The sequence below is a fragment of the Oncorhynchus tshawytscha genome, linkage group LG11 (genome assembly GCF_018296145.1).
Source record: "Oncorhynchus tshawytscha isolate Ot180627B linkage group LG11, Otsh_v2.0, whole genome shotgun sequence".
NCBI classification, from domain to species: Eukaryota; Metazoa; Chordata; class Actinopteri; order Salmoniformes; family Salmonidae; genus Oncorhynchus; species Oncorhynchus tshawytscha.
Genome location: NC_056439.1, coordinates 32,174,840 through 32,449,393, shown reverse-complemented (window position 1 = coordinate 32,449,393; position 274,554 = coordinate 32,174,840). Strand labels below are relative to the sequence as shown.

General features: G+C 42.6%; 13 protein-coding genes and 1 long non-coding RNA gene across 27 annotated transcripts in view; 9 read left to right on the top strand and 5 right to left on the bottom strand.

The window, feature by feature from the left end:
- The window catches only part of LOC112233179 (autophagy-related protein 2 homolog B), a 32,626-nt gene extending 18,487 nt beyond the window's left edge, over window positions 1-14,139 (top strand). Inside the window, 16 exon segments of the mRNA XM_042330423.1 lie at window positions 6,646-6,890; window positions 7,467-7,778; window positions 8,255-8,396; window positions 8,399-8,480; window positions 8,664-8,817; window positions 9,454-9,555; window positions 9,729-9,807; window positions 9,936-10,146; window positions 10,466-10,472; window positions 10,592-10,659; window positions 10,830-10,951; window positions 12,212-12,381; window positions 12,471-12,587; window positions 12,725-12,853; window positions 12,856-12,925; window positions 12,928-14,139. Of these exon segments, the coding sequence (XP_042186357.1) occupies window positions 6,646-6,890; window positions 7,467-7,778; window positions 8,255-8,396; window positions 8,399-8,480; window positions 8,664-8,817; window positions 9,454-9,555; window positions 9,729-9,807; window positions 9,936-10,146; window positions 10,466-10,472; window positions 10,592-10,659; window positions 10,830-10,951; window positions 12,212-12,381; window positions 12,471-12,587; window positions 12,725-12,853; window positions 12,856-12,925; window positions 12,928-12,971 (2,054 nt within the window). The 3' untranslated portion in view covers window positions 12,972-14,139.
- Window positions 14,140-18,569: 4,430 nt separating this feature from the next.
- noxred1 (NADP-dependent oxidoreductase domain containing 1) lies at window positions 18,570-20,529 on the top strand. Of its 2 annotated transcripts, XM_024400620.2 has the most exons (5): window positions 18,570-18,852; window positions 18,946-19,126; window positions 19,379-19,533; window positions 19,646-19,844; window positions 20,030-20,529. In XM_024400620.2, exons 1-5 carry the CDS (start codon window positions 18,690-18,692, stop codon window positions 20,235-20,237), a joined length of 906 nt encoding a protein of 301 aa, XP_024256388.1. In that variant the 5' UTR covers window positions 18,570-18,689; the 3' UTR covers window positions 20,238-20,529. The 2 variants fall into 2 exon arrangements, with proteins under 2 accessions (XP_024256388.1, XP_024256389.1); XM_024400621.2 differs by lacking the exon at window positions 20,030-20,529 and having other exon boundaries at window positions 19,646-20,013.
- A 142-nt stretch (window positions 20,530-20,671) lies between these two features.
- LOC112233178 (protein TMED8-like) lies at window positions 20,672-24,538 on the top strand. The gene is made up of 6 exons (XM_024400622.2): window positions 20,672-20,822; window positions 21,795-21,906; window positions 22,134-22,233; window positions 22,338-22,434; window positions 22,672-22,965; window positions 23,124-24,538. Exons 2-6 carry the CDS (start codon window positions 21,797-21,799, stop codon window positions 23,339-23,341), a joined length of 819 nt encoding a protein of 272 aa, XP_024256390.1. The 5' UTR covers window positions 20,672-20,822; window positions 21,795-21,796; the 3' UTR covers window positions 23,342-24,538.
- Window positions 24,539-31,440: 6,902 nt separating this feature from the next.
- LOC112233184 lies at window positions 31,441-33,215 on the top strand. Its single transcript, XR_002950731.2, has 4 exons — window positions 31,441-31,540; window positions 31,630-31,690; window positions 31,978-32,075; window positions 32,180-33,215. It is a non-coding gene; the product is annotated as an uncharacterized LOC112233184 (long non-coding RNA).
- A 41-nt stretch (window positions 33,216-33,256) lies between these two features.
- LOC112261768 (maleylacetoacetate isomerase) lies at window positions 33,257-37,051 on the bottom strand. 2 transcript variants are annotated; one of them, XM_024437365.2, is made up of 9 exons: window positions 36,771-37,051; window positions 36,395-36,446; window positions 36,229-36,296; window positions 36,043-36,123; window positions 35,762-35,887; window positions 35,439-35,514; window positions 35,290-35,342; window positions 33,577-33,626; window positions 33,257-33,460 (listed from the first exon to the last, which is right to left on the bottom strand). In XM_024437365.2, the coding sequence occupies exons 1-9, from the start codon at window positions 36,798-36,800 to the stop codon at window positions 33,334-33,336; spliced, it is 663 nt and encodes a 220-aa protein (XP_024293133.1). In that variant the 5' UTR covers window positions 36,801-37,051; the 3' UTR covers window positions 33,257-33,333. The 2 variants fall into 2 exon arrangements, with proteins under 2 accessions (XP_024293133.1, XP_024293134.1); XM_024437366.2 differs by lacking the exon at window positions 36,771-37,051 and adding an exon at window positions 36,529-36,710.
- Window positions 35,770-49,207, top strand: LOC112261765 (methylmalonate-semialdehyde dehydrogenase [acylating], mitochondrial). Of its 4 annotated transcripts, none has more exons than XM_024437362.2 (13): window positions 35,770-35,893; window positions 37,303-37,440; window positions 38,131-38,172; window positions 38,314-38,388; window positions 40,578-40,739; window positions 43,399-43,477; window positions 43,730-44,032; window positions 44,238-44,359; window positions 45,108-45,297; window positions 45,772-45,953; window positions 46,064-46,243; window positions 48,137-48,235; window positions 48,535-49,207. In XM_024437362.2, the coding sequence occupies exons 2-13, from the start codon at window positions 37,402-37,404 to the stop codon at window positions 48,637-48,639; spliced, it is 1,578 nt and encodes a 525-aa protein (XP_024293130.1). In that variant the 5' UTR covers window positions 35,770-35,893; window positions 37,303-37,401; the 3' UTR covers window positions 48,640-49,207. The 4 variants fall into 4 exon arrangements, with proteins under 4 accessions (XP_024293130.1, XP_042185957.1, XP_042185958.1 ...); XM_042330023.1 differs by having other exon boundaries at window positions 38,128-38,172; XM_042330024.1 differs by lacking the exon at window positions 37,303-37,440 and having other exon boundaries at window positions 35,776-35,893.
- Window positions 49,208-49,234: 27 nt separating this feature from the next.
- LOC112233182 (basal body-orientation factor 1-like) lies at window positions 49,235-60,553 on the bottom strand. Of its 2 annotated transcripts, none has more exons than XM_024400631.2 (11): window positions 60,347-60,553; window positions 59,954-60,206; window positions 59,771-59,836; window positions 55,599-55,742; window positions 55,415-55,495; window positions 55,140-55,210; window positions 51,723-51,867; window positions 50,669-51,162; window positions 50,455-50,559; window positions 49,574-49,642; window positions 49,235-49,493 (listed from the first exon to the last, which is right to left on the bottom strand). In XM_024400631.2, the coding sequence occupies exons 1-11, from the start codon at window positions 60,385-60,387 to the stop codon at window positions 49,394-49,396; spliced, it is 1,569 nt and encodes a 522-aa protein (XP_024256399.1). In that variant the 5' UTR covers window positions 60,388-60,553; the 3' UTR covers window positions 49,235-49,393. The 2 variants fall into 2 exon arrangements, with proteins under 2 accessions (XP_024256399.1, XP_024256400.1); XM_024400632.2 differs by having other exon boundaries at window positions 49,574-49,639.
- Window positions 60,554-67,704: 7,151 nt separating this feature from the next.
- Window positions 67,705-82,870, top strand: LOC112261764 (ectonucleoside triphosphate diphosphohydrolase 5-like). The gene is made up of 13 exons (XM_024437360.2): window positions 67,705-68,182; window positions 68,573-68,652; window positions 69,003-69,146; window positions 69,524-69,599; window positions 71,806-71,841; window positions 78,179-78,267; window positions 78,372-78,451; window positions 78,575-78,636; window positions 78,828-78,929; window positions 79,716-79,859; window positions 80,077-80,133; window positions 81,117-81,232; window positions 81,353-82,870. Exons 1-13 carry the CDS (start codon window positions 67,900-67,902, stop codon window positions 81,434-81,436), a joined length of 1,353 nt encoding a protein of 450 aa, XP_024293128.1. The 5' UTR covers window positions 67,705-67,899; the 3' UTR covers window positions 81,437-82,870.
- Window positions 82,871-84,157: 1,287 nt separating this feature from the next.
- On the bottom strand, window positions 84,158-94,049 carry LOC112233186 (ubiquinone biosynthesis monooxygenase COQ6, mitochondrial). Of its 2 annotated transcripts, XM_024400637.2 has the most exons (8): window positions 93,650-94,049; window positions 92,871-92,984; window positions 92,115-92,173; window positions 90,255-90,381; window positions 88,915-89,045; window positions 87,684-88,796; window positions 85,144-85,307; window positions 84,158-84,502 (listed from the first exon to the last, which is right to left on the bottom strand). In XM_024400637.2, the coding sequence occupies exons 1-6, from the start codon at window positions 93,678-93,680 to the stop codon at window positions 88,692-88,694; spliced, it is 567 nt and encodes a 188-aa protein (XP_024256405.1). In that variant the 5' UTR covers window positions 93,681-94,049; the 3' UTR covers window positions 84,158-84,502; window positions 85,144-85,307; window positions 87,684-88,691. The 2 variants fall into 2 exon arrangements, with proteins under 2 accessions (XP_024256405.1, XP_024256406.1); XM_024400638.2 differs by lacking the exons at window positions 84,158-84,502; window positions 85,144-85,307 and adding an exon at window positions 86,587-87,034.
- Window positions 94,050-94,289: 240 nt separating this feature from the next.
- On the top strand, window positions 94,290-104,055 carry LOC112233187 (neuroglobin-1). 5 transcript variants are annotated; one of them, XM_024400639.2, is made up of 11 exons: window positions 94,305-94,462; window positions 94,827-95,439; window positions 95,562-95,878; window positions 95,984-96,105; window positions 96,208-96,368; window positions 96,473-96,810; window positions 99,429-99,569; window positions 99,836-100,080; window positions 100,643-100,751; window positions 100,946-101,065; window positions 101,222-104,055. In XM_024400639.2, the coding sequence occupies exons 8-11, from the start codon at window positions 99,983-99,985 to the stop codon at window positions 101,372-101,374; spliced, it is 480 nt and encodes a 159-aa protein (XP_024256407.1). In that variant the 5' UTR covers window positions 94,305-94,462; window positions 94,827-95,439; window positions 95,562-95,878; window positions 95,984-96,105; window positions 96,208-96,368; window positions 96,473-96,810; window positions 99,429-99,569; window positions 99,836-99,982; the 3' UTR covers window positions 101,375-104,055. The 5 variants fall into 5 exon arrangements, 2 of the variants coding, with proteins under 2 accessions (XP_024256407.1, XP_024256408.1); XR_006084561.1 differs by lacking the exons at window positions 100,643-100,751; window positions 100,946-101,065; window positions 101,222-104,055 and having other exon boundaries at window positions 94,291-94,462; window positions 96,473-96,572; window positions 96,695-96,810; window positions 99,836-99,986; XR_002950733.2 differs by lacking the exons at window positions 100,643-100,751; window positions 100,946-101,065; window positions 101,222-104,055 and having other exon boundaries at window positions 94,290-94,462; window positions 97,080-99,569; window positions 99,836-99,986.
- Window positions 104,056-107,523: 3,468 nt separating this feature from the next.
- Window positions 107,524-141,410, bottom strand: LOC112261761 (calcium permeable stress-gated cation channel 1). 2 transcript variants are annotated; one of them, XM_024437355.2, is made up of 24 exons: window positions 141,117-141,410; window positions 140,772-140,899; window positions 127,377-127,637; window positions 123,859-123,938; window positions 120,410-120,497; window positions 119,869-119,906; window positions 118,022-118,164; window positions 117,072-117,123; window positions 116,846-116,954; window positions 116,090-116,163; window positions 115,923-116,003; window positions 115,700-115,820; window positions 115,364-115,497; window positions 115,081-115,203; window positions 114,111-114,264; window positions 113,894-114,000; window positions 113,293-113,379; window positions 113,096-113,161; window positions 112,815-112,977; window positions 112,623-112,728; window positions 111,978-112,145; window positions 111,718-111,830; window positions 111,222-111,299; window positions 107,524-111,087 (listed from the first exon to the last, which is right to left on the bottom strand). In XM_024437355.2, the coding sequence occupies exons 3-24, from the start codon at window positions 127,587-127,589 to the stop codon at window positions 110,887-110,889; spliced, it is 2,499 nt and encodes an 832-aa protein (XP_024293123.1). In that variant the 5' UTR covers window positions 127,590-127,637; window positions 140,772-140,899; window positions 141,117-141,410; the 3' UTR covers window positions 107,524-110,886. The 2 variants fall into 2 exon arrangements, with proteins under 2 accessions (XP_024293123.1, XP_042185956.1); XM_042330022.1 differs by lacking the exons at window positions 140,772-140,899; window positions 141,117-141,410 and adding an exon at window positions 130,447-130,497.
- A 1,601-nt stretch (window positions 141,411-143,011) lies between these two features.
- Window positions 143,012-162,674, top strand: LOC112261759 (NLR family CARD domain-containing protein 3). 2 transcript variants are annotated; one of them, XR_002955203.2, is made up of 11 exons: window positions 143,012-143,208; window positions 146,005-146,141; window positions 146,288-146,404; window positions 146,523-146,630; window positions 152,288-152,372; window positions 152,880-153,108; window positions 158,421-160,227; window positions 160,533-160,706; window positions 160,840-161,021; window positions 161,199-161,245; window positions 161,401-161,484. XR_002955203.2 is itself a non-coding variant. In XM_024437354.2 (11 exons), exons 2-11 carry the CDS (start codon window positions 146,038-146,040, stop codon window positions 161,937-161,939), a joined length of 3,384 nt encoding a protein of 1,127 aa, XP_024293122.1. In that variant the 5' UTR covers window positions 143,016-143,208; window positions 146,005-146,037; the 3' UTR covers window positions 161,940-162,674. The 2 variants fall into 2 exon arrangements, 1 of the variants encoding a protein (XP_024293122.1); XM_024437354.2 differs by having other exon boundaries at window positions 143,016-143,208; window positions 160,840-161,013; window positions 161,401-162,674.
- Window positions 162,675-180,572: 17,898 nt separating this feature from the next.
- LOC112233191 (placenta growth factor-like) lies at window positions 180,573-200,905 on the bottom strand. Its single transcript, XM_024400643.2, has 7 exons — window positions 200,311-200,905; window positions 183,805-183,841; window positions 182,135-182,331; window positions 181,913-181,992; window positions 181,744-181,773; window positions 181,490-181,552; window positions 180,573-181,362 (listed from the first exon to the last, which is right to left on the bottom strand). Exons 1-7 carry the CDS (start codon window positions 200,377-200,379, stop codon window positions 181,341-181,343), a joined length of 498 nt encoding a protein of 165 aa, XP_024256411.1. The 5' UTR covers window positions 200,380-200,905; the 3' UTR covers window positions 180,573-181,340.
- A 63,182-nt stretch (window positions 200,906-264,087) lies between these two features.
- LOC112262311 (solute carrier family 35 member F4-like) overlaps window positions 264,088-274,554 on the top strand; it is a 20,946-nt gene continuing 10,479 nt past the window's right edge. Inside the window, exon 1 of the mRNA XM_024437985.2 lies at window positions 264,088-264,421. Within this exon, the coding sequence (XP_024293753.1) occupies window positions 264,196-264,421 (226 nt within the window). The 5' untranslated portion in view covers window positions 264,088-264,195. The remainder of the gene's footprint in view (window positions 264,422-274,554) is intronic.

Below are 274,554 nucleotides of genomic sequence, written 5' to 3'. Positions count from 1 at the left end.
GCTTCCTGGTTCGGGAAGGTAAGGGGGAGCCATGTCCACCTGGTGGCGGCGTCCGGACACATTGGGGTGCTGGGGGTGGCTCCTACACACCGCCCAGTGTCAGTGGGACCCTCCCGTCATCACAGACAACCAGGGCTACACGCCACTACACTGGGCCTGCTACAACGGTATGTACTGACAGAGGGACGGCGGGCGGCCAGAGGCCACAAACAAATACACACATAAACATAGCGCGTCTCCAACTCACCACAGCCAGCTTCCGGAGGGCACGAACCGAGACAGTCCGCACAGGAACCTTAAGAGTCCCTCAGACAGAGAGGGGCTGAGTGTTTGTTCTGAGAAAAGACATAAGGAGTGATGTTTCATTTAAGTTTCATGAGAGTGATTGTCATGTTTATCCGCACACTAAGACAGTCAGAACGCACCTAGCCTCTTGTCTGTAATCCACGTGGGAGGAGGGGAAATGATACATTTTGTATGAACAAATATTTTAATAAAATCATTCATGGTATGTAAGCAACAGGACTTTTGATGGGACATATTACATTATTAAACCTACCTGTCCTTTGGCCTCTAGAAAGTAAATGATTCATTAATGTATTCTTTCTTGTGATATTTATGTCATCATTTTGTGCCTTCGTTAGTTACTGAGGGAGGTTAGGAGAGTAGGGGCACCTGTATGAGCGACGAGAGCTGGTTTTACATGTAAGCATTCACTAATAGGAAACCAAGTCAGTTAGGAGAGAAGACTAGTAGACACCCAGCAGAGTAATTTAAATGCAAGTTGTCAACCGTGATATTAGTTAGCACTGACACCATTAACCCCGATTCTAGCAACATACCCCAAACACTCAGTTCCACAACCATCAAGTTAAAATGAACTAGAACCCATTCCACATCATGTCAAATCAAAATCAAATCAAATGTATTTATATAGCCCTTCGTACATCAGCTGATATCTCAAAGTGCTGTACAGAAACCCAGCCTAAAACCCCAAACAGCAAGCAATGCAGGTGTAGAAGCACGGTGGCTAGGAAAACTCCCTAGAAAGGCCAAAACCTGGGAAGAAACCTAGAGAGGAACCAGGCTATGTGGGGTGGCCAGTCCTCTTCTGGCTGTGCCGTGTGGAGATTATAACAGAACATGGCCAAGATGTTCAAATGTTCATAAATTACCAGCATGGTCAAATAATAATAATCACAGGCAGAACAGTTGAAACTGGAGCAGCAGCACAGCCAGGTGGACTGGGGACAGCAAGGAGTCATCATGCCAGGTAGTCCTGAAGCATGGTCCTAGGGCTCAGGTCCTCCGAGAGAGAGAAAGAAAGAGAGAAAGAGAGAATTAGAGAGAGCATACTTAAATTCACACAGGACACCGGATAGGACAGGAGAAGTACTCCAGATATAACAAACTGACCCTTGCCCCCCGACACATAAACTACTGCAGCATAAATACTGGAGGCTGAGACAGGAGGGGTCAGGAGACACTGTGGCCCCATCCGATGACACCCCCGGACAGGGCCAAACAGTAAGGATATAACCCCACCCACTTTGCCAAAGCACAGCCCCCACACCACTAGAGGGATATCTTCAACCACCAACTTACCATCCTGAGACAAGGCCCGAGTATAGCCCACAAAGATCTCCGCCACGGCACACCCCAGGGGGGGGCGCCAACCCAGACAGGAAGATCACATCAGTGACTCAACCCACTCAAGTGACGCACCCCTCCTAGGCACGGTATGAAAGAACCCTAGTAAGCCAGTGACTCAGCCCCTGTTAATAGGGTTAGAGGCAGAGAATCCCAGTGGAAAGAGGGGAGCCGGCCAGGCAGAGACAGCAAGGGCGGTTCGTTGCTCCAGAGCCTTTCCGTTCACCTTCACACTCCTGGGCCAGACTACACACCATCATATGACCCACTGAAGAGATGAGTCTTCAGTAAAGACTTAAAGGTTGAGACCGAGTTTGCGTCTCTCACATGGGTAGGCAGACCATTCCATAAAAATGGAGCTCTATAGGAGAAAGCCCTGCCTCCAGCTGTTTGCTTAGAAATTCTAGGGACAATTAGGAGGCCTGCGTCTTGTGACCGTAGCGTACGTGTAGGTATGTATGGCAGGACCAAATCAGAGAGATAGGTAGGAGCAAGCCCATGTAATGCTTTGTAGGTTAGCAGTAAAACCTTGAAATCAGCCCTTGCCTTGACAGGAAGCCAGTGTAGGGAGGCTAGCACTGGAGTAATATGTTATATTTTTTTGGTTCTAGTCAGGATCCTATTTAGCACTAACTGAAGTTTATTTAGTGCTTTATCCGGGTAGCCGGAAAGTAGAGCAGTAGAGCTTTGCAGTAGTCTAACCTAGAAGTGACAAAAGCATGGATACATTTTTCTGCATCATTTTTGGACAGAAAGTTTGATTTTTGCAATGTTACGTAGATGGAAAAAGCTGTCCTTGAAACAGTCTTGATATGTTCTTCAAAAGAGAGATCAGGGTCCAGAGTAACGCCGAGGGCCTTCACAGTTTTATTTGAGACGACTGTACAGCCATTAGGATTAATTGTCAGATTCAACAGAAGATCTCTTTGTTTCTTGGGACCTAGAACAAGCATCTCTGTTTTGTCCGAGTTTAAAAGTAGAAAGTTTGCAGCCATCCACTTCCTTATGTCTGAAACACATGCTTCTAGCGAGGGCAATTTTGGGGCTTCACCATGTTTCATTGAAATGTTCAGCTGTGTGGCATCCGCATAGCAGTGAAAGTTAACATTATGTTTTCGAATGACATCCCCAAGAGGTAAATATATAGTGAAATCAATAGTGGTCCTAAAAACGGAACCTTGAGGAACATCGAAATTTACAGTTGATTTGTCAGAGGACAAACAATTCAGAGAGACAAACTGATATCTTTCCGACAGATAAGATCTAAACCAGGCCAGAACTTGTCCGTATAGACCAATTTGAGTTTCCAATCTCTCCAAAAGAATGTGGTGATCGATGGTATCAAAAGCAGCACTAAGGTCTAGGAGCACGAGAACAGATGCAGAGCCCCGTCTGATGCCATTAAAAGGTCATTTACCACCTTCACAAGTGCAGTCTCAGTGCTATGATGGGGTCTAAAACCAGACTGAAGCATTCCGTATACATTGTTTGTCTTCAGGAAGGCAGTGAGTTGCTGCGCAACAGCCTTTTCTAAAAATGTTGAGAGGAATGGAAGATTCGATATAGGCCGATAGTTTTTTATATTTTCTGGGTCAAGGTTTTGGCTTTTTCAAGAGAGGCTTTATTACTGCCACTTTTAGTGAGTTTGGTACACATCCGGTGGATAGAGAGCCGTTTATTATGTTCAACATAGGAGGGCCAAGCACAGGAAGCAGCTCTTTCAGTAGTTTAGTTGGAATAGGGTCCAGTATGGAGCTTGAAGGTTTAGAGGCCATGATTATTTTCATCATTGTGTCAAGGAATATAGTACTAAAACACTTGAGTGTCTCTCTTGATCCTAGGTCTCCTGGCAGAGTTGTGCAGACTCAGGACAACTGAGCTTTGAAGGAATACGCAGATTTAAAGAGGAGTCCGTAATTTGCTTTCTAATAATCATCTTTTCCTCAAAGAAGTTCATGAATTTATTACTGCTGAGGTGAAAGCCATCCTACGGCATTACTGTCTTTCAGAAGCTAGTCGGAAGACTTCCAGTTTGGTGTGGCGACATTTCCGTTCCAATTTTCTGAAGCTTGCTTCTCTAGAGCTCGGGTATTTTCTGTATACTCAGGGAGCTAGTTTTTATGAGAAATGGTTTTAGTTTTTAGGGTGCAAACCTGCATCTAGGGTACTTTGCGCAAGGTTAAATTGAGTTCCTTCAGTTAGGTGGTTAACTCATTTGGTCTCTGGCGTCTTGGGTAGACAGAGGGGTCTGGAAGGAACATCAAGGAATCTTTGTGTCGTCTAGGAATTTATAGGCGACTTTTGATGTTCCTTGGTTGGGGTTCTGAGCAGAGATTTATTGTGCAATGCAAACGTGAGAATACAATGGTGGTTCGATAGTCCAGGATTATGAGGAAAAAACATAAGGATCCACAACATTTTATTCCAGTTCCCAAGAAAGCTAAAGGTAACTGAGCTAAACGACTACCGCCCGTAGCACTCACATCCGTCATCATGAAGTGCTTTGAGAGACTAGTCAAGGACCATATCACCTCGCCCTACCTGACACCCTTGACCCCTCAATTTTGTTTACCGCCAAATAGGTCCACAGACGATGCAATCTCAACCACACTGCACACACTGCCTAACCCATCTGGACAAGAAATACCTATGTGAGAATGCTGTTCATCGACTACAGCTCGGCATTCAACACCATAGTACCCTCAAGCTCGTCATCAAGCTCGAGACCCTGGGTCTCGACCCCCTGTGCAACTGGGTACTGGACTTCCTGACGGGCCGCCCCCAGGTGGTGAGGGTAGGCAACAACATCTCCTCCCTGATCCTCAACACTGGGGCCCCACAAGGGTGCGTTCTGAGCCCTCTCCTGTACTCCCTGTTCACCCACGACTGCGTGGCCATGCACGCCTCCAACTCAATCATCAAGTTTGCGGACGACACAACAGTGGTAGGCTTGATTACCAACAACGGCAGAGACGGCCTACAGGGAGGAGGTGAGGGCCCTCGGAGTGTGGTGTCAGAAAATAACCTCACACTCAACGTCAACAAAACTAAGGAGATGATTGTGGACTTCAGGAAACAGCAGAGGGAACACCCCCATCCACATCGATGGAACAGTAGTGGAGAGGGTAGCAAGTTTTAAGTTCCTCGGCATACACATCACAGACAAACTGAATTGGTCCACTCACACAGACATCGTGAGGAAGGGGCGCAGCAGCGCCTCTTCAACCTCAGGAGGCTGAAGAAGTCGGCTTGTCACAAAAGCACTCACAAACTTCTACAGATGCACAATCGAGAGCATCCTGGCGGGCTGTATCACCGCCTGGTATGGCACTACACCGCCCTCAGCCGTAAGGCTCTCCAGAGGGTAGTGAGGTCTGCACAACGCATCACCGGGGGCAAACTACCTGCCCTCCAGGACACCTCACCACCCGATGCTACAGGAAGGCCATAAAGATCATCAAGGACATCAACCACCCGAGCCACTGCCTGTTCACCCCGCTGCCATCCAGAGGCGAGGTCAGTACAGGTGCATCAAAGCTGGGACCGAGAGACTGAAAAAGCAGCTTCTATCTCAAGGCCATCAGACTGTTAAACAGCCACCACTAACATTGAGTGGCTACTGCCAACACACTGTCAATGACACTGACTCTACTCCAGCCACTTTAATCATGGGAATTGATGGGAAATTATGTAAATATATCACTAGCCACTTTAAACAATGCTACCTTATATAATGTTACTTACCCTACATTGTTCATCTCATATGCATACGTTGATACTGTACTCTATATCATCGACTGCATCCTATGTAATACATGTATCACTAGCCACTTTAACTATGCCACTTGGTTTACATACTTATCTCATATGTATATACTGTACTCGATATCATCTACTGTATCTTGCCTATGCTGCTGTACCATCACTCATTCATATATCCTTATGTACATATTCTTTATCCATTTGATTTGATTTCACAAAAGTAACACATTACAAAACAGAAAACCCATTATACAACTAACACAGCAAAATATCTTATTAACAACGTACATGTTCATTCACAATCGACATAAAATGGCAGCTACTCTCAGTACGATGCTATTCTTCACTTCAACCGAGCAGGGCTAATATTACTCTCTTCAAACTTAACTCTAACTTCCTCAAGACGTTACTAAGACACACCTTAAACACTCTTGACATGTTAGCGAGTTATAACATTTAAATTACTATTTTTATCATCGGTAAAGTACCTGAAAACAGGGGAGAAATAATCATGAGAGTGATACGGTGTTGTATTCTCAATTCAACGTTTAGTTCAATGAGAAAAGACCGCGATTTTCCCCAGGAATATGGGTGGAGACCAGAGCAATCGATCTCCGGCTCATAGATTAAGAGCATTACGTAGATCACAGATGAACACTTTTAGGCACCACAAAATAAAGTAATCAATATAACGTTTACACATTACTCTCACAATTCGTACCCTTTGACAGATTTTAACTTTAACACAATTATATGAATGTTATCAATACTGAATGCATCTTTTTAACCTTAGATGTTTTAAGATCCTCACATACTATGAACTTACTAATACTTTTTAATGTATAACAGGCTATGAATATTTCCTTTCACACATTCACACAGGCAGCCCAATTGTGATATTTTTTTTCACTGATTGGTGTTTTGACCAATCAGATCTGAAAAAGAGCTGATGTGAAAGTTCTGATGTGATTGTTCAAAAGAAAAATCGGTGGAAAAAAGATCAGAATTGGGCCTAAGAACCAGCATCATGCACTCTCACTCACTACCATTTAGAATAAATTGAGCAGATGGATAAACATTCTTTTTTAATGGAAGAAAGCTGTTTGAGTCAGTATTCCTATTCAGACAGTAACTTCTTAATCTAACATTGTTTGACGCTGGAGAAAACAGAAATGTCATGGTAGTGTTTATGTTTACAAGTCATTAATTCACACATTTTGTCTTGTGTGTCAGCCCACCCAACCAAAGCCCACAGTGATGAGTCCAGGCCAGAGCTGATCTTCAGGCTGACACTGGGGAACCTGGCTGTATGTGTTCTCCACATTGACCCCCTGCCCCCAGCCCCCTTCTCCCCATGGCTGCTGACTTCTTTAGGATGGTCTGCTCTCACCAGCTCCATGCAGACGGACTCATCCAGTTTAGGGCAGCTTTTGATGAAGCCTGCCCCTACGACCACATCAGGTGATCTTATTGACATTGTCTGTTAATATTTTTGAATCTCCTTTACCTCCTTAGTAACTTGACTGATTCAACCTCATTTTGCATATGTCAAATCAAATTTTATTAGTCACATGCGCCGAATACAACCGATGTAGACCTTAGTGAAATGCTTACTTACAAGCCCTAACCAACAATGCAGTTTAAAATAAATTTAAGAATAAGAGATAAAAGTAACAAGTAATTAAAGAGCAGCAGTGAAATAACAATAGCGAGACTATATACAGGAGAGGTACCGGTTATTTTAGGTAGTGTGTACATGTAGGTAGAGTTATTAAAGTGACTATGCATAGATGACAACAGAGCGTAGCAGTGGTGTAAATAGGGGGTGGGGGCAATGCAAATAGTCTGGGTAGCCATTTGACTAGATGTTCAGGAGTCTTATGGCTTGGGGGTAGAAGCTGTTTAGAAGCCTCTTGGCCCTAGACTTGGCGCTCTGGTACCGCTTGCCGTGCAGTAGCAGAGAGAACAGTCTATGACTAGGGTGGCTGGAGTCGTTGATCATTTTTAGGGCCTTTCCCGGACACCGCCTGGTATAGAGGTCCTGGATGGCAAGAAGCTTGGCCCCCGTGATGTACTGGGCCGTTCGCTCTACCCTCTGTCGTGCCTTGCGGTCGGAGACTGAGCAGTTGCCATACCAGGTGGTGATGCAACCCATCAAGATGTTCTCGATCTCATATGTGTCCTCTATCTCTCCAGGTTTGTGGCTCTCCAGTTTTCGGCGAAAGAGATCAGGGTGCCTTGTGAGGATCAGGCGACGAGTGGTTAATCTGCCCATGCCTTCCGTCCTGCTAGCTAACGTTCAATCGCTGGAAAATAAATGGGATGAACTGAAAGCACATATATCCTACCAACGGGACATTAAAACGGTAAAATCTTATGTTTCACTGAGTCGTGGCTGAATGACGACATTAAGAACATACAGCTGGCGGGTTATTCACTCTATCGGCAGGATAGAACAGCAGCCTCTGGTAAGACACGGGGCTGGGGCCCATTTCTGTAAACAACAGCTGGTGCACGATATCTAAGGAAGCCTCAAGGTTTTTTCTCGTCTGAGGTAGTGTGGTCTACAGCTTATCATGAGATACTCTATCTAGCTAGAGTTTCTGTATTTTTTGTAGCTGTCTAGATACCACCACAGACACTAAAACCGCACTCAATGGCACTAAAACCGAACTTAACTGTGATTCTAAATACTGTTGTGAGGATATGGACTCTGCTGTCTGCTGAGTTAAAATGTTGTTTATGTCTGGCCAGCCGGAGGCTCCAAGCCTCAGCATGTTGGATAACTAGTACATTTAGTCTGTCTATTGCATTGGTGTGAAAGGTGTGTTTATTGTCTCAGGATCGGGACGAGGATCCAGTGGTGAATAAGTTGATCCCAGACTCCATTGAAATCAAAGACAACCACTTTGGCCAGCCCCTGGACAGCAGCGACTCCAGCAGGGGAGCCCTGAAGTTCCCCGTCCCAGAGGTGCGCTACCTCATCAGATCTCTGTCATCTGGCACCTCTACGGAGGGAAGGACTTTGGGAGCGCTACTTTCACCTCCTCTCCTGCTAGAAGTCGGGGGTGAGTGTGTTTGTGCTTTGGACTGTTCAACTGTTCTTTATTACAACAACAATACTAGGAGATGTGATTGAACTGAGATTGTGTCAAATGACAGGATGGGGAAAGAAAGAAAAGGATGTAGAGTAATGGTCAAAAGGTGCAACAGATGATCAAGTGTTCTTTGTTAATGTTTGGGATATGTTGAAGGTGTACCCCACACAGGACCAGCCTAAAGTCCCGGCAGTTGTTCATCATCCAGGACCTGGAGATCAGAGACAGACTGGCCATCTCCCAGATGAACAAGTTCCTGTACCTCTACTCCAGCAAGGAGATGCCCCACACTGCCCACTCCAACATGGTGAGAGACATTATGCATATAGAGAGAGACTGAATGATTGGCTATGAAAAGCCAACTGACATTTACTCCTGAGGTGCTGACCTGTTGCACCCTTGACAACCACTGTGATTATTATTATTTGACCCTGCTGGTCATCTATGAACATTTGAACATCTTGACCATGTTCTGTTATAATCTTCACCTGGCACAGCCAGAAGAGGATTGGCCACCCCTCATAGCCTGGTTCCTCTAAGTTTCTTCCTAGGTTCTGGCCTTTCAAAGGAGTTTTTCCTAGCCACCGTGCTTCTACACCTGCATTGCTTGCGGTTTGAGGTTTTATGCTGGGTTTCTGTACAGCACTTTGTGACATCAGCTGATGTAAGAAGGGCTTTATAAATGCATTTGATTGATGTAGAGTAATGTCCATGTGATTGTGGTCACATTAAAGACATGATAGTGGTTAAGGCATGGTTATGCTGAATGTGTTTGTTTGTGGTTCTCTGTAGCTCAGTTGGTAGAACATGGCTCCAGCAACGCCAGGATAGTGGGTTTTAATCCCAAAACCACTCCTACTTTAAAATGTATGCACGTGTGACTAAGTCACTTTGGATAAAAACATTTGCTAAATATTATATATTTTTCTTTGTTTTCTTGCAGCTAACAGTTCAGGCTCTGCACATGTGTCCAGAGACAGGTCAAGCACCCCTGGAATGCTGTCTGCGAATCTCACTCATGCCCCTTCGTCTCAACATCGATCAGGTGAGCCAGAGACAAACGTGCTGGTTTTATCCAGTTAATCATACCTCTTTCTGAGGTTTCCAAAAGATTTCAAGGCATGGAAATGTAATGCTTTCACATACTCTCATTTAACACATTTTCAGTTATACTAATGATCCCTTTGAAATTACCTTGGCTTTTTTATTTTCTTGTAGGATGCATTGTTTTTCTTGAAAGACTTATTTTCCAACCTTGCTCCTGAAGTTGAGATATTTTCTCCACCTGATCAAGAAGGTAAAAGATCCTTGGCTAGAGGCTTGTACATTATGAACAATGTAGCATATTGAGTAGATTTGAATCATTTCATGATTTTGTCTCTGAGCAAAATGTTGACCCTCGATGATGCATTTGTTGGTCTGCAGCCCTGTGCGTTTCAATGAAGAAGCCATCTGCCCCAGAGGTGTCCGGCAGCTTCACTAAACATGGAGGTGGGAGCCAGGACTCAGGACTTCTCTCTGTGCCTGCCCAGAGCCGCTGCAGCATCAACGGCCTCACCTTATCCAGTAACAGCAACACTGGGGAAGCTGAGGCTGCCACTGCATCATCCTTCACTGACCAGCCCATCTTCTTCAGGTAGGTGTCCCTTACTCTGTAGAGGTGGACAGGCAAATGATGTCATTTGGGTTAAGGCATAACTTATCTTCATCTTACTATATGTGTTCTACACACAAATAATGAAGTGTTTTGAGTTTTGCTAGCAAATTATGAAATATTTGTTTGATTTCCCTCAGTTTTGGTTTACCTCTGAAGTTCCTATTCGTCTGGATTACCATGGAAAACACGTTTCAATAATCTCTAAAAAACATACTGTATACAAACGGATTCCAGTGTTGACAGACTTGACAACTGGTGTTGTGCAGCCTACATATTGTGCAATATTTTGGTTAACCAGCGCTGATGTACAGTATTCAAATGCAGAAGCTCCATTTATGAAGAATGTGCATTTCTTACTCTCACAGTAGAATATTTTGTTGATGTTTCTTGCACTGCTCCTCTGTTTCAGTGAACATTTGCTGAGACTGTGATTGGGTTGACACAGTTGAATTGCTCCGAGCTGAAACTAAGGAGATTATGCTACAGACAAGGGTAGGTTTAATCAGTACAGTCCCTTCATATTAGTATGATTTGTTATGACAGGACGTACCAACACTTAATTGGGTTATTCCTGATGTTAAATGATGACACACAATCTGCTATGTCTAGTATAAAAAATACAGTATGCCGAAACCATAAGAACAGTCTTGGTTTTCTTCCAGACTGTTGGGAGTGGACAAGCTCTTTTCCTATGCAATAAATGAGTGTCTGAACGACATCAAAAAGAACCAGCTGCCAGGACTGTTGGGTGGCGTGGGACCTATCCACTCGCTGGTACAGTTGGGTAAGTAGGACATGTGTAAGTTGATAAACTGGTTTTGAAGCACTGTAATGTATTTACCTATTAAATCAGACAGTATTTTGCCTGTTCCTAAAATTACTGTTTTTTTTTTGCAAGAAGATTCTGTCTAAGCCTCTCAGAACCACACAATATATTATGACTAAGGGCATGCTTGTTTTGGCCAATTGGTCCACAATGGAAATGAGTCTAAGCTTTTGGTTCAACCTAAAGACTATTGTTATACATAGACTGAGTGTACAAAACATTAGGAACACCTTCCTGATATTGAGTTGCACCTCCCTTTTCCCTCAGAACAGCCTCAATTTGTTGAGGCATGGACTCTACAAGGTGTTGAAAGTGTTCCACAGGGGTGCTGGCCCATGTTGACTCCAATGCTTTCCACAGTTGTCAAGTTGGCTGGTAGCGGATCTCCCCTCCGACTTGCTTGTTCTATCTCATCCCACAGCTCAATTGGATTGAGATCTGGTGACTGGGCAGGCCACTGCAGTAAGCTGAATTCACTGTCATGTTCGTGGAACCATTCCTTGACAATCCTAGCATTGTGGCATTATCCTTCTGAATTTTTTGTTATTCGCAGGTGGATAAACCGCTGCCATGAAGAGATGCACCGGATTGGCAATGATGTTCCGATATCATGTGGCATTCAAACATTGCTCCACTTTTATCAAGGGGACCAATGTGTGCCATGAAAACAAACCTCACACCATCTCCACCAGCCTGCAATGTTCACATGTGGCATGAAGGATGCATGTACTCATTCTCCATACCCTAGTCCTCCTATTAGTGTGAAACAGCAGGAATCAGGATTCATCAGACCAGGCAAAGTTTTTCCAATTCGCCAGTGTCTTCGTTCCTTAGCCCATTACAACTACAGTTTCTTGTTTTTTTGCTGAAAGAAGTGAAACTAAGGTCGTCAGCTGCCATACCCCATTCGTGTCAAGGTATGACGAGTTGTGCATTCTTTTATTGGTCTTTGGGCAACAATTTTGTACTGGCCTAACAGTTTACTAACTGTAGCCCATCAGTTGCTCTGCACAATTCGTGGCAGTCTCCTTTGTCCTCTTTCGTCAAAGGCCCATTTTCGACCACTGGTCGAATGTTTTGTACACCCAGTGTATATCTGAGAGTATGTTAATGTGTAGATGTCTTAATAAACCAAAGTCAAATCAGAAATCCTGATCTAATCAGCCGTTTTTGCATTAACCAAATGATAACACTTTTCCTTTTCCACCTCGTGTTCAGTCCAGGGATTTAGGGACCTGGTGTGGCTCCCGATAGAGCAGTACCGGAAGGATGGTCGGGTTGTATTGCGATTGCAGCGTGGTACTGCCTCCTTTGGAACCTCCACAGCTATGGCTGCTCTGGAACTTACCAACCGCATGGTGCGGTTGAAAAAAATAAAATAAATACATGTATAGGTTGTAACTGTCCTGCATCTCTTTTCAACTTGTGTGTTACAAATTTATCAGGCTCCATGTAATGCAAAACTATTTGTTTGCAGGCAGCAGCAGAGATGGCCTATGACATGGTATCTCCAGGATCTGATGAGGGAGACAGAATAAAACAGTTCTCTCATTACAGATTGTCCCATCAGCCAGTTGATCTCCGGGAAGGTGTAGCCAACGCTTAGTGTTGTAAAAGAGTTAACTTGCATGATGCTAACATTTTGCATCTCATTTTTTTGTAGTGCTGCTTGGTGTTACGCACTACAAGATTGAATACAGGATGAAGTCACCTGTCATGACTGTAATAAAGCATGCTCAATATTCGTGTTCCTCACAGGGAATCACTGACACTTCTCTGACCATCTATGACACGGCCACGCGTGAGCAGCGTGGAATGACCGGGGCAGTGGGTGGGGTCCTTCGACAGCCCCCCCCCCCATATCTGTGGTCAAGCCTCTCATCATGGCCACTGAGGCCACCTCCAATGTGCTGGGGGGCATGAGGAACCAGATTCACGCCAGGAAGAATCCCAGAAATGGTGGCAAGGGGAGGAGTGATGGCCGACGGCTTTCCAATGACTGAACTGATGGTTGTTCAGAATGAGGGCAGTGTATTTTCCTTCAAAGAAAACATCCCTCAACTGTTGCAAGGCCCAATGAGTATTACAAGCTGGAAGGATCTGGTTCTGCAGATGTAATTATTTGAGGTAAAATGGAGTGTCGCTGAAAAGTCAGTGCTGGTGTAAATGAAACACAATTAGACTTGTGGCGGTTGGAGCTAGTGTGAATCAGCTTGTGTTACCTTTTATATCACATTTTCTCTTGCAGTGCCTTCATGGTAATATTATACTGTTGTACTACCATATGTTAGACAAAGGGACCCGTAGGAGCAGCTAGTGTGCAGAGTCAGAGGTCACTGTGCCATACTGTAGATCATAATTGATTACCTTGGCTATAGGATAGGACTGGCTTGTTTTCAATGTCGATAATCTTTCCATAATGGTAACGGTAGTGCATCATATCCTAACATGGTACAGAGATGAGTACAGCACATCTATAGTTTGTCATATTCAACATTTGCTTATCCTAATTTGTGTCAAATAACACTAATATCTCAACGAGATGCTGTAAGCTATTGAAGTGTATGTCCCATAACATTTTATACAGTGTACCATGTATATGTGTAGGCTTTATAACTAACTATTCTATGTAACATTTCTTGCAGACAGCATCCTAAAATATATTCTCAGTGTTGTGGTTAAAATGTATAGATCTGCATTTTCAATTACAACTGACGTTGTAACTGTGACCAGTAAAATGGTTGACATTTTATAAATATAAAATTGAGAAGCAGTCTGTGCCCATCTATATTACACATTTCACATAAATGTCACTATACTTTTCCCTAAATCCTCTTGTGCTGTCTGGTACTTAGTCTTAAATATCATGCCCATGTTTGCAATATTGTTTGTAGGCATCTGTGCTTATTTTGGAGATGGCTGATATAATTGTGATGCAGCCTTTAAATATGCTCTACAACCCTGAGTTGTTTTGGACAGTGGTTCAATACAAAAATGTCTAACTGTTAATGTAATGGGAATTGTAATGTATGTGATAAGAGAATTGTTTATTGTACATAACTGTACAGTTGATCTTCACAATTTGTATTAAAATCATGTGATATTCTTTAAAAGGGGAAATAAACGATGTAATGTCCACTGAAATATCTTGCCTCGAGAAGCCAAACGTTATTCCGTTTATAATGCTCATCAGTGGAGGCACCCACAGGTTGGTTACCATAGAAACAGTGGGGAAGCAACAAACAGGACAGAGTTGGTAAGTTTGCACTCGCATACCGTTCTGTAAATAATGATACAATATTGTAACATTACACTGTAATGTCATACAATGTGTCGAGTAAACACTGAAATATTGATGTTATCCTCCACTCTGCAGAACTTTTCCGATGATGTTGGACTTCACTGTAAATCTTAACAGCCTTGGCTTCGAGTGTGGATTAAGTGAAAATGAAAAAGAATTCATATTCCTTCGTGCACGCGCTAATGGATTGGCTGTATGTGGATGTGTACATGCAGCATTCTTGTGCAAACTTGCATATTCATTGAGGTATGCTTGGAAACTCACAAAACAATATCCCACACAATACAGTACATCACTCTAGGCCAGTGGTCACCAACCTTGTCTGAGTCAAGATCACCTTCGCACCTGCTGCGCTCTACTGCTCAGATTTTTTGTTATTTTTACATTAACCTCACACACACAGTTTTGTAAGAATAAGGTTTGGGTAGTAGGCCTAATACATTATCACAGCATATTGGCTATATGATTGGCCTGCCAATATTGTTAATCAGACCATATATTTAAATTCTCGAGCTGTGATACCAAAATAGATACGTGTAAGCACAGTGAGGCACTGTGAAGCGTGAATTGAAATAATTCGCTTTTTTATTTTACTGGATTTATGGTACCTGCATCTGATGGTCAACGACATCAAATCACGACGTCGGTGATCTTCAGGTCGAAAAGTCGAAGCTCTAGAAAGATGCCCGAGTGTCCGACTTGGAATTCCGAGTTGGATGACCTTTCAAAAGATTTTTCCCAACCGCTTCTCACCTCTCTCCTTTCCTCCGGTGAGACTGACCAGAGAGAGAGGACACCGTCTTCCACCTGATGGCAAAACTCGAGTTGCACCGCATCTGCCTCATGCACAAATTCATGTTGTTCCTATGACCAGTGAAAGTTAAATATTCCTTAACATTAAAATCGACACGTCGAGATGCTAATAATAATAAAACGCAGGGCTATCGAAACTTGGCTACTCATTCATTGCAGCTGCAGCCCGAGCGGAAGTACGGAGAAGGGCGTTTTGTAATAGTGTTGAATAAAAACAGTGACAGTGCTGAATATAAACATGAACTCACTCATAAAAACAGCAGCTCTTTGCTGTATTCGTTGACAGTCTCTCTGTGGTCATGGTTATAAAAGTTATTAAATCTTACGTAGGCTAGTAGCCTATTAAACCCCAATGTGGTCATGGAAGCTATGTAGCCACGGTGATTTGAGCTATCCGATTGGGCAGAGCATAGGTGCACTCGATTTAGTTACAGATTCGACTGGTCTGCCGGGTAGGTGGAGTTTGTTTCATGGGAACACTTTCTACCCGGTGCGCAGGACTTTTGAATCAACTGCACCTACCATAACATCTCAACATGATTTTTGAAAAGGAGAGCAAGCCTTTATCGTTCTTTGGCTTTTCTACAGAAATATTTGGTGATTGATTATGAATGCCTTGAAGATCGACCAGTTGGCGACCACTATGTCTAGGCAATCATTTTGTTAGACCTACTTAGAAAATAATTATATATATTATATACACAGTTGAAGTCGGAAGTTTACATACACTTAGGTTGGAGTCATTAAAACTCGTTTTTCAACCACTCCACAGATTTCTTGTTAACAAACTATAGTTTTGGCCAGTCGGTTAGAACATCTACTTTGTGCATGACACAAGTCATTTTCCCAACAATTGTTGACAGACAGATTATTTTGCTTATAATTTACTGTATCACAATTCCAGCGTGTCATAATTTACATACACTAAATTGACTTGTCTTTAAACAGCTTGGAAAATTACAGAAAATTATGTCATGGCTTTAGAAGCTTCTGATATGCTAATTGACATAATCTGAGTCAATTGGAGGTGAACCTGTGGATGTATTTCAAGGCCAACCTTCAAACTCAGTGCCTCTTTGCTTGACATTATGGGAAAATCAAAAGAAATCAGCCAAGACCTCAGAAAAAGCATTGTAGACCTCCAGAAGTCTGGTTCATCCTTGGGAGCAATTTCCAAATGCCTGTGTGGTTATGACAACCACACAGCTGTCATAACCCTCAGGAAAGAGACACGTTCTGTCTCCTAGAGATAAACGTGCTTTGGTGTGAAAAGTGCAAATCAATCCCAGAACAACAGCAAAGGACCTTGTGAAGATGCTGGAAGAAACAGGCACAAAAGTATCTCTATCATCAGTAAAACGAGTCCGATATCGACATAACCTGAAAGGCTGTTCAGCAAGGAAGAAGCCACTGCTCCAAAACCGCCATAAAAAAGCCAGACTACGGTTTGCAACTGCACATGGGGACAAAGATCATACTTTTTGGAGAAATGTGGTCCTCTGGTCTGATGAAACAAAAATAGAAATGTTTGGCCATAATGACTATTGTTATATTCGGAGGAAAGAGGGGGACGCTTGCAAGCCGAAGAACACCATCCCAACCGTTAAGCACAGGGGTGGCAGCATCATGTTGTGGGGGTGCTTTGCTGCAGGAGTGACTGATGCACTTCACAAAATAGATGGCATCATGAGGTAGGAAAATTATGTGGAAATATTGAAGCAACATCTTAAGACATCAGTCAGGAAGTTGAAGCTTGGTCTTCCAAATGGACAATGACCCCAGGCATACAAAGTTGTGGCAAATGGCTTAAGGACTACAAAGTCAAGGTATTGGAGTGGTCATCACAAAGCCCTGACCTCAATCCCATAGATAATTTGTGGGCAGAACTGAAAAAGCGTGTGCGAGCAAGGAGGCCTACAAACCTGACTCCGTTACACCAGCTCTGTCAGGAGGAATATACCAACATTTATCCAACTTACTGTGGGAAGCTTGTGGAAGGCTACCCGAAACGTTTGACCCAAGTTAAACAATTTATAGGTAATGCTACCAAATACTAAATGAGTGTATGTAAACATCTGACCCACTGGGAATGTGATGAAAGTAATAAAAGCTGAAATAAATAATTCTCTCCTATTATTCTGACATTTCACATTCTTAAAATAGTGGTGATACTAACTGACCTATGACAGGGAATTTTTACTTGGATTAAATGTCAGGAATTGTGACAAACTGAGTTTAAATGTATTTGGCTAAGGTGTATGTAAACTTCCGACTTCAACTGTGTATATATATACACAGTACCAGTCAAAAGTTTGGACACTTACTCATTCAAGGTTTTTTATTTTACTTTTAAATTTAAACTTTTTTCTACATTGTAGAATAATAGTGAACACAAACTATGAAACTATGTAACCAAAAAAAGTGTTACATAAATCAAAATATATTTATATTTGAGATTCTTCAAATAGCCAGCCTTTGCCTTGATGACAGGTTTGCACACTCTTGGTGTTCTCAACCAGCTTCATGAGGTAGTCACCTGGAATGCATTTCAATTAACAAGTGTGCCTTGTTATAAGTTCATTTTGTGGAATTTATTTCCTTAATGTGTTTTGAGCCAATCAGTTGAATTGTGACAAGGTAGTGTGGTATACAGAAGATATCCCCATTTGGTAAAAGATAATAATAAGAAGAGACTTGCTTGGGCCAAGAAACACTAGCAATGGACATTTGACCGGTGGAAATCTGTCCTTTGATCTGATGAGTCCAAATTGGAGATTTTTGATTCCAACCGCTGTCTTCGTGAGAGCCAGAGTATGTGAATGGATGATCTCCACATGTGTGGTTCCCACCATACAGCATAGAGGAAGAGGTGTGATGTTGTGGGGGTGCTTTGTTGGTGACACTTTCTGTGATTTATTTAGAATTCAAGGTACACTTAACCAGCATGACTACCACAGAATTCTGCAGTAATACGCCATCTCATCTGGTTTGCATTTAGTGGAACTATCATTTGTTTTTCAACAGGATAATGACCCAACACACCTCCAGGCTTTGTAAGGGCTATTTGTCCAAGAAGGAGAGTGATGAAGTGCTGCATCAGATGACCTGGCATCCACAATCACCCAACCTCAACCCAATTGAGATGGTTTGGGATGAGTTGGATCGCAGAGTGAAGGAAAAGCAGCCAAGAAGTGCTCAGCATATATGGGAACTCCTTCAAGACTGTTGGAAAAGCATTCCTCATGAAGCTGGTTGAGAGAATGCGAAGAGTTTGTAAAACTGTCATCAAGGCAAAGGGTGGCTACTTCGAAAAATCTAATCTAAAATATATTTTGATTTGTTTAACACTTTGATTTGTTTAACACTTACTACTTGATTCCATACGTGTAATTTCATAGTTTTTATGTCTTCACTATTATTCTACAATGTAGAAAATAGTAAAAATAAAGAAAAACCTTTGAATGAGTAGGTGTGTTCAAACTTTTGTCTGGTACTGTATATATGAGATAGTCTAACAGTAAAATCCATTTTATTTTTTGTTGAGAAAGCATTGGCCTACCAAGACAAATTGAAGACATAGATATGGTTTTACTGCCATCAAATATATCTAAAAAAGGAAAAGGTCTGACTGTTGGTGTGCTTGGAGGGGGACACATTGGAAAACAGCTGGTCCAAGTGCTTCTTGAAAAGAATGGCCTAAAACCATCACAAATCAACATTTCCTCAAGGAGGCCTGAAACTCTAGGTAATTGAAAAATAAAATGAAAGGAACAATTGGCATGAACTACAAATATAACAATGTATTGAATGTAATGTATTTTCATCTTTTAAATAACAGAGGAATTTGTGAAGAGGGGTATCATGTGTTACTTTGACAACCAGCGATTGGTGGCCTGGGCAGATGTGCTGTTCCTCTGTTGCCTTCCCTCTCACCTACCCAAGGTGTGTGCAGAGCTCCAATCCCACCTACCAAAGCACTGTCTGGTGTACAGCTTCCTCTCTGCCGTACCTTTAAACAGGTAAAAACAAATGTATTAAAATCCCCTAAACCCTTGTGTTATTGGCACTTGTGTTATTGGCACTTGTGTTATTGGCACTCGCATTAACATCTGCTAACTATGTGTATGTGACAAATAAAATCTGATCTGATTTGAAGAAATATTACCTGCTATTCAAATCATTGTCCCCAAAAAATGTCCTCAAAAACTCATATCTTTGTATTACTCCATCCACACCCGCTGGATTTTATATTATGTTGCGTTTTTTTAAAGATTGGCACAGCTTCTTGGTCACAGCTTCATTCTCAAACCACAGTATGAGTTTGTGGCTTGTGACTCTGTCAACATGTGGCTTTCCCGAGGTCATGTGACCGCGGCTTTGAAAGACCCAGAAGTAATAGATGCATCCTGTCCTCTTGCCATGAGAGGTAGGTAATTCTTGGTGTGAACACTTACTGCATATTTACTGTACGAGATGTAAATGTCTGATGATGTATTGAGACATACAAGATAAGATATCTGATACATTTTCATATTGAGGTGGGCTCTGTCTGGATCCAAAGTGGCTGTTTGGGTTGTTGTACAGTCTCTTGAACATGTGCACCGCGGCAAATGTGGGATCCACTGAAGCTCTTGGGCTGATCAATGAGCTGTTCCAGTTAAAAGGTCCAGGCACTGTGGCATTCATCCTGAACAATTTTGTCCATTCCTCCTATGCATCTTCCCTGACACCAGATGAGTGAGTTTTCATTTAGCACACATTTTGTACAAAGGGTTTTTCTTACTTACATATTTAATGTAACCTGTGTTGAAACTCAAACACACAGGAATAGAAAGACAAACATATATATATATATTTTTTAACACAAATGAATGATTAGGCTAACTAACCATACTTTTTAATTTGTCTCCCATGTTGTCAAGGTCTTTCCCCTGGATTAATTTAGTTGATGTTCAGTCTAAGGAGACACCATTATCATGCTTCATATCAAGAAATAACAGTATGCAGGGTTGTCTCTCTGCTCTATACAATTCAGTAATGGTGGATCCACTGAAGGGAAAGAAAGAGCCTGGAAAACCCAAAGATGGAACTCTGTCTGTCATAACACCAAGTCATTGTAAAAAAATCTGATTTTGTGTGATGTTGATTTACTCTCAAACTGTAACAGAATAAAATAAAGGGATTGAGTATATTTTTTATCAGATCAATTAATGTACCCTTCAAAATGTATAACAATCTCAGGTTATCATCAGGGCATAGGAATAAGGATGGGGACCATCCACATATCTATCCATCCATCATCAATCAACACCAGGCAATTTTTTCTCCACTGCTTTATTCAGTGTTCATCATCATAATCATCAAGCTGTAGGACTAGTTGACGTGGCTTTGTCTGGACACGAAAAGTTTTCCCCTCAACAAAATCTTAGTATTATCCCTGAGTGTAATTGACATTTTGAAGTGTCAGTCACGGTAATATTACTGTAGCCGCAGGTGCGATGTTAATCACATGCTGTTAATCACGTGATTAACATCGTCAAATTCCGCTAATACTCGTTAAATTACGGAAGTACCAAAAATATGTTATTTTCCCTACGGGGATGTTTCTGCGCAGTCTGAACGGAGTTGACAGATAACGTTAGCTACATTTCCGGAGAAAACCTTGAAACTAGCCAAGCAGGAATCCAACAACTCATTATCACATGATTATCTGAGGTAGGTTTTTTATTTACAACTTGTTGACAAGTGACAATGTGTCAAAGAATGTCAGAAGATCATCCGACCAGCTAGCTAGCAATTTTCACGAAAGCTATACTAGCTAGCTAGCATACGTCCAGCTCAGCAGGGCGCAGTCATTGCTCCGCAGCTTGCTACTAGCAACCAAATTGGTTACAAATGTTGAAATTATGTGACCAAAAAAAGATAGCTAGCAATGTAATTTTGTAACCGCGCGCGCATTAGTCGGATTTTGACGTTAGCTAGGCAGCATCGTATTAGTGGAAACCGTTCTCAGGGCAGACCTGGTTGTAGCTGTATGTTCTGAGTCGCGTCGGGGACAATTTTAGCTAACGCTTTTCCTAACCTTAACCTAATTATCATAACCTGCTGTGTATGTTATCCTATCCTGTTACGAAAAGTCACTTCTGCTGGTCAAAACCGGCCGCCGCCCAGAGAACAGTCTTGGTTTTGTTTGTTTCATTCTGTATTTGTTTTTCTTTGATGCATGATCTGAATGCCTTCCAGACATTCTCCTCTAATATGATGGTAACCTGCATTTTAGTGCTGAAGACAATAGGGAGGAGGGAATACAGTACGCGATTTAGGGTGCGTTCCTAAATTCTATGTGGAGTGCCAGGGTGGGCTCAATGTGCCCTCCGCGTTCACAAATTAACTGGCTAGCTTGCTAACTACTTCCAGACACAGATGAGAGAACGCATCACTCTGACCATTTTACTCGCCCTAGCAGAGCTGGTTATTCAGAGCGTTGTTGACTGTAACTGCTGCTAGAAACATTTTTATGGCGCATTTTTTTTGCTGATGTTTACTGACACTGGACATATTCAACGGATGTTGAGCGTTCGTAAATTCGTCAGTTATTCTGCGCTCTGGCACACAGACGAGAGCCAGAGTGAATTTACGAACGCATCCCTAGAGCGAGACTGAAAAGTGTTTATGCATTCATTTTAGCGATGGAGAAATTAGAGGCTACATCGGAGCTTCAATCCAGATTGACAGCGTTGTCGGTTTCCTCTTTCCCCGGGATAACGTCGAAAAACTGGGAGACCAACCCTCTAGACAGGTAACTCACCTGTTGCTGATATTCCTACTCTGATATTTAGCTTTTTAGCTACTGTACTTCATTCCTGAAACATGTGATATAACTAAATGCAATTGAAATACATTACAAAAATGTTGAATATTTAATGCTTTGCCAGTTAATAAAAAAAATAAATTATGCCTCACAAAGCATTGTATGTTGACTTGTGTTTAAAAGTTTTATTAGAATTGTCATCTGTCTGTGTATAGGCTCCAGAGCACAGATCTCTCAAATAACTCCAACCACCCAATAAGCAACCCTGATATGGATGTAAGGAATGACACAGAGGGGTCCAACCAGCCAGCTGAGGTAAACATCATGTCTGCCTAAAAAATTACATGGCAGTGAAATTAATTGGCAATAATGAATATACTGCAAGCACCTATAGACTTGTTGCATGTGTGTGTTTTCAGGTTAATCAGGAGGCTCCTGGTGGGCAGCAGGCCATGGGGGGAGATGTTGAGGAGAACAGCCAAAGTGGGAATAGTCAAAACCCTGGAGAGAGAAAAGGTGACGCACTAGTGTTTCACAATTCCTGACACTTAAGATAACTCATATCTTTCATCCATGTTCTGGAGTCTGATGTTTGTATCGCAACTTACTGATAAAATAAAAATCATGCTGAAAATGTACATTTGACAAAGCATCTCTAATTGTGTGATACTCTACTATCACACACATTTTGAACACTCTGCTCAGGTTTGGTTCCTATGTTGTCCTCACATATAATCTATGGTTGTGCTCTAGTCCAAATGCCCCCGCTAAAGCCTCCTTCCACGTGGACGTCCATGGCAATGAAGGAGCTTAAGGCCAAGCTGCGACTGGAGAAGGACAGTGTGGTGGCAGTGTACAGAGGAGACATTATGACAGTACATGTGCCAACTGTCCCTGAGGGAAAGCGGGTGTGCTGGGAGTTTGCCACAGATAGCTATGACATAGGCTTTGGAATCTACTTTGACTGGACCCCTGTTACCAGCCGGGCCATCACGGTCCACATCAGCGAATCCAGTGATGATGAAGATGAGGAAGATGAGCTAGAAGGTCAGTAAGCATCTCCTCTTTTGGTTTGAAATGTGTTTAGGTACAACACATTTTTTTTTATGTTTCATAATCTGAAAATCTTGGAATGTGTTTGATAACTGATCTCAGATCTGTAATTTGAGGTTGTTGTCTTGAAGACTATTTGTTGTCTCCTGCAGGACCTGTCAACACAGGGGATGTTGAGAAGGGGTCCAAATCATTGGCCAACTCCAACCTAGGGGAAATCTTACCTGTGTATCGTCAGGACAGTCACATGGCAGTGCAAGGTGGTAGTCATGAGTATCCAGGCGAGGGCACTTACCTTCTGAAGTTTGATAACTCCTACTCACTATGGCGAAATAAGACTCTGTACTACAGGGTGTATTACAGTGCCTGAGGATCCAGTCCACTATTGCATATGAATGTATGACTTCGCTTCAAATAATTGATATCTATTTTTGATTCCATAGAATAATTTAGGGTTAATTATAGGTGCATATATTTTTTATCACAATCAGCTGGTGTTGCTCGCTCTAAGGCTACATTTAAAATGTGAGAGGACTAGAGAATTATGGAGCACTTTTTTTTCATGTGTTTTACTGTGAGCAAGATTTTATGAAGCTTTATGTTTGTGCCATGTTCTGGTGTGTTTAAAAGTTTTGTGCAGTGAGTTAAGGCAAATTGCCCATATTTTCAAGATATATATTCTATATATAGTATAGATTTTTATTCAGACACAATTTCAGTGGTGGCAGCAATCAGGGAACACTGATAGAAAGATGGATTTGCTTGGTCAAAAGCTTAAGCAGGAGAGGTGCTCCATAGAACTGGGAGGTTTTCTTTTTGTGTCTACACATTGTTTGATATCATATAATGTTGGTGTGTACTTCATGTATGTCAATTTTTTGCCAAACTTTTTTTTTTAAACGTCAACTTGAATTGTATGATGATCCAAATGCAGTATCTTAAACAATATTTCTGTACAACAATTCCATTATTTTTCTGCATATTGTGATTGGAATGAGCAATTATGTTGATGAAAGTGTATTAGATGTTTCTCTGAGTCCAATCCTAAAGCAAATGGTTACCGCCTGTCTTATTGACAAATAAAAGCCATCCCTGGCACAAAAAGCTCTTATGTAAAATTGGTTCAATATTTACATTGCCAAATCCCTATTTAGTTAGCAGGTTGTCAGGTGATGGGTTGATCTTGGTGGACAATCACAGACTTGTAGATACTAACAGATTCTAAATATTTCTGTATGTGTGACTTGGATTGTCCCTTTTTTAAAGTAAAATGTTATGTACCAATCTCTGTAAAGGAAGATCATTTTGAGTGTGTGTCATTTCTGTGTTGTGTAGCGCTGTATGCACCTAATCATGTTCTAAATTTGATTATAGCCGCCCACACGTAATTTCCAAAAATGTTTGTACCTCAAATGTCTGTGTTGTGCATGTTTCCAAAGATCATGAATTGTGCTGCTAAAATATAAGGCAACTGAAAATAAGTTTCAGTTTTGTACTATACAGTATGTGTTTCTGTTTGTTAAGCTTTCCTGAAAGGTTTTCACAATAAAGAGTCTCATTTGCATTACGGTATGTTACATTTCTACAGCTCTGCCTCATTTGTGTCATGGTACCAGGAAGTAGCCAAGTATAGAGCTTGGTCTCAGCCAATTAATATCCTGATCAAAGCTTTTGGGGTGCATATGTTTGTTACAGTAATGGCTGGCTCTATGTGAAAGCATTGGTGTTAACCTAAGTGCAACATAACCCTCTGAACTGAAAGCATATACACTATATGACCAAAAGTATGTGGACACTTCAAACATCTCATTCTAAAATTATTGGCATTAGCTGCTATAATAGCCTCCACTCTTCTGTGAAGGCTTTCCACTAGTTGTTGGAACATTGCTGCAGGGACTTGCTTCCATTCAGCCACAAGAGCATTAGTGAGGTTGGGCACTGATTTTTTGGTGATTAGGCCTGCTCGCAGTCGGCGTTCCAATTCATCCCAAAGGTGTTCGATTGGGTTGAGGTCATAGCTCTGTGCAGGCCAGTCAAGTTCTTCCATACCAATGTCAACAAACCATTTCTCTATGGACCTTGCTCCTAAAAACCAATGAGGAGATGGGAGAGGCGGGACTTGTGCGCATGTTGATTTTGTCCACCCACACCAGACACGATCAGGACACGCAGGTTGAAATATCAAAACGAACTCTGAACCAACTATATTAATTTGGGGACAGGTTTAAAAGCATTAAACATTTATGGCAATTTTGCTGCTAGCTAATTTGTCCTGGGATATAAACATTGGGTTGTTATTTTACCTGAAATGCATCATCTACTCCAATAATGAATCCACAGATAAAAGGGTAGACTGAGTTTGTTTCTAGTAATCACACCTTCAGGCTTCTTCTTTGGACTTTATATGGCGGTTGGCAACTAACTTTGAGGTGCATTACCACTGCCAACTGGAGTGGAGTGTGGACCTCAGTTCATCTTTCAATCACCCACATGGATATATGCTCTTCAAAACCAATGAGGAGATGGGAGAGGCAGGACTTGCGGCGCATCATGTGTCACAAATAGACCCAAGTCCTATTTTAGCGCCTGGCTACCCAGACCCTCGTTGAAACGCGCAAGCAGTGTGGGTGCAATGATTTATGTGTACATTTATTTTGCGATGTGAGTGGTGTGGTCAGCATGCAGGCATAAGCTACAGACAAACACAATTGCAAACACATTGCATTTGAATACACAGGATTACCATGATGAGATCCTGAGGCCCATTGTGAGGCCCATTTGTTTGTTAAAGGTATCAGTGAACAATGGATGCATATCTGTATTCCCAGTCATGCAAAATCCATAGATTAGGACCTAATGAATTTAGTTAAATGGTCTGATTTCCTCATAGGACCTAATGAATTTAGTTAAATGGTCTGATTTCCTCATAGGAACTGTGACTCAGTAAAATCTTTGAAATTGTTGCATGTTACTTTTATTTTGTTCAGTATATATTAAACATGTACGGAATGACAAGCTGGAGACCATACCTCACAAACAGTTAGCAAAATCTTCCTATACACTCCTCTTCTCCATTTCTCTGTTGCCTCTTGGACAAGGTCAGCATTCCAATCTCCCTCTCAAGTAATGCACCTTCAAAACAGGCAATATAGACCTTATATTCAGTGGCTTGCAATAGTATTCACCCCTCTTGGAATTTTTCCTATTTTGTTGCCACCTTTTGCAACAATTACAGCTGAAAGTCTCTTGGGGTATGTCTCTATAAGCTTGGCACATCTAGTCACTGGGATTTTTACCCATTCTTCAAGGCAAAACTGCTCCAGCTCCTTCAAGTTAAAACTGCTCCAGCTCCTTCAAATTAAAACTGCTCCAGCTCCTTCAAGTTGGATGTGTTCCGCTGGTGTACAGCAATCTTTAAGTCATACCACAGATTCTCAATTGAATTGAGATCTGGGCTTTGACTAGGCCATTCCAAGACATTTAAATGTTTCCCCTTAAACCACTTGAGTGTTGCTTTAGCAGTATGCTTTGCGTCATTGTCTTGTTGGAAGGTGAACCTCCGTCCCAGTCTCAAATGCTTTTTGTGCATATGGAACATTTCTGGGATCTTTTATTTCCGCTCATTAAACATGTTGCATTTATATTTTTGTTCAGTGTTGTTATTGTGACACCTGTCACATTATGAATTAAACACTGACCAGATACTCCTTTCTTCTTGGCAGGTATGTGGAATGATGAAAACAGTACCTACATAATGTACCAGTATCTTCAACTGTTATTCAACTCTTTCCTCAAAAAGAGGGTTCCAAAGGCAGGGGTTTCTACTAATTTGCTTTGGATTTATCTAGACCTGTCACTACTTTTGATTTTCTGATGCATTTATCCATATAGTGGTCTACATTGTCAATCAATCAATCAAATTTATTTATAAAGCCCTTTTTACATCAGCCAATGTCACAAAGTGCTACACAGAAACCCAGCCTAAAACCTCAAACAGCAATCAATGCATATGTAGAAGCATGGTGGCTAGGAAAAACTCCCTAGAAAGGCAGAAAACTGGGAAATCTAGAAAGGAACCAGGCTCTGAGGGGTGGCCAGTCCTCTTCTGGCTGTGCCGGGTGGAGATTATAACAGAACATGGCCAAGATGTTCAAATATTTAGAGATGACCAGCAGGGTTAAATAATAATAATCACAGTGGTTGTAGAGGGTGCAACAGGTCAGCACCTCAGGAGTAAATGTCAATTGGCTTTTCATTGCCGATCATTCAGAGTTAGAGACAGCAGGTGCGGTAGAGAGAGATAGTCGAAAACAACAGGTCCGGGACAAGGTAGCACATCTGGTGAACAGGTCAGAGTTCCATAGCTGCAGGCAGAACAGTTGAAACTGGAGCAGCAGCACGACCAGGTGGACTGGGGACAGGTAGTCCTGAGGCATGGTCCTAGGGCTCAGGTCCCACTAGAGAAGAGAGAAAGAGAGCGAGAGAGAGATTTAGAGGGAGCATACTTAAATTCACACAGGACACAGGATAAGTAACAGATTGACCCTAGCCCCCCAACACATAAACATAGACCCTAGCCCCCCGACACATAAACTATTGCAGCATAAATACTGAAGGCTGAGACAGGAGGGGTCGGGAGACACTGTGGCCCCGTCCGACGATACCCCCGGACAGGGCCAATCAGGCAGGATATAACCCCACCCACTTTGCCAAAGCACAGCCCCCACCCCACTAGCGGGATATCTTCAACCACCAACTTACCATCCTGAGACAAGGCCGAGTATAGCCCACAAAGATCTCCGCCACTGTTAAACAGCCACCACTAACATTGAGTGGCTACTGCCAACACACTGTCAATGACACTGACTCTACTCCAGCCACTTTAATCATGGGAATTGATGGGAAATGATGTAAATATATCACTAGCCACTTTAAACAATGCTACCTTATATAATGTTACTTACCCTACATTGTTCTTCTCATATGCATACGTTGATACTGTACTCTATATCATCGACTGCATCCTTATGTAATACATGTATCACTAGCCACTTTAACTATGCCACTTGGTTTACATACTTATCTCATATGTATATACTGTACTCGATATCATCTACTGTATCTTGCCTATGCTGCTCTGTACCATCACTCATTCATATATCCTTATGTACATATTCTTTATCCCCTTACACTGTGTATAAGACAGTAGTTTTTTGGGAATTGTTAGTTAGATTACTTGCTCGTTATTACTGCATTGTCGGAACTAGAAGCACAAGCATTTCGCTACACTCGCATTAACATCTGCTAACCATGTGTATGTGACAAATAAAATTTGATTTGATTTGATTTGAACCCAAGGGGGGCGCCAACCCAGACAGGAAGATCATGTCAGTGACTCAACCCACTCAAGTGACGCACCCCTCCTAGGGACGGCATGGCAATTGAATGAAACAGGAAACTAAAGTGTATGTATGATTCACTCTTTGCAGATTACAACCCCCATCTCCTCACATCTAGGAGCCAGCATTTGCTAAGCCTAGCTCAAAGCTGACAAGACAGAAATCAATCTCTTTACCTGAAGGGGGCTGCAGCACCCCCTGATAAATCACAATTCAAATATAATTAATATGCAGTACCAGTCAAAAGTTTGGACACACCTACTCAGTCCAGGGGTTTTCTTTATTTTACCTATTTTCTACATTGTAGAATAATAGTAAAGACATCAAAATGCTGAAATAACACATGGAATCATGTAGTAACCAAAAAAGTGTTAAACAAATCAAAATACATTTTATATTTGAGACTTCAAAGTAGCCACCCTTTGCCTTGATGATAGCTTTGAACACTCTTGGCATTCTCTCAACCAGCTTCATGAGGTAGTCACCTGGAATGCATTTCAGTAAACAGGTGTGCCTCCTTAAAAGTTAATTTGTGGAATTTCTTTTCTTCTTAATGTGTTTGAGCCAATCAGTTGTGTTGTGACAAGGTAGAGGTGGTATACAGAAGATAGACCTATCTGGTAAAAGACCAAGTCTATATTATGGCAAGAACAGCTCAAATAAGCAAAGAGAAACAACAGTCCATCATTACTTTAAGACATTAAGATCAGTCAATCCGGACAATTTCGAGAACTTCGAAAGTGCAGTCTCAAAAACCATCAAGCGCTATGATGAAACTGGCTCGCATGAGGACCGCCACTGGAAACGAAGACCCAGAGTTACCTCTGCTGCAGAGGATAAGTTCATTAGTTACCAACCTCTGAAATTGCAACCCAAATAAATGCTTCATAGAGTTCAAGTAACAGACACATCTCAACATCAACTGTTCAGAGACTGTTTGAATCAGGCCTTCATGGTCGAATTGCTGCAAAGAAATCACAACTAAAGGACACCAATAATAAGAAGAGACTTGCTTGGGCCAAGAAACACGAGCAATGGACATTAGACCAGTGGAAATTTGTCCTTTGGTCTGATGAGTCCAAATTGGAGATTTTTGGTTCCATCCATCGTGTCTTTGTGAGACACAGAGTAGGTGAATGGATGAACTCAACATGTGTGGGTCCCACTGTGATGCATGGAGGAAGAGGTGTGATGGTGTAGGGGTGCTTTGCTGGTGACACTGTCTGTGATTTATTTAGAATTCAAGGCACACTTAACCAGCATGGCTACCACAGCATTCTGCAGCTATACACCATCCTATCTGGTTTGCACTTAGTGGGACTATCATTTGTTTTTCAACAGGACACAGGACACATTGGTGAGAAACATCTATTTTCAACAGCCTCCAGGCTGTGTAAGGGCTATTTGACCAAGAAGGAGATTGATGGAGTGTTGCATCAGATGACCTGGCCTCCACAATCACCCAACCGCAACCCAGTTGAGATGCTTTGGGATGAGTTGGACCGCAGAGTGAAGGAAAATCAGCCAACAAGTGCTCAGCATATGTGGGAACTCCTTCAAGACTGTTGGAAAATAATTCCAGGTGAAGCTGGTTGAGAGAATGCCAAGAGTGTGCAAAGTTGTCATCATGGCAAAGGGTGGCTATGTTGAAGAGTCTAAAATATAAAATATGTTTTGATTTGTTTAACACTTTTTTGGTTACTACATGATTCCATATGTGTTATTCTACAATGTACAAAATAGAACAAATAAAGAAAAACCTGTGAATAAGTAGGTGTCCAATCTTTTGACTGGTACTGTATATAACAAAAAAATAATACTATTAAACAAATCTCACCAAATTAGTGCACTAGGCCTTTATTACTCCTCTATGAGCGGAGAAAAATACTAATCAGCAGACTGTCGACAGCACCCAAAACATCTTCCCACCGTCATGAAGTAGGGGAGAGATGCATTGCACCTGTGTGTTTATCTTGATGGTATTTGAAGGATAAGTCCCCCAGACGGATAGTGATTGGGAAGGTGTCACTTCGCATGGACCCCTGAAGCTGTTATTACCCCTGAGAAGGACACTGCTTAAGCATCTAGTGTCATGCGGTGGGTGTAGCTGGTGCATGAAGTCAGGCGCAGGAGAACAGAGATGAATGAACAACGCACTTTACTTAATTAAGAAAATAGCACATGTGACAGTGTGAAAACGGGTGAAAACAGCCGGAAATGTACCGACCTAAACAAATAACAATAACACACAAAGACATGGGGGAAACAGAGGGTTAAATTCATGACCAGTAATTGGGAAATGAAAACCAGGTGTGTGTGAAAACGAGACAAAACAAATGGACAATGAAAAATGGATCAGCGATGGCTAGAAGACCGGCGACGTCGACTGCCAAACATCGCCCGAACAAGGAGAGGCATCGACTTTGGCAGAAGTCGTGACATCTAGTCCCAAGAAAAGGAAGCTATCTAGAGAGAACAGTGTTGTGGAGAAGACTGGAAAGATGAAGACAAATTGCAGAGCCGGTCAGAATTCTCAATCAAATAAGTAATTGATTTAAAATGCCAGATATTCTGTTGTATATAAAACATTAATGATATTTTATTTTCAGTTTGTCCATAAAAGCGCTGGAGCCATAACATGTGTCTGAGTGATCCCGAGATGGTCATTGTCATTAGAGGAGCGTATGACCAAACCCGCTGTGAGGACTCTCTATGGAAAATGGAAATAGGTGAGATGAGTCGACTGTTTACTAATATTGATAACTTGTGTAAAACAACTGGGAGAGATTTTGTCCTGTGCCATCTTATTAAAATGCCCTAGTTTTGTCCTGTGCCATCCAAGCTGCTGTCCTGGAGACAAGGCCTACAGAAACGCTCTGTACATTTTTAACCCAGATTTTGAGCTCTGGTACCAACCCATTGTGGAGGGATCTGACCTCTACCTAGGATTGTGTCAATGTTCCTTGATTATATTTCTGTAGAGGCATTGGGCTATTACAATACTTTGCTTAATGTATTTAACCATTACAGGACAACAGTGTTTATTTAACAAACACATTTTATGTTTACATAAAACAGGCTCTAAACCATTTTTTTGTCCAACCGGTTGCTCATTTTTGGTGGCAGGAAGACTACAATCTACCTGAACAACTGTAACATTTTGCATCTCGGTAAGGCTGTGACAAAGAGTGGTGATTTGGATTACGCTACACAAAGCTAGTTACAACTTAATCTTCAAATGCAATTTTCTTTATTTTAGCAAAAGGCTTTATGGAGTACACAGCTGTGAAATATGAGATCATGCCATCACTGCCTCGAGGGTGAGAACATATTTATTCAACCTTGTAATATGTAAACGCAATGCCTATCTGATGTTTTTCATCTTTTGGATATCTAGGACATCAAAAAGTACTTGCTATGATGAAAAACAATTTCTAAATTGCCACACAGACCAATATTGTGACCATTATTTTTTAAATGACTGATATAATTCTATGCCATTTGTTAATCTTATATTTATTACTGTAATCCACACAATGATGTATGGATTGATGTAGAAATGCCTTTTTACTTTGATAACTTTGCCCTATCTTGTCTGTGTGATCAGATATCATGCAGCACTGCCAGTATCAGACAACAGGATGCTGGTCAGTGGAGGTTGTAGTGCTATTGGTGCCTTGCAGGACATCCATATCTTCAACGTGGGTGAGTACACCCTCAACCAGCCTTATCTTGTTTTCCAGAAAGTTAAAATGGTAATCCAGCATCATTCATTTTCAAATTCTATGAATATAAATACTCTGTTTTAGGTTCTTTTCAGACACCAGTATGTGGAGTTCAATGGTATTCCCTTTGCTCTGCGCCAAGCCTCGTGCCGGACACAGCATGAACAACCTGGGAGGTTCTGTCCTCCCAAGCACTGTCAAACAGAAGCAGGGCGAGCATACCAACACCCACAGCACTCTGCTGGTGTTTGGGGGCTCAGACTGCGCCGCCGGGATCTTCTTCAATGACCCAGTGAAGTGCACAGTGGAGATCCCTGGAGATAAGAGACGGGACCTTAAGGAGAGACTATAACAGCCTTATGGGGAATAAGGGGGAAAAATTTGACTTTATATCCGTGTCTGACTTACAAATTCTGAATGATATGAGTGAATGTATCATGGGCAGAACTAATACAGGGACTGTTGAGTCCTTTTTATTTGCTCTTCTGTGTAATGGCTCTGTTACATTAGGCTTGGATGTAATTAAATCTTCAGTAACAGTTTTATTGTGGCCACTGAAGGCTGTAGTCTAGCCTGATTTGCTCTTTTCTGTTGATTGTCAGTTATGGTGCAAGTTATGCCTTTTTAATCACACTGTTGTCAGGTGTCTGACATTACATTATGGGTTGTTAACTTTTTTATATTGATTTTTAAGTGCCATTCTCCCCATCTGAGAAATGGTATAGGCACCAGATCTAACAAACAACATCTCTCCTGTGTTCTAGATATTTTCTCACCAATGTGTGTTGAAAGAAAATAACTTTCTATTTAATTTACATTTTTTAAGCATGGGTTAATTAACTGCTGCATGATATTAGTTGAACTTCAACTATTTTACTAAACTTATTATTAAACAAAGAGCAGACAGCCATTTCCACTTTCCTCATGTGTATACCAGTGGGCTGGTATTGGTGTACTTTCATGTTGTCTATTGTATTTATCTTCACAAATCCACTATGTTCCAATGTCATGTTGAGCATATGTCAAGATGGGGGAACATGCTGTATCAGAGGTTAAAATGTACATATTCAAACTCAACTACTCATCATACAAGTAATACATGGTCTTAACCCAAACATTCTTTATTTTAGTCTTATTTCAAGTCACGAGATTGAAACCAAATTATTCATATCAAATATTTTTATTGAAGTATTCAATGATGATGGCACTACTGGCTCCTGTAGATGTCAGATGGGTTCTCATGTACATATGTCAGCAGGTGTGTCTGGTTGGCAAGATGGATGACTCACTTTGAAAGCCTCTACCTTCATTAAGGTTTGGTTTAGCCTTTTGATAGTTGGGAACTGATCAACGTCCACTTTGAACCTGTTTGGCAAATGTAAAAAGTCTCTTCATTTGGGTTGTATGTTCAGTGTAAAATGTGTCTCATGCTGTGGTGTTTTTCTGTTCCAGTTCTGACTGAATGATGGAGAGTGCCTTACCGTTCAGCATTATAGACTTGAGGGACGAGACAGATGTCTGCCATGGAGATCTAAGAGGTAAACATTATCAAGAATTCCTCAACTTAAAGTGAGGTTGACTGTAGAACAACGTCACACATCCATACTGACTTTACACACATTCACATACAATCATCATATACAGTGCCTTCAGAAAGTATTCACACCCCTTGACTTTTTACACATTTTGTTATTAGTCTGAATTTAAAATGGATTACATTGAGATTGTGTCACTGGCCTACACACAATACACCATAATATAAAGTGGAATTATGTTTTTAGACATTTAAAAAAATTAATTGAAAGATTTAAATGTCTAGTCAATAAGTATTCAACCCCTTTGTTATGGCAAGCCTAAATAAGTTCAGGAGTAAACAATGAATATCCCTTTGAGCATGGTGAAGTTATTAATTACACTTTGGATGGTGTATCAATACACCCAGTCACTACACAGACACAGGTGTGTTTCCTAACTCAGTTGCTGGAGAGGAAGAAAACCGCTCAGGGATTTCACCATGAGGCCATTGGTGATTTTAAAACAGTTACAGAGTTTAATGGCTGTGATGGGAGAACTGAAGATGGATCAACAACATTCTAGTTACTCCACAATACTAAGTGTACAGAATAAAAATATTCCAAAACATGCATCCTGTTTACAAAAAGGCACTAAAAAGTAAAACTGCAAAAAAATGTACTAAATACAAAACGTTATGTTTAGTGCAAATACAACAACACACCCTTCTTCATATTTCAACCATGGTGTTGGCTGCATCATGTTATGGGTATGCTTGTCATCGACAAGGACAAGGGAGTTTTTTAGGATAAAAAAACAGAATACAGTTAAGCACAGGCAAAATCCCTGAGGGAAACCTGGTTGAGTCTGCTTTCCAACAGACGCTGGGAGACAAATTCACCTTTCAGCAGAACAATAACCTACAACACAAAGCCAAATATACACTGGAGTTGCTTACTAAGACGACATTGAATGTTCATGAGTTGCCTAGTTACAGTTTTGACTTAAATCGGCTTGAACATCTACGGCAAGACTTGAAAATGGCTATCTAGCAATGATCAAGAACCAACTTTACAAAGCTTGAAGAATAAAAAAAATAAAAATGTACAAATATTGTACAATCCAGGTTCGCAAAGCTCTTAGACTTAACCAGAAAGACTCACAGCTGTAATCGCTGCCAAAAGTGATTCTAACATGTATTAACTTAAGTAAATTAGATATTTCTGTATTTCATTTTCAATACATTTTCTAAAATGTATAAACATTTTCATTGTCATTATTGGGTATTGTGTGTACTTGAGAAAAATATCTACTTAATCCATTTTGAATTCAGGCTGTAACAACAAAATGTGGAATAAGTCAAGGGGGTATGAATATTACTGAAGGTATGCTGCTGCTACTCTTGTTTATCATAAATCACCTTACTCCTATCACTCCAGTATCCCTGCACATTGTAAATATGGTATTGGCACTGACCCTGTATTTAGCTTACTTTCTTGTGTTCTTATTTCTATTTCTCGTGTGTTTTTGTACTACTGATATTGATTACTGCATTGTTGGGAATGAGCAAGCAAGAAAGGCATTTCACTCTAATTGTGTGTGTGAAAATAAAAAACCTAACTTGAGATACTTAGCTTAACACTGCCACTGTGTTTTTATGTGATGAACGAGTGTCCCCTCACCTCGTCCCCTACACAGTACTTGCTTGCCGTCTCTTTCAGAATGGGCTCCAAGGCTGAGGAGAAACACACAGTGACATGGAGTCAGGCCTGTAATGGCTGTCTGGAGATGAGCTATAGTGTCATGTTGAACGTAAGGCTATTTTAGCCACCTTCAAAACCTCTTTGGATGAAATGTTGCGCCCACTGCAACTTCTCTGCTCCAATCTTCTGTAGCACATACAAATTCTGAAATACAAAATGATCAGACATGACTGAGTACCTCTACAGTCATCACCATAATTGTTGCAATGGTCATTCAACCATGATGTCAGCATGTCTGAGATTCTGCCATTTGATTTTGCTTTCCTTCCATACAGTAAACCTAGTTTGTTTTGCAAACAAGGTCAGAGATCTGCAGTGGACTGGTGTGCTTTCAATTTGTTTTATTCCTTTCTCTCGTTTGCCCACATTCTTTGTGCTGTAATACCCTCACCTGCACAGGTTGGATCCCGGAGGCGATGAGGTCAGAGATCATGCGCACCTGGGCACGCTTCTTTGGGTCTGTAGGGAGAAGCCTGGGTCCTGGTCTGGTCTCCTCAATGTACTGGATCACTGCCAGCTGAGTGTGAGTGGAGAGGTCTTATCATTATTGTCAGTAGTCAATGTTATATTTTGGGAATATGGAGCTAGATTTGAGGTTCTTTTGACTTTTATCAGTATCTCAAAAGTACATAACTGTTAACAGTGACAAACCAATAACACTATTGGACTCACCGACTGAGACAGGGTGATGCCATCAATTTGGACAGCAGGCACTTGTTGCATAGAGTTTAACGCCTTGTATTGGTCTGTAAGCTAAAATATACAATAGGTACAGTGTGAGGACATTATATCTAATATACCATTATAGAGGTTAATTACCTCTACCTGATGAAAAAGCATGATGTATGAGTAAGTTACCTGCTGACCCCCATCTTTGATAAGATTGACTGGGACTTGGTCAAATTCAATACCTTTCAGAGCAAAAGCTGGAAGAAGCAAAGTAGGTTATTTCTTTCCAGGGTCAAAGTCAATGTTCCAATGCTGTAAAGTAGGCAGAGACGTAGAAGACTACATAGGAACTTACCAATTCGAACCCTCCAAGAACATGAACTCCTGAAATATCCATGAAGAATGGGCTAAAGGGGAGAAAAATAAATCAGTTCACGTGATAACAATACAATATTATCATATCTTACTTAACTTTGCTCATTGATTCACCTTTGTTTGAGTTGCCATAGTATTCAGACAGATCTGGCGCTCAACGATTACAAGTTCCTACTGCTAATAAAAAAAAGCTCAGTTTCTAGCGGCCAATAGAATGCTTTCCCAAATACCCCTCCTCCTTGTTTTTTTGGTCTATGACTAAGCACTCTCGCAGTAACTTTCTGCAAATGATTCCACATTTTAGTATCGCAAACGTGTCTACTTGTTGCAAGCAAGAATTGGTAGAATAGGCATACCTTTTTGAGGCATGCGAGTGAGAGCCGCATTGCAGGTTATAAGTAGGCTAGAGACAATAAGCTATTACTGTTATGCAAATAAACTACTTTGACAATGACATGTCACAGAATCTACTCTGATTCTTCGATCACGGCTGGCAGTTATGCGATTTTGCCTATGCGCAATGATACAAACTGGCAATCGTTTCCTGTATCACGCGTATTATAAATTCCACCGTGTTTCATAAATGTAGCGCCAACTCATTGTAACAGTGTAGCTATATTATAAAATGGGGTGATAAACTCTGTGACAGACATTACGTAAATGAACCAGTTGAGTTGTCAAAAAGACTGATCCGCGTTGTATCCAATGAAATACTTGCGTTGAGATCATTTTTTCTAATAAAGGCGGTTTATCTTTAATTGTACATAGAGATTGGCTAATACCGTTGTAGTTTCAGCCAGTAAGGTGTATATTTTTGTGAGCGGTCTTATTCTAAGCCAATAACTGACCAGATATTTCTAGACCCTTCCTTCTTTTAAATCCATGTAGGTGAGGGAGTAGGTTTGAAGTGCGTCTCCTGGCCACGGTCCTGCAAGAGGGTTCGGGACATTATTTTGGGATAAATCAAGCAATAAACACATTTTCATCATGGCAACGACTGTAATGAGGTCACTGTTGAAGAAATGGGTAAGAACTCATATTATAATGCTTTACCCAAGAGTTAATGAAGACACTAACAGCTTTCGAAAGCACAGGAGGCTGCTGAGGGGAGGACAGCTCATAATAATGGCCAATGGAAACCATGTGTTTGATGTATTTGATACTGTTCCAGCCATTACCACAACCCCGACCTACCCAATTAAAGTGCCACCAACCTCCCGTGTTCAAAATGTTTCACATTGTTTACAAAGTGATAGATGCCATATGGCTTGGCTCTTGTCTTGTTCTCAACTATTCTCCGGGTCACTAAATTTAAGGAACAATTCCTCCTTAGACTCCTGCTCTTTGTATGGGGAAAAAGTATGTGCTTATCACATGCAGCTGCCTGTCAAGCTTTGTGCAGCTCTATGACTCCCATGTGTGCTCTCCAGCTACATTGTTTAATTGATACATTTTGGGCTTTTAGTAATCCCTCCAACAGTCACTGTAATATTGATCCCCAGGTACACCTTCATGGCCCAGTTGCACTTCAATGATATTTGGGATTGCCATAGTTGTACATTAATCTTCCGTCCTAACAGAAGGCCTGGAAGTAGGTAGTAGGCCTTTGATTCTAATGCTATATAGCTGACATTTGATATGATACTATTCACAATAAATGCATGAACTCGTGGATTAATTATTCTTTACAGCTAACCACTTGCTTCCTCTCAGCAGGTACCTCTTCAGGTCAGGCACATGTGTTACTCCTCCTCAGTGGTTAGTAATAACACTTTTAATAATAGAGTTTAATTATGGTGGCTGTATATGACTACAAACAGATTACCACTAGAGGATTAACTGTCACACAGATCTGTATTTCTGATAGAAATTGAACATGTTAAAAATGTCTCCCCGCAGCCCACCACAAAGTTGTTTATTAATGGGAAGTTCGTTGAATCCAAGACTTCAGAATGGTTAGATATTCACAATCCGGTAAGTAACTAGGCCTTAAAGAGCTCAAATATAGTTTACCTAAATTCAATTGTGTTACCCATTGTATTTGATTAGTTGATGCACAGAATAATGCACAAACAACACCTTGGATGGGCATGCACTGCTACATTAAGGTCAACTTAGCTGGTTAATCAGTTACCTGAGTTTTGACCAGTTTATCCAGTTTCTGCACAAAATTGTCCAAGTTTTCAGCAATGCAAAGGTTATAGGTCCATTACTATTATGTAAAAGAAAAAGAGCTAGACTTTTATGAGTATACATATACAGTACCAGTCAAAAGGACACACCTTCAAGGGTCTTTCTTTATTTGTACTATTTTACTATATATACATTGTAGAATAATAGTGAAGACATCAAAACGATGAAATAACACATATGGAATCATGTAGTAACCAAAAAAGTGTTAAACAAATATTTTTTAATTTATATTTTATATTCTTCAAAGTAGCCACCCTTTGTCTTGATGACAGCTTTGCACACTCTTGGCATTCTCTCAACCAGCTTCATGAGGAAGGCTTTTCCAACAGTCTTGAAGACGTTCACACATGCTGAACACTTGTTGGCTGCTTTTCCTTCACTCTGCAGTCCAACTCATCCCAAACCATCTCAATTGGGTTGAGGTTGGGTGATTGTGGAGGCCAGGTCATCTAATGCAGCACTCCATCAAACTCCTTCTTGGTCAGATAGCCCTTACACAGCCTGGAGGTGTGTTGGGTCATTGTCCTGTTGAAAAACAAATGATAGTCCCACTAAGCGCAAAACAGATGGGATGGCATATCGCTGCAGAATGCTGTAGGAGCCATGCTGGTTAAGTGTACCTTGAATTTTAAATCAATCACAGACAGTGTCACCAGCAAAGCACCCCCACACCATCATACCTCCTCCTCCATGCTTCATGGTGGGAACCACACATGCAGAGATCATCCATTCACCTACTCTGCATCTCACAAAGACACAGCGGTTGGAACCAAAAATCTCACATTTGAACTCATCAGACCAAAGGACAAATTTCCACCGGTCTAATGTCCATTGCTCGTGTTTCTTGGCCCAAGCAAGTCTCTTCTTATTATTGGTGTCCTTTAGGAGTGGTTTCTTTGCAGCAATTCGACCATGAATGCCTGATTCATGCAGTCTCTTAATAGTTGATGTTGAGATGTGTCTGTTACTTCAACTCTGTGAATTATTTATTTGGGCTGCAATCTGAGGTGCAGTTAACTCTAATGAACTTATCCTCTGCAGCAGAGGTAACTTTGGGTCTTCCTTTCCTGTACTGAGAGCCAGTTTCATCATAGCGCTTTGATGGTTTTTGCGACTGCACTTGAAGAAACTTTAACGGTTCTTGAAATTATCCGGATTGACTGACCTTCATGTCTTAAAGTAATGATGGACTGTAATTTTTCTTTGCTTATTTGAGCTGTACTTGCCATAATGTGGACTTGGTCACTTACCAAATAGGGCTATCTTCTGTATACCACCCCTACCTTGTCACAATACAACTGATTGGCTCAAACGCATTAAGGAAAGAAATTACTCAAATGAACTTTTAACAAGGCACACCTGTTAACTGAAATGCATTCCAGGTGACTACCACATGAAGCTGGTTGAGAGAATGCCAAGAGTCTGCAAAGCTGTCATCAAGGCAACGGGTGACTACTTTGAAGTCTCAAATAAAAACCTTTCTTGATTACTACATGATTTAACACTTTCTTGATTACTATGTGTTATTCTACAATGTAGAAAATAGTAAAAAATAAAGAAAAACCCTTGAATGAGTAGGTGTATCAACTTTTGACTGGTACTGTAGGTGTGCAATAAATTGGTGTGCTGTTTTCTTGAGATCTATCTCAAGTTGTTATAATTCTCAAGAATGCTTTTGCATGAATGTTCAAAGGTCAGTTAGCTGGCACTTTGATCCTTCGGCCTTCCTTTGCTTTCAGTTTACTCATATCATCGGAATTTAGAATGAGATTAATGCTCTCTTAAGAGTCAAAGACATTGCAATATTTTTGATGAAATGGCCGATCTGATGGTTTTGTCAGTGTGTGTCAGATCATAATGTGTTGAAGTTATCTGCTCAAGCTGAGCACACTTCATACCAATCAAATATGTTTTTTTGTAATCAGGTTACAGTTCACCCACTAATGTGTTCTTCCCTCTAACTGTAACAGGCCACCAACGAGGTGATAGCCCGCGTCCCCAAGGCTACACAGGAAGAGATGCTGTCTGCTGTGGACTCCTGCTCACAGTCCTACCACTCCTGGTCTGAAACCTCCATCTTGGCACGCCAACAGATCTTTCTGCGCTATCAGCAGCTTATCAAGGACAACATTGTAAGTCTGTAGCAGAGACAAGAATTTGTTGTACATATGGTACAATACCGCTAGAAGCAAAGGTCAAATCTCATAATTCTCCGTTACACGTTTAACATCATGCACTTGTGGTTGCACATTTTTTTTCTGTCATGTTTTGGGGTTCAAAGACCGCCTCTGTATGCCATATCATTTTAATATTTTGTACCATACAAATTCAGCATGGATTTGATTAATATGAACCCTACTCTCAATGGCACACTTTTAGGCATGATAGATACTAGTTCCTTAGGTGATAAGAAAGAAGAAACACCACAATGCCTCCATACTATTCCTATGTTGTAAATAATATTTGTTGGTCTGTGGTGTGTAATGAGGAGCAAACAGACGTTGAACGTGATACATTTATGAAATTGCTTATCCCAGTTACTAATAAGCATGAGGCATGCACCCATTAATTAAGAAAATGACTGTAAAAACTGTTAAATCCCCATGGATAGATGAGGAATTGAGAAATTTTATGGTTGAGAGTGATGAGGCAAAATTAATGGCAAATAAGTCTGGCTGCACAACCGATTGGCAAACGTACTGCAAATTGAGCAATCATGGGACTAAACTGAATAAAAATAAGAAAAACCTACACTATGAAACAAAGATAAATTACATAAACAATGATAGTAAAAAGCTTTGGAGCACCTTAAATGACATTTTGGGAAATAAAGGCAAACTCATCTCCATCATTCATTGAATCAGATGACCCATTCATCACATAACCAACTGATATTGCCAACTACTTTAATTTTTTTAATTGGCAAGATTAGCAAATTTAGGGATGACATGCCAGCAACAAACGCTGACACTACACATCCAAGTATATCTGACCAAATTATGAAAGAAAGGCATTGTCATTTTGAATTCCGTAATGTAATGTTTAATGGAAGAGGTGAAAAAATAATTGTTGTCTATCAACAATGACAAGCCACCGGGGTCTGACAACTTGGATGGAACATTACTGAGGATAATAGTGTACGATATTGCCACTCCTATTTGCCATATCTTCAATTTAAGACTGATAGAAAGTGTGTGCCCTCAGGTCTGGAGGGAAGCGAAAGTCATTCCGCTACCCAATCAGTCGGTTACCAACCCTGAGTAAAGTTTAGGAAAAAATTGTGTTTGACCAGATACAATGCTATTTTACAGTAAACAAATTGACAACAGACTTTCAGCATACTTATAGGGAAGGACATTCAACAAGCACAGCACTTACACAAATGACTGATGAAATTGATAATAAAAAGATTGGGGCCTGTTTTGTTAGACTTCAGTGTGGCTTTTGACATTATTGATCATAGTCTGCTGCTGGAAAAACGTATGTGTTATGGCTTTACACCCCCTGCTATATTTTGGATAAAGAGTTACCTGTCTAACAGAACACAGAGGGTGTTCTTTAATAGAAGCTTCTCCAACATAATCCAGGTAGAATCAGGAATTCCCCAGGGCAGCTTTCTAGGCCCTTAACTTTAAAAAAAATCTTTACAAATTATATGTCACTGGCTTTAAGTAAAGAATGGGTGGCAAGGAATAAGTTAGTCCTAAATATTTCAAAAACTAAAAGCATTATATTTGGGACAAATCATTCACTAAACCCTAAACCTTAACTAAATCATGTAATAAATCATGTGGAAATTGAGCAAATCATTCACTAAACCCTAAACATCAACTAAATATTGTAATAAATCATGTGGAAATTGAGCAAGTTGTCAAAAGTAGTCAAAACATATTGATACGGGGCCTCCCGAGTGGCGCAGTGGTGCTAGAGGCGTCAGTACAGATCCGGCTTCGATCCCGGGCTGTGTCACAGCTTGCCGCGACCGGGAGACCCATGAGGCGGCGCACAATTGGCCCAGCATCGTTCGGGGAAGGTTTGGCCGGCTTGGATGTCCTTGTCCCATCGCGCTCCATTGACTCCCTGTGACGGCCGGGCGCATGCACGCTTACTTCAGTTGCCAGCTGTACAGTGTTTTCTCTAAAACATTGGCGTGGCTGGCTTCGGGTTAAGTAGTGGAGGAGAGAGGAGAGATTGAATTCATCACTACTTGTATTTGTGACAGGTATTGACATGTTGAAAGCACAGAGCTGTCGGTTTTAAATGACTAGCACACAGCTCAGACACCCATGCATACCCCACAAGACATGTCACCAGAGATCTCTTCACAGTCCTCAAGTCCAGAACAGACTATGGGAAAAGTCTGTCAGATTTAAATAACAGATAAAACTACACTTTATTTAACAGTGAGGACTGTTAAGCAACACAAACATAGGCGCAGACACATGCATACACACACATGATAACATACATACATATACACATATACATTCACATGGATTTTGTGTTGTTGATATGTGGTAGTGGAGTAGGGGACTGAGGCCACACACTTAGTGTATTGTGAAATCTGTTATGAATGTATTGTAATGTTTTTAAAATTGTATAACTGCCTTAATTTTGCTGGACCCCAGGAAGAGTAGGGGATGGGGATCCATAATAAATACAAATACAAATGCAAATAAATACAAAATACTATTTATTTACAGCAGCTGTTGCTTAGCTTGATTTACTCAATTTAAATTGAATTGATTTGAAGTGTGTGTTGGCTCATGGTGTGTGTGTCTTGTGTTCCAGAAAGAGCTTGCCAGGAGCATTACTCTGGAGCAGGGCAAGACCCTGGCAGATGCAGAAGGGGATGTGTTCAGAGGATTGCGTAAGTCTCACGTGCACTGGCTTTTCCAAAGGGCAATATTTAGAGAGATGTTTTATTAGCCTCTTTTAATACTTGTTGCAGCCAAGAAAATGGTTAATCAGAGCATTATTTCAGTGTCTAGGTCACTAGTATAAAAAGCCCTTTGGTCTGTCACTTATGTGACTCAGTCTCCATATGAGGGATAGTCAAACACATTCTGTGACTGACCCAGTGTTTTCTGTACCTGAATGACACCTACTGTCTCCTCTCCAGAGGTGGTGGAGCACACATGCAGCATCACCTCCCTGATGCTGGGGGAGACTCTGCCCTCCATCACAAAAGACATGGACACCTACACCTACCGCCTGCCCATCGGGGTGTGTGCCGGCATCGCCCCCTTCAACTTCCCCGCCATGATCCCTCTGTGGATGTTCCCCATGGGCATGGTGTGTGGCAACACCTACCTGCTGAAGCCCTCAGAGCGGGTGCCAGCCTGCACCATGCTGTTGGCCAAGATGCTGCAGGATGCTGGGATGCCAGACGGGACCCTGAACATCATCCATGGCCAGCACGACGGTAAGATAAAAGCTAAATGTCCCATCACCTGCTGATCTCTAAGCTATATCTGGAGACATTGGTGCTGTGATGTGAATCATTGAATTATCATTGTGTCTCTATGCTATGATTCACATTCATTTACAGTGTGATGAGATAATGGAGAGATTATGGATGGCCTGTCAGTGCTCTATGCAAAATGAATCCCTGCCCCACTCTTTCCCAGCTGTCAACTTCATCTGTGATCATCCGGCCATCAAGGCTATCAGCTTTGTGGGCTCTAACCAAGCCGGAGAGTACATCTATGAGAGGGGATCTAAAAATGGCAAGAGAGTACAGTCCAACATGGTGAGTTTGTGCTATTAATGAACAGAGGGTGGCGGTGTTGGCTTAAAAACTATTGTTGAACGTTATCCTCTTTGTTTCTCTTTTCTACCATGGCTGATTAGCTGTACAGATGAAACAGGGATTCAGATCCAGAGAGCCCAGACACTTTGTGGAAAATATTGAGTGGAAATGTGTCATTTATCTTATTTGACACATACCCACAATAATGATCTACAAATGAAGTGCATTGACGTAATATAAAGGACTTACAATATTGTACTTTTATTGTTTGTTCACTAAAGTTCTTTAAGAGGATAAACTTTCGAGACCATCTCTGATCTAATTTGCATGCAACCACATTGAAGGCATGGTGTGAAGCCTCGATCAGACCGACAGCGTCGTTGCATCAATGCTGCATAATACATTTTGCAGTCAAACTTTTTCCATTATGTAATCTTTTAAACTGGATATGTGTGCAACAAAAAAACATTCACCTTTTGCTACTATTTCTGTCAAGTCTATGCATACAATTTGATGCAAACGTTGGATATATCCAACGTATGCACCACACAGAACTCACTGAAACTGCCTCTGCAATGCAGCGTTCCATTGGAAATGAATGTACGTTGGTGTACCAAAATGCAATGAAGTTGTCGGTTTGATCGAGACGTAATGGGAATTGGATCACTTTTCCCTGGTATTCAGACCATGGGTATTCGGTTCAAGGGACAGAAGGCTAAACGATTCCCACCCTTATGCTCTGCTGTAGGGAGCAAAGAACCATGGTGTGGTGATGCCTGATGCAAATAAGGAGACCACTCTGAACCAGCTGGTGGGTGCAGCTTTCGGGGCAGCAGGGCAGCGCTGCATGGCCCTCTCCACGGCCATCCTGGTGGGCGAGGCCCGCAGCTGGCTGCCTGAACTGGTGGATCGTGCAAAAGCTCTGCGAGTTAATGCAGGTATCCCAACCTCTCACCTGGCCCGCACCTCCCGCCCTATCCATTCCTAAGGAGCCCTCTGCTCACTCTCTTGAGGCCACCCACGAGCCCTAACCACACCTCTCGCTCTACCATAACTTCAGATGGGGCTGAACTGGGAGAGAGGGCTTGTTGAGTCACTCATGCTGCAAATTTGTGGCAACATTTACGGCCGAAGCTTAAGAGTAGCTCAGAGCATCAAGTCTTTGAGAAGGGAAGTTGATGGGGAGGAGAAGAATGAATGATTCCCCTTATTTGCAGTCATAAACACTCTAATTTGTGTGGCTGCACAGGAAACACCTAAACAGCCATTTTAGAGGGAGTGCCTTTGGGGGCCCCTCGCCATAGCTGGGCTTTTGAGTTGTGTGTGTCTGCGGGTGAAGGGGTATTTGTGTGTACATGTGTGGCTGTGAGGGAGAATTCTCAATGCAGGTTGTTTTTCGGGAACCCTCTCAGGGGACCAGGCAGGTGTGGACGTGGGGCCCCTGATCTCCCCTCAGGCCAAGGAAAGGGTCAACAGCCTGATTCAGAGTGGGGTGGATGAGGGAGCTCAGCTGCTGCTCGACGGCAGGAATGTCAAAGTCCAGGGCTATGAGAATGGCAACTTTGTGGGGCCCACCATCATTTGCAATGTCACAGTAAGTGTGTTCATGCAGGTGACAAATATTCTAGTTCTACTGCCCAAAAGTATGCTGATCTTATTTTCTGACCATATCCTGAAATTATGTAATTCCTTTTTGTCTCCTAGCCCCAGATGAAGTGCTATACTGAGGAGATCTTTGGGCCTGTCCTGGTTGTACTGGAGGCTGAATCCTTGGATGACGCCATCAGCCTTGTTAACAATAACCCTTATGGCAATGGCACAGCTATCTTCACCACCAACGGAGCCACAGCACGCAAATACACTCACAAGGTGGATGTAGGCCAGGTGAGTGTCTGTGGACCAATGTGTGTGTCCCTATTTCCTGGGAGAATGGAGGCATTCATACCCTCTACCGTGTCTATACCTTAAACAAGGAGGACATTGCACCTTTATTCTAAAACATGCACTCAACAACCATTATTGTCCATGGCAAATATAGCCTTATTTGCTTCTGCTCTAAACTGAACACTTCTGCCCCCCTCTTCCTTTCACCACCCATGTGGACTTCAAATAGCAAATATGTTCCTTTTTTTTATCAAAACAGGGGGACATAGAAATACATTTGCCTAGTAGGATTACAGTAGGGGAAATCTTAAATTAACTGCAAAAGGGATTCCTTTGGACCTGTTAAATGTTTCAGGCTTACAATGCCTTCAGAAAGTTTTCATACCCATTGATTTATTCCAAATTTTGTTGTTACAGCCTGAATTCAAAATGTTTTTAAAATTCACCTGTTTACAAACAATACCCCATAATGACAATGTGAAAACATGTTTTTAGAAATGTTTGCAAATGTATTAAATTAAATACAGAAATATCTCATTTACATAAGTATTTACACTCCCGAGTCAATACTTGAATCACCTTTGGCAGCAATTCTGGGTAAGTCTCTAAGAGCTTTGCACACCTGGATTGCACAATCTTTGCACATTATTTAAAAATTCTTCAAGCTCTGTCAAGTCGGTTGATCGTTGATAGACAGCCATTTTCAAGTCTTGCCATAGATTTTCAAGCCAATTTAGGTCAAAACTGTAACATTCAATGTCATCTTAGTAAGCAACTCCAGTGTGTATTTGACCTTGTGCCTTAGGTTATTGTCCTGCTGAAAGGTGCATTTTGTCTCCCAGTGTCTGTTGGAAAGCAGACTGAACCAGGTTTTCCTCTAGGATTTTGCCTGTGCTATGCTCTGTTCCATTTATTTGTGTCCTAAAAAAACTCACTAGTCCTTGCCGATGACAAGCATACCCATAACATGATGCAGCCACCACCATGCTTGAAAATAGGAAGAGTGGTACTCAGTGACGTGTTGGATTTGCCCCTAACATAACGTTTTGTATTCAGGACATACATTTATTCCATTTTTTATTTAACCTTTTTTTAAACTTGGCAAGTCAGTTAAAGAACCAATTCTTATTTACAATGATGACTTATAAAGTAAATTTCTTTGCCACATTTCTTTTGCAGTATTACTCTAGTGCCTCATTGTAACAGCATGTTTTGGAATATTTTGTTCTGCACAGGCTTCTTTCTTTTCACTCTGTCATTTAGGTTAGTATTGTGGAGTAACTACTTTGTTGTTGATCTATCCTTGGTTTTCTCCTATCACAGCCATTAAACTCTGTAACTGTTTTAAAGTCACCATTGGCCTCATGGTGAAATCCCTGAGTGGTTTCTTTCTTCTTTGACATTATGGGGTATTGTGTGTAGGCCAGTAACACATATCTCAGTTTATTCCATTTTAAATTCAGGCTGTAACACAACAAAATGTGGATAAAGTCAAGAGGGTGTGAATACTTTACCTTGTCTGCGTGCCTCCGCTATGCCCTGTGTTTGCTGTTTTTTCCATCCCTCAGCCAAAAGGCTTGACTCCCATGTCCAAAATTACTCCTGCATTTTCAAACATTCTCAACCAACCATGAGTTTCCAGTGGACTTAAAAACAAACAAAAGTGGCCTCAAAAACAAAATGTTTTGTTTAGTTCTCCTGTCCCTCTTGCATGCAATGCTTTCAACACTGTGAACACAAGCAATGGTTTTCGGTTTGTTGTGACTCATTTTTCATGCATTGTTTGTTCTTCGAACTAGCATTTAGTACACCTTCTTCTCCCAGAAATACTCATTCAGTTGCTCTGAAGGGGTATTTGTTTCCAATGCGGTAATGGAAGTTTGTGTTTTGTAGATTGGGGTGAATGTTCCCATCCCTGTTCCTCTGCCCATGTTCTCCTTCACTGGCTCAAGAGGTTCCTTCAGAGGAGACACCAACTTCTACGGCAAACAAGTGAGTATCAATTGACATAAGGTAACAAGGTGTTTGAAGACATACTGTAGTTAGTATGACTGGTCCTAATAAGGGGTTGTACTGCTGGGTAAAGTCCACATGAAGGTTGGGGCCTCTACACAGTGAGTTTATGTGGCTGACTGACGATGTAAAACACTCAGTCCTCTTAACTAGTGATGGCTGATCAAAGCCAATTGTCTTGAGTCCAGATTTTCAGCTTCATTTCATGTTATGTAATACGGTCATGATGCCATAGTTACAGAGCATCCTATTATAGATGTCTTCTCTGCTTTCTAAAGGGCATCCAGTTTTACACACAGATCAAAACTGTTACTTCACAATGGAAGGCCGAAGACTCAACCGTGAAAACCCCTGCAGTTTCCATGCCAACCATGGGACGCTAAAAGGGTCTGGAGAAAGAACATTCCCACTTCCCCATGTCTTTTGTGAAGCAACATTTTAAAACTACTGTGCTGTCCTGTCGCCATGAGTTGATAATTACCCATAGTCATTTTAAAAGCCTTAATGTAGAATTTGTACCCAAGATGTGATATATTTTTTCAATGATATCTCAAGATTCATTCACTCACTGTGGATCAATAGTTTGGCTTCATCATTGAATGAGTTCCTTTGTTATATGAATGTTTCTACTAATTGTGTGTCTGGGTATCCATGTTATGATTTTGGAAACAATGCAAATAACTGTGGAGCAGTTAAAACAGTGTAAAGTACTCACATATATATATTTTTCTTTGTATGCAACATCTGTGTTCAAAATATACTGCCTCACCAGCATTATGATGTTGATGAATGTGTAGCTGCCAAATGTGATGCCACTATTAATCATACATTCAGTGCATCTGAATGTTTGAGATGCGTTTTATGCACACTTGCTGTGGTGCAGTTATTCATGTATTTAATTTAGACCTGAACAGGTTGCATTTGAATAAAAAGCCATCAGTTTAAATTGAACCCTTTATCGTCCATCTGTCTCTGTCTCCTGTTTGCACCCTGTCTATCTAAGTTCAAGCAAGCTTTCAATTCATGACAATGAGAAAATACCATAGACACATTTTTCACATAACCATCCACATAATTCTGGAGACACTTCATATAGACCAGCACATTTCTCAGACCAACTAACACTGCACGGATAGGTCATGTGGTCTGGATATCCGGCAGGGCGCTGGGGTTCGAGGGCAGGTTGGACAAAGGTGCCTGGGTGATGAAGGTCACATGGGATGTCTCCTCTGTAATTCTGCAAGACATGTCATTATGTAACAAAAAACAATCAACAAGGTCTGATAAACCACAATCAGGAAACTTTTTGTGTCTTACCCGGGATCAATGTTGTTCTGATTCCTCTCTGGGGACGCAGACAACGCCAAAGGTTGACTCAGTTTCCTGCTAAATAAATTGCAGAGTTGCATTGAAATGCTGTACATTTTAAAAAGGCATGTTTTACCATACTGTGGCACCTGTTCTCTCTAGCTGTTGACTGCAGAAAGGCCTTGTAAGGGTTACATCAGGTCATGATTCATACTCTACTGGGTTGCTGTAAATTCATCCTACGTTTCCAAATGATGTATGTTTGCAAGGCTAGAATCCAGGATAATGTTGACATTGCCATGAATGTACATCTCTGCCCTCCAATACCCCCTTATACATTCAGATCCCCTGTCCTCAACTTGAAAATCATGTTGCCGGCGGTCCCCTGACCACAGGCGTTCAAAAACGAAATAAACCCCTTGTGCGCATGAAGTGGGGCCAAGAGCCTGAAGGCAAATCTGCGTGGCCAGATGTTTGTTTTCAAGCACACGACTCTGTGGCCGGCCCTATTTTTACTATTGTGCCCAGACTCTTTCTTCATTCTTTTTAAGCCGCTGGACGGAAAAGAAAATTGGTTTAAACCTAACTGATGTTTTATGGTATCCTCTTTTGCTGAGAAAAGAGCTGTTTAAGACATTAAAAAGGAGTCACAAATAAAGGCCCTCTCCCAGACTGCAGCACAGCTCATGCTTCTGATGGTGTCACTGTGTTTTGTTCTCAACACTTTATTGCGCTAGGGGTTTCGTTTTCATGTTTAATGATTCCAATTTGATGGTATCATTCTAAACAGAACGCAGTAGAAATAGAAATGAGATAATAGGGAAGCTAACAATGAGCATGTCTGCTGGCAGACAATACAGGACCCACACAATGTAGTAGCTAGCTGTTACCTTGCTTTCTGTCCGTTCATTTTGGCAAACAGCAGTCTAAGCACTTTCTCCTTCTGCTCCCATGTGAGTTCAGAGATGTCAACCTTGTTGCTCTGGAGATTATTCCTGAAACACAAGTGTAGTGGAAAAATAGATTTCCAAGTAGGAACAGTTTCTACCATAGCAATGAGGAAATGTATGGTAAGTGGTGGTAAAGACCACATGCAGGCCTTACCACTTCTCTGCCTCTTCCAGGTCGGTATAGACACTGTTGCTGCTGTGAGGGGTTTTGTGGAAGGTGCGGATGCGGGGGTACTCCTTCTTGCCTGACCGAGCCTCACTCATCCTCCTGCGGTAGGCCTCTAGGGCCTCCTGCCTGTACTGCAACCGGCTGGCCTGGATCTCTTGCTTCACCTGGCCCAAAGCCTCCTGAAAGAAGCACTCCAGCTCTGTGCGCTGCTCCACGATGCTGCGTGCCAGCCGCTTCACTCGCCCCATCTCCTTCTCCCTCATGGCCAGCACCTTCTGCAGCTTATCCAGCTCCACCTGGCCGGCCTGGGTGCTGACCAGGGCTCGGTTCTGCGTCTCCTCCTTGTCTCTCTCAAACTCCCCCACCATGAGCCCCAGGGCTTGCTCCAAGGTCCCCACCTTCCCCCTAAGCTCTGCTATCTCCTCATTCTGGGCCCTTACCTGGGACACATTCTCCTTCATCATCAGCTGACTGGTCTCCTATGGGTGGAAAATATAGGAAGGATTGAGGGGTTAGTCTTAAAATAGGGTTGAGATTATAATGAAAATATACATAAGGCATTCTCCAAAGTAACGTAATTCATTAAAGACATTAAATGGCATGTTGATAAATGGATCATGTTTTGCGGGGCTTAACTGTCAAATGGAAGAAGGATTGAGAATGAAAGAATGATTGGAAGAAATACTGAGCTGGGGTGACTTCATAGTATCGTTGCTTTATCGACATAGTCAGGGATGAGATTATGGTAAACTGTATTTATTTGCCTTAGAGAAACAGTGCAAAAAAACCACGAGATACTGACTCGTACTGTGGAGGTAAGGGGAAAGAGGGGCCGCAAGCAAAACAAACATGGGGTCACCAAAAATAAATAAAACAGGGGAAATACCATCTAAAATACTATGTTGTGTTACCATCTACTAATACTATGTCCACAGGAGATCTGCCACATAAATAAATACAATTTATTGGTTTTGTCCAGGCGCTGCCAGTACATGAAAATGCCCACTGCTCTGTTTGATGTGCCATGGTACCAGTGTACCTTATGCAGTGCCAGGGAGGTGTTTTCCTCAGCCAATGACACAGTCATCTTCCTCAGGTCATCTACCTCCTTCATATGGCAGCTGAGTGCCTCGCTGAGACGAACGTTCTCCTTGAACACTGAGCGTGACGCATCATCCAACTGACTGTTAGTTTAGGAAACAAGGAATGTACAGTTTTTCATGTTAGGTGCCAAACTGAGGTATAACTGGCACTTCCACTTCTGTTATCTGTCAGTCTAAAGTAACTTCGACAACATAAAGGTGGTGCATTGGGTTTGGTGGCGGGATAGGGAGCGGTCTGGTGATGTAGTAGACGAGAGAAAATTATAAGTGACGTTAAATTCCAAGCTTATAATGCTGGGAAGGATCTGGTTTTAATTTTCCTTTGAGTCACTCTCTCTTAGTCACCAAATTGAGACAAACTGGGTCAATGTCAGCTCTGTCTGAAAACACAGGTTACGTGCATTTCAACTTTATACATGGCCAAGGATTTAAGTCTACAATTGGCAAGTAATCGATGATAAATGCCACATTCAGTGTCAATGTTGAAGAGAGTTTATAGACCATAAAAGAACACAGAATTCAAAGTATATCCCTAGTCTGTCCTCATATGGCTTTAGAACTAAACTCAGTAAAAAAAAGAAATGTCCTCTCACTGTCAACTGCATTTATTTTCAGCATACTTAACATGTGCAAATATTTGTATGAACATAACAACTGAGACATAAGCTGGACAAGTTCCACAGACATGTGACTAACATAAATGGAATTATGTGTCCCTGAACAAAGGGGGGGTCAAATCAAAAGTAACAGTCAGTATCTGGTGTGGCCACCAGCTGCATTAAGTACTGCAGTGCAACTCCTCCTCATGGACTGCACCAGATTTGCCTGTTCTTGCTGTGAGATTTAACCCACTCTTCCACCAAGGCACCTGCAAGTTCCCGGGCATTTCTGGGGGGAATGGCCCTAGCCCTCACCCTCCGATCCAACAGGTCCCAGACGTGCTCAATGGGATTGAGATCCGGGCTCTTCGCTGGCCATAGCAGAACACTGACATTCCTGTCTTGCAGGAAATCATGCACAGAACGAGCAGTATGGCTGGTGGCATTGTCTTGCTGGAGGGTCATGTCAGGATGAGCCTGCAGGAAGTGTACCACATGAGCGAGGAGGGTGTCTTGCTGTTCATCGACTACAGCTCGGCATTTAACACCATAGTGCCCTCCAAGCTCGTCATCAAGCTCGAGACCTTGGGTCTCGACCCCGCTCTGTGCAACTGGGTACTGGACTTCCTGACGGGCCACCCCCAGTTGGTGAGGGTAGGCAACAACATTTCCACCCCGCTGATCCTCAACACTGGGGCCCCACAAGGGTGCGTTCTGAGCCCTCTCCTGTACTCCCTGTTCACCCACGACTGCGTGGCCACGCACGCCTCCAACTCAATCATCAAGTTTGCGGACGACACAACAGTGGTAGGCTTGATTACCAACAATGACGAGATGGCGTACAGGGAGGATGTGAGGGCCCTCGGAGTGTGGTGTCAGGAAAATAACCTCACACTCAACGTCAACAAAACTAAGGAGATGATTGTGGACTTCAGGAAACAGCAGAGGGAACACCCCCCTATCCACACTGATGGAACAGTAGTGGAGAGGGTAGTAAGTTTTAAGTTCCTCGGCGTACACATCACAGACAAACTGAATTGGTCCACCCACACAGACAGCATCGTGAAGAAGGCGCAGCAGCGCCTCTTCAACCTCAGGAGGCTGAAGAAATTTGGCTTGTCACCAAAAGCACTCACAAACTTCTACAGATGCACAATCGAGAGCATCCTGTCGGGCTGTATCACCGCCTGGTACGGCAACTGCTCCGCCCACAACCGTAAGGCTCTCCAGAGGGTAGTGAGGTCTGCAAAACGCATCACCGGGGGCAAACTACCTGCCCTCCAGGACACCTACACCACCCGATGTCACAGGAAGGCCATAAAGATCATCAAGGACAACAACCACCCGAGCCACTGCCTGTTCACCCCGCTATCATCCAGAAGGCGAGGTCAGTACAGGTGCATCAAAGCTTGGACTGAGAGACTGAAAAACAGCTTCTATCTCAAGGCCATCAGACTGTTAAACAGCCACCACTAACATTGAGTGGCTGCTGCCAACACACTGACTCAACTCCAGCCACTTTAATAATGGGAATTGATGGGAAATGATGTAAAATATATCACTAGCCACTTTAAACAATGCTACCTAATATAATGTTTACATACCCTACATTATTCATCTCATATGTATATGTATATACTGTACTCTATATCATCTACAGCATCTTTATGTAATACATGTATCACTAGCCACTTTAACTATGCCACTTTGTTTACATACTCATCTCATATGTATATACTGCACTCAATACCATCTACTGTATCTTGCCTATGCCGCTCTGTACCATCACTCACTCATATATCTTTATGTACATATTCTTTATCCCCTTACACTTGTGTCTATAAGGTAGTAGTTTTGGAATTGTTAGCTAGATTACTTGTTGGTTATTACTGCATTGTCGGAACTAGAAGCACAAGCATTTCGCTACACTCGCATTAACATCTGCTAACCATGTGTATGTGACAAATACAATTTGATTTGATTTGATTTGGAGGGATTGTGCGTTCCTGGTGTAACTCGGGCAGTTGTTGTTGCCATCCTGTACCTGTCCCGCATGTGTGATGTTCGGATATACCGATCCTGTGCAGGTGTTTTTACACGTAGTGTGTCACTGTGAGGACGATCAGCTGTCCGTTCTGTCTCCCTGTAGCACGGTCTTAGGCGTCTCACGGTACGGACATTGCCATTTATTGCAGTCCTCATGCCTCATTGCAGCATGCCTAAGGCAAGTTCACACAGACGAGCAGAGCATCTTTCTTTTGGTGTTTTTCAGAGTCAGTAGAAAGGCCTCTTTAGTGTCCTAAGCTTTCATAACTGTGACCTTAACTGCCTACCGCCTGTAAGCTGTTAGTGTCTTAACGACCATTCCACAGGTGCATGTTCATTAATTGTTTATGGTTCATTGAACAAGCATGGGAAACAGTGGTTAAACCCTTTACAATGATTATCTTTGAAAGACAGGATCCTGAAAAGGGGACGTTTCTTTTTTTGCTGAGTTTATATAGCACATAGGTCTTCCCCACACTCTGCTCCAAACCAGAACCCCCTTCCTGCAAGGCATTCTGGAACTGCTGGGGATGTCATCATTGGCTTAGGTGATATACGCTACTATCTTGAAGAAGACAAAGTGGTGTGGTCAAGATAATAATCTTGTTTTCCCTCACAAATGATGTATTTTGCCTCTTTTTTTCCTTGACCTGAAGGTGCAGTTTGAAGAATAAAATTAGCATGTAATTGGTCAGCGGAGACACTCACACAATGGCTTCATTGTGGGCCCTCTCAGCCAGCTGGGCGATCCTCTGCTCGGCCTCTTTCTCTAGGCGAACCTGCAAGGGAACACACAGTACTCACGGTTTCTCTCCCGCCTCTCTATTGATCAGTTAGGCCTTTTACACCTGAACATCTTTACCCATTTAATCCAATACTTTTTGATTAGCGCAATCCTAGTTTTCCCCAAGTTTATTTTACACCTCCTTGGAACTGTAAGTGCATGTACAAAATAATGTGTCAATTTGAAACTATCATCATACCTTTTCACTGAAGAATTTGTGCTCCATTCTAGCTAGGCTTTCCTTGTGCTCTCTGTCTGCAATGTACATGCTTTCTTTAATCTAGAAAGTAGAGAGTTGATGATCATTGATAGAACTGTGAACTACACAATCAAGAGTGGTACTTCAGGGTGTCAAGCATGATTTCTGTCCATGTTGTTCTCACACTATTGAGCTCCTGCTCCATCTGGGCTTTCTTTTTCCGAAACTCCTTGATAGTCTTCAGTTCACCCTGGATCATCCTGAACTCATTGGATCTCTTCTCAAACTTCTCCTCCAGCTCATTGATTTTAAGAGTGTATTCTGCAACCTGCAACAACCAATCATATACAGTTGAAGTCGGAAGTTTACATACACCTTGGCCAAATACAGTTAAACTCAGATTTTCACAATTCCTGACATTTAATCCTCGTAAAACTTCCCTGTCAGTTAGGATCACCACTTTAATTTAAGAATGTGAAATGTCAGAATAATAGTAGAGAGAATGATTTATTTCAGCTTTTATTTCCTTCATCACATTCCCAGTGGGTCAGAAGTTTACATACACTCAATTAGTATTTGGAAGCATTGCCTTTAAACTGTTTAACTTGGGTCAAACGTTTCGGGTAGCCTTCATCAAGCTTCCCACAATAAATTGGGTGAATTTTGGCCCATTCCTCCATAACAGAGCTGGTGTAACTGAGTCAGGTTTGTACAGTAGGCCTCCTTGCTCGCACACGCTTTTTCAGTTCTGGCCACACATTTTCTATAGGATTAAGGTCAGGGCTTTGTGATGGCCACTCCAATACCTTGACTTTGTTGTCCTTAAGCAATTTTGACACAACTTTGGAAGTATGCTTGGCGTCATTGTTCATTTGGAAGACCCATTTGCGACCAAGCTTTAACTTCCTGACTGAGATGTTGCTTCAATATATCCACAAAACTTTCCTACCTCATGATGCAATCTATTTTGGGAAGTGCACCAGCCCCTCCTGCAGCAAAGCACCCCCACAACATGATGCTGTCACCCCCGTACTTCACGGTTGGGATGGTGTTCTTTGGCTTGCAAGCCTCCCCCTTTTTCCTCCAAACATAATGATGGTCACTATGGCCAAACAGTTCTATTTTTGTTTCATCAGACCAGAGGACATTTCTCCAAAAAGTATGATCTTTGTCCCCGTGTGCAGTTGCAAACCGTAGTCTGCCTTTTTTATGGCGGTTTTGGAGCAGTGGCTTCTTCCTTGCTGAACGGCCTTTCAGGTTATGTTGATATAAGACTTGTTTTACTGTGGATATAGATACTTTTGTACCTGTTTCCTCCAGCATCTTGAATGAACCAGACTTGTGGAGGTCTACATTTGGTGTTGAGACAGAATGCGTCTCCTTCATGACCGGTATGATGGCTGCTTGGTCTCATGGTGTTTATACTTGCGTACTATTGTTTGTACAGATGAATGTGGTACCTTCAGGCGTTTGGAAATTGCTCCCAAGGATGAACCAGACTTGTGGAGGTCTACAATTCTTTTTCTGAGGTCTTGGCTGATTTATTTTGATTTTCCCGTGATGTCAAGCAAAGAGGCACTGAGTTTGAAGGTAGGCCTTGAAATACATCCACAGGTACACCTCCGATTGACTCAAATGATGTCAATTATCAGAAGCTTCTAAAGCCATGACATCATTTTCAAGCTGTTTAAAGGCACATTCAACTCAGTGTATGTAAACTTCTGACCCCCTGGAATTGTGATACAGTGAATTATAAGTTAAATAATCTGTCTGTAAACAATTGTTGGAAAAATTACTTGTGAAAAAATTACTTGTGTCATGCACAAAGTAGATGTCCTAACCGACTTGCCAAAACTATAGTTTGTTAACAAGAAATTAGTGGAGTGGTTGAAAAACGAGTTTTAATAACTCCAACCCAAGTGGATGTAAACTTCCAACTTCAACTGTAGTTCCATATCTTGGATTTTGAAGACATAGAAAATAATGTAACTCTATACAGCAGGTGTAAATAGTGTATACACCAATATTGTTAGCTACGTATACAATGAACATTTTGAGAATGTACACCATCTAAGTGTGTATCCACTTCATATTTGTATGTGACATGGCAGTTGCCATTTCAGAAATAGAATCGATTCAGATTATCTGAAAAAAAATGACCATAGCTTCCAGGAATAGGAGGAAAACAACCACTTATAATAGTTGGGAAGAAAATCAAAATGTTCAGATGAAGTATGGCCTTTGCAACCCAACCCAACTTCAGGAACAGATCAGTCAGAGAGGCTGAAATCAGAGTTTGCTGCTATGCTGTGCTGCTATGTAACTGCTGCTAAGTACACAAGTTATTGAAGGCAAGCAAAACATGCACCCACAATCATGTATATAATGACACAATTATAGGTTACCAACCATTTGATTATATTGTTATGCCTAATTGATATTCTTTAGATATCTCTATAAATGCCATTCTATAAAATTACGACAGGGATTAATTAAATGATCAATAGCTTTCTTTAGAAAGCTCCCATTCCATCATCAAATGGCCAGATTTGTGCTTAAGTTTTGCTTATGGATGCATCTCTATTTTCTTTTTCTAATGCAGTGTTTCAATCACAATGAAAATATGGCACTGATCCAGGAAACTCTTGATGATATACACTGAGTGTACAAAACATTAAGAACACCTTCCTAATATTGACGTTGCATCCCCCCTTTTGCCCTCAGAACAGACTCAATTCATCAGGGCATGGACTCTACAAGGTGTTGAAAGCATTCCACATGGATGCTGGTCCATGTTGACTCCAATGCTTCCTTCCCACAGTTGCGACAAGTTGTCTGGATGTCCTTTGGGTGGTGGACTACTCTTGATACACATGGGAAACTGATGAGCATGAAAACCCCAGCAGCATTGCAGTCCTTGATACAAACTGTTGTGCCTGGCACCTCCTACAAAACCCAGTTCAAAGGCACTTAAATCACCCTACGAATGGCACACATACACAGTCCATGTTTCAATTGTCTCAAGGCTTAAAAATCCTTCTTTAAGCTGTCTTCCCCATTCACCTACACTGATTGAAGTGGATTTAAAAAGTGACATCATTAAGGGATCATAGATTTCACCTGGAATCACCTGGTCAGTCTTTGTCATGGAAATAGCAGGTGTCCTTAATGTATTGTACACTCAGTGTAGTTGTTTGGTTGGTTGGCTGACTTTTTCCAACATTCAGACTCACATGTCAGACTACTTTGAGACAAAAGCTACTGCGCTCACGTTCTTTGAGTGCTTTTAATGCAATGGTTTCCATTAGCTAAGTCAATTTTCAAGATGAACCATTTTATCACTTCACAATGAGCAAAGGGAGTTGAGGGGCATGTCTTGAAATCACGTCTTTAGCTCAACCACAACAATATTTATATCCAGAATTAGTACTACATAGGCATATGTGACAGTAGCATGCAAAATAGGGATTTTTTTAGTTGGTCCAGACCAAGATTATTTTATTTCTCAAAAGCTTTTTACCACAGTGAAGTAAGAAATGGAAAACAGCTGTTTGCCAAAGCGGCACATTTCTTTGTTGTTAAACCATTGCAACAGATTTTTTACCTTTATTTAACCAGGCAAGTCAGTTAAGAACAAATTCTTATTTTCAATGACAGTAACAGTGGGTTAACTGCCTGTTCAGGGGCAGAACGACAGATTTGTACCTTGTCAGCTTGGGGATTTGAACTTGCAACCTTCCAGTTACTAGTCCAACGCTCTAACCACTAGGCTACTCAATCAATGTGATGTAATTTTGTCTGTAGAGATCAACTGTCAAAATTAACACGTAAATAAAGTTGCACACCACCACAAACAATCCATATGACACATGAGGGATGGATAACTTAGGCTACAATATATCAAAACTAGTTTGTATGTTCGAGACCATGTACATTTTAATTACGCTTTTTCTGTAGCTGCATGGCATTACCATATACCATCATTTTAGACCATATGGCTGGAAATTTAGGGGTTGTTTCTTAGTTTGTTTTCTTTTTTCTATAAATTAGCATAGGGACTGCCTGATTAAAAACAACACTTGTTCAGACACAATACAGCACCTTTTTTTTAGATGCTGTACATGACATCAGACAAACAATGTATACCCTTGAGGCTTGCAGGACAATGAATATGATTTAGATAGACTACAATGCTGGGCAGGGATGTCAGCATGTTTAGTAAAACATGCTAATGTTCCTGGTCCATTTCTGACCTGTTTTTGTAAACTGTCTAGTCACTCCCTGTTCTTTGAAATTATGGAAGACTTACTTGGAAGGTTACCCAAGTTTGTTCCTTCACAAAGACTAAATACTTACCAGTTGTTCATTTTCTTCAAGGGCTTGTTTTTTTTTACTTTTAAGTTGTCCCTCTAGCCTTGTAATCTGTAAAAAAAAAATATATATATATATATAAAAAAATAATACAACGATACAATGCTAGTAAACCCCCCAAAGACAATAAATTATGGATATTATAAATATCTGGGTATAAAAGTTAACCTTTTCTTCTTTCTCAGCATCTTTCCTCTTCAAGAAGGCAATTATGTCAACTGTGTCCTTCTCTGCACGATACTGCTGGTTAGTGAGCTCTTCATTGGCTCGTGCCAACCTGCGGGTAGCTTCACGGTACTCCACGCGCGAGTGTTCAGTGACATCCAGCCTGGCTTCCCAAAGAGCAGCATTGGCCTTTGCCTTCTCAATGTCAGACTCTTTATCGGCTTTTGACTCATGTTTGCCTTCTTTTTTTCCTTTTCTAGACATACAATTTGGACAAAGAATTGTAGTAAATTAGATAGCTACACAAACAGTGCGTAAAACGAGCTACAGGTAGCTAACATGGCTAACGTTAGCCAATTCAAGCGATAACGACGCAAAGAAAAAATTATGTCTTACCCTTTACTTTTCTTTCCATTTTTTCCTTTCTTCTTGGGCATTGTTTCGAATACTACAATTTAACTGTTAAGAATGAATGGGATACGTATAGGCTAGCTAGGTTAGCTTCACTTCAAGGCACTGGGGAAATCGTGTTTACAACTTTGTTACCATAGAAACGCTGTCGTATGGCACTGGCTGTGTGTGGACATGCTCACAGCCTACGTCAAAATCACCTGTAACAGGTCTAATGTTATATGCAACAACAAAAAACAAGTAATGTCATATGTGCACAGTATACACAACTATTCTAGCTAAATTTGACTGAGTATGCAATCACACTAAAACATATCCGAATTCAGTGCGTTCAAGACAACTGGGAACTCGGGATGAAAACGAGCTCTGACTGGGAAAAATAGTTTTAAGATCACTGACGGCATGATTTGGCTTCGTATTTTCCCGAGTTCCCAGTTGTCCTGAACGCACCATCTACCACATGGACGCTTTTTTCGTAACGTTGTCAGGCAACCCATCTCTATAGAGCACTAACTAGTAAGGTTTTTTGATAAATGCTGAAAAGAAGTCATGTGACGTGGGAGCTCTAATGCTTTTGGTCTATGCAATAATCTTTATCAGCTAACATAACTTTTTGTGAATTTTGAAGCATTTATTTAGTCAGAAAACGCACTTTTATTTAACTAGGCTAGCCGGTTAAGAAGAAATTCTTATTTTCAATTACGAAACAGTGGGTTAACTACCTTATTCAGGGGCAGAACGCCAGATGTTTACCTTGTCAGCGCGGGGATTCGATCTTGCAAGTCCACGCTCTAACCACTAGGCTACCTGCCGCACATAGCCTAAATCACCTGAAGGCCTCATAATTCATAAAGGTCATGTTAACTGACTGATGTTATCTCATAGAACATAGAACGTGTAATATCTCCTAAACCTGTGTTAACCTCGGACCTTATTTTTGGTGTTTATCCCAAAGCCCTATCTTTCCCTATTCCTTTTCTGCATAGGAATGGCTGAACCAACCAGAGGTAACTAATTTCTGTTTTTGAGGACTACAAACTGGCGAGCTCTACAATGGACTAACTAAAGGGAGCCTAACGTTACTCCTTATAGTCCAAGGGCCTTGTTCCTTTATTGGCGAAATGGTTCTGGAAGCCAAAACAGAAAATTATCCATCTAATCTTGAATTGATTCTCAATTGCGCTATGGTTCTAGAAACATAAATCCCTCTCATTTCATATCACATCAAAAACATTTCACAAATGTAAAATACACACTGTTTTAACTGGATTAAACACAGTTGCAGCCAACTGTATTTTTGTCACATCTGTCTTCTGTTTACACACAGATGTTTGGAGAAGCAGATAGTTAATTAGCACAGGTGGTCCACTCTGTCTTCTGTCTGTTTTCTGTGAACAAGCACTGCAACATGGAAATATGGAAATCCTAACCCTATAAAGGTGTGTATCACAGCAGGTTGGTGGCACCTTAATTGGGGAGAATGGGCTTGTGGTAATGACTGGAGTGGAAGGGTATCAAATACGTCAAACACATGGTTTCCAGGTGTTTGATGCCATTCCATTTGCTCCGTTTCAGCCATTATTATGTGCTGTTCTCTCCTCAGCAGCCACTATTGTGTGTGAATTTAACCTTTTGTTTTTTTCATTTTTCGCTGATGTGAAAGATAAGGTTCTTATGGTTCGAAAACCATACCGCAAGCGTGTTAATGTTAAACTGAGCATCAGCTCTTAACAAAACACCCCCTTATAAAAAAACACATTTGTCCAATGATTTATGTGTAATCTAATTGAACTGAGAGTCATAATTAAGGGCTAAGTTACACACCATAGAATTACATAATATACACTGAAAATATATATAAACTCAACATGTAAAGTTTTTGTCCCATGTTTCATAAGCTGAAATAAAAGATCCCAGATCTTTACTTCCCTGTTTACTTACCTGTTTGTGAGCATTTCTCCTTAGCCAAGATAATCCATCCACCGGACAGGTTTAGCATATCAAGAAGCCCATTGAACAGCATGGACATTACACAAATGCACCTTGTGCTGGGGATAATAAAAGGCCACTCTAAAATGTGCAGTTTTGTCACACAACACAATGCCATAGATGTCTCAAGTTTTGAGGGAGCGTACAATTGGCATGCTGACTGAAGAAATGTTCACCAGAGCTGTTGCCAGAGTACTGAATGCTCATTTCTCTACCATAAGCCACCTCCGTAATTTTAAAGAATTTGGCAGTATGGCCAACTGGCCTCACAACCGCAGACCACGTGTAACCATGACAGTTAAGGACCTCCACTTCCGGCTTCTTCACGGGATCGTCTGAGACCAGCCACCCGGACAGCTGATGAGACTGAGGAGTATTTCTGTCAGTAATGAAGCCCTTTTTTGGGGGAAAAACTTTTTCTGATTGGCTGGGCCTAGCTCCCCAGGGGGTGAGCCTGGCTCTCAAGTAGGTGGGCCTAGGCCCACCCATGGCTGCCCCCCTGCCCAGTCATGTGAAATCCATAGATTAGGGTCTAATGAATTTACGATGCATGCATAAACATCCCATCAACAGACCTTTGCATGAATATCAAGAAAGACATGAACATTTTCTGCTTCTGGGAATATGTCCAATATACAGTGTATTCAGAAAGTATTCAGACCCCTTGACTTTCCACATTTTGTTACATTACAGCTTTATTCTAAAATTGATTACATAAAACATGTTCCTCATCAATCTACACACAATACCCCATAATGACAAAGCGAAAACAGGTTTTTTGAAATACAAGCCTTTGCTATGAGACTCGAAATTGAGCTCAGGTACATCCTGTTTCCATTGATCATCCTTAAGACGTTTCTACAACTTGATTGGAGTCCAACTGTGTTAAATTAAATTGATTGGACATGGTTTAGAAAGGCACACACCTGTCTATATAAGGTCCCACACTTAACAGCGCATGTCAAAGCAAAAACCAAGCCATGAGGTCGAAGGAACTGTCCGTATGCAGCATTGAAGGTCCCCAAGAACACAGTTGCCTCCATCATTCTTAAATGGAAGAAGTTTGGAACCACCAAGGCTCTTCCTAGAGCTGGCAGACGGGGCCAAACTGAGCAATCGGGGGAGAAGAGCCTTGGTCAGGGAGGTGACCAAGAACCCGGTGGTAACGCTGACAGAGCTCCAGAGTTCCTCTGTTGCGATGGAAGAATCTTATAGAAGGACAAACATCTCTGCAGCACTCCACCAATCAGGCCTTTATAGTAGAGTGGCCAGACGGAAGCCACTCCTCAGTAAAAGGCAAATGTTGGCCCGCTAGGAGTTTGCCAAAATGCACCTAAAGGACTCAGACTATGAGAAACAAGATTCTCTGGTCTGATGAAACCAAGATTGAACTCTTTGGCCTGAATGCCAGGCATCACGTCTGGAGGAAACCTGGCCCCATCCCTACGGTGAAGCATGGTGGTGGCAGTATCATGCTGTTGGGATGTTTTTCAGCGGCAGGAACTGGGAGACTAGTCAGGATCGAGGGAAAGATGAACGGAGCAAAGTACAGAGATCCTTGATGAAAACCTGCTCCATAGCGCTCAGGACCTTGGACTGGGGCGAAAGTTCACCTTCAAATAGGACAACGACCCTAAGCACACAGTCAAGACAACGCAGGAGTGGCTTCGGGACAGGTCTCAGAATGTCCAAGAGTGGCCCAGCCAGAGCCAGGACTTGAACCCGATCGAACATCTCTGAAGAGACCTGAAAATAGCTGTGCAGCGGCTCTCCCCATCCAATCTGACAGAGCTTGAGAGGATCTGCAGATAAGAATGGGAGAAACTCCCCATATACAGGTGTGCCAAGCTTGTAGCATCATACCCATGAAGAAGCAAGGCTGTAATTGCTTCCAAAGGTGCTTCAACAAAGTTGTGAGTAAAATGTCTGAATACTTATGTAAATGTGATATTTCTGTTTTTTATATTTTTTTATACATGTACAACATTTTCTAAACTTGTTTTTGCTTTGTCATTATGGGGTATTCCACAAAATGTGGGAAAAGTCAAGGGGTCTGAATACTTTCCGAATGACACAAGGATCTGTTCATAGGTCTATGTGGAATGAGGTGAACCCCCTGGTATGGAATGACATTTGCACCCCTTCTAAGAGGAATTTTGTTCTATGTCCTGGGAAGAACCTTGGACCTCTGACAGGTTACGCAGCCATCAGGATCACACAGATGTTTTGTGGATTACATAAATTGCGGAGAATCCACAAATTCAACAACAAAACATTTGTTGACTTTGCAGATTTTGAGAACCTCAAACAACTGAAATAAACAATGTAAAGTTATTGCAGGTCATTTGAATCCAAAGCCCACATTGCTGAACTGGCTTCCAAATTTGGCTTTTTGGGGAAACTGGAGGGTGCCCAAGGAACAATATTTAACATAACATTGAACAAAAAAGTATATCATAAAATCTCAGGGTGTAGTTACTGTAAATTTTAGAATATATCTTTTTGCACTGGCATCATGCAGAGTTTGGGGACTAAATTTAAAGCTAATTGCTATGACAGGGAGTAGAGAACTGAAATAACCCTGAGCATTTCGAAGCTGTCATTATCATTGGAATTGTAATGACAAGGTTTAGGTCTCTTCAATAGAGTTTTGGGGTAGGACACCCACAAACATGAAATTCCTGAGGGTAACATTGCGGTATATTAATAATAGATTGCAAGGCTTGGATTACAAAGCCCGGGTCACCTCTCATGCTTTAAAGCATTTGTTTAAGTTGCAACAAAACATCAAAAGTTGTATTTAAGATAGGCCACCACTGAGGATTTCTTATTGGACCTTTGACTAGTATGTGCTGTGTCATACTGCCGCCTCATTTCTGTAGGTCTATGCCTCCCTCCCTAAAGCCCTATAGGCTAACGAAACTTCTCATATAGATTTTTATATTATTTACCAATTACCTTGCTTTACAAGTTACTGTTTCTCTCAACTATTTCATCAACAACAAAAAATGAACAGATGTCAATGAAACAAAATATAATTTTTATCATGGTTTTCAACCACAACCACTGAACAGTTCTAGTTTCGCTTTTTGCAGCTCAGCTCACATTAGTCATTTGACCTCCATTGGTCAGAACTTGTCAGACCATGGCTGTCCTCTGAAATCATTGTAATTGGATCATGAAGGTATGGTGTATGTTTTGACTCATACCGTAAACACAGTGTGTAATAAGTACAAGTAGTGAGCTCCCAAGTGTCAGATCCATCAAAACACTGCAAATGATCAGAATACTGTACATCATTTTCTATAGTAGTACTTACTGTAGGTTACTGTATGTCTGAATGCCAAACTTAATTATAAAGTAGAATACTTTTGTCTTTGTCAGCGCAAGATTCGTCTTCCCATAAAGGACTTTGGAGATAGCAGCATGGGGGGACAGCAGACACGCGTCATGGCTTTCGTAAGGACTAGAGTAAGTAACTCTATGACATCTTGTGTTTTTGAGTGTGAGCAGCCAGCGACCTGTTAAATGGACTCATAAAGTATTACAATGTTGTCATGGCATGCCAGATCAGTATATATTCTTAAATTGACACAAAGTTAATGAGAGGTCCAGCACATGCACGCTTTGATAGGGGGAACGGACCGTATTGGTGAGCCACAGGATTTGAAAAAAGAACCCACAGTATTTAGAAAAAAAGGAAAGCGAAAAGTACAATATTTTTAGTCCAAATTACAATGTTGGAACAGTGCATTGCACAGCGGAGTGTCCCGGGATTGGAATGTCCTCTATGTGGACCTCCTATCTGCCCTCCTCAAGTCCTGCTGCAGGACAACTGGCCGCCCCCATTCCCGCTCAATTTCACCCTGCCAGCTGAGCTAGCTGACACATGCCTCCACAGTTTGTGCTTCACTCACCCTCTGTTTGACTGGGTGGTGAACCAGTTTCATTAGTAGCAGAAGCAGAGTTGGGTGAGACCAGTTCAGCAAGCCTGCATCTAGAAATATACAAATTCTACATGTTTCAGCCCAGTCTTTGTTCACTGTTGCTGCAGCTTCTCGTGGGGACTGAGTGAAGGAAATCTCACTCTGGTGCAAAGCTTAGTTCATATGAGGTCTCTGAGTTAGAAGGGCCTCTTTGCTGAGCTGCAGTAGCGCATCGTTATTGCCTCTCTCCCACCTGGAAACTTTGAACAGTACATCAGAATACTTTTGCTGATAGACTGGTTAAAGACGCCTGCCAACCAGGCAACCACAGACCTAAAACTGAGAGCAGCCACTCATGCTTTTCATGGTCTCTCCTGTGAAACTTGCTTTAAATTTCTTTCCTAGGAAAGCTTGTGGTTAGCACAGGGATGAGTAGGAGTGAGATTATTGCTTACATTCTTTCAGCATTTATGTAAGTTGAAGTGCAAGTTGCATCTGCACATCTCTTGTGAAAGGTTGGTTGGGGTTTAAAGGGTTGCAGCATATGTTTTAATGTGGTCATTTTCACACGTCATGATAGGTTCGGAATGTAGTACACGCAAAAATGACTTGTGCATACCCAGAGAAAATGATCTTGGCTGTCGCAACTTTGGCTGTCAGGTAGTAATGCACAATCCATCTTGCAACTCCTCTACCCCGCAACGACTAATATTTTCCGTCTAAATTTCCAAATTCTGCTGAAGCATTTGGGGTTTCCTAATTTGAATGATTTGAATGCCATTTTATATCCTCACCATAGAGTCCCAAAGTATATTAGATTGTCTACTTTTCTTTATACACTTTTTTAAAACTAAGACTAGAAAAACAAACATTTGAATCTGTTATGAAATAACTATTATATTTATATTTAGTTATAAAGTTTTGTTTCAAAATACTAATGAGTGCAAGCAACATGAGTTTTAAATAAGTAATCTACTATAAAATAACTTATTTCTGACATCATGCTAATTAAGCAAATTCAGGAAAATTTAAGTAACTGAAGTGTGCATGTAAAAGTCAAGATACAGGGGAGGAATTTTTGTAATCGGCAAGTTTGCATGTAAGTCTTAATTAAATACACCAATAAAATGTATTTTAAGAACATTGCTGCAAGTTTCTGCAAGCCAGTCGTATTGATGTCTTGATATATCCTCTTTCTTCTTTTAGGGGGATTTTTGGCTCCAGTTTGCACACTAAAGATTAAGAAAAAAAAATGGTTTAGTGTTACCAGGTTTAGGAATAAAATCTTCTGATAAGCAGGTATTCAGTATTAAGCTCTTTCGGAAGGGGGGACTCTTGAAGGAACTGAGATGGAACGCAACATGATTGGTGGATGGCCTATGATGGTGTGGCCCCACACCAAGCCCTTATGTCTTTATATACTGTAAACAGATGACCAGACAGTCCTGAGTGTGCATTGCTACCCACTGCCTTTGCCTCTCCGGTTGCCTCCCTCTCATCACCTCTGCAAGCTGCTGCCACTGCATTTTGTGCTGCTCCTCTGAAGACTAACTTGAAAAAGGCACTGTAACGTGTTTTGCTTAGCTTTAAAAAAAACATCAGTGTTTCTTCGGGTGTTAAACGATGTCTCTTCAGATGCTAATCCTTACAGTAATGTGCATGTGGGTTCTGGCTTGGAACTTCCAAGCGGAGGCAACCTACTATCACCGCCAGACAGTCCACCACGAACACTCTGCTAACATGGAAAACCTCCTGCCCGAAAACCTCCTGCCCGAAAGCCTCCTGCCTGAAGTCTTGCCTGAGGTCTCCCAACCTGTCAACAGCCGCACTTTCTATGGGATCATGTTCGATGCTGGGAGCACAGGCACCCGTATCCACATCTACAAGTTTATTCAGAAAGACCCTGGTGAGTGCTTTCTCTCTCTTTCTGTCTATCTCATTCACTCTCTGCCTCAGGAGCCAATAGGGCGTTACTCTCAGCGGTCTCCCAGAGAGTCTGTTTGCTGTTGGGTCATTCGCTCAGTGGTGTAAACACAAGCATGTGCCGTCAGCATGGGGAGAGAGCAAGCTGAGTTGTAGTTAGTGTGACTGAAATCCCTAAAAACAGACCTCCAATGGACTCTCGAAGGGAATTTGTTTTTGTATTTACTCTGTCTAAACATCAGCGATTGTAAAGTAATGGAGTGATTGAGGCAACAAAGCTAATTTAAAAGCAGACCTAAATGCAACAGAATTCTATTATTTCACATGTTCATCTTGTTTGACATTTGAATGCATCCACTGTTTCTCTTTTTAGTTGAGCTGCCAGTTCTGGACAATGAGATGTATCATGCAGTGAAGCCTGGTCTGTCTGCCTATAAAGATAAGCCTGAAGAGGTATGTATCATGTCTATCATTTTCTCATTTAGGGATTGGGGGAATTAGGAGGTTTGTCCACAGTCCACATTACAGTCTGCAATGTGATGTAGACCGTATAATTACATGAACTGATTCTGCTGATGCTATCACTACGTCTGATCTTTACTTTCTTGATCTACATTTTACAAACCTGATGTGAACAGCATATGTGGGCAAACATATCAACCCTTTAATCAACTGAATATGTTAATGCCGTTATATACTTAATTCACTGTTGAAATATCCATATCAGCCTAGTTTGGTCACGGATATGCTGAGTGTTCCAGTGGCGACCATGCTCATCTGTTAATGCCTGTTATCCCATTCAGGGTGGGAACACGATCAGAGCGCTGCTGAAGGTGGCCAAGAAGACGGTGCCAGAGCATGAGTGGAAGCAGACCCCGGTGGTCCTGAAAGCCACAGCCGGGCTCCGCCTCCTACCCGTGGAGAAGGCTAATGCTCTGCTGGATGAGGTATGCACGTTTTCTCTACCCTCAGACAGTTTGGCACAGGGATGACCCGTCCCGCCAAGGATAGGGTCGAGAAACCGCTAAGTGCTTACAAGTGTCCTTGAAAGAACGGGGAAAACTCTTCTGACTTTTTGGTGGCCATCACTGTGCAAAATGTAGTGGAATATGTCAATTGAAATATTAAATTGAATTATTAAATTAATGCAGCTACTCTAGCTATGCTTGTGGTTTTTGAATTCCATCATTCTCAGACAAATGAATGATTCCTGAGTCTAGATAAAAGAGATATAATGGTATTTTAGCTTCATGTTTTGTTCTTATTGTCTTTCTTCAGGATGTTCTTTGTTAATATGCACTCTCACCATAAATTGTCTATGTAGGTTCGGGAAGTCTTTGGCGAGTCCCCCTTCTTTGTACCAAACAACAGTGTCTCCATAATGAATGGAACAAATGAAGGTATGCCATTATGTTGGTATGTCACCAACATCTCTCTAATTTTATTTTACGCTACTTTGGTATTTTGGTTATGTTGGTAAAGAGTGAAACTCATTCAATCTTTTAATTGCAGACATTGTTTAGATTAGCAAAACACTGCAGTATTGTCAAACCAGGTGATTAGTACAGTGGGGCAAAAAAGTATTTAGTCAGCCACCAATTGTCAAAGTTCTCCCACTTAAAAAGATAAGAGAGGCCTGTAATTTTCATCATAGGTACACTTCAAGTATGACAGACAAAATTAGAAAACAAATCCAGAAAATCACATTGTAGGATTTTAAATGAATTTATTTGCAAATTATGGTGGAAAATAAGTATTTGGTCACCTACAAACAAGCAAGATGTCTGGCTCTCACAGACCTGTAACTTCTTCTTTAAGAGGCTCCTCTGTCCTCCACTCGTTACCTGTATTAATGGCACCTGTTTGAACTTGTTATCAGTATAAAAGACACCTGTCCACAACCCCAAACAGTCACACTCCAAACTCCACTATGGCCAAGACCAAAGAGCTGTCAAAGGACACCAGAAACAAAATTGTAGACCTGCACCAGGCTGGGAAGACTGAATCTGCAATAGGTAAGCAGCTTGGTTTGAAGAAATCAACTGTGGGAGCAATTATTAGGAAATGGAAGACATACAAGACCACTGATAATCTCCCTCGATCTGGGGCTCCACGCAAGATCTCACCCCGTGGGGTCAAAATGATTACAACGGTGAGCAAAAATCCCAGAACCACACGGTGGGGACCTAGTGAATGACCTGCAGAGAGCTGGGACCAAAGTAACGAAGCCTACCATCAGTAACACACTACGCCGCCAGGGACTCAAATCCTGCAGTGCCAGACGTGTCCCCCTGCTTAAGACAGTACATGTCCAGGCCCGTCTGAAGTTTGCTAGAGAGCATTTGGATGATCCAGAAGAAGATTGGGAGAATGTCATATGGTCAGATGAAACCAAAATATAACTTTTTGGTAAAAACTCAACTCGTCATGTTTGGAGGACAAAGAATGCTGAGTTGCATCCAAAGAACACCATACCTACTGTGAAGCATGGGGGTGGAAACATCATGCTTTGGGGCTGTTTTTCTGCAAAGGGGCCAGGACGACTGATCCGTGTAAAGGAAAGAATGAACGGGGCCATGTATCGTGAGATTTTGAGTGAAAAACTCCTTCCATCAGCAAGGGCATTGAAGATGAAACGTGGCTGGGTCTTTCAGCATGACAATGATCCCAAACACACCGCCCGGGCAACGAAGGAGTGGCTTCGTAAGAAGCATTTCAAGGTCCTGGAGTGGCCTAGCCAGTCTCCAGATCTCAACCCCATAGAAAATCTTTGGAGGGAGTTGAAAGTCCGTGTTGCCCAGCAACAGCCCCAAAACATCACTGCTCTAGAGGAGATCTGCATGGAGGAATGGGCCAAAATACCAGCAACAGTGTGTGAAAACCTTGTGAAGACTTACAGAACACGTTTGACCTCTGTCATTGCCAACAAAGGGTATATAACAAAGTATTGAGATAAACTTTTGTTATTGACCAAATACTTATTTTCCACCATAATTTGCAAATAAATTCATTAAAAATCCTACAATGTGATTTTCTGGATTTTTTTTCTCATTTTGTCTGTCATAGTTGAAGTGTACCTATGATGAAAATTACAGGCCTCTCTCATCTTTTTAAGTGGGAGAACTTGCACAATTGGTGGCTGACTAAATACTTTATTGCCCCACTGTATATACCAACTCTTTCCTCATAAGAGCTCTATTGCTACCTCATAGAGCAACTAAATAACCTTGTCTGAGTTCCCTTCCCACGCCCAATATTAAGTGATCCTCCACATCACTCATTAAGACACACGCACTAACTCCTGTTTCATCAGATGTGCAATTCATTAGACTCACTTTATGAGAACCATAACATGAGATCTGAGACAGTCGTAATTACCTGGGTTGGTCTATCCATGTCAGACAAATATTACTAATGTAGCACAGCTGCTAAATTATATTTAAAAAAACTCCAATCTCTGAACTGACAGTTCAGTCTGTCCTCTATGCATGTGTTCAAATGGCAATATGTATCAGTACTTCCAACTACAAGACTACAAAGGCAACAATTGCACATGATTCTGTTCAAGGGAATGTTAACACTCTCTCCATCTACTCTCTCTCGTAGGAGTCCTGGCCTGGGTAACGGTGAACTTTTTGACAGGTAAGGCATTGCTCATGTTTTGCTAAGGTGGTGTTAATGGTCAGGGGGGTCATTTCTGAGGTTTACACTGTACACAGTTGCCGGGCAGTGAAAGACTCCTGTCTTTGTCTGACTGTCTTGTATTGAGTCATGTTGGCCACCATCTGGTCACGATGGGATGTAAAATTCCCTCAATTTTCACGCAGTGTTTGTGTAATAAGAGGCGATTTCTTTTCAAACCTATCCTATGGCCCAAACAATAGCCTTTTTCTTCCTCTCGATGGCCACAGACCTACAGTGCATTCAGAAAGTATTCAGATCCCCTCCCTTTTTCCACATTTTGTTACGTTACAACCTTATTCTAAAATGGTTTAAATACATATTTTTCCCCATCAATCTACACAATACCCCACAATGACAAAGCAAAAAAAGTTTTTATACATTTTTGCAAATGTATTGAAAATAAAAAACAGAAGTACCTTATTTACATAAGTACTCAGACCCTTTGCTATGTTACTTGAAATTGAGCTCAGGTGCTTCCTGTTTCCATTGATCATCCTTGAGATATTTCTACAACTTGATTGGAGTCCACCTGTGGTAAATTCAATTAATTGGACATGATTTGGAAAAGCACACACCTGTCTGGTCCCACAGTTGACAGTGAATGTCAGGGCAAAAACAAAGCCATGAGGTCAAAGGAATTGTCTGCAGAGCTCTGAATCAGGGTTGTGTTGAGGCACAGATCTGGGGCAGGGTACCAAACAATGTCTGCAGCATTTAAGGTCCCCAAGAACACAGTGGCCTCAATAATTTTTAAATGGTAGAAGTTTGGAACTACCAGGACTCTTCCTAGAGCTAGTCGCCCGACCAAATTGGGCAATCGGGGGAGAAGGGACTTGTTCACGGAGGTGACCAAAAACCCGATGGTCACTCTGACAGAGCTCCAGAGTTCCTCTGTGGAGATCGGATAACTTTCCAGAAGGACAACCATCTCTTCAGCACTCCACCAATCAGGCCTTTATAGTAGAGTGGCCTGACGGAAGTCACTCCTCAGTAAAAGGCACATGACAGCCTGCTTTGAAGTTTACCAAAAGGCACCTAAATGACTCTCAGACCATGAGAAACAAGATTCTCTGGTCTGATGAAACCAAGATTGAACTCTTTGGCCTGAATGCCAAATGTCACATCTGGAGGAAACCTGGCCCCATCCCTACGGTGAAGCATGTTGGTGGCAGCATCTTGCTGTTTGGATGTTTTTCAGCTGCAGTGACTAGGAGACTAGTCAGGATCAAGAGAAAGATGAAGGGAGAAAAGTACAGAGAGATCCTTGATGAAAACCTGCTTTCAGACTGGGGGCGAAGGTTCACCTTCCAACAGGGCAACCACCCTAAGCACACAGCCAAGACAACACAGGAGTGGTTTCGGGACAAGTCTCTGAATGTCCTTGAGTAGCCCAGCCAGAGCTCAGACTTGAACCTGATCGAACATCTCTGTAGAGACCTGAAAATAGCTGTGCAGTGACGCTCCACATCCAACCTGACAGAGCTTGAGAGCATCTGCAGAGAAGAATGAGTGAAAATCCCCAAACACAGGTGTGCCAAGCTTGTAGCGTCATACTCAAGAAGACTGCTACTCTAATTTCCGCAATGTATACAAGGCCCTCCCCCACTCTCCTTTCGGCAAATCTGACCACGACTCCATTTTGCTTTCCCCTTCCTATAGGCAGAAACTCAAACAGGATGTACCCGTGATAAGGACTATACACGCTGATTGAGTTTATAAGGAAGTGCAAAGGAGATGTTGTACCCACTGATTATTAAAACCTACCCTAACCAGAAACTGTGGATAGATGGCGGCATTCATGCAAAACTGAAAGCGCGGACCACCGCATATAAATATGGAAAGGTGACTGGGAATATGGCCAAATACAAACAGTGTAGTTATTCCCTCCGCAAGGCAGTCAAACAAGCGAAATGTCAATACAGGGACAAAGTGAAGTCACAATTCAATGGCTCAGACATGAGACGTATGTGGCAGGGTCTACAGACAATCAGACGACAAAAAGAAAATCAGCCACATCACGGACACTGACGTCTTGCTTCCAGACAAACTTGACACCTTCTTTGCCCACTTTGAGGATAATACAGTGCTACCGACGTGGCCCACTACCAAGGACTGTGGGCTCACCTTCTCCGTGGCCGACGTGAGTAAGCCATTTAAAGGTGTTAACCCTCGCAAGGCTGTCAGCCCAGACGGCATCCCTAGTGGCGTCCTCAGAGCATACGCAGACCAGCTGGCTGGTGTGCTTACGGACGTATTCAATCTCCCCCTATCCCAGTCTGCTGTCCCCACATGCTTCAAGATGGCCAGCATTGTTCCTGTACCCAAGAAGGCAAATGTAACTGAACTGAATGACTATCGCCCCGTAGCACTCACTTCTGTCATCATGAAGTGCTTTGAGACTAGTCAAGGATCAAATCACCTCCACCTTACCTGTCACCCCACTTCAATTTGTGTACCGCCCTAATAGGTCGCCATCACACTGTCCTATCCTATCTGGACAAGAGGAATACATATATAAGCATGCTGTTCATTGCCTACAGTTCAGCATTCAACACCATAGTACCCTCCAAGCTCATCATTAAGTTTGAGGCCCTCGGTCTCAACCCTGCCCTGTGCAATTGGGTCCTAGACTTCCTGACGGGCCACCCCCAGGTGAAGGTAGGAAACAATACCTCCACTTTGCTGAATCTCAGCACTGGTGCCCCACAAGGGTGCATGCTCAGCCCCCTCCTGTACTCCCTGTTCACCCATGATTGCTTAGCCAAGCACGCCTCCAACTCAATCATCAAGTTTGCAGACGACCTAACAGTAGTAGGCTTGATTAAAAACAATGACGAGACGGCCTATAGGGAGGAGGTGAGGGCACTCGGGAGTGTGGTGTCAGGAAAACAACCTCTCATACAATGTCAACAAAACAAAGGAGATGATCGTGGACTTCAGGAAAACGCAGAGGGAGCACCCCCCTATCCACATCGATGGGACAGCAGTGGAGAAGGTGGGAAGTTTTATGTTCCTTGGCGTACACATCACGGACAAACTGAAATGGTCCACCCACACAGACAGTGTGGTGAAGGCGCAACAGCACCTCTTCAACCTCAGGAGGCTGAAGAAATTTGGCTTGTCACCTAAAACCCTCACAACTTTTACAGATGCACAACTCAGAGCATCCTGTCGGGCTGTATCACTGCCTGGTACGGTAACGGCACCGCCCACAACCGCAGGGCTCTCCAGAGGGTGGTACGGTCTGTACAACGCATCACCGGGGGCAAACTACCTGCCCTCCAGGACACCTACATCACCCGATGTCACAGCAAGGCCAAAAAGATCATCAAGGACAACAACTACTTGAGCCACTGCCTGTTCACCCCGCTACCATCCAGAAGGTGAGGTCAGTACAGGTGCATCAAAGCTGGGACTGAGAGACTGAAATATAGCTTCTATCTCAAGGCTATCAGACTGTTAAACAGTCATCACTAACACAGAGAGGCTGCTGCCTAAATACAGACTTGAAATCATTAGCCACTTTAATAAATGCATCACTAGTCACTTTAATAATGCCACTTTAATAACGTTTACATATCTTGCATTACTCATCTCATATGTATATACTGTATTTTATACCATCTATTGCAACTTGCCTATGCCGCTCGGTCACTTCTCATCCATATATTTATATGTATATATTCTTATTCCATTCCTTTACTTAGATTTGTGTGTATTAGGTAGTTGTTGTGGAATTGTTAGATTACTTATTAGATATTGCTGCACTGTTGGAACTAGAAGCCCAAGTATTTCGCTACTGTAACGGTTCTCTTGTGGTGAAGGAGAGTCGGACCAAAATGCGGCGTGTAGATTACGATTCATGTTTAATGACAAACACACTAAACACAAACACTACAAAACAATAAACGTAATGAACGTAACGAAAACCGAAACAGCCTATACTTGTGTAAACTAACACAGAACAAGGACATCAGGACACTAAGGACAATCACCCACGAAACACTCAAAGAATATGACTGCCTAAATATGGTTCCCAATCAGAGACAACGATAAACACCTGCCTCTGATTGAGAACCACTTCAGACAGCCATAGACTTAACTAGAACACCCCACTAAACTACAATCCCAATACCAACACACCACATACAAAAACCCATGCCACACCCTGGCCTGACCAAATAAATGAAGATAAACACAATATATTTCGACCAGGGCGTGACAGCTACACTCACAATAACATCTGCTAACCATGTGTATGTGACCAATAAAATTTGATTTGAAGACTCAAGGCTGTAATCGCTGCGTAAAAAGGTGCTTCAACAAAGTACTGAGTAAAAGGTCTGAATACTTATGTAAATGTGATATTTCCGTTTTTTATTTTTAATACATTCGCATTGTCAATATGGGGTATTGTGTGTAGATTGACGTAGAATTTGTTTTATTTAATCCATTTTGGAATAAGGTTGTAACGTAACAAAATGTGGAAAAGGTGAAGGGGGTCTGAATACTTTCTGAAGGCCCTGTATACAGTGGGGCAAAAAAGTATTTAGTCAGCCACCAATTGTGCAAGTTCTCCCACTTAAAAAGATGAGAGAGGCCTGTAATTTTCATCATAGGTACACTTCAACTATGACAGACAAAATTAGAAAAAAAATCCAGAAAATCACATTGTAGGATTTTTAATGAATTTATTTGCAAATTATGGTGGAAAATAAGTATTTGGTCACCTACAAACAAGCAAGATTTCTGGCTCTCACAGACCTGTAACTTCTTCTTTAAGAGGCTCCTCTGTCCTCCACTCGTTACCTGTATTAATGGCACCTGTTTGAACTTGTTATCAGTATAAAAATACACCTGTCCACAACCTCAAACAGTCACACTCCAAACTCCACTATGGCCAAGACCAAAGAGCTGTCAAAGGACACCAGAAACAAATTGTAGACCTGCACCAGGCTGGGAAGACTGAATCTGCAATAGGTAAGCAGCTTGGTTTGAAGAAATCAACTGTGGGAGCAATTATTAGGAAATAGAAGACATACAAGACCACTGATAATCTCTCTCGATCTGGGGCTCCACGCAAGATCTCACCCCGTGGGGTCAAAATGATCACAAGAATGGTGAGCAAAAATCCCAGAACCACAAGGGGGGACCTAGTGAATGACCTGCAGAGAGCTGGGACCAAAGTAACAAAGCCTACCATCAGTAACACACTACGCCGCCAGGGACTCAAATCCTGCAGTGCCAGACGTGTCCCCCTGCTTAAGCCAGTACATGTCCAGGCCCATCTGAAGTTTGCTAGAGAGCATTTGGATGATCCAGAAGAAGATTGGGAGAATGTCATATGGTCAGATGAAACCAAAATATAACTTTTTGGTAAAAACTCAACTCGTCGTGTTTGGAGGACAAAGAATGCTGAGTTGCATCCAAAGAACACCATACCCACTGTGAAGCATGGGGGTGGAAACATCATGCTTTGGGGCTGTTTTTCTGCAAAGGGACCAGGACGACTGATCCGTGTAAAGGAAAGAATGAACGGGGCCATGTATTGTGAGATTTTGAGTGAAAACCTCCTTCCATCAGCAAGGGCATTGAAGATGAAACGTGGCTGGGTCTTTCAGCATGACAATGATCCCAAACACACTGCCCAGGCAATGAAGGAGTGGCTTCGTAAGAAGCATTTCAAGGTCCTGGAGTGGCCTAGCCAGTCTTTGGAGGGAGTTGAAAGTCCGTGTTGCCCAGCAACAGCCCCAAAACATCACTGCTCTAGAGGGGATCTGCATGGAGGAATGGGCCAAAATATCAGCAACAGTGTGTGAAAACCTTTTGAAGACTTACAGAAAACCTTTGACCTCTGTCATTGCCAACAAAGGGTATATAACAAAGTATTGAGATAAACTTTTGTTATTGACCAAATACTTATTTTCCATCATAATTTGCAAATAAATTCATTAAAAATCCTACAATGTGATTTACTGTGATTTTTCTCATTTTGTCTGTCATAGTTGAAGTGTACCTATGATGAAAATTACAGGCCTCTCATCTTTTTAAGTGGGACAACTTGCACAATTGGTGGCTGACTAAATATTTTTTTGCCCCACTGTATCTGTTAGAATGCCAGTCTTTGTCTCAGGCGGGTGGTTGGAATATGAATGAATGCTAAATGCAGTATGTGGTCAATGTACAGTACGTGTATGTTCTACTTTCTGTTTATAATGTTGATGATGGATAGCATCCTGTCTATAGTTTTCTATTTCCAATTCTGTGTGTTTGACTTTCCATCTGTTTGCTTTAGGTCACTTGTATGCCAAGACCAGGAAGACAGTGGGTATCCTGGACTTGGGTGGAGGATCTACCCAGATCACTTTCCTTCCAAAATCAAAGGTAAATGTTCAACTGAACTCCACTGTTAGTGACATTTTGCAAAGATTGAGAGAACTATTGCTATTTCATGACATATTACTGAACACCTCTCTCTGTTCCCATAGAAAACAGTGTTCACCGCCCCAGCCAGTTACATTGCCAACATCAACATGTTCAATAACACTCTACAGCTCTACACTCACAGGTTTGTAATCAACCATTGCTACACAGCAGGTACTTTATATGTCATGGCATACAATGCAAAACAGTATACTCACATTACTTTGGCATGGTCATGAATGTATTCTGAATTTCTGTCCTCATTCAGCTACCTTGGAAATGGACTTGTAGCTGCGCGATTGGCAACTCTTGGGGCTTTGGGAGCTGATGGTAATTTAAAATGGGCATATTTACTTAGATATGCAAGCTTATCTGCAGTCATTCATCTGTTCATGACAGATGAATAGATTTGTATAATGCTGCAAGACACACTTAAGATTTCTATAAATCAGACACTATTTAAATGTCATCCTCGGGGGGACAATGGACAATCCTATAACCAATCTGGTTTATTCTTTCAGGTCTGGAGTGGAAAGTTTTCACAAGCTCCTGTCTACCCAAGAAGTTCAGAGAGGACTGGACTTTTGGTGGAATCACTTACAAAGTTAGCGGAATTCCTGATGGTAAGCTCAAAATAAAACATACCATTTCGATAACATCATTTAAAAAAATAATCCTCTAATCTAGAAATCAATTATTCTGTCTCCGATAGCTCAATGTAAGAGTTTAGTTGAGTAAGAGTTGGGAACATTTTTCCACTGGAGCCAGCTGCACTGTGGTGCAAAATGCATGTTTTGTCATTCTTTCTCTCTGCACTCAGACTTTCAACAGTTATAATACAGCAAACCTTGTATTTAAATGAGAGGAAAATTGTCAGTTTACTCCGCAAATAATGCAACACTCCCATACCACAGTCATGTAGCCAAAAGATACTGGGTTAGTCCCAGAGATGTTATTTCTCTGTGTAACGAAAGGCTTGATGTTGACCGCTCACAATTATGTGGTAAAAATAGATCACCCAACAGGCCTATGCTAAGTGCTACTCTTGTCAGCACTTGGTTTCCCTGGTTGTAACCAACCAATCCCAGGATGCTGTGAGTGTACTTTTAGGGTTTTTCGAGTGTCGCACTCTTGAGAGCCCATAGCCTCAACCCCATTTTGACATCATAAAGAGGCTCCAGGGTCTCCCAGTGCATTCCACCACAAGCATGCAGCAAACTCAGTTATTTCACTCTCATTTGAAAATAAACATTTTATTGTTGGTGCTGATTTTGAATTATCCTTGATAACAACTGAATTGGGTGTTTTGTTGTCATAAAGCTGACGTAACGCTGTAATCTAAATATGATACCTACCTTGAAGATTGAGTACAGCTTGTGTTAGATACTAAGGATGTGATCTCTCTCCAGGCTATGCAGGGTACAAGCTGTGTTACTATGAGGTGATGAGGGTGGTGAAAGGCATCGTGCACCAGCCATTCGAGATAAAGGGCAGCAGCATCTTCTACGCCTTCTCCTACTACTTCGACAGAGCTGTGGAGTCAGGCCTCATTGGTGAGAAGACACACAGAGCAGGACAGCTACAAAATCCCCATTCAGTCTGCATCCAGTAAAACCTCAATGATATGAAGTGTTTAAATAAAAATAATGGTTTAATGGTTTTCTACTCAAATACATTTACTGCATTTTTCATGATTATGCTTGGAAAACTGAAATGACAACTGTTGTAGCAGATCACTAGAAGTAAGCTAGTCTTGTTTTTGTTTTCCAGATGGCAGTCGGGGTGGTATGGTAGAAGTCAGGGACTTCAAGAAGAGAGCCAAAGAAGGTGAGAGAGTCCTAGGCTTTTCTCTTAGACACATGTTGACTATATTGATACAGTACACAGTGTACAATCAAGAACTGTTGGTGTTTATTTTAGACTCCAACAATCTCACAAGGCTTCACAAAATATCAGTTCCTTACCCCACAAAGTTTGCCTGCAAAAATACACGCTGTTTGAACTCACACAAATATTCAACCTTGTTAGTGGCCAAACTTCTTCTTGACACAGCTAACCTAACATTGGCACATTGGCACACATCTGCCATTTCCAATATAACCAAGGACCATTAGATGAAATGTCTGATTCTTAACTGTTCTTGGAGCATACACAAATACATTAATATTCTACATACACTTGGACATTTACCTAAGACATTTACACATAATTGACTAATGTGATGTGAAAAGTGTCCTGACGCGTTAGATGGACAAAATAGCCTTGGTTAATCCATTAGAGTATGTGGCAAAATAAATACCCATGTTGTGCTAGATTTACAGCTAGCAGGAGTGAGTTGGTGTGTTATGTAATGTCTATTTGCATTGTGAGAACACTTTCACATGGTCTCGATGAACACGTCTGGCATTGGGCAGGTTGGCAGGCAGTTGACCTGGGCAGCTCTGAGCTCTGTCTCTTGTACCTTGTACCTGACAGCCACACAACACCCAACCCGACCCGGGGGCTGAGACTGAGAGAAACACGCTGTGTACAGCTAGTCTGTTTGGCTCGGCCTCCCACCCCCAGATTCACCAACATGTGTTGACCCTTGACTCTTCTCACACCCCCTTGCTCAGTCAGCTAAACAAACTAAATAAACAAAACAAGATGACCAGCTTTCTATAATGTGGCACACGGGTTAGAGGTTGTGTGCTGCTTGACCCCACTTTGAACAGGACACAAGATATCTCTAAATACACCCACCTGTGCTCTCTGCTTTCTGCCAGTGGTATGTGAGTTGTTAATGTAGTGCCGTCTTGTTTTTGTTTAAGTGTGCAACAAGATGACCAAGTACCGTCCCATCAGCCCCTTCCTCTGCATGGATATGACATATATCACATGCCTGTTGAAGGAGGGCTTTGGCTTCAAGGACAACACAGTGCTGCAGGTGAGACAGTCAGGAACAGGTCACTGGGCACACAGGGAGGGGACAGGCACCAAGAGGTTAATAGGTCAACTTAACATGATGGTTTATTTTGTATGTTTTTTTTCTTGTTCTGATCCACAGCTCGCCAAGAAGGTGAACAATGTTGAGACAAGTTGGGCCTTGGGAGCCACATTCGATCACTTCAACAACCTCAACATCCACTAAGGGCAGCTATTCTACCTGCCTGCGAGCACTGAGAGGGACAGCCTGTTAATGGGGGCACCCCCCCGACCATCCCTCCCACCTGCTCAGCAGCACTGCCAAGCTTTTCCAGCCAACCCCTCCCCTCCGTCCCCAGCACCCTCCTGCAAATAATCCAAGAACTGTTGACAAAGAAATCACTATATTTTTTATAATGAAGGACAGCTATTTCTACTGTATGTTTCATCCATAATTAGTGAGTTGACTTTATTTTTGTAAAGCAAGCGTTTATACAGTATATGCGCTTCCTTCGGGGTGTCTGACCTGAAATGCAGTCTTATTTGGCTACCTTTGAGCATGTAGAGTTGTTAGAAGCACTGCAACTAGTCAGGTATTTAGAGAACTTTGGTGCTTACTGTGGTCCTGGAGTGCACTGTAATGTACAGTGTAATATTTGGAGAGAAAATAAGTTGCAGGAATGCAACCTTCAGTCATAGCTCTGAATGCAACTCATTCTATCTGGAAATATATTTCCAGTACATCATACTGTAGGACAGGTGAACAAGATATTTTCCCTCACAAGAGTTAAGCAATATATCATTGAAGTTAAGTAAACAGAAACGTTTCCCCTCATACTTTGCACATAACACTTTAACTGCCTATGCTGTAGCTGAGAACTGTTGGATGTTGTCTACAGAGTTGTACATATTCATCAATGTTAAAGGAGGTGACCAATTTGCCACAACTCAGGGGGCAAGTAAAGCACAGAGGGTGAGATGGTAGTGTTCTCACTGAGTATGTCTTGCATTTGATATATGAATACATACGTTATGACGTTGATGCCTATGTTTTGAAAGTGCAGCCTTAGTAGATTTGTGGCCTTGTGTAGAATGGCCAGTTGAATTGAATCAGAAAAGTGAGTGCTTTGTGTTTCTGACTGTTGGTAAAGTCTGTGTTATTTGTGTTGTCTACAGTGCAGCACTAAATGGTCATTGTTCGATCAACCGTGGCAAGACTACATGACCCTCTCCAAATTACAATGTAGCTTTGGCTTGTGGCTGTATTCAGCAACCAGTCATTTCAATATCCCTCTAGTACTATATCATCCATAGACTGATACATACAGCCTAAGAAGCATGTCAGGTATATCAAAGACCGTAAACCCATATCTTTCAGTTGTGCGGATATAGCTCTAGGTGCAAGGCACATACATGCTTATTAATACTGTTTGGAATTTTCTTGTGAACTGTACAAATATTTAAATCTCAGATCCTGATTATTTTGAATGCTGGTGCAATTTGTACAAAATGAACTTCGCTGTATAATTGCTCTAATGCAATGCATTAGCCTATTCAACAATAGCCGCTATATGTTCAGTAGCAAATATGTACAATAACTACTGCTGTATATAATACTACAAAGTAAACCTGTATAAGTAAAATACTTACCAGACTGTAACTGCTTTGACTTTGCAAAAGAGAACTTTATTTCTGCTGCATAATGTTCAAAGTTAAGGTGAACTGCTGGATAACTGATCATGTAAATCACATTTTATGAAAACCTGGTGCAAGTAAAACATACTTGTATAATGTATGTTTGAATAAAATATTAAAAGTGTACTTGGTGTACAGGTACAGTGCCTTAAGAAAGTATTCATACCTTGAATTATTCCATGTTACAGCCTGAATAAAAATAAATAATAATAATCACACCTATCTACACACGAAAGGCTGAAACATGAAGACTTATTTTTAGAAATGTTAGCAAATTTATTGAAAATGAAATACAGAAATATCTAATTTACATAAGTATTTACACCCCTTTGCTATGCGCTCCAAATTGGAGTCAGATGCATCCAATTTCCATTGATCATCTTTGAGATGTCGCTACAACTTGATTGGGTTCTTGGTCACCTGTCTGTGTATTTTCTTTCTAAGGAACTACCCAGACTCTGCCTAGAGCTGGCATTCAGACCAAACTGATCAACCAGACAAGAAAGATCTTGGTCAGGTAGGTGACCAAGAACCCAATGAACACTGACCAAACTACAGAGTTCCTTAGCTGAGATGGGAGAACCTGCCAGAAGGACAATATCTACTGCACTTCACCAATCTGGGCTTTAAGGGAGAGAGCCAGACGGAAGCCACTCTTGAAAAAAAGAGCACATGACAGCATGCCTGAAGTTTGCAAAAAGGCACATGAAAGACAGATAAGGCAAAAGAATCTGTGGTCTGATGAGAGAAAAATATTACTATTTGGAATGGAAAGCGCTATGTCTGGAGAAAACCAGGCAGTTCATCCCACGACGAACACCTTTCCTACCGTGAAACATGGTGGTGGCAGCATCATGCTATAGGGATGCTTTTCAGTGGCAGGGACTGGGAGAGTCCTTGATGAGAACCTGTGCAAACAACAGACTGGGGGTGAAGACTTACATTCCAACAGGACAATGACCCCAAGCATACAGCCAATGCAACACTGGAATGGCTTCTGAACAAGAATGTGAAAGTCCTTGAGTGGCCTAGCCAAAGCTCAGACTTGAATCCCATTGAAAATCTGTGGAAAGACTTGAAGATTGCTGTTCACAGCCGCTCCCCATCTAACTTAACAGAACTTGAGGGAGAAGTTGGGAGAAAAATTCCCAAATCCAGAACTGCCAAGTTGATACAGACATACTCAAGACGACTCAAAGATGTAATCACCGCCAAAGGTGTTTCTATAAAGTATTGACTCAAGGGGGGTGAATACTTAAGTAAATTATATATTTATGCATTTCATTCTCAATACATTTGCAAAACATTTTAAATACATGTTTTCTGAAACAAATTTTCTGTCATAAAAATTCCAACAGATTGTGAAACTGTGATACAGAATGATGCTTGGAAGTTTCCAAAATCATCAACACACAAAGAAAGACATGCAGGTATAGCGATGTTCATGTAATAACAGAGCATAATATACAACTTTATTAATTTACACTTTACATTCCATTCACAAAGTCACAGTGGCATATCATCTTTGGAGTCCCGTCAAACTGCCACTTCAGGACCAGTGTACGTGTCACTCGCTTGCAAACGCCATGTTCTGCTCCTGGAGAGACAAAGAACGAGATCAACATCCATTTCCATCCATCCATCCATACTTATCCATATGCGTATAGCACTAGCTAGTGTTACTAAATCCAATTACTAGCATCTTTCCTGTCTGCATAAAAAGTGGCACAACAAACCTCTGTATGCGATATCTGTAGACTGGGAAACTGAACATTTAATATGGAAAAATGTCAAGCATAACTTTGGGTCTCCAGGGGGGAAATGCCTTTACAACCAGTTACGGTTGCTTTGGTCTGAATCACTTAGTATGAAATAAAGCCATTTCACATGAGCGGTCTGTAATAAAAGGGGTGTGAAAACACAAGTCAATACCGCTGTAACGCAGCCCCGGGGCCAGCCCTGCACCCCACCCACACACTTTCGGTAACGCTAAATTTGGGGCTAAACTTAGCTGCTGTAGTAGTAGGTTCTCGACCATGGAAATTATAGGCAGTGCTGAAGTAAAAAGCCATGTAATCAGAAGAGGGTGGGGTGGGGTCATGGGCAAAGCCAAGGTGGAGATTACTGCTGAGAGATGACCCAACCTTGGGGGTTCAAGAAGTGATCAATTCTACTTGAACAAGTGTTGTATGATCGAAGAGTTGGGGGTTCACTTTAGTAAAGAGAGAGACAGCATACTTTTATGGCTGGTAGTGTGTTGGTGGCTTGCAGACCGAAGGTGTGTAAGAGAACCACATGGGCAGCGTTAGTTGAGTAGAGTCGTTTCATCATGTCGATGGCGGCCATCATGGGCAGGTTGTGTCGCTGCCGTTCCGCCTCATATTCCAGATGCTGCATGGCCCCTGCACAACGCAGCACAGAGTAGAGCAAAACACCAGGGGTTACATGGCCCCTTCACAACGCAGCACAGAGTAGAGCAAAACACCAGGGGTTACATGGCCCCTGCACAACGCAGCACAGAGTAGAGCAAAACACCAGGGGTTACATGGCCCCTGCATAACACAACACAGAGTAGAGCAAAACACCAGGGGTTACATGGCCCCTGCACAACGCATAACACAACACAGAGTAGAGCAAAACACCAGGGGTTACATGGCCCCTGCATAACACAACACAGAGTAGAGCAAAACACCCGGGGTTACATGGCCCCTGCATAACTGCAGAGTAGAGCAAAACACCCGCAGCAGAGTAGAGCAAAACACCAGGGGTTACATGGCCCCTGCATAACACAATACAGAAAACACCCGTAGAGCAAAACACCCGGGGTTACAATGGCCCCTGCATAACACAACACAGAGTGGCCCCTGCATAACACAACACAGAGTAGAGCAAAACACCAGGGGTTACATGGCCCCTGCATAACACAACACAGAGTAGAGCAAAACACCCGGGGTTACATGGCCCCTGCATAACACAACACAGAGTAGAGCAAAACACCAGGGGTTACATATCATGGAGGAAAGAGTTTCATATTCTGGTCCTGTGAACATTTTATTTTAATTTTTGTTGCATTCAGTCAATACCCTTGGGTTGTGCCGTGGCGGAGATCTTTGTGGGCTATACTCAGCCTTGTCTCAGGATGGTAAGTTGGTGGTTGAAGATATCCCTCTGTTTGGCCCTGTCCGGGGGTGTCCTCGGATGGGGCCACAGTGTCTCCTGACCCCTCCTGTCTCAGCCTCCAGTATTTATGCTGCAGTAGTTTATGTGTCGGGGGGCTAGGGTCAGTTTGTTATATCTAGAGTACTTCTCCTGTCCTATTCGGTGTCCTGTGTGAATTTAAGTGTGCTCTCTCTAATTCTCTCTTTCTCTCTCTCGGAGGACCTGAGCCCTAGGACCATGCCTCAGGACTACCTGACATGATGACTCCTTGCTGTCCCCAGTCCACCTGGCCGTACTGCTGCTCCAGTTTCAACTGTTCTGCCTTATTATTATTGGACCATGCTGGTCATTTATGAACATTTGAACATCTTGGCCATGTTCTGTTATAATCTCCACCCGGCACAGCCAGAAGAGGACTGGCCACCCCACATAGACTGGTTCCTCTCTAGGTTTCTTCCTAGGTTTTGGCCTTTCTATGGAGTTTTTCCTAGCCACCGTGCTTCTACACCTGCATTGCTTGCTGTTTGGGGTTTTAGGCTGGGTTTCTGTACAGCACTTTGAGATATCAGCTGATGTACGAAGGGCTAAATAAATACATTTGATTTGAATACATTGGAGCTATTCTGACTTCAAAATAAAACTAATAAAAGATTCACATGACAGGATTTCCATTTCTATGAAAAAGCAATGTACATACAGTCCTTGGCAGAATGGGAGAAAAAAAAAGAATAAACTTTGGAAGAAAGCCGGTTCTTTTTATAATCAAGAAAACAGCAAGCGTCCTAGCTTGGGTTATGGGAAAAAGCTTATGAGAAACCACTGGCTATGTCTGCTGTGTTTTGTATCTGTTCAGTATAGTCACTAACCCAGATCCTTAAAGTTAGTGAGACAGGCCACATCCCCAAAGCCCAGGTTGGCTCCTTGGCCAGCTAGAGGGTGGACACGGTGTGCTGCATCCCTGCAAAGAAAACTAAAGACCCCCGCCATGTAAACCTAGTCACTACATCTACGGGGTAGGACCTAGTCACTACATCTACGGGGTAGGACCTAGTCACTACATCTACGGGGTAGGACCTAGTCACTACATCTACGTGGTAGGACCTAGTCACTACATCTACGGGGTAGGACCTAGTCACTACATCTACGGGGTAGGACCTAGTCACTACATTTACGGGGTAGGACCTAGTCTAGTCACTACATCTATGGGGTAGGACCTAGTCACTACATCTACGGGGTAGGACCTAGTCACTACATCTACGGGGTAGGACCTAGTCACCACATCTACAGGGTAGGACCTAGTCACTACATCTACGGGGTAGGACCTAGTCACTACATCTACGGGGTAGGACCTAGTCACTACATCTACGGAGTAGGACCAGAGCAAGCATTCCCTTCAAATAGACAGAAATACCAATGATTGAGCTGAGGAATTAACCAACTATTTTTTTAGATGCAGTCGATAATGATTGTTTTTATGACCCTTTTATACCTTTACAGAATAAGGGTATATAAACCTTTTATTTACAAAATTCCAAGTGAATTATAAGTCATGATTTTCCAAGGCAAACCGATGTGAAGTTCAATAACTCAGTGTCCCACAGGGATGAGTGTTGACTTACCCGATGAGGGCCACCCAGTGCCTGATGTACTCTGATGCGTGGCCCATGCCCAGGAGGAACATGACCCGGCTTTTTGGGCCGATTCTTGCCACGCCACTGGCAGACAGAGACGACACAGATAGAGGGAGACAGAGAGAGACACAAAGGGAGAGAGGAAGAGAGAGACAGAGGAAGAGATCAAGCCAGAAAGGAAGAGACAGAGAAAGAGAGGCAGTAAACAGAGGGTAGAGGAATAGACCGACAGAGAAGGGGGCGGTACAGAAAAGATAGAGAGGGGTGTGGTAGACAATTAGAGAGAAGAAGTTAACAAAGATGCAAACTAGAGCAGAAATGCAGAGTGGGTGTACTTTTCCTTTCTAACAAAATGGTTTGGCGGCATTACAGGAGCCTTGCTAATTAAAAGAAGAAGCTGGTCAGGCCATGCTGTTGAATTAGCTAAGTTTGAAAACCATTCCATGCAGTAATGACCAACACTGGCAGACCACAGGTTTAATTAGCGAACCAGGCCTGAAAGCAAGCATGACTGAACCGTGGTGACCCTATTGGCAGGACCAGTAAAAATAGCCGGCTTGGGAAAGCAACTTTAGGCCGGCAACGTTGGCATTGTCTACACGTATGATGTAGTGTAGATAGAGAACAGTGACAAGTGCACCCATTGGTATTGGCTAACTGGTTCATTGGTGCACTTACAGTGTGCATATGTTGGTTTTTTAACAAGAGCATTTCCATTCATAAATGTTATTTTCATATCACATATGGATATATCAGATATCCATTTCTCTCTCTGCTGTATTTTTCCTAGCCATTGTGCTTCTACACCTGCAATACTTGCTGTTTGGGGTTTTAGGCTGGGTTTCTGTACAGAGATATCAGCTGATGTAAGAAGGGCTTTATAAATACATTTGATAAATACTGTAAAACATGAAAATAATAGAGTATCCCTCTAGGTGTTATTATATGGTAATACATGGTGTGTTGGTGAAATTGACAGGTTGTAAGATGTACATCTCACAGATGCAGGACAGCCACAACAGCTGATTGGTCGTAATTCCACTTAACCGTAGGTATCTCCGCCTCCTGCCTCACCATCAAATTTGGTCCATCTGCTCCAATCTGAAAAACAGCCAATCACAGTGGTTATAGCCTAGAGCATCATGGTCAAATGCTAAAAAACAATAACATTCACAACATTCATAAAATAAAAGAGTTACTACTCAGCTGTTGGACTGACCAGTAATTTGCTTTGAAATGTCTGTCCATTGGCCAGGGTGACCTGAACCCAGGGGATGGATTCAGCTACCTGGTGAGACTTGGGCCAAGTGTACATTACCACTTTGGTTTTGTACTGGACCTTCACCTGATCTGACAAACAAAACACAGAGAAAAAGCTGGTCAAAAGCAGAGCCTGGGTTCGCCACAGAGAATTGTTTTAGGTCAAATGCGTACCCCTATTTTCACTAAACAAGAAAGGGACCAGCATTGGTCACACTAATTAAGGCTTTGCTACTTGTTCCCTCCAAAAAGGAAAAAAAGAGAGTAAGGTTTGGCTGTAAGTGACTAAAGCGGTGGAGGATCTACAAACCACCTCGTAAAAACACCATTGGTTTCCCTCTCTGGCAGGGACCAGTTGCCGAGGCTCACATTGACAATCTTCTAAATGGTCTTGGCTTGCCGCATAGGATTGACTAATAGTGTTTATCTACAAGCAGACCATGCCACACTTTCCACTTGCTGCCAGCATGCTGGGGTTGCACTAAAAACTCCCACCTTCTTGGAATATCAGTAGCCAGTCATCCTGAACAAGAAAGGATCTGGAATTACACTTGGCTTTGCCCACTTGAAGAGGTTCCCATCCGCAGATTGACTACTAGTCCTGAACGCGTGACAAATATTGGCTTGCAGTGATTGGAGAGCAGAGCTCCTACAAACCAGCTGGCTCAGTGCATGCTTTTCATGTACTTCCTCAGAAGCAGAGAAACATCATGAACAAAGGAAGAAAAAAGAAAGTAGAGGACCAACTTCATGCACGTAAGGAAAATCTGTTTAGTGCAAAATGTTAAAAAGGCTGTTTATAAATACGTAGTTTTACAGTCGATCACACAGCAGTGCTCAAGTTTCATTTGTGAACCTCAAAAAAGTCTGTCTAATTTGAGCAACAATACAACGTCAGCACTTTAGCATCCTCATGGTGTGGAAGCACATGTCAATATTAAATAGGTCACTGGACCACTGCACGTGTCTTCCCATGGCACTGGGTCTATGGAGTGCTTTAACTGGCACACAGGGAATATGGCGCTTGATTGAAATAGCAGGAAAAATCTGGATGTGTCCAAGAGCTGCACTGGTCTTTAAAAACAGACACTGGGGAAAGTACAAATAAATAAAACACAGGGACAGGATGGAACAAATGTGGTGACATTACATGAGCTGCCAGGCCCAGTGCTCATTAACAGGATGTCAATGGAATCAAGAGGTCTTCTAAGGAGAGTCACATCACTGCTGGTGCATAGAGAGGGTTTCATGTGAAAATCATCAATGCAACTGGACTGTACATGAAGCTGCTTTTCTTACCAGACAGATTCTCCAGCTGTTTTGTTAGGGCTGCCACAATGATGTCGTTCTCCACAATGTATGCCATTTCGTCCTGCAGGTTCTCCTTATCGAATGTAATCAGGGCATCTGAGCAGGCATCCCAAACCTAAATGAGAGACCAATTATCCCTGTGGTCTACAACTCTATCTTTAAACGCACCCCCTTTCCTTATATTTAGCCGGCCAAAGAAGCACAGCCTCATTGAACTGAACACATCAAAGTTGTTCATCTGCAGCCAGAACTTGGCAGCCACTACTTCAAGTACCAACCTAAGTTCTAGGAAGGTCACCAACACCCTTCTGGTTCTATGGAAGTTTACTGAAGCACGATGAAAGGTCATTAGTGATGTTGATTTATGGCAACATTTTTGGCCCAACAAATAAGTAGGCTACAGTAAAACATTAGTTAACATTACTGAGCAAGTAAATATTTGTTCATGTATCCCAAAACAGTTGAGAGTCAGAACGAAAACATAATTGTGGCTCACAATTGAGACTGTCTGAGATGGTTTCTGAAACGGTTCATGCAATGCAGAAAGTGTTTATGCTTATGTAAGACTGATGGCTTGCTACCAAGGTGACAGACCTTATCTTTCAGAAGTAACACAGCTAAACTACTTTTTTCCAACATAAAGTAGTGGGTTTTACTCTACAAGAAAACCACTAATGGTGGTGGGTTTGCAACTTGTGACAAGTGGTTGGCTGCTTGAAAGATTTAATGAAACCAAACTGCAAGTCGTTTTTAAGTTGGAGAAAAATAATACTTCTGTTGATAAGAAATTTGTTGCTATGTACTTATTGTCCTCTTTGCTAGGAGAAATCCCCAAACGGGAGCTTTAAAACCTGTTTATCTTTCCATCCTAACACTCAGACAAGGGAGAGACCATTGGAAATGGCTTACTAATGACTCATAGGGAAACCTTTCCTTTCTCAAAACCCTATTTCAGGTTATATTTCCTTTTTAAGACAGTAGTTAACTTTTTGGGATAGTGAAGATCTTTTTTTAGGTTAACCTCAACGCACTGCTCCTCTATCCTTGTAATATGCATCAGGAAACAAACAAGCAGAAAAAGGAGCAGAGCAGTTAAGGTATTATGGGAGAGGTATATCACCACAATCACCATATGGCATTTTATGATGACATCCTTGGCCATGAGTGAAACCCTGAGGTTTGGTCTTTGATACAAACTGACCACATCTTACAGAAGGGACTCAGCCTGTGCCCACAGCTGTAAAACAGGGTCACTTTGCTGCTGACATCCATACATCCCGTCATCTTTCATCTCCTGCCTCCTGTTTGTCACATGAATCTTTATAATTAGTAGACACAGAGAATGAGTGCCTAGTCAAAGCTGCCAAATAGATTTATTCTTCCTATTAAATGTGCTCCTAATAAATAAACACTCTGCCACTGTGGCCAGAAGAAAAACCAAACCTTTCACCAAGCCAGGGAGTTTTGGTCATCTTTTTAAATGTACCTCCTCCTGTCTTTTGGGTTTGAAAGCACCCTTGCATTTGCATGGCCTATGAGGATGTATAAATTAGGGCGAGGAATGAACGAAATGCGTGTTTTAAACCACTATTGGGTTTGCCTTTTTGTTGTGAACAAATAGATTCCTGAGGAAAATGGCATTGTACAGCACGTTCAGCAAAGTACATGATTGAGTGGAGGTCAAATGGCAATGGAGATGACATTTTCCTGAAATTCTATAGCCAGACAAGTTACTGACGCAAGGAAGTAAGTATATAGTGGTGTAACTAACAATCTACACAAAAGGGTTTTTCAAATTAAAAAAATACCTTTAGTGCTTGTGGTAGAGTGGAGTTTCCAAAAACTGACCTGCATCTTCTGACAGGGCTTACATCTCATGTTCATAATGTGATTCCATGCTCCAACACCTGAAAGGCACACACACTATTTTATATACTACAAGATGCTCATCTATAAAATGTAGAAATATTATGTATGAGGCATACAAGCACCATAATGACTTGTTAAAGGAATTTGATCAAATTAGATATTTAAAAGGAATTTGATCAAATGAGATATGAAGTGGGCAAAGTCAATTTAACTGGGCATGACATAGAGATGGGTATCCAAATCACTACTTTCACTTCCTTATTTACATGCAGTTCATTATCAGGGTGTCAAGTAAAACCCAAGGAGACATGAATAATAGTTTAGAGGATGCCATCAATGACTGATGTAGACTAGAGGCCAGATATGATCCCTGCTAAGCATGTGCGACATGACAGAATGGGACTGATCCCTAACCGACTTCCTGACAACCTGTTCTACTGAGCCACACCTCAAATAGGCTTAATCAGACAGCAAGCTGGCCACCCAAACAAGAGCTATGTTGTCATTGGATTTGATATACTGTCGATATTAACTAGATAAACCAACCCTGACAATAATATTGACTACCAAACTGGATATAAACAACTATTCACTCCTACTGTTCTTTATGAACCTCATACTATTGTAGCCATGTGTATCTGCTGGCAGAGAGGTTTCCGCAATTTTTCTGATGCTATTAGCTGCCAATGGAAAACAGAGCTGCTAATTGTGTACCACTGAGGAGGGTGGCAGAACCTGGGCTGATGGAGCGGACTCTGGTACTATAGGCGTCTGGGACCTTGTCCATCACCTTTTTGTTGCCTGCCTCAAGCAGCAGAATCTTCTTCCCCTCCAAGCTTGGATCCGTGCCTGTCAAAAATAATGAGGATCTATGAAATTGATTGATGCTGCGTCCAAAATGATAAACAGACAGACTATCTAATGATATGATGTTCAGAGCAGTGAAGCATTGTTATAGCCTACATTTTGGCACCACTTGTGGTTTTAAAGAGAACAATAAATTAAAAAGTTCCTCTACATGTTTGTTTTAATTATACCTTACTTAAGCAACATAGAACTAAGACAAATACTTTAGAGGGGTTTCCACTAAATTCTATAGCCACAAAATCGGATTATACAAACACAAAATCGGATTATACAAACACAAAATCAGATGACACAGCCACAAAATCAGATGACACAGCCACAAAATCAGATGACACAGCCACAAAATCAGATGACACAGCCACAAAATCAGATGACACAGCCACAAAATCAGATGACACAGCCACAAAATCAGATGACACTGCGACAAAGTAAAAATTGGCAAAAAAATGTGCTTAACTTCAGGTTAGGGTTCGGTTTAAGGTTAGCAGTGTGGTTAAGATTTAGTTTAAAATTGTATTTTATTTAGATAAATTGTAGACATGGGCGGGGTTTATGATGTTGTGGCTATAGAAATAAGTTTAGAGGGGGCAACTGTAGGGGCAGATTGGGCTGGCTCTTGGCAGCTTCAGGAGATCACCTCGACTCACCTAAAGACCATGCCATAGCGGTCCCAACCATTCCTCCTCCAGATATAATGACATCATAAAGCTCATTTCATGTTCCCCATCTTCTGCTGCACACGCGAGTCCCCTGCAAATGATTCTTGCTCCTGAAAAACGATTCATAGCAACACACCGCCGCCCAATTCCATTTAAAACCAGCGTTACTTTAGTGAGACTATGCATCTTTAAAACAACGTAACGTGGGACTCGTCTAACCCTAAAACAACTCCATCTGTATTGTTGGGATGTTCTTAATCAGGACTAAACTCGCCTTGCATATGTCCTATTCGCAGCGGTGGCCATTCTATAATCCAGCCATGTTGTATATTTATATATATATATATATGAAACAAAGGCGAAAAAAAACATGTAACCGAGGCAGGTACTTCCTGTACTGCTTAACCAATCACAACAAGGAACCGCACTACTTTTATTCACAAGTTATCTGCACTTTGGTGCTATTCATATTAAAACACAATTCAAAACCGAATTCAGAAGGGCAATGTACAAGAGATACAGATTAACACGCCGCTTGCATTAAAAATGTGTAAAATGTATGAACATGATACCTCAAGCATTTACTTCAGCCAATCAAACGTTAGAGGGCTGCAGGGGGTGGAGTCAAATATATTGGTTTTGCTAAACATTATCCAGTAATTCTAAAGTTATAACATTGTAACAGTGTCTGTGGATATATGACGTCGATATATGACTGTCTTTATTGTGAAGCAGGAAGAAGGGGATAAGAATGTTGCGCTGGAATAAGTCTACGGTAGTTCTATCGTGCACGAGCATCAGGTTATTTTCTAATATCTATTTTTCAACATTCCACTATATTTTCATCTCACAATTGATTGTAGTTATGCATTGTGAAACAATACTATTTTTCTGCCCTAAAACAGTAGTTTAGCATGTACTATGTTAACACCATAGACATAAGAATACCTCTCTGCTAAAGTTAGGAGAAGGAGTTTGGTTGCTAGGGTAACCCTTGCGCAGGTTTACACCATGTGCTGCTGGAGTTTTTCTCCTGTTTTTTCCTGATATTTGTCAGTTCTGTGGATAATAAAAATAGCTGGGTTTTTCTCACTGTGAGAGGCGTTTCTTGAAGAGGTGTTTTTGGAATATAATCAAAATGTCTTCCTTTTTCTTCTTTCCATAGCTGTCTGGTGAGTGTTGGGTTCAGGAGGACACACTGCTGCTAGGATGCAGGAGCAGAGGAACATTGTAGATCATCAGGCTTTCCTGGAGGATGGCCTGAGATCAGACGTGCTGCTCCAACACCAGCTGCAAGCAATGAAGGAGGCCCACAAGCAGCAGCTGCAGGAGACAGAGAGGAGACAGGGAGAGGGCCTGAAGAGAAGAATCCAGCAGAACTCTATGCTGTCAGCAGATGTCGACAGGTAGTCTAGTACTCCAGGACCTCCCAACAGGTCAGACAATCGTAGAGGTCTATCACATCCTCTGCAGCCTGGGCATCTGTCACAACTGTCACACAGAGAGGATCACAGCAACTTCAGCATCAAGGCCAACAGAAACAGAGCAGCACCAACTAAGTAAAGAGGAGAAAGAGGAGGTGGAGTGTCAGAGGAAGTTCTGTGCTGTTCCTGTGCTTGTCCAAGTGTTTTTGCGCCTCTATGATGCAGGTGCGACAGAGGGAGAGGAAGGAAGGCCATGAACAGAGGAAGGACTTCATGCTCTCCATGCAGAAGCCCTTCAGCTTCCTGGAGAGAGATGAGAAGAAGAGAGAGAAGCTGATGGAGACCATTTGAAAGGTGTGTTCCCTAAAAAAACATCTCTTGAGATGTTGCTAAGGTACAGGGAATGGTGTTATAAATGTATTATTATCCTCTCTAAATCTATTTTTCCCCCCCACTGAATTCTGCATGCTCTGTAGAGGAGGAGCTGCGCAGGATGATATGCATCCAGCCGAGGGCCCAGGAGAACTTGAGGAAGTCCACAGCACCTATAGAGAACCAAACTCATACTGAGAACCCTGAACCTCACAGCTCCCAGCACACTAAGAAGGAGGTCCTGGCCTTCCTGGATCAGACCACCTCCCAGGTCCCTGACTTAGATAGGCTGCACAAGGCTTTCCACAGGGAAGCCTTGAGGAGGGCCGAGAGGAAAGATGTGACCAAGTGTCAGCCCTTCCACCTGCGGACATCAACCCTGCCCTCAAGAACAAGCAGGAGCAGCTCTGAAAAAGAACAAGTGAGCTTACTGTAGCACTCTGTAAATAGAACTTAGTTCAGTGTAGAACTGATATGATTTTTACTTTGGCTTTGGTTTGTTTCCTCGTGTTATTTTTGTTCTCAGGAATCCATAGTCAGTGCCTTTTTGAAGAGAAGCAATTCCTTTGGTGGTTTAACATCGCTGTCTACAGATACGCTTCCCACCTACATTACAGATGCAGCAAGGAAACGCCGTATGGCCATTAGGTAAGAGGGAACTGTGAACTTCACTATCAGATGTGTTTCTTTCATTTGCACAGATCACAGTAAAGATGACTATTACTCTCTCTCTGTCCTATGGTCCATCAGAAGGTCTGTGGAGCAGAGGGAGAGCACGGAGCAGGAGAGTGCAGAGTTTATGAGGAAACACAGGATGATGTCTCAGGCCATGAAGAAGACAGTGGCTGTCCGTGCCAAGGTCATGGACCCTCACAGCAGCCTGAAAGAGCGCAGAAGCTGAAACAGCACTGGTGAGTACATGGAAATTCCTTAGATGAAAACTAAAAAGAACAGACTGATTAAAGAGTTGTACTGTATTTCTTTACCTAATGTGTCTGTGGCTCTGTACTTGTAGCGAGTCTGAGCAACAAAGGATGAAAGAGTATAAGAAGGAGCTACAGGATATGAAGACCAGAGTCACTGACCATCCTTACCTCTTTGAACAGGTGTCACAGGTAAACTATGGGCTTGCAATGACCTGGAAACTACATGTATGGAATTGCAAACACTTGAGAAGAGCCTTTGAACTGTTAACTGCCCCTTTTCTATTCCATTGCTTTTGATGGAATTGCTCTAGAAACACGCAGAGCGACCTACGCAGAAGCTGGTTTGAATGAGAGTTTGAAACGACACGATCTTCAAATCTGATGACGATTGTGATGACCAAAGTATTGAGAGTAACATGGAGAAAAGGTACCTACAATGACAACAAGGGTGTGTAGCAGTGTGTCTACCCACTAACTGTTAGTTGTATTCATACAATATATAATACCACTAGGAATACCACTGCAGCTGGAACTCCAAGGGCGCCATGTGGTTTGGTCATTTATACAATGTTGCGTTACATAATACAGGGAGACTGTCATAAAGTATTTAGTGAAGAGGTGACAAATACTGCAGCCAAGCAAAACGTTGATGTAATTACAATATAGACATTTTCTAACCCGACATGTCTGATTTAGGGATGGAAACATAGACGTCTGGGAGAAAATTGAAGAGGTAGAGGAAGAGAGCGTGAAAACCAGAGTGGAAATAAATGTATGATCAAAAAGGTCGACCCGGCATGAAACTCCATATAGCCATTTTGTTTCAAAGAGCACTATGTTCTAAAATAATTCTAGTCTAATTTAACTATGTTGACCCGGTCTTTGACTGTCTGACATGTTTGTTATGGATTATGACCTTTCTAAACAGGGACATGTGGCCTCTGGAGCTTTTAAATTGATATTAACTGGAGCAAATGTGAGAAAATTAATAAAGGTTTATATAGCTATATATTTATAAGTCATTTTGAATTTTACAATGGCAGGGTATTATGGAATATTAAATGTATGGCTGCATAATATTTCAACCCTATTAAAACCCTAATAAGCCCTATCAAGGGCTTATTTGGTTTTATACAATTTTGCCGGGATACGCGTGGCATTACAAAGGAGAACAGATACTTAGTAACCAGATGGAAAAAAAAGAGTTTAAAAACAAAACATAGGCCAATACTACAGATTCTGAATGGTCCTGGTGTAGTTAGTATGTCATCCCTCACTGATAAATCAAAGTGCTGACAGTGATCTAAGGGATATTATAGTACGATATTAAATCTGTCATGCAAGGCCATAAATATGTTGCCAATGGACAGGTCCAATAAGGACAGGAAACGTCAGAAATGGACATTTCTTTGATGCTTTGGTTAAGGTCTCTGGCTATTTCAAGAGCCACAGTGCCAGTTAAGTATATAGGTCTAGACATTCATCTTCCATCACAAAAGGCATTCAGTGCACTGCTCTCTGCCCATTTCCACTTCAAATGGGGTTTAATACTGGCCTCCACAGTGAGCTGAAGCAGTTTACAGCCATGTATTTATGGGATTTTGCTAACCAGATGGAAATATCTGAATATGTATGTACATTACTGGATATCAAGTTGGCTGATGAAACACACTCAAAGAAGCTGACAACAGATCCCTACACACTGTAGCTGGCAGCCGACCACCAGTTTATATGGTCATTTGGAGGGTACCATCACAGAACCGTGATGTGAAGTCCCACCTCAAATGTTTGGCTGTATTCGGATAAAGATGGCTATGGAAGTCATTGAGTGACCTTAAATGGTCTTTTACACTGTACAGTAGGCCTGAAATCCCATCAATCAAACCAGCTGTGATCCCATCATTCAGCTGAAATCCCATCAATTAAACCAGGTTCACATCGGTTGGAGATGCTTGAATGACAGATCCAAGAGAGCTCAAGCATCACATGACAGAAGTTCAAGGGCTCCAGTGAGGTTGTCATGGAAACCATGTTTCTCCTCTTTACACCCCCCCAGTGGTCAAGCAGGAGACTGCTTTTTACCATCTTGGGTATTCCATACAGAAGTTACTATAAACACAGAGAATGCCATGGCTAACAGCATAAGATCATATGGAATACAACACTATCACCTCTCTGGCCCAGAGAATAGTAGGGCAAGGCTGTTTAATTACATCCTAACTTTAAAGGTGTGGGGGAAAAACCTATGTAATGAAACGGTTGAGCAAGCATTCCAATAAAACAGGCAATAGCATGGCTGAGAAAAAACCCATCTCTTATGTGGGGTAATGACATGCTGTAAGTTTGGCCACCAGACTTGGTCATCTGAGTGTCTGAGAAGACGCCTCTCCAAGCAGTTAAACAATAACCATATACTTTTGCAAAGGTGGAGCCCTCAAGTCTGTTATTACTTCAGCTACAATATAAAAATTCCCACACATTTCATTATTCAAGTGCTCCAGATTAAGTGTCTGTGGTTGAAGCACTACAGAGTTTCATTCAGTGTAGCTTTTGGGCATAAAACTATCTGATGGTAGAAAGATTCATAGCAAGGTTAAAGAGCAACTCTAAAATGTTAATTTTGGCCCCCAATTGGGGTCTGACATTCCCCATCATGCAACATCATGCTTATGATTAACTGTTTACTTATCCCGCATTAGTTCATTGCACTCTAACCATATATGAGGTGACCAGTGGGAGGAGTTATAGGAGGATGGGCTCATTGTAATGGCTGGAATGGAATGAATGTAATGGTATCAATCACATCAAACATATGGAAACCACATGTTTGACTCGATTCCATGCCACTACAATGAGCCTGTTCTCCTATAGCTCCTATCACCAACCTCCTCTGGAGGTGACAGTGCAAGTCAAGGTGCACCCTATATGTGTTTGTTTATTTATGGGGAGGTTGATGTTTTTGACAGCCCTTGGTTCACCTGCAGGAGGAGCTGTAGCTCATCACATACTCAACAGATAAAAAGAGAGAAATCTTTCCTTCTTTAGTGGGGTGAACAAATCCACAGCGCTGGAGAGAGAGCATAGCGGGAGAGAGAAAGGGGGAGGGACAGAGACAGCAGTCAGTGTGACAGATAAGAGCGGCGGATGACTTGTCTCTCTCTGAATGCACCGTGAGCAAGAGAGCAAGTAAGTGCACAAGGGTGCCTGCCAAAGCAGCTCTGCACACACACACACAAATACACACACACACACACACACACACACACACACACACACACACACACACACACACACACACACACACACACACACACACACAGGTAGCTTGTGAGGAGAAAAGAGTCTCACAACCAAGGTATGCTGGGATTTGCACACATCCAACGATCATAAGTCCCTCTTTCTATTGTTTTGGTTTTCCTATGTTATGTCTTCCCTCTTGTACTTACACTTAGTTTCCAGGTGGGTCGTCAGAGGTTTCCCAAGCCGAGTCTACAACAGTGTAATGGGTTGCCCAGACCGGAGGCTTTTCCTCTGATCCTGCAAAGAGGTTGGCGTATTCCTGCAACGAGAACTAGTCCTCACATTGAGCGACCCTGGGCATGGAGAAGCTGACAGAGAAAGAGAAGGAGCTGATCCGAGTCAGCTGGGAGAGTCTTGGCAAGAACAAAGTTCCACACGGAGTCATCATGTTCTCCAGGTACAGTTCTGAGCTAAAGCTTTTTATTTGAGCAGTTAGGAATGGAGGGAATAAAGGTGTTAGGAGAAGTTGCATGTGTTCCTCCATGAAGATTTCATGGTGATTCATATATATCAGCCTTTACTGTATGTGTACCAAAACAGAGTGTTTGTTGATATCTGCAGCATTTTGTTTTGTAAGAAAGTTTACTGAAACCTAACCATTCACTACAATTTGCAGTTGTCTGCACTGAAAATATCCCGGCATAGTGCAACATAGTGTAAATAATGTAGTCGCCATAGTAAACAGCACTTGGAGAGAGAAATACACTTAACCAACACAGATAGTGCATCGTACACTCCCTATACCGGGACTGGAGGCTTGACTTGTTGCTTGGCGACTGGCTGCAATAGTCTTTATTTTGGAACTGCTGCTACTAAAACAGACGCTAGAGAAGAACTGTTTCCGACAGTCCTATTAGCTTACACCAGACATTAAAATCAGAACTATTGTGTGACTTACGACTACGTGTATCTACAGTATCTGCACCTACAGTACTGCATTGTTTTCTGTGTCTGTGCAGACTGTTTGAACTAGAGCCTGCACTTCTCAACCTCTTTCACTACAACACAAACTGTGGCACCATACAAGACTGCCTCTCCAGCCCTGAGTTCCTGGACCATGTCACAAAGGTAACTCTGCTCAGCCCATCACTGTTAAAACTGACAGTTAAATGGCTAATTCATGGAAACAAATCCACGGAAATGTCTAACTTCTTGCTGCATGTTGGTGTATGTTCACGTTTCTTTGTTGTGTGTGTGTTTGTGTGTGTGTGCGTACATTCTTGTGCGTGTTTGTGTGTGTGTGTGTGTGCTTGTGTGTCCAGGTAATGTTGGTGATCGATGCAGCAGTCAGTCACCTGGACAACCTCCATACCTTGGAGGATTTTCTGCTCAACCTGGGGAAGAAGCACCAGGCAGTCGGGGTTAACACCCAGTCCTTCGCTGTAAGACTACTGTCACTCTGATCACTTACTCTAATACATTACTGTCATACTGTGTGTACTGTACACTATACAACTTTTAATAAACACAACTTGCAACAATTTACCAATCTATGCCAATATTCAGAATATTTGCAAGCATGTGTGTGTATGTTGCAGGTGGTGGGGGAGTCCCTTCTCTACATGTTGCAGTGCAGTCTGGGTCAGGGGTACACAGCCCCGCTGCGTCAGGCCTGGCTCAACATGTACACCATTGTAGTGGCGGCCATGAGCAGAGGATGGGCCAAGAACGGAGAACACAAGACTGACTGAAACATACGCTTGGGGTCTGCTACCAGTTGCTGTCTAATCACCCTCATGGTTGCTATGGAGTAAGGTTGTATAACTCACAGCATAAAGGTTTGATTGCTGTATATGGTGAACGAATGGCGTTATCACACTTGACATAACAAATAATGGTCGAATCACCTGGTGTTCAGAGTTAACTGTTTTTGCTGTGGATGTTGTAGCTGCCAGAGTGCTGCTATAACATTGTGGGGATGTTATGGGTCAACCAGACCTTTGGTCTGCAGTTTGAGTTCCTCATATTAGAGGAAGCATAGGGTTAAATTAAGGTAATAACTGAAATTGCTCTGTAAATAATGCCTTGATGTATCTACTCAAATAATTACATTGATTGTGGTGGTTTTTGTGATGTATCTTAGTCACACAATTGTCAAACACTGGCTATATTGGCTGTATTACTTGGCTGGAATGGGCAGCTACAATATGGGCCCTCTCCCAAATCAACCAGTGATATAGAAACATTGTTCACAAAAGTACAGTATGTCCAAGATTATTGTTTAGAGTGATTGTCATGATTCTATATTTATATCTTTGAGTTAGGCTAGGGACCTGATAATGGCACATACTAATGCTCTCCTTTCTTTGTGTGTGTCCATGACCTGGAGTGTAACAATCCTTAGAGGTGAACTTGATTCTTAAAGCCATTGGTATTATTAACAAACACATTACTTTTGATGATGCTCAATAGAAAATGACAAGAACTGTTCATGTATTCTAAAGCTTTTCTATGTGACCTCTATGACTGTTAGGGTGTCCATGTGCACCTTTGTCTGAAATGTGTATGTGGCACTCTCCTCTCCTCTCCTCTCCTCCGACAGTAGAGGTTGTAAAGCTCACGTTGCCATATGCGTATTACCATAATATTTCAATAGGCTTCAACTGACTGTTACTTATTCTAAAATAAATGGTTATTCTCCTCTCTTGAGTTCTAGCTAATTGATGTAATGGAACTCAACAGTAGATTATTTGCTTGAGGGTCTTTGGGCTTGACTTAGTTTAGGCTCATTCAGTTTTCACTAATTGTAAATGTAAAGTGGTGTTGAACCACACACTGTATCTATATATTGTAAATACTGCTATCATATGTTGTAAACAGGCAAGAAATATAGTAGTAATCTATTTAGGCTTTTTGGACCCAATAGGTAATTGACAATTGGGGTGGCAGGGTAGCCTAGTGGTTAGAGCGTTGGACTAATAACCGAAAAGTTGCAAGTTCAAATCCCAAGCTGACAAAGGTACAAAGGATCTGTCGTTCTGCCACTGAACAGGCAGTTAACCCACTGTTCCTAGGCCGTCATTGAAAAGAAGAATTTGTTCTTAACTTACCTAGTTAAATAAAGGTAAAAAAACAAAGCCAGGATTTATTCAGACATTTTTTCTTCCCTATTTAGCTCATAGTTAATTAAGAGCTTGGAGTATCTTTCTGTGGACAACCGTAAAGCATTTATTGATAAACAAATTTCACTACATCCAACCTGAAATAGTAAGCAATGATAGTTAGAGATGATAGAGATGAAGGTTAGAGATGATAGAGATGATAGTTAGAGATGTGTACGTCCTTTTTACTGCTATGAACACATTTACCTATATGCTCCTATACAGTGTGTATCATTCGTTATCTTCCTGTACATTGAAAGTCACAATGCCAAGTTAGCTATAATACACCAAGTATTTGATAATAACACTACACTACTATATCTCCAATCTGCTGATATGTGGTGAATATTGCTTCAGTCTGAGATTACTTTTATACAATGTATTTTTGTATTTTCAAGTGTTTTACGTATGTGAATGACTATATGCCATTGCAAACACAGTTTTTCCAAACTGTTACGTTAACCACAACATTTATGTCAAATCCATGTCTTTTTCTTTTAATTTGCAGCACAAGGCTGTTAAGCATTTTAAATATTGATGAGTGAGCTTTAATCCTTAAGTCATGATAAATGTAAGAGAGACATTTCTCCTCAATCAGTATAATTGCCATATTATCAATGTGTGATCCCTACAAGGATGTCTGTTGGCATTGAGTACACAACCATTTCATTACCATGTCTAAAGGAGATCTCACTTTATCTTTACTTTCAATCACCTGTGAGCTTTATTTTCAGGCTATGGCAGCACTACTAATTCAGATTTGTTCCTCTCTCCCACTTTCCAACTAGCATAATGAGTTTCCCTTACCAGATTAACCCTTATCCTGAATCAAAAAGCATTATCAATAGAGAATCTACATTGAACGTGCTTTTTAGTTCAAGAATAAGCTTCATCTGAGTCTAGGAAACCAGACCTATGAGTTGAACACATGTTCTAATATGTCTATACATGGCACTAGGCAGATTGCTGTGTGTATTGTCTCGATTTCAAAGATCTGAGAGTAGGCCTGTTTTGCGTGTGATTTGCATTGGTACATTTAAATAACATGATATTCTGTTTATGAGTGTCTCAATGTCTACCTCGTCAACTCAGCTGCGAACAGCAATGATTTCAACTATCCTTTAACCAAAAACACGTGACACTTAATGCAAATACATACTCCCTCAACCAAACAGCTCGTAAAATGGACCCCATCCTATACTTATGTAATGTGTTGTGTGCTTACTCAATTAATAGGAAATAAAGGTGATCTTTTGTGGACATACTACTGAAAAAAAGATGACAATGTTTATTGTTTTTCTTCCACTATGTTGGTTTGTTTGTCAGTGCGATGGTAGTAATGCGGAGTTCAGGGTTTGTAATCAATCACACGATGCACAATTTCCCTCGCTCCGGTTGGCTATTCCTTGGGATTATGTAACATCAGTGTACTGGCTGGCCCCTTCCCTGTGGCTATAGAGATCAGAGGGACTTCATCTGAAAACCAGAGAGCAGAGTGAATATCATCCCACTTAATCATGCAATGTCACATACATCACATCCCCAGGATTCCAAGAACTCTTAGCCGCTACATGGCTAATGTGCTTTCTTGCCCTCAAAAATGCAGACGTACACCATTTCTGAAAGTATTAAGCGAAGCTTTGTGTGTGTGTGTGTGTGTGTGTGTGTGCGCGCGTGCGGGAGGGAATGGGAGAGATGAGAGAGAGAGATGGGGACTAAGTTATGTACTGTATCAGATTGCCGAACTCCATTCAACACATTGGGTTAATTTATCCCACAAAGCATTTGCATATTCAATTTGCTTGCATCATTGTAAAAGTCATATCCATGAGCTGGCTGTCTGCTCTGGTTATAAAGCAGTAATTGACATGAACCAAATCTGTCTCTCTGCAGCGCTTTCCATCTTCTCTGTCTGAGATTTTGGTTGATTGATGCTAGTCACTGCCTGTCCTACTGTAACTCAAAGGGAGTAACACTTAGGCTGGGGTGTATATTCGGGGGATTGAGCTGAGAAAAACATTTAGTTTAACACATCATTCATCACATAACATGGAGATGATCTGCTGTGCTGAGGATTGCTATGGCGTATTCACCTCCACTATAGGTATAAAGGTCTTGTGAAGCAGCAGCTGTACAACCCAGTGGCATATGTAGGGATATAGAGACGGTTTGACCACTTGCCATAGGTAAAGTATACACAAGAGATGGGTGGATACAGAATAATTGAGGTAAGTATCTGTACTCCAGAGTGATCAACAGTTGTCCCATGAGGCCACTTGAGGACATTGTACATTACCATACCTGATAGCTGCTGGAGGATCAGTCGAGACTTTGATAGAGAAAAGCAGGCAGAAAAGACAACAGACAAGCAATGTGTTTTGGAATGAAGGGGGATTGGATGTTGTCATGGAAACTGTTAAGCAAAGGTCCAAAGTGGAAGGAAGACAGACACTCTCCTCAAGTGGTGCTGGCTGGCGGGCGGCAGATATATGATACAGAGGAGAAGGGGGCTGTAGAGAGATGGAGGGGGCTAGCAGACTGGGGCTAATCAGGTTAGCACTCTAAGATCATCCAGCCTGGAGGCAGCTGAGCACTGATGGCTTCACCACTGCTGCACGGCAACACTTACCTTAGCAACCAGAGGAAAAGCACTTCTGTCTGCTGTTTCATGACAGTTTTATTACGGTGTTGTTAACATGTCATAAACAGGTGAAGATTTTCTGTTGAAAGCTTAGAGTTTACAACTGACTTCCCAGTTAACTTGAGGTGTCTCAATTGGCATAGAGTGCTTGTTATGTTTTTCTCTGTTGGTACAGACTGCTCCACTAAAAAGTACAGGCAGGGATACAGAACATTGTTCCAGTAAGGTAGTATCTCTCTCACTTGACTTGCAGTCTAAACATTAGAAAGGTTATATTCTAATTGAAGTATGAAGCCATGGTAACACTCAGATGAAGCCACCCTCTAATGGCACTGTTCTCCTGCATTAGATAACAGGTCTTGACACCTCTTCTGGGAGATGGAGACAGTGGCATTTCATGAGGACAACATTCCTCTAATGAGCTCCACCTTCTGTGACACGCTGCCTGCCAAGACCTTCACAGCTCCACACTGGATCTCACATCGATCTCCTCCAAGATCTAAGAGCAAGACACTGCCCCCCCTGTCTGGCCTTCAAAGCCCTGTCTGGCCTGGAACACACTGATCATCTGTCTGAGTACACTCACACCTATAGCCTGCATCTACAAGTCTCCTGTAAACTTATGCTATCTGGGGGTGAAAAATATAAGCTGTGCTTTGTTTTCTTTACATCATTTTAAACTAAAGATATGTAAATATAAAACAGCAGCAACTGATTAAGCGGAATTTGCATGTGGAAATAAGGAGGCAGCATAAGCCGTGGGGGAAATGACAATATGGTGGGCTGCAGGAGGTAGAGACATTCTATTCTGAGCTTCTGAGATGACAGAGGAAAAGCTCTGTACAACACACCCAAAGGAATTCACCTTTCACTAAGAAGCGTGCTCCAAGCAGTTGCCTGTGGTGACAGGGGAAAATGTCAGGCGTTTTATATCTCTCTCTCAATGGTCAAAATGGCAGTGATTTATCCCACACAAAAACTTATCAGAATAATAGGTTTTATCTTCCCCATATTAAAGTCTCTGTAAATGAATTATTGATAGCGCACTAAGCGTAGATTTTAGGGATGCTGATGCACATTTGTCCTAAACAGCACTAAGGGCGATGTTATTCAGTGGTATTGGACTCAGCTTTCCTTCTCTACCATGCTCTGGCGACAGGCAGCCTCACTCAATGAGTTGCCCCCATTCAACCTACAATCCCCACATGAAGCTTACAGGACCAATGAGGTCTCCAGTATGCACACAGGCTTGTACCAGGGCTAGTTTGTATGCAGAAGCACTTCTCCAAACAGTTGGTCATCAGGGAGGTGAGCACCTGCATGCATTAACCCTGTCTCTGCAGCTCTGACCGGGGCGCAGTCTTTCCTATTAACAATGGGACATAGTGCTGCCAGGCAAATTCATGGTCATTGTGAACAAATCTGATCAGCAGAGAAACTCATTCCCCACACAACCTTGATTCAGCACCAACAGGTTTGACCATTAAAATGCCTTTTGACAAAATTGGGGATTTTGAAAAAAATATATAATTTTTGATGCAATACATTGCAAATCAGAACATTTGAGGGCAATAGTTTGAGAACAATACCAGTTTATGAAAATGTTTCTAAATGATGGCAAATTGACCAATGATGGCAGATTAACCTTCTCTCTTGGACCCTGTGCGAGAACCTAGCACTCATTGCTGAATATCCAAACGTGCTTGGACAACGAGCCGCTGTCAATTGTAGGCTACATTTTCTCATGGCCAGCATGAGAAACCACACCATATAAAAAAAACACTATAAAAGCCTGGTCAACTCTCAGCAGGTCCCCCTTGGCTTTTTCCTTGACAGGAAGCGCCGTGCCTTCTGCTGAACTTGTGACTCTGTCCCCTTCCCTAGACCACAGGAGACAGAGGAGAAAAGGGAGCCTGTTCCCTGTAGCACAAGATGTGGGGCACTAGTGGCCATGGATTCAACTTGAATTGCACTCACAGCACTTCAAAGACATTTGACACAGAACAGCTCAGGCATGTCCGGTCAGAGGTCAATGCTACACACCCTCCCACTGTTCCTCAACCTCAGGTTAAAAAGAAAAACAAGCCACACATTTATGTCAAGATGACAGAATGTTTGTTTTACTTTATTTCCCTGCAAAAGTAAATGATTCAGAGAAATCTATAAGTAGTACTTCAGTAAGGACACACCAGTTTCCTGTAAAGGATAAAAATAAGAGCTTGGCCTAAGTGGAAAACCACTGTATCCCCAAAATAGAGCCAGGGCACCCATGTGAAGAGCATTTGATGTATGAGCACAAATGACAAAGAGTTACAACAGAGCTAATTTGGAATCAAATCTCAGTGAGTTTTACAAGTACATTCCCCCACTCATTGTTATTGGAACATAAAGAACCAAGCTTTCTTTTTGATGTGTTTACTCAACCGTTATGACCACCATAAAAAAATAATTGATTAACATGTTTTAATAGGAAGAGACAATTTATGCTTGATCTGAAAATGTGGTAGGAGGCACCGTGTGGATGATGTGACGCAATTGCGGAGCCTACGGAGGAATGCAGAGGTCAAAATGAGCTCTGTACTGCGTCGCCGTAGCCTCAACTTTTGTAGCAATGGAGAGCTCCATATAGCTCCGCATTTACATGATTGGTTGAGGGTAGGTGAGGGCGGGAGGTCCTGTATAAACACAAGCTCACTTCCTTGACAACAGCTCTGCGCTGCTCCACGAAGCGCAAGAAGTATGAATGCCCTGACTTCTGAAGAGGCCGTACCGCAGTAAATGCTGCACGGCCAATGCAGACATCGGATTGACCAAGTAGCGCCTATATATGAACTTCATGGCCTGTGAAACGACATGCTGAAATCCAGAGCACACATTTGGTGAGCTTAGGCACTTTTTTGTTTATGGTTTCTGTGATGTGCTGTTCAAACTGATTTTACTGTGTTGCTCTCCACAATTAACATCTCAGATGGTAGCGTTGGCCTACACTGTGAACATAACACAGTGACTCGTTTTGGGATGATCAGTTTGTTTTTATGCTGGACATTTGTTCATAAAACAATTCTAGTTCCCCTGAAATTAAACAAATAACTTAGATTTTATAAGACACACTAGATTTATCCTATAATATTCTGTCCGTTTCACAAAACCACTTCTAACAAACACTATTTATAATAAGAATAATAACAAATTATAGCAAATAAAGACATCAGGGTATATCAAGAATATACTTCAATGACCATAAAATGGCAACCTTCCCAGGGATGCACTAAAAAGTACCTGGACCTTTAGGTGACATTTCTTAGGCAAACAATTTTACAGTTCTAATTTGAGTACTATTCTAATATATATATATATTCTGTAGCTTTCTTTGGGTTCAGGAAAAAACAGGAACCACCATTTCTGCATGATGACAAACAAAACTAACAATAACTTATCATAACATTGTCGGAAGGGCCAAGACACCAGAGAAACAAGTTTCAAAGGAATCTACAAAGAGATTGGCTATATGATCACAGAATACAACAGTTAGAAACTGCAGACAGAGAGAGTGACACCCACAAGGCACCTTAAGCTACAATCCAAATGATTTCATTGGGAAAAAAAAAAAAATGAGACTAGAAAATCCAGTCAGCACATAATGAGTCAACATCATTAGCTCAGTGGTCTGTGGAGCACACTGTTTGTCAGATCTGGGTATTTAAAGTACTTTCAAATGCACTTTGAAGTAGGTATTTAGATGTTTTTGTTATGAAAATACAAGCAGTTGAATATTAGAATGTATTTTGGGAAATACATTTGTAAAGTATTTGAAAATAGTCAAATAGGAATCGATTTGATTTGAAATACAGACAATTGTATTTTCAAATACAAATATTTTAATACCATGCATTTGAACCTGGTCCTAGGGGTGTTATTTTAATTTGACATTTATAATTGTTTAAAATAAAAAAAGCAATTTATAGGAATATTGAAAATACTTTAAATAGAAGCGGACTTTGGCCACATTTTTAAATACTCAAATTACACCGAAAATAAGTATTTTGCATAATGTTTATTGGCGGAGGGAACTATTCATAGGAAGATGGCTGCTCACACAAATGATGGGAGTAAGATAATAGCTGGTTATGGGTGGCATTTGATAGAACTATGGCCATACGCTACTCTGTGTGTTTGTTAATTTAAGTCTGTCTACATCTTTTCCCTGGTTTTTAGTTCAGACCATGCAGCATATTTCAGGCCATGCTGGATTGCTAGACGAAAGAGCGATTTTCTTCAAGGCACAGCAAGAGAGCACGATTACTAACCACAATCAGTTTACATTCAGTTTGGCAAGGAAACCTCTCCTTCGAGCAGCAAAACACTTGCAATACAACACTAGCAAAGGTTACTGTATGACTGTCAGCCGAGTCTTATGCAGCATTAGAGAAAGCCGTTTAGTTTGTTATACTCCATGTCAACCCTCAATGTACAGACAAATCCTTTCTTTTATACAGCATTCTCAACATGCAGTGGAGAGGACTGGTTTGGACTACTGAAACCACGATGCAATAGAGAACGATTAGTATTTTTTCTTGACTACTTTTTGCCGCCGGACATTTACGCAAAACATAAAACCAAAGTAAATTGGAGATCATGTTTCGAAATGGTTGACTACCTGGACTTGTCCAACAAGAAGACACCTTTTTCACAGTCATATTTATAAACAATAAAGGGATGGCACCATAAATACATTGTTATTAAACAATAAGCAGCCCTTCAGCACAATAATATCACATACAACGGGCAACTACAGAATAGCAAAAATAACAACCTTGACAAAAAAAAAAAAATACAATAGCGTCAGGTCCCATTGGGTTCCTTGTGCCTTCTCCTCCATAGGGAGTGTTAGAGCTCCGAGATCCACTCTGCCCTCCATCCGTCTGTCCTGTTCTCTCACTGCAGATGGCTTGATTACAACCCGCAACCCTCTGCCTCACGGAGCTCTACCACACCAGAGCCAAGACCACTCTGTCTCGTAGGGTAGTTGGTGAAATTCACCCCTACTCCTGTCCCAGTGTCCTTCCTCGCTAGTTAATTCATTCCATGCAACTTATAGAGGGAAGAAAGGGAGAAAATTATGAAGCAGTAAGTCAGAAAATGACAGCACTTTTGTTTGAAGTATCCTCTGTATGGTTCATTTATGATGACAGCTTTGAGAGATGTTGTGGTGTGGTCACTGACTTCTGTACACTGAGGGAGAGAAGGCCACTTGCATCCTTTCTCCACATCCCCGCCACAGGGCTGAGGAAGAAATTATTTCAGCCTTGGGTTCCAAAGAACCTCCAAAGACACAATCCAAATGGTCTCACAAACATGGGTCCAGTCAGAGGGGCTGAGGCAGTTGGATGTGATTCTGAGGTTAAAAAGGTAAATATGCAGCATTGTGGCATCTTTCGCTCCCTTATATCACAGGTGTAGGTCACTGGTTACCCACTGGGCTGTCCATGGCGTAGTAAGGGTCTGGGGGCTCTTGGAGCTCTGTCTCAACGGTTTCAACCTGGTCCTCCTCCTCCTCCTCTCGGCCCTGGGAGCTGGCCATGGTCCCGTAGCTCTGGTGAGCTGGGGAGGTCATCGGGGTCAGGCCTAGCTCCGGCTCCAGCAACACAGATGCCAGAAACAGCTGAGGAGAGGGACACAGAGACAAGTTACTAATGACTACAACTGAGATATTACCCATACAGATCTTCTTGTTATGAGAATATTGTACAACTCTGTGAGGAATTGAGAGTGGTGTGATTGAAGGGAGGCAGGTACATTAGATGGGGTGGAGCTTCTCTCTGCATTAACAAAGGCCCCTTCTGCTGGCTGGTCAGCAGACACCTGGTCTGACATCTGAAACACATTGGCACAGAAGTCATTTAGCCTTTGAGGGCCTGTGCTCTACACACACCAGAAGTCCAGGAGAGGTCAAGAATAATCTCTGATTGGGATTCAATCTCACCAGCACAGCCACAGCAGATGCTTAAACACCACTTCACATAAAGACATTGCATATGGTTGAAGCACTTAAACTCTAACGTCATTGATTTAGGCCTATCGTAAAAAACTGTTAAGGCTCTGCTAGCCTAGAGGCGTCACTACAGACCCTGGTTCGATTCCTGGCTGTATCACAATTGGGCCAGCGTCGTCCAGCTTTGGCCGTCATTGTAAATAAGAATTTGTTCTTAACTGACTTGCCTAGTTAAATAAAGGTAAAATAAAATGTAAATTAAAAACTCCACTATGTCCAATTGTTAATACGGTAGCTGACCTGGTAGCTTGATGACTTGTCAGGCTGTTTCCTAAGGCATAGGCCAAGGAGGGAGAAGGCAAGGCAGGAGAGCAGGGACACAAAGGTGAAGAGGGTGATGGGATGCACTGGACCTGGAGCACAAAGGAAAGAGAAGAACCACAATCAAGACCTCACCACCATATGACCACTCTAGCTGCCACTAAGCTATATCTGATTAACAGTGGCTAGCCCACATGTATTGGTCTGTTTGATAGACTACGGTAAGAGGAAGTACGCACCCAGTCTGAGCACGGAGAAGAACAGGAGCCAGAACATGCAGAGGATGGGCGCCACGATGACCTGGCTGATGGCTGCAGTGTGGATGCGCTGGTTGAGCTTGGTGGGCACGTAGGCATAATAGATGTTGTAGCGGTCCACCATGTGTTTCAGGATCAGGTAGAGCAGCCCTGAGAGACAGACATTACAGAGCTGACTGATGAGGACATATGCAGCCAATCACTTATTATAATATTGTTAACTTCCGTCTAAAGCATAGTTGTGGTCAATTCAACTCCCATTCCTGTCAGTTGACTTCAGAATTTAGTTGGAACTGACCAACTCTGGGCTACATAGTGAATCACAGGTTAAAGACAGCATGCAGTTGAGCCCAGGACTGATACAATGTGGAAGGCATGCGTCAAGGCCTGGAGAGTAGTAGTAAATAAAGGATTGTTGCGGCTCTGGGCAGAGACAGGAGTAAAGTGGGCGTCTGGCTCCCAGCTCGCTGTGTCTGAGTGTCTGGGACTACAGCACATTCACTTCACAGTCTGCACCAGGCTGGCAGCAGAGGTGACCAACATTACAGTAGCAGGAGAGAGGCTTCCAATCCATACCGAGCGGACACACGCACACAGGGAGGAGGGGGCACGCACAAACACACTCACCAAAAGGCATGATGATGGGACAGGTGATACTGTAGGTCATGCTAACAGCATAGATGCACATGGTCCAGGCATACTGCAGACCAAACTGGAACTCATAGGCCTGGCTCTGGAGAGACCGACAAAACACACTTGAAAAGAAAAGTTACATCAATAATTCACACAAATAATACAGTCAAATACTGCTCCTCCCACCCGTTTGACGTGGATGCGCTCGGCCCCGGGCTTGGCCAAGCAGAGACGCAGCGCATACACCATCAGAGCTGGGATACGCAGCAGCTCCATGGCCGTGCCGATCAGGCTGGACGTGATCACGTAGTTCACAAAGAACGCTCCGTTATCAGGCAGGAACACACACCTGCACACAGAGGAGAGGAAGCAAAGCCTAGGTGCATGTTCGCTGTAGATGGCAGTTGTTTCAATGCCCGCTAAGCATATGGTACCATGGCATTAGAGGGCAGAACAATTAAACATACTCAAATTTGATATTCTTGTCTTCCAGGAAATTGACATCAAACAGCCACCTGAAGAACAGGTCGAGACTAGAGATGAAAGAACCACAGGTACATTAGAGTAGAAGCACAGGGTCTTGGATCATGTGTAATCTCTAACGATCATAGCAGGAAACTATAAATGAGCTGTTAGGTCAGCATGTATGTTTCTATATTCATACCTGGAGAGACCCAGCGAGGGCAGGATGATCACCATGAACACCAACAGTACAAAGCACTTGTGCATCGTGATCTGGTTCTCACTGGATCTGAGGACCCCACAACAGACCACATTACAACAGAGGACATGTAGTTACAAAACACATTTGGAACATGCAGTATATGTTAGATTTGCACTCCCTCACACTATTTCAAATGTAAAGGACTTCATAGTGGGCTCATTACCACGAGCAGAGCTTTTCACACCAATAACTGTAAACATTTGATTTGCATTAAGTCGTTCACACACCACGCCTTCACAACACATGGGTGGGTGGTGGGGGCGGTTATGTAAAGAGACGGTGCTCATAGGTGCTGTGTGAGGTTGTCTCCTCCGGATGCAGAGCTATTCTGCTCCTCAGTGCATAGTGACCATTGTGCATATCATTATCTCTACAGAGATCACTATGACAACCTGACTAGAGAAGTAGCACAGGCAGACAGAGCACGCAGAGAGAGGAGAGAGAGAGAGAACTGTTGAAGAAGGTGTTCAGGGACAGAACTAGGCCATAGGTTGAGTGTCAGACAGTGTCTGCTGGGGCCTGCAGCAGTTCAGTACTCTACCTGGTCCAGTGAGACTCAAAGAAGGCAGAGTAGTAGACTATGAAGGGTAACAGGACAGAGAACGCCCAGAGCAGGAGGGTAGGGAAGAACTGAGTGATGATCGGGCTCTATGCGGAGAAACCAAAACATTAGGAGTTCATTTTAATATAGTTCATTCTGGAATTTATTTGTTTTGGTACAGCACCACAAACACTGTAATTCTGAAATGAATTCTGACCCTCAGGCTGTCAACAGGCCGGGTGACGTTGAGTTTGTCCATGGTGTTGACGATGATGGCGGGCGTGGTGAGGAAGAAGAGGAGTAGGAAGAGGAGGATATTGAGCAGGACAAAGCGCAGCCACCAGCGGGAGCCACACAGCGACAGGTTCTCCCTGGAGGCAGAGAAGTAAACAAGAAGTCAGATACTCATCTATCCAAAAGCCTTCGTCATGTCGCCACTAATCTGTACTACTGTGTAAACCCACAAAGTATGAATACAACAAAAGCAACCCCTAAAGTGAGAGGGAGTATGCTCCAGCACACTGACTACTCTGGAGTGGATAACAGGTTGGACACATCACTCCTTTTTAAAGAAGGGAAACAGTCGGTTACCCAGAGCGACATGCAGAGGCAATGTTTCACAGCCGGCCGTGACCCCCACAATTGTCTAGACTACCTGCACCAGGAAGCAGTACTACTCCCTCCACACACACTGCCATACACACAGCCAATGGGGCATGAAGCACAAACAGCGAGCGCCGCGTGGCGGGGATCCCTCACCGGCTAATCCCACCATACACATGTAACGCTCACATTATGTGACCTCAGAGGGGCTGATGGTTATCATCTAAACCCTTCATTTTATTTCTGATCTCAAATACACTCAACTACCAACAAACAATTTCATTAAAATTAAAAAAAAAAACAAACACACCATCTAAGATAACCCACACAAATATAATTCTAAAATCCATCTAATTAAGATGGTTAAATGGTTGAGTGGAACGGCCCCATGGCAGTGACTAGAGACGGCACTCTTGTCAGAGAAAGTAACAGATTAACGACCTCTGCAAACAGCTTTAAAAGTCTGTGGTAGGGCACAGCTCGTTAATATGCGTCAGGTTGAATTCCGTCCTAAGTACAGTTAGATAACCAAATGGGAGGGAATTTCAAGCCATTATCTGCTTTCAGATCGCCTCCTCACTCACCAGATGATGTCGCTTGGAGCTGGGGCATAGCCTACACCCCACCTGTGAGACTGAACTACCGTGGTGATGCTAGACTGCTTGGGTCTCCGACGGCAACCAACCCGGCTGTAGTCCTTGACAATACTGTAGGGAGAAACACAACACAAAGTCATCACACAAAACAGGCAGAGACACACTCATGAGCACATTCAATCAAACCCTGTAACATGTTGGCGTGCCATGCATGCACTGCGGGAGACTGCAGAACAGTGAGTTAACATGTCAGAGGTCATAGTTCACTCACACAGCAGTCATCCTCTCATCCTGAAAAGTCACGAAGGCGATGCCCAGCCTCTTGAGCGAGATGCGGTGCTTCTCTGCATTAAACTCATCAGTCAGTTTCTCCTCTAGCTCACTGTAGTACTGCTCTGCATCCACCTGCAAAGAGTTGAAAAGCAACATACCAGTATTATTCATTAAGTCTAGTCATGTCCCTTATTGAATTTCTATTCACAGACGAAGACTGCACATTGCCGCTCAAATCAAATGTAGTTTTTTAGTGCCATCCAGTGGCAAAACGCAATCAATGCACCATAATTACTATGACCAAGGTTCACAAACGTTTCTGTTACAAAAGTACCTGCTCAAAGCCGCACACATCACAGCAGAAGATGGTAGCACAGGGGTGGGTCTTAATCATGATCTTCCCCTCCTTCTGGGACATAGTGGCGAAATACAGCCTTCCTTTCATCGCCTTCCGTCTGAAACACAACAACTCAAATCTGCACAGAGGAAAAAAACAACAAAACAGTGATTGTATTGGATTACTGACTAACTTCTCTATATTGTCATAGTTACTGTACCTCTCAGAGTCCAGCATCATCAGTTTGTGTACATTGAAGCAGAAGCGGACGTCAGTGACAGTACAGCTGGGGTAAGCCTCACTAGAGTGGAGGGAAGAGGGACCAGGTGTATTACTATCAGCATTATTCTGAGTGCGTAAAGAAGTGAGAAGTAAACATAAGATTACTGGAAGTGTTTTGTGATGAGGCCTGGGTCGGAGATCTCTCTGGGGATGCAGGTGATCATGAGAGTCCTGGCCACCTGACAAAAAAACAACAATAAGTTTGCCAATAATAAAAGTAAGATGGTAACCATGCATTACACACATCAAAAGGTGTCTCTTTCAGTTTTCAGAGACAGTAACCTGACTATGTTACCTAGTAATCATTACACATTTGGCCAGTGGTGGAAAAAGTACCCAATTGTCATACTTAAGTGAAAGTAAAGATACCTTAATAGAAAATGACTCAAGTAAAAGTGAACGTCACCCAGTAAAATACTACTTGAGTAAAAGTCTAAAAAAGGTATGTGGTTTTAAATATACTTAAGTAAAAGTAAAAAGTATAAGTAAAAGTATAAATCAAATTCCTTATGTTAAGCAAACCAGATGGCACCATTTTTTGATTTTTTAAGACATCATTTACAAACGAAGCATATGTGTTTATTGAGTCCACCAGATCAGAGGCAGTAGGGATGACCAGGGATGTTCTCTGGATAAGTGAGTGAATTGGACCATTTTCCTGTCCTGCTAAGCATTTAAAATGTAATGAGTCCTTTTAGGTGTCAGGGAAAACATATGGAGTAAAAAGTACATTATTTTCTTTAGGAATTGTTGTCAAAAATATAAAAAGTATAGATACCCCCCAAAAATACTTTAAATTACTACTATTATTAAGTACTTTACACCAGTGCATTTGGCCAGGTTTGAGGAGCCCTCACACACCTTCTCGTCCTCTCTGTACTCCAGGCGTGAGGAGTGATGTGCCATACACAGCACTGTGATGATGAAGTAGAGCAGAGCAAAGATACTGTGGAGCCACAGGAAGCTGTCCCTAAGAGAAGATAAAGAAAAGGCATTTCACATGACTATTGAATAACCATGATGGTCAAGATATTCATGAACATTTCTTGAAGTTGGCAAAAAGAGAAGACCCAGCCCTTTGACCTACTTTGCAGGAAGATTAGCCACAGTCGTTCTTCCAAAATTCTCTGGATTATCCCCTACAGAAAATTTAAAAAATGACAGTTATTTGTGTAACAGTCATTTTTTTGTAAGAAAGAGACTTCAAACTTTAAATAGACTAAGAGGAATACCCTCATCTTTACATGGTTAAGATGGCAAATGGATCAAACAGAGGATTGTCTCATCCAATTTAGTAAAAACTCAGTGAAAAGTTTAAGACAAAATTGCTTGATTAGTCACGTCTCCACCCTCTATTTTAGTTTGGCTCCATTTATTTACTGTTTCTATGGTGACCGATATAAGGGTGTTGGTTAATTTAATGACAGGGTGACACAATGGTCCATATAGATGACAGCCAACAGTAATAAAGTGGCTATGGAGAACCCTGGTCCCCCCAGACCTCAAACGTGTTTGCTTTACATTCTATATGGGAGCTTGCACAACATTTAACTGCCAACTGTCATCTACTCCACTATCCATTACAGCTAACAACCTCTGACACCAAAGTGTATGTCGGGAGGAAATTAAAGTTTTCATATTCATACTTTGCTTGGGGAAGGCCTAAGTTAAATACCACTAATGTAACTCAATTGAGCAGTAAGTCAAATTGCAGACAATGTCTGTCTGTGTTTGTATCTGTGGTGTGTGTGTGTGCGCGCGCATTTGACTGTGTGGCCTACATTTCGGATGTCCCTGGACAGACTTTGTCGGTTTGTGTTTATAACTGTGGTGTGTGTGTGTGAGTGCAAGCCCGCCCACCCACGTGTGTGTGTGTGTGTGTGTGTGTGTGTGTGTGTGTGTGTGTACGCTTGCATCGGTGTGTTTTTATATGCATGTGTGGCCTGGTCTCTTCTTGCGAGGTGCCCCTCTACCTCCCCTGCCGTTTAGGATATCCCTGGGCCTCCCAACACGGGCCAAGGCCTCCCTCTAAATTACCTAGGAGGTTCCCGGAAAAGTTGACAGGCAGGATGATGGCCAAAGACAGCAAGCAGACCACGGTCATGAGCAGGATGATGTGGCGCTGGAAGGACAGGTAGGTCGTAGCGTCGATGCCACATTTACTCCTGATCTCATCATCCCTGGAGAGACAACACAGAGAGAGAGGATCTTCCCAGGGTGGCAGAAATCAGCAGGCTGAGATTTAAACTCACCCTAAAGAGACTAAACCCAGAGTTAGAAAGAAGCAGTGTGTTGTTGAAAAGGGGACAGCATGTACTTGCTGCCAAACATACCCCCGTCAAACTGACTATCCTAACGATCCTGGACTTCGGCGATGTCATTTACAAAATAGCCGCCAACACTCAGCAAATTGGATGCTCTCATTGGCTGGCCCTCGCTTCATATTCGTCGCCAAACCCACTGGCTGCAGGTCATCTATAAGTCTCGGCTAGGTAAAGCCCCGCCTTATCTCAGCTCACTGGTTACCATAGGAGCACCCACCCCTAGCACGCGCTCCAGAAGGTGTATCTCACTGGTCACCCCCAAAGCCAATTCCTCCTTTGGCCGTCTTTCCTTCCAGTTCTCTGCTGCCAATGACTGGAACGAATTGCAAAAATCACTGAAGCTGGAGACTTATATCTCCTTCACTAACTTTAAGCATCAGAGGTCAGAGCAGCTCACAGATCATTTCACCTGTAAATAGCCCATCCAACTACCTCATCCCCATATTGTTTTTTAATTTTTTTTCGCTCCTTTGCACCAGTATCTCTACTTGCACATCTATCACTGCAGTATTTAATTTCTAAATTGTAATTACTTCGCCACTACGGCATATTTATTGCCTTACCTCCCAAATCTTACCTCATTTGCACACACTGTATATAGATTTTTTCAAATGTGTTATTGACTGTATGTTTTTTTATTCCATGTGTAACTCTGCGTTGTTGTTTGTGTCGCACTGCTTTGCTTTATCTTGGCCAGGTCGCAGTTGTAAATGAGAACTTGTTCTCAACTGGCCTACCTGGTTAAATAAAGGTGAAATAAAAAATACATTTAAAAAACACTGAAGAAAGGGTTCCAAAAGGATTCTTCGGTTATCCCCATAACATAACCCTTTTTGGTTATACCTGGAACCCAAAAAGGTACTTCAAAAGGTTATCCTACAGGGACAGCCGAAGAACCCTTTTAGGTTCTAGATAGCACCTTTTTTCCCTTAAGAGTGTGGGATTGTGGAGGGAAGTGTAGAATAGTCTTCTATGCTGAGACAGATTCAGAGGTACTCCACGGTAGTGATATTGTGGGGCCTGCTCCTCATGCCTCAGTGTAACTACACCACTCCACTCCTGCCAAACCTGTGGTGGCTAAGGGGAGCCCAAGCGGAGGGTCTGAAAACCCACTTGTCTCTGAAAAAACAGGAGGTGCCTGCTGGTCCCACGGCAGGGAGGCAGGCCAGGCCAGGCAGCTTTATCAGGGTGGGTTAGCACTTTTCCAGGGATCCCAGGGTGAGGTATACAGTCAGCTACTAACACAAGGACTAAAAACAGCACCCAGATGCACCCAAACTCCACCATAATACTTTGGAAACCATGGACACAGAGGAAGTCACTGTTTTACGGGCCTAAATTTGTTGAGTGAAAGTGAGTCAGACTCGAGCAAGTGCAAATACTCTATGGTAAATCATGGCACAAATGATCCCATGAGCACACACTCGTTTGTTTTCACTGCTTAATGAGATATAACACGAGTTTGCGTTTTGGGATGACAACATTGATGAGAAGAACAATAAAACATGATAGAAGCGAGGATGGGGTTGAGAGTTAAAGGGTCAAGAGTTTCACACTTACTTCATATGATAGATTGTTGTAAGCCAAGAGCAGAAGCCCTAGAGATGAAGCAAAGACATAAAACATTCAGTGGATCGCTTATTAAATACAAGTCGCTGACAGACTGTGGTAGGCATTGCACAGCACGCCTGGCTCACCACGCATCTGTCATTTGCATAACATTAAGGTCTACGAGCTGAGAGGATAATGGGGCTTTAATAGGTCTAGTCTGAGGCATAAATGACTTTACTGCTGTCAAACTCTTGGAGAAGACCTCATGTCTGAGTCAGTCCTACGCCATCATAAACATGGTGTGTCACGTCGATGGTGGTGGTGACCCTAACCAGTCACGCAGGTGTCTATGAAGTCATTGTCTGAACTGTCCGCCTTTTCATATTTTGTTTGTGCAGTTGGACGTTTTGTAGGACAAGTGCTTTGGTCAAGTGTCAGAAAAAGGTGTGCCCCACTTTTATTCACACTCAAAAAGGTCACCCTTCATAAGCTATACCCCTAGACCGATCCTACGGTCTGGAGTTGGAGCCATAATAACAGTTGGACTCACCAAGTCCTTGGTCTCGGAGTCTGAAGGGCTGGACTCTGACGGGGACTTCTCCTTCTCACTCTGCTCTCCGTAGAACAAGGACGTGAGGCTGAGAAACAAGAAATACCAGGATTATCATATTGATGGACAACGTGTTCCTTCCTACAGAATAGGAGGGAAGGAAGCTTATCATGTAGATTGCCATCCCATGAGGGAAGATACTGTACTGCATGAGCAACAAGTCGGCGCAATGAGACTACAGCCATTAAACACATTCTTGGAAGGATGATTTCTAGACAGTCACATGGACAGCGTTGAGTGACTGTGGAAGTTAATATCCTTTCCTTCCCACAGAGAGGTGGGCACAGAGCTTGCAGACAGCATGAGTGCTAATAGTGTTGGCTGGGTCTGATAGCTTTACCATGCAGGCCCCTGTACTCCTCTTAGAACTCAAGTCAAACTGAAACAGAGGGTTCTCCAGCACAGCTATCAATGATATGAGGGGAAATAAAGGAGCTAGACAGGGTTCCAGGAATCCAATGAAGCATTGTGATGATTAAGTTTGGTGATGCTTCTCTCGTGGCGACGTCGCTGACAGCGAGACACTTTAAGCAGTATAATTGAATTAGCACGACGGCAGCCCGCTCGGCAGATGTCGCTGACTCGGGGGTAGCAGAGAGCCGCTGCTGGTCAGGCAGAACTAATCAACCTCACGCTCACTGGAGAGTAGCTCCAGGTCAGGCAGAAGTAAGCTGTTGCAGAGCCTCAATCTGCAGACCCACACAGACTACTGACTGGACCTCAGACCACTTCAAAAGCAAAAAAAGGTCCTAAAAGTCAGAAAAATCAGAATTCTCCTACAGAGCTACTGTGTGTGTGTGTGTGTGTGTGTGTGTGTGTGTCTTTGCCATGAATGCTTTATGAATATTATGGTATCAACATTGGAGATCTTGGAACAAAAATAGATACTCACAGATTGTGATGTGTGTAAAAAGTGATTAAAAACTAATTATAGTAAAGCAATGCAATTCTGTAACAGCTCATTCAAAGCAAGAAAGCCAGGGAAAACAAAGTATTTTCAAAGTATTTTGTACTTATTATGGATCCCCGGGAGCAGCTACTCTTCCTGGGGTCCAGCAAAATTAAGGCAGTTTATACAATTTTAAAAACATTACAATACATTCATAGATTTCACAACACACTGTGTGCCCTCAGGCCCCTACTTCACCAATACCACATATCTACAGTACTAAATCCATGTGTACATATAGTGCGCATGTTATCGTGTGTGTGTGTGTGTGTGTGTGTGTGTGTGCGCATGTGTCGGTGCCAATGTTTGTGTTGCTTCACAGTCCCCGCTGTTCCATAAGGGGAACTGCTTGCATCAGTTACCTGATGTGGAATAGAGTTCCATGTAGTACTGTGTTCCTCCCGTAGTCTGTTCTGGACTTGAGGCATGTCTTGTGGGGTATGCATGGGTGTCCGAGCTGTGTGCCAGTAGTTTAGACAGACAGCTCGGTGCATTCAACATGTCAATACCTCTCATAAATAAAAGTAGTGATGAAGTCAATCTCTACTCCATTTTCAGCCAGGAGATATTAACATGCTTATTATTAATATTAGCTCTCTGTGTTGCCCTGTTCTGAGCCAATTGCAATTTTCCTGTCCTTTGTGGCACCTGACCACACGACTGAACAGTAGTCAAGGTGCGACAAAACTATGGCCTGTAGGTCCTGCCTTGTTGATAGTGTTGTTAAGGCAGAGTATCAGTTTTTTTATAGACAGACTTCTCATCTTAGTTACACCTGCATCAATATGTTTTGACCATGACAGTTTACAATATAGGGTTACTCCAAGCAGTTTAGGCATCTCAACTTGTTTAATTTCCACATGATTTATTACAAGATTTAGTTGAGGTTTAGTGAGTGTTTTGTTCCAAATACAATGCTTTTAGTTTTAGAAATATTTAGAGCTAACTTATTCCTTGCCACCCACTCTGAAACTAACAGCTGCTCTTTGTTGAGTGTTGCAGTCATTTCAGTCGCTGTAAGTAGCTGACGTGTAGTGTTGAGTCATCTGCATATATAGACACTCTGGCTTTACTCAAAGTCAGTGGCATGTCGTCAGCAAAAAAAAAAAAAAAAAAAAAAAAAAGCAGCAAGGGGCCTAAACAGCTACCCTGGGGAATTCCTGATTCTAACTGGATTATATTTGAGAGGCTTCCATTAAAGAACACCCTCTGAGTTGTTAGACAAGTAACTCTTTATCCACATTATAGCAGGGGGTGTAAATCCATAACACATGTTTTTCCAGCAGCAGAAGATGATCGATAATGTCAAAAGCTGCACTGAAGTCTAACAAGACAGCAACCACAATCATCAATTTCTCTCAGCCAATCATAAGTAATTTGTGTAAGTGCTGTGCTTGTTGAGTGTCCTTCCCTATAAACATGCTGAAATTCTGTTGTCAATTTGTTTACAATGAAATAGCATTGTATTTGGTCAACAACAAAAAAATCCAGAAGTTTACTAAGGATTGGTAACAGGCTGATTGGTCGGCTATTTGAGCCAGTAGAAGGGACTTTACTATTCTTGGGTAGCGGAATGACTTTCGCTTCCCTCCAGGCCTGAGGGCACACACACTCTAATATGCTTAAATTGAAGATGTGGCAAATAGGAGTGGCAATATTATATGTTATTATCCTCAGTCATTTTCCATCCAGATTGTCAGACCCCGGTGGCTTGTCATTGTTGAAAGACAATTTTTTCACCTCTTCCACACCAACTTCGCGGAATTCAAAAGTACAATTCTTTCATAATTTGGTCCGATATACTTGGATGTGTAGTGTCAGCGTTTGTTGCTAGCATGTCATCCCTAAATTTGCTAATCTTGCCAGAGCTTTGTGATGAATGAGCTCTGATTCAATGAATGGAGCCAAAAATGTCCTAAAATTTCATTTAAGGTGCTCCAAAGCTTTTTACTATCATTCATCTTTGTTTCATAGTATAGTTTCTATTTCTTTTTAGTTTTAGTCACATGATTTCTTAATTTGCCAATCAGTTGGGCTGACAGATTTAATTGCCATACCTTTTGCCTCATACCTGGTTTCTCCTCATTACACACTACAGACCAGCAAATATTCTTTACATCAACATGTGAATCACTACAGAACTTCTTGTATGACCTCCTATAGACTATATTAGGCCCAGCCTTTAGAACTTTTGGTTCTCCTAGATATGACGATTTGCAGATATGGCTATTATTAGTGTGAGAATGCCTGAGCAGTACCATGCCTTCTCAGGAGGGGGAGCTAATATCAAGGAGCATTGTCAAGTGGTCATGAATTATGCTTTCAATATATTCAGTATATTATAGGTCTGGTATGGAGATCTTGAGTGTTGCCTCAACTCATACCAAACCTATAACATACGGAGTATGAATGGAGGATGAGAGCAAGGGCTTTACTGTACCTGTCATTCTCCATCAATAGAGCCAGACGGCCATAGTCCCACGCAGCCTTCCTCAAACAGGAGAAGATCAGTAACAGAAACTGCAATATAAAGAATGAGTTATAGGACATAAGGAGCTCCTCAGAACACTCACCCATCTCTCATTTAAGTCTTAAACATAAAAATATATATATTTTGACTTGCATGTACATCATGGATTTTCAGATGGAAATAAATATGAGGAATGCACAAATAATATTCAGCAGCAATAACAATCTATTTTCCTAAGAGTTGTATGTGATTGGTTGTCTTGGAAACTACCAAGGAGGGGTCAGCATGTATAGTCAGGCTAGTGTAGTCAATAGCAGGGGCGTTTATGATTTAAAGACATTGGGAGCTTAGCGCAAAGACAGTATGGAATTTCAACAGCAAAATGCATGAATTTGGTGCACTTTGAGATGAATATTGAGAGATTAGTACATTGAAAGACTATATATTTTTCAAGGAACTTGTACCTTCCCACAGCAGACACTGCAAGTACTCAATTAGTTGCTATTGTGGATCTCTGTACTCTGAAACACATACATCTATAGTGTATTGCCAAAAACTACCCGACAACTTCAAATATAGGTCTGTGCGGTCTGGAGATTTTCTCCAGCACCTATTCTTCTGTTGCTGTCTCTGTGTCTTGTTGTGTCTAGTTTGAAAGGGAAAATGGCCTCATTTTAGATGATTTGAGTCATTAAGAAATGCTGGCGGTCACACGACTGGACTCAAACGCGAATAAGTTGTGTGTTCGCAGGTGGGAAGGGTTAGCCAAATCATTTCGCCTGATAGCATCAGCCAGCTGGTGTGCGACCTGACTGACTTTGGATAGCCTATCTCCAGGGCTAGTTAGAGATGGTGAATAACTTACAATGTAAATGAGACCATATGTTCATGTTGCACACCTTTAAGTTTGATGATTACTTGTGTGCTGCCAGCTGTGGGCAGGATTGAAACAAAACCAACCTTAATTTACGTTGTGATGCAGTCATGACCACAAGTCTCACAACACTCAGTTTTGGATGAGACCGATTTCATGACAAAAATGATCCTGACTCATATCGAAGCCACATGCTGTTTTCTAAAGGAGAAGTTGATTTTTTAGGGCCAGTTGCTCTTTAGAGTTACTGTATACTGACATGACCAGGGAATCTCAACTGTAAAGACAAATTCAAGTGTGCGCATAACACAACTCTGAATATGACAGATAAGAAGCAACATAGGCTATATGAATACAAAGAAACATAAGCCCCTAAAAATTTACCTGTAGAATGGATAAGTTAAGACCTCGTCAGTTCTACCAGCTAGTGAGATTTTCAAATGACACAACATTTGAGGTCACATAATTTAAGGGCCTATGTATTTTCAATATTCTGTACAAACACTAAAATGGCCATCTTTTCTCCTCTCCCCATCAAAGTTCAAGTTTGTTTATTTTTCATATACACATGAAATACTCACTGCAATGAAATGCTTACTTGACAATTCAACACTAGAACAAGTAAATTGCTAAGTGAATAAAATAGGAACAAAAATGCTCAATTAAATAATTTCACCAATTTAATAAGCTTTTTTTTTTAAACAAATAGTTACATAGCCTATATGGAAATAAGACATGAGCCATGCATGTTTACCTGTAGAATGGAATAGGTTATAAGACCTCTATGATTAACTTCTTTTATCCAGTTCTACCACCTCAACATTGCTAATTTTAAAAACAGGGTTAAATGTTGTAGTACTGCTTCAGTCCACAGGAGGGCCCTGTGTCACTGTCAGAATATATACTTCAGTTAGAAAAACGTTCATCTCTTCGGTCTCAGCTAGCCAACCAGTCAGTAGCTACGTCACTACAGAGGCTTCTTGCAGTGCCTGCTACTGACTAGCGCAGCACATTGTATTGTTTATTTTTGTCATTAAAATGTGTCAGTAAAATATTTTCTTATCAGACAAAACATTTAAATAAAGGTTTGGGGCTGGAACAAAAACATCTAGGCCCACTGGTTAATAGCAAGACAACTGTGAATAGACCCTGTCCCCTGCTCTCAAAACACACAGGAAGTGAGAACCAGGGAATCATTATGAAGGAGAGAGAGAGAATAAAATACACTGTATGGAAAAAACATGATCATCTCTCATTTTACACAATATTCTGTGGAAAAGATCTATAAAATGAATAGTGTATTCAGACCTGTTGACCTTATCCACATTTTGTTACACTGTAGGTCACAGCCTTTTTCTAAAATATATTAAATTGTTTTTTCCCTCCGTCAATCTACACACAATACCCCATAATGACAAAGCAAAAACCGGTAAAAAAATAACATGGTCTGATGAAACCAAGATTGAACACTTTGGCCTGAATGCCAAGTGTCACGTCTGGAGGAAACCTTTCTGGGTTGTGATACATTTCTAAAAACCTGTTTTTGCTTTGTCATTATGGGGTATTGTGTGTAGATTGACGGAGGGGAAAAAACAATTTAATACATTTTAGAATAAGGCTTTATTTAACGTAACAAAATGTGGAAAAAGTCAAGAGGTCTGAATAGTTTCTGAATGCACTGTAAATCATCTGCTGGCTAGATGAGATATTGGGTACTGGGTAAGGAGTAGTATGTTGTTAAAAGAAAAGCAAGATCTCTCATTAAAAAGAGGTTGAACTATACATTACCTAATGGTGTAAAGTCATGCATGGGTAATGAGGACAATGTTTGACAAGGTATTTGATTAAGCGGTGATGAGATTAATAAATTCTGCTTTTACTTTCATAGCCAAATGCAATTCGCAAGCTCTCTGCATAGATGATATCCCTGTTTCTCTCCACCGCTCTCTACTGTCTTCTATTTCTTGTCCCTGCGTGGGTGTCCATGTTCTGCTGATGCCCCACAGATTATTATTCTGTGTGAAGTTCTGATTGGTGCAGAGGCATGCTGCCGTCATATGGGGGTAATCAAGTTGACTTCATTTGGACCCTTCGTTAAGATACTGCTATTAACCTTCTGTGTTGTCCTGACAACCAGGGAACAATCACAGTGAGTCAATTAAACAGGGCTGGTAGACAGACTGCTAAACAGAGAGGGAATCTAGTTTGACAAGAACTGACAGTGGAACAGATGTGTCCATTCACCCATTTTATATCTATTATTATCCTGGAGTGGGGAGGGTAATCCTTCTGCATATTTAGAAACAGTATGAGCATGGCGACATACGGTGCTAGAAAGAGGAGGAGAATGAGTACAGTCTATGCATCATGTGCATACGAATGTGAAGGCTTATAGGTAGAGTAAGTGGAGTTGTCAAGATAGAGGCCTAGCTTTTTATTGGCTTTCTTTTCATATCACTTCCTCTATCTGGGAAGGATAAGAAAGTGTACTAAACAATGTTTACTATCATGGCATCAGAGATAAAATGAAAGGTTGAAATTGTCGTAACACTGTAGTGTGCATGCGCGAACATACATGTATCTGTATGTGTACATCTCTGTGTCAGCAACATACCATCCACATGACAACATTAATGGCGAGGACCGTGGGCACCCCTCCAAAGGGCAGGCCTTGCAGGACACTGCTGCGAGAGTGGGAGCGGTAGCACCTCTCTGCTGCAGTGATGTTGTCCTCCCCCAGAGAGTCCAGGAAGCCCAGCACATCCAGCTCCATATCCCTCACATCCAGAGGGGGCGCCCCCGTCACAAACAGCTTAGAGTCCGCCATGAGTGAGCCTCGGCCTACGTCTCAGGGGCTGAAGTCATACAAACACAACTGAGGAGAGAAACAGTAAAGTGATTAATATTGAAAAAGTATGCAATTTTAAAGAAGGAAACAAATAAGCATTTAGTTGGACGGTGAACACCATGTGTATCCTGTACATACGACTAATAAAATAGGAGAAGTGTGGATTCCCTATGGGCCACTCTCAGCCTGTCTGTACATGCACGAAGAGGATCCCTCCAATGCCTTCAGACCCAAGTGGCATTGACCTTAGTCTGTGTGCCTACACACAACACATTTTATCTGGAGGTCACAAAGGACCAGGGGAAAACTAATAGCTTCCATCAACCCAATGAGATAATGTTTGGCATGTGCTTCCATGTCGCTTGTTGCCATCGTAGTTTGTCGTTTTCCCATTCACCCCAATACAAAAGGCCTATTTGTTAGTCTGATTCCAGAGCACCCCACACATTAAACAAGTAGTGACTCCTGAAACTGTAACCCAACACCCTCTGTAGAGTCCTTTCTATCCTTGGGGATATTGCAGTAAGTGTGCATATCCAATAGCCTGGATGTCTTACTAAACAGCACAGCCATCATCTGAAGTATCTTCCCAGTGATAAAAACAGACAACCTGTCAAAAGACCGTAGGCTGTCATCATACCGAGGCATATTATTGTTCCTCTCTCAGAGAAAACTAAGCCGTAAAGCAAACGTTCTGGTTATAGTTGGATCTTAAAAACTAGGATAGGTTTAACATGTGCCTCCGCTATTTTTCACCCCATCAACAGTCAGTCATGACATTTATGGCTGGTGAAACACCCACCGAGTGGTTATCAAGCAGTAATGATATTCCCTGGTCTTGTCAACAGGCCATGGCAGAGTGATGCCAGTCCTAGTATCACAAGCGTGTGGCTTTCACCATGAGCTGAGTATGAGGAAGTCATGAAGGTCTATTAAAAAGCCATGGATGGTCTCTATAAAGCCGTGTGAACGCAGAGCAGCAGTGGACTGGAGCGCCATGTGGAGATAACGAGCGGCCGTCAATCTTCACTGGCCCACAGACAGACAGGAAGTGGACAGGTCACATAGCCTGGCCGCTGTGAACAATTCAGTGGGGTAGCCTACAGATACAGCGTCATTCCCAGCAGAATGACTCATTAAAGAACCGCAAATCATGAGCAAGAGATGAACCACAGGAGCAGGAAAATATTGATTAGAGTATGCACCACAACACTGCTTACAATAAATGAGGTGATGTACACTAAATTGGTATTGTAAAAATGAAGTCATTTATGATACTACGTAGCTTAGAGGCTTTTCACTGTGTACTCAACTGATCCATGAGCAGCTTGCTGAGGTACAGAGTTTATTGACGGTATCGGTGGATTTCCCTGGGTATGGATGAGAACACAGATAAGCACATCACTCACGCTGCTGTGGCCTCGGTCAGGGTCTGAGCAAGCTAACTGCAGCTACGTACACTCCCAAGCTCTCTGACCAATCAATACAAAGATCATCTCTTAGCTCTACAGTATTTGTATACACTTTTCACTCTACAAATGGACACAGTAAAGTCAATATCATCGTCTAAGCCCTATCTGAACCTTGCTGTACTGCAAACTAATACTTAGACATGAGTAGGAGACATGTTTAACAAGGTTATGCTTTAATTTTAAGGTTCCTCAAATAACTGAGTCAGTTATTTGCAGCAGTAAAATGGCAGCCAAAACTGCAGAGAGCAAGAAAACGCTACTAGGCATCCAAACCCTCAAAACATTAATGGACTGCACTTGTGTGATTTGACTGCGTCAATGACATCACTTCCTGTGAATCTAGGGCACTTTACAGTATGTGATGTTAGAGTACACCATGGGGCGCTCGCTGTGCAGATGGAGAGCTGGAGCAACAAGCAGATATTTCCTGCAAGCATCAGTGGGCGAGCTGATGAACTGCTAGCAGATGCAAAAATCAGACTGAGACATGGCTACATGAATGGAGATTTGAAAATTACATTAAAAGCTATAAAACCACTCATATACTTCACACTGGGCGCACTCATGTAGAGAGCTATCTGTGAAGAGATTGGTATCAGATCATTGTGCAGCATGTCTGCTGCCCAGAGCATCTGGGTTTCTCTGAGGACAACACTGGGAGGGACGTTCCCATGGATACAGGACCAAATCAGACCCAACACGGTGTCTCTGAGGAGATGCATTTCTACACTAGTGATTGAATTTGCCCTCCTCACTGTCCCAGCATGCCATTTTCATTATCTGTTAAATGAGTGTTCACTTCCAATAAGAGTTCTAACCACTTAACTACAGTACAGCTGTGCACAGTAAAAAATAAGCTGACTACAGACTTGAAGCAAAAGCGCTCTTCCAACAAGCAATACAGCCAGAGACACAGTAATGTGATATCGGAAAGGGCTATCCAACAATGAACACTGCTGTTTATGCAAACACAAACAAAATGGAATAACACAAATGCCCAAATGTGGCCCAACCTATCAGTAACCAAAAGCACAAGAGAGACTTGCATGACATGTATTAAAATGATATTTTTTTACTTTAGTGTATAATGGTGATGCTCTATCATACTAGTTATAGATGAACTGATAAGGATTGAGATGGTGAATATTACAGAAATTAAATATAACCAATAACCATTCACTAAAGACAGTAGCTGTGACTGCATCACTTGGTGAGCAAGTGCAGACCACAAAACTGAACGGCCGTGCACAGGGAGAGATACACAATAGAGGTATACAATACACAGGGAAACAGCCCGACAATCTAAGGTAGAGATACTCACTCTCCAACAAATAAGAGCTTAACATACTGTAGTTCAGACAGACCTGCATCGGCTCACTGAGATGTCCCTCCCCTTCCTCCATAGCCACTCCTTGCTAGCTATAGCATCCCTCCTGAGTCTTTCATCACCAGAGGGCTGGATCCTGCTCCTGATGTGATGTGTGCCTCCTCTACTGTACAGAAGCTCCACACTGCAGGGCAGGATGCTGAGGGCTACCCACTGTGTCAGGTCATGGGGCACTACAACCAACTTCAGTCTCAAGCAATGCGACTCAGCAGTTTACACTACTCTGTTTTGTACAGTACTACACCCCACCCCTCACAAAGTCTCTGTGGCTCACACACACACACACACACACACACACACATATTTCCTCACAAACAAACACCCACACACACACACACTCACTTATGATTCTCACCTCCAAAACGGCAGCCGGGTTTAAAAAAAGGCAATCAAGTAAAATGTACAAACACTTTCCTATAAGTCCTTCAGATTCTGTTGCCTGCTGTGGGAATATTAGAGCCTTGGGTGTTCTGATCCTCATTCCTGAATAAGAACAATGAGCCAATGCAGCAGATTAGAAACAGGATTTTTGGCTCAGGCTATAAAAGTACCTCTCTCCCATGACTGGCTGGCAGGCAGTACTAGGAAGAGGCTCATCTGGCCAGAGCATCAAAAAGCAGATGGGAAAAGAGCTGATCCTGAAACCTCAGTTAAGACGAAGAGGCAATTTATAAAAAAAGAGCAATGCTAGCTCAGACCGGCAAATTTGCTCAATGCACCAGAAAAACAGCAGAAGTGGATGTGTGTGTGTGTGTGCGCATACGTGCGCTCGCTCAACTGAGGTTTTGCTGCCATGATGCTCAGAAAAATACTTTATACAAACAAACCCTGAAAGGGTAAATCTGGGTAACACTAAACCTGCAATGCAAACAGTTCAATGGGTCTGCTTCTACCCATTACTCACAACCAGTTCAGTCAAATCATTCTCTGAAATCCATTATCTGCATCTCTGACCAACAGCTGTGTCATCCCAATTAGAGTACCCCTTCAATAGGTTATTGTGAAACACAAATCAAGCCAGCAAACAGCACATTATGTTACAAAGGCCAACTGAGGTAGGCCTAGTCCATGTTTGTACCTCAGGATACTGACTGAAAGTAATTTTCAGTTGGAGTGGGTTGTAATCATGGCCGGTTTTCTGATCAATGTTTCTGCCAGTGCATGAGAGGAACACACTAATGGTTACATACACACAATGATGCAAATATTTTGGATAGTTAGGTTAATATAATAGTTTGTTTAAAATGTTTACATGCTTTGTAAGAAGTACAATTTCCCTAATAATCTTGTCTACTGATGGGACTTTTGATAAATGCAGAAATTTGCCAATCAAAATAAACGTTCTACCACAGTGACCGTGTTCATTTTGAGATGCTATTGGATTTGGAGTTTGGTTATATAAAGTTTGTGTGTGGAAACAATTTATAAGATGCGCGACCTTTCAGCGCGACCTTTCAGTCGCGCATAAAAGGGAAGCTTGCGCTATCTGGTGCTGGCACATGCGCAGATCAAATACACAACTGGAACACCGATTAAGCTGTTTATATGTCCTAATAAATCGAAACATTGGTCAGAAAAACAGATAAGATAAGCAGAGTAAGGTGTTTACATGACTAATGCCAATACTCGGCATTCTGCCATAAATCAGTTTAATATGGAATTATTAGTAGGCATGCCATCTGAATCTGATTCAATCATTAAATGAAGTAGAACAAGGAACAGAGTGATGTTCAAGAATTATCACATAAAGCAGCCAACCATTCTGAGATGTGCCCAATCAATATTCATCTTATAAGTAAGTGTCTTATAAGTGGGAGTTATGAAAAGGCATCTCACTTCTAAAGAGGTCAACAAAAATATAGCTGTACATGACAGTAATGACAATGACAAATGCTGTACATGTTGCAAAGGGTCAGCCCATGGGTAACAGTGCTGAAACATTTGTGGCAGATCAAAGACATACTGCGCCCACCTGACTCCATGCAGTATCTGACATTGCCTACCGTATTAAATGCAGATTTAAAAAAATAAAGAGAAGGATTCATGGACAGTAAAACCTTCTGTCAGACCCAGATTCATTAACGCAACCTGCTTCAGCGTGCAGATGTCACCAGGGGAAGAGAGTCCGGTCATGACAGAGAAATTAAACGGAAATAAAAGTGTGAACTCAAATTGACTCAACCACCTTCGTCACCTCGACAACTGTCTGTCACTCTGGGATAAAGGACTAGAGGTCGACCGATTCTGATTTTTCAACGCCGATAGCGATTATTGGAGGACCAAAAAAATGCCGATACCGATTAAAGCGGCAGATAAAAAAAAAATGTATTTCTAATAATGACAATTACAACAATACTGAATGAACACGTATTTTAACTTAATATAATACATCAATAAAAAACAATTTAGTCTCAAATAAATAATGAAACGTTTAATTTGTTTTAAATAATGCAAAAACAAAGTGTTGGAGAAGAAAGTAAAAGTGCAATATGTGCCATGTAAAAAAGCTAACGTTTGAGTTCCTTGCTCAGAACATATGAAACTTGGTGGTTCCTTTTAACATGAGACTTCAATATTCCAAGGTAAGAGGTTTTAGGTTGTAGTTAATATAGTATTTATAGGACTATTTCTCTCTGTACCATTTGTATTTCATATACCTTTGACTATTGGATGTTCTTATAGGCACTTTAGTATTGCCAGTGTAACAGTATAACTTCCGTCCCTCTCCTCGCTCCTACCTGGGCTCGAACCAGGAACACATCGACAACAGCCACCCTCGAAGCAGCGTTACCCATGCAGAGCAAGGGGAATAACTACTCCAAGTCTCAGAGCAAGTGACGTTTGAAACGCTATTAGCGTGCACCCCGCTAACTAGCTAGACATTTCACATCGGTTACACCAGCCATTTGGCTGATAGGCTTGAAGTCATGAACAGTGCTGGGCTTGCGAAGAGCTGCTTGCAAAACGCACGAAAGTGCTGTTTGAATGAATGCTTACGAGCCTACTGCTGCCTACCGTCGCTCAGTCAGACTGCTCTATCAAATCATAGACCTAGTTATATCATAATAACACACAGAAATACAAGCCGTAGGTCATTAATATGGTCAAATCCGGAAACTATCATTTTGAAAACAAAACGTATATTATTTCAGTGAAATACAGAACTGTTCGGTATTTTATATAACGGGTGGCATCCCTAAGTCTAAATATTACTGTTACATTGTACAACCTTCAATGTTATGTCATAATTACATAAAATTCTGGCAAATTAGTTCGCAATGAGCCAGGCTGCCCAAACTGTTGCATATACCCTGACTCTGCGTGCAATGAACGTAAGAGAAGTGACAATTTCACTTGGTTAATATTGCCTGCTAACTTGGATTTCTTTTAGCTAAAAATATATACTTCTGTGTATTGATTTTAAAAAAGGCATTGGTGTTTATGGTTAGGTACAGTCGTGCAACGATTGTGCTTTTTTCGCAAATGCGCTTTTGTTAAATCTCCCTGCGTTGCATCGATTTTATGCAACGCAGGACACGATATTACTAGTTTATCTAGCATCAACCATGTGTAGTTAATTAGTGATTATGATTGATTGATTATTTATAAGATAAGTTTAATAAAATGAGGCAGGTGGTTAGAGCGTTGGACTAGTTAACAGTAAGGTTGCAAGATTGAATCACCCGAGCTGACAAGGTAAAAATCTGTCGTTCTGCCCCTGAACAAGGCAGTTAACCCACCGTTCCTAGGCCGTCATTGAAAATAAGAATTTGTTCTTAACTGACTTGCCTAGTTAAATAAAAGTGTAAAAAAATTACATAAAATAAAAATCTGCAAAATCGGTGTCCAAAAATACCGATTTCCGAATGTTATGAAAACTTGAAATCGGCCCTCATTAAATCAGCCATTCCGATTAATCGGTCGACCTCTATAAAAAGGACCCTCTCCAAGGGCTTGCAATTAGCATAAATAAAACAATAGCAGGTCCAAAGATGGAGGTCCTCCCCACAGGCTAAAGCAGAGGTAGCAGGTCCTCCCCACAGGCTAAAGAAATGTTCTGAAGCCCCATAATTGAAATGCAAGAGTGATTTTGAAGCACACACCAAAAGACTCCTCGGGGTGGTTTCTGACATCACTCACTTTTCACAGGTCAGAGTAAAGCCCGCCGATAATACTCTCAAATTAAAGAATTGAGATGAGTGAATATTGCCATTTTGAAGCAATGGAGCAGCAGAGCTCTGATAACAGAGCACTGTGCTAACTAACCTCCAAACGAGCTTCAATGCCATACAACACTCCTTCTGTGGCCTCCAACTGCTCTTAAATGCAAATAAAACCAAATGCATGCTTTTCAACTGTTCGCTGCCCGCACCCGCCCGCCCAACTAGCATCACCACCCTGGATGGTTCCGACCTAGAATATGTGGACAACTATAAATACCTAGGTGTCTGGCTAGACTGTAAACTCTCCACCCAGACTCATATTAAACATCCCCAATACATGACCAGCATCACACAGCTAGTGATAAAGACTGAATCTAGCCCTAATAGCTCCTATTATGTTAATGGTCATTAGTTATGCAATTGTTATAAAGCTAGTTTTTATGTCAGGTTTATTTCTGTATCACAGTTGGTTTAGGCCTGAGCAGTTCTGGTTGTCTGCAGACCACAGGCTACTGAGGAACGTCCATCTGTCCATAGACACAGGGGGAAGAAGGGGAGTCCTTAAGAGGCCCAGCCTGGAGGAGGCGTAGGGGATACAATCTGCTGTTCCACCTGTTCTAAAGTGGGGGTGGAGGGGGGCTTTCTCCTTATTTACTACCTTCTCACTCTTTCTCTCATACACAAATGCACACACTCAGAATGGCTGCTGAAAGGACTCTTCTGGCCAAGGCAGCCTCTTACTGAAGGCTGGGTGATCCATAACGTGACTGGGGTGATGACTGCACACACTGGCCTTGTTCAACAAACTGAACACCTGTTTCCTGTTTGCACTGAACATGCTCAGTAGGCTCCCTAAGGAGCACTGTCACTGTGTATACCCAGCCTGCTGTATAGACTATGCCATTGATAATTGTGGCCAGGCTAGCAGTTTAAGTAGCTCTCATTTTGTAGGCTAAAGGAAGATCATTCATGCTACTATAAAAACTAGAGGCTACTTATATAAACATCTAGATATACTGTCTTAGATTGGAATAAGAAACAGTGGCGATACAACCTCATAACATTTCTGTTCCTAGTCAGTGATGTCTGGCAGATTTGATTTAGACATCAATAGATTATGATCAAACAAATGACATATTTAAAAAAAAGGCACTGGCAAACAATCTCATTAATGTATTTAATCAACACAACTCACATATCACCAATGTAACAGGCAGACAGATGAGTTACACAAATGAAGCCAATTAGAGGCACTGAGTAAAACCCACAAATCCCAGGCTTCTCTCCAGGCTCCTGGGGTGTCTGACTGAATCTCTGTGAGTGGAGCAGAGTCCCACAGTTCAGAACTAGACCAAGCCCCAATGAGGCCTAAACCAGTCTGAGGCAGAGGGGTCAGTCCAATACAGACAGCATAGCCCTGGGCAGTAGGGAATCATGGGACCTGTGAGAGGGTAATATAAGTATAATTCCAAAAGGCAAATGCGAGGTAGATACATGACACTGTCGGTGCATGTCTATGGGGAAAACGGATATATTTGATGTGAGAGGAAGTTTGAGTTGGGTTGTGTTGGAAGGAGTCCCTGAGGACTCCCGTTGAATAGTATGGATGCACCGATATGACTTTTCTGGCTGATATCGATATCCAATATTTTCCTTGCCAAAGAAACGATAAACATTCTAGTACAGTTAAATAGTTCACACACACACACCGGTCTAAGGCACTGCATCTCAGTGCAAGAGGCATCACTACAGTCCCTGGTTCGAATTCAGGCTGTATCACATCTGGCCGTGGTTGGGAGTCCCATAAGGTGGCACACAAATTGGCCCAGCGTCTGCTCACTTCTGCTGCAGACGCAGTTGATTAGCTTCTCTTGAGTCAGTTGTTCGAATGGCACTAGGAGGGTGTTCATGTTTCAAACATGTTCTCAAATGCCAATGATATGGCAGCAGCGGTATGAGAACCAGCACATTCTTGAACATGCAATACGGCTTTTCTCAGTACAAAATCCTCGTCGACCCACTGTGCTGTCAGACTCAGCATGCTCATGGGGCTGACGTCGCTGGTCCAAATGTCAGTCTTGAAGCTAATAGCAGTGACACCCATAGCAAGTAGCTCATAGATGTACGTTTCAACAATACTGTGTAACTCAAGTAGGGCAACATCTGAAAAATAGTGTGTACCGGGGCTTGACCAGTTGGCAAAAACCAACATCATCCACAACAGAGGAAAGTTGATTGTCAAGAGTAATGAATTCCATTATCTTGGCGTTAATGGATTTCGCCTTTGAGTTGTCTCGCTGAAATTTTCTTACTCTTTCAAATGACTGCTCGACTTGAACAGTTGTTGGAAGTGTTCCCTTAGTACGTTTCTGCTTTTGTGCTGTGTAGTGCTGTAATTTTCATGGCGTCATTACGTCATCTGCGTACGTTAGGTACGCACGTCAGTTTTGACATCGCCGTTAAACTAGACATCGGGCCAATGCCGATCTTGGCCTTTTTAGCTAATATCAGCCGATTCCAATATGCTCACCGATATATCGTGCATTCCTATTGAATAGCATGAAACGTCACAGGGAAGCTATATGGTATTTAGGGTTAAAAATTTTGGGGAATATTCAGGTGGAAACTTTCCATGGAATTAACAAAAATATATGCAAATGAATACCATTTCAAATGTAGATGTTTTTTTGCATTGGAAATATATACCATATATGGAGACGGAAACATAAACCTTATCATAAGTTGACAGATTTTTATTTCTATTGGAGGGATGTAATAATTTATCTATTTACAAATTGAACTTTAATTAAATGAGTTAACAAATCTCCCAGAATTGTTTCCAACATACATGATAGTCTAGAAACTAAAGCTTTGGTTGTCTTCCTCTCCAGCTTCCATGTCTTCTCCCTGGACCTCCTCAATGTCCACCTCTTGAATAGCAGGTGCTAAGGCCTAATCTTCACTGTCACTTTCCAACCTTGTTGAGGATGGCTCGTTGTCAGGCTCAAAAAGCCTCAAATTTGCCCGGATGGCCACCAATTCTTCAACCCTTGTATTGGTCAGCCTGTTGCGTGCTTTGGTGTGTGTTTTCCCAAACAAGGACCAGTTGCACTCTGGTGGCTGATGTTGGTGGGATTTGGAGGATGATTGAGGCAACAGGGGAAAGAGCGTCAGATCCACAAAGTCCCTTCCACCAGGTGGCTGATGAGATATGTTGGCACGACTGCCATATTGCATCTGCATCCCAAAGCCCTTGTTTGGAAGTGTACTTCGCCAGACTGCCAAGAACCTTGCCCTCATCCAGGCCAAGGTGGCGAGACACGGTAGTGATGACAGCATAGGTCTTGTTGCTCTCTGCACCAGACAGGATACTCTTGCCAGCATACTTGCGGTCCAACATGTACGCTGCGGCGTGAATGGGCTTCAAGCAGAAGTCTTCACGCTTTTTGATGTATTTCAGAACTGCAGTTTCCTCTGCTTGGAGCAACAGTGAAGTGGGCAGGGCAGTTCGGATTTCTTCTCTTACATTTGCAAGCAGAGTCTGAACATCAGATAGGATGGCACTGTCTCCCTCAATCCATGCAATGGCTACTGCTTTTGGTTTCAGGCTGCTTACCACTCTGTCCCAAAATACATCATCCAGGAGGATCTTCTTGATGGGGCTGTCCATATCGGCACACTGTGATATGGCCATTTCTTGGAGAGACTCCTTCCCCTCCAGGAGACTGTCAAACATGATGTCGTCACCACCCTAATGGGTGTTGCTGGGCAGCTTCAATGTGGTGCTCTTATTCTTCTTACTTTGCTTGGTGAGGTTGGATTGCTGCTATAACTTACTGACCCTTAACATACCTAACCATTTCGTTGGCTCCCTTGTAGAGTGTATCCATTGTTTTCAGTGCCATGTCCTTGAGGAGCAGATTCAACACATGAGCAGCACAGCCAACGGGTGTGATGCCAGGGTAGGACTTCTCCACTTTACATCAAGCAGCCTTCATGTTTGCAGCATTGTCTGACACCAGTGCAAATACCTTCTGTGGTCAAAGGTCAAAGGTGAGCTGTCCTGAAGCTACTCCTGCGTTGTCTTGGCAGTCTGCTTAGGGTCGTTGTCCTGTTGGAAGGTGAACCTTGGTCCCAGTCTGAGGTCCTGAGTGCTCTGGAGCAGGTTTTCATCAAGGATCTCTGTACTTATCTCCATTCAGCTTTCCCTCGATCCTGACTAATCGCCCAGTCTCTGATGCTGCCACCACCATGCTTCACCGTAGGGATGGTGCCAGGTTTCCTCCAGATGTGACGCTTGGCATTCAGGCCAAAGAGTTTGATTTTGGTTTCTCATGGTCAGAGACCTTTAGGTGCCTTTTGGCAAACTCCAAGCGGGCTGTCATGTGCCTTTAACTGAGGGGTTTTCGTCTGGCCACTCTACAATAAATGCCTGAATGGTGGAGTGCTGCAGAAATGTATGTCTCCACAGAGGAACTCTAGAGCGCTGTCAGTGACCATCGGGTTCTTGGTCACCTCTCTGAGCAAGGCCCTTCTCCCCTGATTACTGCGTTTGGCCGGCTCGAGGAAGAGTCTTGGTGGTTCCAAACTTCTTCTATTTAAGAATGATGGAGGCCACTGTGTTCTTGGGGACCTTCAATGCTGCAGACATTTTTTGGTACCCTTCCCCAGATCTGTGCCTTGACACAATCCTGTCTTGGAGCTCTACGGACCATTCCTTCAACCTCATGGCTTTGTTTTTGCTCTGACATGCACTGTCAACTGTGGGACATTATATAGACAGGTGTGTGCCTTTCCAAATCATGTAGAATCAATTGAATTTCCCACAGGTGGACTCCAATCAAGTTGTAGAAACGTCTCAAGGATGGTCAATGGAAACAGGATGCACCTGAGCTCAATGTCAAGTCTTATAGCAAAGGGTCTAAATACTTATGTAAATAATTATCTGTTTTTTTTCTCTTTTTTAATACATTTGCAAACATTTCTAAAAAACCTGTTTTTGCTTTGTCATTATGTGTGTAGATTGAGGATTTATTTTTAAATCCATTTTAGAATAAGGCTGTAACGTAATAAAATGTGGAAAAAGTCAAGGGGTCAGGATACTTTCCAAATGCAGGGGGTGGCAGGTAGCCTAGTGGTTAGAGCATTGGGCCAGTACCTGAAAGGTTGCTCGAATGAATCCCTGAGCTGACAAGGTAAAAATCTGTCCTTCTGCCCCTTAACAAGGCAGTTAACCCACTCTTCCTAGGCTGTCATTGTAAACAATAATTTGTTCTTAACCGACTTGCCTAGTTAAATAAAAATCACAGAAAATTAAGAAAGGGGCTAATAATGGCTGCTAATAATGGCTTCTCAATGCCTTGTGTGTGACTGCAAGCATAAAATCATTTAAGGTGGAGTAGCAATTACCATGTTGCTTTGGGGATTGGTAATGTTTGAGTTCACATCCCACTGGTGATTGCAGTAACACACTGATATGGCAATCTAATCTAAACCACATTTATCAGACATCTTAGAAGAAGCTGGTGTAACCGTTGCTGGTTTTATTTAATTAGGCTATAGCCTTCAACCTAAATGTATTCAAAGTGACCCGAGAGTAACAGGCTGTGCATGGGCACTAATCAACACAATGCCGGCGACGGTATAGTGAGGGGTGTGTCTGTCAGTGGTGTAAATCTCTGCAATGTACCTTCAGTGTCGCACTAACCGACTGAAACCTGCACAATATTACATTATCCTGACCTACAGACACGCATCATAACTAAATAGGTCCTTTATGAAAAAAAAGAGTTGTTTCCTAACAGACCGAGTTACTACAACAAGTTCTTCAAATGAACCAATAGCCTACATATTGATTGATGTCTTCATCAATTCTCCAGTGCTGCACATCAAACATTTTAGGGAAATGTGGATTATCCTGGAATGCATGAGGAGACAAGGTTTTCGATTTTCCCTGTGATTCCGTTGGTTTTATTAGCTGTTCACTGCTGTAGGCTACTATCAGGCTACAATCAAAACAGTCAACCCGCCCACTTTTTTAAAGCTGTATAACTTAAGCAAAACCAGCAACCGCTCGCCAAATAGAATTAGATTGCACAAAAGCAAAATTTGATTTAAACGCCCAATGAATGTGGATTACCTCTCAAATGCTCCTTATCGCTAGCGTCCGGTCGGGAAGGATGCTGCATTGCTGCTGCTCATTTTGCATCAGTTCCAAGAAACAAGAGCAGGAACTCCCACCTGCTCAGGGGTTGGCTAACAGGCCGCCTGTAAATTAGACACCAGTCCAAGATAAGGGCACAAACGTAGTTTAGCATAGACAATTGACCATATGTTATTGTTTTGACTGCATTTCTATATTGAGTATTATTATTTTTTATGTAGCATTTATTTAACTAGGCTAGTCAGTTAAGAACAAATTCTTATTTACAGTTTGAACAGTGGGTTAACTGCCTTGTTCAGGGGCAGAACGACAGATTCTTACCTTGTCAGCGCGGGGATTCGATCTAGCAAACTTTCGGTTTAACCACTAGGCTACATGCCGCACTTTTATAGGCTATGATCAGATCTGGATCGGCTATGACAGTTCACTTTTTTCACACTTAATATGAAATTGTGCAATGACGGGTCTATTAGCCTACACATGTTTTAATTTAACATATGACATTGAGCTACGTTTAAATCGGTTTTAATTCATATGGAGCAATATCATATTCATGTAGCCCATCATTGTAAGCTAAAGCTACTGTCTGTATGTATGTTTGGAAAGTTTAAGTTTTACAAATAGATGCATCTGTTAATGCTTAGACCACTGCCACACTCAGGGAGTTTGAAGAAGCATCATCGCCACCTGTTGGAGAATAATTTTGACAAACATACGCTTTGCGATTTGTGCAGACAAAAAACTGTGTAGCCTAGAGAAGATGGCCATGGCTAGAAATACTTGAGACCAGGCTGAACGTCTATGCAGCATCTGCATGCCAACCATTTGATCCCAATCAGTTTCATGGAATATGCATTTAGATCTTCTTAGTTATGTACAGTGTTGTTTCGAATTATACAGTGAGCAGACAGTGTTAACTGTATCATAGACTACCTGTGTTTTGTTTAATTGACAGCACATATTTGCCTAGTGGCACGTGTTGTTGAGTTGTGGCATCATGAGAGAAATGTGACCATTCACATAATCATCCTAAAATCTCATAAGAAATTAGTTTTTTTTTGCTGCTGCATTCTTCCCAACCGAAACAGTTCGGGAGAGTTTTGTGACGTTTTTAGACATCGGTAAGGGTTTTTTCGGCTGTTCGGACACACATTTTTTTCCTCCAGGCCAGCGGAAGATCGGGAGTCTACGCCCCTTCGTAAGCGATTGGTCAACTGTAGTAATTCTTCAATAAAGTGTTTCTTATCATTCAACGAGAGACGACTCGTTTTCATTTAGAAATGATGCACCAAACATCGTAGTTTGATTTAAAATTGCCGACTAATATCTCCTAGCCAAAAACATGAAAATGAATAACAGATGTCTTGAGTTATTTTAGATTAATGCTGACTAATCGAGGAAGCATATACTGGCTACGGCTTCTCAAAATGGACAAACAGAACTGAAGCATGCTGACGCCGTTAGGCGGTGCTACTATATTTTCGGTTGTTATGTAGAATACTATTATTATGATTGTACCAGTAAAATGAAATTGCGTTCGTTCTAGCTTGTGGTGTGGATAATTTTGATGTTTATGACAAACACGTACTGTAGTAATGACTATATATATATATATATAGACAGTGGTAGAGCCAGGGTGAACTTTCCCTTTCTATCTATCCATGGTCAAATTACAAATGACCTAACCTGTACCCGCGCACATTGACTCGACACATTGACCCTGTATATAGCCTCGCTGTTGTTATGTACTTTTCTTGTTACTTTTTGATTTGATAAAATTTTTAAAAACATTAGTTTATTTAGTAAATATTTTCTTAACTCTATTTATTGAACTGCATTGTTAGTTAAGGGCTTGTAAGTAAGCATTTCACGGTAAGGTCTACTACACCTGTTGTATTCGGGGCATGTGACAAATACAATTTTATTTAATTTGACAAAAGCTGTAGTATAGATCATGTTAGCTTTCCCCTAATAAACCTAACATTAACACATAACCCCTAGTTAACATTACCCACAACAAATTGAAATTCGTAAGAAATAAGTTTTGCAAATTCTGAACATATTCTACGAATTGCAATTCATAACATGGCATACGAAATGGATGATGGAAATCCACAAATTAATATATACCATACAAAATGTAACATATACCAATTGGACGGTTCCAGATTTACTTTACTATGTTACGTCTACCCCTGAGTCCAGGTTGGGACGGTTCACCAGTAAAATTTGAAGAATTAGCATTCATGGTTGAAATGTAAAATGGTTAGGGTTACTAACTACAATCCGCAGCCTCTGACTATTTTTTAAATTTTCCATTCCACTAGCGCCTATGTTTGATGACGTGCGCCCATAGAAACACATTCATTTGGAAAGTGAAACTTCACTCGAACACGCATTAGATCGATGAAAGGTAGGCTTTAAAATACGTTTTAATATTAAAACCGTCAATGTTTGTTGCTGCAGAACTGCACTCTATGGGTGTGGTTTATATGGACAGATAATTTACCTTCAGTGTTTGACAAGAAGAGATACAAATAACTCCGATTGTAAAACGACTTCTCTTTTGAGTTATATATATGGCTAATATAGACTGTCGAAGTCATTTTGTAGATGTCCATTTCTAAAATAACAGCGAATATCACTTGGTCTTAAAGCTGTAATAACTTTTTGGACGATGACCAAATCCACATATAAATGGGAGTTATACATCTGCAGTTGCTATTTTAGCATGTAAATCTTGGTGGGGCAAAAAAGTGGGATGCATGCCAGCAAAGCCACTACACAACACATTAATTGCAGTATAACGGTGCCCACGAACTGTTAGGGCCTACATAAAGCTGTCCCAACATCTTAGCACTGCAACACCTGGCTATATGCGGAGCCTTGTCTGGCAGCGAAACAGTTCATTCAGCCTCATTTACTCCTTTTTTTAAAAGCATAGCTGACATGGTTGACTTGCCTAAACAAATGTGGTTTCTAATGACAATTGAGATGTACAAACTATGGCATAAGGGGACGACAAGCGGATAAGAGCCATCCGTAATTTCGATTAAGACATTAATGAGCGAGCTAGGACGGACGTAACGTTACTCAATAACTATTTGTTTAGCCCTTTTGAAATATACAGCGACAGAATTCAGAACATGGGCCGTTCTTACAGTGTTCTCCCTGTACACCAAGTCAGAACCGGAAGTGGACATCTCCCACGGCAGGTCGGGGGTTGTGCAGGCGGCCATCCTTTTTCCTCTCCTTTCTACCTCATGCGCATGCCTGGAAGAGAGGGCAATCTCTACTGCAGAGAATGGGCACGGGCAGTTTAGGAACAGCCCCTGCGCGCATCTGGCACTCCCCCATTGTAGCGGTTATCCACACTGGCACGGCTGGGTACCTCTTCGTGTACACAGGACACTGTCACCTCCTCATCTCCCGGTTTGTCTTTCCCCTCTCTTGTGAGCCACTGCGGTTGGGCCAGGGTCACCATGCTGCCAGAGTCCAGCAGAGCGCTGGCATCGACGCCATTGATTCATACAGGAACCACCAGAGGGGCTGTCTGTGTGTGCCCAACAGGAGGTGACTTAACTCGCCATTCGGGTTACCCCGGAGCTGGGGGGACGCAGAGGGCCCGGGAAGCTCCACGCAAGGTGTCCCGGCACGGCACACTCATAGCAGCGCCTCTGATCTAGGTCCAGCAGCGGGCGTCGGTTCAGGTCGCCCTCCCGCTTCACAGCCTCGACTGGTTCCGTCCGGGCCCCCTTCAGCCCCTCGCCTCTCTCTGTGCCTTTCTTCCCCCTCCCCGTGTCCACTCTCTCATCCCGGGCCCCTTTCAGCAGGTCCTGGGTGTTCTGGTGGGTTTCCACCACTGTCAGCAATTCCTCCAGGCTCTGGGGGTTCTGCATGCTCTCCGACTTTATCTCATATGGGAGGGCCTGATGGTATTGATCCAGGACGACCTTATCGATTATTGGGAGGGATGGTACGTCGGTCCGTAGCCAACCCTTGGTCAGGGGCACCAGTTCGCTCATCTGCGCACGGGGGCTACGGTGGAGTCAAAGGCCCAGTCATGGACCAGTTGTGCATGGTGTGCGAGGCTGAATCCATAACGGATTTCATATTTGAATCCCTCATAATTTGCTGCCTGGTCGGCGTTCAAGTCGAAGTAGGCCTTCTGGGCCTTCCCGGAGAGAAAGGGTGCCAAAAGGCTGGCCCACTTGGGCTTGGGCCATCCTTCCCTCTGCGCCGTCCTCTCTAAGGTGCACAAATACATCTCCACATCATCTTCCTCCATTAACTTAACCAGGAACTAATTCGGGCTAGACTCCTCAGCCATCCCATCCTTCATCTGGGCTACATCTGCTACCAGTCTGAGGTTTTGTTGGTGCTGTTCCTCCAGTGCTCGCTCCTGGAGAGCCTGTTGCTTCTGCTCGCTGAGGATAAACTGAGCCACCAGTTCCTCCATGGTAATGTCTGTACTCTCGACCGCACGGCACCCAAAGCTACTGAGATGCCCGCATTCTCCACCATATGCGGTAATCCGTGGGGTGTTGGGTTGAGCGTGCAAAGATTAACACAGAGACAGGGAGGTTCTAGTCAGAAAACATGACTTGACTAGACAACAAAATAAACATAACAAAATAACGTAGGTTTGGCTCGGTCGTTCTTCTCAGGGTCTGCTCCGTGTCTGTCTCTCTGTTTTTCCTTGCGGTGTGCCACGGTGCTCCCTTTATGTGGCCTGCACACTCCCCTAATTACATCTACTTGGAGCCATCAGTATCGGGGTACCCAGCCCATGTACTCCAAGCAGAGGGAGCCAGCGTTGCGGCATGTACCTCCCCTCTATCACCAAGAGGGTGACCTCCCGGGATACCACAATGTATATGTGTGTGTATATGTGTAGCTAAACAGGTGGGGCTCTGCCACAACAATACAACGAGAATGGCCGTCCTTAACTAGGCTATACAGAACGAGTGCCTTGCTGTGACAGTGATTGGTGAAAAGGTCATTTATGCATAGCAGCTCTGTTGCAGTGATTTTCTGTGCTGTTTTCACATTCCTTTGTGTAAGCCTTAAGGTTGTGTAAGCTACAGTTATTTGCCATACCAAACATACTGTAATGCACCCAGTCAGAACACTCTCAGTACAAGTTTTCTTGATTTATTTTCCAGGCTGCCCTGAATCTCATCTTACTTGTTCCCTTTCTTTTCTATAGTAAAACAGAGAGGAGGGGAGCACTGCCTGTAAAATGAGTCTCTCTGGGGAGAAAGAGAAGAGTGACGCTGCTTCTAAAAGGAGTCTTTCTGGGGACAGAGAGGAGGGGGCCACTGCCTCCACCAATGTAACAGAAAGGTGAGTAAAAAAGAGATGGTGCTATCTTGTGTATCCATCTCAAAGCTCAGCAGTGATAATATGCAGGGATGGAAATTAAATTAGCCTGTATTTTTCAGAGTGTGCTAAACTAGCTTGTCTGAAGATCTGTCTTTGTTGTGTTAAAGCCCAATCCAGAAGGAGAGACCAGTCTCCCCTGTACCCAGCTGTCTGTCCATGAAGAGTGACAAGTCAATGGGGCATCCAATAGAGTTCAAGAGGAGAGCTGTTTCTACTGATCACAAGTTTGTGTTTGATGATTTCCTCGACCCTCTCCTTATTACCATGTTGTGAAACTAGCAGAATATGTACTTATTCTGAACATAGTTTTAACAGCTCCGATTACTGTGTTCCTTTCAACAGGAACCAGATGGAGAGACCAGACTCCTCTACACCCAGCTGTGTGTCCATGCAGAGTGTCAAGTCTATCGGTCATCCAATAGAGTTCAGAGACATCACCATAAGACAACGGTAAGTGATCTCAGAGACCTGTTGTGGTGTTCGGTGGTCCAGGAAGCGTAAACTGAAAAATGTCAACATCATTATATAGATAATTTTATTAACATGAACAATATGTGATTCAAAACATGTAAAAGTTGCACATCTTGGGTAATTTCCCGTGTTTCACCTTGGTTACTTTTGTTTCACACTGGTGCACAGAACTTTGTCCTTGCATCTGCTCAAGAACCAACATGTTACCTTTACTGATCCGGAGGAACCTCGCAACGAATAAACATGATTTATCATGATATTCTCAGTTACTATAATATGTTTTTGCAGCTGTATTTAGCCTTTAAGGGCCGTATTGCTTTTGCCTACTTTTGTACAATGACAGCACAACGTTTGCTAGACCAGCTCTCAAAACAATCAAGCTCCTGGCAAGCTAAATAAAGCACTGTTCTGGCATCTGAGAAAAAAATATATTTAGCATGTTTCAACAGCTTCTTATCTTGTATTATTTCAGGATTCCTTCGGTCACATTTTTTATTTCACCTTTATTTAACCAGATAAGCTAGTTGAGAACAAGTTCTCATTTACAACTGCGACCTGGCCAAGATAAAGCAAAGCAGTGCGACAAAAACAATAACACAGAGTTACACATGGAATAAACAAGCGTACAGTCGATAACACAATAGAAAAAAAAAAATTAATTACAAGTAATTACAATTTAGCAAATTAACACTGGAGTGATAGATGGGCAGATGATGATGTGCAAGTAGAAATACTGTTGTGCAAAAGAGCAGAAATAAATAAGAGATAAATAAAAACAATATGGGGATGAGGTAGGTAGATTGGGTGGGCTATTTACAGATGGACTATGTACAGCTGCAGCGATCGGTTAGCTCCTCAGATAGCTGATGTTTAAAGTTAGTGAGGGAAATATAAGTCTCCAGCTTCAGCGATTTTTGCAATTTGTTCCAGTCATTGCTTTCAGAGAACTGGAAGGAAAGGTGGCCAAATGAGGTGTTGGCTTTGGGGATGACCCGTGCAATATAACTGCTGGAGCGCGTGCTACGGGTGGGTGTTGTTATCGTGACCAGTGAGCTGAGATAAGTCGGATCTTTACCAATCATAGACTTATAGATAACCTGGAGCCAGTGATTCTGGCGACGAATATGTAGCGAGGGCCAGCCGGCAAGAGCATACAGGTCGAAGTGGTTGGCGGCATATGGGGCTTTGGTGACAAAACGGATGGCACTGTGATAGACTGCATCCAGTTTGCTAGGTAGAGTGTTGGAAGCTATTTTGTAAATTACATCTCCGAAGTCAAGGATTGGTAGGATAGTCCGTTTTATGAGGGTATGTTTGGCCGTGTGAGTGAAGGAGGCTTTGTTGCGAAATAGGAAGCCGATTTTAGATTTAATTTTGGATTGTAGATGTTTGATACGAGTCTGGAAGGAGAATTTACAGTCTAGCTAGACACCTAGGTATTTGTAGTTGTCTACATATTTTAAGTCAGAACCGTCCAGAGTAGTGATGCTAGTCGGTAGGGCGGGTGCGGGCAGCAAAAGGTTTAACTAGCGCTTAAGAGCAGTTGGAGGCCACGGAAGGAGTGTTGCATGGCATTGAAGCTTGTTTCGAAGTTAGTTAACACAGTGTCCAAAGAAGGGCCAGATGTATACAGAATGGTGTCGTCTGCGTAGAGGTGGATCAGGGAATCACCCGCAGCAAGAGCGACATCATTGATATATACAGAGAAGAGAGTCGGCCGAAGAATTGAATCCTGTGGCACCCCCATAGAGACTGCCAGAGGCACGGACAACAGGCCCTCCGATTTGACACACTGAACTCTATCAGAGAAGTAGTTGGTGAACCAGGCGAGGCAGTCATTTGAGAATCTAATGCTGTTGAGTCTGCCGATAAGAATACGGTGATTGACAGTCGAAAGCCTTGGCCAGGTTGATGAAGATGGCTGCACAGTACTGTCTTTTATCACTGGCAGTTATGATATCGTTTAGTACCTTGAGCATGGCTGAGGTGCACCCGTGACCAGCTCGGAAACCAGATTGCACAGCGGAGAGTGTACGGTGGGATTCGAGATGGTCAGTGATCTGTTTATTAACTTGGCTTTCGAAGACTTTAGAAAGGCAGGGCAGGATGGATATAGGTCTAGGACAAATTGGGTCTAGAGTGTCACTCCCTTTGAATAGGGGGATGTCCGAGGCAGCTTTCCAATCTTTGGGGATCTCGGACGATACGAAAGAGAGGTTGAACAGACTGTTAATAGGGGTTGCAACAATGGCGGTGGATAATTTGAGAAAGAGATGGTCCAGATTGTCTAGCCCAGCTGATTTGTACGGGTACAGGTTTTGTAGCTCTTTCAGAACATCTGTTATCTGGATTTTGGTGAAGGAGAAGCTGGGGAGGCTTGGGCAAGTAGCTGAGGGGGGGGTGCGGAGCTGTTGGCCAGGGTTGGGGTAGCCAGGAGGAAAGCATGGCCAGCCATAGAGATATGATTCGGGCTTTTGGAGTTAGAGCAACAGGAAGCACATTTCTGTTTGAAAAAAAACTAGCCTTTGCTTTCCTGCCTGACTGCGTGTATTGGTTCCTGACTTCCCTGAAAAGTTGCATATCGCGGGGACTATTCGATGCTAGTGCAGTCCGCCACAGGATGTTTTTGTGCTGGTCAAGGGAAGTCAGGTCTGGAGTGAACTAAGGGCTATATCTGTTCTTAGTTCTACAGTTTTTGAAAGGGGCATGCTTATTTAAGATGGTGAGGAAATTACTTTTAAAGAACGACCAGGCATCCTCGACTGACGGGATGAGGTCAATATCCTTCCAGGATACCCGGGCCAGATCGATTAGAAAAGCCTGCTTGCAGAAGTGTTTTAGGGACTGTTTGACAGTGATGAGGGGTGGTCGTTTGACCGCGGACCAATATCGGATGCAGGCAATGAGGCAGTGATCGCTGAGATCCTGATTGAAAACAGCAGAGGTGTATTTGGAGGGCAGGTTGGTCAGGATAATATCTATGAGGGTGCCCATGTTTACGGATTTAGGGTTGTACCTGGTGGGTTCCTTGATAATTTGTCTGAGATTGAGGGCATCTAGCTTAGATTGTAGGACTGCCGGGGTGTTAAGCATATCCCAGTTTAGGTCACCTACCAAAACGAACTCTGAAGATAGATGGGGGGCAATCAATTCACATATGGTGTCCAGGGCACAGCTGGGAGCTGAGGGGGGTCTATAACAGGCGGCAACAGTGAGAGACTTACTTCTGGAGAGACTTTTTTAAATTAGAAGCTCGAACTCTTTGGGCAAAGACCTGGAAAGTATGACAGAACTCTGCAGGGTATCTCTGGAGTAGATTGCAACTCCTCCCCCTTTGGCAGTTCTATCTTGGCAGAAAATGTTGTAGTTGGGTATGGAAATCTCAGAATTTTTGGTGGCCTTCCTAAGCCAGGATTCAGACACGGCAAGGACATCAGGGTTGGTGGAGTGTGCTAAAGCAGTGAGTAAAACAAACTTAGGGAGGAGGCTTCTGATGTTAACATGCATGAAACCAAGGCTTTTTCGGTTACAGAAGTCAACAAATGAGAGTGCCTGGGGACACGTAGGGCCTGGGTTAACCTCCACATCACCTGAGGAACAGAGGAGGAGTAGGATGAGGGTACGGCTAATGTCTATCAAAACTGGTCGTCTAGTGAGTTGGGGACAGAGAATAAAAGGAGCAGATTTCTGGGCATGGTAGAATAGATTCAGGGCACAATGTACAGACAGGGGTATGGTGGGCTGCGGGTACAGTGGAGGTAAGCCCAGGCACCGAGTGATAAGAGAGGTTGCATTCCTGGACGTGCTAGTTATGCTGGGTAAGGTCACCGCATGTGTGGGAGGTGGGACAAAGGAGGTATCTGAGGCATGTTGAGTGGGACTAGGGGCTCCGCAGTAAACTAAACTAAAGTGTACAAGGCATATTGACATTTGAGAGAGACATAAAGTGAGGCATAAAGCAATCACAGGTGTTGATTGGGAGAGCTAGCTAAGACAACAATGGGTAAGACAACAACAGCTAATCAGCTAAGACAACAACAATAGGTAAAATGGCGATGAATGGGCAGAGAGGGTCGGTTAACTACACACAGGGCTTGAGCCAACTGATAAACAAAAAATGAACAAAATGGAGTTCCGTGATTAATGAACATTCCAGCAGGCATCAGCTATGAGGCCAAGTGATCATAGGGTCCAGTGAACAGCAATAGATGGAACAGGGAAGCCGGGTACAGGGTAGTCGTTACTACGCTGGCACGTGGGAGACACAGCGTTTAAAGTTAGCAGGCCGGGGTAAGTAGAGGCGTCTGCTCCGACATCCGGCAAAGGCCGGTTGAGGGCACAGCGGATGGAGTTATGTCGGCGGACCAGTCATGGTGGTATGGTGGGGCGCCGTGTCGACAAAGGGTCCAGGCCAGATGGCGAAAGAGGTATTGTAGTTGTAGTAATTTTGTTTGCTAGCCGGGAGATGCAGTTAACTCGCGGCTGACTGGTGCTAGCTTCGGGGCAGGGGCGTTAGCCACTATAGCCACTCGGTAGCAGCTAGCTAGCAGCGATGATCCGATGCAAAGCTTACGGCAAGGATCCGGGGAGTAGTGGATTCTAGCCGTGTTGGGGTAGAGTCCGGGAGGCATCGGCTGTGTAGCCGAGTGATCACAGAGTAGTCCGGGAGGTGGGCCTGGCACAGGGCTAGCTTCGGGGCTGGGTCACTCGGTGGCAGCTAGCTAGCTGTGATGTTCAGGAGTAATGGTCCAGGGTTTACGGCAGGAATCCGGCATTGTAGTGGAGAAAACAGTCCGATACTGGTAGCCTGGCAAGTATTATTCAGGCTTAAAAAAACGGCTGGTGTCTGTGCTGAAGGTAAAGGCCGCTAGCAGTGGCTAACAATGACTAAATAGCTAGTAGCTAATTAGCTGGTTAGCTGATGGCTAGCTGGTTAGCTTCTGATGGCTAGCTTCTGATGGAGGTTCTGGCTATAAGGTCTAAAAATTAGCGGATCCGTGTCACATTAGGTGAGGCGGGTTACCGGAAGGTATATTTAATTTAAAAATGGAAAAGAGATTGAAAATAAATTGAAATATATACAAAAAATACGAAGAAAAAAAAAGTACACGAGAGGACGACAAACCACGTCTGCAACTGCTACGCCATCTTTGATGGACGGATTGTACATGCGCTGCTTTCTGCAAGCATGGACAACGGAACATGTGTAACAATTGTAACCAAGATGTAACATGGCAACCTAATTAACGTTGCTATGGGAAATAACCCAAAACGATTTCAAATATGTACATTTTAATTCATGTGCAGCTTTTACAAGTTGAAGGTCAAACTATTCATCTTAATAAAATTATCTACATAATGATGTTGACATGTTTTGCTTCCTGGACTATAAAACACCTTTTCTGTAGCCTTTTCTGGTGGGTGGACTATTTATGTAACACAAAAATGATTTGTACCGGGTGGGTGATTTCCTTCTGGACATCTATGGTCATCAGCCAGGGAACCAACACTGCTCAATACTTTTCTCCTTGTACATCTATTGGTGGCGGAGCAGTGCAGGGGGCGTCTCTGTGTCACCCCCTGTAGCTGGACTTCCTTCAGTTGTTGTAAAGTGAAATCTCATGTTTTGTCCACAGAGACAAAAAGGAGAGATCAGAGTCAGAAGTTCCCAGTGGTCAGTCTTCCCAGAGTCATCAAACAGACCCGTCTTACATATTCAGGGTGGGCTGGCTTATGTCTCACATGTGTTCTTCGGCAGTGTTTAATCTACTTCCCCAGAGTCAGATGAACTCGTGGATACCATTTTTATGTCTCGGCATGCAGTTTGAAGGAAGTTGCTAACGTTAGCGCAATTGCTAACTAGTGTTAGCGCAATGGCTGGAAGTCTGTGGTAACTGCTAGCATGCTAGTAGATACCATAGACTTCGTCATTGCGCTAATACTAGTTAGCATTGGCTCGCAAAACTACCTCTAACTTCCTTTATACTGGATGCAGAGACATAAAAGGGCTTCATTGCCAAAATCCCAAAGTATCTCATTAACATATAATGTATTTTTGGTTGCATATCAAATTTTATTTGTCACATGCGCCGAATACAACCGAATACAACCTTACCATGAAATGCTTACTTACAATTTCCCTTACTTTCCCAACCTCAGTATTTTGTATTATATCTTTGTATTCATATACATACTGTATTGGTTTTCACACCCTTTGATCCGTTTCAGTTGGTTGAAAAAAATGCCATTGCTTTGGTAAAACGGGAGCTGAAGAAGTTCATGAAGATTCTGTGTCCAGATCTCCCAGAATGCTTTGAGAGTCAGACAGAGGATAAGGAATTGGTGGACGCTAAAGATGTGGAGCAGGAGAGCATTGCCAGAGAGGGGGCGCTGAAGATCACACTGCACATTCTGAGGAAAATGAACCAGAAGGAGCTTGCTGACACACTGGAGAACAGTAAGAAGTTCCTGGCTTTATTCCTTCGCCCCAAAATACTTCTGGACCATTTATAATGCTTGCCTGGCTGTTTGTCAGTAGGGGTGAGTGGGGTTGAGCCTTTTTTTATTTATTCAACATCACTCTGTCGAGGGAAATATAGTATTATTTCTAATAAAGAGATATACATATATTTCAGGACTGTGTGTATCCCTGGAAATAATCAGAATTCATTTAAACATTACAGTTCTGAAAACATAGCTTGTCCAAAAAAAGTGATATCTGGGTATGGGGTAAGTTGATCCACGGGACAGGGTAAATTAAGCTTCTACAAATTTCTGTATGGAATGAATGGAATATTACCAGAACCTTTTTAAAACCATGTGTATCTTTATTTCTGAAACATAATTGCATTTTTTTGTCTTTTTAATAATTTTAAGCATCTTTCAAAACAGGCTTAACACCTCACAAACATTTGGTACTTAAAAAAAAAACACTTTTAACATAGGCCAGGTCCTGTTGTTACCTCATATCCCAGTGATAATACATTGCATGGCCATTGGCTCAACTTACACTAAGGCATACATTTTGACTATATTAGCCCCATACTGCTACAACGGTGCACTTTCATGTTAGGTGTAAGACCGCATATTGAAGCTTATAGAGACTCCAACTGATGTATAGAACAATCTTATGAGGGGTGGCTAGGCCTCTTCTGGCTGTACTGGGTGGAGATTATAACAGAACATGGCCAAGATGTTCAAATGTTCATAAATGACCAGCATGGTCAAATAATAATAATCACAGGCAGAACAGTTGAAACTGGAGCAGCAGCACGGCCAGGTGGACTGGGGACAGCAAGGAGTCATCTTGCCAGGTAGTCCTGAGGCATGGTCCTAGGGCTCAGGTCCTCCGAGAGAGAGAAAGAAAGAGAGAGAGAGAGAGAGAGAATTAGAGAGAGCATACTTAAATTCACACAGGACACCGGATAAGACAGGAGAAGTACTCCAGATATAGCAAACTGACCCTAGCCCTCCGACACATAAACTACTGAAGCATAAATACTGGAAGCTGAGACAGGAGGGGTCAGGAGACACTGTGGCCCCATCCGATGATACCCCTGGACAGGGCCAAACAGGAAGGATATAACCCCACCCACTTTGCCAAAGCACAACCCCCACACCTCTAGAGGGATATATTCAACCACCAACTTACCATCCTGAGACAAGGCCGAGTATAGCCCACAAAGATCTCCGCCACGGCACAACCCAAGGGGGGGCGCCAACCAAGACAGGAAGATCACATCAGTGACTCAACCCACTCAAGTGACGCACCCATCCTAGGGACGGCATGAAAGAGCACCAGTAAGCCAGTGACTCAGCCCCTGTAATAAGGTAGAGAATCCCAGTGGAAAGAGGGGAACCGGCAAGGCAGAGACAGCAAGGGCAGTTCGTTGCTCCAGAGCCTTTCCGTTCACCTTCACACTCCTGGGCCAGACTACACTCAATCATATAACCCACTGAAGAGATGAGTCTTCAGTAAAGACTTAAAGGATGAGACCGAGTTTGTGTCTCTCACATGGGTAGGCAGATCATTCCATAAAAATGGAGCTCTATAGGAGAAAGCCCTGCCTCCAGCTGTTTGCCTAGAAATTCTAGGGACAATTAGGAGGCCTGTGTCTTGTGACCGTAGCGTACGTGTAGGTATGTACGGCAGGACCAAATCAGAGAGATAGGTAGGAGCAAGCCCATGTAATGCTTTGTAGGTTAGCAGTAAAACCTTGAAATCAGCCCTTGCCTTGACAGGAAGCCAGTGTAGGGAGGCTAGCACTGGAGTAATATGATAAAAAAATTGGTTCTAGTCAGGATTCTAGCAGCCGTATTTAGCACTAACTTAAGTTTATTTAGTGCTTTATCCGGGTAGACGGAAAGTAGAGCATTGCAGTAGTCTAACCTATAAGTAACAAAAGCATGGATTAATTTTTCTGCATAATTTCTGGACAGAAAGTTTCTGATTTTTGCAACGTTACGTAGATGGAAAAAAGCTGTCCTTGAAACAGTCTTGATGTGTTCGTCAAAAGAGAGATCAGGGTCCAGAGTAACGCCGAGGTCCTTCACAGTTTTATTTGAGATGACTGTACAACCATTAAGATTAATTGTCAGATTAAACAGAAAATCTCTTTGTTTCTTGGGACCTAGTTTGTCCGAGTTTAAAAGTAGAAAGTTTGCAGCCATCCACTTCCTTATGTCTGAAACACAGGCTTCTAGTGAGGGCAATTTTGGGGCTTCACCATGTTTCATTGAAATGTACAGCTGTGGGTCATCCGCATAGCAGTGAAGACCAATTTGGGTTTCCAATCTCTCCAAAAGAATGTGGTGATCGATGGTATCAAAAGCAGCACTAAGGTCTAGGAGCACGAGAACAGATGCAAAGCCTCGGTCTGATGCCATTAAAAGGTCATTAACCACCTTCACAAGTGCAGACTCAGTGCTATGATGGGGTCTAAAACCAGACTGAAGCATTTCGTATACATTGTTTGTCTTCAGGAAGGCAGTGAGTTGCTGCGCAACGGCCTTTTCTAAAAATGTTGATTCGATATAGGCCGATAGTTTTTTATGTTTTCTGGGTCAAGCTTTGGCTTTTTCAAGAGAGGCTTTATTACTGCCACTTTTAGTGAGTTTCGTACACATCCGGTGGATAGAGAGCCGTTTATTATGTTCAACATAGGAGGGCCAAGCACAGGAAGCAGCTCTTTCAGTAGTTTAGTTGGAATAGTGTCCAGTATGCAGCTTGAAGGTTTAGAGGCCATTATTATTTTCAACATTGTGTCAAGAAATATAGTACTAAAACACTCGTGTCTCTCTTGATCCTAGGTCCTGGCAGAGTTGTGCAGACTCAGGACAACTGAGCTTTGAAGGAATACACAGATTTAAAGAGTCCATAATTTGCTTTCTAATAATCATGATCTTTTCCTCAAAGAAGTTCATGAATTTATTACTGCTGAAGTGAAAGCCATCCTCTCTTGGGGAATGCTGCTTTTTAGTTAGCTTTGCGACAGTATCAAAAAGGAATTTCGGATTGTTCTTATTTTCCTCAATTATGTTGGAAAAATAGGATGATCGAGCAGCAGTAAGGGCTCTTCGATAGTGCACTGTACTGTACTATCTTTCCAAGCTAGTCGGAAGACTTCCAGTTTGGTGTGGCGCCATTTCCGTTCCAATTTTCTGGAAGCTTGCTTCAGAGCTTGGGTATTTTCTGTATACCAGGGAGCTAGTTTCTTATGAGAAATGTTTTTAGTTTTTAGGGGTGCAACTGCATCTTAGGTGGTTAACTGATTTTTGTCCTCTGACGTCCTTGGGTAGACAGAGGCAGTCTGGAAGGACATCAAGGAATCTTTGTGTTGTCTGTGAATTTATAGCACGACTTTTGATGTTCCTTGGTTGGGGTCTGAGCAGATTATTTGTTGCAATTGCAAACGTAATAACATGGTGGTCCGATAGTCCAGGATTATGAGGAAAAACATTAAGATCCACAACATTTATTCCATGAGACAAAACTAGGTCCAGAGTATGACTGTGACAGTGAGTAGGTCCAGAGACATGTTGGACAAAACCCACTAAGTCGATGATGGCTCCGAAAGCCTTTTGGAGTGGGTCTGTGGACTTTTCATTTTGAATATTAAAGTCAACAAAAATTAGAATATTATCTGCTATGACTACAAGCAGATAATATTCACAGACTGAAATTATCACAGACTCCATGAAATCTTCCTAAATATTTGGTCAAATTATTCATTTTTGCGTATGGTTTCCTAGAAACAAGGGTGTCTCAACTTCCCCCTTTGGCTCAACTTACCCCCCACCACAGGTCCATTGCTTTGGTATATAGTTTTCTGTGTTTTTATATCAAGGTGGTACATTTCCGAAATGACCGAAAATGCATTAAAAGCTATGTGTATTTATTGTTGCATAAACAACGATTGGGGTCTCGTGATTGAATTGCCAAAAAAGTATGTTTTTTAATGTAAAAAGGTTATTGATTATTTTGGGACTGGTTGAAACCAGGTTCTGTTCACACACTAAAAAATGCTGGGTTGTTTGGTTGACCCAACAGCTGGGTTGCAGGCATTGGGTCATTTATTATTATTTTTTAAACTGCTTGGCTATTGATGCTGGGTTATTGAGATATGGATTGTACAGTTATTTTTGACCACCCGTGAGAGTAGATGTCATTCCAGTTAATCTGTTATCTGTTCTGTTGTATTGTTAAGGTTGAACACTGATACACTTGTTTAAGCCTCATTAAAGCTTAAAAACTATGTTGGGATATGCAAATATTCATGTTATGAATTTTATATTATAATATGCAAAAAATATTAAAAGAAAATAGAAATTTTCAGTGTATAGACATAACATGATGAACAGGAATGACTTTAACTGGTGGCCAAAAATAATGATCTGAAAGCCACCTCCCTAATAGGCCACGCCTCCTATAAAGAACCTAAGGATTACAGCTGATGGTTAAAAATAAACCAACTGATGAAAATTGAAAAAAAGTGTCTGATCCTTAAGAGGTTATTAAATTAACCCAGGTTTGGGTAATCCAAACAACCCAACATGCTTGGTTGTTCACACAACCCAACTGGCTAGGTCAAAATAACTGTGTGTGTTCTGTCCAATATTTACCCAGCACTGGGTTACCGAATAACCCAAAATGGGTTGTTTTTAACCCAGCATTTTTTGGGGGGGGGTTTACCGTCTTTCCACTATGGATGGAAAATATGCAACCATTCGAGGTACAGTAGGTTGCTAGCAAGCTAAATTGCTAACACCTGTAGTCACTACAATGTCATTTATAACGTTATTTGTTTGCCATTCGGCGAGCTACTGTAGCTTGTGATGTATTTGGCTTGTGCTACTGTAACGTTATCCTGTCCTACTGAATGTTTTTTTTTGTTCTTTGCTTTGTGATGAAAGTCCCTTTTCCATTACTTATATAATACTAATAAGCAGTCCTGACCTAGGTCCTGACCTAGGTCCCGTATTAATCTACTTCCTGGATTTCAATACAAAAATAACAAAATAAATTGATATTTGCCTACTGAAATAAGTTAGCAGAAAAATGATGTAGAGAAAGTCATTAAAATGACTATTGCAGTCATGGGATGGGGGGTGGCAAAAGGGCCCAGAAGTGTTTTTGGGCGAACTTCCCCTTTTAATACTCCATTTTCTTTTTACATGTTCTTCTCAATGAAGAGAATAGGTTATCATAAATGTCCACTTGATTCTCAACCCTTTACTAAGGTAACACATGAGTGATGTCTGCATTTTCAGGTCTTCTAGGTGAGCTTGCTGTGTGTAAAAATAAACTCAAATCCAATCTGAAGAGGAAATGTGAATGTGTGTTTGAGGGGATAGCTAAACAAGGAAACCCAACTCTTCTCAACAAGATCTACACAGAGCTCTACATCACAGAGGGTGGAAGTGGAGAGGTCAATAAAGAACACGAGGTGAGACAGATTGAGACAACATCCAAGAGACCAGCAGCACAAGAAAAAGCAATCAAATGCAATGACATCTTTGAATCCTTACCTGGACAAGACAAACATATCAGAACTGTGTTGACGAAGGGAGTCGCTGGCATCGGGAAAACGATCTCTGTGCAGAAGTTCATTCTGGACTGGGCTGAAGGAAGAGCAAATCACAATATCCAATTAATCTTTCCTCTACCTTTTCGGGAGCTAAATTTGATGAAAGATAAGAAATACAGCTTGATGGAACTTCTTCATCACTTTTTCAATGAAACCGCAGAATCTGAAATCTCTAACTTTGACAAATGCAAGGTTCTGTTTGCCTTTGATGGTCTGGATGAGTGTCGACTTCCTCTAGACTTCAACAACGAGGGCTGTTGTGATGTCACAGAATCAACCTCAGTGGACGTGCTGCTGACAAACCTAATCAAAGGCAATCTGCTTCCCTCTGCTCTCCTCTGGATAACCTCCAGACCTGCAGCTGCCAATCAGATCCCACCTGAGTATGTTGACCAGGTGACAGAGGTACGAGGGTTCAGTGACCCACAGAAGGAGGAGTACTTCAAGAAGAGATTTAGTGATGTGAACCTGGCCAGCAGAATCATCACACACATGAAGACATCAAGGAGCCTCTACATCATGTGCCACATACCAGTCTTCAGTTGGATCTCTGCCACAGTTCTAGAGAAACTGTTGGAAGCACAGAGTGGAGAGATGCCCAAGACTCTGACTGAAATGTACAACCACTTCCTGATCTGCAACATACTGCGCAAAACACAGAAATATCCAGAGGGACCAGAGAAAGCTGAGACAGATTCACAGATGAAAGCAGATGCAGAGATGATTCTAAAACTGGGGAAACTAGCCTTTCAACAGCTGGAGAAAGGCAATCTGATCTTCTATGAGGAAGACCTGAGAGAGTGTAGCATCGATGTCACAGAAGCTTCAGTGTACTCGGGAGTGTGCACACAGATCTTCAGAGAGGAGAGTGGGCTGTACCAGGAGAAGGTGTACTGCTTTGTGCATCTGAGCATCCAGGAGTTTCTTGCTGCTGTGTATGTGTTTGTCACATTCAACAATGACAATGTAAATCTAATGGCAGAACCTGAAACCACTACCAGAATACTTCAGATGTCTGAAGACACGTCTGCAACCATCCTCCACAAGAGTGCTGTTGACAAGGCCTTACAGAGTGGGAATGGACACCTGGACCTGTTCCTCCGCTTCCTTCTCGGCCTCTCAATGGAGTCCAATCACACTCACTTACTAGACCTATTGATACAGACAAGAAACCGCTCACAGACCAATGAGGAAACAGTCAAATACATCAAGGAGAAGATCAGGCAAAATCCCTCTCCAGAGAGGTGCATCAATCTGTTCCACTGTCTGAACGAACTGAATGACCATTCTCTAGTGGAAGAGATCCAAAGCTACCTGAGCTCAGGAAGTCTCTCAGAAGCCGAACTCTCACCTGCACAGTGGTCAGCTCTGGTTTTTGTGTTACTGACTTCAGAAGAGGAGCTGGAGGTGTTTGACCTGAAGAAATACTCCAAATCAGAGGAAGGTCTTCTTAGGCTGCTGCCAGTGGTCAAAGCCTCCAGTACAGCTCTGTAAGTATACATCTATGAAACAATATTTTGTTTTAAAATAGAGACAGATTTCCTAAGGTATCTGAGAAAGTAGTTTTGAAAGTAGTTTTGTTTGGCAGATATTTTAATGTAAACTAGAAACAATAGAGGTCCACATTTGAGTACCACATTTGATCTCAAGAGGAGTAGATAGGGTAGTACTCCTTTAAAGTGACATTGTATTATTTCCATTAAGATAGCTGAAAAACCACAGCAAGGGGATATTAACATATGACTGGAACTTTAAAAGCGTGATATTGTGTTGTTTTCGTATTCCCATTGTGTAGGCTGAATGGATGCAACCTTACAGAGCGATGCTGTGAACCATTAGCCTCACTTCTCAGCTCAACCTCTTCACAGCTGAGAGTGCTTGACTTGACTGACAACAACCTGAAAGATTCTGGAGTGAAGCTGCTCTCTGCTGGACTGGAGAGTCCACACTGTAAACTAGAGAAACTGAGGTCAGTACTTCTCCCATTTGTACATAAATTAACATAACCTTGATGTGTAGCAGCCTTTCACATGGCATGGATAATACTTGGGATGTGACAGAACCAATAGGTCTATTTCAAAGAGTGACCACTCTTTTTGCAGGTTGTCATTCTGTGTGGTCACAGAGGAAGGCTGTGCGTCATTGGCTTCAGCTCTGAGAACAAACCCCTCCCATCTGAAAGAGCTGGACCTGAGCTACAATCACCCAGGCGATTTCGGAGTGAAACTGCTCACTGCTATACGAGGGGATCCAAACTGCAGACTGAAGAAACTCAGGTAGAAATGTAATTGATGTTAATCATAAAACTTAAGTTGATGAATGTACTTTTTTGACACAACTACTGCGAACAATTGTATGATATTGAAAGATATCTTTTGTATTTTTGAATAGACAAAACATACCCTATGATTCTAATGGTGTCTCACACCCTAAAATATGGTGGTGTTCTGTTTTGTCACAGCGTGGACCATAATGAAGAGTGTTATTTGAAATCAGCACTCAAGAAATGTAAGTCTTGGTTGCAGTGAAGAATGACTATATTTGAAGTCGTGAAATTTGGGCAAAACTCTCAACCTTACCTCATCTAGTTTTTATTCTACCTATTCAGATTTGAGGTGCAAATCTGTTGTCATACTTTAAATGTGTATTTGTGTCTCTATCAGATGCCTGTGAGTTGACCCTGGACCCTAACACAGCACACAATGACATGACTCTATCTGAGAAGAACAGGAAAGTGACACGGCTTGAAGATGAGCAGTCGTATCCTTATCACCCAGAGAGGTTTCTGTTCTGGAAACAAGTGCTGTGCAAAGAGCGTCTGACTGGGCGCTGTTACTGGGAGGTGGAGTGGAGAGGCCTAGAGGCTCACATAGGAGTGGCTTACCATGGACTTGACAGGCAAGGACGGGGTGATGAGTGTGGGCTTGGATACAATGACAATTCCTGGGCTCTCAGTTGTTATAAAAACTACTTCACTACCAGGCATGATAAAACTCCCACTACCATTCCTATCCCTCCTTCCAGCACCAACAGAGTAGGAGTGTATCTGGACTGGTCAGCCGGCACTCTGTCCTTCTATAGTGTCTCCTCTGACACACTGACTCACCTGCACACATTCCACACCACATTCATTGAGCCACTCTACCTAGGAATTCGGCTTTGGTGTCATGATTCCGCAGTGTCCCTGTGCCAGATAGAATAGCCTGTTCCTACAGTCCTCTCCCTGCCCATCTTTAGAATCCCTGCCCAGTAAGTCCCCAGCACACCTCCCCCTTGAAAATAAAAAATAAACATCTAGCTTGCCTAACACTCACACTTGTCTTTTCTTACCAGCACTGACTTTGCTGATAGCTGTTTTTACAAGTTTTACTTACCATGACTGTGATATGTGGTTGTCTTAGCTACCTTAAGTACAAACTGTAAGTTGCTCTGGATAAGAGCGTCTGCTAAATGACTTAAATGGAAATGTACAATTCGCTGAGCACCTCTATGCAGGGTTTAGGTCTGGCATCATGGTTCTGTGTCTGTGCCATGTAGAATAACTTCCTGTTCTTACAAGTCAGAGTAACAGCCACATCTTGAGGGAGATCCACTTAAAAGATATACATGTATCTATTTCTTATTCTTTCTCATGTTCAGCATCAATACTCTGTAAATGTTTATATTTTAATGTAGGTAGTCTACATACTGTGTGTGTTATTCATTGAAGCACATCATATGTACTAAGTAATGTGATGTATGTCGGGAATAGCAACTTACAGTATTTAATTTATCTAACTATGCATACATATGAACTTATCTTACATTGTACTTAAATATAATTTGTTTTACAGGCAATAAAGTGTGTATTGTTTCATTCTATGTCCTGTCTTTGTCATGTAAAGTCCTGTTCTCATGTAAAGTATATTCTGCTGTAAATAAAACTAGCATTTCAGGATTCTGACTTCGCTGCATTTGTTCTGATGCCTCAGTCATGATTGTAACCACAGAAATATTATGAATCGAAATATAGCTGCGAGCAGCAATGAACGGGGTTCACAGGATGACAGAAAGGACACCAGATCAGTTGGGTAACAAAGCAGCACTATCATGTAGGAAGCATTTTCCTTTATGGGCAATCAGTGAAACATTACCATGTTTTTCTCAAATCGTTGAGATTTACTTTACTGAAATCAAAGGCGTATTTATAATGTTGGAGCACAATCGTAATGTATATTTGTCCATCTTATAAAGACAACATAAAAAAGAATGGTTTACTTTGATGAAATCAAAGGCATATTTATGATAGTGTTGGAGCACAATCCTTTGTTCAACAAACATTCACACACTAACTATAGCAATTGGTTTATAATTTAAGACCTAATCACAGCTATAAGAATAAAATGTTAGTCTTTGTTCAACATTTACACAAAATAGATAAACGGCAATGTATGCACAGTAATGTAATAGAATGAAAAGTAACTGAAATAAGCAAATCAAATGAGTCCAATCCACTTCACTCAATGGAAATAGAATTTCAGCTATTTATTTCTGCACTTGTGTGTCTGGAATTGTTAGATTACTTGTTAGTGCAGTAATATCTGTCGGAAATAGAAGCACAACATTTTCGCTACACTCGCATTAACATCTGTGAAACATGTGTTTCTGACCCAAAGAATTTGATTTGATGTGTCTTTAGAGTCACTCCCCCTTCTCCACCATCCATTTCTACTTTCTAGTCTATCAAAAGGCATACTGTTGAAGCTCCCTCCAATTCCTGTGCCCGATACAGGCAAAACACTTTGGCTAGCAAGTATATATTTTCCTGCCACTCCAGGAAAGCCGGTATGTGTGTGAGGGTTGTTAGGGGTTTGTTTCAGCGTCTGGTGGCAGAACCAGGACAGACGGCCGGAAGGATGCTGTTCTGGGGATTTTCTATTTCCTCTGTTTGCTCCTTCCACACTGCCCCCCTCTGCTTCGTGGCCTCCAGCTTCCACTGTTGTTGTTCCGGCGCCGACAGAGATGGCCGCCTCGCTTCGCGTTCCTAGGAAACTATGCATTTTTTTGTTTTTTTTACGTGTTATTTCTTACATTAGTACCCCAGGTCATCTTAGGTTTCATTACATACAGTCGAGAAGAACTACTGAATATAAGATCAGCGTCAACTCACCATCAGTACGACCAAGAATATGTTTTTCGCGACGCGGATCCTGTGTTCTGCCTTACAAACAGGACAACGGAGTGGATTCCATGCAGCGACCCAAAAAAACGACTCCGAAAAAGAGGGAAACGAGGCGGTCTTCTGGTCAGACTCCGGAGACGGGCACACCGTGCACCACTCCCTAGCATTCTTCTCGCCAATGTCCAGTCTCTTGACAACAAGGTTGATGAAATCCGAGCAAGGGTAGCATTCCAGAGGGACATCAGAGACTGTAACGTTCTTTGCTTCACGGAAACATGGCTCACTGGAGAGACGCTATCCGAGGCGGTGCAGCCAACGGGTTTCTCCACACATCGCGCCGACAGAAACAAACATCTTTCTGGTAAGAAGAGGGGCGGGGGCGTATGCCTTATGGCTAACGTGACATGGTGTGATGAAAGAAACATACAGGAACTCAAATCCTTCTGTTCACCTGAATTAGAATTCCTCAGGTAGACCGCATTATCTACCAAGAGAATTCTCTTCGATTATAATCACAGCCGTATATATCCCCCCCCAAGCAGACACATCGATGGCTCTGAACGAACTTTATTTAACTCTCTGCAAACTGGAAACGATTTATCCGGAGGCTGCATTCAATGTAGCTGGGGATTTTAACAAGGCTAATCTGAAAACAAGACTCCCTAAATTTTATCAGCATATCGATTGCACAACCAGGGGTGGAAAGACCTTGGATCATTGTTACTCTAACTTCCGCGACGCATATAAGGCCCTGCCCCGCCCCCCTTTCGGAAAAGCTGACCACGACTCCATTTTGTTGATCCCTGCCTACAGACAGAAACTAAAACAAGAGTGCGAGTTCGGTGTGCGAGTTCATTAGAACGTGCGTTGAAGATGTCGTTCCCATAGCAACGATTAAAACATTCCCAAACCAGAAACCGTGGATTGATGGCAGCATTCGCGTGAAACTGAAAGCGCGAACCACTGCTTTTAATCAGGGCAAGGTGTCTGGTAACATGACCGAATACAAACAGTGCAGCTATTCCCTCCGCAAGGCTATCAAACAAGCTAAGCGTCAGTACAGAGACAAAGTAGAATCTCAATTCAACGGCTCAGACACAAGAGGCATGTGGCAGGGTCTACAGTCAATCACGGACTACAGGAAGAAATCCAGCCCAGTCACGGACCAGGATGTCTTGCTCCCAGGCAGACTAAATAACTTTTTGCCCGCTTTGAGGACAATACAGTGCCACTGACATGGCCTGCAACGAAAACATGCGGTCTCTCCTTCACTGCAGCCGAGGTGAGTAAGATTTAAACGTGTTAACCCTCGCAAGGCTGCAGGCCCAGACGGCATCCCCAGCCGCGCCCTCAGAGCATGCGCAGACCAGCTGGCCGGTGTGTTTACGGACATATTCAATCAATCCCTATACCAGTCTGCTGTTCCCACATGCTTCAAGAGGGCCACCATTGTTCCTGTTCCCAAGAAAGCTAAGGTAACTGAGCTAAACGACTACCGCCCCGTAGCACTCACATCCGTCATCATGAAGTGCTTTGAGAGACTAGTCAAGGACCATATCACCTCCACCCTACCAGACACCCTAGACCCACTCCAATTTGCTTACCGCCCAAATAGGTCCACAGACGATGCAATCTCTACCGCACTGCACACTGCCCTAACCCATCTGGACAAGAGGAATACCTATGTGAGAATGCTGTTCATCGACTACAGCTCGGCATTCAACACCATAGTACCCTCCAAGCTCGTCATCAAGCTCGAGACCCTGGGTCTCGACCCCGCCCTGTGCAACTGGGTACTGGACTTCCTGACGGGCCGCCCCCAGGTGGTGAGGGTAGGCAACAACATCTCCTCCCCGCTGATCCTCAACACTGGGGCCCCACAAGGGTGCGTTCTGAGCCCTCTCCTGTACTCCCTGTTCACCCACGACTGCGTGGCCACGCACGCCTCCAACTCAATCATCAAGTTTGCGGACGACACAACAGTGGTAGGCTTGATTACCAACAACGACGAGACGGCCTACAGGGAGGAGGTGAGGGCCCTCGGAGTGTGGTGTCAGGAAAATAACCTCACACTCAACGTCAACAAAATTAAGGAGATGATTGTGGACTTCAGGAAACAGCAGAGGGAACACCCCCCTATCCACATCGATGGAACAGTAGTGGAGAGGGTAGCAAGTTTTAAGTTCCTCGGCATACACATCACAGACAAACTGAATTGGTCCACTCACACAGACAGCATCGTGAAGAAGGCGCAGTAGCGCCTCTTCAACCTCAGGAGGCTGAAGAAATTCGGCTTGTCACCAAAAGCACTCACAAACTTCTACAGATGCACAATCGAGAGCATCCTGGCGGGCTGTATCACCGCCTGGTACGGCAACTGCTCCGCCCTCAACCGTAAGGCTCTCCAGAGGGTAGTGAGGTCTGCACAACGCATCACCGGGGGCAAACTACCTGCCCTCCAGGACACCTACACCACCCGATGTTACAGGAAGGCCATAAAGATCATCAAGGACATCAACCACCCGAGCCACTGCCTGTTCACCCCGCTATCATCCAGAAGGCGAGGTCAGTACAGGTGCATCAAAGCTGGGACCGAGAGACTGAAAAACAGCTTCTATCTCAAGGCCATCAGACTGCTAAACAGCCACCACTAACAATGAGTGGCTGCTGCCAACACACTGACAATGACACTGACTCAACTCCAGCCACTTTAATAATGGGAATTGATGGGAAATGATGTAAATATATCACTAGCCACTTTAAACAATGCTACCTTATATAATGTTACTTACCCTACATTATTCATCTCATATGCATACGTAGGTACTGTATTCTATATCATCGACTGCATCCTTATGTAATACATGTATCACAAGCCACTTTAACTATGCCACTTTGTTTACATACTCATCTCATATGTATATACTGTACTCAATATCATCTACTGTATCTTGCCTGTGCTGCTCTGTACCATCACTCATTCATATATCCTTATGTACATATTCTTTATCCCCTTACACTGTGTATAAGACAGTAGTTTTGGAATTGTTAGTTAGATTACTTGTTGGTTATTACTGCATTGTCGGAACTAGAAGCACAAGCATTTCACTACACTCGCATTAACATCTGCTAACCATGTGTATGTGACAAATAAAATTTGATTTGATTTGATTTGAAGGAAGGTCGCAAAATCCTCAAATGGCATCCTTGAGTTGATGAGGCCTTCTGTTTTGTAAGTGCAGATGGCAGTGTACGTGACTGGGACACTGACTGTTTCACTCTCTGCAGTAACATAATGCCAGAGCTGAGTGACTCCAGGAGTTCTCTGGGCTGGTGTTAATAGCAGAGCAGATCCAACTGCTTATGGATCTCTTTCTTCCTGTGGTGCTTGGCCAGTAGCCCATTAATAGCTGCTCTCAATGGCTCTGTCCAGTAGCAGTGGTCCAGGACATACTCCTGTCTTCATGGGCCCAGGGAGAAGCTTTCAGGGGCAGTGGTGGTGTGGCTGGCAGAGGTCTGCGCTGCAGGGGCTGGATCGGCCTTAGCAGAGAGGAGAGCCAGAAAGAAAGTCATGCATGTCCTTCCTCTCCTGAAATAGACAACCAATTACTTTAAGTGACAATAATTATACAGTTGAATTATGTGACAGATATGAAAATATTTTTCAATCTCAGTAATACTGTTGAGGGAGCTAGCACACATCCATTTCACTGCTGTTAACTGAGTATGTGACAAGTAACGTTTTGTTTTTATAGAAGGCTGCTATGCATACAGATGTACCAGAGAGCTCATCTCTTACCTTTGCAATGGCTGCTTCTGTGACATTATGGGCAGCACCATTGATGCTATATCCATTTTAAAGTAGTCAATTTCTTCTTTGTTTACTTTTATGAGTGTATTGGCAGTTTGTAAGTAAACTGAAAATGTGCATACAACCACCTACTGTGCTGGAGTTTATATAGTTTGAACAGAAATAAAAAGAAGGTTGCTGATTTACTGCCATCTGCAATTATGGAATGTTTGCTCAGGAGTATATTTTTCATTGTCTGACCCCTCCTGCTGAATTCTGTGATTCTTCCTTAACTCATAGCAAGTCCCACCTAGTTGACTACTTCAAAATGGTGAAAGCCCTCAATGGCACTCCACACTGGGCTAAAATCACCTATCCGGACCCGTTTTACTGCCGATGCAGAGCCCCACCGGGCCTTCACGACTGGACTACCCACGTTATCTGTCTTATCGGCTGCTATCTGAATAGGTTTATCGGACAATTTTCTTGGGTCACTATAACTATATCTATTTTGCCAATTGGATTGGTCCCCTCTACCACACGGAACCCCACTAATCTACCGACGGAAACGCACGAAGTGCACCAGCCCATCCTGCAGCAAAGCACCCCCACAACATGATGCTGCCACCCCCACGCTTCACGGTTGGTATGGTGTTAATCGGCTTGCAAGCCTCCCCCATTTTTCCTCCAAACATAACGATAGTCATTATGGCCAAACTGGTCTATTTATGTTTCATCAGATCAGAGGACATTTCTCCAAAAAGTACAATCTCCGTCCCCATTTGCAGTTGCCAACTGTAGTCTGGCTTTTTATGGTGGTTTTGGAGCAGTGGCTTCTTCTTTGCTGAGCGGCCTTTCAGGTTATGTCGATATAGGACTTGTTTTACCGTAGTTTTGTACATGTTTTCCTCCAGCATCTTCACAAGGTCCTTTGCTGTTGTTCTGGGATTGATTTGCACTTTTCGCACAAAAGTACGTTCATCTCTAGGAGACAGAATGCATCTCCTTCCTGAGCGGTATGACGGCTGCGTGATCCCATGGTGTTTATACTTGCGTACTATTGTTTGACCAGTTGAACGTGGTACCTTCAGTCGTTTGGAAATTGCTCCCAAGGATTAACCAGACTTGTGGAGGTCTACAATTATTTTCCTGAGGTCTTGGCTGATTTCTTTTGATTTTCCCATGATGTCAAGAAAAGAGGCACAAAGTTTGAAGGTAGGCCTTGAAATACGTCCACAGGTACATCTCCAATTGACTCAAAGATGTCAATTAGCCTATCAGAAGCTTCTAAACCCATGACATCATTTTCTGGAACAGTCAACTTAGTGTATGTAAACTTCTGACCCACTGGGTGATACAGTGAATTATAAGTGAAATAATCTGTCAGTAAACAATTTTTGGAAAAATGACTTGTGTCATGCATGTAGATGTCCTAACCGACTTTCCAAAACTATAGTTTGCTAACAAGAAATTTGTGGAGTGGTTGAAAAACGAGTTTTAAATTACTCCAACCTAAGTGTATGTTAACTTCCGACTTCAACTGTGTTCAAAACAAATTGTCAAAAATGTTCTGTATGTTACTATTTAATGGTCGGAAATTCGTCACTCTTTCATCACGCGATGATTGTGTTTTCAGCCACCAGTAGCTTGTGGGTGCTTTATATGCGCTATTGTCAATTTTGAGTGCATGTCTACTTATATTAAATATATAATTATTAATATACACCTATTGTATGATAGCTAGCAAATTAATTAGCTAACTAATGTTAGCCTGCCTAGCTGGAACTTCTGGAGAAGGAAAATGTTTTATTTCTACAATTTCATAAAGATAACCTTAACAAAAACATATTTACAAGACATGGTTGTGCCATCATGTGCATTAGTAGCACAATTTCTAACTTATTTGCATTTGTTTCTTACTTACACTTGTATGATGACTTCTCCATTGATGTTGTTTTGAACTTTTCGCAGACTTTTCTTAGCGGATGTACAATCATCGTGAATTGAATTATGGAGAGTTTCAGGCACCGGAGTGAATATTATTGTAGCGACCCGCACAGACAGCTGTGTGTTATGTGTTAGGCTAGTAGTGGGTTGTGTTGTACTTACCAGTGTTCGCGGGGTTCGACATGCCAATCAACCTGCTATCTGCCAATCACGGGAATGCCTGGAATGTTCTGATGCCGGGCATCCTGGCGGTTGGCGGAGGGGGGGTTGGGCATGGGGATGGAGCATTGGAAGGTAAGACCAGGTTTATCCTTTGTTCTCTCTCTTACGTCTGGGCTTCACAAGAGAAGGTCACTGTTGGCTTGTGGGTTAGCTTTCATTTATTTGGCGTGGGCTACGGCCAAACAGTAGCCCTACTGTGTAAAGTTGGGTTAATACACCGTCAATTCGTAAAGTCAATCCTCTGTCTGGACAATTGTTCCTTTATGATCTAGTCATGTCATTACATTATTGTACACTCGCAAAGCCGACTAAAAACTAGGGCTGATGGGCTTACATGGCAAACTTCCCTTGCTTGGCTGATAATTTGGACCACTCTCTAAGATGGCGACGGGGATTCCCCCCAAGGGCATAAGGCGAGGGTAAGTGGACGAGGGGATGTCTTTTTAAGAGTTTGGAACACTTTTGGAAATTGTAGAAATATAACATTTTCCTTCTCCAGAAGTTCCAGCTAGCCAGGCTAACGTTAGTTAGCTAATTCATTTGCTAGCTATCATACAGTAGGCATATATTAATAATTATATATTTAATATAAGTAGACATGCTCTCATAATTGACTGTAGTTCATATGAAGCAACCACAAGCTACCGATGGCTGAAAACACAATCATCGCGGGACAAATTTCCGCCCAAGGGTGGTCCATTTAAAAATAATTCCTTCATCCCTTGCCCTGCAAGTGTATACAAGTCAGACGTCATGATATGTCATCAGAAGTGTCCACTTAATTAGAGGGCTGAGGGGATACGTGTGTCTTTTAAGTGTTTGGACCTTAGCGAACAAGTTCTCACACGTAGAAATAAGTTCTCAACCAGTGTGAAATGGCTAGCTAGTTAGCTGTGCTCTCTAATAGTGTTTCAATCGGTGACATCACTCGCTCTGAGACGTTGCAGTAGGTGTTTCTCTTTCTCTTCAAGGGCCGTGGCCTTTGTGGAGCGGTGGGTAATGATGCTTCGAGGGTGACTTGTCTTTGTGTGCAGAGGTTCCCTGGTTCACAACCAGGTTGGGGTGAGGAGTGGGACAGAAGCAATACTGTTACAAAGTCAGATCCCATGTCTCCTTAATGCTCATTGTCTGTGCAACATGAGACAGCGGAAAGATTATAATCATTTACAATGTATGACATATCTTTTACATTTAGTGGTGCTATTACTACATGATGCCATGTGCTATTTCATAGTTTTGATGTCTTCACTATTATTCTACAATGTAGAAAATGGTAAATTAATAAAGAGGAACGTACCATCTAGTAGGTGTGTCCAAACCTTTGACTGGTACTGTATATATATAGTGCCCCTTCAAATGATTGGATTCGGCTAGTTCAGCCACATCCATTGCTGTCAGGTGTATAAAATCGAGCACACAGCCATGCAATCGCAATAGATAAACATTGGCAGTAGAGCGGTCTTACTGAAGAGCTCAGTGACATTCAACGTGGCACCATCATAGGACGCCACCTTTCCAGCAAGTCAGTTTGTCAAATTTCTGCCCCGGTCAGTGCTGTTATTGTGAAGTGGAAACGTCTAGGAGCAACAACGGCTCAGCCGCAAAGTGGTAGCCCACACAAGCTCACAGAACGGGACCGCCGAGTGCTTAAGCTCGTAAAAATGGAAAATGGTCTATCCTCGGTTGCAACACACTACCGAGTTCCAAACTGCTTCTAGAAGCAACGTCAGCACAAGAACTGTTCGTCGGGAGCTTCATGAAATGGGTTTCCATGGCCGAGCAGCTGCACACAAGTCTATGATCACCAAGCGCAATGCCAAACGTCGGCTGGAGGGGTGTAATGCTCACCGCTATTGGACTGGAGCAGGTGAAACGCATTCTCTGGAGTGATGTGTGAGTGACGCTTCACCATCTGGTGCTGAAATGTGTTGGCAATTTGTAGTTACACATACAAGGAGAAACACATTTTTTTTCTACAGCAGAGGAAACAGGCTAAAAATGTAGTTTGCTGATCCTGAAGTGCCAAACTTTGCTTGCACATTTTTTGAGTAACACAACATTTTACAGCCTGTCACTAACTGTCATGAAAATATCTGGTATTAGGTTCCATCTGAACTAGACCAAAGGATTTCTCTTAGTGAAAAACAAACGGCTTTTGTAGAACTATTGTCAATTTTCTATTCCTGTTATACCAATAATATTGTCTGATATGGCTGTGGTCTTTCCTGGTGAGCTGGGTGAGCTCACAAAAACACTATGCCAACAAAGTGTAAATGAATTTCAAAACCATTTAGAGTATTAAGCAACCATGTCCAGACTGTGGCCCGTCGTTGAAGGTTCCGGTCTGTGGCCGGTCGTTGGAGGTTCCGGTCTGTGAACTGTTGCCGGACGCTCTGGACTGGGTACTGTCGCCGGACGCTCTGGACCGGGTACTGTCGCCGGACGCTCTGGCCGGAAGCTCTGGACTGGGTACTGTCGCCGGACGCTCTGGACTGGGTACTGTTGCCGGACGCTCTGGACTGGGTACTGTCGCCGGACGCTCTGGCCGGAAGCTCTGGACTGGGTACTGTCGCCGGACGCTGTGGACTGCCGGAGCGCACTGTAGGCCTGGTACGTGGTGCCGGCACTGGTGGTACCGGGCTGGGGACACGCACCTCAGGGCGAGTGCGAGGAGCAGGAACAGGGCGTACTGGACTGCCGAAGTGCACTATAGGCCTGGTGCATGGTGCCGGCACTGGTGGTACCGGGCTGGGGACATGCACTTCAGGGCGAGTGCGAGGAGCAGGAACAGGGCGTACTGGATTGCCGAAGTGCACTATAGGCCTGGTGCATGGTGCCGGCACTGGTGGTACCGGGCTGGGGACATGCACTTCAGGGCGAGTGCGAGGAGCAGGAACAGGGCGTACTGGACTGCCGAAGTGCACTATAGGCCTGGTGCATGGTGCCGGCACTGGTGGTACCGGGCTGGTGACACGCACCTCAGGGCGAGTGCGGGGAGGAGGCACAGGATACACTGGACTGTGGAGACGCATTGGAGATCCAGAACATAGAGCTGGCTCAATAGTCCTGGCTGGATGCCCATTCTAGCCCGGCCAATGCGAGGAGCTGGAATAGAGCGCACCGGGCTAGAATAGTGCACTGGAGACACCATGCGCATCTCTGCATAACACGGTGCCTGACCAGTTACACGCTCCACACGGTAAGCACGAGGAGTTCGCTCAGGTCTCCTACCTGACACAGCCAATCTCCTCGTGTGCCCCTCCCCCAAAAAAATCTTGGGGCTGCCTCTCGGGCTTCCGTGCTAGCTGTGTACCTTCATATCGTTGCTGTTCCTCTATTCTCCTGTATTTCTCCTTGTAGTATCGCCTTTCCGCTTTTGCTGCCTCTAACTCCTCCTTAGGATGACAATACTCCCCCGGCCGTGTCCAGGGTCCTGCTCCATCTAATACCTCCTCCCAGGTCCATTTCCCCTTTAAGCGCTGTTCCTCCTTTTCACGCTGCTTGGTCCTGGTTTGGTGGGTTATTCTGTCACGAGGAGACCAATACAGTCGCGAGGATATGAATACATTCCTTCTTTAATAAAAGAGAACAAACACAAATACCAGATACAAAAACAACAAATCAAACGTGAAGCTATAAACAACTAGTGCTGACATGCAACTACACATAGGCAATAACCCACAAAATACACAAGGAATATGGCTACCTAAATATGGTCCCCAATCAGAGACAACGATAAACAGCTGTTTCTGATTGTGAACAATCTTGGCAACCATTGACATATAAACACCTAGATATACAAAAACCCCATGACATACAAAACCCCCTAGACAATACAAAAACTACACAAACCAACCTCGTCACACCCTGACCTAACCAAAATAATAAAGAAAACAAAGATAACAAAGGTCAGGGTGTGACAATATCTTTCTCTGTCTTATGCACAATATGTGAAGGACTAGTTTTATTAACTAATCAACATAATGCTACTTTTCATCAGCCATCTAGCTCCGGTCAGATTTGAGTGAAAAACATTATGAAAAAATTTGTTAGCCAGCAACCATTGGTGGGTTTTTCACCTCAAATGTTCAATTAAATATCATGATGTCATATATAGTACAAACTATTATGCAAGCAATTATTTCAATAACAAAACATATGAATAGGTGCCGGTACTTCAGTAGCTATCATTTATTGCATTTAACAGGAACTACATTTGATCTATTTAATTAGTAGAAGGTGCATTGTAACTACAGTTGAAGTCAGTAATTTACATACACTTATGTTGGAGTCATTAAAACTAGTTTTTCATCCACTCCACAAATTTCTTGTTAACAAACTATCGTTTTGGCAAGTCGGTTAGGACGTCTACTTTGTGCATGACACAGGTCATTTTTACAACAATTGTTTACAGACAGATTATTTCACTTACAATTCACTGTATCACAGTTCCAGTGGGTCAGAAGTTGACATACACTAAGTTGACTGTGCCTTTAAACAGCTTGGAAAATTCCAGAAAATTATGTCATGGGTTTAGAAGCTTCTGATAGGCTAATTGACATAATATGAGTCAGTTGGAGGTGTACCTGTGGATATATTTCAAGGCCTACCTTCAAACGTTGTGCCTCTTTTCTTGACATCATGGGAAAATCAAAAGAAATCAGCCAAGACCTCAGAAAACAATTGTAGACCTCCACAAGTCTGGTTCATCCTTGGGAGCAATTTCCAAACGTCTGAAGGTACCACGTTCATCTGTACAAACAATAGTACGTAAGTATAAACACCATGGGACCATGCAGCCGTCATACCTGTCACGCCCTGGTCTTAGTATTTTGTGTTTTCTATAATTATTTGGTCAGGCCAGGGTGTGACATGGGTTTATTTTGTGTTGTGTTTATGTATGGGGTTTTTTTCGTAGGTTTTGGGATTGTGGCTAGTAGGGGTGTCTAGCATAGTCTATGGCTGCCTGAGGCGGTTCTCAATCAGAGTCAGGTGATTCTCGTTGTCTCTGATTGGGAACCATATTTAGGTAGCCTGGGTTTCACTGTGTGTTTGTGGGTGATTGTTCCTGTCTCTGTGTTAGTTGTCACCAGACAGGCTGTATTAGGTTTTCATATTTCCGTTTGTTGTTTTGTATTGTTCGTTTTCATCGTTATTAAACATGTATCGAACTAACCACGCTGCATTTTGGTCCGACTCTCCTTCGACGGAAGAAAGCCGTAACAATACCGCTCAGGAGGAGACACATTCTGTCTCCTAGAGATGAACATACTTTGTTGCGAAAAGTGCAAATCAATCCCAGAACAACAGCAAAGGACCTTGTGAAGATGCTGGAGGAAACAGGTACAAAAGTATCTATATCCACAGTAAAACGAGACCTATATGGACATAACCTGAAAGGCCACTCAGCAAGGAAGAAGCCACTGCTCCAAAACCACCATAAAAAAAGCCAGCCTACGGTTTGCAACTGCACATGGGGACGAAGATCATACTTTTTGGAGGAATGTCCTCTGATCTGATGAACCAAAAATAGAACTGTTAGAAAATAGAAAATATGTGGGCAGAACTGAAGAAGCGTGTGCGAGCAAGGAGGCCTACAAACCTGACTCAGTTACACCAGCTCTGTCAGGAGGAATGGGCCAAAATTCACCCAACTTTTTGTGGGAAGCTTGTGGAAGGCTACCCAAAATGTTTGATCCAAGTTAAACAGTTTGAAGGCAATGCTACCAAATACTAATTGAGTGTATGTAAACTTCTGACCCACTGGAATTGTGATGAAAGAAATAAAAGCAGAAATAAATCGTTCTCTCTACTATTATTCGGACATTTCACATTCTTAAAATAAAGTGGTGATCCTAACCGACCTAAGACGGGGAATGTTTACTTGGATTAAATGTCAGGAATTGTGAAAAATTGAGTTTAAATGTATTTGGCTAAGGTGTATGTAAACTTCCAACTTCAACTGTATGTGATTAACTTCCCTCGATTCAGTTCTTGATTTTGTAATAATTCAAAGCTAGGTTTAAAATAAATAGCATCATCAACAATTGAAGCCTTATTTCACTAGATGTACATTATAATAAGATTAATACAAAAGCTTTATGTACAGCCCTCTGAAGTATCACAGTGAGTAATATACAGTCTAACCCTGATCTAGTAGACCGACAAATACTGGAGGACATATTGCTAGGCTAGCTAAAATATTGTCTGATTAAATAAGAACACCAATGAAATCTAAGAGTTCTTCCCAATCGCTTCTCATTGGTTAATGTATTTAAAACAATTAAAAATATACACAACTCTAATGTCTGGTGTACTTAGACAATCTTTATAATTTGGTCCCAAAAATGATTATCATTGCCATAAAGTGACAATTTCTTTAGTTACTAGTTAGTTACAAGTTAGTTACAAGCTGCCCACTCAAGAAAAAGCTTTGAACTGTAACCAGTGCCTGCAACCTGGTTCAGGTTATCAGTCAACCTACCAGGTTAGTTACAACCAGCACAGGAATTAAATCATCAACAAGTATTGATCACATCTTTACTGATGCTGCAGACATTTTCTTTAAAGCAGTATCCAAATCCATTGATGTAGTGATCACAATATAGTAGCCACATCTAGGAAAACCAAAGTGTATAAGAGGTCATACAATAAGTTTTGTGGTGATTCCTATGTTGTTGATGTAAGTAATATTTGTTGCTCTGTAGTGTGTAATGAGGAGCAACCAGATGCTGCACTTGACCCATTTATGAAATTGCTTATTCCAGTTACTAATAAGCACGCACCCATTAAGAAAATGACTGTAAAAACGGATAAAATCCCTTGGATTGATGAGGAATTGAAAGATTGTATAGTTGAGAGGGACGAGGCAAAAGGAATGGAAAACAAGTCTGGCTCCACAACCGATTGGCAAACTTACTGCAAATTGAGAAATCATGTGACTAAACTGAATAAAAGGAAGAAGAAACTACTAAGAAACAAAGATAAATGATATGAAGAATGATAGTAAAAAGTTCAATGAAATTTTGGGCAAAAGGCAAACTCAGGTCCATCATTCATTGAATCAGATGGCTCATTCATCACAAAACCCACTCATATTGCCAAGTACTTAGATGCTTTTTTCTGTGGATAATAGCGGACGATATTGCACTCCTATTTGCCATATCTTCAATTTAAGCCTACTAGAAAGGGAAGCAAAAGTAATTCCGCTACCCAAAAATAGTAACTGGCTCAAATAGCTGACCAATCAGCCTGTTACCAACCCTTAGTAAACTTTTGGAAAAATGTGTGTTTGACCAGATACAATGCTATTATAACAGACTTCCAGCACGCTTATATGGAAGGACATTCAACAAGCACGACACTTACACAAATTACTGATGATTGGCTGAGGGAAATTGATTATAAAACATATTGTGTGAGCTGTTTTGTTGGACTTTACTCCCTCTGCTATATTGTGGATAAAGAGTTACTTGTCCAACAGAACACAGAGGGTGTTCTTTAATGGAAGCCTTTCCAACATAATCCGGGTAGAATCAGGAATTCCCCAGGGAAGCTGTCTAGTCCCCTTACTTCTTTTCAATCTTTACTTATGAAATGCCACTGGCTTTGAGTGTCTGTGTATGCAGATGACTCAACACTATACCCGTCAGCTACTACAGCGAGTGAAATCACTGCAACACTTAACAAAGAGCTGCAGTTAGTTTCAGAATGGGTGGCATGGAATAAGTTAGTCCTAAATATTTCAAAAAATAAAAGCGTTGTATCTGGGAAATATCATTCACTAAACCCTTATCCTCGACTAAATCTTGCAATAAATCATGTGGAAATTGAGCAAGTTGAGGTCATTGTCAAAACATGTTGACATAACAGTAGCTAAAATGAGGAGCATAGCTCTGCCTTTTTAACAGCACTATCAACAAGGCAGGTCCTACAGACCCTAGTTTTGTCACACCTGGACTACTGTTCAGTCGTGTGGTCAGGTGCCACAAATAGGGACTTAGCTTACCGTTTACATTTAACATAATATGTTAAATATATGTTATATATGTTAAATATGTTACATGCATAATATGCATGTAAATCTCTTGTGGCTCAAAGTGGAGGAGAGATGGACTTCATCACAACTTGTTTTTGCAAGAAGTGTTAACATGCTGAATGCACCGAGGTGTCTGTTTAAACTACTAGCAGACAGCTCGGACACCCATGCATACCCCACAAGACATGCCACCAAAGGTCTCTTCACAGTCCTCAAGTCGAAAACAGACTATGGGAGGCGTACAGTACTACGTAGAGCCATGGCTACATGGAACTTTATTCCACATCAGATAACTGATGCAAGTAGTAGAATCAGATTTAAAAAACAGATAAGAATACACCTTACAGAACAGTGGGGACTGTGAAGAGACACACACAGGCACAGACACACATACACATGATAAGACAAGCACTCTACACACACGTACACATAGATGTTGTATTGTAGATATGTGGTAGTAGAGTAGTGGCCTGAGGGAACACACTTAATGTGTTGTGAAAAGTGTTATGAAATGTAGTGTCATGTAATATTGCAAATTGTGTATATATCTGCCTTGATGTTGCTGGACCCCAGGAGGAGTAGCTGCTGCCTTGGCAATGGGGATCCTTAATAAATACAAACACAAATACACTTTGCAAAGGGTGGCTACTTTGAAGAATCTCAAATATAAAATATAGTTTGATTTGTTTAACACTTTTTTGGTTACTACATTGTAGAAAACAGGAAAAAAAGAAATAAAAACCCTTGAATGAGTAGGTGTGTCCAATACTTCAAAACAGATTGAGCTGTGATCAACATCTCTCTATATCTCCATCTCTCTCTCTCTCTCTCTCTCTCAAACACACGCACGAACACACGCACACACGCTCCACCCTCCCAACAAAGGGTTTATCACAACGACCCCAAAAAATGATAATTTAGCCCCATAAGACAATTATATATTTCTTTATTAACTGTTGCACACGCTTCACAGTTATAATATATCTATATCTATTTACATTATATAATATTCACTCAGAGGTTTGGGCATATTCTTTTTCATGATTGATTACATCACAGATTTTATTTTGAGATAAAATGGATAGGCGTGCAGTACACTTCTCAGGAGCAAATTTGTTCTTGGTCATATTTCATGACATTTGAGATCTTAGTCCTCAAGTGGTTTACAAAAATACACAACAAGCACAAACAATGAAATAATTGTCCTCTCCCAAATGTTCAACGTCATTCATAGTCCTGTACATGTACACATCAACCCACACACGTGCCACTTCTTTATTCAATGAACAATACACAAAAAGGCCAGAATGAAAGTCATGTTAAAGACAGACCTACCACAGTGGAGGGCGATGTGATAGTGTACTGGATTAGTGTGACTGTAAAATGACTTGCAATATTTGATAGATAGGTGAGAGGATGAGAGGGGAATAGAAAACATTGAAACCCCAAGAGCAGCAACTCATTTTATTCTTTGGTTCAGCTGTGAGACAATCAGAAACATCCATTGTATTTTGACATACTGCATTTCTTAATGACAAACTAGTCTGAAAAGGCACAATGACACCATAAGTCAAGGAATAACAACAGCAGAAGTTACAGGCCTATAAATGAAATAGAGAAACAAGGAGCCCACCTACTCTGAGGGTCTTGATCAGCAGGTTAAAATATTAACAGAGTTGATATGGTCCAGTAGGCCCTTTTCACAGCAACCAGTCAGTTGCTTAAATTGGTTTAACGTAGCTCGTTCTAATGCAGCTCCTTACATTGATACTGGAGTATAGGTCTACTTACTTTGGACTTATTCATTAGTATGCTACATGGTCAATGACTTGGTGCCAGGTTTTTTAACACTAAGATGAATGATACGATGTGTATGTTACAGTATATTGCATAGCCTTACATGTATGTTGATTTCATAGTCCTTTTATGATGTCACTATTTAATTCCCTAAAAGTACAAACTCACAGGGGCATACCAACACATTGTCCTATGGAAAAAAAGACAATAGACATATAACTGTACCTATTATATCAATAATATCATTATATACTTAATCCACAGGCGGTCGGTGGCACCTTAATTGGGGAGGACAGCTGAAACGTCATCAATGGAATGGTATCGGACATATCACACACGTTTTCCATGTGTTTGATACCATTCCATTCCAGCCATATGAGCCGTCCTCCCCTCAGCAGCCTCCTGTGACTTAATACTAAACAAACCTTTGTCTTTTATGTAAATACATTACTCTGAAAATTCCCTCTGTAACCACTGGAGGGAGATACTCTACTAGTATAGTCCTGTTACTGCTGCAGTGTCTACTGAGCGCTCAGTACATCCTGGTCTCCACCTAAGGCTTGCAGGGTTGGGGAGTAACTGATTACATGCAGTCCAATTACATTTTTTTTTTTACCTGTAATCAGCTACCAGCAAAAATATTGTAATCCAATTACAGATACTTTTGAAAAACTAGCTGATTACTACTTGGATTACTTTAAATTCAGAAAGGATGTTTGTGAATATGTAAATTACACCTTTCTGTTTTCTCAATGACATTCAATTCAAAATTGAAAAAAGGTGCAAGTTTAAGTTTGTTCCACCTGAGCGAGTCGGTCTACAAGTCAGAGACCACTATGATGACACACCAAATGCGTTTGATGGATTATTTTGGTCTTCTTCTAATGCCTCTTAATGGGAAGCAGATTACGTTACTGAGTTTGGGTAATCCAAAAGTTACGTTACTGATTACAAATTTGGACCAGTAATCAGTAACTGTAACAGATTACAATGAGAAAGTAACTTACCCAACCCTGAAGGCTAGCACTAACTGTACTAATCCATAGTCCATGTATGATTGTACAAAGTTTTATACCAAGACAAATAGTTAAATATGACTCATTCAGTTGTGAAAATGAGTTGCTAGTCTACTTAGGAACCTACGTGCCATGAGAGGACCACAAGTATTTGGTTAGTTGGTTAGTCCTAAAGATTTATTAAAACAACATTGCAATTTCATGAATAGAACATTTATTCATAAGTAGACCTATTATTTTTAAATGGGATCACCAGCAAAAACAACCACAGCAATAAAAAACAACACTAAACAATAATAATCATGTAATAATGCCAAACATATCCATCATGATTGTTAGTCTAAAACCTTAAAAAGTTTGGTCCTCCATTGCACTGCTTCACAGAAACATCTGTCAGGTCAGTTGTCACCAAGGTGTTTTTTTCACCCAGCAACATGTGCTTCCTGTAGAACTTAAGTCAGAAATACTCCCCTAGGCTGGAGAGCCTGTCAGTCACCATAACAACCCAGCTGATTGAGTCTCTAGGTGCAGAGAGACACAGTATTGTGTTTAGAAGACTCTTGATACTGTTAGCGCTGGGCAGAGAATAAATAGAGATGCCGGTTGCAACAGGTGTAGGGCTGCTACTGCAGTTACCTGCGAGGAGGCTGACACCTTGGACACAAACAAGATAGATGACACATTAAAATGTTGGGCATTATTACTGTACATGGAAGTAGAAGGGGTAATGTGTGGTCGATGGACGGATTTATTTCTTCATTTTCCAGACATCAGTACTCACCTGTCACAATCTTTCACTCTCTGTCTCTCCTTTCTTTTTCTTCCTCTTCCTCTTTGTCTCCTCCTGCAGAAAGACATCAGCAATATGAGCTCAACTAAATCACATCAAATCAAATTGTATTGGTCACATGCACATGGTTAGCAGGTGTTATTGCGAGTGTAGCGAAATGCTTGTATCAACTGTTATAGAGACAGCAAGATTTCTGTCCCACTCTCAAACTTTACAATGGACATTATGACAATTGCTATGCTCACCTTTCACTTTTCACCACAGCCTTCCTGATTCTGAGAATGAAATATGAACAACACAGATTAATTATATAAAACTCAGTCATATCATTTCACATAAGATCCTATTACAATGCAACTGATTTACATGACCAAAATTATTATTACCAAAGCAGGAAGTCTTTTTGTCTCTTACCTACATTCACATGTCTGGTGCTCCACAAAAGACATCTCAACGTATTCTTGACCCTGTTCCCCTGGCTTGATTTTCAACAACTGAGAATTAAGACAAATTGTTGAACATGTTGCGGGTGGAAAAGTAAAAAATAATATATATGTTTTGTCCTGGCATGCAAATATAATACACTGATGATTGCACAACATGGCAGCCATCCTCAGAAGGGACGGGCCCTATTACCTGCATGGAGACATTAGAGGTCTGAGTAGGATGGCACTCCAGATTCTCATCGCCACAGCAACCAGCGCAGCGCACCAGGGGCACACAGGAGGGACTATAGATGTGCTCCACCTCCCCGGGGTACTCCTGGACCACCTCCACCAGCTTCTCTATGGTCCGGCAGAAACTACGACCCCACACCTCCTGGAACATTAACACTGGGGGAGAGGAGAGAGAGAGGACAGAGGAGAGTTGGTGAGACAGTTGTCCATCACAGGTCATATGAATAGAGGTGATAAGCTCATAAAGCCATTGTACAGAGTCCTGGATGCCCCAACCACATCCACGCCTGCCTCCTGGCAGCTCCACAGCCGGATGGATCTGGACCAGAGAAGAGATGGCTGGTGCTGAATCTGCACGTAGAGGGGATTACCAGTTTCAACACTCTTCAGGCGGGACAGACGCACACTTGCACAATTACAGTGTGCCTCATTAGCCCGGTCTCATATAACACTGTGCAATTCAACGAGCAGAGTTTTCACACCAACTGGCTGAGTTATGTGTGTTTGTTTTCAGCTTCCTTTATATTTCCCTGTCTGCTTGACAGTTTTTTTTGCCGTAATGTACTCTACTCACTGTCTATGTTATTGCAACCACTAGGGCAAAAACAGAGCCATCTTCAGGTCGTTTAAAATAGACTCAGGACACTCATCAAATTTTGCTGCTGAATAAAAAATGTTTTATGTCATATGCCTGGTGGGTATCCTGTTATCATTTGTAAGAAAAAAAAATTGTTTGCGTAATACAAGCTTTCCTGTGGGAGCATATGTGTGAAAGTGTCCCCATAGCATCGTCAGGAAAGAAAAACAGGGTCCAACTCTGCCAGAACAAACAGAGAGGAAAGAGAAAACAAACGGTGGAAAAATGTCTATGAACAGAACCTGCCTGGAGAAGAGCTGAGCTGCCCCCCAGGCACCTCTGGGATTTGGCTGACCCTGGGGTCACCGCATGGAGCCCGGCACCACAACAGCTGTTTATAAAAGTAGACAGGCCAGGGAGGGGTGAAGGAGATGTGGTGAGGAGGTGGGGAGAGAGACGGGGTTATGGTAGCATCATACAGCTCTAAAGGCCCATCATTGGTCTAACCATAACTTCCCCACACTTCTCTGTCAGTATCTTGTCTTGATTTTTCCCTGCTGTTTTTCTCTATCCTCCTAACAGACTATAAGTGCAACGATTTACAGTTTAGTGGGGAAGAGAGGGCGTGAGGAAGCGTGTGAAAGGGGTGTCCCCAGTACCTCATTCATCAGCCCCTGCATTACCCCTTCTGACAGCTGGGGGAACACAGTGACCTTGGGTAATCCCTAGCTGCTTGTCCTCACTTACCCCCTCAACCCTGAACTCTCAAACCTCAGAGCTGATTAAGTGACCTGACTTCCTCCACCGTAATCAAGGTGCATTTCTTAACACCGTTCAACAATACCTATAAGTACACTGCTAATAGGTGAATCCATTCGGATTCAGGGGTTTGAGCGAAGACAAGCTACAGAGAGTGCTGTGGTACTTTGTGTCTTTCAGCATTGACATCTCTCACTGTACTAAATGGCTTTCCAGCAAGGGAAGACGTTGCTTTGAAATATATGATCACCATTATCTAATTTGTGTAGTACAAATGCAGAGAAAATTCTTACCTCCAGTTGTGCTGTTTGAGCTGGGTGAGGGCGTAATCTGTAAAACAAAACAGACAACGATTTAAGGGTTTTAAAAAAGCACCTGGACACTATAATTTATTTCACAAATAAAACTTTCCAGCCATCACAGACAATATATAGGGACTTGGAAGATCTACTGTGCTGCCAGAACCTACACATAAACATTATGCTTGTCTTTGATAGTTACAGTTCTGGAAAGTGTTTCATACAGTAACACCCCAATGTATTGGCCTGACTGTACTGCAGTACAGCTATGTCCTCTAGTGGTTAAGATTGGAAATACAAGGAGACGGGGACTGCTTGCAGATGGAGCAGCTTTTTCATGATTCCTTCAATGGGAAACTCTGTTAGGCAAGAACCAGATCCAGTCTCTTATACAGCACATCCAACTGTTCCAGTTAAAAACGTGTTTCCTGTGGTGTAAGCTTCAGCTCTCTATTTATTTTCCCATTGGCGGCTTCCCCCTCTGTCTTCATTTTTCCCATCATCCAATGATAAACAGTATGCATTTCTCATAGGGTTGCAATAACACAAAACCTCTGGGTGACTCCATCTTATGAGCTCAGGAAGAGAAATCTCCATTTGGTCAAATATCCTCCAGCAGGACCACTGGACAGACAGGCGACCAACAACCTGCTTCCTCAATTTGTCATCTACACCAGTGTTAAGTTTCACAGGCTGGTTGTCTGTGATGAGTACCTGATGACAATTATTTTTGATACACTGTCTAAGTATCAACCCAACTACTGTGTGTGTTACAATGCTGGTCCAACAGTTACCATACAATGGAAAAAAATGACACACAAGCAAAAAGACACACAGTCGGATGGAATAATGCCACGAGGTCTGTTTTTGACACAAACTGATCATCACAGAAATGCCTTCCTTCCTGTTGTGGACCAGAATAAGTCAGATAGTGAGGATAGTAGCTGTCAGGGGTTTGCTGCCATCAGTCAAATATGTCCAAACAATGTGAAGAAAGAGGAATGCCTGTCCAGCTTTCATAATGATAATCCATCTGTTATCTTGACAGCAGATGCCTGACACGCACACTTCCGCCTAAGTGTCTCTTAGTTTCCTGTGGCAGCCAGGCCTGAGCTGTAGGTGAAGAGGTGGAGGGTTCAGGATCTCTGCTCAACATCAGGAGACATTAGAGATACAGTATAAGAGATATTACAAAGTCACAAGCAGGGAGCACAGAAACCACAGAAACCCTCAAACCTGGTAGTTCTCCCAGTATCTCCTGATATTCTGCACACAACCACCGGGGAACACCTGGTTGTTACTGATCCTTGGGTTAACCACTTTCCCCCAACATGGGGGCTACCCACGACCCTCTGTGGTCCCGTGGGTAGGCCCGTGGATAGCCCCCCTGTGGGCCCGTGGGTAGGCCTGTGGATAGCCCCCCCTGTGGTCCCGTGGGTAGGCCCTTGGGTAGCCTCCCGTTGAACCCGTGGGTAGGCTTGTGGGTAGTCCCCCTGTGGGTCCATGGGTAGGCCCCCTGTAGGCTTGTGGGTCTGCAAGTGGGTGGCTTTTGTGTGTTGTCTGTCAAACTGCTGCAGTACTCTCCTCTATGAAGGGTTACATCTAACATCAGTTAACCACAGAGTTCACCAGCATTATTGTTAAGTCATTTCCCACTCAGTTGGGCATTGATTAATGTCTTTATACCCTGTCCACCAAATGCCAAGGTCATTCTATAAATCCTTTCCCAGAGTTAATTGGCATATGATTTGGGCCTTTCTTTTGCTTGGGTTTTCATGTGGTTTGGGAGGGGTTCTACTCCACCACTTCACAAGGGCTTTTTGGCCCAGGGCTGGCTTGCCTTTTGGTGTGTGGTGAGGCTGGGAAGATTTGCTGTGGATTTTCCGAGCCTGGGGTAAGCCTTGAGTCTGGACACAATAAGGCAGCCTCTTGGCAGGCGCAGATTTAGTGATTTGGAGGCCGCAGGCACAGGGGCCTCGAGGGGTCTCCAAATAAAAATTGATTACCTTTTAATGTGCCATGAACACAACCAGTCATCATATTTTCATCTAATTGTCAAGCAAATCACTTCAAAAAGTAGGTTACCTTCATCTACACGCACGTTCATCTATAATAATTCCAGCATCCGAACAGCGACCTGTGTACCCACCAACTTTCCTTTCCTTTCCAATTTGTAAGTGGCTGAAACTATCTCACCGGAGAAAGCATCTGAGCCAGCGAAACATTGTCCCTTTTGTCTTACCATACTGTATGAGGGCCATGTATCTGATGTCTTACCATACTGTATGAGGGCCATGTATCTGATGCTATCTGGCCAAAAAGAGTATGACACGCCATCTTTTTGACCAGACAGCATCAGCTACACGGGCTACACATACGTGTCCTCTGTCTCTACGAAGATGGCAGTATTATCAGCAGCACCCGTCTTTTTACTAAAGAAATGCGTATTGTATCCCCCTAGAGTTTAAAGGTCTGGGGCTGGGTTTCTAGTAAGCTAACATATGGAATTGTTTTAAGATGGTCATACCAAGGATCATTTAGCTATTTGATTTAAAATGGTATGACCCCTATTCACTTCCCAAAAAGAATTTGGCACGGTACCGGATTACCTTCAGACAGTCCCGTGACACGAGCGTCATAGAGCACCATCGTGTTTGTGAGAGTCTCATCTTTCCATAGACGGGTCATCATATTAGTGTGTAGCACAAACCGTTCGGACGCTATGTACGCCCAGCTCATGAGGCCCCATTCTTTTACTTTTAGATGTGTGTATTGTTGTGAATTGTGATATACTACTGCACTGTTGGAGCTAGGAACACCAGCATTTCACTACACCCGCAATAACATCTGTTAAATATGTCTATGTCAACAATAACATTTGATAATGTGAGGCCTGATGCAATTGCAGATTCTGCTTTATGGTAAGTCCACCAGTGCTTCTCGGCACCATCTGTGGCTGTGAGCAGGAGCGCAAGCTGCCCACAAATGTTTGGCAGATTAGCAGGGCTGCATGAGGATCCTCACGTAGCAACTCCTTACTTCGTGTGTGTCTGTGTCTGAGGATGTGAGAAGAGTTTGGGAGATGATTCAGGTTTTAAAAAATACTGGCCCATGTCAGATTGCAAAGTTACTTAGTATAAACTGGGAAACTGTTCTTAGTCTTGTCTCACTCTGGGATTACCACAGCTTCTAAATATCTACTGTGTGTCTCATTCCCACAGCTTGTCTGAGGCATATAAATTGACCCCCCTGGCGTAGTGTTACATGGAGTGAAACAGGGGAACCCAAGAGCAGACGGGGATGAAGTAACCAAGGTATTTATTGGAGGGCTGAGTATTTGTAGAGGTCTTGATTATGGAACAAGTTGCAACTTGTGGGGATCTACTCTGACTCCAGCACACCCGTCTCCACCCACACAGACAGAGAGGCGGCAGGTCAAGAGACAGCAGTAGAGAGCGTTGCAGGAGTATATGACAGTACTCGGCCAGGCTTATCTGGGTGTGAGGAATAGAAATCCCGTAAGAGGCAGGGGTCCAGAATGGACCCAGCAGCGGTCCTCAGGCCTGTATCCCTCCCAGTCCACCAAGTATTGCTAGCCACAACCTCGACGGCACACGTTCAGAAGCCGCCGGACAGTATAGGTAGGATGGTCATAGATGAGCTGCTGCAGGAAGAGACAGGGGATTGGAGCAGATAGGTATAATCAGCAATGCATTGAATGTAGGATGGATCCTGAGAGAGGCTGGGAGTTTCAGGCTCACCACCAAGGGGTTGATGACATAGTCAATTTCAAAGGGACCAATGAAGCGGGGGGGAAGTTTTTGATGCCAGTGGTTAGAGCATTGGACTAGTAACCGCATTGGACTAGTAACCGAAAGGTTGCAAGTTCAAATCCCCGAGCTGACAAGGTACAAATCTGTCGTTCTGCTCCTGAACAGGCAGTTAACCCACTGTTCCTAGGCTGTCATTGAAAATAAGAATTTGTTCTTAACTGACTTGCATAGTTAAATAAAGGTTAAAAAAAAAAAAAAAAAAAAAATGGCAGGTCCTTTGATGAGAGCCATACCTTTTGACCCGGGGTGTAGACTGGAGCTGAGGCCCGGCTATGGTTGGCTTGGGACTGGGTCCTGTCGGAGGCACAAAGGGCAGCCCGAGCCTTCCTCCAGGCACCGTGACAACGGCGCGGATGGTCCTGGACAGAGGGAACCGCAACCTCTTGGGCGGGGAACAAGGGCAGTTGTAACCCAGAGCACACACGAAGGGTGACATAACTGATGAGGCATTGGTGAGGGTGTTGTGGGCATATTCAACCCAGGGTAGCTGAGCGCTCCAGGAGGAAAGGTTAACAGAGGTCACGCAGCGTAGGGCAGTCTCCATCTCCTGGTTGCTCCGTTCGGTCTGGCCGTTGGTCTGGGGGTGATATCCAGAAGACAGACATTGATACCAAGAGCTGAAATGAAGGAACTCCCGGACATCTCTCTCCATGGTGGGCCACCAAAGCGCTGACGCAGGAAGGCGAGGGTCCAGTTCATACCAGAGGTGGAGCGGGGTCTACGTCCCGCACCAGAGCCGCCACCGCGGATAGATGCCCACCTGGACCCTCCCCTATAGGTTCAGGTTCAGTGGCCGGAGTCCGCACCTTGGGGGGGGTGTACTGTCATGCCCTGACCTTAGAGAGCAGTTTTATTTCTCTATTTTGTTAGGTCAGGGTGTATTGTGGGGTGGGCATTCTATGTTCTATTTTCTATGTTTTGTATTTCTTTTTGTTTTGGTTCTCAATCAGGGACAGCTGTCTATTGTTGTCTCTGATTGGGAACCATACTTAGTCAGCCCTTTTTCCCACCTGTCGTTGTGGGTAGTTAACTTTGTTTGTGGCACTTCACAGTTGTTCAGTTTGTTTCTTGTTTTATTGGTGACATTTTGAAATTAAAAGGAAAATGTTCGCTCACAACGCTGTACCTTGGTCTTCTTCCTGCAATGACCGTGACATTCTGGCTGTGTTGTCGGTGGTGAACTGGCGAGAGAAGGCATCAGGCTTGGTATTCTTCGAACCGAGGCGATAAGTGAGTGTGAAATTGAATCTCCTGAAAAACAAGGCCCACCTGGCTTGCCGGGAGTTCAGACATATGGCGGTCTGGATGTAGGACAGGTTTTAATGGTCAGTCCACACAATGAAGGGGGTTACAGAGCCCTCCAGCCAGTGATGCCATTCCTCCAGAGCCAGCTTAACTGCCAGGAGTTCCCGGTTTCCGATGTAAAAATGTCTCTCTGCAGGTGGAAGCTTACGGGAAAATAATGCACAGGTTTTCTGATCAGAGGGGGAACATTGAGACAGAACAGCACCTACCATGGTGTCAGAGGCATCCACCTCCACGTTGAACTGGAGTTCTGGGTCGGGCTGAGTAAAGACCAGAGCGGAGGTGAAGCGATGCTTGAGTTCCAGGAAAGCTGCCTCTGACTCAGGAGTACAGTGGAACGGAGTGGAGGTGGAGGTGAGAGTGGTGAGAGGTGCTGCTAGACGGCTGTAGTTGCGGATGAAACGTCTGTAAAAATGTGCAAACCCCAGGAAATGCTGTAGCTGCTTCAGGTTGGTGGGCGCAGGCCACTGACTGCCATGAGCTTGGCGGGGTCCATATGTAACTGTCTCTGTGCAATAATATAACCCAGGAAAAACACTGCGGCAGCATGGAACTCACATTTTTCAGCTTTACAAAAAGCTTATTCACCAACAGCCGTTGAAGAACATGTTGCTGGTAAGCCTCAGGGTCCTTGGGAAAAAAATCAGGATGTCATCTAAATAGACAAAAACTAAGCATCCAATCACATCCCTCAGCACGTCATTGACTAAGTTCTGGAAAACAGCAGGGGCGTTAGTAAGACCCAATGGTGTGGTGCAGTCTTCCAACCATCCCCCTCTCTTATGCGGACAAGGTGGTAGGCATTCCGGAGGTCGAGTTTGGTAAACACCGTGGCACTATGGAGGGGGGCAAAAGCAGAGCTGATGAGTGGCAAGGGGTACTTGTTCTTAACAGTGATATTATTCAGCCCACGGAAGTCTATGCACGGCCTCAGTGACCCATCCTTCTTCACAAAGAAAAACCCAGCACCCATCGGGGAGGAAGATGGCTTGATAAGTCCTGCAGCCAGAGAATCCTGGATGTACCTCTCCATAGCCTTTTGCGTGGGACAAGAGAGGTTAAGCAACTGGCTACTGGGGAGAGGAGCTCCAGGCTGGAGGTCAGTGGCACAGTTGTACAGCTGATGAGGAGGCAGCGACAGGGTGTTGTGCTTGCTGAACACAGGAGCTAGATCGTGATACTCGGGAGGAACTGATGACAGGTCCGGAGGTTCTGGAATGAACTGGGGCACAGACAAGGCAGGGGGAAGGGCAGAATGTAAACAATTATTGTGACAAAATGTACTCCAAGTGGTTACCTTTCCGGCGGTCCAGTCAATATGTGGGTTGTGTAGCTTTAACCATGGATGGCCAAGAACCAGGGGCGATTAAGGACAGTCGATTGTGGAAACTGATCTTTTCCTGGTGATTTCCAGGGAGATGCAGGATGACAGGGATGGTTCTCTCACAGACACAGGCGAGGAGCTTTCCATTGAGAGTGTTGACATCAAGGGGCGAAGCGAGTGGAACAGTGTCCAGGCCCAACGGGTAACAACACCTCGGTCCAGGAAGCTCTCGTTGGCACCCGAATCAATGAGGGCAGACAGAGGAAAAGCCTGGCTCTGCCACACAAGGTTGCCTTCAAGCAGGGGTCTGGGGGGAAGATGGGCTCAACAGTATGTCCCCCACTACTTCCGAGCCCCCTCTTTTGCTGGATGCAGGGAACAAGTGGAGACAAAGTGACCAACCTGGCCACAGTATAGGCAGCTCCTAGCGCCAATTCGTCATTGCCTCCCCTCTGGAGAGAGACAGGCCCGGCCGAGCTGCATGGGTTCAGGATCTGGACGAGCCTGGGGCAGTCGGAGAAGGAGTGAAAGGCACTGAAGCAGATGTTATGTGACATGCAACCCTACCTACCCTCTCCCTCCGACGCTCATGGAGACGGTTGTCGATATGGATAGCGAGAGAGATGAGTTCAAGTCCATCAGGCTCATCCCTGGACAAAAACTCACCCTTGAGGGTCTCTGAGAGACCAGCGAGTAGTATAGTGGGGAAGCCAGGAGTAGCAGGATGACGAGACATGGGATAGGAGACAATCGGCTCGAAACACAGACTGACTGAGCAGAGATTACGATCTGGCAGCGTGGAAGTGGCAGGGCTGAGTGTTTGTAGAGGTCTTCATTATGGAACAGGTTGCAGCTGGTGGGGATCTGCTCTGATTCCAGCACACCTGTCTCCGCCCACACAATCACACACACACAGAGAGAGAGAGAGAGGGAGATAGTAAAGGGGGATTGGTGGGAGGTCAAGGAGTCACAGGGTGAGCAGTAGAGGGCGTTGCAGGAGCAGATGTGACATGTAGAATAAGACCATAGCCTACATTTTATGTGCAATAGTAATAGGTATTGAATAGCTGACCTGTCCCATAGGGCTATCAGAAGAGAATTCTATATCAATGTCATGGGGATTTTAGAAGCACCTAGGCCTAATACAGCACTCATGTGCTGCACTTCCACCGAAGACTTACCCAGCACCAGTGGGTCGCCAGTGTTTTATGTTAATGTAAGCTCTAGTGTTTTTATGTTTTCATGAGGAGTGTGACACTAAAGACTTGGGGCAAGCCGAATCAACAATATCTGCATCATCAAGACAGTTATTTTGTGAGGTGTTGAAGTTCACAGTTAGCCATTGTTATGTAAATGACAGCTGAAAAGTACCAGTGGCCTGGCTTTACCCCCAAGTGAGAGCAAGTCCGCCGGAGCCATGGCCCAGTGAGACACGTAGATGGAAACAGAAAAGTCATAATCTTTTGCGTAAAACACTGGGGTAAATCTCAGATGGAAACTTGCCGATGAAGTCGGTCAATGGGCTGGATGCTGGAGGGGGTCTGTCTGTCTGTCAATGGGCTGGTGTTGAGCCAGAGGGCTCCCAGAGAAAGGCCATTCTCACTGTCTGATTACATGCTGAAGGTGTAACAGCGTTCAAGCTCCTACAGCCCATCTCAGCCCTTCTATGCCTTGCCCTGTATTTGCTGGAGAGGTTTGCATGGTAATCTCTTCACATCTGTTTATCAAGTGCTGAGTGCTACTGTACTCTATACTAAACTGCTCCCTCTGACAGGACACTGGTGCACTTCACTGTAAGGGGTATCTGTAACTGCTAATGTAATGTGTCTGGAAACTTAGGTTTCTCTTAGGTATTGTTAAGAACAGGCCTTATACCCAACTTTAGAGTACACACAAATACTTTGAAATGATTCACTCTCTCTCCTGCATCTGATTCACCCTCCCTCCTGCGTTATGAAACAACTCTGGCTGCTGTGTGTTCCCTCCCTCCCTGGGTCAGACATGAGGGCCTGCCTGAGCTGCACGCTCCATGCCCTGTGCTGGTGCTGCATGCTCTATACACTACGTAACTCTTCTCTGTCCCGACTCCCACACAGCTGAGATGTGTCATCGTTAACCTCCTCTCTCTTCAAGCCGTCTGTGGGAGGCAGGGAGGAAGTTTAAGGAGCAAAAATAAAATGAAATGGAGACCAAACAAAAATGGTCATTTAGGACTTTTTGGATGTGAGTCTCAGATGAGATGCGGAGATGCCCTGTTAGTTTATTGCAATGACTGTACTGATAATTACAACCACATGAATCGCAACAATTTGGTACATAATGACTGAACTACAGACAAACACTACTTATTTTGATTCCTTGCACTGAGAGGTCCAGGAATTAATGGGAGACTTTGGCAATAACTATGACATTTGAAAAATGAAAAGATGAAAAGTCCCATGAAATGGGATAATATTGTTCAGGAACAGCCCTGTGTATAACCTCTTATGAGCCCTGCAAGAAGTTTTGCCAAATCAAATCACATTCCTGTTCATAACACACATCAAAGACTTAATAGCATAGCAGCAGGTCCAAATAGACAAGACCTCTTCCTCCCCTGAGAGGGGTTGTAATGGTGGAGGTTACACTGAACTTGATTACATTGTCTGTCTGTCTCATCTCCTGTTGGACTGTCAACCTGTTATAGTACAGTGTGAGCTGGCCAGACATCACAGGACAGAGGAGCCAGATTTAGAAACTAGAAAGAGATAGTATAGTAACAGGCCCGCTTGGGACAATAAGGCCATCTTCCCCCATGTCAGACTTGATAGGGGAGTGAAAGCAAAAATGGCAGTTGATATTCAACAGACACACACCAGCCCCAAAATATCACAGTGATAGTGTGTCTCATTACAGTGTAGAAAAGACACAGGACAGAAGGGATCATATTCCTTCTATGTCTTTCACCTAAGCTTTTTCAAGGAAAGGGACAGGGAAGGGGGAAAGGCCAGGCACAATTGAATTTGCTCTGAATCTGTGGCAATGCCATTGTGGGTTGACAGGCCTTGGATGTGTTTCAGGTCAGTGAGTGTAGGGGTTAGGGGGGCTAGGGAAAATCCAGCCAACATCCCACCCCCACCTCAGGACCCAGTCCAGTGGAGCACAGGAGCTACCCTTCTGGGGTGCCCTGGCCCAAAACACAGGGGCCACTGGAACTGTGTCATGTTGTAGGTCTCCTGCTGAATGGTGAGTCTGCCTCTAAACTTGAGACCACACTAGCAAAGCAAGAAACAGACAAACAAAAAAATTGACTAATAATTCCCTTATTAACCGGGTATTTTTTCCTTATGAGCATTTCCTCTTAAACATTGGATTCCACAAATCCATGACTATAAAATGAAATACGAGGCTCATCAATGAGTCGGTGCAAGTCCGTATCCAGCGCCACTGGCTGAAAGGGAGAGTAGCACTCTGTTTTGTATACATTAGGTGAACAGCCCCAATGACAGCAGCCCCCCTGTGGGTCTGACACTGTCCAGCTGGAGCTCTAGGATGGTCAGATCATAACTCCATGATCAGTGAGCATTCCCCAAACCCCACTAAATCAACACACATGGAAATATCTCAGCAGTATTTGCAGCATATTCAGGATGCATTTTAGGATACAGGTGAAATATAAACATTGTAAGATCATTAAAAAAACTGGAGAGACAAAAAATCAACTCATTAAAGAGTAGTGCTTCTTGGGCTTGTAGTGTGTTCAAGATTTAAAAAGTCTTCTAAAGTTTGTAATTTCCTCTTTCCAAACTTGAAAGTAAATGTATCAACCCGTATAAAAATGATGCATATCCACATAATTAACATTTCCTGTTGCAGCTGGATTATTTTCTGCTGTGGCAAACTGGCTCAAATTAAGATCCTACATCTGTAGGGAGAATCCTAAAACCCTACTGTATGTTTTGCTAATGGGTTTGTGATGTATTAATTTGATGAAGGGTGGGATTACTGTCTGGAAGAACACTGCTCTGAAAACCAAAAGCTTTAAAATGGAATTTACCAGTAGTACAGTACTTTACTCTGTGCAACCTACAAGACAATTAGCTCTATAGGTACAAGATAGGATCTTAATTTGATCACGCTGTTGCAGGAGGGAGGTTTTGCAAAGTATTTGAGGTTTAAAGAGGCTTCCGAAGTTTGTAATTTCCACTTTGAAGTTTCAGACTTGAGTTTCCCTTGAAAAATGTATCAACCTCTAGAAAATTGTCCATTAATTATATAATAATAATATAATTCACATTTCCTGTTGCTGCAGGATTGTTTTTCTTGCTGTAGCATACTGGCTAACATTAAGATCCTACATCTGTAAATGCCTATTTAAATGTGTTAAATGCTGTAAAGGCCTATTTAAACGTATTAAATGATGTTTTAGAGCTCATTTCCCCCATACATTCCATATTTACACTAGAACACACACACACACACACACACACACACACACACACACACACACACACACACACACACACACACACACACACACACACACACACACACACACACACACACATTTTCAGATAAGGCTGACCAGCGGTAATTGTGGTCCTTATTACAGTAAATGGTGTACACCCTGTGTAAACCATAGTAAATTACAACCAGATGGGAGATTAAAGTCTGGTGAGGGGACTGCTGCCCTGAGCACCACTGCCCCCCCCCCTTCCCCCCCCCCTCCGTAGGAGGAAGGAGAAATCCATATTTCCTGATTGTGATTGCACTTCTCCCCTGGGACGGGTATTTATAACTAAAGAGGAGTAGGGGGGGCTCTTTGTCACTATAACAACGTAGCAACTACAACAGCCATGACAGCCAGCACCTCCCTGCCATTGCATGTCCAAACAGTCTGGCATGCTCATTCACTTAGTCTGGATCACATGAGCTTACATGAGGAGGGAGTTAGAGTAAGGTGGAATTGATCTGCGTGTGTCTGTGTGTGTATGTGCATGCCTAAGTGCATGATTTTGAGTTTGTGATCCTAGAGAGAGTTGTCTGCTGTGTAATCTGAAGTCTCAGGTGTTTACTTTGTGGCCTGGCTGTGTTGGCTACCACAGTGCCAGTGTATAAATGGCTGCATCTCTTCAGTATCGGCCGGGGTAATTGGCTGTATGTGACACAGATGGTCAGACTCAAGTATTGTTTTGCTCCAAGTGTTGATGTAAAGGAAACACCTGTACAGAATAATTTCCTCACTCACTCACTCACTCACTCACTCACTCACTCACTCACTCACTCACTCACTCACTCACTCACTCACTCACTCACACTCACAGCACCAGCACCGGCACTGGAGGCCATGCTTTCCTCTGTGCTCCAGCTCAGGGACGCTCGGGAAATGAATCAACTGTGAAATGTTATGATAAAGACCTTCCCCCAAATCAGAGGATTGCACTCTCGCACAGAGTCAAATGAGGTAAACAAGGAGGAAAATGATCATCTAACACAAACCCTCTTCGTGGAATGGAGACAGTGGAACCGTCTTGCACCCGTTCCTAATCCACTATAGAGGAGAACATTATGAAAAAGCCCCCGCTGTCGTGAAATTCTTACTTCCTCATCCACATCCAACCATCCTCATAGAGAATCTGTTATAAGGAAAGCAACATCATTGAGACCATTCCCATGGATTTTGTTAGCAGGTGTTGAAAACTGTCTTACTGTTAGGGCTCACTGAAATATATGGAATGTGAGCAACACAACTGGTAGATGGCAAACATGGGGAATGTGTTCCTTATGAAAGAGGGGGTTGATGACTGGATGATCATCAGACAGTGAGACAGCCAGGCCACCACTGTTCAAAAGGGAAACCCACCCGGACTGTATTGAGATAACCCATCAACAACTCTAACTAGCTCTAATAAATGGATCGCTGGCAAAAGTACACACTTAAACATATGCACAGACAGACAGACACACATTCATTCACACCAGCACCTGTGACAGGTTTGCTTCCGTCCCTCTCCTTGCCCCAACCTGGGCTTGAACCAGGCACGCTCTGAACACATCAACAATGGTTCTCCACGAAGCATCATTAATGATCACTCCACAAAAGCGAAGTAAAAAATTACCACAAGGTCTCAGATCGAGTGACGTCACCGATTGAACGCTACTAGCAAGTACTGCTAACTAGCTAGCCATTTCATACCGTTTACACAGTCAAGCACGGCACAAGTTCCTTTTTCGGTGCACCTTTGTTCATATGAAAGGAGCAGGATGAGTAATCGGCCCAGGTTTGTAAACACTTCTCTTCATGGCCCAGTCAGCCTGAACTCTCATATTGGACAGGAGTCACAGTGAGAGTCATAAAAAAACTTTGTCAACAGTGGCAGCCACGACACTGACGAGAAACCATCATCATCAATTAAGAGTGTATATTTCAGAGAGGAGAAACACTCCAGCCTGAAAGAGCCAGAGCAGGAGAGGGACATTTATACATGGTCTCCCCAACCACATGGCCAATGTTTGCTTTTCCATTTTAGTTGGCCTGCCTGAAGAATGGTTTACTGTGGGCCCAGCAGGGTAGATACCTACATCCCATACCTCCTCTTCACATAAGCAGAATGACTCTGTCCACTCAGTGTATCCTAGCTAACCCTATTGAGGATGACCTCAAACAGCACACTGTGTCCAAAGCATAAGCACTTTGTTTAAGTTTCGGTACCTTGTTTAAGCTTGCTCAAATAGGCCATTACCCAGAGTCCATCCAGACATGGTACTCAAGTGACACGTCACATTCAGTAAGATTGAATGTTTCTGGTTAGATGAAGACGTGCAAAAAGACACATTATGATCTGATTGTTATCCTCAGAGCTTAACGCAGGGAGTTCCCCAGGAATGCTGCATGTGATGAATTCATCATGAAGTGTGTGGGATGGGGAAGAAGGAGAAAATCCTGATAATCCTCCTTTGGCTACTGTGTGAGATGTCTGGAAATAATTTATTTCTACATGTCAAAGCAGCATATCACAACTCCTAAAAGGGTAAGTAAAATGCCTTATCTTGGAATAACTGCAGGAAGATGGTTTTACACTCATCTGACAATTTTGCGGTAATCTGGAAACATAAACTGGACCAACACAACAGCACTGTGGATAAACACTCAGGATTTACCCGGCAGTCCCTATAACAGCATTGACTGTATTCAGCATTAGCAGGGCAGATGTTTAACAGAAGCATTCCAGCCAGGCCCTCTCCCAGAAAAGCACTGTTTTAATGTAATACAGTATAGCACGGTGACATTGAGAAGTGAGATACAGTATACACTGAACAAAAATATAAACGCAACATAATGAATCATACTGAAACATGAGGTGATGGTGGCAGATGAATGGCACGACAATGGGCCTCAGGATCTCGTCACGCTATCTCTTCGCATTCAAATTGCCATAGATAAAATCCAATTGTGTTCGTTGTCCAGAGCTTATGCCTGCCCAAAACATAACCTCACCTCCACCACGGGGCACTCTGTTCACTACGTTGACATCAGCAAACTGCTCGCCCACACGACACCATACACGTGGTCTGCGGTTGTGAGGCCAGTTGGACATACTGCCAAATTCTCTAAAACGCTGTTTGAGGCGGCATATGGTAGAGAAATTAACATTCAATCCTCTGGCAACAGCTCTGGTGGATATTTCTGTGGTCAGCATGCCAATTCCACGCTCCCTCAAAACTTTAGATATCTGTGGCATTGTGCTGTGTGACAAAACTGCACCTTTTAGAGTGGCCTTTAATTGTCCCCAGCATAAGGTACACCAGTGTAATGATCATGCTGTTTAATCAGCTTCTTGATATGCCACTTCTGACAGGTGGATGGATTATCTTGGCAAAGTATAAATGCTCATTAACAGGGATGTAAACAAATTTGTTCGCAAAATTTGAGAGAAATAATATTTTTGTGCGTATGGAACATTTCTGGGAACTTTTATTTCAGCTCATGAAACATGGGACCAACACCTTACATGTTGCATTTATATATGTTTTCAGTGTTTATTCTAAAGGCTTCCTTTACTGTATGTTGTATCTCATTGTTGTGTAGTTTACATTCCCCATCTATTTCCAAACTGGGGACACCAGCTTAACCTGATACGTGTTAAGAGAGCTGGATTTTCACACCCCTCATGTTTTGACTAAGCAGGCCATGAGCTGACCATGTGGATTAGTATTTATGATGTGGCGGTCCCTGCCTTGCCCCTGTCCCTGCCTCTCCGCAAGCCCCTGCCTCTCCCCTGCCCCTGCCTCTCCTCTGCCCCTGCCTCTCCGGTGCACCTGCCTCTGCCTCTCTTCTGCCCCTGCCTCTGCCTGTGCCCCTGCCTCTCTTCTGCCTCTGCCTTTCCCCTGCCCCTGCCTCTCCTCTGCCTCTCCGGTGCACCTGCCTCTGCCTCTCTTCTGCTCCTGCCTCTGCCTCTCCTCTACTTGTGCCCCTGCCTCTCTTCTGCCTCTGCCTTTCCTCTGCCCCTGTCTCTCCTCTGCCCCTGCCTCTCCTCTCCTCTGCCTCTCCTCTGCCCCTGCCTCTGGCTCTCCTCTGCCCCTGCCTCTCTTCTTGCCTCCCAGACTCCCACTCTCCTACTGACTCCTGTTACTGTAGTAGCCAGCCAGCCAGTCTCTCCCTCTGAGTTCTGACCCAGGGCTCTGTTCTGCATGGAAAACCCAGAGGGACGTGCAGCTCTGGTCGCCCCATGCTTCAAGCGCAGCTGAGTGCAATGAAACTCAAGTCTCCTCATTCACACAACGCCTGCTGGCACAGGGCAGCCACTGCAGTGCCATTCAGACCAATAGGCAGAGTCAGTCTATGAACAGTGAGACAATGGTTGTGAATGGGCCCTGGGAGGCGACCTGCTCTGCATTAAACATGAGGCCAGTGTAGACAGAGCCAGCAATTGCTCACCTTAAGAGGAAGAGAGAGACTGAATGGGTTCTCTGATGCAGGAACACGTCTGCCAATGTCCGGTGGCACGTCCACTTAGAAGTGTTATTGCAGCATGGCACAAGACTTTGAATGGGGCCTCACTATCAGTTCCGGGAAAATGTATTGCCATACATTTTGGGACTACGGCTAAAGTTGGGCAACGCCAAGGCAGAAAACACAGACCAGCTTTGTGATAATAAGTATACTGTATAGTCACAGAAGACATTATTGTGCATTCTCCGGTTATCAAACAGAGAAGAAAGATGGAGAGACAATTACAGCTTGTAGCAGGTGAGGTGAAAAGTGCAGAGAGGTGAATTTCTTGTTACTGCACTTTCATGCCATTTTGACCAGAGTGACATTGCCAAGTCTCTAAACATCTAACAGAAATACCAGGCTCTGATACTCATACCTCCCCTGCCTTCCTGGAGGTGGACATTTGAAGACAATGGTTTTCTTTTCTAACTCTGAAATTGGCAGATGAAATTAATTAGGCTGAGGGACAGAGAGAGTGGTCAGAGGCAGGCAGAGTTTCATCTGAACCATTCATAAAGAAATCAGTGAACATACTGAAGATATCCATTACTGCATATAATTCATAAAGTCTTTCAATTAGCCTGGAACCCCTGTGAAAACCTCTAATGTCTGAGGCAGAGAGGGATGCAGTTTGTCACGTTCCACCTCATGACTCAACTGTTTCAGCATGGCACGCGTTCAAAAAGGGATCATAGTATCAAGACACAATGAGCCATCACACATAATGGTCTGAAAGGCTTCTGCTGAGCCTGTTAGAAAGAAGTGTTCGTCAAGTTCATAGATAGGCTAATCTGATATGTCAATACCAGTGTAATAAAAACATATATAGATATTATTAATATTATCCTGTTAATAATGTGAAAAACTATAATCATAATTGTCATGATAATCATACAAATAATAATTTATTAGGCCTATCCTCAAATATATGGGCCAATCATGTGCCGCATTGATATATCGCAATAAACTGGATAGCCTGGGCTATGAATCGTATCTTGAATAAAAATTAAAATGATTATAACATTTGTATTGAGTTCTGTATAGCATATTGAAGCATAACATACCTGAGCAGGTGAAAGCTGAAGTTGGAACGTCACCGCAATCTGGATGACGAACGAAGCAAAGGGTTTCATTTCGTGTTTCTTGTCAGAAGGCCAGATGATGAAGTTTTACAATGCAAGCGAAATCCACCAAAGTGCAGATAGACCGCGTAGATATTCTGGTAATAACCCTCCAGTCCAGAGAAGAAATTGCAGAGGAGACACTTCTCGTTCGTTCCTTCTTCAATAATCGTGAGGCAATGAGCGCGTCGTCATGCGGGATAAGTGTAACCTGACGAGTTGACCAGGCTACAGAAAAATGCTCTCAGAAAGTAAGTTGATATGCATTTGTGTAATTTAATATGCAAAAACAAAAAACAAATGGACACAAAAAAATACAGTAATATTGTTGCCTTTTTAAAGTAGCTTACAAAAACAAAATATATGTTAAGCAGAACTGTCTACCAAATCAGCAAGTCCAACAATCTATAAATGTCTTTCCAAAAGTTGCAATTATATATACATTCAAAAAGTGCACGCTGAGCCAGCTGTCACACTTTGTAACCTGGTCAATTTGAACGGTCTTCTTGCTCTGTTCATTTCCTGGTAAAGTGACATACAAGCTATTAATTGCCTCCCACTGCCCCTCAACATGTTGCCCATTGAAATCCCCTCCCCTCCAGTTTCCCTCCATCTCCCTCTAGACTTTATACACTCCTCCTTCTCTCCTCCGTGGAAATACTTAATAGAACTCGTGAAGGTACAGTATATGCTGTTTTCTTATGGGGTAGAGTTTTCCATTCATAGCCCCAACTACTTGATAATTGTATGAAACCTTTGACATTTGTTGGACAGTTCAGGCTCTTCTCAACCATATGTCACTGTTTAGGAAGACTAAAATGGTCCCTAATTGTCAGGCTGTTAGGATGTAGACATTACAAATTTCCCAACATACAGAATGAGTGTCACATTTTCATTAGAAAGGACACTATGTTCTTTGTCACTGTCAAACTATATATCCTCTTCGATCTCCCCACCCCAACCCACTCCATAGTCTGATTTCATGGAGACTGATTAGTCCCACGATGCAACAAAAAAAGAAATAGTGTACCACCAAGGCAGCTTTTGTGAGAGTATGTTATTGTTGATGTTGCACAGTTGATCCATTTTCAGTCTCTTGGGTATGAGAATCCTGGTACTTCTGTGAGATACAGAAGGTTCTTGTTTCCAACCATGACATCCTCTGTCTGAGAAAGTGTCACTGAAAGTACTCAGGATGTACAGAGTCATTGTGGAGCAAAGCAAACATGTATATTCCCTTTTAACAGGAACATTTAATACCCTTCTCCATGGGTTCAGGATCCAGGATGCATGGAGATTTTCTCTTTAAGAGAGATGGGCTTTTATATTTAGTTGGGTCTGGGAGAGGGAGATTCCTTGACTGTTGACACAAAGAGTTAATCTTCTGTATGGGACTCCTGTGTTTGCAGTAGCACAGGAATGCAAAGATTCTTCACTTGTCTTCCACACATTCCTCCAGCAGCGCTGAATGATTCCACCGCTGTCCGCTATTGTACAGACCACACTTAGGATGATGGTGTTTGTAAACATTTGAGACACTCTGAGGAGACCCAGCAATCCCACCCTACCACCACCTACATGCCCACCCCAGCTCAACGGACCATGGGTCAGTGCAAATGGACATGGATGATAAACAACTCCTCCTCAAAGAATGCCATAGAATTACAACACAGATGTATATAATCATGTCCACCCTAAGGACCACCACGAGCCACTCCTGTTTGGGCTGTCAGATTCTTTCTTCATAGCAATATTCATCTTTATATCTAGTCACTTTTTGACCAAAACAGCACACTGGACAGGATATATCCCCAGTGTCCTATATCACACGTACACTTCAGCCAAAACAGGATTATGGAACGGTTTAACTCAAGGATTCTTTGTGCTTCTCTATTATTCATGCATTCAAAATCTGAAGCATGAATGTCATATTGGTGACAAATTTGATAAAGTGTATTCCAGACAACGTGTGGAGGGATGGGAACGATTATATAACTCCTCAACGTCCTAAAGTCATCCAATGCAATCACACTGACACATATCAGCATCATCAGCCATGACTGTGGACTTTGTGTGTTTTCACAGTTTTGCATAAACGGAAAGAAAAATAAGTAAAAACTTGTGAAAATGGAGGGCTAAAACCAACAGTGGTCATCCCCTACGACAACAACAGTGGCCATGGGCTGTGTTTGTTCAGAGGACCGACGCAGACACTCAGTACAGAGCTATGCCTCTGCTGCCTCACCATCTGTCTAGTGATTTAGGTCTGTTTTTAAAGGTGCACTGTGTGATAAGAGCTAATTAGCTCCCTCAATCAGTTTGCAGTATAAATATATGCTAACAGGACAAGCAAACCTGTTGAGAGTGACTGGGCTCTAAAGGCAGATGAATCTTTACACTGTCGGTCGTCCCCTGAAACAACCCTGGGTCCTGCAGTGATTTTGCTCAAACCATAGTGCTGGAGGTTCAATGTTATCCTTGTGCTCTCTAGTCCCATGTCAAATATTCTGACGCTTGTCCATGTGTTTAGACAAGAGGAAGTCGAATTCCTGCTCTGATCACATGTTTCGTTTAAGTAAGATAGAACTGTTTTTTTGTTCCAAAAACGATTCAAAGAATGAATAGAATTCAAGGATTATCTGTTAGGACAAAACATTTATTAAGCCACGTTTACATTTCAAGTAATAAACATTCAAATGTTAGATTTTGGTGATAAACCTGTAAAACTGCCACAATGGACCTAAAACATCTTACTGAATCTATAACCATCCAAACCGTTTTATAATTATTTTGCTCATTACCTAATATGTGCCAGTACTGGTAAGTGCCCTTGGCTTAATGTTACATTATTCCTTCATTAAGAACACTGTCCCAATGACCTTTTCCATCACATGACATTTAAGCGGAGTAGTGAGTGGAAAATGAGCTGGTTCCATTCTGTGTGGATGAGTGATAGATAATCTAGGAGACCATTAAGAGCAGAAAGCCAATGTAATAAGTCCATGTTTATTTTGTGAAGGAATTTGGAATAGTGATACAAAACAATCCTAACCAAAACGCCAAAACAATGGCCGTTGTGAAGAGTGCTCCAGTAGAAAGTAGTGTGGAAGGTCGTCAGGTCAACTTGTAGTAAATGAGTCCCCAGCACACTCCACAGTGGCTATTGATGTTCTGAGGACCAAATGGGTGGCTCGCAGGAACTGGGGTGCCAAAGTAAGCACATTTCCCTCTAGCTGGTGACCCCTCATTTTCCCAGATTGCAGAGAAAAAGGTAAACAGATGAACAACATTAATGATGTCCATTCATCATTGTGGGCAGATCTGGTTTCCTCCACGGTGGGCCCTTTAGGGGGGAGGTAGCCAGAGAAACCCCTACTGCCATTTCAGGGGATTGATTAAGAGTACAGAGAGCTCCTCCACTCCTGAGATATGGGATCAATTATTGGTAAGTCATTACAGTAACTTCTATGGTATGGTAGATTGTGGCCTTTTGTTGATGATATGGCCCATCAACAACAAAAGGCTGAGGAATCCCATATTACAGTATGGTGCACTGAAGTTCTGGGTAAATGTATTCTTCAGTACAAATTATGAATTATAAAGAGAAGCACAATCAGGGGAATGCTTACACAAGACTGTGATGATTCAGAGTTGCATCATATTTGTATGGCTTGAGTTACCTGGACGGGCAAACACTTGACCACCTGGACAGCACCTCAACAGGATGTGAAATCATGCCATCACCAGACGCCATCTTCCTGTCATTAATTGGCCCAGACACTCTTGACATATTTTGTCCCCCACACACTGTTGGTAAACCATGATGAATAGTGGCAGGAGGGAAATGCTCCAGTCCTGAGTAAAAAGCTGCTTATTGTTGCTTAATGTGATTACCATTATATCACAATTAGCTCTTTCATTTGAACCACGTCAAATCCTCTTTACACTTCCGCGCCACACATTGTCCCACTTTTGTCTCAGCAGAGATCGACATTGTCTTCAAGGTTGTCAGGTGTCATCCTGTTTTCATTAGTGGTCTGTTCTGTCTGAGCATTGTTGCCTTCATAAGGAAGTCCGGCACAACACTTGTACAGTCAGTAGGAAGCTATTTTAGTCATAAGGTGTTATACAGTGTTATTGTTATGTCCGAATAGAAAAATACAAACCGGGATAAACTTTAACATGAGGATTGTTAGCTCTGACTTGGACAACACTGATCCAATCATCCACAGTCCACACAAGCCAAGAGGGGAAATGTTCAGTATTCTGGAAATGTCCATAGAAGTATTGTCTCTGTTCATTGTTCATCTGAGAAGTTATTCTAGTGACCTGCAGCAGAGTGCAATGTCTTTGCTGAACTACCACTACTGGTGGGGGACGCTGGCAACAATCATATAGTCCAATATGAGCATTTCCTCAGATTGCCCTCTCCTCTCCAGCAGGCCCTTCTCTCCTCACGAGGAAGTTCTCTCAAGCTAAGCTTGACGAGGAGCTGCAGCGTTGCAGAGACACTTTCAGAGGGAATCCCAAGTGTTTTTCTAAGATATAGTTTCATGACCTGCACCAGCCAGACATGGGGAAGGAAGCAGCATGCGGTTGGTCAGCCAGAGTAGGAAAAACAGCATTAAAAGTGAGTTATCGTGGATTGTGTTGATGCGAGTGGTAAAAGCCGTTAGGTTTGTTGAATAGTTGTGGAAGCAATCCTAGTCTCCCACAGTCAAAAAGCAGGTTATAACTCATCACGGCCATGATGATATGCTCAACTCCATTAAGAGGTAACACATGTCCAGAACAGACTGGGCAGGGGCCGCTGCTGAGTAAATGAGATGTTCTTAACATCATTCTTCTGTTTCAATAATCCAGAGGTGGGGCAAAAGTACAGGTCAGTAGGCAGGCTCAGGGTCAGGTGCAGGCAGAGTGGTCAGGCAGGCAGGCTCAGAGTCAGGACAGGCAAGGGTCAAAACCAGGTGAGTGAGAAAAAGAGAGACTGGGAAAAGCAGGAGCTGAGAACAAAACTGTGGGTTGACTCGACAAACAAGACGAACTGGCAATGGACAAACAGAGAACACAGATATAAACACACAGGGGATAATGGGGAAGATGGGCGACACCTGGAGGGGGGTGGAGACAATCACAAGGACAGGTGAAAAAGATCAGGGTGTGCAGTAATAAAACACCAGGTGCAAAATATATAGACATTGTACAGTTGAAGTCGTAAGTTTACGTACACCTTAGCTAAGTACATTTAAACTCACAATTCCTGACATTTAATCGTAGTAAAATTCCCTGCCTTAGGTCAGTTAGGATAACCACTTCATTTTAAGAATGTGAAATGTTAGAATAATAGTAGAGAGAATGATTTATTTCAGCTTTTATTTCTTTCATCACATTTCCAGTGGGTCAGAAGTTTACATACACAATTATTATTTGGTAGCATTGCCTTTAAATTGTTTAACTTGGGTCAAATGTTTCGGGTAGCCTTCCCCAAGCTTCCTACAAAAAGTTGGGTGAATTTTGGTCCATTCCTCCTGACAGAGCTGGTGTAACTGAATCAGGTTTGTAGGCCTCCTTGCTCGCACACGCTTTTTCAGTTCTGCACTCAAATGTTCTATAGGATTGAGGTCAGGGCTTTGGGATGGCCACTCCAATACCTTGACTTTGTTGTCCTTAAGCCATTTTGCCACAACTTTGGAAGTGTGCTTGGGGTCATTGTTCATTTGGAAGACTCATTTGCGACCAAGCTTTAACTTCCTGACTGGTGTCTTGAGATTGTTGGTGAGTGGCCGTTCAGGTTATATCAATATTGGACTCGTTTTACTGTGGATATAGATACTTTTGTACCTGTTTCCACCAGCATCTTCACAAGGTCGTTTGGGGTTGTTCTGGGATTGATTTGCACCTTTCGCACCAAAATATGTTAATCTCTAGGAGACAGAACTCGTCTCCTTCCTGAGCGGTATGACGGCTGCGTGGTCCCATGGTGTTTATACTTGCGTACTGTTGTTTGTACAGATGAACGTGCTACCTTCAGGCATTTGGAAATTGCTCCCAAGGATGAACCAGACTTGTGGAGGTCTACAATTTTCTTTCTGAGGCCTTGGCTGATTTCTTTTGATTTTCCCATGATGTCAAGAAAAGAGGCACTGAGTTTGAAGCTAGGCCTTGAAATACATCCACAGGTACACCTCCAATTAACTCAAATGGTGTCAATTACCCTATCAGAAGCTTCTAAAGCCATGACATCATTTTCTGGAATTTCCAAGCTGTGGAATAGTGATACAGTGAAGTATAAATTCAATAATCTGTCTGTAAACAATTGTTGGAAAAATGACTTGTGTCATGCACAAAGTAGATGTCCTAACCGACTTGCCAAAACTATAGTTTGTTAGCAAGATATTTATGGAGTGGTTGAAAAACAAGTTTTAATTACTCCAACCTAAGTGTATGTAAACTTCCAACTTCAACTGTAAATACAGTGTTGTTTGTACAACACCAGGTGTACTGAGGGATATAGAATATGAGCTCTATAACTTAAATGGAGGTATGTTTTTTGGCAGTAGCTTTTGAATGTGTTGAGATGAGGGAGTGATCTTTTTGGTACGGGTGATTATATTTGCGTTGATTGTCTATGAGATTAGATTTATTTCTAAATGTGAGAGACACTTAAAAAAACATGGAATCAAGGAGCAGTTAGATTTAGTAGACTGCAGCCCCACTAGACCACTGATGTTTATTTTTCCTGGGCAGCAATTGGGTTTACCTCAAATGAGTTTATCCTCCCCCTGGGGTTAAATTTAAACCTGCTCAGGAAGGAGACTCTGTCTCATAGTGATGAACGTACTTTGGTGCGAAAAGTGCAAATCAATCCCAGAACAGCAAAGGTCCTTGTGAAGATGCTGGAGGAAACAGGAACAAAAGTATCTATGTCCACAGTAAAACAAGTCCTATATCGACATAACCTGAAAGACCGCTCAGCAAGGAAGAAGCCACTGCTCCAAAACCGCCATAAAAAAGCCAGACTACAGGTTTGCAACTGCACATGGGGTCAAAGATCGTACTTTTTGGAAAAATGTCCTCTGGTCTGATGAAACAAAAATAGAACTGTGTGGCCATAATGACCATCTTTATGTTTGGAGGAAAAAGTGTGGGCAGAACTGAAGAAGCGTGTGCGAGCAAGGAGGCCTACAAACCTGACTCAGTTACACCAGCTCTGTCAGGAGGAATGGACCAAAATTCACCCAACTTGTGGGAAGCTTGTGGAAGACTACCCGAAACGTTTGACCCAAGTTTAAACGATTTAAAGGCAATGCTACCAAATACTAATTGAGTGTATGTAATGTTCTGACCCACTGAAAATGTGATGAAAGAAATAAAAGCTGAAATAAATCGTTCTCTCTACCATTATTCTGACATTTCATTTTTTTTTTTTAAATAAAGTGGTGATTCTAACTGACATAAGACATGGCATTTTTACTAGGATTAAATGTCAGGAATTGTGAAAAACTGAGTTTAAATGTATTTGGCTAAGGTGTATGTAAACTTCCGACTGCAACTGTTGTCACGATTGTTAGAATGATTTGACCAAGGCGCAGCATGCTTAGAGTTCCACATGTTTTAATAAAAGAAATTCACCAAAACAAATACAGAAAACAAACGAACCGTGAAGTAATTGCAGTGTAAACAGGCACTACACAAAAACAAGATCCCACAAACCACAAAGGGGAAATGGTTGCCTAGATATGATCCCCAATCAGAGACAACGATAAACAGCTGCCTCTGATTGGGAACCATACTAGGCCAACGTAGAAATATAATCACCTAGATGACCCACCCTAGTCACACCCCGACCTTACTAACATAGAGAATAAAAAGCTCTCTATGGTCAGGGCGTGACAACTGTACACACTTTTTAAAAAATATACCTTTACTTGTCCCTGCAAGCCCTACCACCCCTCCCCCAATTGGAGTAAACTAATAAACAATAACACTTAGGCTTCTACCTTCAGTATATACACATTATACACATTTTACAGACACAATCTATTTTACAATAGTTATATTTTGTTTGTTTTTAGTCCTTCCTCTATTTCTGATGTCCACCCAGTTTGATTTCAATTTGTAACTGTGCTATTTCACAACATTTCTGAACCTATGTACATTTTGCATTTGTTATCTTGTTGTTATTAGTCCCACCCTTCAGCTCCATTCAATCCCTCCAATCTATCTCTTAACACCATCCATTTTGGATTCTATTTACCATATATTTTTCAACTGTGCTTCACAAAAGTACTGAATCTTTCTATTCTCATAGCTTCTACAGATTGTTAAATTAAAGATAAACATTTTTGCTAAATAAATACTATATTATTTATTGATTGACTATGACTTTTCAAATCACCCAGTGTTGCTATCTGCAGTGTCAGTTCTAGGAAAATGTTGCAATTCTTCAGCCATTCCCGGACTTGTGACCAAAAACGAGCTACATATGGTCAGTACCAAAATAAATGATCTAATGACTCCCCCTCCTCGCAGCAAAATCTGAAGAGCTGGGTAGATTGTATCCCCCCCATATATATATATATATATATATATATATATATTTCTATTGGTTGCAAGAATTTTGTTTAATAATTTAAATTGAAAAATGTAGAAGTTTTGAATCCGGCGTTGTTTTGCGTGTCAATTCATAAACCATGTGCCATGGAATAAGTACATTGAAAATCTCTTCCCAACTATTTTGCATTTTATATGGCACATCTGTCAATTTGTTGGTTCTTAATTGAAATTGGTATATGTTTTTATTTATCACAATTTTCTTTAACCATTTATGGTCTTTAATACAGGGTCGACATACAAGTTCTTTACTTTTTCCCCCTTCTACTTGCCTCTTCCATTTTTGTGGTAATGCTGCAGTTTGTTGGTTGTAATTTGGGTAGAGCAGACATTTCCATATGTCTGTGTTAGCTGCATGTGTGGTTTAACTCCACCAGTCCTATTTATGAAATTGTTTACAAAAATTATACCTTTGAAATTTTTGGAGGGATAAAATGTTTTTTTTTTTTATCAATTAGTATATTTGAGTTTAACAACAATATTTGTTGTATTATTTGTTCTGTCTTTTCAGGTTGGTTAACCTGAAATTGCAAACAACTTTCTAAGGCTTGTTTAAAAAATAATGATATTTTGGAGATTATTTTGTTTTCAAATAACTGAAAGTGAGCAGTTGTAATCTGAATAAAGACCAAGATTTGGTTGCACCACAATTGCTGTGGTTTCACGCAATAGAAAACATGTTTAGCGTCATTGTCTTATAAAGTCATTAAAGTCATTCAAAGTGTTTCATTACAAAGTGTACTAGACTACTAAAATAAATAAATGGTTTATTCAAACATCATATTCAAGCACAAATGTTTCTAGATATTTTCATGTGTAACGCAAACCAGTGATTTTCATGAATTTTGAGTTTGACAACTAGGAAAATGTTGTAATTATTTTACTATCAAAATAGGGTTCCAGAATTTTCTTCTTTTTTGGTTCAATAGAGATTCATCCCAAACCATCTCAATTTGGTTGAGGATGGGGGATTGTGAAGGCCAGGTCATCTGATGCAGCACTCCATCACTCTCCTTGGTAAAAAAAATAGCCCTTACACAGCCTGGAGGTGTGTTGGGTCATTGTCCTGTTGAAAAACAAATGATAGTCCCACTAAGGCCAAACCAGATGGGATGGCGAATCGCTGCAGAATGCTGTGGTAGCCGTGCTGGTTAAGAAAGCGCGGACGGACGGAAGGACGGACAACCCTATTTTGATAGTAAAATAATTACCACAATTTCCTAGTAATTTCCTTAATTTTGTCACTAGAGTCAAATACTTTCTGTAGCATACATCAGAGTCAAATACTTTCTATAGAACAAACTTTCCATCAGGATAGGCAGCCAAAATGAATAATGAATGTCTGTGTGTTATATTAAACATAGAGGAGGGAGTAGAATGTAGGCAAGCAATAAATATTTCCGAACAACTACTAGTCGAATAAGACATGGGAAAGATGACGAATTTTGGCAAAGATATTTATTTGTAGGCTAATACACTTGAAACAAGTAGCCAACCCGAAAACTGCAGACATTACTAGTGCCTCCCCCACAATCAAACCACCATAAAAAATAAAAAATAAACGCAGCCTAACATGATCATTGACAGCTGCCTTGATTAACACAAATAAAACATGATTTCTGCTACTAAGAGTTCACGCGAAGGGGGGATTCTGGCAGGGGGAGATTTTCCGCACAACACCAGCACGGGTATCGAATGCATTTTGCACTGCGGGAGCCCCCATCACTCCGGAGCCCCCATCCAAAAAGTATCAAAATACAGGGAGGTGCTGCTAATAGCCCATAATGGGCTATTCTAATACTGTACATGGGGTCCAGGTCAGGATAACCAAAACATTTCTTTATTTAAGACTATCAGAAAGAATGTTGGTACTTACAGTGGGGAGAACAAGTATTTGATACACTGCCGATTTTGCAGGTTTTCCTACTTACAAAGCATGTAGAGGTCTATAATCTTTTATCATAGGTACACTTCAACTTTGAGAGACGGAATCTAAAACAAAAATCCAGAAAATCACATTGTATGATTTTTAAGTCATTAATTTGCATTTTATTGCATGACATAAGTATTTGATACATCAGAAAAGCAGAACTTAATATTTGGTACAGAAATCTTTGTTTGCAATTACAGAGATCATACGTTTCCTGTAGTTCTTGACCAGGTTTGCACACACTGCAGCAGGGATTTTGGCCCACTCCTCCATACAGACCTTCTCCAGATCCTTCAGGTTTCAGGGCTGTCGCTGGGCAATACGGACTTTCAGCTCCCTCCAGAGATTTTCTATTGGGTTCAGGTCTGGAGACTGGCTAGGCCACTCCAGGACCTTCAGATGCTTCTTACGGAGCCACTCCTTGGTTGCCCTGACTGTGTGTTTTGAGTCGTTGTCATGCTGGAAGACCCAGCCACGACCCATCTTCAATGCTCTTACTGAGGGAAGGAAGATGTTGACCAAGATCTCGCGATACATGGCCCCATCCATCCGCCCCTCAATACGGTTCAGTCGTCCTGTCCCCTTTGCAGAAAATAATCCCCAAAGAATGATGTTTCCACCTCCATGCTTCATGGTTGGGATGGTGTTCTTGGGGTTGTACTCATCCTTCTTCTTCCTCCAAACACGGTGAGTGGAGTTTAGACCAAAAAGCTATATTTTTGTCTCATCAGACCACATGACCTTCTCCCATTCCTCCTCTGGATCATCCAGATGGTCATTGGCAAACTTCTGACGGGCCTGGACATGCGCTGGCTTGAGCAGGGGGACCTTGCGTGCTCTGCAGGATTTTAATCCATGACGGCATAGTGTGTTACTAATGGTTTTCTTTGAGACTGTGGTCCCAGCTCTCTTCAGGTCATTGACCAGGTCCTGCCGTGTAGTTCTGGGCTGATCCCTCACCTTCCTCATTATCACTGATGCCACATGAGGTGAGATCTTGCATGGAGCCCCAGACTGAGGGTGATTGACCGTCATCTTGAACTTCTTCCATTTTCTAATAATTGCGCCAACAGTTGTTGCCTTCTCACCAAGCTGCTTGCCTATTGTCCTGTAGCCCATCCCAGCCTTGTGCAGGTCTACAATTTTAACCCTGATGTCCTTACACAGCTCTCTGGTCTTGGCCATTGTGGAGAGGTTGGAGTCTGTTTGATTGAGTGTGTGGACAGGTGTCTTTTATACAGGTAACGAGTTCAAACAGGTGCAGTTAATACAGGTAATGAGTGGAGAGCAGGAGGGTTCCTTAAAGAAAAACTAACAGGTCTGTGAGAGACAGAATTCTTACTGGTTGTTAGGTGATCAAATACTTATGTCATGCAATAAAATGCTAATTAATTACTTTTAAATCATACAATGTGATTTTCTGGATTTTTGTTTTAGATTCCGTCTCTCACAGTTGAAGTGTACCTATGATAAGAATTACAGACCTCTACATGCTTTGTAAGTAGGAAAACCTGCAAAATTGGCAGTGTATCAAATACTTGTTCTCCCCACTGTATTTATTTTGATCCAAAGCAATGAATGAGTAAGTCACTCAGCTTTATGTAGGTGCTGCTATATGACTTGATAATATATGATATTTTGGAAGTTATTTCATTTTCACAAAAACGAAAGTGAGCGAATGTAATCTGAATAAAGGCCAAAATAATATTTGTCAAGGCCAAAACATTTATTTCTGTTTTTAGAGGGAGACAAACGCAGGGCCAATTGTGCACCGCCCTATGGGACTCCCAACCACGGTCTGATGTGATACATAATAATAATAATAATAATACTTTTTTCTGTATTATTTGTTTTGTATTTTCTGGTGGATTGAACTGAAATTGCAACCAATCAGACGGTTGTGATACAGCCAATCTAACTAAGATATACATTTGATGATAGAATTCTCCCCCTACCCTCCTTCTAGACAAGTCTATTGTCCAGCTACCTGCCATTAGACATAATGGCGCTGTACAACGTGACCGTGTGTGTTTGAAAGAGTATTTTACAGTAAGCAACCATTTGTTTACCTTCATTAGACAACTTAGTTCCAATATTTCTGTAATTTAGTGATATTTATTCCCATAGTAATTTGTTATGGAGCCGTAACTAAATAAACATCGGAATTTTGAAAGAGTATATTTCTCATTATTTTATGAACAAAAGTATAAAGATGCCATTATTAGTTACATTGTTTTAGTTTGAACATGCAGACTGGCACTAAGAACAGCAGGAATGTTTCCCTAGTCTGCACCATTATTAGTGCAAAGGCCCCTTAAAGTGTTGCTCTTTACTACCCAGTGTGGTGGGGTGGGGGTCCACCCCCCCTCCCTCTTCCCCCCTCCCTTCCCCATGGGCCAGGTCTGTTTTCTGCTGCCCATCCTGTGCCCCCTGCCCTCGTGCCTTGAACCTCATGCGCTTTCAGTGAATCCAGCTGGAGACCTGCAAGGCAATCCCATTGTGCACCACTCAGGAGCCATGACCAACATGACCAATATATATATTGTCCTGCTATTAACAGGGTTAATAATATATCTGTGAGAATATCCAAGGGGCTTTTATATCATTCTAAATTAATAATAATAATCGCTTTCTTTAAAACATTTCAATATTTTGGAGATTATTTTGTTTTCAAATAATGTAAAATGTGCGAGAAAAAATGCCATTCTTGAACATGGGGTGACATTGTTACTAATTTGTAAATAAAGCCAGTTTGTTATTTATAATGATTTATTTCTGTGTTTACAGGGAGAGAAACCAAAAACCTACAGTAATCTCATGGGTCTCTTAGTCAAGGACAGCACAGGTATTGAACCAGCATCAGCAAATTTTTATCTAAATTCCCTTTTGAGATCAGATGAAGTAATTCTGAATGTAATCAGCTGTTTTTAAGAATGTGACTGTAATCTGATCAGACGCGTTTTTAAAAAGTAATCCAGGTTGATGGATTACGTAATCCCGTTACATTTAATCGTTTACTATCCAACCTTGCTCGTAATATTTGTAACAATAAAAAAATGTCATAGTATCGTTTACTTTACATTTATATTTTCAAAGATATACAAAGATAGAAATCAAAGATATAAATCATGATATGTGGACTGATACCTCTAACTTCAGTGCTCACACCACACGTGCACTGAAACTAGGACATGTTGACTAATCATTCTTCCCTCTGTCCGTGGTTACAACATGTTGAACTGACCCTGTTCTAACTTCCTATTTTCACATAACAGATTAGCAGTGAACCTGACATTAAAGATCATCATCAAGATATGTGGTAAAGGTCAGATGACTTGGGACGTGATCAGTGAATGTGTCAAGCGCTTACAGTATCATGATGAAAATCTATGTAGATGAGACCTCTTACCCCGTCTCTAAGGAAGGGGTGTCCTTAATTCCTCCATTAACACTGTGTTTTTATTGATGACAAACTCTAGGGCGAGAGGTGCTGAAATGGGAGATGGACTGTCGTCAGCTGAGGGAGAGAGAGAGAGAGAGAGAGAGAGAGAGAGAGAGAGAGAGAGAGATGGCCTGAGCAAGTGTGAGGTGAAATCCATCCCTGAACCAGTGTTTACACAAACTGAAGCCAAGCTAAATTGTGCCTCAACATTTACACTGAGTGTAAAAAGAGAGGGCTATATCTGTTCTTAGTTCTTAATTTTTTGAAAGGGGCATGCTTATTTAAGATGGTGAGGACATTACTTTTAAAGAACAATCAGGCATCCTTGACTGACGGGAGGAGGTCAATATCCTTCCAGGATACCCGGGCCAGGTCGATTAGAAAGGCCTGCTTGCAGAAGTGTTTTGGGGAGCATTTGACAGTGATGAGGGGTGGTTGTTTGACCACGGACCCATAGCGGATGCAGGCAATGAGGCAGTGATCGCTGAGATCCTGATTGAAAACAGCAGAGGTGCATTTGGAGTGCAAGTTGGTCAGGATAATATCTATGAGGGTGCCCATGTTTACGGATTTAGGGTTGTACCTGGTGGGTTCCTTGATAATTTGTGTGAGATTGAGGGAATCTAGTTTAGATTTTAGGACTGCCGGGGTGTTAAGCATATCCCAGTTTAGGTCAGCTAACAGAACAAACTCTGAAGATAGATGGGGGGCAATCAATTCACATATGGTGTCCAGGGCACAGGTGGGAACTGAGGGGGGTCTATAACAGGTGGAAATAGTGAGACTTATTTCTGGAGAGATTCATTTTAAAAATTAGAACCTCGAACTCTTTGGGCATAGACCTGGATAGTATGACAGAACTTTGCAGGCTATCTCTGGAGTAGATTGCAACTCCTTCCCCTTTGGCAGTTCTATCTTGACGGAAAATGTTGTAGTTGGGTATGGAAATCTCAGAATTTTGGGTGGCCTTCCTAAACCAGGATTCAGACACGGCAAGGACATCAGGCATGGTGGAGTGTGCTAAAGCAGTGAGTAAAACACACTTAGGGAGGAGGCTTCTGATGTTATCATGCATGAAACCAAGGCTTTTTCGGTTACAGAAGTCAACACATGAGAGTGCCTGGGGACATGCAGGGCCTGGGTTAACCTCCACATCACCTGAGGAACAGAGGAGGAGTAGGATGAGGGTACAGCTAATGGCTATCAAAACTGGTCGTCTAGTGCTTTGGGGACAGCGAATAAAAGGAGCAGCTTTCTGGTCGTAGTAGAATAGATTCAGGGCATAATGTACAGACAGGGGTATGGCGGGGTGCGGGTACAGTGGAGATAAACCCAGGCACTGAGTCATGATAAGAGAGGTTGCATCTCTGGATGCGCTAGTTATGCTGGGTGAGGTCACTGCATGTGTGGGAGGTTGGACAAAGGAGGTATCTGAGGCATGTTGAGTTGGACTAGGGGCTCAGCAGTAAACTAAAACAATGATAACTATCCTAAACAACAGTATACAAGGCATATTGACATTTGAGAGAGACATAAAGTGAGGCATAAAGCAATCACAGGTGTTGATTGGGAGAGCTAGCTAAGACAACAACGGGTCAGACAACAACAGCTAATCAGCTAAGACAACAACAGCTAATCAGCTAAGACAACAACAACAACAGGTAAAATGCGATGAATGGGCAGAGAGGGTCGGTTAACTACACACAGGGCCTGAGTTCGAGGCTGGGGCCGACAGATAAACAAAATAAACTAAATGGAGTACCGTGATTAATGAACAGTCCAGCAGGCATCAGCTATGTAGCCAAGTGATCATGGGGTCCAGTGAATAGCAATAAATGGAACAGGGAAGCCGCGGGGTAGTCGTTACTACGCTAGCACGCGGGAGACACCGCGTTTAACGTTAGCAGGCCGGGGTTAGTAGAAGCGTCTGCTCCAACGTCCGGCAAGGCCAGTTGAGGGCACAGTGGATGGAGTTCCATTGGCAGACCAGTTGTGGTGGAACGACGGGATGCCGTGTTGACAAAGGGTCAAGGCCAGATGGCAAAAGAGGTATTGTAGTTGTAGTAATTTTGTTTGCTAGCCGGGAGATGCGCCTGACTCGCGGCTAACTGGTGCTAGCTTCGGGGCAAGGGCGTTAGCCATTATAGTCACTCGGTAGCAGCTAGCTAGCAGTGATGATCCGGTGCAAAGGTCCAGTGTTTGCGGCAAGGATCCGGTGGAGTAGTGGATTCTAGCCGTGTTGGGGTAAGAGTCCGGGAGGCATCAGCTGTGTAGCCGAGTGATCACTGAGTAGGCCGGGAGGTGGGCCTGGCTCAGAGCTAGCTTCGGGGCTGGGTCACTCGGTGGCAGTTAACTAACTGTGATGAATTAGCTGGTTAGCTTCTGATGGCAAGCTTCTGATGGTGGTTCTGGCTATAAGGTCTAAAAAAAAATAGCGGATCCGTATCACATTGGGTGAGGCGGGTTACCGGAAGGTATATTTAATTTTAAAATGGAAAAGAGATTGAAAATAAATTGAAATATATTGTGGCGTACAGCAGGTCAGCCACCAGGGGGAGACTCGTTGAGGCCTGGTGACAGACGGAGTATACATCACGAGGCGATGGCTCCATCTGCTGGACGTGCCAGGTCTCGACAGGCTCTCCGGCCAGGACTGGCCCAACAGGCGCAGCTATTCCACAACTGGAGGTTCGTAGCCGACACATCCCCCCGAGCCCAGATGAGTGACCTACTGCGCGTCACCAGGGGAAGGCTCCTAACCGACGTACCCACCCTCTCCATCCTAGACAAAGTGGTCCTGGATCACTTCCTACGGGCACTACCCCACGACATGAAGAGGGTAGCGAGTCTATGCGTGCCCCAGACGTTGGAGGGCCTCCTGGAAGCAGTGGAGACGCATCAGAACACTCAGGCCCTGCTGAGTGGGAGCCGTATGTATGGGGGGAGCTAAAGCTTAAGAGGGTGTGAACAATACTGAATGGGTGTAGACAAAGAAGAGCTCTCCAGTAGGCACCAAAACATTCAAGGGCCATTTTCTCAAAAGTGCGGTTACAAATGTATCAATGTTTATCAACTTTCAAAGCAGAATTACTTTCCCATTGTTTCAACTATAGTCTAAGATATACAATTTTCTAGCTCAGAGTCTACTTTTATCCAATGTAAAAATCACAATTTCAAATTTTGCTACATAAGACTAAATTGAGCCACATTTATACATAGAGAAGGACATTCACTTAAATAGCTATAGCTTGTATAACACAGGACAGCGGTTAGGGGAAGGAGAGCAGGCAGCTGGGGAAAGTTAGAATAACTTAGAATCATAGACAATACAATTGGCCAATGGAAATTTGGCAGTAGTGCCATCTATTATCCAGACTCAATTCACTGTGCCTGAAAATACGGGTGGCTTTCTTCTCCTCGGCTACTGTGCACTTGCTAGATAGTGGTTTTCATTACTCCTGACAATGTCTGTTTGTTGTTGTATCCCTGGTCATAAGCATCTGGTCGTGGAGCATGGAGCATAGCTGCCAGGGAGATGGTAGAGACAAGCAGTCCCAGATGGCTGTTTGCCCGGAGAGAACAGCTAAATGTAGACCACCAGAGTGGATAAAACAACAGGACAATGACACAGGGGCATTGGGCCGATGAGATGCACAAGCCAGTATATGAACCAAGCAAAGTAAATGCTAATGGTAAGGATAGCAAGTTTGTGACTGCCTATCTTTAGTGATACAGTTGGCTTTTCTTCTACAAGTCTTGATTATCTGACTAAGTCTGCATGACTTCACAGTGGTCAGGATGTTTGATTTTCCATTCCCCTAAAAAACTATAAACAAACAAATAGGCTAGCTACAGGATGGCGACGCTGAAGGTTGGGGTAGGCTGGGGTTGTGAGAAAGGAGGGTCCTGCCCTAAGGTTGTCACTGGCTCTCTGCTGGTCCAGCCTGGTCTACTCTCCTCTCTGTCTGACTCAGCTAAACAGGAAACACGCCTATAACACACATACAGTGCTGTGAAAAAGCATTTGCCCCCAATCTGATTTTCTCTATTTTTGCATATTTTTGATACTGAATCAGATCTTCATCCAAATCCTAATATTAGATAAAGGGAACCTGAGTTGACAAATAACAAAAAAAGAATGCTTACTTTCAAGGTGTGTTTGCCAAGGACTATCAAAAACAAATCTGTACTGATACATCATTGGATTAAAGTGATTTGCAAACTGTGGGGAACACCAGAGTCGAAACAGAAGCTCATAAATGTCCCTAGGTTGTCACGCCCTGACCATAGAGAGCCCTTGGTTCTCTATGATGTAGTAGGTCAGGGCGTGACTAGGGGGTGTCCTAGCTCAATATTTCTATGTTGGTGTTTTGTATGGTTACCAATTAGAGGCAGATTACCATCTGCCTCTAATTGGGGATCATATTTAGGTAGCCATTTTTCCCATCTGTGTTTGTGGGATATTGTTTTGTGTTTGTGCATGTGCACCACTACTTTCACGTTTCGTTTTTTGTTTTAAGTTTCACCGTAATAAGATGTGGAACTTCAATCACGCTGCGCCTTGGTCCGCTCATTACGAAGATCGTGACATAGATCTAGGATATCACTCCCAATCCCTTATGAGCTATTGATTAACAGAATAAACCCCTTCAATTCCCTTATTACATTTGCAGAGATTTCAGTAATCCACAGTGCAGAACTGAGGGATCCGATGTTGAGCACTTTTTCTTTTCTTTGGCAGTGAGAGGTCCCTGTGAGGTTCCTGCATCATCAGCCTGCTGTTATGTACAACTGAGCCATATTCTCTGTAAATGCAGAACATCTCAGATCCATATTACAAATCATGAACTCCTTCAGACAGCCTCAGCAAGCCTGAGAGAAACAGGGAGAGAGAGAGAATCACAAGCACAAGTTGTGGTGAGTGTTGACATCTCATCACTGTCTGTGCAACCTGCTGTCACTATGCCAAGAGAGAACCTGGGGTTGATTAAAGCTAAGCAGGGGCTGTGTTTGACACTCCCTGCAGAGAGAGAGAGAGTGACAGGCTGGCTTGGGGTACGAGTATGTGTTTTGGGGGCAGTCAGAGTCTTGGGAAGTGGTGAGGGGGTGATATGCTGGGGACAGGGTGAGTGGATGGCATTGAAAAGACACAAGCCACAGCCCGCACACCTCCCACCTCCTCGAACTCTTCCACGAGGAGTGTGTGAGAGAGTGAAAATAAGTAGTGCTAATCAGGAGAAAATTAACAGAGCAGTACCCCTGGGCATCGTGGGAACAGGATAGGGCTTAGGCCAAGTCAGGCAGAGTCAATGTGCCACACATGTTGAATGGTACATATGGCCACCTACCATATCACACTGTCAGCCCATTTATTTATCAATTCACTGACCTGGATTGTATCCAGGGACGCATAGACAAAGATAATACAATAAAGAACTTCACAATTCAAGTTGCATAGACAAGGCAGAAGTCCAATAAAATAATGAATGGTGGGATGAAGTTATAGAAAATCGAAATCAACCAAAACTGGTTTAGAAGTTGGGGTGTGAAAAGCATAATAAGGCTTTAGAAAGGTGTAGTGTAGGGATGTCTGATAGATATCTCCGTAATTGATTGGTTATGTGTGTCATCATCATAACTGGATATGACTAATCTAGCAATGAGGACTAGCAGATAGTTGCTCGGTGGACTGCATGTTAATTGTCTGATTTAAGATTTCTTAAACATATCTAAAGTGTATAATTCACTGTCTGGTCTCCATCAGGACAGCTAGAGATGTTACATTCAGGCAACAGACAAAGCAATAAAGGGTATGCCGCCACTGTGCTTGCTGTCCCCAAAGTTCAACTCACAATTAGAGCTCACAATCATCCAATACCTTTGTACATTATACATAAGTGTCATTTTCTCTCTCACACAGTGTCTATCCTAGGGAGTGTGTCACTACAGTCCAGGCTAGGGTTCCGTTCATGCTGGTGGAGGGGGTCACGATGGAACTGAGCCAACAAGGCCTGAGGGAGCACGCTTATGATGTCCGAGCCTCAGAGGAGCCAGGCTGCTCTATCTGAGGGACTCCAGCCTAATCTCCAGGATCAGGGGAATTTTTCCCATTGAGATGAAAAGCAGATGTGTGTGTGTCTCTCTCCCTCTCTTTCCCTCTCTCTTTCCTCGTAGCCGAACCTACTCTATCCTACTCCAACCCCCCCTCCGTCCCCCCAGGCCCCAGGAGGGACATGGGAGGAACATGAGCACCATGGGAAGGCTGGTTGTCCCCAGGCCCCGCCAGATGACGGAAGAGCATTTCTGTGGGAGGCATGGACCTTTTAGGTAGCTGTGAGCGCGTAGAGCCGGGCCAAGAGCTCCCTGCTTTCTCAAGGAAAATGCAAACAAAGCTGTTATACTAAACGTCATGTTTCGCAGATTCCCACTTAAGATGAATAAACTCTGGCTGGCTCTAGGTAGACAGGGTCTCCTAAATGCATCCCAGACTTATTCTCTTTCCAGTGTTGATCTAGCACGTGAACTTTGACCTCTGGTGGGATGAAGATCTATGGAGATCAGAGGGCTAGTGGCTTGGCCGCTGCCGTACCAGTCCCCTCACCCCCAACCCCCCATCCCCAGGGCCTGTACCACCACCACCCACTTCTGGAGTCTGTGCCCCTCCTCCTGCACCTGCAGCCCCCCTGGGTCACGTCCCCTGCTCCCCTAGAGTCCAGCCCTGGCTCCGGCCCCTGTGTGACTCAGCAGTGACATGCATAGCCTGGCTCACAGCGTAAACAGACAGAGACAGGGCTGCTGTGGAGTCGTCCTCTGTGCAGTGGTCACAGGGTGTTCGACCAGGGTTTGTAAACAGAGCTGGAGGAGGAACAGAATATCCCTGTGGAGTACAGACTCACAGACAGACAGAGAGATAGAAGTGATGGAGGGAACGTTGAGGGATGAGATACATGCCTATGATCATAGCTGCTTAATCTCCAAAATGCCATGTGTAGTTAGGATAAGGAGTTTCCCTTATGAAAATACTGCTCACAGATTACATGGGATTGTTTGCGGTTGTGTTCTGTATATGCAAAATTAAGTAGTAATCTCTTTTCCAATGATTCAGTTGTACCCTATCATTACCAAAACAACATTTTATATATAAGGAACCGTTAGTTCACATAGAACCATTACAAAAAAACTGCTGAAATGGTTTTCACAGGATGAGCATAAGTTTCATGTGAAACCATATTTTACCATCTATTCAATTTAGAGCTCACATGTTAACACCATCTTCTCACGTGAGGAGAATAACTTTACACCTAATGTGAATTTAGCATTTTTCACATGTGAAAATCGGACATGCAGTTTCACTAACTTTCACATGTGGAATTGCAAGTTCACATGTGAAAAACATTCACGTGTAAGAACACTGGTTTTCACATATGATTGTTTTTCACAATCAAATGAGTAGTTTTACATGTGAATAACTTTCACATGTGTATATCTAACTCTTGTAGATTTGCATTTTTTTTTACATTTGTAAGAAACATTCACATGTGAAAATCGAACTTTCACATGTGGAATTGCAAGTTCACGTGGGGGGTGAAATAGTGTTATTCTCCTCACATGTAAAAAGGTAGTGTTAACATTTTGCACTAGCAATGTTTACACATGTGGAATTGCAAATGATGGAATGCCATTCTGTAACAAGGTAACTTAGCCTACCTGAGTATAATAATTCAAGTGCGTTCATTATAAATAATGATTTCCTATTTTTGAAATGTCCTCCATGTACAGTAGTCCTCCATGGTGTTTCATTGATATACATGTATACTTAGCCATACCACTAGGGGAAGGCATTCAAAGTGTTACTGCTGCAGGCCTCTTTTCTTCGTGCGTTTGTCTTTGACTGTTGGAAGAAGCCCAGTGAAAAGAACAGAGAAGCTACCACTCCGTGCCTCCTTATTCTTTTTTCTGGTTTACATGGTGTTGAGTTGTCCAGTAATTTTTATGTATAATTTAATTGCTTTGAACAAGTGAGATTTTTTCCATTTACATAAGTGTAGCTAAGCTAAGTAACTAGCTAGCTCACTTTTGTATGCAAGTCAATAGGAACAAGATGGCATTTCCATTATAAACTCAGGAAGAAAAAAAAAACTGTCTTTCAAAGATCATTTGTAAAAATCCAAATAACTTCACAGATCTTCATTGTAAAGGGTTTAAACACTGTTTCCCATGCTTGTTCAATGAACCATAAACAATTAATGAACATGCACCTGTGGAACGGTCGTTAAGACACTAACAGTTTACAGACGGTAGGCAATTAAGGTTACAGTTATGAAAACTTAGGACACTAAAGTGGCCTTTCGGCTGACTCTGAAAAATACCAAAAGAAAGATGCCCAGGGTCCCTGCTCATCTGCGTGAACATGCCTTAGGCATGCTGCAAGGAGGCATGAGGACTGGCAGCGCTACAGGGAGACAGGACGGACAGCTGATTGTCCTCTCAGTGGCAGACCATGTGTAACAACACCTGCACAGAATCTGTACATCCGAACTGAATTGGTCCGCCCACACAGACAGCATCGTGAAGAAGGCGCAGCAGCGCCTCTTCAACCTCAGGAGGCTGAAGAAATTCGGCTTGTCACCAAAAGCACTCACAAACTTCTACAGATGCACAATCGAGAGCATCCTGTCGGGCTGTATCACCGCCTGGTACGGCAACTACTCCGCCCACAACCGTAAGGCTCTCCAGAGGGTAGTGAGGTCTGCACAACGCATCACCGGGGGCAAACTACCTGCCCTCCAGGACACCTACACCACCCGATGTCACAGGAAGGCCATAAAGATCATCAAGGACAACAACCACCCGAGCCACTGCCTGTTCACCCCGCTATCATCCAGAAGGCGAGGTCAGTACAGGTGCATCAAAGCTGGGACCGAGAGACTGAAAAACAGCTTCTATCTCAAGGCCATCAGACTGTTAAACAGCCACCACTAACATTGAGTGGCTGCTGCCAACACACTGACTCAACTCCAGCCACTTTAATAATGGGAATTGATGGGAAATGATGTAAAATATATCACTAGCCACTTTAAACAATGCTACCTAATATAATGTTTACATATCCTACATTATTCATCTCATATGTATATGTATATACTGTACTCTATATCATCTACTGCATCTTTATGTAATACATGTATCACTAGCCACTTTAACTATGCCACCTTGTTTACATACTCATCTCATATGTATATACTGCACTCAATACCATCTACTGTATCTTGCCTCTGTACCATCACTCACTCATATATCTTTATGTACATATTCTTATCCCCTTACACTTGTGTCTATAAGGTAGTAGTTTTGGAATTGTTAGCTAGATTACTTGTTGGTTATTACTGCATTGTCGGAACTAGAAGCACAAGCATTTCGCTACACTCGCATTAACATCTGCTAACCATGTGTATGTGACAAATCAAATTTGATTTGAATTGGATTTGATTTGATTTGAACATCACACCTGCGGGACAGGTACAGGATGGCAACAACAACTGCCCGAGTTACACCAGGAATGCACAATCCCTCCATCAGTGCTCAGGCTGTCCACAATAGGCTGAGAGAGGCTGGACTGAGGGCTTGTAGGCCTATTGTAAGGCAGGTCCTCACCAGACATCACCCACAACAACATCGCCTATGGGCACAAACCCACCGTCGCTGGACCAGACAGGACTGGCAAAAAGTGCTCTTCACTAACGAGTTGCGGTTCTGTCTCACCAGGGCTGATGGTTGGATTCGCGTTTATCGTCGAAGGAATGAGCATTACACCGAGGCCTGTACTCTGGAGTGGGATCGATTTGGAGGTGGAGGGTCCCTCATGGTCTAGGGCGGACTGAGCTTGTTGTCATTGCAGGCAATCTCAACGCTGTGCGTTACAGGAAAGACATCCTCCTCCCTCATGTGGTACCTTTCCTGCAGGCTCATCCTGACATGACCCTCCAGCATGACAATGCCACCAGCCATACTGCTCGTTCTGTGCGTGATTTCCTGCAAGACAGGAATGTCAGTGTTCTGCTATGGCCAGCGAAGAGCCCGGATCTCAATCCTATTGAGCATGTCTGGGACCTGTTGGATCGGAGGGTGAGGGCTAGGGCCATTCCCACCCAGAAATTTCCAGGAACTTGCAGGTGTGTTGGTGGAAGATTGGGGTAACAGCTCACAGCAAGTACTGGCAAATCTGATGCAGTCCATGAGGAGGAGATGCACTGCAGTACTTAATGCAGCTGGTGGCCACACCAGATACTGACTGTTACTTTTGATTTTGACCCCCCCTTTGTTCATGGACACATTATTCCATTTCTTTTAGTCACATGTCTGTGGAACTTTTTTCAGTTTATGTCTCAGTTGTTGAATCTTTTTATGTTCATACAAATATTTACACATGTTAAGTTTGCTGAAAATAAATGCAGTTGACAGTGAGAGGACATTTCTTTTTTTGCTGAGTTTAGATGTTTTGGCTCTTAAATGGTTTTACTTTTATAAACGAGGGCTCGTATTAAGTGCATTTACATGTCTACATACGACCCATGCTAATGATATGTACTGTATTGTAGAAGGTTATAAAACATTTAAAAAGTGGTATGTAATGGTCGCATGCTAATTGCTAACCGCTAGCAAGCTTAGTGCGATACCTAACCTGCCATTTCATCCTAGCTAGCTATGTTATTAGCTTTTTCTGTTGCTAACTGTCCGTTGGTTTTTGTTACATTTCATACTCAGGCCTAAAAATTTATTTTAATGTATTTGAAAATGTGTGAATGTGTTTGTTATTGGAATGAATGTAAACACATACTTTTATAGAAAGAGATGGTTTATAATTAATCAGTTAACTTGAATGAACTTTTTGTAATTTTAGTGCACAACAATTGCACACTTGTCTGACACTTTCATGTGTTTTTCTCATTTTTTTTCTCACATGATTCTTTCACGTGACATTTTTCATGCAGTTTTTTTGTAAGGCAAGGCACAGTGAAAGAGGTCAGAGGGTATTGGCCAGCTCAGTTAGTTTATATGGCCAGAGTTCTCACTGGCGCATCAGGAAACAGATCAAACATCTGGCCTACATCTGTGCAACTACCCAACTTTAGGAAGTTCGAGAATGTACTGTAATCCCTGGCCACGTTCACTGTCGGAACAAGTGGATTATATAGTTGACTCCATGAAATACATGGAAAGAACAGCACTTTTTAAAACATCAGGGAAGTCATATTTATTTCAATTCCAGACAATCAGGACAGGATAGAAAATATTTAAAATATATTTAAAATATCTAATTACATATTGACTAACATTCTATAGCAGATTATTTGACAAATGAAAAGTTAATAAATTAATCTGTTATCCAACAGGTCATAACTTAATCCACTGTTGGTGTGAAATATTGATGGTGAGAATTAAACCAAATACACTCAACACTCCAAGTAATGTTGGCCAAGTTTCTCCGCTCCACTGGCCCCTCTATCCAGTTGGCATTTCCATGTAAAAGGACCCATGAGCAGCAACGTGAAGTTCATAGGAACAAATCAAATTGGGTGTCAAATAAAAGCTAAGAGTCTATATGTTTGGGAAATGAAGGCATAGATACACTTTTCAACCATTTTCCATCTTTAAAATTAAGCATAAATAAAAACTTTAATTTCTGGATAAACAGATGGAAAAGGGGTCTTAGAAAACATCTACCAGAAAAAGTCTTAAAAGGTATCAGAAATACATCAACACACAATAACATTGATGTAAAGACACCTGTCAACTAATTTCAACAATTATATTTACACTGAACAAAATATAAACACAACATGCACCAATGTCAAAGATTATACTGAGTTACAGTTCATAAAACGAAATCAGTCAATTCAAATAAATTCATTAGGCCCAAATCTATGGATTTCACATGACTGAGAAAAGGAACTCCTCATGTTTCAAGCAGACCACCATAGTCCCTGTGCCTAAGAATGCCAAGGTAACCTGCCTAAATGATTACCGCCCGATAGCACCTACATCTGTAGATGTCACACCCTGATCTGGTTCACCTGTTTCCACCCCCTCCAGATGTCGCTTATTATCCCCGGTATATATATCCCTGTGTTTCCTCTCTGTGCCAGTTCGTCTTGTTTGCCAAGTCAACCAGTATTTTTCCTTGCTCCTATTTTTCCCAGTCTCTGTTTGTTTCTAGTCCTCCTGGTTTTGACCCTTGCCTGTCCTGACTCCGTACCCACCTGCCTGACCACTCTGCCTGTTCTGACCAACAGCCTTCCTATCCCCTTGTACTGTTTTGGACTCAGATCTGGTTTCTGACCCCTGCCTGGCCTGACCTCGAGACTGCCTATCGTCTGGTACTGTTTGGACTCTGACCTGGTTTATGAACTCACGCCTGTCCCTGACCTGTCTTTGCCTACTCCCTTTGTTATAATAAATATCGGAGCTCTACCATCTGCCTCCTGTGTCTGCATTTGGGTCTCGCCTTGTGCCCTTATAGTAGCCATGAAATGCTTTGAAAGGCTGGCCATGGCTCACATCAACACCATCATTCCCAGAAACCCTGGACACACTCCAATCCGCATACCACCCCAACAGATTAACAGATGACACAATTTCTAATGCACTTCACACTGCCCTTTCCCACCTGGACAAGAGTAACACCTATGTGAGAATGCTGTTCATTGACTACAGCTCAGCGTTCAACACCATAGTTCCCACCAAACTCATCATTAAGCTAAGGACCCTGGGACTGAACACCTCCCTCCGCAACTGGATCCTGGATTTCCTGACGGGCCGCCTCCAGGTGGTGAGGGTAGGCAACAACACATCTGCCACGCTGACCCTCAACAGGGGTAGCATTCTCACGTAGGTGTTCCTTTTGTCCAGGTGGGAAAGGGCAGTGTGGAGTGCGATTGAGATTGCGTCATCTGTGGATCTGTTGGGGAGGTAAGCAAATTGGAGTGTGTCTAGGGCAGGTGTTTTCCACACTGGGGTAAGTGCAATGCCGCCGGAGGTACACCAAATAAAATGTGTCATTTTAAAACAGTACATTTATATTTTCCAACGGGTTATACATTTGGATGAGTTTTTTTCTCTCGCCCGAGTAGCCTCGTTTCACTGCCAGAAATAAAATTAAACCATCTAGTGTTCAGTGAAATCACAACACAATGTCAAATACGGGTAGCCTCGTCAAATAATTAACCTTCACTCTCTCACAGGAAACCTTCACTCTTGCGTAGTCATTTAGAAACGAAACATGCACATTTAAAAAATAAGCCACAGGAGTTTGTTGAGCGAGAATAAAGAGGACTTTTGAGTAGTAAGACATGCATAAAAGCAACAGATACCATTAACAAGACGGGGCTAGAAGCGTCTTATATGGTGAGCTACCGAGTGGCTAGGACAGGCAAGCCCCAAACTATTGTAGAGGACTTAATTCTTCCTGCTGCTGCGGAAGAATTAGCTGGGACAATGCTGGGGGAAAGGCCCAAAAAACTATACCTTAATTCTGATCACCTGTTCACAAGCCTGTATGTCATCATCACACACTATTTAGTTCAGTTCTTTGCACCCTTTCATTGTGAGGCATTGTTTGTTTTGTGACACACTTATATTCGGAGCTCTGTTTTTCCCGTAATTTAATCCTCCCGTGTATGATAGTTTTGGCCTACCTCACTAATGACGCCTTTTGCTTATTCCCTGCATGTACTTTAGCCTATCGGATTAGCTGTTATCAACCTATTGCCTGATCTCCCAGACGACGTTACTAGCCTTTTCCCCGCCTCTACTGTTTCCCTTTTGGACCCCTGTGTATGACCTTCTGCCTGCCCCTGGACACAGCTACCTGCCTCCTCCTGTCATCCTTTACAATAAACACCTACTGCACCCTACACTTGATACCAGCTCTCTGTCTCCCATTGTGTTCATTGCAGACTCTTTCCAATACAACCCTACATTGCAGATGTATGTGCATCCTTTCAAGCACACCCTTCTCATTAACCTGTGGTTAAATTGTATTCACAATTTTCTATGAACAAATAATGTACATTTTATATGTAAGATGGCTAAATACAGAGCAAAATTATTTATTATTACTATTTTATTATTTGTGCCCTGGTCCAATAAGAGCTCTTTGTCACAACCCGGCTTGTGGGAAGTTCCAAACGTATTCTTATGTTTAATAAATGCATCGTATAGTGTATGTGGCAGGCTTACAATGATGGCAAAAAACAACATTTGAGAGTGCTCTGAACCTAGTGCCATAGGGGGTACGCAGCCAGAGGTTGAATGTTTAAAGGGGTACGGGACTATAACAAGTTTGGGAACCACAAGTCTAGGGTATCCGGGACGATGCTGTTGATGTGAGCCATGACCAGCCTTTCAAAGCACTTCATGGCTACCGACGTGAGCACTACGGCGCGGTAATCATTTAGACAGGTTACCTTCGCTTCCTTGGGCACATGGACTATGATGGTCTGCTTGAACCATGTAGGTATTACAGACTCGGTCAGGGAGAGGTTGAAAATGTCAGTGAAGACACTTGCAAGTTGGTCCGCGCATGCTTTGAGTACACCCCCGGCTTTGTGAATGTTGACCTGTTTAAAGGTCTTGCTCACATTGGCTACTGAGAGCGTTATCACATAGTCATCCGGATCAGCTGGTGCTCTAGTGCATGCTTCAGTGTTGCTTGCCTCGTAGTGAGCATAAAGGCATTTAGCTCGTCTGGTAGGCTTGCGTCACTGGGCAGCTCACGTCTGGGTTTCCCTTTGTAGTCCGTAATAGTTTTCATGCCCTGCCACATATGAAGAGCGTCAGAGCCGGTGTAGTAGGATCTTAATCCTGTATTGACGCTTTGCTTCTTTGATGGTTCGTCTGAGGGTATAGTGGGATTTCTTATAAGCGTATGGATTAGTGTCCCGCTCCTTGAAAGCGGCAGCTCTAGCCTTTAGCTTGATGTGAATTTTGCCTGTTATCTATGACTTCTGGTTGGGATATGTACGTACGGTCACTGTGGGGACGACGTCGTCGATGCACTTATTGATGAAGCCGATGACTGAGGTGGTATACTCCTCAATGCCATTGGACGAATCCCAGAACATATTCCAGTCTGTGCTAGCAAAACTGCCTTGTAGCGTAGCATCCGTGTCATCTGACCACTTTCTTATTGAGCGAGTCACTGGTATTTCCTGCTTTAGTTTTGGCTTGTAAGCAGGAATCAGGAGGATATAATTATGGTCAGATTTGCCAAATGGATGTCTTGGGAGAGCTTTGTATGCATTTCTGTGTGTGGAGTAAAGTTGGTCTTGAGTTTTTTCCCCTCTGGTTGCACATGTGACATGCTAGTAAAAATTTGGTAAAACTGATTTAAGTTTGCCTGCATTAAAGTCCCTTGCCACTAGGTGCGCTGCTTCTGGATGAGCATTTTCTTGTTTGCTATATGGCCTTATAGAGTTGTTTGATTGCGGTCTTAGTGCCAGCATCGGTTTGTGGTGGTAAATAGACGGCTACGAATAATGTAAATGAGAACTCTCTTGGTAGATAGTGTGGTCTACAGCTTATTATAAGGTACTCTACCTCAGGCGAGCAATACCTCGAGACATCTTTAATATTAGACGTTGCACTGTTATTGACAAAAACACACCCCCACCCCTCATCTTACCAGACGTAGCATCTCTGTTCTACCGGTGCATGGAAAATCCCTAGCTCGAACAGTGACATAAACAATTAGATGCCACCGTTTGGAGTGGGGGTGCCTTCAAGAGCTTTGAGTTTGTTTTTATCTGATGGAAAAGAGTGTTAGTGATGGTAAAGTTGTACTCAGCACATTTGATGAGGAGAAAAACTCCATTGGAGTTTATGTTGCCGATGCCTTCCTTTCCTATTGTGCCTCTCTAAAGGTTGTGGTCCCCAACCCTGGCATTGAAGTCCCCAAGAAGAATGCTTTGGGAATCCTTTGGGATGCTTGCCAGTGATGCATCTAAGCTGGCATAGAAGGTCTCCTTTACTTCCTCCTGTGAGTCCAGAATTGTGGCATCGGCACTCACAACTGTTGCCATCTGGTGTTAGCAAGCACCAGACAGATGCTCATGATCTCAATGGGAAGTTCAGAGAGGTGGCTGATGAGCTGGCTCTTGATTGTGAATCCAATGCCATGGATCCTGGGCTCATCAGCTGCTTTCCTACAGAACAAGGTGTACCCATCCTTCTCCTCTTTCAGTTGCCCTTCATCTGCCAGATGGGTTTCAGAGAGGGCAGCTATGTCAATCTGGCACCACCTTAGTTCTCTGACTATGATCGCAGTTCTCCTCTCGGGTTGATCACTGGTTGCACTATCCATTAGGGTGCGAACATTCAAGGTTTCAAATGTGATTTTTCTTTGTTTTTGACCGCATGTGGGTGACCCCTCTGGTGACCCAGTCAGGAGTTTTTGAGGCAAGCTATTTTTAGGGAACCTTTGGGTGTAGCTGGGTGTAGCTGCTGAAAGCTCTATCTGCCTCAGTCCAAGAGCGCAGAGACAGCCAGATCACACAATCCTGTCCCCTACGCCCATTGCTGAACACCATAGGACTTTAGTCTGGGACGTATAGGGTGGATTCCTTTTTAAAGGACGCCTGTGCGTGACATAGTTTAACGTGGAGAGACTGATGCACGGGCAGCCACCACACAGTCCAGTGGCATGGAGTCCAAGACGATGGCAGCCTACCAGCCATTGTGGCTTGACGTCATCTTCCGCCTGCTCTACTGTTGAGGTCTTGGTTGGATTCCACTTTGTCTGGAACCTCCCAATTGACCTTAACACTGTGGGTGACCCTAACAGAAGCTAGCTCAGCTCCAGACGGCTTCGGGATCACTGGAACTGTGCAAGCTTCTCCACCACTACAAGGTGGCGATCCTCAGAAAGGACAGTACTGTATATTGTACTGTACTGCATTGCGCTGTACTGTACTCTACTGTACTCTACTCTAATGTACTGAACTCTACCCTACTCTGCTCTGCTGTGCTGTATTGTACTGTACTGTACTCTGCTGTGCTCTGCTGTTCTGTGCTGTGATGTCCAAACTTGTGAAACATGAGGAGAATGAGATTCTCATCCATAATTATGCATTTCTGTGTAGTACAGATCATGGACCCATGATATAATTCTGTTACCGTAACGGGGTGTAAATCCACTTCACTTACTGTAGTATAACAACCAAAATAGGTGCCATGTCATAGTTGACACCCCAGTATTTCTGCAGACATCTTTGAATCTTAATTTGGAGCAGATATTCAAAAGTTTTTGGAAATGTGGACACACAAAAACCTGAAGGACATTTTACCATAATTCCATTTCCAAAGTTTGCATCTGCACAGTTCTGTGACATTTTTTAAAGGTAGTCCTTGTGCATAGAGTTGTATGGTTCTTTAAACTTTGAAATCAATGTTGTTTGTTTGGCATAGATTTAAAAGTGATGTCAAAGCCTAATTACTTTACCGTGGATTTGCCCCGGTGCTACACCTCTTCCCCTCAGAGCAGTAGCTCCAAACGGGACGGGTGGAGCGGGGATAAACCCCACGTCATGGTTGAGAGTTACTGAGGATTCCCATCCAAAGCCTTGCAGTGTGTTAATAAGACTGTGTTGACACTGAGTCGCTCTGTGTTTAGGCAGAGTTGAATGGTTGGGATTAAGGAGAGGCTGGTGGTGTTTTGACAGTCTTGTTAGATGCTCCCCCCGCCCCCTCTCCTCCTCCAATCTGATTTCATAGTGGTGCCGATGAGATGAGGGTTTGAAGGCACAAGCCCAGTTATGCCAGCCTGCAGGAAGTGCTCAAGTGCTTTCATGTCAACATAACTGGCCCAGTCTAAATGGCACAATCCATTACAGAGCAGAGCTGTGATTAAATAGGGGCCTGACAGAAGCTTCACAACGTCCACTTCATCAAAGCTCCTGACCTGCATGTATGGATTATGGCCCTTTAGCAGCAAAGAGGCCTAGATTACACTGGATCATATGAAACATTTAGGAACAGGTTGCGAAAATCACATAGCGGTGCTTAGGAACAGGTCTGGGGAGCTAATAGAGAATAAGATAACTTTGTGTACAAACATCACATTTAAGCAAGGTAATTAGCAATTAAACCAACCGTGAAAGAACAAGCTGCAAAACAAGGATAATAATTTAATTCACTGTAATATCAGAAAAATAACAATGCATCCAGTGTTCCAAAATGATGAAGGTTAATTGACCCTGCTGCTTGCTGCTAGAAAGTGCATTTAAGTAATCTGAAACCTACACCTAATGACTATTTCCACATCTCATAATCTCAATTAGCTTTGCTTACGTCAAACCACTTCAGATGCTTATAGGCAGTGTACACTGTACATCTTTACCAAAGCTTCCCATGGTAACAATCTCCATCTCCTCACCACTGATTGCTGGGTACAGTAGTTAAGTATAATTCCGTGTAGTGTAGTAGCCTCCACACCAGGAGCATGCAGCAGATGGAGAATGTCAGGGCCAGGCTGCAGTGTCCATGAGGACCATGTTTATGGGGCCTTAATCACCTTTACAGATGGGTCATAGAGGGACTTCCTCTGGGCTAACTCCACTCTCCAGCCTGTGGGCTCAGCACAAATGGTGGCAGAGCACAGCTCTGGGAGAATCTACTACTGTACAGTATATACTGTATCTATTGTCTGTGTAGTAGTACTGTAAAAAAAAATATTTACATTTAAACAGGGTAGCAGGACAGATTTTACTATTAGTGCCATTCTTGCTGGTGTTTTCTGTTTTTATGTCCATACAGAGACATCAGGTGGGATCATAGGAGAGGCACTTCTCTCAAGTCCTTAGTTCCTTACTCATCCATCATCGGGACATGTTTTAGAACAAGACAAATGCCACTCTAATCTAATGTTCAGCTGGCCAACATTCTGGGTCTTCCCGGGCCCAGGGTCACTCCTCTACACCTGGCTGTAAAGGAGCCCTAGTCTACTGGTACCTGTACAGTCAGGACAGCTCTAGATGGAAGGATTAGTCATAGGGGATGAATGGGGTATTTATGGGAAACAGTGACAGCATGGTCATAACACACTGACACATACATGTGGGATGGCCCTGGAGAGGACTTAATGGGCCATGATTTGGAATTCAACTCCAAGGACTCCAACTAAGGAGTTTCTCCTTTATGTGGAGGGGCGGCAGGACGAGGGATTTAAGTGGTCCCACATCTGTCCCTTTCAGGGTACAGTACAGTAAGAAAAACAACCATCCCTCCTCCTCTTCCTCCTCCTCCAGTGTGTGTGAATGGCAGAGGGGGTGTACAGTACTGTATTCCCAAAGTGAGTCTGATGCTCTTGGCCCTCTCTGTCGTGACTATGTCCACTTCCAACCCAGAGATAACCCAATAGGTTTATGACACTGTAACGGCTGAGGGGGAAGGCTGTCCCAGCGGCCCCCTGTCCCGCTCCTCGCCTCCCTTCTGAACACCGCAATCTAATAGATAAGACATGACAAATGAATTCTGGCAAGTGCATTTGCACACTCACGTGACACATTCTCAGGGAATCACCAATTACGCTGGTGCGTCCCCAGCCTCCCCATCCCACTGGTGCCTCTTATCAATGTGGGAGAAGGCACAAGAGGAAATGCCTCCTTAACTGGAGGAGCCTGCACACTGCTGTTTGTGTTGTCGTGCTCCCTCTCAGTCCACAGTGACAGAGGATGATTGGGGGGGTAGATGATGTCTCGGGAACTATTAGGCAGTGTGCCTGGTGGCCCTCCCCTCAAGGATCTGCATAGTGGAGTCCGATTACAGATTACAGAGCTCTGGAAAGCAACAGGATCCTGCTAAGGGTACATAACATGGAAGCAACAGGATCCTGCTAAGGGTACATAACATGGAAACAACAGGATCCTGCTAAGGGTACATAACATGGAAGCAACAGGATCCTGCTAAGGGTACATAACATGGAAGCAACAGGATCCTGCTAAATGTACATAACATGGAAGCAACAGGATCCTGCTAAGGGTACATAGTAACATGGAAACAACAGGATCCTGCTAAGCACATGATCATGGGATTGACAGGCCCTTTTACTCAGGGCAGGAAATGCACATCTGCAGATGTTCAACAGCTGGGACATATCACAAACTCTTCCATGGGAACTACATTATAAAATACACTATACTGTCTGTCTATATACAGTACTCTACTATATCCACTATTTCATATACTTTAGTCATAGAGATTAATTATTTAATGTGGACTAATACATTAAACAGATACAAATAAATATAGATCTAGTATACAATAGTGATTTTCTTTTAGTTTACCCACTTGGTAATTGTTTTATTAATTGAATTTGAATTAATCTGAATAGGAGTTTGATTGAATAAGGCTTCATAACTTTTTGGTCTAATAATATGCCAATTTGAGCAATGCTGAAAAAAGGTTGGTGCAATGTAAGTCCATTTGAATCTGTCTCAGTGAAAATTAGACGAAAGCTGGGGGAAGTGGAGAAGAGGAAGAGATGAAAGCACTACATAATTACACAGATGCAGAGAGATAGTAATTGGCATACTACACTCATTGTCCTGTTCAAAGTAGATGGTATCAGAAATAATATGAATACAAGCCAAAGGGAAGTCCCATAAGGAAAGAGAAAATAGTGAAAAAGCTCAAATAAAGATGGACATTCCCATGGACAAACTAGATGATGTTATGCAATTCCGGGATTTTCCTGTCAGTTCACTAGCCGTCACTCACAGCAACAAGCTATCTCCATTAATGCAAATGCATTTAAAGAGACTCCTGGCATCTACAAACTCTGTTGGATCCTATAAGGAGAGCATGTCAGTAAAGGGAAACTTTATTGGATGAAAATTACTTGTAAAATGTTCATTAAACTGTCTCAATCAAAACTTGTTGGCATATCCTACGGTATAGATCAAAGCGTTGATAAACTATACTTCATAAACTGTGAAATGCATTAACAGTGCTAAGTTGTGCAACTCACACAACTTTCATTCTTAACATGAAACAAAATACCTTTCATGGCTGATAACAGGAAACAACAACATTAAAGCAAAACCCCTCTTGAGATCTCTGTGCAACATGATTAGCACCTGCTATCATGTCTGCTGACCTGGACCAGGGGTTCTCATGGTCATTGGAGTCTGACTGGGTTCCTGGACGCTGTGCACGCTATGAGTCTCAGAGACAATCTGAATCTGTTTTTATTTGTTTTGGCTTCCAATGTTATAGTCTAATGCTTCTGCCTGTGGACAGTTAGTAAGTACTTGTTTAGCTGGCTCTACAGTACAATACTATTGGACCGATTCTGTAGATTCACAGAGGTTTGTCTTAACTCTGACAAATCTAAAAAGAAAGGTGTGTAAGAATCTTGGTCACAGTCACTATTACCTATTGGATTGAGATTTGTTCAAATCATATTGCTTGTTGCATGACTGATACTTATCCAAAAGAGTAAGGGGACCAGTTGCTGCAGGTGGGCAGGCCTGAGGTGAAGATTAGAGGGGTCAGCTCCTATATGACCCCTAACACTTTCTATTCAGATAACTGATCAGGTTAGAAGAGGTCTAATGCTGAAAGCCACAGTCTAAAAGGCCCTGTGATGACAGACAGTCACATTGAGTACCCGAGAATAGGATTTCAATCCGTACAATGTAAACCATTTAAAAATACATTTAAGTTCACCATCCCTTAAGTGAACACCAAAATGTGTTTCAACAGACTCTACTGATTGTAATCTTAATGTTAACTTTGATGTTCTAGATAGAGAGACGAGAGGAGTTCCTAATATGATCCACTTCTTCATCACATTTCAAAAGCATTTTCGAAAATGATCTTGAGATAGAAACCATCCTTAAAGTCAAGCATAACTTTCAAGCACATAAACCACGGCTGGCCTGTACAACAAACGTTGTGTTTACTTTGGCAGACTGCTGCAGTATGCAAACCTGTTTCTGGCAAAGCTGGAGAAAAAAATGTATGGAGTTCAATGGGAGTAAGACCCAAACTACAATCATTTGTTCCCACTGTTGAAGCCAGTTCAAGGCTAGCAGTGCATCAAGTTGCTACTGTTTCCACCATGCTGTTTGCAGTTTACACCATTCTAAGATACTTCCAAACCATTGTATTCAGTCAAAATATTTTTTTAGAATCCATCTAACAAGCTGTGAGCAAACGTTTAGCGTAGAGAGTGCAGGATCAGCACTTCTCAGTGCCAGCATTGAAATGGCCATTTACACTTTTTGACATGTTGAATGTCATACTACAGTACGTGTAGAGGATAATCGGAGTTGGCCATCTCCAGACCACGACCCATTTCTGTATATTACTGAAATCTCCTAATGGGAGCTAAACAGAGGTAAATTAAACCTGTAGTTATGCTTAGTACAATCTATCCCCAAATTTTCACAATTCATAAACTAACAGGCCATTTAATTTTTTCCCCCAACTTGTACTGCATGTATGCTTCATACCATTAGAACTGATATTGATCATTCAGTACAGATTAGTCTCTCCAGTAAGGCCAAGTAATAGCCGTTGAAGTGACTTTATCTATGACAGATGTGAGCTTTGAGAAAGCTGACAAAGGGGTTGTGTTCTGCAAACTACTAGCTATTTCCAGAAAACGATTGGGCAATATTAGAATTGTATCAGACTCACAGTTGAGTTCCCAGTCAGTCATCATTGGGTAATTCTTTCACATAATGAAGTTAGTTTTTCATAAGATGCCAATGAGATAACATTTGGCAAGGTCTAGCTTGGCCTGTTCTGACAGCAACCAGTGTTCAACATGAGCGTCTGCACTGACATTGATCATATACCAGCAGGTCATGGAATACTGGAAGATACTCAGATGCTTTGTGGAGAAGCCAATAATAAACATAAGGTTAACAGTATGATTGTAATCATCAGGCATGGATTGAGTGAGTCATGATATTAATTTCTTGTTGCATCTTGAGACGAAATGGGAAAGATCGAATTGCACGATTTAAATAACTTCCAAAGAAGTATGAGGAAAATCTATGGAGATTTAGGTCAAACTGGCCATCTTTAGCTACAGTGAAACTGTGTCATATGTGCATGATGGTTTTTGCGACTGCACTTGAAGAAACTTTCAAAGTAATTTAAATTTTCCGAATTGATTGACCTTCAAGTCTTAAAGTAATGATGGACTGTCATTTCTCTTTGCTTATTTGAGCTGTTCTTGCCATAATATGAACTTGGTCTTTAACCAAATAGGGCTCGCTCCTGTATACCACCCCTACCTTGTCACAACACAACTGATTGGCTCAAACGCATTAAGGAAAGAATTTCCACAAATTAACTTTTAACAAGGCACACCTGTTAATTCTCTCTTTCTCTATATATACAGTGCTGTGAAAAAGTATTTGCCCCCTTCCTGATTTCTTATTTTTTTGCACATTTGTCACACTTTGTTACGGCTTTCCTCCTAACATGGCTAACCCCATGTCACACCCTGGCCTGACCAAATAATTATATAAACACAAAATACTAAGACCAGGGCGTGACAGAACCCCCAAGGTGCGGACTCCCGGCCGCACACTAAAACCCATAGGGGAGGGTCCGGGTGGGCGTCTGTCCACGGTGGCGGCTCCGGCTCGGGACGTGGACCCCACTCCAACCAAGTCTTAGTCCCCCTGTAACGCGTCCTTTGAGTGGCGACCCTCGCCGCCGACCTAGGCCTAATAACCCTCACCAAGGACCCCACTGGATTGAGGGGCAGCTCGGGACTGAGGTAGAAGCTCGGGACTGAGGTGAAGCTCGGGACTGAGGGGAAGCTCGGGACTGAGGGGAAGCTCGGGACTGAGGGGAAGCTCGGCACTGAGGGGAAGCTCGGCACTGAGGGGAAGCTCGGCACTGAGGGGAAGCTCGGCACTGAGGGGAAGCCCAGCACTGAGAGGAAGCCCAGTACTGAGAGGAATCTCAGGCAGGTAGTAGGCGCTGGCAGATCCTGGCTGACTGGCGGATCTGGAAGATCATGGCTGACTGGCGGATCCTGGCTGACTGGCGGATCTGGAAGATCCTGGCTGACTGGTGGATCCTGGCTGACTGGCGGATCTGGTTGCTCCATGCAGACTGGCAGCTCTGGTTGCTCCATGCAGACTGGCAGCTCTGGCTGCTCCATGCAGACTGGAAGCTCCATGCAGACTGACACCTCTGGCTGCTCCATGCAGACTGGCAGCTCTGGCTGCTCCATGCAGACTGGCAGCTCTGGCTGCTCCATGCAGACTGGCAGCTCTGGCTGCTCCATGCAGACTGGCAGCTCTGGCTGCTCCATGCAGACTGGCAGCTCTGGCTGCTCCATGCAGACTGGCAGCTCTGGCTGCTCCATGCAGACTGGCAGCTCTGGCTGCTCCATGCAGACTGGCAGCTCAGGCTGCTCCATGCAGGCTGGCAGCTCTGGCTGCGCTGAACAAGCAGGAGACTCCAACAGCGCTGTAGAGGAGGAAGGCTCTGGCTGCGCTGAACAGGCGGGAGGCTCCGGCAGCGCTAGAGAGGAGGAAGGCTCTGGCTGTGCTGAACAGGCGGGAGGCTCCAGCAGCGCTAGAGAGGAGAAAGGCTCTGATAGCGCTAGACAGGCGGGAGACTCCGGCAGCGCTGGAGAGGAGAAAGGCTCTGGCAGCGCTGAACAGGCGAGGCGCACTGAAGGCCTGGTGCGTGGTGCTGGCACTGGGTAGAGGACATGCACAGGAAGCCTGGTGCGGGGAGCTGCCACCGGAGGACTGGTGTGTGGAGGTGGCACTGGATAGACCGGACCGTGCAGGCGCACTGGAGCTCTTGAGCACCGAGCCTGCCCAACCTTACCTGGCTCGATGCCCACTCTAGCCCGGCCAATACGAAGAGCTGGTATGTACCGCACCGGGCTATGCACCCGCACTGGAGACACCGTGCACTCCACAGCATAACACGGTGCCTGCCCGGTCTCTTTAGCCCCCCGGTAAGCACAGGAAGTTAGCGCAGGTCTCTTACCTGGCGTAGCCATACTCCGTGTGAGCCCCCCCCAATACATTTTTGGGGCTGACTCTCGGGCTTCCATCCGCGTCGCCGTGCTGCCTCTTCATACCAGCGCCTCTCCGCTTTCGCCGCCTCCAGTTCTTCTTTGGGGCGTCGATATTCACCAGGCTGTGCCCAGAGTCCTTTTCCGTCCAATATTTCCTCCCAAGTCCAGAAGTCCTTCGATCGCTGCTCCTCACGATAAACAGGGGGAGTTGGCTCAGGTCTGAACCCTGACTCTGCCACACTCTCCCTGAGCCCCCCCCCCAAGACATTTTTGGGGCTGACTTTCGGGTTTCCTTGCCAACCGTGTTCCCTCGTATCGTCGGCTCCTATCTCCGGCTGCCTCTGCTCTCCTTAGTGCCTCCACCTGTTCCCATGGGAGGCGATCTCTTCCAGCCAGTATCTCCTCCCAAGTGTAACAACCTTTGCCATCCAAAACATCTTCCCATGTCCATTCCTCCTTTCGCTGCTTCTGCTGTCGCTGCCTGTCACCACGCTGCTTGGTCCGTGTGTGGTGGGGGATTCTGTTATGGCTTTCCTCCGTCGAAAGAGAGTTGGACCAAAATGCAGCGTGGTTAGTTCGATACATCTTTAATGAATACCAATACGAATACGAACAATACAAAAACAACAAACGGAATGTGAAAACCTATACAGCCTGTCTGGTGACAACTAACACAGAGACACAGTGAAACCCAGGCTACCTAAATATGGTTCCCAATCAGAGACAACGAGAATCACCTGACTCTGATTGAGAACCTCAGGCAGCCATAGACTATGCTAGACACCCCTACTCAGCCACAATCCCAATACCTACTAAAACCCCCAATACCACAACACAACACAAAATAACCCCATGTCACACCCTGGCCTGACCAAATAATTATATAAACACAAAATACTAAGACCAGGGCGTGACACACTTAAATGTTTCAGATCATCAAACAAATGTTCATATTACACAAAGATAACCCAAGTAAACACAAAATGCAGTTTTTAATTGATAATTGTGTTTACTAAGGGAAAAAGGCTATCCGAACCTTCATGGCCCTATGTGAAAAAGTAATTGCCCCCCCCTTGTTAAATCATGAATTTACTGTGGTTAATCACATTTTTTGGAAAGCTGAGTTCAATTTCACTAGCAACACCCAGGCCTGATTACTGCCAGACCTGTTGAATCAAGAAATAACTTAAATAGAACCTGTCTGACAAAGTGAAGTAGGCCAAAAGATCTCAAAAAGCAAGACATCATGCCGCGATCCAAAGAAATTCAGGAACAGATGAGAAACAAAGTAATTGACATCTATCAGTCTGGAAAGGGTTACAAAGCCATTTCTAAAGCTTTGGGACTCCAGCGAAACACGGTGAGAGCCATTATCCACAAATGGAGAAAATTTGGAACAGTGGTGAACCTTCCCAGGAGTGGCCGGCCTACCAAAATTACCCCAAGAGCGCAGCGACGACTCATCCAAGAAGTCACAAAAGAACCCACAACAACATCTAAAGAACTGCAGGCCTCACTTGCCTCAGTTAAGGTCGGTGTTCATGACTCAACCATAAGAAAGAGACTGGGCAAAAATGGCATCCATGGCAGAGTTCCAAAGCAAAATCCACTGCTGACCAAAAAGAACATAAAGGCTTGTCTCACTTTTGGAAAAAAACAACTTGATGATCCCCAAAACTTTTGGGAAAATATTCTGTGGACTGATGAGACAAAAGTTGAACTTTTTGGAAGGTGTGCGTCCCGTTACAACTGGCATGGAAGTAACACAAGCATTTCAGAAAAAGAACATCATACCAACAGTCAAATATGGTGGTGGTCTGGGGCTGCTTTGCAGCTTCAGGACCTGGACAATTTGCTGTAATTGATGGAACCATGAAATTTGCTCTCTACCCAAAAATCCTGAAGGAGAATGTCTGGCCATCAGATCGTGACCTCAAGCTGAAGTGCATTTGGGTTCTGCAGCAGGACAATGATCCAAAACACACCAGCAAGTCCATCAGTGCGTGACCTAAAGCTGAAGTGCATTTGGGTTCTGCAGCAGGACAATGATCCAAAACAAACCAGCAAGTCCATCAGTGCGTGACCTAAAGCTGAAGTGCATTTGGGTTCTGCAGCAGGACAATGATCCAAAACAAACCAGCAAGTCCATCAGTTCGTGACCTCAAGCTGAAGTGCATTTGGGTTCTGCAGCAGGACAATGATCCAAAACACACCAGCAAGTCCATGGCTTAAAAAATACCTAAATTAAGGTTTTTGAGTGGCCTTGTCAAAGTCCAGACTTGAATCCGATTGAGATGTTGTGGCGTGACAATTAAAAAGGCGGTTCATGCTCGGAAACCCTCCAATGTGGCTGAATTAAAACAATTCTGCAAAGAAGAGTGGGCCAGAATTCCTCCACAGCGATGTGAAAGACTCATTGCCAGTTATCGCAAACACTTGATTGCAGTTGTTGCTGCTGAGGGTGGAACAACCAGTTATTAGGTTTAGAGGGCAATTACTTTTTCACATAGGGCCATGAAGGTTCGGATAGCTTATTTCCCGTAATAAATAAAATCATCACTTAAAAACTGCATTTTGTGTTTACTGGGGTTATCTTTGTGTAATATTTTAATTTGTTTGATGATGTGAAACATTTAAGTGTGACAAATGTGCAAAAAAAAATGAAATCAGGAAGGGAGCAAATACTTTTTCACAGCACTGTATTTAATATAATTTAAACGTTTGAGGGGATGGAACTGGTTCAGGGAACAGAACTAAAAAATGTAATATAGCAAACATTTTAGAGGAACAGAAACTGAACTGCGAAAGAAAGTGATCTGTACCGTTCCTGAACAGAACCAATATTTTAAAAATCATGGGAACCGTTTAATAACGTTATTTTACGTTCCAGGCATTTTTTTCTAGTCTCCACAAAGAAACGTAACAAGGCGTCTATGCAAAGCCCTCCCTCTGTCACCCACCTTTGACAGTGTGTGCTCCTGTAGCCTACTGATGTTTCAAGAGTGATTTTAAAAAATCAAAGCATTTACAAGATGGCGCCGGTAGACATGGCAGCTCTGTTTCTAGCTCCAAAGATTCAGAAATTAGGAAGAGAGATTTTTTATTAGAGAAAAATTGATTAACATTTTCAATGCTAGTTAAGGATACTATAGTTACTACAAAAAGGTAAGTGTTTTTATTTAAATTCTGGTGCCACTCTGCACACACAAGCTTGTTCGCTTGCTAGCTTGCTCTGGACCAACGTTAAGCCAACTCTAAGAAGTTGAAAGACATTCAAAGTTCCATCATAGAGGCTGCTCCTCCAAAGGTATATTTATGTGGGCCTAATTCAGATAATACATTTCATAACAAGATGCCCAGCACTTCAAGCCAAGCCTCCTCCTCCTCCACTCTCTCTCACTCTCTCCCCACCCTTCAAAATGTCTGTTACATTAGACAGGCAAGTGTCGGACACGAAATGTATGTAAACAACTATAGTTTGCTCGCTCCATATGAAGCTGCTCTAGCCGCACTAATTTTTCAAGTAATTTAATGTCGAGCTAAATGTAAAAAAAAAAAAAAGATTTTAGAAGTTTAAAAAGGAACATAAACTAACATTACTTTTTGGGGGTTTAACTTAGGAAGTTAAAGCTTGCTCGCAAATGGGTCTTCCAAATGGACAATGACCCCAAGCATACTTCCAAAGTTGTGGCAAAATGGCTTAAGAACAACAAAGTCAAGGTAATTGGAGTGGCCATCACAAAGCCCTGACCTCAATCCTATAGAAAATCTGTGGGCAGAACTGAAGAAGCATGTGCGAGCAAGGCCTACAAGCCTGACTCAGTTACACCAGTTCTGTCAGGAGGAATGGACCAAAATCCACCCAACTTATTGTGGGAAGCTTGTGGAACGCTGCACACAACGTTTGACCCAAGTTAAACAATTTGAAGGCAATGCTACCAAATACCAATTGAGTGTATGTAAACTTCTGACCCACTGGGAATGTGATTAAAGAAATAGAAGCTGAAATAAAACAATCTCTCTACTATTGCTCTGACATTTCACATTCTTAAAATAAAGTTGTGATCCTAACTGACGTTAGACATGGAATATTTACTATGATTAAATGTCAGGAATTGTGAAAAACTGTGTTGTATTTGGCTAAGGTGTATGTAAACTTCCGACTTCAACTGTATAAACAGTGTAGTCGGAAACCATTACTTTTTGCACATTTTGTTACATTACAGCCTTATTCTAAAATGTATTAAATCGTTTACCCCCCTCAATCTACACACTATACCCCATAATAACAAAGCAAAAATCTGTTTTATTTATTTTTTGCTAATTTCTGAACAGAAAACTGAATATTACATTTACATAACTATTCAGACCCTTTACTCAGTACTTTGTTGAAGCATCTTTGGCAGCGATTACAGCCTCAAGTCTTCTTGGGTTTGACGCTACAAGCTTAACACACCTGTATTTGGGGAGTTCTCTCTGCATTTGGGGAGTTTATTCTCTGCAGGTTTTTTAAAAACACCCCCCGAATTTGGTTTTATGTAGCAAAATTTGAATCTCTGTTTTTTACATTGAATAAAAGTAGAGACTCAGTGCTACAAAATAGTATATCATACACAGCATTTTTGAGGAACAACGGGAAAGTAATTCTGCTTTGAAAGTTGATATATTTGTAAACTCACTTTTGAGAAAAGGGCCTTTGAATGTTCTGGTACCTACTCCTTTGTATACATCCATTCAGCATTGTTCACGCCCTCTTAAAACAGCCCCACCCATCTCTTTAAGGATTCACATGATGTCATGTGCTAAAGACTAAAAGTGGTAGTAGCCTACAATAAGGAAAAATTCCAGGTAAACAGAAAGTGTCCAGATATAAATATTAGATGAGGCTTACCCTGATATACTTGTCTAAATTGATGGGTCGTGTGAAAGAAATGCTACAACCCCCAGCCACATCCAGTGGTGGAAAAAGCACTAAAATGTCATACTTGAATAAAAGTATAAATAATTTCAAATTCCTTATATTGAACCAGACGGCACAATTGTATTTAAAACAAATATATATCATATTGATGGATAGCCAGAGGCACAATGTATTTAAGTATCAAAAGTAAAAATATAAACCATTTCAACCTCTTTATATTAAGCAAACCAGACAGCACAATTTAGTTATTTTTTATTGATGGATAGCCAGTGGCACACTCCAACATAATTTACAAACGAAGCATGTGTGTTTAGTGAGTCTGCCAGATCAAAGGCAGTATGGATGAGCAGGGATGTTCTCTTGATAAGTGTTTGAATTGGACAATTTTCCTGTCAACATGTAACAAGTACTTTTGGGCGTCAAGGAAAATGTATGGAGTAAAAAGTACATTATTTTCTTTACAAAATGTAGTAAAGTAAAAGTTGCCAAAAATATAAATACTAATGTACAGATACCACAAAAAAAATAATTAATTAGTACTTTAGGGTATTTTTACTTAAGTACTTTACACCACTGCCCAAATGCCTTCACACCAGTACATTGGCATACTTTATATACTGTTACACAGGCACTTATCACATAGTATACCATACATAAGTTAAGGCCATGCCTGAGTTGAAACCTGAGTGAGGTGCACATGTACAGTATATAAACAGATGCATGCTCCACATATTTAAGTGGTGGACACGTGATACGAACGAACACATGATATTGTTGTGTTATGTCACAAAATCATGTTACGACCACACATCAATATTAATTTTATATATCAATATTTTGCTAAGTCTTGCTGAGTGGATGGTCTCTACAGAACATGTAAATGGTACAGCCAAAGCCAAATGGTTACTTGGATAGTAGTAATATCAGTGTCAATATAAATAAAATATACAGTATGTACAAGAACAACATCAATAACAATAGTGATAGACGAGGTTGTTATATGCATACAATCAGGGGTAAAGTGGCTGAGCAGCAGGATAAAGAAAAATATCAGCAACATATGGCGTGCGTGTTAGGAGAGAGTCATGTGAATAGAGGCACTGCAGATAGTGCTGATGACTGGTCCGTCCAAACCATACATGAACAAGGGAATCTATATTCGGAGAACCTGTTTCTGTCCTACCCTTGACTTTAGTGTAGTGCATGTGATGTCCATAGCCTCTTCGTCACACAACTCCCTGAGGAAGGATGTCAGCGTTGCGCAGCAGCTGAAACCTGGTCCCGACAGTCCGAACGCTCCTTGGCAACAACACCAGGCTCCAGAGCATCGAAGCTGTAAAACAGGTAATGACAACAAAAAAATCAGAAGACATTACAACCCTGCACAACATCAAGTCACCTCCCAAGTTTAGATAAGAGTAACCTCATGCAAATACCTTTTATTTACCTGATGGGCTGGCACTGCTTGATCTGTGGCAGCGGCCTGAAGTAGGGAGTCAGGTGTTGTTGCCAGCCATAGCTTTCCACCAGCACCGTACCTTCCTCCAGTCCAACCAGCTGTGGGATGTTGACCCCTATCACAGTGCTGTCCTTCACAACACCAGCAATCTCTAACAAAGTATTCACTCTGGTCTTTCTGAAGCGCTGCTTGATGAGGCCGAAGCAAAGTCAGGGGCAAACTTGGTGTGGCCTGTGATCAGGAAGTGAAGGTCCAGATTGTGGTGGAGCTTGTGCATCGTCCACCAGGCAAAATACCAGAGCACAAACTTGTTCTTGTTTTGGCCACTGCAGTTATTACAATTCAGGTCCACAGTGTTTTACCAACTCCGTAGTTGGTGAAGAAACGGTGCATGTAGTTGATGGCTGCGCTGCTGCCTTCTTTTGCTTGGGCCAGCTCTCTTTTGATGACTGTTTGACTGGTGGATTAGTCAGGCGTGTTCTACTGATTTAATGCTGAAGGACAAATTCCAGATACAAATATTTTAGCATTATTATACAATAGATGGGAAACGGCATTCTGATAACATCACTAAACACAGTTCATAAAGGTAATACTAGCTACTGTAGCTAGCCAGCCATCTAACGTCAGCTGGCTAGCTAACAGCAAGCTTTAACTAGCAATACAAACCGATTGTCAGCTAACATTAGGCTATAACTAGCAATGCGAAATGGCATTCTGAGAAAACATCACTAATGTTACACACACTTAAATTAATGTTAGCTAGCTAGCTAAAAAAGTAACTATAATCCCAATCCATAGATTAACGTTACTAGCAATACAAACCGATTGTCATAGCAAGCTAAAGTTAACCAAAAAAAGTTAGGTTCATTGTTCAATGGCTGGATGGCTCACAGCAAGCTTTAGCTTGCAATGAAAACAATTTTCAGACAAAATTAGAAATGTATAATATCTGAATCTGTAGCTAGATTTTCACCTGTCTACATGAATGAAAGCTTAATGGCAGACTGAAACCCCTTTTATAAGACATCCTGTGTTGTTTCTGTTTAGTTTACACAGCTAATTTGGTCCGTTGTGTTCCACTGATTTCAAAACGTGTTATGAAATGAGAGTCCGCATTTTGCATGGCATGATCTCGTCCAGAAAGTTGTCAATCACACCTTTCCCCCATGACCTTTGTTGATAACAGCTGATAAATTCATGCCAGCAATGTTATTGAGAGCAGTAACAACATATTTGCAGTTCTCCATGGCTAACATAATATCTTTCTAAAAAACTGCAGTAGAAAGGATTATTAATGCATTATGAGCAGCTCCTTTTAAAGACAAAAGACACAACACCGCAGACCAATCCAAACTCATCTCTCGGCATGTCCCGCCCACTCATCATCACAGCCAATCATGGCTAGCGGGAAGGTTGCCGGCTTTTTCTGTGGCTAAACCAACTAGGCTCGTAATTTAATAATTGTATTGGTATTTACAGATGATATACACGTTGATATTAAGGCACATGAAAGTTCACATGTTCCAGAAGGCATTTCTGCCAAAAAACACATTTTGATAAAAATATTATTTTTACATTCAAAAGGCTCTCTCTCCTGTGAAGTCGTGACTTGCGACATACGCCTAGTTTCCTGAATCGGGTCACATTTGCAAAAAAAGAAAACGTTTTTCTCTTTGTCATTATAGGGTATTGTGTGTGTAGATTGGTAAGACAAAATGTTTTATTTAATCCATTTTAGAATAAGGCTGTAATATAACAAAATGTGGAAAAAGTCAAGAGGTCTGAATACTTTCCAAATGCACTGTACACATTTTTGCATATTCATTAAAAAAAAAACTGAAATAACTTATAATATAATTATATAAGTATATTTTCTGAAATGCACTGTATAAATCATTGGGTGGAAGCGGACTGGAAGCTTTAAAGTTGTGTAACCTCAGAAGATTGGTGGGAGTTTTTCTGAGCCCCAGCCGCTGTGCCCCGCCTTGACGTCATACATACCCACACACACGTAAACACCCAACACACAAACACCTGCTTAGACATAGGAACTAACTAGGCAATGTAGGAGTGCGAAGCCTTATACAGAGTATTTCCTGTCTAGACATGCTTCCTTTTCAATTGTTCATCTTGTTTCAATTGTTCAAGGTGGAAACTGTAACATGTTTCAATGCACAGTATGAAATTGTATCACTTGATGTAATCAGCTGTATAATAAAGCTGTGATTTACTATCCTTGCTTGGAACTGGTTTCAACATTATTATGTGGTTGCAAAGGAACACCATTATTGATTTCACACGTTTTCCAAGGGATTTACCCTTTCTGCCTACTGTGCCCATTTGTAGTGGCAGGTTCGGGAACTGGAGTCGGAGGCCTAGGATGCCTCTCCAACCTGAATATAGTCTGAACACTGCCTGAATTCAACAGGACCAGAGTTGTTTGCACTTCCCAACTCCATGGCAACCCCGTGGAAATAGGGGGATAACCGTTCTGCAATCTGGCCTGGTGAGGCAGCTGGGCTTGCCCACTGACTTGGGTGCCTTACACACACTCCAAGAGTGTTTGGTTAATGCTTCCATGGCTCTTGAGGAAAGGTCTTTGTGGGAAAGAAGAGGCTTTTGGGGATTATTGAGAGCATACACAGATTTAAAGCTAACCTCACAACTTAATCCTACTGGAACACTCTCTACGAATATTGCAGCTCATCCCTTAACTCCTCAAGTCCATCAATCTATTTGTGTTTTGCAGCTTTATCTACATTGCAATTTACTATAATTGTTTAACTGTCTACACAGTTCTTAAAAGAGTGGTTGTATGATGATTACAGACTAAGGTATGAACACATGGCCTTGTAAGAAATTGCTGTCTCACTAACACCAGCTTAAGAAAATAAGCGACAAGGCCCGTCTATCCCTGAGTTTGACATGCCCATCTCCGTAGACACAATTGCGTCCCCTAGTGCATTTACTGTGTATTACCTCAATAAACAAATACCTCTGTCCTCTACTGTCTTGTTCATGCGTTTATTAAATAGGTCTAACTTGTTTGTTGAAATATTTGATGAAGTAAAGAGATATCTGCACCTGTAAATAAGAAAATACTGTAGATCATATGGATAAATGCAAAGACCTAATCTAACGGCAGTTTGTACTGCACAAATACTGAGATGATGAATGAGAATGATCCTTGTTAAATGTAGTGAGGTTACATTTGTTCTGGGAAGATAATCAGACTAATCTAATTCCCTACATCCTGAGAGTGATTCAGTGTTCTGGAGAGACCATATGGAATTGTCATTCCACTGGATTTTGTGAACTGTTTCTTTCCAGGAGGACATTCACAAGAAACACACCTCCCAATAGAGAACACATCAAGATACATTTTCAAGCATATAATGTTCTGTCAGCCCAAGTTAGGGGTGTGGTGGAAACTGTGGTTTATCCATTCATTTTGTATGATCTGGAGACAGCATAACCTGTTATATGAAATAAAGAAAACTCAAGTCAAAAGGTCTCACAAGGGAAATGTTTTTTTGTCCCTCTGCAGTCAGCAAACTATATATCAGGCACCCTATTATATATGTCAGAATATACGATCCTTTTCACCATTTTTGCAATAGTGATGCCACTTTGGTGGAATTTCTCTGTAAAAAAATGTAATGTTTTCTTGTGTAAGGTAATGTTTCAGTTAATTGATGTTAGTGCATTATATTATTGGTGTAAATGAATGCCATTAAGAGGAACAACACATTAGCAAGAAGCATCAATATTCGTTGATGATCTTTATGAACCACTAAGCACCATTCCCAACAGAGTATGCATCCTGATGAACTGCTCATTTCTGGGACAAGTGCACAACATACAATGTAAACTTCCAGTGTTTATCGAACAATCCCAAAGTTCATATCTATTTGTACAGCATTTGCTTGTGGAGGAAATCATCTTAATTTAATGATTTCCTCTGTGAGGAGAAACTGTTGTAATTGTCCACATTGTGTTGTATACCGGTTGAACACAGGGTGGCAGTCTAGTCATATCCCCAAAATGGATGTCAATAGGCAATGAAAAGAATGCAAAATATATACTACTGTATACTCTCTCTCTATATATATATACTATACTACAATTAAGACTTAAAATGTGAAATATACTATAGCCTAAGACAGAATGCATTTATGTCAGATACAGGAGGCTGATGAGGGCACAGTAACAGTTCAGTTCACTCAGACCAACAAAAACAATCATATCTTGTTGTCTGGGGCAGCAGCATTGTTGAGAGTGGTTCTGTTATAGAAGAAGCCACCTCCAGCTCATGAAACTCATGTTCCTCCCATAAATAGCCCAGAGTCAGTCTGAGGCTCCCTGGGGAGTACCTTGTCTATCTCTGTACTGGAGGAGACAGAGAACAGCCCAACTCCATCCAGACCTCAACAGCAGCAGAGCCCGCTTTTATTTACCTCCACAGAGGTAATCCATCCTATCAGACTAATACACCATAATACAGATTCCTTAGCAAATTAATTAATAACACAAAGAGGCTGATGCCATGGACAAGTTGTGTCATGTGTTAAGGTCTGGAAAGCAGTGCATACTGTGTTGAGTTACAGCTCGATCAATGTCCACTAACTCATACTGAAGAGATATTATGAATGAACCATCAATAATCCTGTCCAGCTGCCAATACCAGGCAGGACTGGTCAGTTGTTGGCCACAGAGGAAATTCTCTGGGCCATTTCCACCCTAGGTAACACCCTTGGTGGTCGGGAGGCATTTATCAGAAGGTATTGATTCCCTGTTATGTTGTCCCTGGGTAGACAGTGATCATGGGAGAGAGAGCTCAGCCTTTTGCCTTAAGCGTCAGCCTGGACAAATTGGTTTAATTAGGCTTGCCCTCTTTGGAGGATAGAGGGGCATTGTGGGTTATATACAAGCATAAGTTGTGTCGTTTGTGGTAAGTCGGATCAATATGTGAAACAGGGGAACTGTCAGACTGAGGTGGAGGGTCAGCGTGGTGCTGCAAGCAAGGGTAGGGAGATGGCTGACAGGTTTCTTCAATGGAGTGCTTAGCAGTCATCCTCCGTGTTAGTGGATAAATACCAAGCACAAGAAAGATTTGGTCTCTGATCATGGGCTGTTAATGATTACACAAGTAAGATATAAGCTTAGAGAATTATAACCCATGGAAATCTCCACAGGTGTTAGGGAATCCCAATAGGGATGTAGTATAACAGGGGCCAGTATGGCAATCTTAAAGATGAGGACTCATGGACCTGGACAGTCTTTGAGGAGTCGAGGGCTCAGTGCTCAGTTCCATTATAAAGACATGAGGCCATACCACACTATGACCTTTTAATTACACAACAACACAGACATTACTTTCTCAGTGACACATGACCGTGGCTTCATTGTGGTCACTTTGAACAGCAGGCCAGAGGAGAGTCATCAAAGCCAATGTAGAAACCTTCCCTCTATGTGTTCTACCATGTGACGTTAACTGTTCTCCCTCTAGTTGCATGATAACAAATGGCTGCTATTGGCATGTTATGTAGACACCATTTAATGAGTGGTCAAGTAGGAGATACTCATGACAACACTTATTCACTTGGTCAGGCATTCTACATGCGTGAGGAAATGGGCCAACCATAAATACCCAGAGTTTAATGAGAATGTCGAGCCAGTAGAGGAGGACTGTGAGATGCTGATTTAAAGCGACATTAGTCCTGACCTGGGAGGGCAACGTGCTCGGCTAACCATCTCCATACTGCTCTGGGCACCAGCTAGGGGAGAAATCCTAGCTCTAAGATTGCCAATCTCCCAAATCATTATTCTCATTAAGGACAAATGACAGTGGCTTTTACAGAGGGCTCCTTTGAGGCTTCCCAAATCCCTCCCCTGATCTCTCACTCTCTGGTGACCTCGACCTTGAATCGCCAGAGTGAGTGTGTCATGCCCTGGCCATAGAGAGGCTTTTTATTCTCTATTTTGGTTAGGCCAGGGTGTGACTAGGGTGGGCATTCTATGTTATTTTTTCTATATTTTTGTATTTCTTTGTTTTTGGCCGGGTATGGTTCTCAATCAGGGACAGCTGTCTGTCGTTGTCTCTGATTGAGAACCATACTTAGGTAGCTCTTGCCCACACGAGTTTTGTGGGTAGTTGTTTTCTGTCTCTGTGTCTACACCAGACAGAACTGTTTCGTTTTCGGTCTCTTGTTATTTTGTGTTCAGTTTAAATGAATTATTAACATGGACACGTACCACGCTGCATATTGGTCCGATCCTTCTTATTCCTCATCAGACGAGGAAGACAATCGTTACAGAGTGTTGCCTTTCCTACCATCAGGGTTCAGTGGGTTTTGGTTTGAGGAATGAACTCTCTGTTGATTTCCCTTCCATAGATCCCCTTTAATGACCCGTGGGGAGAGTGGCTGTAGGCTGCGGGGTCAATGTTGGGCTCAGAAATCTTGCGTGGGAGTAGAGTAGAGACACCTGCCACTATACTGACTCCACAGTAGTGTAGGCCTATATCATAATGCTGGTGTATTTCAGGGAGAAAACTGCAGCCTAACCAGAAACCTCCAAAATGACTCTACACAGATAATAGAACTGGTGGGTTGTCTGTGGATACTGCATAGTAGATTGAGTTTTCGCAGCGCTGCAGTAGTACGGTGGGTTTGATTAAGTGGCAGAACTCCCATGGGACCTGCTCATAAAATGTGTGTTGAGAGAAGACACTTGAAAGAATTCTATAGCTTTAACATGTAGCCTATCCATCCACCTCCATTTTATCTGGGAGCTGAGAGAGGTGAATGAGAAAAGGTGGTTCTATGAATTTCATCTTGTACATGTAGGTCTCAGTTTTTACAGTGAAGATTAATTGTGGAGGTGGTCAGTGAAGAATGGCTCGATCATTCTGTGCTTTACTTTTTGGCCCTTTGCCTACATTTTACTCTCACTTTACTCCTGCTTTCTTCAAAGAGGACAGCTCAAAGAATTTTCTCCTTTTATTGTACCACTCCTCTTATTTACCCTCCTTATCCTTGTCTTCATTTAAGCTGGGAGAGTTATGTAAATCAATGCAGGCTTATCTCTCACAGCTACTTTGGAGATTTTTGTTGTTGTGCCAAATGTGACTGTTTTAGATTGTATTAGAATAATGGGATCAGAATCAATAAGCAGCAGACAAAAAGTAGTAACTGAGTGGCACTGGTTATTGACCTTTTTACGATATGGTGCTTTTAAAAGGAGTATTGAGGCAGCTTAACAGTTAGAGCTGTAAACTGTATTTATTTTTATTTTGGCCGTATCTTCGGAGGGGGAACTGCAGCCAACAGTCTCTTACAAACTTGATCACTATCTATGCATGGACAACTTGTCTGATTTCCTGAAATAGCAAATTATTCACTTGTTTATTTGTGTGAGATGGCAAGTTACCCTGGTCTGTATCCCCTAAAACTGCTTTGGAGAGATAAGATGAGTATGAGGAGACAAGCAGGCACTGCAGTGTAACAATAGTATCCAGGCTGAACTGCATGTATCTGAGAATGGCACATAACATCCAGATAAGGAAACTAGATCATGATTGCTCTATACTATAATGCATTAACTGTATGTAAATGAATTAAGACACTAATTGGTGTAATTAAAATGTCATTATCCATCTGTAACACCTGGAGGAAAGTGCACTCCCATCCCATCATACGCTGTAAATAAAACATTCCTTCTTTTCCTCACTGTTATTGACATGGTTAAGCAGTGTTACTTGTCAGGCTACTCTGCTGCAATCATGTTAACATGGATGACCACATTTAGCCACTCTGGAGACCTTGACCACCATAGGAATTTCATGGGAAAGTGAGCAATTGGCTCTTTCTATGAACGAGGCAGAAGACCAGTTTAGATGGTACTTGAGCGTGGCACCAAGGCTGATGCCACGTGGGTTCCATATTAACATGTGGTGGCAATGTGGTGGAATGAGAGACGACAACACCATCAACACCACAGACTTACTAGAGTTCCTGTCTCTGTAGTGAGTAGTGTATTGATCTAACTGTCTTTCACTAAAAGTGTGATCAAACGTATGAAACCCAACAGGGCGGAACTTAGCATGTTAGAGAAGCTCATCCTCTATTTTAACTATGTTTTATTCATATAGAGACTGGCTTAGGCCTACTTACAGCAGAGTGAGTAGAAGACTTATTCGGCAATGGCCTTTTCTAGACGCAAAACCAACCATTAAAAGTCAATGGTAAGGAAAAAGAAATGTCATGGGCCGACTAGTCCACAACAAGACCACGCTACCTAAACAGCTGACTGCACTGTATGTTTGTGTTCGCAGATCAAAACAACAAAGAAAGGTCTTCATCAAAGGACATCTAGAGCCACATCAGGTAACTAGGGGTGGTAGGTAGCCTAGTGGTTAGAGTGTTGGGCCAGTACCGAAAGGTTGCTAGATCAAATCCCTAAGCTGACAAGGTGACAAGGTGACAATCTGTTGTTCTTCCCCTGAACAAGGCAGTTGACCCACTGTTCCCTGGTAGGCTGTCATTGTAAATAAGAATTTGTTCTTCACTGACTTGCCTTGTTAAATAAAGGTTAAATATAAATTGGTAGAATCAGATTTAAAGGCCATTATCCATGGATGTAGAGGCCATGTTATATACAATGCATCATTGTTTTATGATGTGTGTAAGAATGGCCCTAAGTGGAAAAATATTAGAGTCGTTCTGCCCCTGAACAGGCAGTTAACCCACTGTTCCTAGGCCGTCATTGAAAATAAGAATTTGTTCTTAACTGACTTGCCTAGTAAAATAAAGGTAAAAAAATAAATAAAAAAAGATTACTCTGGGGAACAATTCAGTGAGCAAAACATGTTAAGACTCAGACTGTATGCACCATTGCTTCTGTATTAGATTTTTTATCACTATCATCAATAAGTCTTCTATAGCTGCCTACCATCCAGCCCAGTATGTACTGACTCTATGCTATATGGTTCCTGCCCCTCCTCCACTCAGTCTAATTAAAGCTATACATTGCTACAGTGGCATGCTGATCAAAGACATCAAATATTTAGCAGCCTTTTAAACCTGACCTTTTAGCAGGCCAACACGGTAGGCAGCCACCGCTGGCCTTGCTGTATTCTAATGAGAAAACCTCTTCTACAACAGACCTCTTTCTCCACCACCACGGCACATCAATGTTATCTTTAGTGCACATTGAATATTTATAAGGGAAAGAGGCTGGGAGCGCCGTCACTGATCTGTAAGGTGACTTGTGGTGTCTTTGCAGTGGGTGCTGGTGCAGTGCCAACCAAGTCACATGGTACATGATGTCTCATAAAAGTTACCTTTATTCTTTTTAGGGGAAGGATTATGTTTCATTCTTAATAGCTGTACCTATTAGCTTTGGATTTCTCTGGAGTATTTCATGAACATTAGAATCATTACTGGAATATATAGATGTGTCAATCTACACAATCAGCAGGTAGCCTAGCGATTAAGAACATTGGGCCAGTAACCAAAAGGTTGCGGGTTCAAATCCCTGAGCCAGCTAGGTGAAAACTCTGACTATGTGGCCCTGAGCAAGGCACTTAACCCTAATTACCCCTGTAAGTCGCTCTGCATAAGAGTGTCTGCTAAATAAGTCAAATGCAATTATACAACAGGTCTGACTGCCCCATCAAATCCAGCCTAGTACTGAAGCTAAAATCAGAAGCTTAACAGCCTAATTGGCCTATATATAGGCATTTGCTGTTCAACTGCCTGAAAAACATGTTACTGATAATAAGCATCAACAAACACTGCTGGCATGTAATCTCCTCCAAACTCATGTGGCCACATGACACCTCATTAGAAAAGAGTGGAGGATATAGGGTCAGAATGCTAATGACATCCATTAATCGTAGGGCTAAAACCCTCACAGAATTCACCTTCTTATATCTGATGGAGAGGAGAGGAGGGGAGGAGCAGAGAGGAAAAAAGAAGAGGACAAACTAATAAGACCAGACCCCAAGTGGGTTAGCTGTGCCAGTGAACCAAATTGTTAACCACAGTCATCTTTACAGAGACAAGACGTGAGGCTGAGAATGGTTTGTATACTGAGCAGGAGCATGTGGAAGTGTCATTGGAACAGCATTAATCTTCATCCCTACGTCCTCATGTTCTCCTTATTACTGAGGGGATGTCACATCACAGAAGAAATAAATGATAGCATAATATTCTCTATGTCGATATTATGGATGCCTGAGGCAAGAAATTATTTAGAGGTTACATTTATTTTCTCTTGGATGATTCCAAACCAGTTGACTGTAATGTGACTTCTGGATTCTAATAAATGAATAGATAAACATCCGATCCGCCAGACAGACACAAGCTGTCTGCGATCATGCATACTGACTAGACTGATTGCTCATTGCTGACGACACGTGCTTGGAAGGCTTCATTGGAGACTAAAATGTACATCATACTTGCTAGCTTCCTCTCCAAAAAGCCATTAGAAAACAATCAGCCATCCCTCTAAATTGAATCCTCCTCTGTACTATACAGCAGGTGACTTAGGGAATATCAATGAGAAAGGCCTCCCAGGCTACTCATATGCCAGAGACATACATCACCAAACTGCTGGGTAAAATGGCAAACAATCTGTAGAAACTTACTGGGCACAGATGTCAATTTAACGTCCATTCCGCATTGGCTCAACATCATTTCATTAAAAAGACATGGAAACAACGTTGATTCAACCAGTGTGTGCCTAGTGGGAAACCACTAAGCCCTGAGCTTCAAAAGCAACAGACGGGGGGACATTAAATATTGATGGGTAGAAATAAATAAACAGGCTAAGGACAACCAGAAGGACACTACATAAAATGGAGTCGTAGATGTAAACCAAAAGTGTTCAGATCACAAAAATATGATCTCTTCAGGATTTTGACATTCCAGAATTAAGGTTTCTAAATTCTGCCTGCTCCTCACATAAGGCCCACACTCACCACATGCCTACAACTTAGAGACACTAACTTTTTTGGCACTGTAGTTTGTGGAGACCAGACTCATGTGGCCAATAATAAAATCACAGAAACAAATCTCACAAAGCCTTTGGGGGAAAAGACTTCTGGGCTCTGGCATTTCTATGTCGCTGCAGCTATAAAGCTATCATATCCCTGCCGGGTAGGGGAGAGATAACTGTTCTGGAGAAAAAACAACCAGAGACAATAGAACATGAGGTGGAGATTGGTTTAGTAAGTAAGAGAGGGAGAGGAAACACTGCTGGCATCCAGGGGCATCGCCACAACTCAGCGGGTGTCTGCACAACAATGCCAACAGGGGTGCAAATTCTCCATACTCTAGAAATCAATTTCACACAAAGTGCTGAGGACTTGGACAGAGGCGTATCGGAAACACATTGAAATACTGCAGCTTGTGTTATTGGATTTGGAGCCCAATAGTCAGCCCTTTGGGCAATATCCACAAACTGGGGGGGATCCAGTCAAGAGTAGCTTCCCTTCCTTCCCTCGCCAGCCCTGGAACCTCTGGCTCTCCCTCTGCCAGCAGGGGAAAAGAGATTGTTATGGGATTTACTTCAGATTTAAAGTTCTGTCCTCAAATTTGGATACAAACTTTTTGGGTTGCTTATAGTACCCATACTGGAGAGTATGACAACTATCTCTGTTTCTACTCTGTTGTAAACTGCCTGCAGTAAAAACATTTCCGAAAGTATGTATGGACACAAACCTGTTACACACTCACTCACTCACTCACTCACTCACTCACTCACTCACTCACTCACTCACTCACTCACTCTCCAAGATTCATGCATGTTTCATTGAAAACAATAAATAGAAACATCACCCAAGGGTACTTAAGTATTGAAGATTCATGCATGTTTTCATTGAAAACAATAAATAGAAACATCACCCAAGGGTACTTAAGTATTGAAGATTCATGCATATTTTCATTGAAAACAATAAATAGAAACATCACCCAAGGGTACTTAAGTATTGAAGATTCATGCATATTTTCATTGAAAACAATAAATAGAAACATCACCCAAGGGTACTTAAGTATTGAAGATTCATGCATGTTTCATTGAAAACAATAAATAGAAACATCACCCAAGGGTACTTAAGTATTGAAGATTCATGCATGTTTCATTGAAAACAATAACTAGAAACATCACCCAAGGGTACTTAAGTATTGAAGATTCATGCATATTTTCATTGAAAACAATAAATAGAAACATCACCCAAGGGTACTTAAGTATTGAAGATTCATGCATGTTTCATTGAAAACAATAAATAGAAACATCACCCAAGGGTACTTAAGTATTGAAGTACAGCATACTGTGGAAAACTAGTGAGCCTACAAGGAGCACTGAATGGATTCTACAAATGCAGTGCCTTGGAGGGAAAGGGGCATTATTGTTGATTTGTGACAGGATGAAGGTTGTAGTAAGGGTATTAGGCCTACATTATGAGAAGGTATTTTAAATGAACCTACAGAGATTTAATATACATCTTAATTCCTTCTTCCCATAAAGACTCATCTTTCTCATACACTGTATGTTGCCGAGTGACTTAATGTGATGTATTGGTTTGGCAATCATATATTTTATAAAAGCTGACGAGGTTAGGGTTAGGTTTAAAATCAGATTTCAAGAAGAGAAATTGTAGAAATAGGCGGGGTTTAGACATAATTATGACTGTGACTGTGGTAACTAATGATAACCAGAATCACATCAAATCAATTCAAATGTTATTGGTAGCATACACATATTTAGCAGATGTTATTGTGGGTGTAGCGAAATGCTTGTGTTCCTATCTCCAATAGTGCAGTAACATCTAGCAATACACAACAACACACATCAATCTAAAAGTAAAATAATGAAATAAAAAAATATATAAATATTATGACAAGCAATGTCAGAGTCCAGAGTATAAATATATAAATAAATAAATATATGTATATATACAGTGCCTTGCGAAAGTATTCGGCCCCCTTGAACTTTGCAACCTTTTGCCACATTTCAGGCTTCAAACATAAAGATATAAAACTGTATTTTTTTGTGATGAATCAACAACAAGTGGGACACAATCATGAAGTGGAATGACATTTATTGGATATTTCAAACTTTTTTAACAATCAAAAACTGAAAAATTGGGCGTGCAAAATTATTCAGCCCCTTTACTTTCAGTGCAGTAAACTTTCTCCAGAAGTTCAGTGAGGATCTCTGAATGATCCAATGTTGACCTAAATGACTAATGATGATAAATACAATCCACCTGTGTGTAATCAAGTCTCCGTATAAATGCACCTGCACTGTGATAGTCTCAGAGGTCCGTTAAAAGCGCAGAGAGCATCATGAAGAACAAGGAACACACCAGGCAGGTCCGAGATACTGTTGTGAAGAAGTTTAAAGCCGGATTTGGATACAAAAAGATTTCCCAAGCTTTAAACATCCCAAGGAGCACTGTGCAAGCGATAATATTGAAATGGAAGGAGTATCAGACCACTGCAAATCTACCAAGACCTGGCCGTCCCTCTAAACTTTCAGCTCATACAAGGAGAAGACTGATCAGAGATGCAGCCAAGAGGCTCATGATCACTCTCGATGAACTGTAGAGATCTACAGCTGAGGTGGGAGACTCTGTCCATAGGACAACAATCATTCGTATATTGCACAAATCTGGCCTTTATGGAAGAGTGGCAAGAAGAAAGCCATTTCTTAAAGATATCCATAAAAAGTGTCGTTTAAAGTTTGCCACAAGCCACCTGGGAGACACACCAAACATGTGGAAGAAGGTGCTCTGGTCAGATGAAACCAAAATTGAACTTTTTGGCAACAATGCAAAACGTTATGTTTGGCGTAAAAGCAACACAGCTCATCACCCTGAACACACCATCCCCACTGTCAGACATGGTGGTGGCAGCATCATGGTTTGGGCCTGCTTTTCTTCAGCAGGGACAGGGAAGATGGTTAAAATTGATGGGAAGATGGATGGAGCCAAATACAGGACCATTCTGGAAGAAAACCTGATGGAGTCTGCAAAAGACCTGAGACTGGGACGGAGATTTGTCTTCCAACAAGACAATGATCCAAAACATAAAGCAAAATCTACAATGGAATGGTTCAAAAATAAACATATCCAGGTGTTAGAATGGCCAAGTCAAAGTCCAGACCTGAATCCAATCGAGAATCTGTGGAAAGAACTGAAAACTGCTGTTCACAAATGCTCTCCATCCAACCTCACTGAGCTCGAGCTGTTTTGCAAGGAGGAATGGGAAAAAATGTCAGTCTCTCGATGTGCAAAACTGATAGAGACATACCCCAAGCGACTTACAGCTGTAATCGCAGCAAAAGGTGGCGCTACAAAGTATTAACTTAAGGGGGCTGAATAATTTTGCACGCCCAATTCTTCAGTTTTTGATTTGTTAAAAAAGTTTGAAATATCCAATAAATGTCGTTCCACTTCATGATTGTGTCCCACTTGTTGTTGATTCTTCACAAAAAAATACAGTTTTATATCTTTATGTATGAAGCCTGAAATGTGGCAAAAGGTCGCAAAGTTCAAGGGGGCCGAATACTTTCGCAAGGCACTGTATATAGTATATATATATATATTTATTTATACACAGTTGAAGTCGGAAGTATACATACACTTAGGTTGGAGCCATTAAAACTAGTTTTTCAACAACTCCATAAATATCTTGCTAACAAACTATAGTTTTGGCAAGTCGGTTAGGCTTGGCTTTTTCTTTGCAACTCTGCATAGAAGGCCAGCATCCCGGTGTCGCCTCTTCACTGTTGACGTGACAAGTGTTCGATGTCTATATATATAGGATGATAGCGGGGTGAATAGGCCGTGGTTCGGGTGGCTGAGGTCCTTGATCAAACTAGGGTATGATAAACTTCCGGCTACTGTCTTTCGATTGTAAAAGAGATACTGAGGGCCAATCCCAAATCAACCACTATACCCTATGCCAGGGGTACTTAAGTATTATTTGAGAAGCAGTAATAAACGCCCAGCTCTCAGTCCATGCGATCCCAAACTTTACACATCCCTCTTTTTAGCTGAGATGGAATGTTTCTATTTTAAAGCTAATTTCCTGCAATTCTACACATGTTGCCATGTATTATTTGTGTTAATATGATACCAGTGGTCGAAGTCTGACCTAGCTCCCCCAATTCAACAAAAGAAAGACCTGTGGTCCGTATTGACCCCGTTCTGGGTCCGGCCCTATGCGGAGATCTGAACGGATTTGATTGGTATAACCAATATGGTGAAACTTACACAAAGCCTATCAAAGGGCAAGGTGGCGCTATTACCATATCGATTGGACCCAGAGGTTTCATACCATAGGGGGTACGTGCCCCCTCATATTTTGGGGGTAATTAAATAAATATATATTTATACTGTATATTAAATATATCATTTTTTAAATTACATTTTCGAATGTTAAATGTATTACTTAACTTATTTTTTAAAGCCACCTTTTGATTATAATTATTTATAAAAAGAGGTATTTTGCGGAGGTGGCACAATGACTGGACCAGGCAAAGAGTACCCCCACCCCCCTGCTCTATTTTCCCTACTAGTGGTTCCTTCCAAGGTGCACCATGGAGCAAAGATATGCTAGGCAGGACATTAGATACTCTGGTGTGCGAAAACAGTATTGTGAGTGTCCAGTGACACACAGCGTTTTATTTTATTTTAGCTGCTGATGATGGGCAGGCCTTGTTTGTAAATTAATTTGAACAATCTATGTAGTCTATTGATTCCTTCTTGATGAATAAATAAAAAAAATGTTTTTGTTGTTTCTCTATAAAACTAGCCACCTAGCAATTGAATTCAATTGGCTTTAGCTAGCCAGCTAGATAGGTTCCCAAGTCTCCCAACCTCATAACTAGCTACCAAGCCATTTCAGGATATCAAGTAAAGTCGCTTGTCTAACTATCCTAGCTGGCATGCTGGCAAGATTGCTAGGCTTTAGAAAATACAAAAAATGCTTTAATTCTTGGGTTATGATATGTACCAGTGTGGCAGTTGTACTAAACATCTAAAGCCTAAAAGTTCTTAAAGGTCCAATGCAGCCATTTCCATCTCAATATCAAATCATTTCAATTAAGTACCTTTAAAGGGATGGCTTAAGATAAATGTACTGAAAAATAAATAAATAAAAATCTGTTGGCCAGCATGTGGGAGGGTTTTCAGCAGTTGAATTAAATATATTCAGAGCGGGAAAGGTAGCCACACCTGCAGAGTGCATTAAGCAACTGAATAAGGTAAGTCTGAATACCAAATACTGAGAAGTGCGTAGGTAAGGTGTAAATTCCTAAGTCGGAATCAAATCCAATCAAATCAAATTTATTTATATAGCCCTTCGTACATCAGCTGATATCTCAAAGTGCTGTACAGAAACCCAGCTTAAAACCCCAAACAGCAAGCAATGCAGGTGTAGAAGCACGGTGGCTAGGAAAAACTCCCTAGAAAGGCCAAAACCTAGGAAGAAACCTAGAGAGGAACCAGGCTATGTGGGGTGGCCAGTCCTCTTCTGGCTGTGCCGGGTGGAGATTATAACAGAACATGGCCAAGATGTTCAAATGTTCATAAATGACCAGCATGGTCGTATAATAATAAGGCAGAACAGTTGAAACTGGAGCAGCAGCACAGTCAGATGGACTGGGGACAGCAAGTAGTCATCATGTCAGGTAATCCTGGGGCATGGTCCTAGGGCTCAGGTCCTCCGAGAGAGAAAAAAAAAGAGAGAATTAGAGAGAGCATATGTGGGGTGGCCAGTCCTCTTCTGGCTGTGCCGGGTGGAGATTATAACAGAACATGGCCAAGATGTTCAAATGTTCATAAATGATCAGCATGTTCGAATAATAAGAAGGCAGAACAGTTGAAACTGGAGCAGCAGCACGGCCAGGTGGACTGGGGACAGCAAGTAGTCATCATGTCAGGTAATCCTGGGGCATGGTCCTAGGGCTCAGGTCCTCCTCCGAGAGAAGGAGAGAATTAGAGAACGCACACTTAGATTCACACAGGACACCGAATAGGACAGGAGAAGTACTCCAGATATAACAAACTGACCCTAGCCCCGACACATAAACTACTGCAGCATAAATACTGGAGGCTGAGACAGGAGGGGTCAGGAGACACTGTGGACCCATCCGAGGACACCCCCGGACAGGGCCAAACAGGAAGGATATAACCCCACCCACTTTGCCAAAGCACAGCCCCCACACCACTAGAGGGATATCTTCAACCACCAACTTACCATCCTGAGACAGGGCCGAGTATAGCCCACAAAGATCTCCGCCATGGCTCAACCCAAGGGGGGGCGCCAACCCAGACAGGATGACCACATCAGTGAATCAACCCACTCAGGTGACGCACCCCTTCCAGGGACGGCATGAGAGGAATCAGGAATCAGGCCTTTAAGGCATAAATGTTCTTAAAGGTCCAATGCAGCTGTTTTCATCTCAATATCAAATAATTTCTGGGTAACAATTCAGTACCTTACTGTGATTGTTTTCAATTCAAATGGTCAAAAATAAACAAATTACTTCTAAGAAAAATGCCATTTCTAAAAACAAGAAATTTCCTAGGACTGTCTGGAAGTGGTATGAGAGAGGGGACCAATTGAAGGAGCCTAATGGAAGGATCTGTAACCTGAAAACTAGCTCCTGTTGGCAGAGAGAAAGGCAAACGTTCTTCGTTATTGGTCTAAGAATCATTGTGCATTATACTGCCTGGTGATGTCACCAGGTGGTCCAAAAACCTCACCCAGCCAAACAAGCTGAAATTTCAGGCAGTCTTTTCAAACAGCTCTTACAGTAATAGTGCATTATAATTTTCACAATATTATTCCAACCTCATAGTGTGGAAGTATACATAAAAGAAAATCATGTTTTTGACTGCACTGCCCTTTAAAGAATCATTGTGCATCATTAATTATAATGACAATTGAACAGGTAAAGAGGTACGCTTAGATACATAGAATTAGGCATTATGATTATATGGCTCTTGATTGCAGGAAAAAGCTGTTTCCCCTCCATCCGCATGTACTTCGTGCCCCCTCTAAAATAATAGGTGCATGACACCCCTGATTGCACCTGTCATACCCTCTCAGATCTCCACAAGTGCATAGGCCCCAAGTTTAAGGTTTAGGTCCATTAGTAATTGGGCCCGAGACTACTAAAACTGAATTTAGATGCGATAGTGACACGCCCCCTGGTATACGATGTCTGTCACGCTCCCCAAATTCAATAACCTCCGCGCCTTGCGAACAGTGTGGTGCAATGTGAATGCCATTCCATAGCTGTTAGTTGATGCCTTTGATACTATATTTCGCATGGTGAGCGCGGAACACACGAAACATTCCCTTCTGACTGCGCGTTTGGATTTATGATGATCAGTACCGAGGGTGCTGAAGGTGGAGGAGACCAGCCCTGCTTTCGGCTGGAACCTTTGAACGCGCACCTATCAGGCAAAGCGGGTGAAACCCACCTTCTCTATGGGGACACGGACGCCACCTCCAAAGTGACCGCCAACGGTGTGCAAGACATTGAGGATAGAATTTTGCGGATCACTGGTTATTATGGCTATTATCCGGGCTACTCCAGTCACAGAAGTAAGTCATGAAAATAGAAAACAGTCAAATAAGTCAACTAATAAAGTAGAAGTCAACTGAACGTAAGCGTAAAACGGAAGGCCTTTGTCAATTTCACACTATTGCTCCTCGTCATCCAGGTAGAGACAATGGCACGGGTAGTAGCCTATATTGTATGTGACCAGCATATTACAGAGGGGGAGCTTTGCTCTCCCATATGAAATGAATGTTAACCATTTATACGGTGTTGCAGGAATAGGCTTAAACATGATATTCACTCACAAAATATAGTGATTGTTGGGGCATGTGATTTTCTATTGTTTATTCGACTGATATCTACTGGGTTTTTCAACCAATTCTGTCAATCACTGATTATTGTGTAATGAAGAAGAGGGCTTTTTAATTTAAAAAAATATATATTCTCTACCTGAGAGCTAGAGGAATTGGTGCTGTATAGCCTACAATTCAATTTGTTTGTGGAATGAGCCCTAATGGAACCACATTCTAAGGTGACATGTGCCTGAAACAGCTGCCGCTATGGAGATGAAGTAATAGGTTCCTCTTCACATCCTTATTGACTTTTGGTCTGAGACACAAACAATGAACAGCAGTAGACATCCAGACGGACAGGCACAGACAGACAGGCACAGACAGACAGGCACAGACAGACAGGCACAGATAGACAAGCAGGCAGTCAGACAGACAGATGCAATACCATAATGTGACATGACATCTATGCAAATGACATATATGCAAACCATTGTTCCTGTTACCATGACTGTAAATCATTTGAACTGTAGTGTTTTTATGATCATGTAACTATCCTAATGAGGAGGAGACAACATACACTCTATTAGATGTTAGATGCATATTTAATTGTTTGTTGCTGGTCATGTTAATAGTTTTGCAGCTATTAAAATAATCAATATTTTACAGTAGACAAATACCCTCCTCACATGCAACTCTCCCATGCTTCTATTACTCTGATTCTGCAGGACTTTTTATTTTTGACACAATGATCAAAAATAAATCCCACCACTGTGCATTGTACATGCATTGCAGCATACATTGGATATAATAATCATTGGGCTGCTTGCCACAATGCAATGCGATCTGCCTGGGCTACCATTGATTGGATTTATTTTGATTTGCAATAAATGTATGATGGCTGTGGTGAAATCATGGGTTGAGATGAAATGAGATTGATTGTTCACGGGGAACTCTATTTAAGCAATAACTATCAAATCAAAATCAAATCAAAATGTACTGTATAGAAGAAACATAGCAGAGCATTTGACTGGTTTATAGTGAAAATTATGTATTTAATATACAAAACTAAATCTAATGAGATCAAGGCCAGTATTCTGTAAGATGCTATACTGGTCAGAAATCCTGTAGGCTATAATTGTGCCGTTCATTTTACTATACAATATGTGGGGCAAATGTAAGGAAGACTATCACTGATTCAGTGTCCATGAGCCTGTTGTGATTCATACTCAGAAATACCCTAGCTGAACTGAAATATCCTTACTGAATTGAATTTGACTTGTCACGGACAAGCTTCGTAGCATTTCCAAGCTTTTATATAAAAGCTCATCTAAATGAATTACTTGCAAAGTTACTCACACCTAAAGAACAATGGAAGTCAGTCACACACATTATCACTCTGGGTGAATAACAAGTCTTCACCAGGCTTTAGTGCATCAACCAAATTCAATCAAATGTATCTATAAAGCCATTTTTACATCAGCATATGTCACAAAGTGATTATAGAGAAATGTTCTAGTGCATCATGAATCAGGTTTCCAGGCAAAAGGGGAAATCACTTTCAGCAGAGCAAGAGAATGTCTGAATTGCTATTATTTTCTTTCATAGTGTTAAAGGCTCAATGCAGTCAAAAAATTAGATTTTCCCATGTTTTATATATATTTCCACACTACGAAGTTGATGTCTGAGGATTGCCTGACACTTATTTGTGAGTTGGTTTTTGTTTAGATTTTAAAATTAGAATTAAATGTCTCTTGAAATGTTGCATATAATTTAAAAGAAGACTGCTGTTGGGTTGAAGCAAAAATAGCACAGATCTAGAACATTAGTTTGATCTTGCCAACGCCATTGGGTAATTCTATTTTTTGCCATTTTCTGTTGGCGTTTTGCTATTTTTGCCATCTGCAGTGAGTTAAAATATGCCTCCAAGGAGGATCATGGACTACATTTTCAGAGAGGGTCTTGAATAAAGTTCACACAGTGTTTGTGATAACTTGTTAGGTAGTGATGTGACAAAATGTAAATGTTTTGCTCACATTAAGTGATAAAATAACTTTGAAATGGCAAAACTGACTCAAGTTGAAGTGTTGCTTTGAAATTGTACAAAATATATCTCCCCGTCTCTTACCCCAGCACCAGTCCTCGGATCAATTCTGGGGACTCCTCATAGGCCCTGCTCAGCCAAGTTGCAGATCAGTGTCCCTTGAACAAACATTAGTTTAATTTATTATAATTTGTGGTGTACAGTATCGTGCCTGTGAAGTGCTGAGATGTCATGTTCAGTGGTCCAGAGGAACTGGCTGGGCTGGCACACCACTGGGCAGACTGGCAGAGGCGAGAGGAAGTGAAATGACAGGCCCTGGCAACGCCACTCAGCACCGAGCCAGGCAGGCAGCTCACATTAACATTGACATTAGAATAAGAACTCTCCTTGGAAACTAGTATGACAAGGCACACTATGATACCTATGGCTCTAAAAGTCTCCCCAGACACACAAACAATCACATTCATGTTTTAATTGAATCATTTAAGATTTCACTCAGGCATGTAGGCCTATGTCTGCAATCACTTTCCCACTGAAGCCTCACTCTTTCGGCGTGCTATTTTTAACTAGTGTCTAATTGGATGTGGGCTTTCTCTTGAACCACCATAGAGAGCACTGTTAGCCCTTAGCTCTTTTGAGAATGGGTAAAAACCTGTACAAAGTAATAGGGGAAATATTTATTCAAAATAGGTTAAGGACTCCTGTGTGTTTGCCAAAGTAGCAAACACACAAACACGAGAGGCAAATTAACATCACACAAGAATCTAGGTGCTTAGGGTAGGTAATTAAAGGTAACTCGGCATACACAGAATATTCTTGAAAGTGAGTTTGACCTCATTCTCAGTGTTGTTGAGACTTTAGCAACAGTATGGCACAGAATATTCAACTGATGGTTAGAAATGCACAGCTATTTACCACCCTGAATGTGCACCTGCAACCATCTGTTAAGACTAGATCTCTACTCCACTAATGGGTTAACTGTTAGAGGTGGTGGTTACCGTGTGTTGCCCTTATCACCGCTGGCCAGCCTGTTCCTTAGCTCACTCCAAACAGCAGCATAGTACCTGTTCAGTACAGCCAGTCCCTCCAACAGAGAGAGATTTATATACACCTGAGTGTACAAAACATTATAAACACTGCTCTTTCCATGACATAGACTGACCAGGTGAATCCAGGTGAAAGCTATGATCCCTTATTGATGTCCCTTGTTAAATCCACTTCAACCAATGTAAATGAAGGGGAGGAGACAGGTTAAATAATCATTTTTAAGCCTTGAGACAATTGAGAAATGGATTATGTATGTGTGCCATTCAAAGGGTGAATGGGGAAGACAAAACATTTAAGTGCCTTTGAACGGGGTATGGTAGTAGGTGCCAGGCTCACCGGTTTGTGTTAAGAACTGCAACACTGCTGGGTTTTTAACTCTCAACAGTTTCCCATGTGTATCAAGAATGGTCCGCCACCCAAAGGACATCCAGACAACTTGACACAACTGTGGGAAGCATTGGAATCCCTGTGGAACGCTTTCAACACCTTGTAGAGTCCATGCTCTCAACGAATTGAGGCTGTTCTGAGGGCAAAATATTTAAATACATGTCATTTTGTCCCATTTAATTGAAATACTAAAAGCCTTACATTCATTCCTATGGAGGACTGCTTCTTCTGAGGAGTGAAACTATAGGCTGACTGGTAGTGTCAAAGCCACTCATTGGCCAATACATAGCGATCCAGGGTTTATATACATCATTGGTCTCCTAGTGCCCTCTTGTGGTCTATTAGGCTATCTAAACCTCAGTATGAAGTCTTCTTCTGTCCTCCAAAGGAATGATAACAGGTAAAAGGGGAGCCGTGACTGGAGGTCTACTGAGCCTAATTACTACCAGCATGTATAAGACAACATGGATAGCTCCTTAAATCACCCCCATGCGGAAATCCATTATATCAAAAATCTAGTCAAATCACATTTTATTTGTAACATGCGCCGAATACAACATGCGCCGAATTCACCTTACAGTGAAATGCTTACTTACAAGCCCTAACCAACAATGCCGTTTTAAGAAATATACATGTTAAGTAAAAAAATATAAATAAAAGTAATAAATAATGAAAAAGCAGCAGTAAAATAACAGTAGCGAGGCTTATACAGGGGGTACCAGTACAGAGTCAATGTGACCAGGTCTCTGACCACTGGTTAATCGAGGTCATGGAGGTAATATGTACATGTAGGTACACTTAAAGTGAGTATGCATAGATGATAAACAGAGAATAGGGGGGGGCATTGCAAATAGTCTCGGTAGCCATTTGATTAGATGTTCTGGAGTCTTATGACTTGGGGGTAGAAGCTGTTTAGAAGCCTTTGGACCTAGACTTTGCTCTCCAATACCGCTTGCCATGCGGTAGCAGAGACAACAGTCTATGACTGGGTTGGCTGGAGTCTTTTTGACAATTTTTAGGGCCTTCCTCTGACACCACCTGGTAAAGAGGTCCTGGATGGCAGGAAGCTTGACCCCAGTGATGTACTGGGCCGTACGCACTACCCTCTGTAGTGCCTTGCGGTCGGAGGCCAAGCAGTTGCCGTACTAGGCAGTGATGCAACCAGTCAGAATGTTCTCGATGGTACATCTGTAGAACATTTGGGGGATCTGAGGACCCATGCCAAATCTTTTCAGTCTCCTGAGGGGGAATAGGTTTTGTTGTGCCCTCTTCACGACTGTCTTGGTGTTTATTTCACCTTTATTTAACCAGGTAGGCAAGTTGAGAACAAGTTCTCATTTACAATTGCGACCTGGCCAAGATAAAGCAAAGCAGTTCGACACATACAACGACACAGAGTTACACATGGAGTAAAACAAACATACAGTCAATAACACAGTATAAACAAGTCTATATACGATGTGAGCAAATGAGGTAGATAAGGGAGGTAAAGGCAAAAAAAGGCCATGGTGGCAAAGTAAATACAATATAGCAAGTAAAACACTGGAATGGTAGATTTGCAGTGGAAGAATGTGCAAAGTAGAAATAAAAATAATGGGGTGCAAAGGAGCAAAATAAATAAATAAATAAAAGTGTGCTTGGACCATGTTAGTTTGTTGGAGATGTAGACACCAAGGAACTTGAAGCTCTCAACCTGCTCCACAGCAGCCCCGTCGATGAGAATGGGGGTGTGCTCGGTCCTCCTTTTCCTGTAGTCCACACTAATCTCCTTTCTCTTGATCACGTTGAGGTAGAAGTTGTTGTCCTGGCACCACACAGCCAGGTCTCTGACCCCCTCCCTATAGGCTGTCTCATCGTTGTCATTGATCAGGCCTACCACTGTTGTGTCATCAGCAAACTTAATGATGCCTGGCCATGCAGTCATGAGTGAACAGGGAGTACAGGAGGTGACTGAGCACACACCCCTGAGGTGCCCCTGTGTTGAGGTGCCCCTTACCACCTCGAAGTGAGAATACAAGTAATTTAGCTTGTCTGGTAGGCTCGTGTCACTGGGCAGCTCACAGCTGTGCTTCCCTTTGTAGTCTGTCATAGTTTGCAAGCCCTGCCACATAAGACGAGCGTCGGAGCCGGTATAGTACGATTCAATCTTAGTCCTGTATTGATGCTTTGCCTGTTTGATGGTTAATCAGAGGGAATAGCAGGATTTCTTATAAGCTTCCGGGAAGGTGGCAGCTCTACCCTTTAGCTAAGTGTGGATGTTGCCTGTAATCGATGGCTTCTGGTTGGGGTCTGTACATACTGTCACTGTGGGGACTATGTCATTGATGCACTCATTAATGAAGCCAGTGACTGATGTGGTGTACTCCTCAATGCCATCGGAAGAATCCCGGAACATATTCCAGTCTGTGCTGGCAAATAATCCTGTAGTTTAGCATCTGCTTCATCTGACCACTTTTTATAGACTGAGTCACTGGTGCATCCTGCTTTAATTTTTGCTTGTAAGCAGTAATCAGGAGGATACAATTATGATCAGATTTGCCAAATGGAGGGTGAGGGAGAGCTTTGTATGTGTCTCTGTGTGTGGAGTAAAGCTGGTCTAGAGTTTTTTTCCCCCCTCTGGTTGCACATTTAACATGCTGGTAGAAATTAGGTAAATGGTTCTATGTCAATGGTTCTCATGCAGAGTGACTTGCACAGCCTCCTAGAGTAACCACTGAATGCACATAACATGGGTATATGTATGGCATATGTTGCTCTAGATGACCAGAGTTATATTTATACACAGTAGACGCTAACATCATACACAAAAATGTTGGTAATGTTCTCAACTGATACTCCTACTCTGCCACTCTCCCTAATGCCCACTAGATGTCTCCCTCTTAAAACTAGAGTCATCTTTGATTATAACCATGGGCAATGGTTTTAATCATCAATCTTAACTTCACAACTTCACACCATTTTGTATAGCCCTGGAATAATTCAATATGCTTAAGAAAAATATAGATGCAAAATGTATCCTTTGTAATAATCATATGGGTTAGTCAGAAAACTATTTCACTACCGCCTACTAATACATTATTTCAGTGGCTCTCTGTCCTCTCTCTCCTGTCTGTCCTCTCTCACCTGTCTGTCCTTTTTTTCCTGTTCCTGCTCATCTCTGAGACGTACTGATTAACAGAGAGATGCATAAAGGCAAAGGGCTGTACGGTGGCAGAGGAACACGGGCTAATCTGAATGACAAAGGGCCTGAATGAGGCGACTGCGTCAGTGTTTCAGGCCAGAGCACACCGGAGCACCACCGTTGCTATGGACGAGTGCATGGTTTATTTTAGAATCTGTGCCCTGGTCCAAGATGCGACACAAGCATTGTGTTGTCTATGGTAAACTCTGATCAGGGGTCTCTGGGGTTGTGATGAGAGGCTAGGGGGATATGGTTGGTCGGCAGTGAGGTGGAGTGTCGGCAGTGAAGTGTGGTCGGCAGTGAAGGTCGGTGAAGGTCGGCAGTGAAGTGTGTCATTGGGACATAGAGTGAGAGGGCTTGTCCCAGTCCTTATGGGCATCCCATCCCAGCACTAGGAATGAGGGATAGGGGGATAATAACCTTTTCAGCCTTTCATGATCTAGATGTACCTGAGTTTGGTCTCCATACAATATCCATGCTCTATGTCATTATCTGTGCCCTATGTCAATATCGATGCCCTATGTCATTATCCATGCTCTGTCAATATCCATGCTCTATGTCAATATCCGTGCCCTATTTCAATCCCCTAAGCTCTCAGTGATTAGCATCCTTGGGCCAAATGTGCTGACTAGCTGCCTTTCTTCTCCCTCCCTGTCTAGCTGCTGTCTCCACTGTGGTTAGGCAGGGCTATTTTTAAGTTTAGTGCCCCCTCCCCCCTCCTAGCCCCTGCCTCAGGGAAGGGAACCATACAAGCACAAGGTGCAGCCAGAGCCAGCTCTCCAGACAGTCTCCACTGCCTTGCCCTGCCCCACTCACTTTCAGAATTTGAGGAACAGTGAAGCACTGTGATCTGCCATGCTCTGTAGCTTTGCCAGGATTCTCACTGAGAATTGGAGAGGAGAGACAGGAGAGTGGGAAGGGGGGTCTGAGTGACATCGATATAGTGACAGAGAGAGGTTGGAGTACACATGATTGCAAAAAGGCAGTGACAGCTGGTTTCCTGTAAACTGTAATCAGGGCTACCCAATAGGACGGTGCTGCAGCCCAGGTTCACTGTACTGTTGTTCGTATCTCTGGTGAAATACTGCTGTCACTCCCTTGCAGGGGGTGCTGATAGAATTTGTTGTATTTAGGTCCACTCATACAGGAGTAATAAAGGCCCAGTGTGCTTCTTTTGTGAGAGAAAAAAAAAAATGTATGTATATATTTATCAAGGGGTGCTGCATCTCCCTCAGCACCCCTACTTCCCACGGCTATGTTCCCTGGCCCGGCTTGCCTGAGATACATTTTTCTGGTGTGAGAGTAAGCAGGGTGGGGGATATACTAAGATTATATTACAGGGAGCTGAACCTCTGCTCTGTGTCTCACCGCCTTGATGCTGTTGTATGCTATTGATGTATAGGCTGACAGGATGCCGAGGCCCATTAGAACCTTTGATTGTGAAAACCGCAGACAGAGGCAGGATGACCGGGAACGAGGGCACTGTGAGATGAGAACTCTTGACCACACTCCCATGGGCCAGCTAGCACATAATGTTCTGAGAACCCCTACGTTTCTTAGAGTTTGGTGAGAGCGTGGTTGTCCTATGGTTATTTTACATACAACCATCCCACAACTTTCTGAGAATGGTGCTTCATAGTTGCTTGGCTTTGGAGCATTTTCAACACATTTCAGGAACTTGACAAAAAAACGTTATTTTCTTTGTATTACTCCTAACAGTTCAAACATGGTTACATTTTCTTTCAATTTTAGTCATGTTCTAGGAACATTACCTAACTGGTTTGACATTGGGAATGTTCTCAAATAGTTCAGAGAATGTTAAAGAAACAGCTTTCTTCTGTGGGAATTTCAGTACTTCAAGGATAACGTTTCCTACAGGTTTGCTCATGGTTCTATTTAAAGTCACGTTAAATGTGATGTACATGTTCAGAAAACATGTACATTCCGTTTTCGGGAAAACTCTCTATCCTCTATCTTGTTAAGTGTGTTCAGGTGTGTTGGCAGCACCCACTAATTGGCCACACCTGATCTTAATGAGTGCTTGTTTCTTTTGAAATGGGGTCTGTTTGAATAGACAAAATGAACATCTATGCATGCATAATAAAAACCTAAAACTTACGTTCCCAAGGGACACAATGTGCTAGCTGGTTATGCCCTGAGCTCACCCCTCTGCTGGGGCCTCTTTGCTGACATCATGGGAAAATCAAAAGAAATCAGCCAAGACCTCAGAAAAACAATTCTAGGCCTCCACAAGTCTTGTTCATCCTTGGGAGCAATTTCCAATCGCCTGAAGGTAGCACACTCATCTCTACAAACAATAGTACGCAAGTATAAACAATATGGGACCACGCAGCCGTCATACTGCTCAGGAAGGAGACGTGTTCAGGCTCCTAGAGATGAATGTATTTTGGTGCGAAAAGTGCAAATCAATCCAAGAATGACCGCAAAGGACCTTGTGAAAATGATGGAGAAAACAGGTACAAAAGTATCTATATCCACAGTAAAAACGAGTCCTATATCGACATAACCTGAAAGGCCGCTCAGCAAGGGATATGGCACTGCTCCAAAACCGCCATAAAAAGCCAGACTACGGTTGGCAACTGGGGACAAAGATCGTACCTTTTGGAGAAATGTCCACTGGTCTGATGAAACAAAAATATAACTGTTTGGCCATAATGACCATCGTTATGTTTGGAGGAAAAAGGGAGAGGCTTGCAAGCCGAAGAACACCATCCCAACCGTGAAGCGCGGGGGTGGCAGCATCATGCTGTGGGGGTGCTTTGCTGCAGGAGGGGCTGGTGCACTTCACAAAATAGATGGCTTCATGAGGAAGGAAAATTATGTGGATATATTGACGCAACATCTCAAGACATCAGTCAGGAAGGTAAATCTTGGACTCAAATGGGTCTTCCAAATGGACAATGACCCCAAGCATACTTCCAAAGTTGTGGCAAAATGGCTTATGGACAACAAAGTCAAGGTATTGGAGTGGTCATCACAAAGCCCTGACCTCCATCCTTTTGAAAATATGTGGGCAGAACTGAAAAAGCGTGTGCGAGCAAGGAGGCCTACATACCTGACTCAGTTACACCAGCTCTGTCAGGAGGAATGGGCCAAAATTCACCCAACTTATTGTGGGACGCTTGTGGAAGGCTACCCAAAACATTTGGCCCAAGTTAAACAATTTAAAGGCAATGCTACTAAATACTAATTGAGTGTATGTAAACT

Coding starts and splice junctions, on each gene's coding strand:
- noxred1 (XM_024400620.2), top strand. CDS start 18,690: ATGGTTTTACTGCCATCAAATATATCTAAAAAAGGAAAAGGTCTGACT. Junction 18,853..18,945: donor AAGGAGGCCTGAAACTCTAG/GTAATTGAAAAA, acceptor TTTAAATAACAG/AGGAATTTGTGAAGAGGGGT. Junction 19,127..19,378: donor TCTGCCGTACCTTTAAACAG/GTAAAAACAAAT, acceptor GTTTTTTTAAAG/ATTGGCACAGCTTCTTGGTC.
- LOC112233178 (XM_024400622.2), top strand. CDS start 21,797: ATGGAGAAATTAGAGGCTACATCGGAGCTTCAATCCAGATTGACAGCG. Junction 22,234..22,337: donor GGTCCAACCAGCCAGCTGAG/GTAAACATCATG, acceptor GTGTGTTTTCAG/GTTAATCAGGAGGCTCCTGG. Junction 22,966..23,123: donor TGAGGAAGATGAGCTAGAAG/GTCAGTAAGCAT, acceptor TGTCTCCTGCAG/GACCTGTCAACACAGGGGAT.
- LOC112261768 (XM_024437365.2), bottom strand. CDS start 36,800: ATGCGGCTCTCACTCGCATGCCTCAAAAAG. Junction 35,515..35,761: donor CCGGGATCCAACCTGTGCAG/GTGAGGGTATTA, acceptor TTTGTATTTCAG/AATTTGTATGTGCTACAGAA. Junction 35,343..35,438: donor CATCCAAAGAGGTTTTGAAG/GTGGCTAAAATA, acceptor GTTTCTCCTCAG/CCTTGGAGCCCATTCTGAAA.
- LOC112261765 (XM_042330023.1), top strand. CDS start 37,402: ATGGCAACGACTGTAATGAGGTCACTGTTGAAGAAATGG. Junction 38,173..38,313: donor TGTGTTACTCCTCCTCAGTG/GTTAGTAATAAC, acceptor GTCTCCCCGCAG/CCCACCACAAAGTTGTTTAT. Junction 44,033..44,237: donor CATCCATGGCCAGCACGACG/GTAAGATAAAAG, acceptor ACTCTTTCCCAG/CTGTCAACTTCATCTGTGAT.
- LOC112233182 (XM_024400631.2), bottom strand. CDS start 60,387: ATGCCCAAGAAGAAAGGAAAAAATGGAAAGAAAAGTAAAGG. Junction 55,496..55,598: donor TGGAGCAGGAGCTCAATAGT/GTGAGAACAACA, acceptor TCTACTTTCTAG/ATTAAAGAAAGCATGTACAT. Junction 49,494..49,573: donor CAGAACAACATTGATCCCGG/GTAAGACACAAA, acceptor CATGTCTTGCAG/AATTACAGAGGAGACATCCC.
- LOC112261764 (XM_024437360.2), top strand. CDS start 67,900: ATGTCTCTTCAGATGCTAATCCTTACAGTAATGTGCATGTGGGTTCTG. Junction 71,842..78,178: donor AACGGTGAACTTTTTGACAG/GTAAGGCATTGC, acceptor TGTTTGCTTTAG/GTCACTTGTATGCCAAGACC. Junction 78,452..78,574: donor CTACAGCTCTACACTCACAG/GTTTGTAATCAA, acceptor GTCCTCATTCAG/CTACCTTGGAAATGGACTTG.
- LOC112233186 (XM_024400637.2), bottom strand. CDS start 93,680: ATGGTTGGGACCGCTATGGCATGGTCTTTAG. Junction 92,985..93,649: donor CGCTATGGCATGGTCTTTAG/GTGAGTCGAGGT, acceptor TATTTTTGACAG/GCACGGATCCAAGCTTGGAG. Junction 92,174..92,870: donor AGTCCGCTCCATCAGCCCAG/GTTCTGCCACCC, acceptor TGTGCCTTTCAG/GTGTTGGAGCATGGAATCAC.
- LOC112233187 (XM_024400639.2), top strand. CDS start 99,983: ATGGAGAAGCTGACAGAGAAAGAGAAGGAGCTGATCCGAGTCAGCTGG. Junction 100,081..100,642: donor GGAGTCATCATGTTCTCCAG/GTACAGTTCTGA, acceptor GTGTCTGTGCAG/ACTGTTTGAACTAGAGCCTG. Junction 101,066..101,221: donor TTAACACCCAGTCCTTCGCT/GTAAGACTACTG, acceptor TGTATGTTGCAG/GTGGTGGGGGAGTCCCTTCT.
- LOC112261761 (XM_024437355.2), bottom strand. CDS start 127,589: ATGGCGGACTCTAAGCTGTTTGTGACGGGGGCGCCCCCTCTGGATGTG. Junction 116,164..116,845: donor AGTACAGAGAGGACGAGAAG/GTGTGTGAGGGC, acceptor TTTTTTTGTCAG/GTGGCCAGGACTCTCATGAT. Junction 115,498..115,699: donor ATGTGTGCGGCTTTGAGCAG/GTACTTTTGTAA, acceptor AACTCTTTGCAG/GTGGATGCAGAGCAGTACTA.
- LOC112261759 (XM_024437354.2), top strand. CDS start 146,038: ATGAGTCTCTCTGGGGAGAAAGAGAAGAGTGACGCTGCTTCTAAAAGG. Junction 152,373..152,879: donor ACCCGTCTTACATATTCAGG/GTGGGCTGGCTT, acceptor GATCCGTTTCAG/TTGGTTGAAAAAAATGCCAT. Junction 161,246..161,400: donor GAAATCAGCACTCAAGAAAT/GTAAGTCTTGGT, acceptor TGTCTCTATCAG/ATGCCTGTGAGTTGACCCTG.
- LOC112233191 (XM_024400643.2), bottom strand. CDS start 200,379: ATGAAACCCTTTGCTTCGTTCGTCATCCAGATTGCGGTGACGTTCCAA. Junction 183,842..200,310: donor TTCAGCTTTCACCTGCTCAG/GTATGTTATGCT, acceptor TTTGTTTTACAG/ATTACGCCCTCACCCAGCTC. Junction 181,553..181,743: donor GCTGTGGTGAAAAGTGAAAG/GTGAGCATAGCA, acceptor GTCTTTCTGCAG/GAGGAGACAAAGAGGAAGAG.